This window comes from Schistocerca piceifrons, chromosome 1 (assembly GCF_021461385.2).
Source record: "Schistocerca piceifrons isolate TAMUIC-IGC-003096 chromosome 1, iqSchPice1.1, whole genome shotgun sequence".
In the NCBI taxonomy this organism is placed as follows: Eukaryota; Metazoa; Arthropoda; class Insecta; order Orthoptera; family Acrididae; genus Schistocerca; species Schistocerca piceifrons.
In genome coordinates, this window is record NC_060138.1 from 119,461,023 (window position 1) to 119,749,380 (window position 288,358).

Sequence of the window (288,358 nt, forward strand, 5' to 3'; positions counted from 1 at the left end):
GGGCCCGGTTTCGATTCCCGGCCGGGTGAGAGATTTTCTCCGCTCGGGGACCGGGTATTGTCATCATCATTTCATCCTCATCATCGGCGCGCAAGTCGTCCAGTTTGGCGCCGAATGAAATAAGACTTGCACTTGGCGGCCGAACTTCCCCGGATGGGGCCTTCCGGCCAACGATGCCGTACGCTCATTTCCAGTTTTTCATCTTGCACAAAGTTCTCTCATCTTCATTTCCTGGTGTAAGATGTGACCAACACTTTCTTTTGATATCCCTAGCGCATTAGCAACTTCACACATTTTTATACGCTGATCTTCCAAAATCAATCACGCAGTTTATCTATGGTTTCCTGTGAGCTCCCACTTTTCGGACGTCATTCGCGTCGATCATCTCGAACGCTTTCATGCCTACGTGTAAACTCACCGCCCATTTCTTCGCGGGAAACTGAAAACTTTGGTCGATATTAAACTTTCTCTTACGAATAATTTCATCACTACACCGTACCCGATATTTTTTTTTTTTCCATTTTGAACACCAAACGCACCACAAGTGGTCCAGTCAGATGTGCAGTGACTTGCAGTTTTACGTGGCGTCTACTAACACGTGTACCAAAGTAAGCAGAAAAAAATCACGCGACCAGTGCTGCGATCTCTGGGCGATACCGAGAACCTTTCAGACAATCCTCGTATAATCTTATTGGAAGTTGACCTTCTCTTCTAACAAAAAGGCGTATAAAATCCAACAGATTCTCAAGTCTTCCAAGCAGAGCAGGTCGGTGACACACGTCGGCAAACAGCAACCTGTGGTGACCAGCCTCTTCGTCAGTACAGTCGCACGGCGTGGATGCTACCAGACAAATACGATGTAGATGCTTCCTGTAGCAGCGTCGGTTTAAATGATCCTTGGGTTGTTGTATCTGCAGAGGTTCCCCGGCAAAGCGAAATTATTTAAATAACCATAGTCAAAGCCAATGTCAAATGCAACCTGTGTTTCCAGTACACTGGTGCGGTAGACTGCTTCACAGTAGAGCAATCGTTGTGCAGATACGTTTCGTTTGAGATTAGTCCCCGCGTATGTGGCGACAAGAAGAGGAATAATTTTATTGAGTCAGTGCATAGCGATGTAGATGTATGGGAGGCTCGTTTGCTTCAAATAAAACAGAGTTAATCATTGCCACTAGGAGTAATTTAAGCTTCTTGTGCTGACATTTGTCTAATAGTCTTAGACATGTGTCCCTAGCTGTTACAACCATAATCCATGTGTGGACGTACCAGAACATGATAGTCTTAGTCCAAAGTCTGCATCTGCTCCCCAAGTCATACCCATGAGAGCACGTAACATTCACTGATGGAAAAAAAGAAACAATAAAGCGACATAAACAAAAGTTGTAGACGTGTTTCTACATCTATACAAATTTCAAGAGTGGCGCCGGCAGCTCCACTATGAGGATGCAAATAAGGTTTGTTTTAAATACACGCAAAAAAAAGGTTGCGAATGTTAGTTACCTTTCATATTCGTTGTGGTTACCTAGCTGATGTTAGTCAAGAATGTCTGTAAGGCGACAAAGACGTCACTATCAGCACCTCACAAAGATTAAAGGGGGTTATGTAAGAGGGCTACGAGAAGCTTGATGTTATTTCTTTATATTGCAGTGAGACTTGGCAAAAATGTCGCCACTGTACATGATTGCTGGATGCGTGGTACCGAAAATGTACAGTCGTACGTGTTCGGCGTATGGCTCTGGCGCATCGTACTGCATCTGCGCAACAGTGAGAGTAGCAGTTGGCACTACAGTGATACAACGAGCTATTACAAATCGATTACTTCAAGCATAGCTCCGATCCAGACGCACTGTAGCGTGCAACGAACCGCCACTTACGGATACAGTGGTGTGAAGTGAGAATTCATTGCACGGTACGGTGGTCTGTTGTACTTCCTGGTGAAAGCTGCTTCTGGCTCGGTGCCAGTGACAGCCTTGTGTTGGTTAGAAGGAGACCATTGAGGGACTGTAACCAACCTCTCTGCGTGCTAGACAAGCTGGACCTACACCTGGAGTTATGGTCTGGGGTGCGATTCCCTATGGCTGCAGGAGCGCTCTCGTGGTTATCCCACGCACACTGAATGCAAAATTGTAAGTCAAACTGATGATTCCACCTGTTGTGCTGCCATTCATGAACAGCATTCCCTGAGGTGTTCACCAACACGATAACGCTCGCCCACATGCCACTGTCGTAACACAACAGGCTCTAGAGTGTGTCGACATATTGCCATGACCTGCTCGATGGCCAGATATATCTCAAATCGAGCACGTACGGGACATCATTGGACGACAGCTCCACCGATGGCATCCATAAACAGCACTAACCGTACGTGTGCTGACCAATAAAGTGCCAAACACGTGGACTCCATCCCACAAACTGACATCCGCTTCCTTTACAAAACAACACACGCACATTTCCTTGCTTGCCTTCAACAGTCAGCTGGTTACACCGGTTATTAATGTACTGTATTTGTAATGGCTTATCTCGTTCTTACGTTAATCTGTAGGCAAAGTGCTGATGCTAAACCGCATTGACCCTGTGTCCATAATCATGTTGTACAAATGGAGATGAGGTCTTAACTACTGACGACGCCTTTTAGCACAATTGTTTTATTAATCTCCATTGCTGGATGTAATTTTAGATTTTTTATTTCTGATGAAGGTATATTTATATATACCGAAACCTTGGTCAAGAATTTTAATAAATCTTTATCCTGCAACTGTTTTGGCTGTCATCATTTACCGTGAAGGATAAACATCATTTCCGTCCTTTTTATTTCTTATGAAAACCCCGCATTGCATGTTGTACCACCATACACAGAGACCTTCAGAGGTGGTGGTCCAGATTGCTGTACACACCGTTGCCTCTAATATCTTATAGCACGTTCTCTTGCATTGATGCATGCCTGTATTCGTCGTGCCATACTGTCCACAAGTCCATCAATGCACTGTAAGTCCAGTTTGTCCCACTCCTCATCGGCGATTCGGCGTAGATCCCTCAGAGTGGTTGGTGGGTCACGTGGTCCATAAACAGACCTTTTCAATCTCTGCCAGGCATGTTCGATAGGGTTCTTGTCTGGAGAACATGCTGGTCACTCTAGTCGGTTAGCCGCGGACACTACGTTGGAATTCCAACGTGGCGTCCGCGGCTAACAGACCGCTTTCCATGAAGTGGGGCCGGGGCTGTTCCTCAGCTAAGTAACGTAGTTGACATTGCACCACTGTACTTTAGCTTTTTATGTTTGACCGTACCTTATTCTGACACGTATTAGTTTATTTTATGCTTCTAGAGAAGGCTAGATTACTCTAGCTGAAACCTGGGTACAGACCAGTAACATTTCGCAACTGAGGCGGATTTTTGATGTATCAATTCCGACTTCTTTGCGTAGTTGCAGGTGAAGTTTGTGTTCCTGTAATTGAGCGTGCCTTATTCTGCCATGTATTAATTTATTTTGTGCTTCTGAAAAAGAGTAGATTACTCTAGCTGAAACCTGGGTAAAGACAAGTAACATTTCGCAGTTGAGGCAGGTTTTAGATATATCAGTTCCGACTTCTTTGTGTACTTGTAGGTGAGGTTTTTGTTTCTGTAATTTTGCTCATAGCGGATTTTTTATTTACCGTCTTTAGCAAATGGATAAAGTATCTCTCTCCTGCCATTATTACACAACACATTCAGAAGGTACATTCATCAGAGAGAGACAAACGGTGCTTACTGAAGCCAGTGCAATCGCAGCCGTCTACCAGAATGGTGTTCATTATATTGATGTTAACACCTTGCTGTGGGCAAACACACACACACACACACACACACACACACACACACACACACACACACACACACATTGTCCAGAAAATCTAGAAACAGTGCATTAGGATAAGTAAAACGAGACGACACCAGGAAAAAAACTGCTAACAAGCTGGCGCGGTGGTGTTGATGGAGACGGACCGAGAGGTTCGAATTACTGCTCTTGCAAACAACGAGACATTCTCGGCTTAGTAGCATCGCCGTTCAAATTTTTAAGTTGAGCAGGTCTCCTAGTACCTGGCTGCGGCTACCAACTCATACGGTAGTGACCTGAAGAAACCACCCCCCGACTCTTTTAAGTTCCCTACGCCATTGGCAAGCACCTCACACAGCTTTTCTTAACAAAACCGGGATTTTGAATATCAGATCCTACATCCAACCTTTCTTTCAATTTCTTATTCCTTACGTTGTGCACACTATTTATCCTCATCGCTAAGTTATATTCAATGGATTGGAACTACAGTTTTTACGAAATCCGTAATGTTTCTCTGATATCTCTTAATCCTAAATTCACCACAAATATGACAAAAGCAGTGAGGATGGTTTTTGTAGCCATGACTGGCCGTTGTACTAAACACATGCACTATAAGGTGTAAAAAAAGTGTGATAATGTTGTTATAAAACAAAGAAGACGAGTAGCAGTTACCATACATGCGCTAGTGCACCCGCTGACAACTGAATTTCCACTTCATATTATTATTTGAAATGATATATGAAAAATATAGGAACAAAATTAGTAATAGCCACAGTTTTCAGAAATTGTAAAAAACGGATGAGTGGTATTTCGTTTTAAAAGCTTTTGACATAGTTTGCTTAAGTTGTTTCAGCTATAAAGTTGCAAGATTATGGAACTTGCTCTCATATAGGGGCCTCTGATCGTGGTTCGTAGGTTAGGAAACAAATTCAATTCGACGCGATAGACAAAAAGTAATACCTTTTGACTTCAAATAATGTATATGAACACTTTTTTACTGTCCTAAATATCATTTGAAGTGGAGGGTATACATTCAGATGTACTAATTCAAAGAAGGTGAGTCAAGAAACGCGGTACAAAGGAATTGGCGACTGTGGGTGAAAGTCATTCGGCTGCTGGCCACACCGAATGGGATGGCCTCTTCTATTGCGAAGTGCAAGACCAATCTACAGAAACGACGCCTGCCTCCGGAATTCGCAATGTGATTGTGTGGCGTTGTGAAAGTCGCGAATGGCTCTCTCTTCTGCACTTCCTCATATACAAAGTGCATGTCAGTGATATCTGCGGAACTGTGCCGGTATTGCTCCATCTGTTCGTCTCTGAATAACACCGAGTAATGAATCGGTCTGTCGTTGATTGGTAGCACGTTCTATCATGAGACAATGTAAATAGTACACAACAGAGCCGCCTTAAGGACAAGTAAAATAACCAAAACCTACATCATAACTTCCTTGTTTCTTTGTAAGAAACAAAGAATGTACATGTAAATAAACAGAACAGTACGTGTAAAGTTGTACGCATGTTAGTTGCAAATAAACTGGAAAACAGTAACGCCAGACAAAGCGGTTGGCAAGTTTGCTTCCAAATCTCCTTAAGCTGGCTTCTCCAGTCCCAGGTTCCCTACCTCAAATTGTTCAATGGAACATTCTCTATCTTGTGTTACATTTTTGCACGCTCTTACAGAAATACCCTGTATGAGTGAGGACCGTGATCCAAAAGTAAGGGTTTTTGTAATAAATACACAGTGATTCAGAACCATTAACAGATTAGATAATGTCAAAATAGTATTTCTAATAAGAGGACACTCTCGATAAGAAAGTTATTGAAGAGCTACCAGAAGATAGGGATTAATGCTTTTGAAACCGCAAGGTACTACAAAGACATTGACGTCCAACAAGAGAGTGTACGAGGTTGAACGACCTTTACAAAAAATGTTACAAACCGAGGTGATCTTTCAAGATACGATAGCTCAGAGAAGCTCTGGTTGTGAAGGAAGGTGATACAGGATTGGATTACTTACAATGAGCCTGCCGGTGTGGCCGAGTTGTTCTAGGCGCTTCAGTCTGGAACCGCGCGTCCACTACGGTCGCAGGTTCGAATCCTGCCTCGGGCGTGGATGTGTGTGATGTCCTTAGGTTAGTTAGGTTTAAGTAGTTCTATGTTCTAGGGGACTGATGACCTCAGATGTTAAGTCCCATAGTGCTCAGAGCCTTTTGAACCATTTGAACTTACAACGGAGTTTGAACACCAGTACGTTCGGAACATTCTCTTGGTCTACAAGTAGACGTCGAACCTGTGTATCAACCGTAGGAACCAGAGAAATTATTGCGGCTTCAAAGAGCATATAACGGTAAGCGTTTTGTAATATGAAACTTTTTGAAAGACACATCACGATTGTTTTGCAAACAACTAATTTTGTTGGTATGTCTTCAGAGCTCCTGCCAATACCTTATGAAAAGTAAGCATACTTTCAAGAAGTTAAACAGCTTTGTGGTCAAGCTGCAAGAAATATCTATTACAAAATGCTACACTACGAACCAAAATCAAGGGTCTAACAAAAAGTAACTTCCCATGCTAAACAGGACAATGAAGCGACGAAAGCTTACCAAACAGTAGCAGACTTACCTCATGCTTTTTGTGGTAAACATGTACTTCATTTCCATCTGCTGTCTTTTTTGTCATATAATTTCAGTTGTCATTTCTTGCAATGTATTTGCTCTACTGTCGTTAAAATTGGAATCATAATTATATTACTTACGCTCGATTGAAGTGATTTTTTCTTTTTATTTATTTATTTACTTTTTTTTGTAATCTTGAAAGTTTACATTTCCTCTCCTGAGAAATGTACAAAACGTGACTTAACCCATTTTTTTTCCGTGGGCTGTTCTTGTGGAAGTTTGGATCTGGCCGTGAGTCCTGCTCGGAAGCCAAAGCGCTGAAGGCAACTGCTTACGTTAAGCGGGATATCCGGGTTCGGGTCCCAGACGGACACAAATTTTCATTGTTGTCATTCCACTGTACAGCTGAAGATTGTCCGTATTCGCAATTCCGGATATATTTCATGCAAGTGTGTGTGATTTCCAGAAGTTAATGTAATAGAAAACCTAACAGTTTTTAAGCTGCTAGTAAGTTATGTCCCTACATACGAAATCTTCAGCTACTCCGCCGCAGATCTATCTCTCTAATGGATCTCCATTTTCTTATTTTTTTATGCGACAGTTGGATTGTTCCGGAATTAAGTCATAAACGTGCTCACCGACAGTAGTTCTTCCAGTGAGCCGGCTGCGGTGGCCGAGCGGTTATAGGCGCTACAGTCTGGAACCGCGCGACCGCTACGGTCACAGGTTCGAATCCTGCCTCGGGCATGGATGTGTGTGATGTCCTTAGGTTAGTTAGGTTTAAGTAGTTCTAAGTTCTAGGGGACTGATGACCTCAGAAGTTAAGTTCCATAGTGCTCAGAGCCATTTGAACCATCTTCCAGTGAACTATTTGCGAATGAAACAGAAATAACACGTAGAAGACTAGCCTCGAAGTTTGATAGATCTAGTTACCATAGGGTGTATCCGTGATGGTAACGCAAACTTTATAGGACGGTGTGAAAGAACAAATGTATCAGTTGGAGGAATGGAAACCGGAACTGATGAAGCCACACTCTTTGGTAGATCATTTTGCCGTTGGGTAGATCAACAAACATTCAGTAGACATGTCGGTGGGCGTGGCCTTTGATTGGTTAACAGAGCTGTAACTGATTCCTCCCCAGTTGTGGAAAGACGTCGTACCTGGTCTTCATGTGTGTGTGTACTTGTGTGTGCGTGTGGTTCCAATAAGCAGACTACAACTCCCTTTGCACTAGACACCACAGACCACGGGTCATCTATAAAAATAGCCAGAACACATCCCCAACAAACTCTGAAATTTTGGCGCTGGGGATCGGTATCACTCTTTATAATCGACCAAACGGAAGGTAGCGCTTTGCTTGCACACCACACTCCTAATATCAGTGACAAAATAACCTGAAGAGAATGAGGAATGCAGCAAGCTGCGACTATTCTTCGCTCCAGAAAGCATTGAATTTGACAGGTAGGGATACAGTGAAATGAGAGTGGGTGCATAATTTCATGAGAGCCTTTTCGGCGGTCTTATGGGGGGGGGGGGGGGGGGTGTAACTGACGCTGCCTTGCTACCTTGCTACAGGTAGGGCTCACATAAGTAGGTAACGTGACCTCCCCTAGAGTTTTCGTTGGATATCGCATGTCCCATCACACCTGACGTCAGTTCAGCACTTCGTTCACATCCTGGATATTGGGGGAGCACATTGTAAGTTCGTATCCACAGCTCTGCAAATATTTGAATAATGGATTTTGTGATGTTAATTTCAACAAATTCAGAGAGTGCCATTGGTTACAATAGTCTTCATTGTTCATTTGTAGCTTCTTGCTCCAGTTATGTATCAAACACTTCAGCCTGGGCGTTTACATTGCGTATCACTATAAAAATGTAAAAATTGTGAAACACATCATCCTCCTAACTGACGACTCCTTTCTCCGTTTTCTCTGCCAAAACAGGAGACCTATATCCAACGTCAACACAGTTTTTACATATGGACTTCTTTATAAGGTGCCTCACAATTGTTGAAATTTAGGTTAATTATTAAACAGATGATGGTAGCTATAATACAATATCTCCACTTCTGTATAATGATCACAATCTATAGAAATACAGTTTAACATTCCTGTTTCCAACTGCCCAAGCTACTTGATCACAGGTTGTTTGTGATACTTGAAAAGTCAAAATTACAATTTACTGTTCTCTTATCCTGAATATGACATTTCATGTTTTAAATACTGTTTTAGTGAAAACCAAACCCGCCGGCAGTAGCAGTATTTAGGTGAAATAGTGTTTCTCAGAATTCTGATTTGACCTGGAATTTACGTAATTAGTACTCGTTTATCCCCAACTTTTCATTTCTGGCATAACCCAAAATGCACCGTGTTTACCTTGTTCTCGAAGCTATCCACTGAGATACAAATTACGAACGGTAACAACCTTTTTAAAAATATATAAGCTCTGAAACTGTTTCATCAGTTTGTGTGTGAATTTGTATTCCTTAATAGTGCGGCAACCTTTTCGTATTTTACAGAGGACATGGTCATTGTCGCAGTGAATCAAGTACCAGTCACAATTAAATTGCTTTTCAGACTATTATTTCTAGACATATTGATGGCAGCAAGCATAATTGTAAGTACTGTACGCCAGAAGCATTTCTTTCCTTTGACAACACATGAGCATATAAACTGAACATAAAGAAACCAGCGGAAAAATGCTCCTGTTGAAACGACTCTGGCTGAAAAGTGGGTCAGTAAAAGTTTGATACATTACTTCTGTGAAACTGAACCAACGCAGAAGTTATTTTACATCTCGCATTGGATTCTGCGTGCACAAAAATTTTGCATGTGCATCAGTACTGAAACATGGTGCTCCCAGAACCATTATGAAGATAGCGGAGACACTGTACAGTGCAATTCTCCGTGATACGTCACTTTATAAATTACATTTTCGGCTCACACTGGACTTAAGGTGAGTATTTTACTTGTGCGAGTAGTGTAACTATGAAGCTCTGTATCTTGGAAACAGGTAAAGACACACTTTTCAAGGTTGCTCGAAGTCGGGATCTGAGGGGTACATCGTAAAAATATCAGTCATTTGCTATGCATAACTGTCTTGGAATCCGCGACTGGGTTTTGGAATGAATAAATGGAAAAATCCGGGATCGGTTTTGGCACGAAAAAATGGTAAAATGCCAAAGGAACCTGGCCCGAATTAATCGTGTCTCTGTAAGGCCCTTAAGGCTCACCGTGTACCACATCAAATGCAAAGAGAACCAAGCGATTTGCTCCAGCAGGAGAAAGTGTGTAACACTCGTACTTTGAAAGGTCCCTAGCCCAAGAGTTACGCAAAACCATCGGCCCTACCTTTCTATCACCTATAGACCCCGAGGTATCAGACCCAGAAGGATCCCGTTTTTATGCGTGGCGATTTGGAACATAGGTAGTGAACGCTGTCAGATGCGTACAGGCTCTATAGTTATAAACATGAGGGATACTATTCCGATGGGTTTTTGTTCATCTACAGGTTTTCTTCGACGATATTTGAGAGTTCAAGGCGTTATTGGAGGACCGGACACACGGAAAACAATATTTTACGGGGTGTTCAAAAAGTCTCTCCGCAGTGCGGGATGATTGTTCGCCTGCCTTGAGTTACTTCCCTTCAAGTGGACTCTCCCGACAGTCCACTGTTTCGTTTATCTCAACCAGCGTCAGTAGTATCGTCGGTGTGTGTCATTCTGTGTTGACGTGAACGTTTAAGTTTAGTTCCTTTGTTCGTTTCTTTCGGTTTTGTCACTCTTAAAATGCTAACCACTGAAGAACGTACGTTTTTAGTCGAACAAGTGTTTATAGCTGGCGGTAAATACACAGTTTCAGTTCGCCAAACATTTAATTGAGTTTCCCGGAGAGAACACCCCAACATCGCGATACTGTGCGAGACCTGATTAACAAATTTCGAAGTACAGGTTCAGCGATAGATGCACCGAGAAGTGGTCGTCCTAGCGTTTTGCCTGAGGATAAACTACTCGATATTTCCGATAAAATGTCCATAAGTCCGAACAAGTCAGTAAGAAAACTCGCCCAGGAAATCGATATTAGTGTCGGAACGGCCCACACAGCTGTAAGGAAAAAATTAGAAATTTTACCATACAAAGAGACAGCCGTGCAAGAAAAAAATACTGATCATGGTTCAAATGGCTCTGAGCACTATGGGACAACTTCTGAGGTCATCAGTTCCCTAGAACGTAGAACTACTTAAACCTAACTAACCTAAGGACATCACACACATCCATGCCCGAGGCAGGATTCGAACCCACGTCCGTAGTGGTCGCGCAGTTCCAGACTCTAGTGCCTAGAACCGCTCGGTCACCACGGCCGGCATACTAACCATGGCAAGAGACTGCATTTATTGTCAATGCTTCAAAAATTTCGTTCAACAAAATGGATGGGATATTCTTAATGAAACGTTTTTCACTGATGAGGCGTGGTTTCATTTATCCGGGTACATGAACTCGCAAAATTCTCGTATGTGGAGTACTGCAAATCCATTGTGCATTCATGAGGAACCACTTCATTCTGTGAAAATAAGAGTTTAGATTGCAATTTCTAGACGTCAGATCGTGGGTCCCATATTTTTCAACGAAACAATAAACGCACAACGATACTGCACTGAAATTCTGTACCCATTCATAGCAGAACTTTTGTTAAATGAAATACTGAACGGTTGTTTTCAACGAGTTGGTGCAACCGCGCATACAGCTCGCGTTTCAATGTCACTGCTTGCTGATGTTTTCGGTGATCGCATAATTTCACAGGTACTTTGGCCTCCACGATCGCCTGGCCTAACACCACCTGACTTTATCTTCTCGGGTGCAGCGAAAGCAACTGTCTATAAAAACCGTCCAAATGCATCGATGAATTGAAAACTGCAATATCCAGTTTCACTGCTTCTGTTACAGAAGAAATGTTACAGCTTGCGTTTGGAAACATGATTAGACGTATTGAATTGTGTATTCAACAACATGGGGGACACTTTCAGCATTTAATGTGAAAATTTGTAAGTAAAAATGAGTATTCAATAAATTAATAGCTTGTATTTCACTGAGTTTCATTTCGGTATATTCACTACGGCATACGGCATGCGCGGCTAGCAATCATACGGCACCGTGGAAAGACTTCTTGAACACCCCGTAGTATCCGACTCAAGAAAGAATGCAGTGTTGTAGTATCTGATACATTGCTCTGGAACGTTATAGTAATATCTGATAAGTGGCTGAAAACTGTATTGTAGTATCTGATACAACGTATAAAATAGGATTGTAGTATTTGGTCCCTTTAATCCTCCAACCAACCAACCAACCAGTATTGTAGTATCCGATACACGGCCTATTTCGTTGGAAGAGGCGCCACAGCAGAATCACCTTCGTGACAACGTCCTGTGTATGTACTTCCTTAAGATACTTGGTGCAGTGGCTCGCAGAACTCAGTTGTCTCGGTGAATGTTACGGCAAGAAAAAAGGAATAAACGTGAGATGGTGTTAATATTTTCATCCATCTTTACCTCCTGTGCATTACTGCAGATGACGTGTCACTGAGCACATTTGTACTGTGCATGCAGTACACGTGAGGTGCCTAGTTGTTTCCACTGCCCTGTGTGGAATACATAAGTTCTTGTACACTTCACTAACCTGCTGTCCGCATCATGATGATGTCCCCAGCGCAGAAAATAGCACGCAGGTCGTGGATTCTTTTTCTTGAGGCTGAAATTAACATCGCAAGGAACTGCTGTTACGAATAAACTATAACTCATTTGGGATGCCACTCGCGTTTTTATTGATATAGGCACGAGAAACTATTCTTGATCACAACGTATTGAACATATCTTTCCACAGTCATTATATCTGGCTAAAATAACATGAAATACATCCTGCCACAGACAACATGTCTGTCTACTGGAACGGTCAGAACTGGAGAGTAAAATTACATGAATCAAATACTACTATTACAGACAACATGTGTGTACCTAGCGACGGTCGGAACTGTTGGGTTGGGTTCTTTGAGGAAGGAGACCAGATACCGAGGTCATCGGTCTCATCGGATTAGGAAAGGACGGGGAAGCAAGTCGGCCGTGCCCTTTTAAAGGAACCATCCGAGCATTTACCTGGAGTGATTTAGGGAAATCACGGAAAACCTAAATCAGGATGGCCGGACGCGGGATTGAACCGTCGTCCTCCCGGAAGTGTAGTAAATAAAATAGCATGAAACAAATATTGCTATAACAGACAAGATGTCTGTCTACGGGAACGGTCAGAACTGGAGAGCCGGACTGCCCGAGATACCTCGCGCGCCAAGCCAGCAAGGCGTGACCCGAACGCCACCGAAGTGCATCGGCAGTAATATCGTCAGTCTTTTGTTTTAGTATTACTTTGATTTCAATAATTTTGGAATGACCGATTGATAGCTGGCTGTTGAGAGATGTTTATTTTTTAAAAATGAAGTAATTTGGATGACAGGTTAAATTAATAATAGCAACTAAAGTTTAACGTTTTGGCTCCCTACTGGCGAACACAACAGCCAATCACACAGCAGCAGCAACATGCAGGCGGTCTTTCTCACGGGAATGGTACCGAACCTAACATCTGTCATCGGTACCTCATCTACATCTACATCTACATGATTACTCTGCAATTCACTTTTAAGTGCTTGGAAAAGGGTTCATCGAACCACAATCATACTATCTCTGTACCATTCCACTCCCGAACAGCGCCCAGGAAAAACGAACACTTAAACCTTTCTGTTCGAGCTCTTATTTCTCTTATTTTATTTTGATGATCATTCTTACCTATGTAGGTTGGGCTCAACAAAATATTTTCGCATTCGGAAGAGAAAGTTGGCGACTGAAATTTCGTAAATAGATCTCGCCGCGACGAAAAACGTCTTTGCTTTAATGACTTCCATCCCAACTCGCGTATCTTATCTGCCACACACTCTCCCCTATTACGTGATAATAAAAAACGAGATGCCCTTTTTCGCACCCTTTCGATGTCCTCCGTCAATCCCACCTGGTAAGGATCGCACACTGCGCAGCAATGTTCTAACAGAGGACGAACGAGTGTAGTGTAAGCTGTCTCTCTAGTGGACTTGTTGCATCTTCTAAGTGTCCTGCCAATGAAACGCAACCTTTGGCTCGCCTTCCCCACAATATTATCTATGTGGTCTTTCCAACTGAAGTTGTTCGTAATTTTTACACGTCATCCCACATCCCGCATTGCGTCATCTCTATGCTTCTTGCATTTCCACTGCCCTGGGAATAGCTTCCTGGAGCCAAATATGATGGCTGAATAAGCCAGAAATATCACAATGTACGTCCCGTTTGAGACTACCAGCTTCCGTAGTATCCGATTCAAGGACGAATGTAGTTTTGTAGTATCTTATACATTGCTCTGCAGTGATATAGTAATATGTGATAAGTAGCTGAAATCTGTATTGTAGTATCTGATACAACGTATAAAACAGCATTGTAGTATCCGATACACGGCCTGTTTCTTTAGACCAGGCGCCACAGCAGAATCACCTTCGTGACAACATCCTGTGGATGTAGTGCCCTACAGTACTTGGTGCAGTGGCTCACAGAACTCAGTTGTCTCGGTGAATGATGTACGTCACGTTCGAGACTGGCAGCTCTGTCAGGTGGAGTGTGACTGCTGTGCTCTCTGTTGCAGGACGTGCCGCTGCACGTAACGACTCTGACGCTGCTGCTGGCGGCGGCCGAGCGGCACCGCGCCGTGCTGACGCCGGCCAAGCCGCGGCTGTCGGCCGCCGGCTGCGCCCTCGTCACCTGGCTGCTCGCCCTCATCGTCGTCATCCCCTACCCCTTCTACACCTCCTACGTAGACCTCGGGGTGAGTCAGTGGCCGCCACCTGCCGCGCTCAAAAAGTCGTCTTCCTTTTATTTCCAAACAGAACAGTGCTCTAGCTCCACAGCTAGATATACAAAAAAGGAGTATAAACATTCGTTTCATAAACTGAAACGCCTTTTTCTCGTTGCAATCTACACTGACGGTAAAAAAAATCGCAGCAACGGGAAGAAGTTGGGCGACATAAACGGAGGTTGTCAGGCGTCTTTCTACATCTGAAAGATGATTATTCAAGGTTTGCAGTGAACACATGGTGTGTCGTGCGGCGATCACTCTGTTTTTAAAATAATTGAAAAGCCACGATCGCTTCAATATCGTTTACTAGACGACCGGTTTCAGCACTCTGAAGGTGCCATTATCGAATCTGTGAAGGTATAACATAACAGGTTTGAGGGAGGGCTTACATGAGTTAACTATATACATTACGATTATTACAGATCCACATACCTGAAACGCTCTAGCAGGGCGCTTTCCATTAAGGAAGCTACAAAAGTCGTTAACTGTCGAGCTGTAGTAAATGCTGCACACATATAATTTCAAGGTGTATCAAGAGACATCCATTTGTATAGATTATGTGATAGATAATAATTAGTTCTTGCAGATGAAAATTGAGAAAGAAAGCAATCGAGAGGGCACAGTACTTGTGCATATTCTTGAAATACTGCCTATGACGCTCCTATATATATATTGAAAATTTCACATGTGACAATATTAAACGGCATTGCTATGTTTTATTTTAGATGACGGTCTTATAAACAAAAATATAGTTAAAGTATAAAAAATAGTACTAGAAGGCTAAGAATAAAACAATGACAATGTAAGGTACGGAATTAACAGGTTCCTGTAACAACACTGAAGCAGGTGACATGCGTTATTGATCAATAAAATATATGTACAAAATTGTATGTATAGTAAGAGTTTATATTAACTTTTGTTTTTTTGTAAAATGTAAAGGAAAAGGAAAAACTGAAGACTAGCTAAAACTTTTGAGGTAGACTATGTGTCATGAAGCAGAATCACTTGCACATAAGTGTATAAAAATGTTTATGAAACAAATATAGAAACATAAATCCTGTATATACCATTAGTCAGAAGGTAGAAGTAATTTAAAATAGTGTCAGAATATTAAAAGGATTTGAATTTGCATTATGCAGTCTTAAAGCGACACAGAAGAAAACATTCTAAAAACACATTGTCAGTCATAAAATAATATTTAGCAAAATAATAAAGGTTACAAAGTATAAAGTATTTTATAAAGGTCTGAATAATTTATTAACAAATTTTAGTGTTACGTTTTTTTTTGTCAGTTTATATTCGTTTACTCTCCAGACGTGTTTAATCTTTTACATAAAGACAACTTCAGTGGATTCAATGTGCAGTAATATAGTTTCCTTTTTAAATGCGATTCTTATAGGCTAGAAAACCATATGGACATCATGGCACATGAGGCAGACCATCAGATAAAATCATTGTCACAACCAACAAAAAATAATAAAAAAACTGTTCTCATGGTCGTTCTTTCCGTAAAATATAAAATTGAAGTCACCAGATGAAACTACCACTGCTTGCCTAATAAACACCGGTCGGCATCATCTCTGCCCTATTCCGCGCAGGCTTACCTGCGGTGATTCTAGCGGTTCACAACCGGCCACTAGATGGCGCTGTCCAAGCAGCGCACACACAGACCCACGGTATATAACCACTCATTACTACTGCAATACAACTTTACTATAACTGCTTTTCACACACCCATGCAAAGCCCACATTTACGCATACATTTCCTGTACGTACTATAATCACCATAAAGTACTTCAATTACAAAGTAAAAGCGTCTGAGGCACAGCCATTATCCATTAGCGCCTTACAAAATTACATATTATAATTTACCTTTATTCATATAAGGATGTCAGGAATATGCACACAGAAAGCTGTTCATAACACGACTTAGGTACAATGTGACGCGCGAATAAAACCTGTATGCTCGGCTTTACCTGTCTAGGCACTATGGTCTTAGGTACTGTAAGCGCTAAAAAAGAACGTATTAACTTGCTATAAAGTCTCTCACCATCTATGCATTCGTTATGAGCAAGCTACAAATCAACCACGAAAACCTGCATAGGCCCATGGAATTAAGGAATGCCAGGTCAGAAGCAAACCGAAGGGCACAGGAACAGGGGGGGAAATGACATGCGGACCAAGATGCACAGTGACTCCACGTACGCTGCCATCGGCATGGCCCTCGTTTCGTCCATGTGCCTCACCGAATGGGGAATAATCAAAAACCATATTATTATGATACCAAAAACACAAGCGTTCTGGCTCCATACACAAATATGTATGTAAGATATAAAATAAATAAAATAAGAACGTAACTAAGACATGATTGGCGGGCAGCGGTAATCATCGAGTAAAGTTTTACTGGCGAAGCTGGCTAACTATACTTCAAGCCTTATGACAAGTATTTACTTTACGAACGTGGCCCTCCTAAAAAACATATAAATAACAAAAAATGGTTCAAATGGCTCTGAGCAGTATGGGACTTAACTTCTGAAGTCATCAGTCCGCTAGAACTTAGAACTACTTAAACTTAACTAACCGAGGGACATCACACACATCCATGCCCGAGGCAGGATTCGAACCTGCGACCGTAGCGGTCGCGCGGTTCAAGACTGTAGCGCCTAGAACCGCTCGGCCACTCCGTCCAGCTATAAATAACACTAGCAGTATTGTAAAGGTGGCTTTCCGAGCATAATAGATACACAGCACCCATCACAATGTGTGAATAGGTCGCACAGGGTCTCTAGAGCACCGCATCATATACGTCAAAGATTATCAAGATTATTCAAGTTTCACGCCAGCCGCATAAGGATGGCACTAGTTGCGCCACCATGTCGGTGCAGATCAGGTTTGCTTCAAATAATCGCTGTAACGGTCGTGAGTTGAGGTTCGTCAACGGCATTATCAGCACGTCACTGAGATTGAACGAGGACGTGCAGTAGAGCTACGAGAGGGTGGATGTTCCTTCTGCGATATTGCAGAAAGACCTGCCAGTAGTTCAGCCACTGTACACGATTGCTGGCAGTGGTGTTCACGAGAATGTACCGTCGGAAGAAGACGGGTCTCCGAACGGCCACGTGTCACTATCGAGAGTGAAGACCGTCGTGTTCGGCATATGGCTCTGGCGCACCGTACTGCATCTACAGCAGCAATTTGAGCAGCACTTGTCATCACAGTGACACAACGAACTGTTACAAATTGATTGGTCACTTCAAGGACAGCTCCAAACCAGACGCCCCGAAGCGAGAATTCCAGAGATGCGAAACCACAGTCATTTGTGACGTCAGTGGTATCAGGCGGCCAACGGTCTGCCGCAGTGGTAACACCGGTTCCCGTCAGATCACCGAATTTAGGCACTATCGGGATGGTCTGGCACTTGGATGGGTGACCATCCGGTCTGCCGAGCGTTGTTGGCAAGCAGGGTGCACTCAGCCATTGTGAGGCAAAATGAGGAGCTACTTGATTGAGAAGTAGCGGCTCCGGTCTCGGAAACTGACATACGGCCGGGAGAGCGGTGTGCTGACCACATGCCCCTCCATATCCGCATCCAGTGACGTCTGTAGGCTGAGGATGACACGGCGGCCGGTCGGTCCGTTAGGTCTTGGTGGCCTGTTCGGGAGGAGTTTACTTAGTTTTACTGGTATCAGTCGAGGGCTCATTGAAGGGCAGGGTGGAAATCTGTTCCGTTTTCTGATAAAAGTTCTTCCTCAGTACCAAAGATGGCCGTGTGTTGGTTAGAAGGGGGCCAGTTGAGTGGCTGCAACCACCCTCTTGCAAGCTATGCACATTGGACTTACACCTGCAGTTATGGTGTGGGGTCGATTTCGTATGAAAAGAGCACTCTCGTGATTATCCCACGCACGCTGACCGCAAATTTCAACCTCAGTCTGGTGCTTCGACGCGTTGTGCTGCCATCCTTGAACAGCATACCGGGGGATTTTTTCCAGCAGGATAACGCTCGCCCACATACCGCTGTTGCTCTACCAAGTGTCGACAGGTTGACAACTCCAGTGTCATCCACAAACTGTAGCACTCGCCTCTGTATTGACCGATCAAGTGCAAGAGGCATGGAACTCCATCCTAAAAACTGGCATCCAGCACCTATTGAGCACAATGCGTGCACATTTGCATGCTTGCATTCAACGTTGTAGAGATTATACCTGTTATTAATGTACCAGCGTTTCACATTTGCAATGGCTTATCTCACCCTTACATTGACCTGTGATCTTGTAATGTTAATCTCTTGAATATGTTACCTAGACAAATGTAGTCCTGAAATTTCATTATTATACATTATTTTTTCTCTTTTTTTAGTCACTTTTAAATACATCGTGGGAGCAGACAGTGATCAATGTTATAACGACTTTTGTTTCTTTGTAAAATGTAAAGGAAAAGGAAAATCTGAAGAGTGGCTAAAACTTATGAGACACTCTATGTATCATAGAATAGGATCACTTGCACATTAGTATATAAAAATGTTTATGATACAAATACAGAAACATAAATCGTGTATATACCATCAGTCAGAAAGTAGAGGAAATTTAAAATGGAATACTACAAGCCGTAGTGTTCTAATATTAAAAGGCTTTGAATTTTCATGATGCAGTCTTAAAGTTAGACAGAAGTAAACATTCTCAAAAGAGATTGTCAGTCATAAAATAATATTTGGCAAAATAATAAAAGATACAAAGTAAAAAATATTTTATAAATGTTTGAATAATTTATTAACATATTTTAGTGTTTTAATTTTTTTTCGTCAGTTTATATTCGTTTACTTTCCAGACGTGTTTCATCTTTTACATAAAGGCAACTTCAGTGGACAGTATAGTTTCCTTTTTAAATGCGATTCTTATATACTAGAAAACAGTTTGCCTCATAATTTTAAGGAACTACCTTCTGTTAGTCATTATCATTTCTGTCAAAATCTGCGTTACTAGTCATCTGGTCATAGGCTACGAGACACACTGTCATTACACTTGAAAAAATCTGCACATTTTCGCGTTATGATCTTTTTGTTTTGCAGTTTTTGTAGTTCATAAGCTCTAACTGCAGATATTTCGTGCGAGAACAGTGATTGGTTTCCGTCGTAAATGTGTGAGATCACTTGGTGTCTCTTTTTTTTATTTGTTTACGTAAGTGATGCCAGTCTAAAGAAGTAACGTTGGGAACGCTTACGTAAGCAGTTAACGAAAGAGACACTAAGTGAAAACAAATTTGCGTTTGAAGTCAAAGTCTTGTAAGAAAAATCTGTATTATTCTAGATTAAATCGACTGAAGATGCCTTAACGTAGAAGATGAAACGCGTCTGGAACATAAATCTGTATTACCAAATGACGTAAACAATCACTCCGTGACATAGCCCCTGTCGCAGGTTCATTATCTAACCGCTTCCAAGGGCAACAAAAATTTAATTTTCAGCATGCCATTACAATTATTGATCGAATTTAAAATGTTATCTTAAGCTACTCATTAAAAAGCATAACCTTGCGTTAACGTGTGACAATAAATCAAGTTGGAATCTGTGTATGTGTCTTGTGGCACCGGAACTCACGATGCGCAAATTATCCACACAATATTCCTCCTGTATTTAAGTACTTAGCGACTTCCAACAAACTTTACATATAATTTCACAGATTTCCGAAACTTATTGTCGGTATCACCCCCTCCACGCCTCCCCAGATACAAAGTTATGAAAGGGCAAAGAGAGTATCGCTTACTACGTTTTCGCTGTTTATGCAGTAAAACTATAACATCAGATGTGGCGTTTTAATTTTTACTTCTTTACTACTAAGTCCTTTCGCAACATATTTTTCAAACAGTCGCCACTAATACCACTAAACGTACATACGAAATTATGTCATTGTAAGACACATGGTTTAGGCTGTACGACGTCATAAACAATGAGACGATTGAAAAATGTAGCTTTGCTTTTGTCTTTTTCGTTAGTCAGTGTGTGAATAATCTGAAACAAATAAAATCAACATAATTACCGTTTTGTAACTTGTACCATGGCGGTTTTTCTTGCCTAACGCTACATATTTAACAGATTAACTCGTTTGTAAAACACTCAGTTCTTTCAAGTTGCGTTAAACGAGGGAGTTCTATTCTTTAAGGAAATATTATGGCGGCGCGGGTTGGGAGGGGGTGGGGGGCAGGGATGAAGGGGCGTCACTGGAAAAGACAGATTGCAGCAAAGGGATTTCACATTATAAAACGAACATTTATCTACATCTACATTTATACTCAGCAAGCTACCCAACGGTGTGTGGTGGAGAGCACTTTACATGCCACTGTAATTACCTCCCTTTCCTGTTCCAGTCGCTTATGGTTCGCGGGAAGAACGACTGCCGGAAAGCCTCCGTGCGCGCTCGAATCTCTGTAATTTTACATTCGTGATCTCCTCGGGAGGTATAAGTAGGGGGAAGCAATATATTCGATACCTCATCCAGAAGCGCACCCTCTCGAAACCTGGACAGCAAGCTACACTGCGATGCAGAGAGCCTCTCTTGCAGAGTCGGCCACTTGAGTTTGCTAAATATCTTCGTAACGCTATCACGCTTACCAAATAACCCTGTGACGAAACCCGCCGCTCCTCTTTGGATCTTCTCTATCTCCTCTGTCAACCCGACATGATACGGACCAAACACTGATGAGCAATACTCAAGTATAGATCGAACGAGTTTTTTGTAAGTCACCTCCTTTGTTGGTGGACTACATTTTCTAAGGACTCTCCCAATGAATCTCAACCTGGCACCCGCCTTACCAACAATTAATTTTATATGATCATTCTACTTCAAATCGTTCCGTACCCATACTCCCAGATATTTTACAGAAGTAACTGCTATCAGTGTTGGTTCCGTTATCATATAATCATACAATAAAGGATCCTTCTTTCTATGTATTCGCAATACATTACATTTTTCTATGTTAAGGGTCAGTTGCCACTCCCTGCACCAAGTGCCTATCCGCTGCATATCTTCCTGCATTTCGCTGCAATTTTCTAATGCTGCAACTTCTCTGTATACTACAGCATCATCCGCGAAAAGCCGCATGGAACTTCCGACACTATCTACTAGGTCATTTATATATATTGTGAAAATCAATGGCCCCATAACACTCCCCTGTGGCACGCCAGAGATTACTTTAACGTCTGTAGACGTCTCTGCATTGAGAACAACGTACTGTGTTCCGTTTGCTAAATTCAACCCAGCCACACAGTTGGTCTGATATTCCGTAGGCTCTGACTTCGTTTATCGGGCGACAGTGCGGAACTGTATCGAACGCTTTCCGGAAGTCAAGGAAAATGGCATCTGCCTGGGAGCCTATATCTTTATATACTTGTGGATAATGGCCACACCAACAAAACTGTTAAAAGGACAAATGATTCAAACAACATAAATTTGTAGTTTGTTTTCTGTATTACAACATATTTTATCATACGATGTCCTCTACAGCCACTAACAAAACAGCTGTAAAAAATAATTTAGTTTTCTGTATCAACCTTTCGTTTCAATGGTATTTGTCGAAACCATATGTAAATGATATACACGTGTTGATGACCTCTAGTTGTTCTCAAGTGCTATCTCATGGACGGAAGATGTCTCATTGAAGAAATCCAGAACCGATCTACAAAATCGATTTCCGTCAGAATAAGCAGCTGATTGAAGAAACTACTTCGTTCATTCGTGTTCGATCGCACATATCGTCATCAGGTATAATTAAATTTCAATATACGGTACTTTACATAGGTTGTAAAAAGTGAAAATATAATCTTTAGGGTTCTATTGTAGTCATAACGAATGAAAGACATCACAGCTGTGGCACCCATATGACATCAGTCTCAAACTGCACAGTGAAGTTCATCACAATCACCACCATTGACCCTTGACGATGATCAAAGTTTGGCGTGTATTGAGTCCCACTGTTAACAGTTTTTTTTTTTTTTTTACAGACAGCGAATGACTAAATAGCTGCCGCGCGGGATTAGCCGAGCGGTCTCAGGCGCTGCAGTCATGGACTGTGCGGCTGATCCCGGCGGAGGTTCGAGTCCTCCCTCGGGCATGGGTGTGTGTGTTTGTCCTTAGGATATTTTAGGTTAAGTAGTGTGTAAGCTTAGGGACTGATGACCTTAGCAGTTAAGTCCCATAACATTTCAGACACATTTGAACATTTATTTAACAACATAGCTGTGAGACGCTATGCTCTTTTATTGATAATACTATATTTTTCACAACGTAGCATACCTTAAGCGTGCTGGATTGATATTTTGAATAATTCACAATGCTGCAGCAGATCAAAAGTATTCTCCTTTTAGACTTCAGGGAAGCTAAGGCTGCTTCGTCTCTTCCGCCTGTTCTTCTCTTTCCTGCTGGTTTATAACTGATTAATTGTTTGACTAATTTGTCTTCTCCCATATGTTGATATGCTGTTTCCATTTCATGCAACCTAGCTCTAATTTTTTCATTTATACGGTATCTATCAAATACTTCTCTTACAATATTGTTTTGTGTTTTATCTCTGACGTTTCATAGTTAAACTTGTCTCAAATTTTCATTGACGCCTACAGTATTATTCATTAGATTTTTTAGTTATATTTCAACAAGTGTAGGAATTACTTTGTAAAAAAAAATGACTGAGCACTATGGGACTTAACAGCTATGGTCATCAGTCCCCTAGAACTTAGAACTACTTAAACCTAACTAACCTAAGGATATCACACAACACCCAGTCATCACGAGGCAGAGAATATCCCTGACCCCGTCGAGAATCGAACCCGGGAACCCGGGCATGGGAAGCGAGAACGCTACCGCACGACCACGAGCTGCGCACAATTACTTTGTAAAATTTTAGCTTTGTATCCTTCCTTGTCATGATATCCAGTGTTCTGTCTACTGCGCCACATATCTTTTGACACTTATTTATCAGCATCGTCGTTTTCATATTCATGACAGATATTACAGCCAAAATGCTAAAAATGTGACACCTGTTCTATTTATTCATTTTTTAGTTGTCTAGGTTATATTGAATACACTGCTTCTTGTCGCACTCCTCCATTGATCTTTATTGATCCAGTCTTCTCTTTCCCCGTGTTTATTATAATTATAATTGTACTTTATTACTTGTATTAAATGTCTCGGATACCCGTGCTTTTTCTGTCATGTTCCAAAGCTTGCTTCTGTTCACTCTACTGAAAGCCTTTTTATAATCTATGAATGCGGCGAGAGTCTCCAGGTTGTATCCTCGTCGTCTTTCAATTAAACGCTGTGCAATAGTAACATTATCACTAAAGGATCGTCCATTTCTAAAGCTATTTAATTCCTGCATTAGGAGAGCATTTGCTATCTGTTTCATATTTCTGTTAATAGTTCTCGCACAGAGTTTTCAAGAAGCTTTTGGTGCGCTTATTCATATATATTTCTCACAGATATTTCTCCTGTTTTTGTAGAGTGGTATCACCCCTATCGTCTTCCACGATTCAGGTTCCAGCTCGTCCTCCAGTGTTCATTTAAGAGATGTGAGAGCCCCAGTCGTAACTTTAATCCTCTTACTGAAGGATTTCTACGCTGATTCCGTTAGGCACTGCAGCTTTCTTGTTTTCCCTCTGTTTCAAAGCCTTCTGTATAGTACGCAAGTTGGTCCCCTTCGTCCTGTGGTGTTGCTATTTCTTCCTCTTTCTCAACATTTTCAGTCCATATTTATTGGTAGTGTTTTACCCAAGTCTCTCTATCTGTGACATCCGGAGATATTGTAACCTAAAGTTGACGCTTGAGTATCACTCCTCCGCTGTTCGATCGTGTGTATCGGAGAGCACCGAATTACGTAGGGATCCAAAGGGAACGGTGATGGACCTTAGGTACAGAAGAGACACGAACAGCACATTACATGCACATGCTAACACCTTTTCATTGGTCTTTTTCACTGACGCACATGTACATTACCATGAGGGGTGAGGTACACGTACACACTTGGTTTCCGTTTTCAATTACGGAGTGGAATAGTGTGTGTCCCGACATGTCAGGCCAATAGATGTTCAATGTGGTGGCCATCATTTGCTGCACACTATTGCAATCTCTGGCGTAATGAATGTCGTACACGCCGCAGTACATCTGGTGTAATGTCGCCGCAGGCTGCCACAATACGTTGTTTCATATCCTCTGGGGTTGTAGGCACATCACGGTACACATTCTCCTTTAACGTACCCACAGAAAGAAGTCCAGAGGTGTAAGATTAGGAGAACGGGCTGGCCAATTTATGCGTCCTCCACGTCCTATGAAACGCCCGTCGAACGTGTACCTCACCCCTCATGGTAATGTACATGTGCGTCAGTGAAAAAGACCAATAAAAAGGTGTTAGCATGTGGACGTAATGTGCTGTTCCAGTCTCTTCTGTACCTAAGGTCCATCACCGTTCCCTTTGGATCCCTACGTAATTCTGTGCTCTCCGATACACACGATCGAACAGCGGAGGAGTGGTACTCAAGCGTCAACTTTAGGTTACAATATCTCCGGATGTAATTAACATTTTACAATGCAACAAACGGTACTGATTACGTATTTGTTTATATGTTCAGATGTGCTAACAAAACTAACGGGGTTCCATTTAAAAAAAAACGTAGGTTTGTGTTAAAAAACATACTTCCGTGCATTTTTTTATGGTTTGTATTAACCAGTTACACTAGCCCCTCTCCTCACGTTCGGTCTGTGGAATCGATTCGTCAGTATTTGATGTGGTTTACGAAATATATCCAGCGGTAATGTTAGGTGACTCACCCTATATATATATATATATATATATATATATCGGCTAACAAAGAGCTTCTGAGGACACAGCCCACGGATACCAACTTTTCCTCATAGATATGGGGAGTGGGGCCGCAAGAGGGATAGTCGATACTACACCTCAGCCAATGACGCCAGACAGAACAGTCTACTAATTCAATAGCGCCACGGCTCACATGTATATTTGTAACAGTCTTTTGTCTTGAGGAATATTTAGGTAATGTTCATATCATTGAATGCTGCAAACGGTCTTAGTTCTTTTTCATGATTATTGATTGTGTACTCACCGTACATTCGTATAACTACAGATACTGGTAGGTTTCCAGCATGTTCGTAAGTTGATCTCTTGTAAGTTCATTCACGAAATGCACTCACACGAGTAGTCAGAATTTGTGTTCGCTGCGCAAAGTTCTTGAAGAATAATTTTCATATGCCGAAATATACGCTGTATATGTCGTAGCAAGTAACAATATTTCTAATGCTCTCTTCTACGTTTACTCACAAAATGCACTCAGACCAGTAGTCCGAATTTGTATTCGTTAGACAAAGTACTTGCAGCACAATTTTCGTAGACGAAGTGAATGTTCACGATTTTATACAGGGTGATTTTTTCCACCGAGTACAAACTCTAGAGATTGATCGATAAGAGGATGCGGAAGAAAAAAGGTATAATGAACTTATGTCCGGAAACGCATGGTTTCCGTGCTAGAGACCAATTGTTCAATCATACTTTGTTTCAGAGAGTGCGGTCTAATACGCGCTGTACCATGCAGCCTCAATTACAGTATGCATGATTTCCTCTTAGAGGGTGGTACTGCTCCTCGTACGTCATGCCCTAGCGCCCTCTTCTGCTATAGCAATTTTTAATATTGTGTCCGATTCACTTCTCTTCTTCACCCAACTTGTAGTGGATATGATACAGCGTTGTACACAATGGTTTCGTTTTTGAATCGAGAGTTTGCCGACCCGGTGTTTACTTCCGGAAAGGCAAATGACAGCTGGCGGCGGCCAGCAAGGTTGTATGAGACCTATCCCCACCGATAACAAACACATCATTCAATGTTTCCAACAGAGATTCGCCGATTGTCTGAGACAGTGTTGTTTCAGGAACCTGGAAATCATGAAGGATGTACCCGAAATGTTCGAACGCCAGACTTGGAGGAAAATGTGATTAACACTGTGTAAGGCGACCGCCGTGTCACTACCAGGCAGTTGGCCCGCCAGAACAGGGTAATCCAGACGATCGTGTGGAACATTCTCCATGACGATTGTTACTACCCTCATCATTACAGCGTGTACAGGGCTTGCTAATGACAGACTTTCCACATCGGGATCAGTTTTGTCACTGGTTTCTTCGCCAGCCAATCGCGATTCTGGGATTTGCTTCATCCATCCTATTCACAGGTGAGGCTTGCTTTACACGGCGTGGTAACATCATCTTTCATAACAGTCATTTGTGAGATAGTACGCAGAACAGCGAATCATCAGCATCGGTGCAGCCTGAATGTGTGGGCCGGGATAACTGGCGACCGTATTTTGGGACCAGTCTTCCTTCAACGTCTCCTAACAGTTCGGAACTATCGGCGTTTCTTGCGGGTGACTTTTACGCCCCTGCTGGAAAAAGTGCCGCTGATGATTCGAAGGTTCTGTGTCTGCTACCTGATGGTGCTCCAGCCCACTTCACTGTTAAGGGGACGTGTACTATCTTTGGCCCGAAAAAAGCATGTTCTTTGAGAATTTCTTTCTCGGGATGTGCCATAGATATCAATGCCAAATTTGGTCAAAATGTTTGACACTTCCTCTACAAACTGGAAATTTTTCGACCGGAAATGTCGAAGAGCAAAGGCCGAAGTGCCGTCGGAACGAAACAAAATTTCGGTGTAGACCTCCGTGCGCGGTATGTCACAGGTCAGCCGGCTCGTCTGAAATCAAAACTGAGTTGACGTTAGCGAAGTATATAAGATTCTTTAGGAGATGTAACTCTCTCAAGTTATTTGGACCATAGGAAAGAAAATGGTGGTCATTTGAAGAAAATTGGGGTTTTTTCATCGATTTGTCGACTTAGTCGGCCAATAAAAATATTTATAGTTTCTGGGTGGGAATAAAAGTGGTACAGCTCCTAGACAATTTAGTTATATTCGCCTAAAACAAAGAATCATCCCAATCGGTTCAGTAGATTTGAAGTTACCATACCGCACTATTAAAAAAAAAAGGCATTTCGAGAAAAATGCGTTTGATGTTTTGACTACACGTAAATGTAATATTATACAACTTACGTTCAATCTGATATTCTGGGTCCATAAACTAGTCCTTCCTCTTCCCCATAGAGGGCATTCTGCTCAATCTGGGCCATCCTGCGCTTCTCCAGAGCCGCTCGTACGGCCGGTGACAAGCGGTTTTCGGCCGCTTGAATCCGGTGGTCGTCTGAATGCTTAGCGAAATGCGTCGAATAGAGTCCCAGGGTGACGTCCATCGTTGTCATGGTCTTCATAATTGCCGAATACCCTTCTTTGAAGCTGCTCACTGCCAGGAAAGTCGCAATCTCCACAGTCTTCGCACCAGAATGCAAATTCTTGGGGCTAGCTTCCAAACACATGTGTTCTAACTTTCATCTGAATTTTGCGTGTTTCTTCCCAAGCACCGGTACAATAACTCATCCTCCGAAAGGGCCTCGTAGATCAGATTAATCACTTTCTGAACTTCTTTGGAGAGCGGCTGGTCGTGTTGATGTTCGTCCAGATGTCCGGTAGCCTCTGCAATGCGCCACTTGCACCAACTAGTTTCCCCAGCCGGACAATTTTGGTGTTGTGGGTGGTGATCCGTCGAACACTTGTAGAAATACGTTGCCCAAATTGCTTTCTTCATCTGCTCCACCGAATTGGAATGCTGTCGGATTACCAAGCCGTTATACGTCGTTAGCTCCTTGATCATTTATCAGTTTTAGTCATGGGCAAGCACATCGAACAATTTTTCGCGGCTTCAAAGTCGAAGTTCCCGAGAAAAACTGGTGCGTGAAAAAGGCCGATTTCTGGCAGGTGCATTTTTTTGTTCAACCCCAATTAAAAATAATTTCCGTTCCTTATTCGGAAAAACCGTTTCAAGGGTGGATTCTAAAAACTTCTACGGATCCAAAAATGCAATTTTAAAAAAATCGATTTTTTGAATCAAAAGATAGTAAACCTCCCCTTAACGTCCGGATGCATCTCAATCGTGTGGAACCGCAAGACTGCTACGGTTGCAGGTTCGAATCCTGCCTCGGGCATGGATGTTTGTGATGTCCTTAGGTTAGTTAGGTTTAACTAGTTCTAAGTTCTAGGGGACTAATGACCTCAGCAGTTGAGTCCCATAGTGCTCAGAGCCATTTGAACCATCTCAATCGTGTCCTCCCTGGTCGATGGATCGGGCGAAGGGGTCCAATTGCATGGCCTCCTCGTTCACCGGATCTCAGTTCGCGCGATTTCTGGTTATGGGACCATCTGAAAAGTATCGTGTATGCAGAGCCCGTTCCAGATGTGGAGACACTGGAACAGCGTATTAATGCTAGTTTTGACACTTTTCGGATGCAGCCCGGCCCATGTAAACGTGTGAGGCAAAACGTGCTACGGCGCTTACACGAATGCTTTGAGGCACATGGAAACCAGTTTCAACACATACTGTAACTGTGGTTGCAAGGTACAGCGCGTATTAGATCGCAGTCTCTGTAACAATGTATGATGTAACAAATGGTCTCTCGCATTCATTTCCGGACCTAAGTTCATTACATCTTTTTTGTTCCGTATCCTCTCATTGATCAATCCCAAGAGTTTGTACACGGTGGAAAAAATCACCCTGTACATCGCAGCAAGCCTAGACAACAGTTCTACGGTTTTAAATTCCATGGGAGGTCGAGAAACTTCTACAACATTTAAATATCAGTAGATCAATTTCAACAAAACACATTAATAACAAATACTTAACTTTAGAAGGCATCCGCACTCAATTAAAAACTGTTCTTTGAATGGAATAATTGTACTGCTGTAGTCGTGACGCAGCTGATTATATTTCTTGTTCTGAGTAGTTGTTCTACACAGAAATGGTTTCAACCTGGCAGACAAATATCATTTTTTTACGTTTAACTCAGGACTTAAGTACACTATTCCGAATAACGACGTTAGTTCGCTGACGGATCTGGGCTAGGATGAGGCTGCTATCTAAGTGGGCGAGAGGCGCTGCGTTCTGACGTGGTTGGACTGCCATTCAGCGGAGGGTACGGGACTTCTTGAGGGTGTGTCATCGCTGACGCCTCTCATTCGTGGCTGCGTCTGGTGGCTACTGTCACCACCTTGTGGTTCCATCTTGAGGTACTAACTCTATCATCGTACCCCACTATTCATAGGATACCCCAAACACAGTGTCCCATAATTTAGGCTGCTCACCAAACCGTTGTGTAGGGAGATCCTTCCTCGATCACAATTCCTACAAAACACACCGCACGCAATTAATATCCATTTATGAAAATGAAGAATTAAAAAAAATAGTAATACACTACTGGCCATTAAAATTGCTACACCAAGAAGAAATGCAGATGATAAACGGGTATTCATTTTTTTTTCTTTTTTTTTTTTTTTTGTCATCAGTCAACTGACTGGTTTGATGCGGCCCGCCACGAATTCCTTTCCTGTGCTAATCTCTTCATCTCAGAGTAGCACTTGCAACCTACGTCCTCAATTATTTGCTTGACGTATTGCAATCTCTATCTTCCTCTACAGTTTTTGCCCTCTACAGCTCCCTCTAGTACCATGGAACTCATTCCCTCATGTCTTAGCAGATGTCCTATCATCCTGTCCCTTCTCCTTATCAGTGTTTTCCACATATTCCTTTCCTCTTCGATTCTGCGTAGAACCTCCTCATTCCTTGCCTTATCAGCCCACCTAATTTTCAACATTCGTCTATAGCACCACATCTCAAATGCTTCGATTCTCTTCTCTTCCGATTTTCCCACAGTCCATGTTTCTCTACCATAAAATTCTGTACTCCAGACGTACATCCTCAGAAATTTCTTCTTCAAATTAAGGCCGGTACTTGATATTAGTAGACTTCTCTTGGCCAGAAATGTCTTTTTTGCCATAGCGAGTCTGCTTTTGATGTCCTCCTTGCTCCGTCCGTCATTGGTTATTTTACTGCCTAGGTAGCAGAATTCCTTAACTTCATTGACTTCGTGACCATCAATCCTGATGTTACGTTTCTCGCTGTTCTCATTTCTACTACTTCTCATTACCTTCGTCTTTCTCCGATTTATTCTCAAACCATACTGTGTACTCACTAGACTGTTCATTCCGTTCAGCAGATCATTTAAATCTTCTTCACTTTCACTCAGGATAGCAATGTCATCAGCAAATCGTATCATTGATATCCTTTCACCTTGTATTTTAATTCCACTCCTGAACCTTTCTTTTATTTCCATCATTGCTTCCTCGATGTACAGATTGAAGAGTGGGGCGAAAGGCTGCAGCCTTCTCTTACACCCTTCTTAATACGAGCACTTCGTTCTTGATCGTCCACTTTTATTATTCCCTCTTCGTTGTTGTACGTATTGTATATGACTCGTCTCTCCCTATAGCTTACCCCTACTTTTTTCAGAATCTCGAATAGCTTGCACCATTTTATATTGTCGAACGCTTTTTCCAGGTCGACAAATCCTATGAAAGTGTCTTGATTTTGCTTTAGCCTAGCTTCCATTATTAGCCGTAACGTCAGAATTGCCTCTCTCGTCCCTTTACTTTTCCTAAAACCAAACTGATCGTCACCTAGAGCATTCTCAATTTTCTTTTCCATTCTTCTGTATATTATTCTTGTAAGCAGCTTCGATGCATGAGCTGTAAAGCTGATTGTGCGATAATTCTCGCACATGTCAGCTCTTGCCGTCTTCGGAATTGTGTGGATGATGCTTTTCCGAAAGTCAGATGGTGTGTCGCCAGACTCATATATTCTACATACCAACGTGAATAGTCGTTTTGTTGCCACTTCCCCCAATGATTTTAGAAATTCTGATGGAATGTTATCTATCCCTTCTGCCTTATTTGACCGTAAGTCCTCCAAAGTTCTTTTAAATTCCGATTCTAATACTGGATACCCTATCTCTTCTAAATCGATTCCTGTTTCTTCTTCTATCACATCAGACAAATCTTCACCCTCATAGAGGCTTTCGAAGTATTCTTTCCACCTATCTGCTCTCTCCTCTCCATTTAACAGTGGAATTCCCGTTGCACTTTTAATGTTACCACCGTTGCTTTTAATGTCACCAAAGGTTGTTTTGTCTTTCCTGTATGCTGAGTCTGTCCTTCCGACAATCATATCTTTTTCGATGTCTTCACATTTTTCCTGCAGCCATTTCGTCTTAGCTTCCCTGCACTTCCTATTTATTTCATTCCTCAGCGACTTGTATTTCTGTACTCCTGATTTTCCCGGAACATGTTTGTACTTCCTCCTTTCATCAATCAACTGAAGTATTTCTTCTGTTACCCATGGTTTCTTTGCAGCTACCTTCTTTGTACCTATGTTTTCCTTCCCAACTTCTGTGATGGCCCTTTTTATAGATGTCCATTCCTCTTCAACTGTACTGCCTACTGCGCTATTCCTTATTACTGTATCTATAGCGTTAGAGAACTTCAAACGTATCTCGTCATTCCTTAGTACTTCCGTATCCCACTTCTTTGCGTATTGATTCTTCCTGACTAATGTCTTGAACTTCAGCCTACTCTTCATCACTACTATATTGTGATCTGAGTCTATATCTGCTCTTGGGTACGCCTTACAATCCGGTATCTGATTTCGGAATCTCTGTCTGACCATGATGTAATCTAATTGAAATCTTCCCGTATCTCCCGGACTTTTCCAAGTATACCTCCTCCTCTTGTGATTCTTGAACAGAGTATTCGCTGTTACTAGCTGAAACTTATTACAGAACTCAATTAGTCTTTCTCCTCTTTCATTCCTTGTCCCAAGCCCATATTCTCCTGTAACCTTTTCTTCTACTCCTTCCCCTACAACTGCATTCCAGTCGCCCATGACTATTAGATTTTCGTCCCCCTTTACATACTGCATTACCCTTTCAATATCCTCATACACTTTGTCTATCTGTCCATTTACAGCTTGCGACGTCGGCATGTATACCTGAACTATCGTTGTCGGTGTTGGTCTGCTGTCGATTCTGATTAGAACAACCTGGTCACTGAACTGTTCACAGTAACACACCCTCTGCCCTACCTTCCTATTCATAGCGAATCCTACACCTGTTATATCATTTTCTGCTGCTGTTGATATTACCCGATACTCATCTGACCAGAAATCCTTGTCTTCCTTCCACTTCACTTCACTGACCCCTGCTATATCTAGATTGAGCCTTTTCATTTCCCTTTTCAGATTTTCTAGTTTCCCTACCACGTTCAAGCTTCTGACATTCCACGCCCCGACTCGTAGAACGTTATCCTTTCGCTGATTATTCAATCTTTTTCTCATGGTAACCTCCACCTTGGCAGTCCCCTCCCGGAGATCCGAATGGGGGACTATTCCGGAATCTTTTGCCAATGGAGAGATCATCATGACACTTCCTCAATTACAGGCCACATGTCCTGTGGATACACGTTACGTGTCTTTAATGCAGTGGTTTCCATTGCCTTCTGCATCCTCATGTCGTTGATCATTGCTGATTCATCCGCCTTTAGGGGCAATTTCCCACCCCTATGGCAAGAGAGTGCCCTGAACCTCTATCCGCTCCTCCGCCCTCTTTGAAAAGCCCGTTGGCAGAATGAGGCTGACTTCTTATGCCGGAAGTCTTCGGCCGCCAGTGCTGGGTATTCATTAGACATATATATTCTACTAGAACTGACATGTGATTACATTTTCATAGATCCTGAGAAATCAGTACCCAGAACCACCACCTCTGGCCGTAATAACGGCCTTGATACGCCTGGGCATTGAGTCAAACGGAGCTTGGATGGCGTAGACAGGTACAGCTGCCCATGTAGCTTCAACACGATACCACAGTTCATCAAGAGTAGTCACTGGCATATTGCGACGAGCCAGTTGCTCGACCACCATTGACCAGACGTTTTCAGTTGGTGAGAGACCTGGAGAATGTGCTGGCCAGGGCAGCAGTCGAACATTTTCTGTATCCAGAAAGGCCCATACAGGACCTGCAACATGCGGTCGTGCATTATCCTGCTGAAATTTAGGTTTTCGCAGGGTCCTAACACATCTGAAATGTCCCCCCAGGGGATCCACAACTCTTTTGTGGATACGTGCGTAGCGAGCACGGGGCCCCGAGCTAATGTGGCCTTCCTTCCTTTCCGGGCTGCATACCTTCCCTTTCCGCATCCTTCCCCATCCCCTGTCTTCACCCCCCCCCCCTCACCTCTTGCTCTTTCCTTCACTTTCTCCCCCTCTGGGAGTATGGTTTGCGCCTACGTCCGGAGACGGACGCTTGTAAATGTACCGCATTCTTCTTCTTCCTTGCTTGTATGTCTTCTTCCTTCCTTTGTCCATCTCCTTTCCTTACCTCTTCTCTTTACCCTTTTCTCCGCTGCGGCGTTTGAGACCCCCTCTTCTTTCCTTTCCCTTTCTCTTTCTTCCTCCCTGTGCGTGTCTGAAGGCCGACCCACGCACTTCCATGCGTAGCCGGTGACGGGGTAACGCGTAATTCCCCGCCCCGGGTAGACAGGTAGGACACGTACGTACCCCCTGGTAAAGGCCAGGCCCAGGGAGGGGTGATTACCCGAGCTGATACCTTCCGAAAGTGCCGATTGGTCCCTCCGTCCGTATGTCGGGAGGTGTGACCTGAGGTGTGAACAATCACCTAAGGCGGGTGTGCCCTCGGTGAGGGCCCCCACAAGGGAGGAGCGCGCCATCGGAGACGCCGGTAATCATGGGGGATTCTTCCGCAATGGTTTCCTCACCTTCCACTATGTCTGCTCACAAACGTAAGTTCACTGAGTCTCAGCCACAGACGGTTCTTCCATCGTTGCCACAGTTCCTTGTTGTTTCTCGGTCTGACGAAGGTCACGACTTTTCCACGGTCAACCCTTTCATTCTTCAGAAAGGTGTCGACGCAATTGCGGGTCCTGTAAAGTCTTGTTCCCGATTACGGAATGGTACCCTGTTGTTAGAAACACACAGTGCCCTCCAGGCTCAAAAATTGCTGCGTACTTCTCTGCTCCACACCTTCCCTGTCCGGGTGGAACCGCACCGTACCTTAAATTCCTCGCGTGGAGTCGTTTATACACGCTCCCTCGATGGATTGTCTGACGAAGAAATTCAGCACTACCTGTCTGACCAGGGCGTCACCTCTGTTCATCGGGTTATGAAAAGGGTTGACTCGAACATCATTCCAACCCGCACTGTCTTCTTGACTTTTGACAAAGTTCAACTCCCATCAAAAATCAAAGCAGGCTATGAGATAATTTCCGTTCGCCCTTATGTCCCAAACCCTACGCGTTGCTATCGATGTCAGCGGTTTAATCACACCAGCCAGTCCTGTTCCAATCCGGCCAAATGTGTTACGTGTGGCAGGGATGCCCATGAGGGTGCTTGTCCACCTCCATCCCCTCGCTGCATCAACTGTATGGGTGACCACGCTGCTTCCTCTCGAGATTGCCCTGTTTTTAAGGACGAAAAGCTGATCCAGGAAATAAGAGTGAAGGAAAAGGTGTCGACCTTTGCTGCTCGAAAGTTACTCGCCAGTCGACAGCCCACCGTGCCTCAGAAAGGAAAATACAGCGCTGTCCTTGCTTCTTCTCGGCCAACAAAGGAGGCGGCCACGCAGACTTGCGACCTCACATTTAGTACCACGGTCGTCAGATCGGCTAGCGCAAAGATCGCCCGTTCAACCTCACCTCTTTCGCCTGCCCACTCTATGGCTCACCCTTCGTCGGGTTCTGCTAAATCTCGAGCCCAAAAGTCAGACGCCAAGTCTACAAAAAAAGAGCATTCTCGTGAAGAGTTTTTACGTACTGCAACTTCACAACCATCGGTTCCTCCTTCATCTAAACATACCTCCAAGAAGGCTACGAAGAAACACAGTTCCTCTCCTTCTCCGCCAAGGCGTGTCCCATCTACAGCACCACCTGGCGGAAATCGCCCTCGGCCATCTTCTGTGTCGCCGAGGCGCACTGTTGGTGGCCGGTCAACTGGCCGATCGTTGGTGGCAGGAGCTGCTCCTGACCAACCTATGGATCAGGATCTTCTGCCTTCGACTGAATGCCATTCCATGCTGTCGGTCGCAAGCTCTGAGCAGTCGTTGAGTTGACAGCACCCTTGGTGCCGTTCCTCCATTTTCTGTTCACCCTATGTCCATTATCCACTGGAATATCCGCGGCATTCGCGCCAATCGGGAGGAATTGTCGATCCTCTTACGATCCTACTCGCCGGTCATCTTCTGTCTTCAGGAAACAAAGCTGCGTCCCCATGACCGCTTTGTTCTCCCTCATTTTCAGTCCGTCCGATATGACCTCCCCTCAGTTGAAGGCACTCCAGCCCATGGAGGACTCATGATTCTGCTCCATGATACTCTCCATTATCACCCAATCCCCTTAAACACTTCCTTCCAAGCTGTCGCCGTCCGTCTTTCCCTTTCTGGATACACGTTCTCTCTTTGTACGGTATACATTCCATCGTCTACACCAATGGCACGAGCTGATCTCCTTCATCTTCTTGATCAGCTTCCACCCCCCTATTTGCTGGTTGGGGACTTCAATGCCCACCACCCGCTTTGGGGATCTCCACATCCTTGTCCACGTGGCTCACTATTGCTAGACGTCTTCCACCAAGCGGATCTAGTCTGCCTCAACACTGGGGTCCCTACGTTTTTGTCTGCCTCCACGGCAAATTTATCCCATTTGGACCTTGCGGTCGGTACTGTTCCGCTAGCTCGGCGCTTCGAATGGTTCGCCCTTGATGATACACACTCGAGTGACCACTTTCCATGTGTTCTTCGACTGCAGCCTCAACTGCCATATATGCGCTCGCGACGCTGGAAGTTTGCCCAAGCCGATTGGACACTTTTTTCGTCTCTAGCGACATTCGATGACCGTCGCTTTCCCAGCGTCGACGATGAGGTCACACATTTTACCGACGTTATTCTCACAGCTGCGGAACGTTCAATACCACGCACCTCCGAATTGCCCCGGCGCCCTCCAGTTCCTTGGTGGAACGAGGCCTGCCGTGACGCAATACGTGAGCGGCGACGTGCTCTTCGCATTTTCCGTCACCATCCAACTTTGGCCAACTGTATCCGATATAAGCAGCTCCGTGCGCGATGCCGTCGCGTCATCCGCGATAGCAAGAAGGCAAGCTGGAAATTCTTTACTAGCTCATTTAACAACTTCACTCCCTCCTCGGAAGTTTGGAGTCGGCTTCGACGGTTCTCAGGCGCGCCTAGTTTCTCCCCGGTCTCTGGGCTCACTGTCGCGCATGATACCTTAGTGGACCCCGTCGCAATTTCTAACTCTTTGGGTCAGCACTTTGCTGAGATTTCGAGCTCTTCAAATTACCCGCCAGCGTTTCTCCCGAAGAAACGTGCAGCAGAAGTGCGGCATCTTGCTTTCTCCTCTCAAAATCGCGAAAGCTACAATACTGTTTTCTCCATGCGCGAACTCCAACATGCACTCTCTACTTCTCGCTCCTCCGCCCCAGGACCGGATGGTATCCATGTCCAAATGTTGCTGCATTTATCAACCCATAGCCTGCGTCACCTCCTTCGCCTTTATAATCGAATTTGGACCGACAGTACCTTTCCCAGGCGATGGCGGGAAGCTATTGTTGTTCCCGTTCCGAAACCTGGAAAGGACAAACATCTCCCCTCTAGCTATCGCCCCATTTCTCTCACGAGTAGTGTCTGTAAGGTTTTGGAGCGTATGGTGAATTACCGTTTAGCTTGGTGGCTGGAGTCCCGCAGTCTTTTAACACCAGCCCAATGCGGATTCCGACAACATCGTTCTGCCGTTGACCATCTTGTTGCTCTCTCCACTTATATCATGAACAATTTCCTCCGGAAACGCCAAACGGTAGCAATATTTTTTGATCTGGAGAGAGCATACGATACCTGTTGGAGGACAGGCATCCTCCGCACACTGTTCTCTTGGGGCTTTCGAGGCCGGCTGCCCCTTTTTCTTCGCGAATTTATGGCAGAGCGCACATTTAGGGTGCGGGTGAACACTACTCTCTCCCGTACTTTCTCCCAAGAAAACGGGGTACCCCAGGGCTCCGTGCTGAGTGTTGTACTGTTTGCCATCGCCATTAATCCAATTATGGATTGTCTCCTTCCTGATGTCTCGGGCTCCCTCTTTGTGGACGATTTTGCGATCTACTACAGTTCTCAAAGGACCAGCCTTCTTGAAAGACGTCTTCAAGGATGTCTCGATCGCCTCTACTCATGGAGCATCGAAACCGGCTTCCGTTTCTCACCCAGTAAGACCGTTTGTGTTAATTTTTGGCGACGTAAGGAGTTTCTTCCGCCCTCCTTACATCTAGGTCCTGTCAACCTACCGTTTTCCGACGTCGCTAAATTCTTGGGTCTTATGTTTGACAGAAAACTGTGCTGGTCCTCCCACGTTTCCTATCTTTCGGCTCGCTGTCTGCGTTCCCTTAACACCCTCCGTGTCCTGAATGGTACCTCTTGGGGAGCGGACCGGGTGGTCCTTCTCCGCCTCTATCGCGCCTTAGTGCGCTCGAAATTGGATTATGGAAGCATAGTCTACTCCTCTGCTCGGCCGTCTATTCTTCGGCGTCTCGACTCTATCCACCACCGTGGATTACGTTTAGTGTCTGGAGCTTTTTACACCAGCCCTGTGGAAAGCCTTTATGCTGAGACTGCTGAACCTCCGCTGTCCAATCGGCGGGCAGTCCTTCTGAGTCGTTATGCTAGCCATCTGTCTTCCATGCCTGCTAATCCAGCCCATAACCTTTTTTTCGACGCCTCCTTTGATGTCGGGTATGCAGGCCGCTCCTCCTCCCTACTACCCCCGGGAGTCCGCTTCCGTCAACTGCTCCATTCTCTTTCCTTCCGCTTTCCTAAAACCTTCTTGACAACTTGGGGTACAGCACCGCCTTGGCACCGTCCCCGGATCGACTTGCTCAGAGACCTATGTCAATTTCCCAAAGATGGTACCCCTACACTTGTTTACCGTCGGGCATTTGCTGCTCTATGTGCACAAATGACGGAAGCCACATTTATTTACACCGATGGCTCGAAAACATCGTTAGGTGTAGGGAGTGCCTATATTGTTGGCGACACCCCAAATCACTTTCGACTTCCCGACCAGTGTTCGGTTTATACTGCAGAGCTTTACGCTGTTCTCCAGGCTGTCCACTACATCCGCCGCCATCAGCGGATACAGTACGTAATCTGCTCAGATTCTCTCAGCTCTCTCCTAAGTCTCCAAGCTCTTTACCCTGTGCACCCTCTGGTCCACCGGATTCAGGACTGTCTGCGCTTGCTCCACCTGGGGGGCGTCTCAGTGGCGTTCCTCTGGCTCCCGGGACACGCTGGTATCTGTGGAAATGAGGCGGCCGATATAGCGGCCAAGGCTGCAGTCTCTCTTCTTCGGCCAGCTCTTCAGTCTCTTCCGTTTACCGATCTACGGAGCGGTTTATGTCGCCAAGTTACTCATTTATGGCATGCGCATTGGTCAACACTTCCCCACAATAAATTGCGGGAAGTGAAAGCCGTTCCTTGCGCTTGGACCTCTTCCTCCCGAACGCGTCGTCGGGAGGAGGTAATTTTAGCTCGACTCCGGATAGGGCACTGTCTTTTTAGTCATCGACATCTTTTAAGCGGTGATCCTCCCCCACTCTGTCCCCACTGCTCTCAGCTGTGGACGGTCAGACACCTTTTAATTGAATGCCCCTATTTTAATCCGTTACGCTCCCGTCTACAGCTATCGCCTGATCTATCGTCGATTTTAGCAGATGACACGCGCTCAGCTGACCGCGTTCTACAGTTTATTAGTGACAGTGAAATGACGTCAGTCATTTGAAGCTTTTTTTTTTGTGGACAACCAACCCCTTTCTATAGTGGACTTTTAAGCATTCCTTCTGCCTTTAGTTTCTCCAATTTTCTGACTATGTTTCCATTGCTGCTGATTTTAAATTTCGTTTTTTTCCTGTTTTCTACGTCACGGGCTGGGCGCTAACGACCATAGAAGTTTTGCGCCCTAAAACCACAAACAAAAAAAAAAAAAAACATCTGAAATGTAACGTCCACTGTTTAAAGTGCTGTCAGTCCGAAGAAGAGGTGACCAATGGCACCCCATACCATCACGCCTGGTGATACGTCAGTATGGCGATGAAGATTCCACACTCATCCAACGAGCCTTCACCGCGATATCGCCAAACACGGATGCGACCATCATGATGCTGTAAACAGAACCTGGATTCATCCGAAGAAATTACGTTTTGCCATTCATGCACCCAGTTTCGTCACTGTGTACACCATCGCAGGCGCTCATGTCTGTGATGCAGCGTCAAGGGTAACCGCAGCCATGGTCTCCGAGCTGATAGTCCATGCTGCTCCAAACGTCGTCGAACTGTTCGTGCAGATGGTTGTGTTGCAAACGTCCCCATCTGTTGACTCAGGGATCGAGACGTGGCTGCACGATTCGTTACAGCCATGCGGATAAGATGCCTGTCATCTACTGCTAGTGATACGAGGCCGTTGGGATCCAGCACGGCGTTCCGTATTACCCTCCTGAACTCACCGATTCTATACTCTGCTAAAAGCGCGAGCAGCAATGTCGCGATACGACAAAGCGCAATCGCGATAGACTACAATCCGACCTTTATCAAAGTCGGAAAGGTGTTGGTACGCATTTCTCCTCCTTACACGAGATATCACAACAACTTTTCACCGGGCAACGCGGGTCAACTGCTGTTTGTGTATGAGAAATCTTTCCTCATGTCAGCACGTTGTAGGTGTCGCCAGCGGCGCTAACCTTGTGTGAAAGCTCTGAAAAGCCAATCATTTGCATATCACAGTATCTTCTTCCTGTCGGTTAAATTTCGCTTCTGTAGCACGTCATCTTCGTGGTGTAGCATTTTTAATGGCCAGTAGTGTAAATAAAAATTCTGTGACTGATAATTTGCATCTCGGCGTTTATTCCAGCGCAAATATTTTTTGTACTTAATAATGAGGGATAACTCAGTTGTTATTGACTGGAAAAAATCTATTTAGCAGAAGTCCATGTTCATACAAAATGAGGGACTTCTCCTGTCTGTCCAGTTTGTTTTCTTTAACTAAAATTATCTTCGCATGCTAATAAACTTTTGGAAAACTAATAAATTGTAGTTAGTAATATCTTTAACTGTTGGTATTCCTTTCACAATATCAATTCTGTCCGCTTTTCAGTGGCCTACCACGTCATGTACATAACTCTATTTATACGACTGCATAATGTTAGAAATTAATTCATCCATACTTAAGTGGATGTAATATGCACTGATCGCCCAAAGCATTATGACATACTGCCCACTGGGACGTAGGATGGCGCCTCGTTGGGTTGCAGGCGCTACGCGATAAGTATATAAGCGGAGCAGACACGGACGGTGCATCACTCTAGCGAAGATACGGGCTGCAAATTGGGTAATACACTGAGATAAACGAATTTGACAAAGGGCAGATTATTATTACGCAGAGCCTGTGAACGCGTATCTCGGAAACGGCAAAGCTGGTGAGATAAACGACTTTGACAAAGGGCAGATTATTATTACGCAGAGCCTGTGAACGCGTATCTCGGAAACGGCAAAGCTGGTGAGATAAACGACTTTGACAAAGGGCAGATTATTATTACGCAGAGTCAGTGAACGCGTATCTCGGAAACGGCAAAGCTGGTGAGATAAACGCCTTTGACAAAGGGCAGATTATTATTACGCAGAGCCTGTGAACGTGTATCTCGGAAACGGCGAAGCTGGTGAGATAAACGACTTTGACAAAGGGCAGATTATTATTACGCAGAGCCTGTGAACGTGTATCTCGGAAACGGCGAAGCTGGTGAGATAAACGACTTTGACAAAGGGCAGATTATTATTACGCAGAGCCTGTGAACGTGTATCTCGGAAACGGCGAAGCTGGTGAGATAAACGACTTTGACAAAGGGCAGATTATTATTACGCAGAGCCTGTGAACGTGTATCTCGGAAACGGAAAAGCTGGTGAGATAAACGACTTTGACAAAGGGCAGATTATTATTACGCAGAGCCTGTGAACGTGTATCTCGGAAACGGCGAAGCTGGTGAGATAAACGCCTTTGACAAAGGGCAGATTATTATTACGCAGAGACTGTGAACGTGTATCTCGGAAACGGCGAAGCTGGTGAGATAAACGACTTTGACAAAGGGCAGATTATTATTACGCAGAGCCTGTGAACGTGTATTTCGGAAACGGCGAAGCTGGTGAGATAAACGACTTTGACAAAGGGCAGATTATTATTACGCAGAGCCTGTGAACGTGTATCTCGGAAACGGCGAAGCTGGTGAGATAAACGACTTTGACAAAGGGCAGATTGTTATTACGCAGAGCCTGTGAACGTGTCTCTCGGAAACGGCGAAGCTGGTGAGATAAACGACTTTGACAAAGGGCAGATTATTATTACGCAGAGAATGTGAACGTGTATCTCGGAAATGGCGAAGCTGGTGAGATAAACGACATTGACAAAGGGCAGATTATCATTACGCAGAGCCTGTGAACGTGTATCTCGGAAACGGCGAAGCTGGTGAGATAAACGACATTGACAAAGGGCAGATTATTATTACGCAGAGCCTGTGAACGTGTATCTCGGAAACGGCGAAGCTGGTGAGATAAACGACTTTGACAAAGGGCAGATTATTATTACGCAGAGCCTGTGAACGTGTATCTCGGAAACGGCGAAGCTGGTGAGATAAACGACTTTGACAAAGGGCAGATTATTATTACGCAGAGCCTGTGAACGTGTATCTCGGAAACGGCGAAGCTGGTGAGATAAACGACATTGACAAAGGGCAGATTATCATTACGCAGAGCCTGTGAACGTGTATCTCGGAAACGGCGAAGCTGGTGAGATAAACGACATTGACAAAGGGCAGATTATTATTACGCAGAGCCTGTGAACGTGTATCTCGGAAACGGCGAAGCTGGTGAGATAAACGACTTTGACAAAGGGCAGATTATTATTACGCAGAGCCTGTGAACGTGTATCTCGGAAACGGCGAAGCTGGTGAGATAAACGACTTTGACAAAGACAGATTATTATTACGCAGAGCCTGTGAACGTGTATCTCGGAAACGGCGAAGCTGGTGAGATAAACGCCTTTGACAAAGGGCAGATTATTGTTACGCAGAGCCTGTGAACGTGTATCTCGGAAACGGCGAAGCTGGTGAGATAAACGCCTTTGACAAAGGGCAGATTATTATTACGCAGAGCCTGTGAACGTGTATCTCGGAAACGGCGAAGCTGGTGAGATAAACGACTTTGACAAAGGGCAGATTATTATTACGCAGAGCCTGTGAACGTGTATATCGGAAACGGCGAAGCTGGTGAGATAAACGACTTTGACAAAGGGCAGATTATTATTACGCAGAGCCTGTGAACGTGTATCTCGGAAACGGCGAAGCTGGTGAGATAAACGACTTTGACAAAGGGCAGATTATTATTATGCAGAGCCTGTGAAAGTGTATCTCGGAAACGGCGAAGCTGGTGAGATAAACGACTTCGACAAAGGGCAGATTATTATTACGCAGAGCCTGTGAACGTGTATCTCGGAAACGGCGAAGCTGGTGAGATAAACGACATTGACAAAGGGCAGATTATTATTACGCAGAGCCTGTGAACGTGTATCTCGGAAACGGCGAAGCTGGTGAGATAAACGACATTGACAAAGGGCAGATTATTATTATGCAGAGCCTGTGAACGTGTATCTCGGAAACGACGAAGCTGGTGAGATAAACGCCTTTGACAGAGGGCAGATTATTATTACGCAGAGCCTGTGAACGTGTATCTCGGAAACGGCGAAGCTGGTGAGATAAACGACATTGACAAAGGGCAGATTATCATTACGCAGAGCCTGTGAAAGTGTATCTCGGAAACGGCGAAGCTGGTGAGATAAACGACATTGACAAAGGGCAGATTATTATTACGCAGAGCCTGTGAACGTGTATCTCGGAAACGGCGAAGCTGGTGAGATAAACGACATTGACAAAGGGCAGATTATTATTACGCAGAGCCTGTGAACGTGTATCTCGGAAACGGCGAAGCTGGTGAGATAAACGACTTTGACAAAGGGCAGATTATTATTACGCAGAGCCTGTGAACGTGTATCTCGGAAACGGCGAAGCTGGTGAGATAAACGACATTGGCAAAGGGCAGATTATTATTACGCAGAGCCTGTGAACGTGTATCTCGGAAACGGCGAAGCTGGTGAGATAAACGACATTGACAAAGGGCAGATTATTATTACGCAGAGCCTGTGAACGTGTATCTCGGAAACGGCGAAGCTGGTGAGATAAACGACATTGACAAAGGGCAGATTATTATTACGCAGAGCCTGTGAACGTGTATCTCGGAAACGGCGAAGCTGGTGAGATAAACGACATTGACAAAGGGCAGATTATTATTACGCAGAGCCTGTGAACGTGTATCTCGGAAACGGCGAAGCTGGTGAGATAAACGACATTGACAAAGGGCAGATTACCATTAAGCAGAGCCTGTGAACGTGTATCTCGGAAACGGCGAAGCTGGTGAGATAAACGACTTTGACGAAGGGCAGATTATTATTACGCAGAGCCTGTGAACGTGTATCTCGGAAACGGCGAAGCTGGTGAGATAAACGACTTTGACAAAGGGCAGATTATTATTACGCAGAGCCTGTGAACGTGTATCTCGGAAACGGCGAAGCTGGTGAGATAAACGACTTTGACAAAGGGCAGATTATTATTACGCAGAGCCTGTGAACGTGGATCTCGGAAACGGCGAAGCTGGTGAGATAAACGACTTTGACAAAGGGCAGATTATTATTACGCAGAGCCTGTGAACGTGTATCTCGGAAACGGCGAAGCTGGTGAGATAAACGACTTTGACAAAGGGCAGATTATTATTACGCAGAGCCTGTGAACGTGTATCTCGGAAACGGCGAAGCTGGTGAGATAAACGACATTGACAAAGGGCAGATTATCATTACGCAGAGCCTGTGAACGTGTATCTCGGAAATGGCGAAGCTGGTGAGATAAACGACATTGACAAAGGGCAGATTATTATTACGCAGAGCCTGTGAACGTGTATCTCGGAAACGGCGAAGCTGGTGAGATAAACGACTTTGACAAAGGGCAGATTATTACTACGCAGAGCCTGTGAACGTGTATCTCGGAAACGGCGAAGCTGGTGAGATAAACGACATTGACAGAGGGCAGATTATTATTACGCAGAGCCTGTGAACGTGTATCTCGGAAACGGCGAAGCTGGTGAGATAAACGACTTTGACAGAGGGCAGATTATCATTACGCAGAGCCTGTGAACGTGTATCTCGGAAACGGCGAAGCTGGTGAGATAAACGACATTGACAAAGGGCAGATTATTATTACGCAGAGCCTGTGAACGTGTATCTCGGAAACGGCGAAGCTGGTGAGATAAACGACTTTGACAAAGGGCAGATTATTATTACGCAGAGCCTGTGAACGTGTATCTCGGAAACGGCGAAGCTGGTGAGATAAACGACATTGACAAAGGGCAGATTATTATTACGCAGAGCCTGTGAACGTGTATCTCGGAAACGGCGAAGCTGGTGAGATAAATGACTTTGACAAAGGGCAGATTATCATTACGCAGAGCCTGTGAACGTGTATCTCGGAAACGGCGAAGCTGGTGAGATAAACGACATTGACAAAGGGCAGATTATTATTACGCAGAGCCTGTGAACGTGTATCTCGGAAACGGCGAAGCTGGTGAGATAAACGACATTGACAAAGGGCAGATTATTATTACGCAGAGCCTGTGAACGTGTATCTCGGAAACGGCGAAGCTGGTGAGATAAACGACATTGACAAAGGGCAGATTATTATTACGCAGAGCCTGTGAACGTGTATCTCGGAAACGGCGAAGCTGGTGAGATAAACGACATTGACAAAGGGCAGATTATTATTAGGCAGAGCCTGTGAACGTGTATCTCGGAAACGGCGAAGCTGGTGAGATAAACGACTTTGACAAAGGGCAGATTATCATTACGCAGAGCCTGTGAACGTGTATCTCGGAAACGGCGAAGCTGGTGAGATAAACGACATTGACAAAGGGCAGATTATTATTACGCAGAGCCTGTGAACGTGTATCTCGGAAACGGCGAAGCTGGTGAGATAAACGACATTGACAAAGGGCAGATTACTATTACGCAGAGCCTGTGAACGTGTATCACGGAAACGGCGAAGCTGGTGAGATAAACGACATTGACAAAGGGCAGATTATCATTACGCAGACCCTGTGAACATGTATCTCGGAAACGGCGAAGCTGGTGAGATAAACGACATTGACAAAGGGCAGATTATTATTACGCAGAGCCTGTGAACGTGTATCTCGGAAACGGCGAAGCTGGTGAGATAAACGACATTGACAAAGGGCAGATTATTATTACGCAGAGCCTGTGAACGTGTATCTCGGAAACGGCGAAGCTGGTGAGATAAACGACATTGACAAAGGGCAGATTATTATTACGCAGAGCCTGTGAACGGTTATCTCGGAAACGGCGAACCTGGTGAGATAAACGTCATTGACAAAGGGCAGATTATTATTACGCAGAGCCTGTGAACGTGTATCTCGGAAACGGCGAAGCTGGTGAGATAAACGACATTGACAAAGGGCAGATTATTATTACGCAGAGCCTGTGAACGTGTATCTCGGAAACGGCGAAGCTGGTGAGATAAACGACATTGACAAAGGGCAGATTATTATTACGCAGAGCCTGTGAACGTGTATCTCGGAAACGGCGAAGCTGGTGAGATAAACGACATTGACAAAGGGCAGATTATCATTACGCAGAGCCTGTGAACGTGTATCTCGGAAACGGCGAAGCTGGTGAGATAAACGACATTGACAAAGGGCGGATTATTATTACGCAGAGCCTGTGAACGTGTATCTCGGAAACGGCGAAGCTGGTGAGATAAACGACATTGACAAAGGGCGGATTATTATTACGCAGAGCCTGTGAACGTGTATCTCGGAAACGGCGAAGCTGGTGAGATAAACGACATTGACAAGGGGCAGATCATTATTACGCAGAGCCTGTGAACGTGTATCTCGGAAACGGCGAAGCTGGTGAGATAAACGGCATTGACAAAGGGCTGATTACTATTACGCAGAGCCTGTGAACGTTTATCTCGGAAACGGCGAAGCTGGTGAGATAAACGGCATTGACAAAGGGCAGATTATCATTACGCAGAGCCTGTGAACGTGTATCTCGGAAACGGCGAAGCTGGTGAGATAAACGACATTGACAAAGGGCAGATTATTATTACGCAGAGCCTGTGAACGTGTATCTCGGAAACGGCGAAGCTGGTGAGATAAACGACTTTGACAAAGGGCAGATAATTATTACGCAGAGCCTGTGAACGTGTATCTCGGAAACGGCGAAGCTGGTGAGATAAACGACTTTGACAAAGGGCAGATAATTATTACGCAGAGCCTGTGAACGTGTATCTCGGAAACGGCGAAGCTGGTGAGATAAACGACTTTCACAAAGGGCAGATTATCATTACGCACAGCCTGTGAACGTGTATCTCGGAAACGGCGAAGCTGGTGAGATAAACGACTTTGACAAAGGGCAGATTATTATTACGCAGAGCCTGTGAACGTGTATCTCGGAAACGGCGAAGCTGGTGAGATAAACGACATTGACAAAGGGCAGATTATTATTACGCAGAGCCTGTGAACGTGTATCTCGGAAACGGCGAAGCTGGTGAGATAAACGACTTTGACAAAGGGCAGATTAATATTACGCAGAGCCTGTGAACGTGTATCTCGGAAACGGCGAAGCTGGTGAGATAAACGACATTGACAAAGGGCAGATTATCATTACGCAGAGCCTGTGAACGTCTATCTCGGAAACGGCGAATCTGGTGAGATAAACGACATTGACAAAGGGCAGATTATTATTACGCAGAGCCTGTGAACGTGTATCTCGGAAACAGCGAAGCTGGTGAGATAAACGACTTTGACAAAGGGCAGATTATTATTACGCAGAGCCTGTGAACGTGTATCTCGGAAACGGCGAAGCTGGTGAGATAAACGACATTGACAAAGGGCAGATTATTATTACGCAGAGCCTGTGAACGTGTATCTCGGAAACGGCGAAGCTGGTGAGATAAACGACTTTGACAAAGGGCAGATTATTATTACGCAGAGCCTGTGAACGTGTATCTCGGAAACGGCGAAGCTGGTGAGATAAACGACTTTGACAAAGGGCAGATTATTATTACGCAGAGCCTGTGAACGTGTATCTCGGAAACGGCGGAGCCGGTGAGATAAACGACATTGACAAAGGGCAGATTATTATTACGCAGAGCCTGTGAACGTGTATCTCGGAAACGGCGAAGCTGGTGAGATAAACGACTTTGACAAAGGGCAGATTATTATTACGCAGAGCCTGTGAACGTGTATCTCGGAAACGGCGAAGCTGGTGAGATAAACGACATTGACAAAGGGCAGATTATTATTACGCAGAGCCTGTGAACGTGTATCTCGGAAACGGCGAAGCTGGTGAGATAAACGACTTTGACAAAGGGCAGATTATTATTACGCAGAGCCTGTGAACGTGTATCTCGGAAACGGCGAAGCTGGTGAGATAAACGACATTGACAAAGGGCAGATTATCATTACGCAGAGCCTGTGAACGTGTATCTCGGAAACGGCGAAGCTGGTGAGATAAACGACATTGACAAAGGGCAGATTATTATTACGCAGAGCCTGTGAAAGTGTATCTCGGAAACGGCGAAGCTGGTGAGATAAACGACTTTGACAAAGGGCAGATTATTATTACGCAGAGCCTGTGAACGTGTATCTCGGAAACGGCGAAGCTGGTGAGATAAACGACTTTGACAAAGGGCAGATTATTATTACGCAGAGCCTTTGAACGTGTATCTCGGAAACGGCGAAGCTGGTGAGATAAACGACTTTGACAAAGGGCAGATTATTATTACGCAGAGCCTGTGAACGTGTATCTCGGAAACGGCGAAGCTGGTGAGATAAACGACATTGACAAAGGGCAGATTATCATTACGCAGAGCCTGTGAACGTGTATCTCGGAAACGGCGAAGCTAGTGAGATAAACGACATTGACAAAGGGCAGATTATTATTACGCAGAGCCTGTGAACGTGTATCTCGGAAACGGCGAAGCTGGTGAGATAAACGACTTTGACAAAGGGCAGATTATTATTACGCAGAGCCTGTGAACGTGTATCTCGGAAACGGCGAAGCTGGTGAGATAAACGACATTGACAAAGGGCAGATTATCATTACGCAGAGCCTGTGAACGTGTATCTCGGAAACGGCGAAGCTGGTGAGATAAACGACATTGACAAAGGGCAGATTATTATTACGCAGAGCCTGTGAACGTGTATCTCAAAACGGCGAAGCTGGTGAGATAAACGACATTGACAAAGGGCAGATTATTATTACGCAGAGCCTGTGAACGTGTATCTCGGAAACGGCGAAGCTGGTGAGATAAACGCCTTTGACCAAGGGCAGATTATTATTACGCAGAGCCTGTGAACGTGTATATCGGAAACGGCGAAGCTGGTAAGATAAACGACTTTGACAAAGGGCAGATTATTATTACGCAGAGCCTGTGAACGTGTATCTCGGAAACGGCGAAGCTGGTGAGATAAACGACTTTGACAAAGGGCAGATTATTATTACGCAGAGCCTGTGAACGTGTATCTCGGAAACGGCGAAGCTGGTGAGATAAACGACATTGACAAAGGGCAGATTATCATTACGCAGAGCCTGTGAACGTGTATCTCGGAAACGGCGAAGCTGGTGAGATAAACGACTTTGACAAAGGGCAGATTATCATTACGCAGAGCCTGTGAACGTGTATCTCGGAAACGGCGAAGCTGGTGAGATAGACGACATTGACAAAGGGCAGATTATCATTACGCAGAGCCTGTGAACGTGTATCTCGGAAACGGCGAAGCTGGTGAGATAAACGACTTTGACAAAGGGCAGATTATTATTACGCAGAGCCTGTGAACGTGTATCTCGGAAACGGCGAAGCTGGTGAGATAAACGACATTGACAAAGGGCAGATTATCATTACGCAGAGCCTGTGAACGTGTATCTCGGAAACGGCGAAGCTGGTGAGATAAACGACATTGACAAAGGGCACATTATTATTACGCAGAGCCTGTGAACGTGTATCTCGGAAACGGCGAAGCTGGTGAGATAAACGACTTTGACAAAGGGCAGATTATTATTACGCAGAGTCTGTGAACGTGTATCTCGGAAACGGCGAAGCTGGTGAGATAAACGACTTTGACAAAGGGCAGATTATTATTACGCAGAGCCTGTGAACGTGTATCTCGGAAACGGCGAAGCTGGTGAGATAAACGACATTGACAAAGGGCAGATTATCATTACGCAGAGCCTGTGAACGTGTATCTCGGAAACGGCGAAGCTGGTGAGATAAACGACATTGACAAAGTGCAGATTATTATTACGCAGAGCCTGTGAACTTGTATCTCGGAAACGGCGAAGCTGGTGAGATAAACGACATTGACAAAGTGCAGATTATTATTACGCAGAGCCTGTGAACGTGTATCTCGGAAACGGCGAAGCTGGTGAGATAAACGACTTTGACAAAGGGCAGATTATTATTACGCAGAGCCTGTGAACGTGTATCTCGGAAACGGCGAAGCTGGTGAGATAAACGACATTGACAAAGGGCAGATTATCATTACGCAGAGCCTGTGAACGTGTATCTCGGAAACGGCGAAGCTGGTGAGATAAACGACATTGACAAAGGGCAGATTATCATTACGCAGAGCCTGTGAACGTGTATCTCGGAAACGGCGAAGCTGGTGAGATAAACGACATTGACAAAGGGCAGATTATCATTACGCAGAGCCTGTGAACGTGTATCTCGGAAACGGCGAAGCTGGTGAGATAAACGACTTTGACAAAGGGCAGATTATTATTACGCAGAGCCTGTGAACGTGTATCTCGGAAACGGCGAAGCTGGTGAGATAAACGACTTTGACAAAGGGCAGATTATTATTACGCAGAGCCTGTGACCGTGTATCTCGGAAACGGCGAAGCTGGTGAGATAAACGACTTTGACAAAGGGCAGATTATTATTACGCAGAGCCTATGAACGTGTATCTCGGAAACGGCGAAGCTGGTGAGATAAACGACATTGACAAAGGGCAGATTATCATTACGCAGAGCCTGTGAACGTGTATCTCGGAAACGGCGAAGCTGGTGAGATAAACGACTTTGACAAAGGGCAGATTATTATTACACAGAGCCTGTGAACGTGTATCTCGGAAACGGCGAAGCTGGTGAGATAAACGACATTGACAAAGGGCAGATTATCATTACGCAGAGCCTGTGAACGTGTATCTCGGAAACGGCGAAGCTGGTGAGATAAACGACATTGACAAAGGGCAGATTATCATTACGCAGAGCCTGTGAACGTGTATCTCGGAAACGGCGAAGCTGGTGAGATAAACGACATTGACAAAGGGCAGATTATCATTACGCAGAGCCTGTGAACGTGTATCTCGGAAACGGCGAAGCTGGTGAGATAAACGACATTGACAAAGGGCAGATTATCATTACGCAGAGCCTGTGAACGTGTATCTCGGAAACGGTGAAGCTGGTGAGATAAACGACTTTGACAAAGGGCAGATTATTATTACGCAGAGCCTGTGAACGTGTATCTCGGAAACGGCGAAGCTGGTGAGATAAACGACATTGACAAAGGGCAGATTATCATTACGCAGAGCCTGTGAACGTGTATCTCGGGAACGGCGAAGCTGGTGAGATAAACGACATTGACAAAGGGCAGATTATTATTACGCAGAGCCTGTGAACGTGTATCTCGGAAACGGCGAAGCTGGTGAGATAAACGACATTGACAAAGGGCAGATTATCATTACGCAGAGCCTGTGAACGTGTATCTCGGAAACGGCGAAGCTGGTGAGATAAACGACTTTGACAAAGGGCAGATTATTATTACGCATAGCCTGTGAACGTGTATCTAGGAAACGGCGAAGCTGGTGAGATAAACGACATTGACAAAGGGCAGATTATCATTACGCAGAGCCTGTTAACGTGTATCTCGGAAACGGCGAATCTGGTGAGATAAACGACATTGACAAAGGGCAGATTATTATTACGCAGAGCCTGTGAACGTGTATCTCGGAAACGGCAAAGCTGGTGAGATAAACGACTTTGACAAAGGGCAGATTATTATTACGCAGAGCCTGTGAACGTGTATCTCGGAAACGGCGAAGCTGGTGAGATAAACGACATTGACAAAGGGCAGATTATTATTACGCAGAGCCTGTGAACGTGTATCTCGGAAACGGCGAAGCTGGTGAGATAAACGACTTTGACAAAGGGCAGATTATTATTACGCAGAGCCTGTGAACGTGTATCTCGGAAACGGCGAAGCTGGTGAGATAAACGACTTTGACAAAGGGCAGATTATTATTACGCAGAGCCTGTGAACGTGTATCTCGGAAACGGCGAAGCTGGTGAGATAAACGACATTGACAAAGGGCAGATTATTATTACGCAGAGCCTGTGAACGTGTATCTCGGAAACAGCGACGCTGGTGAGATAAACGACATTGACAAAGGGCAGATTATCATTATGCAGAGCCTGTGAACGTGTATCTCGGAAACGACGAAGCTGGTGACATAAACGACATTGGCAAAGGGCAGATTATTATTACGCAGAGCCTGTGAACGTGTATCTCGGAAACGGCGAAGCTAGTGAGATAAACGACATTGACAAAGGGCAGATTATTATTACGCAGAGCCTGTGAACGTGTATCTCGGAAACGGCGAAGCTGGTGAGATAAACGACTTTGACAAAGGGCAGATTATTATTACGCAGAGCCTGTGAACGTGTATCTCGGAAACGGCGAAGCTGGTGAGATAAACGACATTGACAAAGGGCAGATTATCATTACGCAGAGCCTGTGAACGTGTATCTCGGAAACGGCGAAGCTGGTGAGATAAACGACATTGACAAAGGGCAGATTATTATTACGCAGAGCCTGTGAACGTGTATCTCAAAACGGCGAAGCTGGTGAGATAAACGACATTGACAAAGGGCAGATTATTATTACGCAGAGCCTGTGAACGTGTATCTCGGAAACGGCGAAGCTGGTGAGATAAACGCCTTTGACCAAGGGCAGATTATTATTACGCAGAGCCTGTGAACGTGTATATCGGAAACGGCGAAGCTGGTGAGATAAACGACTTTGACAAAGGGCAGATTATTATTACGCAGAGCCTGTGAACGTGTATCTCGGAAACGGCGAAGCTGGTGAGATAAACGACTTTGACAAAGGGCAGATTATTATTACGCAGAGCCTGTGAACGTGTATCTCGGAAACGGCGAAGCTGGTGAGATAAACGACATTGACAAAGGGCAGATTATCATTACGCAGAGCCTGTGAACGTGTATCTCGGAAACGGCGAAGCTGGTGAGATAAACGACTTTGACAAAGGGCAGATTATCATTACGCAGAGCCTGTGAACGTGTATCTCGGAAACGGCGAAGCTGGTGAGATAGACGACATTGACAAAGGGCAGATTATCATTACGCAGAGCCTGTGAACGTGTATCTCGGAAACGGCGAAGCTGGTGAGATAAACGACTTTGACAAAGGGCAGATTATTATTACGCAGAGCCTGTGAACGTGTATCTCGGAAACGGCGAAGCTGGTGAGATAAACGACATTGACAAAGGGCAGATTATCATTACGCAGAGCCTGTGAATGTGTATCTCGGAAACGGCGAAGCTGGTGAGATAAACGACATTGACAAAGGGCACATTATTATTACGCAGAGCCTGTGAACGTGTATCTCGGAAACGGCGAAGCTGGTGAGATAAACGACTTTGACAAAGGGCAGATTATTATTACGCAGAGCCTATGAACGTGTATCTCGGAAACGGCGAAGCTGGTGAGATAAACGACATTGACAAAGGGCAGATTATCATTACGCAGAGCCTGTGAACGTGTATCTCGGAAACGGCGAAGCTGGTGAGATAAACGACTTTGACAAAGGGCAGATTATTATTACACAGAGCCTGTGAACGTGTATCTCGGAAACGGCGAAGCTGGTGAGATAAACGACATTGACAAAGGGCAGATTATCATTACGCAGAGCCTGTGAACGTGTATCTCGGAAACGGCGAAGCTGGTGAGATAAACGACATTGACAAAGGGCAGATTATCATTACGCAGAGCCTGTGAACGTGTATCTCGGAAACGGCGAAGCTGGTGAGATAAACGACATTGACAAAGGGCAGATTATCATTACGCAGAGCCTGTGAACGTGTATCTCGGGAACGGCGAAGCTGGTGAGATAAACGACATTGACAAAGGGCAGATTATTATTACGCAGAGCCTGTGAACGTGTATCTCGGAAACGGCGAAGCTGGTGAGATAAACGACATTGACAAAGGGCAGATTATCATTACGCAGAGCCTGTGAACGTGTATCTCGGAAACGGCGAAGCTGGTGAGATAAACGACTTTGACAAAGGGCAGATTATTATTACGCATAGCCTGTGAACGTGTATCTAGGAAACGGCGAAGCTGGTGAGATAAACGACATTGACAAAGGGCAGATTATCATTACGCAGAGCCTGTTAACGTGTATCTCGGAAACGGCGAATCTGGTGAGATAAACGACATTGACAAAGGGCAGATTATTATTACGCAGAGCCTGTGAACGTGTATCTCGGAAACGGCAAAGCTGGTGAGATAAACGACTTTGACAAAGGGCAGATTATTATTACGCAGAGCCTGTGAACGTGTATCTCGGAAACGGCGAAGCTGGTGAGATAAACGACATTGACAAAGGGCAGATTATTATTACGCAGAGCCTGTGAACGTGTATCTCGGAAACGGCGAAGCTGGTGAGATAAACGACTTTGACAAAGGGCAGATTATTATTACGCAGAGCCTGTGAACGTGTATCTCGGAAACGGTGAAGCTGGTGAGATAAACGACTTTGACAAAGGGCAGATTATTATTACGCAGAGCCTGTGAACGTGTATCTCGGAAACGGCGAAGCTGGTGAGATAAACGACATTGACAAAGGGCAGATTATTATTACGCAGAGCCTGTGAACGTGTATCTCGGAAACAGCGACGCTGGTGAGATAAACGACATTGACAAAGGGCAGATTATCATTATGCAGAGCCTGTGAACGTGTATCTCGGAAACGACGAAGCTGGTGACATAAACGACATTGGCAAAGGGCAGATTATTATTACGCAGAGCCTGTGAACGTGTATCTCGGAAATGGCGAAGCTGGTGAGATAAACGACTTTGACAAAGGGCAGATTATTATTACGCAGAGCCTGTGAACGTGTATCTCGGAAACGGCGAAGTTGGTGAGATAAACGACATTGACAAAGGGCAGATTATCATTACGCAGAGCCTGTGAACGTGTATCTCGGAAACGGCGAAGCTGGTGAGATAAACGACATTGACAAAGGGCAGATTATTATTACGCAGAGCCTGTTAACGTGTATCTCGGAAACGGCGAAGCTGGTGAGATAAACGACTTTGACAAAGGGCAGATTATTATTACGCAGAGCCTGTGAACGTGTATCTCGGAAACGGCGAAGCTGGTGAGATAAACGACATTGACAAAGGGCAGATTATTATTACGCAGAGCCTGTGAACGTGTATCTCGGAAACGGCGAAGCTGGTGAGATAAACGACTTTGACAAAGGGCAGATTATTATTACGCAGAGCCTGTGAACGTGTATCTCGGAAACGGCGAAGCTGGTGAGATAAACGACTTTGACAAAGGGCAGATTATTATTACGCAGAGCCTGTGAACGTGTATCTCGGAAACGGCGAAGCTGGTGAGATAAACGACTTTGACAAAGGGCAGATTATTATTACGCAGAGCCTGTGAACGTGTATCTCGGAAACGGCGAAGCTGGTGAGATAAACGACATTGACAAAGGGCAGATTATCATTACGCAGAGCCTGTGAACGTGTATCTCGGAAACGGCGAAGCTGGTGAGATAAACGACATTGACAAAGGGCAGATTATTATTACGCAGAGCCTGTGAACGTGTATCTCGGAAACGGCGAAGCTGGTCAGATAAACGACATTGACAAAGGGCAGATTATCATTACGCAGAGCCTGTGAACGTGTATCTCGGAAACGGCGAAGCTGGTGAGATAAACGACTTTGACAAAGGGCAGATTATTATTACGCAGAGCCTGTGAACGTGTATCTCGGAAACGGCGAAGCTGGTGAGATAAACGACATTGACAAAGGGCAGATTATTATTACGCAGAGCCTGTGAACGTGTATCTCGGAAACGGCGAAGCTGGTGAGATAAACGACTTTGACAAAGGGCAGATTATTATTACGCAGCGCCTGTGAACGTGTATCTCGGAAACGGCGAAGCTGGTGAGATAAACGACATTGACAAAGGGCAGATTATCATTACGCAGAGCCTGTGAACGTGTATCTCGGAAACGGCGAAGCTGGTGAGATAAACGACATTGACAAAGGGCAGATTATTATTATGCAGAGCCTGTGAACGTGTATCTCGGAAACGGCGAAGCTGGTGAGATAAACGACTTTGACAAAGGGCAGATTATTATTACGCAGAGCCTGTGAACGTGTATCTCGGAAACGGCGAAGCTGGTGAGATAAACGACTTTGACAAAGGGCAGATTATTATTACGCAGAGCCTTTGAACGTGTATCTCGGAAACGGCGAAGCTGGTGAGATAAACGACTTTGACAAAGGGCAGATTATTATTACGCAGAGCCTGTGAACGTGTATCTCGGAAACGGCGAAGCTGGTGAGATAAACGACTTTGACAAAGGGCAGATTATTATTACGCAGAGCCTGTGAACGTGTATCTCGGAAACGGCGAAGCTGGTGAGATAAACGACATTGACAAAGGGCAGATTATCATTACGCAGAGCCTGTGAACGTGTATCTCGGAAACGGCGATGCTGGTGAGATAAACGACATTGACAAAGGGCAGATTATCATTACGCAAAGCCTGTGAACGTGTTTGTCGGAAACGGCGAAGCTGGTGAGATAAACGACTTTGACAAAGGGCAGATTATTATTACGCAGAGCCTGTGAACGTGTATCTCGGAAACGGCGAAGCTGGTGAGATAAACGACATTGACAAAGGGCAGATTATCATTACGCAGAGCCTGTGAACGTGTATCTCGGAAACGGCGAAGCTGGTGAGATAAACACATTGACAAAGGGCAGATTATTATTACGCAGTGCCTGTGAACGTGTATCTCGGAAACGGCGAAGCTGGTGAGATAAACGACATTGACAAAGGGCAGATTATTATTACGCAGAGCCTGTGAACGTGTATCTCGGAAACGGCGAAGCTGGTGAGATAAACGACTTTGACAAAGGGCAGATTATTATTACGCAGAGCCTGTGAACGTGTATCTCGGAAACGGCGAAGCTGGTGAGATAAACGACTTTGACAAAGGGCAGATTATCATTACGCAGAGCCTGTGAACGTGTATCTCGGAAACGGCGAACCTGGTGATTGTTCACGTGCTGCTGTCGTAAGCAGCTGCAAGAAAGAGGTAGGAGGACAGTGAAACGACCACTAGGCGCTAAATGGCTGCACGTCCAGGACCCTTCACAGAACGTTGGGTTCGGAAGTTTCTCTGCTTTGTAATCTAGGATAGAGGGTAATGTTAGTATCTTTGCCGAAAGAGCAAAAAAATGTTCAAATGTGTGTGAAATCTTATGGGACTTAACTGCTAAGGTCATCAATCCCTAAGCTTACACACTACTTAGCCTAAATTATCCTAAGTTCAAACATACACACCCATGCCAGAGGGAGGATTCGAACCTCCGCTGGGACCAGCCGCACAGTCCATGATTGCAGCGCCTTACACAGCTCGGCTAATCACGCGCGTCCCCGAAAGAGCACAATGGTGGTGTACGCATAAGTGTTCCGGAGCACACCGTCCGTCTTAGGTTATTCAGCATGGAACTCCGCAGCAGACCACCCGTACGTGTTCATACGTTGACTCAACTTCACGGTCAAGTACGACTGCAGTGGGCCCGGGACCACCTTGATTCGACCGCCGATCAACGGGAACGTGTCGGCTCTTCTACATCTACACATCTACATCTACATCCATACTCCGCAAGCCACCTGAAGATGTGTGGCGGAGGGTACCTTGAGTACCTCTATCGGTTCCCCCTTCTATTCCAGTTTCGTATTGTTCGTGGAAAGAGGGATTGTCGGTATGCTTCTGTGTGGGCTCTAATCTCTCTGGTTTTATCCTCATGGTATTTTCGCGAGATATACGTAGGAGGGAGCAATATACTGCTTGACTCTTCGGTGAAGGCATGTTCTCGAAACTTCAACAAAAGCCCGTACCGAGCTACTGAGCGTCTCTCCTGCAAAGTCTTCCACTGGAGTTTATCTATCATCTCCGTAACGCTTTCGCGATTACTAAATGATCCTGTAACGAAGCGCGCTGCTCTCCGTTGGATCTTCTCCATCCCTTCTATCAACCCTATCTGGTACGGATCCCCTACTGCTGAGCAGTATTCAAGCAGTGGGCGAACAAGCGTACTGTAACCTACTTCCTTTGTTTTCGGATTGCATTTCCTTAAGATTTTTCCAATGAATCTCAGTCTGGCATGTGCTTTACCAACGATCAACTTTGTAGGATCATTCCATTTTAAATCACTCCTAAAGCGTACTCCCAGATAATTTATGGAGTTAACTGCTTCCAGTTGCTGACCTGCTATTTTGTAGCTAAATGTATTCGCAGCACATTACACTTGTCTACATTGAGATTCAATTGCCATTCCTTGCACCATGCGTCAGTTCGCTGCAGATCCTCCTGCATTTCAGTACTATTTTCCATTGTTAGAACCTTTCGATATACCACAGCATCTTCCGCAAAAAGCTTCAGTGAACTTCCAATGTCATCCACAAGGTCATTTATGTATATTGTGAATAGTAACGGTCCTACGACACTCCGCTGAGGCACACCCGATATCACTTTTACTTCGGAAGACTTCTCTCCATTGAGAATGACATGCTGCGTTCTGTTATCTAGGAACTCTTCAACCCAATCACACAATTGGTCTGATCGTCACTATGCTCTTACTTTGTTCATTAAACGACTGTGGGGAACTGTATTGAACACCTTGCGGAAGTCAAGAAACACGGCGCCTACCTGTGAACCCGTGTCTATGGCCCTCTGAGACTCGTGGACGAATAGCGCGAGCTGGGTTTCACACGACCGTCTTTTTCGAAACCCATGCTGATACCTACAGAGTAGATTAACAGTCTCCAGAAAAGTCATTATACTACAACATAATACGTGTTCCAAAATTCTACAATTGATCAACGTTAGAGATATAGGTCTATAATTCTCCACATCTGTTCGACGTCCCTTATTGAAAACGAGGATGACCTGTGCCCTTTTCCAATCCTTTGGAACGATACGCTCTTCTAGAGGCCTACGGTTCACCCCTGCAAGAAGGGGGGAAGTTCCTTCGCGTACTCTGTGTAAAATCGAACTGGTATCCCATCAGGTCCAGTGGCCTTTCCTCTTTTGAGCGATTTTGATTGTTTCTCTATCCCTCTGTCGTCTATTTCGATATCTACCATTTTGTCATCTGTGCGACAATCTAGAGAAGGAACTACAGTGCAGTCTTCCTCTGTGAAAAGGCTTTGGAAAAAGACATTTAGTATTTCGGCCTTTAGTCTGTAATCCTCTGTTTCAGTACCATTTTGATCACAGAGTGTCTGGACATTTTATTTTGATCAACCTACCGCTTTGACATAAGACAAAAATTTCTTAGGATTTTCTGCCAAGTCAGTACATAGAACTTTACTTTCGAATTCATTGAACGCCTTTCGCATAGCCCTCCTCACACTACATTTCGCTTCGCGTAATTTTTGTTTCTCTGCAAGGCTTTGGCTATGTTTCTGCTTGCTGTGAAGTTCCCTTTGCTTCTACAGCAGTTTTCTAACTCGGTTGTTGTACCACGGTGGCTCTTTTCCATCTCTTACGATCTTCCTTGGCACATACTCATCTAACGCATATTGTACGATGGTTTTGAACTTTGTCCACTGATCCTCAACACTATCTGTACTTGAGACAAAACTTTTGTGTTGAGCCGTCAGGTACTCTGTAATCTGCTTTTTGTCACTTTTGCTAAACAGAAAAATCTTCCTACCTTTTTAATATTTCTATTTACGGCTGAAATCATCAATGCAGTAACCGCTTTATGATCGCTGATTCCCTGTTCTGCGTTAACTGTTTCAAATAGTTCGGGTCTGTTTGTCACCAGAAGGTCTAATATGTTGTCGCCACGAGTCGCTTCTCTGTTTAATTGTTGCTACACTAGGTCGACGGCCGTTTCCACAAACACCGTCATCGAGGTGTTGAGAGAAGTCGGAATGGACCACGTAGCTTTCAATCGCGATGCATTTTCAGTGTAGCATCGTGAATGTGAGAGCGGGATAGTTACAGTTACCTGGGATGGTGCATCGGATATAAGCTAATGGATACCAAGGAGAGGTTCTATAATGTGACTGTAGCTGGTTGGTTGGTTGGTTTCGGGAAGACCAGAACCTGTAGCTTTCATTTTCGAGTTAATTTCTGTATCGCATTGTCAACGTGATGGTGCAAGGTTAACAGAAAATGGGCAGATGTGCATAGGTAGTAAGCTACTAGACTCGCAGGAGAGGATACGTGCAGTGACCGTAGCTGCGTGATTCTCGTGTAGAGAAGTCGGAATGTGCCCTGTAGTTTTAAATTGCGATGCATTTTTTGTGTTGTATCGTGAATGTGATAGGCAAGGGTTACAGTAAGTGTTCAGTGGTGCATCGGATGTGAGGTATTGAACTCCCAGGTGAGGTTTCACGCGGATCAGAACCCGATTTAGTCCCCTTGGGAGAACGTAGCTTGTAGCCTGTGTTATTCGAACTACAGGGTCCATACCGACTTCTCCCCACGAGAATAACGTAGCTACAGTCACCACAAGTAACCTCTCCTGCGATTTCAGTAGCTTACTCCCGATGCAAAACTGCCTAATATCTGTTAACCTTGCAGCGTCCGTTGATAATGCGACACAGAAATTGCATCATGATTGAAAACAACAGAAATAAACCGACTTGTCTCCAAGAGACCAACGTGGCTATAGTCACCTTACAGAACCTCTCCTTGGGATCCATTAGCTTATACCCGATGCACCATTGCCAGGTAACTGTATCAACCCCACAATCACATTTGCGAAGCAACACAGAAAATGCAACGTGATTGAAAACTACAGGGTTCATGCCGACTTCTCACCATGAGAACAACACAGCTACGATCTCTACACGTAACCTCTCCTGCGAGTCAAGTAACTTACTCCCAATGCACATCTCCCCATTTTCTGTTATCTTTGCACCATGACATTGGCAATGCGACACAGAAATTGAATCGCGATTCAAAAATGCAGGAATAAACCGACTCCTCTCGATGAGACTAATGCGGCTACAGTCAACTAACAGACCCCCTAGTTCGGATCCATTAGCAAATATCCCATGCACCATTGCAAGGTAACTGTAATAATCCCACCCTTAAATTCACGATGGATCACAGAAAATGCATCGTGATTGAAAACTACAGGGTCCATGCTTTCTCTCCACGAGAATAACACAGCTACGGTCACTACACGTAACCTCACCTGTGAGTGCAGTAACTTAATCCAGATGCCCATCTGCCCAGTTCCTGTTAACCCTGCACCATGACTTCGACACTGCGACACATAAAGAGCACTGTGATTGAAAACTACATGAGTAAACCGACTTCTCTCAAGAGACTAATGCGGCTACTGTCAACTTACAGATCCTCTCCTTGGGATTCATTAGCTTATACCCGATGCACCGTTGACAGGTAACAGTAACAATCACACCTTCACATTCACGATGCACAACAGACAATGCATCGCGATTGAAAACTACAGGGTCCATGCTGACTTCTCTCCACGAGAATAACACAGCTACGGTCTATACACATAACCTCTCCTCCGAGTCCAGTAGCTTACTCCCAATGCAGATCTCCCCGTTTTCTGATATCCTTGCACTGTGACGTTGACAATGCGACACAGAGATTGCATCATGATTGAAAACAACAGAAATAAACCGACTTGTCTCCAAGAAACCAATGCGGCTACAATCACCTTACAGAACCTCTCCTTGGGATCCATTAGATTATATCCGATGCACCATTTCAGGTAACTGTAACAATCACACCTTCACATTCACCATGCATCACGGAAAATGAATTGCGATTGAAAACTACAGGTCCATGCCGACTTGTCTCCATGAGAATAACGCAGCTACGGTCACTACACGTCAACTCTCCTGCCAGTCCAGTAGTTTACTACTGATGCTCATCAGCCCGTTTTCTGTTAACCTTGCACCATCACGTTAAAAATGCGACACAGAAATTGCTTCGCAATTGTAAGCTAAAGGCTCTAAACCGGCTTCGCTTCAAGAGACTAATGCGGCTACAATCGCAGTATGGAACTCTCCTATGTATACATTAGCTTAAACCCGTTGCACCATCGCCAGTTAAATGTAACTCTCGTACCCTCACATTCACGATGCTAGACAGCAATTGCATCGCGATTGAACACTACAGGCCACATGCTAACTTCTCCCAAAGACTCTTAATAGGCTTATGGCACTATGTGAAACCTCACCTGGTAGTTCAGTAGCTCATATCTGATGCACCACTGAACACTTACTGTAAGCATTGCACACTCACATTGACAATGCCACATAGGAATTGCATCCCGATTGAAACTTACAGGGTCCATGCCGACTTCACGAGAATAACGTAGCTACGGTCACTACACGTCAGCTCTCCTGCCATTCCTGTAGCTTACTCCAGATGCACATCTGAACGTTTTCTGTTAACCTTGCACCATGGCGTTGACAATGCGACACAGAAATTGCATCGCGATTGAAAACTACAGGAATAAACCGACTTCTTGGCAAGAGACTAATGCGGCTTTAGTCACCTTATAGAATCTCTACTTGGGATACATTAGCTTATACCCGATGCACCATTGCCAGGTAACTGTAACATTCCCACCCTCACATTCACGATGCGGCACAGAAATTGCATCGCGATGTTTACTACAGGCTAAATGCTGACTTCTCCCCAAGAGTGTATAGCGGCTGCTGACAGCGCGTGAAACCTCACCTGAGAGGTCAGCAGCGCCAATCCGATGCACCACTACCCATTTACTGTATTCTTTGCACCCTCACACTGACAACACGACAAATAACTTGCATCGCGATTGAAAACTACAGCCTACATGCCTACTTCTCCCTAAGAGAATAACACGGCTACGGGCACTACATGTAACCTCTCCTGCAAGTCCGGTAGCTGACATCCGATGCACCGCTGAATGTTTACTGTAGCCCTTGCACCCTCACATTGATGACGGGCCCCAGAAATTGCTTCGCAGTTGATAACTACAGCCTCCATGTCGACTTCTCTCCAAGAGAATAACGGTGATACAGTCACCACATGGAATCTCTCTTGGGAGTCCAGTAAATTATACCTGAAGCACCACTGCCTGTATACTGCAGCCGTTTCGTCCTCACCTTTTTGACAGGACCCAGAAATTTCACCGTGATTGATAACTACAGGCTCAACGCCGACTTCTCTCCAAGACAATAAAGCGGCTACGGTCACCATATACACTCCTGGAAATTGAAATAAGAACACCGTGAATTCATTGCCCCAGGAAGGGGAAACTTTATTGACACATTCCTGGGGTCAGATACATCACATGATCACACTGACAGAACCACAGGCACATAGACACAGGCAACAGAGCATGCACAATGTCGGCACTAGTACAGTGTATATCCACCTTTCGCAACAATGCAGGCTGCTATTCTCCCATGGAGACGATCGTAGAGATGCTGGATGTAGTCCTGTGGAACGGCTTGCCATGCCATTTCCACCTGGCGCCTCAGTTGGACCACCGTTCGTGCTGGACGTGCAGACCGCGTGAGACGACGCTTCATCCAGTCCCAAACATGCTCAATGGGGGACAGATCCGGAGATCTTGCTGGCCACGGTAGTTGACTTACACCTTCTGGAGCACGTTGGGTGGCACGGGATACATGCGGACGTGCATTGTCCTGTTGGAACAGCAAGTTCCCTTGCCGGTCTAGGAATGGTAGAACGATGGGTTCGATGACGGTTTGGATGTACCGTGCACTATTCAGCGTCCCCTCGACGATCACCAGTGGTGTACGGCCAGTGTAGGAGATCGCTCCCCACACCATGATGCCGGGTGTTGGCCCTGTGTGCCTCGGTCGTATGCAGTCCTGATTGTGGCGCTCACCTGCACGGCGCCAAACACGCATACGACCATCATTGGCACCAAGGCAGAAGCGACTCTCATCGCTGAAGACGACACGTCTCCATTCGTCCCTCCATTCACGCCTGTCGCGACACCACTGGAGGCGGGCTGCACGATGTTGGGGCGTGAGCGGAAGACGGCCTAACGGTGTGCGGGACCGTAGCCCAGCTTCATGGAGACGGTTGCGAATGGTCCTCGCCGATACCCCAGGAGCAACAGTGTCCCTAATTTGCTGGGAAGTGGCGGTGCGGTCCCCTACGGCACTGCGTAGGATCCTACGGTCTTGGCGTGCATCCGTGCGTCGCTGCGGTCCGGCCCAGGTCGATGGGCACGTGCACCTTCCGCCGACCACTGGCGACAACATCGATGTACTGTGGAGACCTCACGCCCCACGTGTTGAGCAATTCGGCGGTACGTCCACCCGGCCTCCCGCATGCCCACTATACGCCCTCGCTCAAAGTCCGTCAACTGCACATACGGTTCACGTCCACGCTGTCGCGGCATGCTACCAGTGTTAAAGACTGCGATGGAGCTCCGTATGCCACGGCAAACTGGCTGACACTGACGGCGGCGGTGCACAAATGCTGCGCAGTTAGCGCCATTCGACGGCCATCACCGCGGTTCCTGGTGTGTCCGCTGTGCCGTGCGTGTGATCATTGCTTGTACAGCCCTCTCGCAGTGTCCGGAGCAAGTATGGTGGGTCTGACACACCGGTGTCAATGTGATCTTTTTCCCATTTCCAGGAGTGTAGAATCTCTCCTGAAACTTCAGTAGATTATATCCGATGCACCACTGCCCATTTACTGTAGCCCATACACCCTCACATTGACATGGCAACTCAGAAATTGCATCGCGGTTGAAAACTACATGCTCCATGCCAAATTGCCACTCGGAAACTAACGCGGCTACCATCACCGCAAGGAACCTCTCCTGGGAGTGCAGCTGCTTATACTCGATTCACCAAAGCCCATTTTCTATAGGCCTCCCACCCTCATTTTCACTATGCTACACAGAAATTGAATCGCAATTGAAAACTACAGGCTCCATGCGGAATCTTCCGGGAGTCTAAAGTGGCTAAAGTCACAGCATGGAACCCCTACTGGGGGTCCAGTAGCTCGTACCTGATGCACCACTGCCTGTTTACTACAAATCTCGCACCCTCGCATTGCCGATGTACATAGAAATTCTACATCCAAATCTACATTTATACTCCGCAAGCCACCCAACGGTGTGTGGCGGAGGGCACTTTAAGTGCCACTGTCATTACCTCCCTTTCCTGTTCCAGTCGCGTATGGTTCGCGGGAAGAACGACTGCCGGAAAGCCTCCGTGCGCGCTCGAATTTCTCTAATTTTACATTCGTGATCTCCTTGGGAGGTATAAGTAGAGGGAAGCAATATATTCGATACCTCATCCAGAAATGCACCCTCTCGAAACCCGGACAGCAAGCTACACCGCGATGCAGAGAGCCTCTCTTGCAGAGTCTGCCACTTGAGTTTGCTAAACATCTCCGTAACGCTATGACGCTTACCAAATAACCCTGTGACGAAACGCGCCGTTCTTCTTTGGATCTTCTCTATCTCATCTGTCAACCCGACGTGGAACGGATCCCACACTGATGAGCAATACTCAAGTATATGTCGAACGAGTGTTTTGTAAGCGACCTCCTTAGTTGATGGACTACATTTTCTAAGGCCTCTCCCAATGAATCTCAACCTGGCACTCGCCTTACCAACAATTAACTTTATATGATCATTCCACTTAAAATCTTTCCACACGCATACTCCCAGATATTTTACAGAAGTATCTGCTACCAATGTTTGTTCCGCTATCATATAATCATACAATAAAGGATCCTTCTTTCTATGAATCGCAATACATTTCATTTGTCTATGTTAAGGGTCAGTTGACACTCGCTGCACCAAGTGCCTATCCGCTGCAGAGCTTCCTGCATCTCGCTGCAATTTTCTAATGCTGTTACTTCTCTGTATACTACAGCATCATACGCGAAAAGCCGCATGGAACTTCCGACACTATCTACTAGGTCATTCATATATATTGTGAAAAGCAGTGGTTCCATAACACTCCCCTGTGGCACGCCAGAGGTTACTTTAACGTCTGTAGACGTCTCTCCATTGAGAACAACATGCTGTGTTATGTTTGCTAAAAACTCTTCAATACAGCCACACAGCTGGTCTGATATTCCGTAGGCTCTTACTTTGTTTATGAGGCGACATTGCGGAACTGAATCGAACGCCTTCCGGAAGTCAAGGAAAATGGCATCTACCTGGAAGCCTGTACCTAATATTTTCTGGGTCTCATGAACAAATAAAGCGAGTTGGGTCTCACACGATCGCTGTTTCCGGAATCCATGTTGATTCCTACAGAGTTGATTCTGGGTTTCCAGAAATGACATGATACGCGAGCAAAAAAACATGTTCTAAAACAGATCGATGTCACAGATATAGGCCTATAGTTTCGCGCATCTGCTCGACGACCCTTCTTGAAAACTGTAACTACCTGTGCTCTTTTCCAATCATTTGGAACCTTCCGTTCCTCTAGAGACTTGCGGTACACGGCTGTTAGAAGGGGGGCAAGTTCTTTCGCGTACTCTGTGTAGAATCGAATTGGTATCCCATCAGCTCCAGTGGACTTTCCTCTGTTGAGTGATTTCAGTTGATTTTCTATTCCTTGGACATTTATTTCGATGTCAGCCATTTTTTTCGTTCATGAGAGGATTTAGAGAAGGAAGTGCAGTGCGGTTTTCCTCTGTGTAACAGCTTTGGAAAAAAGTGTTTAGTATTTCAGCTTTACGCGTGTCATCTTCTGTTTCAATGCCATTATCATCCCAGAGTGTCTGGATATGCTGTTTCGATCCACTTACTGATTTAACGTAAGACCAGAACTTCCTAGGATTTTCTGCCAAGTCGGTACATAGAATTTTACTTTCGAATTCACTCAACGCTTCACGCATAGCCCTCCTTACGCTAACTTTGACGTCGTTTAGCTTCTGTGTGTCTGAGAGGTTTTGGGTGCGTTAAAACTTGCACTGAAGCTCTCTTTGCTTTCGCGGTAGTTTCCTAACTTTGATGTTTAACCACGGTGGGTTTTTCCCGTCCCTCAGTTTTATTCGGCCCACATCTGTCTAAAACGCATTTTACGATTGCCTTGAACTTTTTCCATAAACACTCGACATTGTCAGTGTCGGAACAGAAATTTTCGTTTTGATCTGTTAGGTAGTCTGAAATCTGCCTTCTATTACTATTGTTAAACTGATAAACCTTCCTCCCTTTTTTGTATTCCTATTTAGTTCCATATCCAGTGATGCTGCAGCGGCCTTATGATCACTGATTCCCTGTTTTGCGCGTACAGAGTCGAAAAGTTCGGGTCTGTTTATTATCAGTAGGTCCAAGATGATATCTCCACGAGTCAGTTCTCTGTTTAATTGCTCGAGGTAATTTTCGGATAGTGCACTCAATATAATGTCACTCGATGCTCTGTCCCTACCACCCGTCCTAAACATCTGAGTGTCCCAGTCTATATCTGGTAAATTGAAATCTCCACCTAAGATTATAACATGCTGAGAAAATTTATGTCAAATGTATTCCAGACTTTCTCTCAGTTGTTCTGCCACTAATGCTGCTGAGTCGGCAGGTCGGTAAAAGGAGCCAATTATTAACTCAGCTCGGTTGTTGAGTGTAACCTCCACCCATAATAATTCACAGGAACTATCCACTTCTACCTCACTACAGGATAAACTACTGCTAACAGCGACAAACACGCCACCACCGGTTGCAAGCAATCTATCCTTTCTAAACACCGTCTTTGCCTCTGTAACAATTTCGGCAGAATTTATCTCTGGCTTCAGCCAGATTTCCGTACCTATAGCGATTTCAGCTTCGGTGCTTTCTATCAGCGCTTGAAGTTCCGGTACTTTACCAACGCAGCTTCGACAGTTTACAATTACAATACCGATTGCTGCTTGGTCCCCGCATGTCCTGACTTTGCCCTGCACCCTTTAAGGCTGTTGCCCATTCTGTACTTGCCCGAGGCCATCTAACCTAAAAAAACCGCCAAGTCCACGCCACACAACCCCTGCTACCCGTGTAGCCGCCTGCTGTGTGTAGTGGACTTCTGACCTATCCAGCGGAACCCGAAACCCCACCACCCTATGGCCCAAGTCGAGGAATCTGCGGCCCACACGGTCGCAGAACCGTCTCAGCCTCTGATTCAGACCCTCCACTCGGCTCTGTACCAAAGGTTCGCAGTCAGTCCTATCGACAATGCTGCAGTTGGTGAGCTCTGCTTTCATCCCGCTAGCGAGACTGGCAGTCTTCACCAAATCAGATAGCTGCCGGAAGCCAGAGAGGATTTACTCCGATCCATAGCGACACACGTCATTGGTGCCGACACGAGCGACCACCTGCAGATGGGTGCGCCCTGTACCCTTCATGTCTCTTGTTGCCATATCCCTAAGGGGCCCCATTACGTGCCTGACGTTGGAGCTCCCAACTACCAGTAAGCCCACCATCTGCGACCGCCCGGATCTTGCAGACTGAGGGGCAACCTCTGGAACAGGACAAGCAGCCATATCCGGCCGAAGATCAGTATCAGCCGGAGACAGAACCTGAAACCGGTTCGTCAGACAAACTGGAGAGGCCTTCCGTTCAGCCCTCTGGAATGTCTTTCGTCCCCTGCCACACCTCGAGACGACCTCCCACTCTACCGCGAGTGAGGGGTCAGCCTCAATGTGGGCAGTATCCCGGGCAGCCACAGCCGTAGTCCGATCAGGGGATGAGCGGGTCGAGCTGGCCGTCCCCGACAAACCCCCATCCGGGCTCCACACTGATGCCCATTGGCTGTGTGACCGAAGCCAACACTGCCTGAAGATGGGAGCGAAGGGATGCAAACTCAGCCTGCATCCGAACACAGCAGTCGCAGTTCCTATCCATGCTAAATACTGTTGTGCAAAGAACGTCTGAACTAATCTACAGAGAGCACAAACAATTCGACACAAAATTTAAACGGTTATTAAAATACAAGATTGCCTAGTAAATGCTACTTGCGCACTGCTGACACACTGCTCGGCGGCAGAAGGAGACTACGTGATTTTACACTATTCAGGTACCAAAACGCAATGCTACAACTCTCAAATACTATAATACGCCGGAGATTTATGAATTAAACAATGCAATTACCCAAAAACACCAAAGAAATTAGAATTAAACTATGTAACAAATAAGTGAGTTAAGCGTATACGACTTGCTGCTGGCAGCTGCTTATCCAACGGCGGCAGGGAGCACACTGGCTGTGACCAACCGACACTGGCCGTTCAATACAAAACCAGAAGACAGACGATTACGCGAATTTACACTATTCAAGTACTAAGGCGCGATGCTACAACTCTCAAATACAATAATACGCCCAAAATTTATGAATTAAACAATGCAAGTACTCAAAAACACGCAAAGAAGAATTAAACTATGTAACAAATAGGTGAGCTAAGAGTATACGACTTGCTGCTAGCAGCTGTTTATCCAACGGCGGCAGTGTCCCTAGCACCCACACATTGAAGATGTGACACAGAAATTGCTTCACGACTGAAAAGTACAGGCTCTGTGCCGACTTCTCTCCAGGAGACTGCAACGGCTACAATAAGGCATGGAATATCTCCAGGGAGTCCGGTTGCTTAATCCCGATGCACCACTGCACGTTTACTGTAACCCCCACAGAACCACATTGACGATCCGACACAGAATGTGCATTGCGATTGAAAACTGCAGACCCCATGGACACTTCTCTACAAGTGTGTAACGAGGCTATAGTCACTACATGTAACAATTTTTGCAAGCCCAGTAGCTTATACCCGATGCGCCACTGTCCATTTACTGTAGCCCTCGTACCCCCACATTGACGATGCAACACAGACATTGTATCGTGATTGAATACTACAAGCTCCATGTACATTTCTCTCCAAAAAACCAACACGATTACGGTAACCTCTTGGCACCTCTCCACAGAGTCAAGTAGCTTATACCCGTTGCACCACTGCTCATTTACTGTAGCCATCGCGCCCTCACGTTGAAGATGCGACACAGAAATAGCATCGCGATTGAATACTACAGGTTACATGCTGTCTTCTCATCAAGAGACAAAAGTGGCCTCTGACACCGCCTGGAACCTCAACTGGGAGTTAAGTAGCTCATACCCGTTGCACCACTGCCCATTTGCTGTTACCCCTGAACGGTCACATTGATGATACGACACAAAAATGGCATCGCAATTGAAAACTACAGGCTCCATTCCAACTTCACTCCAAGAGCCCAACGCGGCTGTGGTCACCGTATGGTACATCTCCTGGGTGTTTAGTAGCTTACACCCAATGCACCACTACCAGTTTACTGTAACCCTCGCACTCCCACATTGACTATACGACACAGAAATTTCATCGCGATTGAATATTCCAGGCTCCACGCCGACTTGTCTCCAAGATAGTAACGGGGCTACGGTTAATGCGTGGAAACTCTTCTGGCTGTCCAGTAGTTTATACTTGTAGTACCACTGCCAGTTTACTATAACCATCGATTCTCACATTGACGATGCAACACAGAAATTATCGCAATTGAAAACTATAGGTTACATGCCGACCTCTTGGCACCTCTCCACAGAGTCAAGTAGCTTATACCCGTTGCACCACTGCTCATTTACTGTAGCCATCGCGCCCTCACGTTGATTATGCGACACAGAAATAGCAGACTAACGCGGCGACAGTCACTGTAAGGAACCTCTCTTGGGGGTGCAGTAGCTTATACCTGATGCACCATTGCCCGTTTACTCCAAACCTTGCACCCTCACATTGTCTATGCGGCACAGAAATTGCATTGCGATTGAATACTCCAGGCTCCACGCCGACTTCTCTCCAAAATACTAACGCGGCTAGGGTCACTGTTTGGAACCTCTCCTGGGAGTCCAGTAGTTTATTCTCGATGCACCACTGCCCGATTACTATAAGCCGCACGCCCTGACATTCACGATGCAAGACAGAAATTGCAAACACGATTGAATATTACAGGCTCCATGCTGACTTCCCTCCAAGGTACTAACACAGCTACAGTCAACTCATAGAAGCTGTGCTGTGAGTCCAGTATCTTATACCTGCTGCACCTCTGACCGTTTACTGTAACACTCGCACCTTCACATTGATGATGCGACACAGAAATTGAGTCGATACTGAATACTACAGGCTTCGTGGCGACTCCTCTCCAAGAGACTAATGCGGCTATGGTCACTACAGCGAACCTCTCCTGGGATTGTGGTAGCTTGTATCTGATGGACCACTGCCTATCTACCAACATGCTAGCTAGACTAAATTACAAAACCAAATACAGCATATCACTTAGCTCTACATACTGCAAATAACTTGCACCACACTCATTAAATTAATTTCCTTTTTTTAATTTTCCTTTGACATTTGCGTTATATAAGTTATATTCTCATCAAATGGGTCGTAAAAATTATATGGAAACATTTTAACATATGTTAAGCAGTCTTTTCGCTGTAATCTTTATATATTAGGTTCTTTTTATTATTTTTAAAAAATTCTTTAACAACGACATACTTATAGCATTGTATTAATGAGAAGTCCTTGATGTTTGAGTCAGAAGCATCCGACCCACATTACATTTCAAGGCGGTAGGTTACCCTGTACTGTTAATGCAATAAATAAATAAATAAAATAATGCCCATTTACTACAACAATCACAACCTGATATTGACGATGCGATGCAGAAATTGCATTGGGATTGAAAACTGCAGTCTCCATTCCGATTTCTCTCCATGAGACAAATGCGGCTATGGTCACTGCTTGGAACCTCTCCAGCGACTTCAGTAGTTTACACCCGATTAACCACTGCCATTTACTGTAACCCTCGCACCCTCACGTTGATGAAGCAACACAGTAATTACATCGCAATAGGGAACTACAGGTTCCATGCCCGCTTCTCTAGAAGAGACTAAAGCGACTACGGTCACCGCTTGGAACCTCTCACGACAGTCCAGTAACTTAAATCCGATGCACAACTCCACATTCACTGTAATCCTCGTACCCTCACATTGACGATGCGACGCAGCAATTGAGTTGGAACCTCTTCGAGGAGTCCAGAAGCTTGTATCTGATTTACCACTGCCCAGTTAATGTAACCACCGCACACTCAGATTGATGATTAGAGAAACTACGTTCAGCGTATGGAACCTCTCCTGGGAGTCCAGTAACTGAAGCCCAGTGCACCATTGCCCTTTAACTGTGTCCCTAGCACCCACACATTGAAGATGTGACACAGAAATTGCTTCACGACTGAAAAGTACAGGCTCTGTGCCGACTTCTCTCCAGGAGACTGCAGCGGCTACAATAAGGCATGGAATATCTCCAGGGAGTCCGGTTGCTTAATCCCGATGCACCACTGCACGTTTACTGTAACCCCCACAGAACCACATTGACGATCCGACACAGAATGTGCATTGCGATTGAAAACTGCAAACCCCATGGACACTTCTCTACAGGTGTGTAACGAGGCTATAGTCACTACATGTAACAATTTTTGCAAGCCCAGTAGCTTATACCCGATGCGCCACTGTCCATTTACTGTAGCCCTCGCACCCCCACATTGACGATGCAACACAGACATTGTATCGTGATTGAATACTACAAGCTCCATGTACATTTCTCTACAAGAGACTAACGCAGTATGGCCACGGCATGGAACCTGAGTTGGGAGTCCATTAGTTTGTATCCAATGCACCACTGCCTGTCAACTATAACCCTCGCACCCTCAAATTGACGATGCGGCACAGAAATTGCATCGCAACCTTTACTACAGGCTATATGCTGACTTCTCTCCAAGAGACAAACGTGGCTACTGTCACGTCATTTAACCTCCCTTGGGACTCCAGTAGCTTGAACCCAAGGCACCACTGCCAGTTTACTGCAACCCTTGCACCATAATCTTGACGATGCGATGCAGAAATTTCTTCACCATTAAAATGTACAGGCTCAATGCCGACATCTCTCCAAGAGACCAACGTGGCTACAGTCACCCATACTACCTCAGCTGGGAATCCAGTTGCTTGTATCCGATGTACCACCGCCCATTCACTGTAACCCTTGTACTCTCACATTGTCGATGGGTCTCAGAAACGGCAGTGTGATTGAAACTACAGGCTGCGTGCAAACTTCTCTCCTAGAGACCCAGGCGGCTATGGTCATCACATGGAACCCCTCCTGGGAATCAAGTAGTTTGTATCTAATGCACCGCTGCCCGTTTACTGTAACCTTGCCACTCTCACGTTGACAATGCGACTCATAAATTTCATCGCGATTGAAAATTACAGCTCCTTTGTGATTTCATCCAAGAGACTAATGTGGCTGCGGTTGCGGCATGGAACCTCTCCACGGAGTCAAGTAGCTTGTATCAGTTGCAACACTGCCCGTTTAATGTAACCCTTGTACTCTCACATTGAAGATGCGACACAGACATTGCATCGTGCTTAAAACTATAGGTTCCATGCCGTCTTCTCGCAAAGATACTAACGCGGCTAGTCATCGCATGCAACTTCTCCTGGGAGTCTAGTAGTTTACATCTGATGCACCACTTCCCGTTTACTGTAACACTCGCACCCTCATATTGATGATGCAACACAGAAATTGCATCATGATTGAAAACTACAGACTCTGTGCCGACTGTTCTCCAAGAGACTAATGCAGCTAAGGTCATCACATGCAACGTCTTGTGGGTGACCAGTAGCTTATACCTAATGCACCAGTCCCTGTTAACTGTAACCCTTGTACCCTCACACTGACGTTGCAACACAGAAGTTGCGTCACAATTAAATATCACTGGCTTCATGCCGACTTCTCTCCAAAAGACTAACGGGCCTACAGTAACGGCATGGAACCTCTCCAGTGAGACCAATAGCATGCATTTGATGTGGCAATTCCCGTTTGTTGTAACCCTTGTACCCTGACATTGACTATGTGCCACAGGAAATCGTGATTGAAATCACAAGCTCCATGCCGACTTCTCTCCAAGTGACTAACACAGCTACGTCACAGCATGGAACCTCTCCTGGGTGTCCAGTAGCTTATACCCACTGCACCACTGCCCCTTTACTATAATCCTCTCACCCTCACATGGACGGCGGGTCACACGGAAATGGCATCGCGATTGTAAACTGAAGGCTCAAAGAAGACTTCTCTCCAAGAGCCTAATGCATCAAGCGTACTGTGTGGAACCTCACCTTTGAGTCCACTGACTTGTATCTATTGCATCACTACCTGTTTACTATAAATCTCGCACCCTCATATTGACGAGGCGATGCAGAAATTGCATCGAGATTGACAACTAGAGGCTCCAAACCAGCTTCTCAAAAAAAGAGCCTAAGACAGCTACGGTCACCTTATGGAACCTCTCCTGGGAGTCCGTTAATACACTCCTGGAAATGGAAAAAAGATCACATTGACACCGGTGTGTCAGACGCACCATACTTGCTCCGGACACTGCGAGAGGGCTGTACAAGCAATGATCACACGCACGGCACAGCGGACACACCAGGAACCGCGGTGTTGGCCGTCGAATGGCGCTAGCTGCGCAGCATTTGTGCACCGCCGCCGTCAGTGTCATCCAGTTTGCCGCGGCATACGGAGCTCCATCGCAGTCTTTAACACTGGTAGCATGCCGCGACAGCGTGGACGTGAACCGTATGTGCAGTTGACGGACTTTGAGCGAGGGCGTATAGTGGGCATGCGGGAGGCCGGGTGGACGTACCGCCGAATTGCTCAACACGTGGGGCGTGAGGTCTCCACAGTACATCGATGTTGTCGCCAGTGGTCGGCGGAAGGTGCACGTGCCCGTCGACCTGGGACCGGACCGCAGCGACGCACGGATGCACGCCAAGACCGTAGGATCCTACGCAGTGCCGTAGGGGACCGCACCGCCACTTCCCAGCAAATTAGGGACACTGTTGCTCCTGGGGTATCGGCGAGGACCATTCGCAACCGTCTCCATGAAGCTGGGCTACGGTCCCGCACACCGTTAGGCCGTCTTCTGCTCACGCCCCAACATCGTGCAGCCCGCCTCCAGTGGTGTCGCGACAGGCGTGAATGGAGGGACGAATGGAGACGTGTCGTCTTCAGCGATGAGAGTCGCTTCTGCCTTGGTGCCAATGATGGTCGTATGCGTGTTTGGCGCCGTGCAGGTGAGCGCCACAATCAGGACTGCATACGACCGAGGCACACAGGGCCAACACCCGGCATCATGGTGTGGGGAGCGATCTCCTACACTGGCCGTACACCACTGGTGATCGTCGAGGGGACACTGAATAGTGCACGGTACATCCAAACCGTCATCGAACCCATCGTTCTACCATTCCTAGACCGGCAAGGGAACTTGCTGTTCCAACAGGACAATGCACGTCCGCATGTATCCCGTGCCACCCAACGTGCTCTAGAAGGTGTAAGTCAACTACCCTGGCCAGCAAGATCTCCGGATCTGTCCCCCCATTGAGCATGTTTGGGACTGGATGAAGCGTCGTCTCACGCGGTCTGCACGTCCAGCACGAACGCTGGTCCAACTGAGGCGCCAGGTGGAAATGGCATGGCAAGCCGTTCCACAGGACTACATCCAGCATCTCTACGATCGTCTCCGTGGGAGAATAGCAGCCTGCATTGCTGCGAAAGGTGGATATACACTGTACTAGTGCCGACATTGTGCATGCTCTGTTGCCTGTGTCTATGTGCCTGTGGTTCTGTCAGTGTGATCATGTGATGTATCTGACCCCAGGAATGTGTCAATAAAGTTTCCCCTTCCTGGGACGATGAATTCACGTTGTTCTAATTTCAATTTCCAGGAGTGTATATACCCGATGCACCATTGCCCGTTTAATGTAACCCTCGCACCGTCACATTGACGATGCGGCACAGAACTGCATCGCCATTGATAACTAAAGGCTCCATTCCGACGTCTCTCCAAGAGATAACACGGTTACGGCCACAGCGTGAAACCTCTTCTGGGAGTTCAGTAACTTACACCCGATGCACCACGACGGTTTACTGTGACCCTTTGAACTGTGAACCGTTTGAACACCACAGGATCCATCCTGACTTCTCTCCATGACACTAATGTGAACCGAGCGAGGTGGCGCAGTGGCTAGCACACTGGACTTGCATTCGGGAGGACGACGGTTCAATCCCGCGTCCGGCCATCCTGATTTAGGTTTTCCGTGATTTCCCTAAATCGCTCCAGGCAAATGCCGGGATGGTTCCTTTGAAAGGGCACGGCCGACTTCCTTCCTCTTCCTTCCCTAATCCGATGAGACCGATGTCCTCGCTGTCTGGTCTCCTCCCCCAAAAACAACAACAACAACAACAACAACTAATGTGAAATACAGTTACGTATGGGACATCCCCTGGCAGTGCAGTAGCTTATACCCGATGCCTCTCTGCCCGTTTACTATAACAACACAACCTCACATTAATCGCGCAACACACAGAAATTGCTTCACGATTGAAAACTACATGCTCCGTGCCGACTTCTATCCAAGAGACCAACGCTGCTACTGTCACCCATGGAACCTCTTCTGGGAGTCCAGTAGCTTGTATCCGATTCACCTCTGCTCATTTACTGGAAACCCTCGCACCGTCACATTGATGATGCGACAAAGAAATTGCAATCCGACTGAATACTACAGGCATCAGGGCGAATTCTCTAGAAGAGACTAAAGCGGCTATGTTCAGCGCATGGTACCTCTCCTGGGAGTCCAGTAGCTTGTATTCGTTGCACTACTGCCCGTTTACTGCAACCCCCGCACCCTCACATTGATGATGTGACACAGAAATTGCATCACCGTACTACGGGCCCTATGCAGACTCCTCTCCAGGAGACTGCCACGGCTACAATAAAGGCATGGAACTTCTCCAGAGAGTCCAGGAGCTTGAATCCGATGCATCACTTTCCGTTTACTTTAACCATCGCACCATCACATTCACGACACGACGCAGAAATTGATTCGCGATTGGAAACAACGGGCTCCGTGCCGATTTCTCTCCAAGAGACTACAGCAGCTACGTCACCGCACGGAACCTCTCCTGGGAGTCCAGTGGCTTATACACGATGCACCGCTACCCGTTTAAAACTAATCCTCGAACCGCCACATTGACGATGGGCGCAGAAATTGCATAGCGTTTGAAAACTACAGGCTCCATTCCGACATCTCTCCAAGAGACCAACACTTGTGCGGTCACCGCATGGAAACTCTCCTGGAAGTCCAGTAGCTTATACCTGTTTACTGTAACCATCACGCCGTCGCATTAACGATACTACACAGAAATGGTATCGCGATTGAAAACCACAGGCTCCATGCCGACTTCCCTCCAAGAGACTACAGTGGTTACGTCACTCCGTGGAACCTCATCTGGGAGTCCAGTGGCTTATACCCGATGCACCACCGAAATTGCATCACGAGTAAATGCTACAGGCTCATTTCCGATTTCTCTCCAACAGACTAACGCGGCTGCAATAACGACATGGAACTTCTCCAGGGAGTCCATTAGCTTGTATCCAATGCACCACTGCCTGTTCTCTGTGATCCTCGAACCACATATAGACGATGCCTTGCAGAAATTGTATCTCAATTGCAACTTACTGGCTCCAAGCCGACTTCTCTCCAAGGGACTAGCACGGGTAACATCACTGCATGGAACCTCTACAGCGAATCCAGTAGCTTGTAACTGTCGCACCCTCTCACTGACGATGCTACACAGAAATTGCATCGCAATTGAAAACTACATGCTCCATGGCGACTTATCTCCGAAAGACTAACACGGCCTTGGTCACCTCAAGGAACCTCTCCTGGGTGTCCGGCAGCATTTTCCCGACGCATCACTGCCCATTTACTGTAACCCACGCTCCCTCACATTGATGATGCGACACAGAAGTTGAATCGTGATTATACTTGGAAGGAGAGACAGCATTGGTCGTATATTTTTGTTTATTATCGCAAAATCGATTTTCGGTCACTTAGTGACCATCTTCAGTGCTGTAATATATAACTTAAATTAGTAAGCACTGGTGTCAATAAGCTTACGGCGATCACATAGACTGAGCTTGATGGAACTATTGTCTCCAATATCAGAATTTAATTCATGCTGAAAATCGTGAAAATCCAACTTGTTTCAGTGCCACGACCCTTTTCTACATTGCTCTGTCCTTGTTTGCGATATTTTATTTACAGACATCAGAGAAGACATCAGCAGAGTATAAAACGCTGTGAGTTCTTTTACGATTTAAATAAATGCATGCCTGATTGAACACGAAACCCGAACGAAAGCTTTAGTAATCTCTTCTAGAAGAGAGGCCCAAAGAAAACATCTTGCTGATATACTACTGTTCAAATTTCTTCGTATGGCACTTATCTAGAATTCAATTTTGATGACACTGGAAGAATGAGGATCCTTATGAGGCTATGATGGGGTTCAGTTTGCTATCCCTAAACCACTAGCATCAGTGTGAAGTTCTGTCCCACTATTTTCGTCATACATTGCTGGAACTGGAATGCCTTCTTTAATCAAGGAAAGATCTTTCTCGTGACTCGTTCCAGGACAATTTGGCGTCACACTGCAGAAGTTCTTGCGAGCACCGTACTTTGGTACAGAAGTTCGTTATTAATCGTCGATAGTACGAGCACATTCTAAGGCAAGTACCCAAATCATTAACGTGCCGAAGAGTCATAAAATTCGCGACTGTTCTTATTTTCTGTGGATCAGGGTGGATACCATTGCCATTGATTTTTATACCTTTGGCGATGAAGTGGCACTTTTTCGTATTCACCTGTAAACCTGCAGTTTAAAACTTCAACACAGTTGTCTTACATGTTCTTCAGACGTCCACAAAAAAAAGCTATGTCATACAGATAGCAAAGATGTGTCGCGATTTATGGTGTCGAAACATGTTGTCCATCATATATTTCAAGGTGGTTAGAGCTTTATACAGTCCAAACACCATACGTTTAAAGTCATAGAGGCCTCAGGACTTGCGGTGGCAGTCGTTCCCGGTCAGCCTCGTCAACTGTGATTTGCACCCAGCCTGTCTGTATGTACATATGTAGTTGAGAAATACTTCGCTCCTTTCAAGCAGTCTAAGATTTCATCAATGTGAAGCGATGAACGGACATCTTTATTCCTGATTTTGTTCAGTCATCGACTGTCGACGCAGAAACGCCAAACGCCATCCTTCTTCTTCACAACGACTACAGCACCGGACCAAGGGCTCTTAGAAGTTCAGTGATGTTTCTTACAACACCCTCTCCGCTTACTCACGTATTATCTATGATTCAGCTGGTGACACCCTATACAAGCGCTGGCTAATTCGTGGATGACCGCAGTGTTGATGCAGTGTTTTGTCGTGAGCCACTTGGTCTCTATTTTCTCCATTTCTAATTAGAAAGCATCTGAAAACGGGCGAAGAACGTCTATTACTCGCTGACATTGTTCCTTGTTCAGGCCAGTTCCTACTGACAGTTCGATAGTAGATTCCTCACCTCGGTGAGACCAGATCCTATTGACAGTTTGATAGTAGCTTTCTCACCTGCATTTTCTGTCAGAGCGTAATACTTTGTCGATGACACAAAGTTGCCTTTCCTGGATCAGAGATGAATTGTGGCTCCTCCTGACAATTAGTGATCCAAAGTTCTTCTTGACCACTCACAATGCTTAATACCGTCGTTGGCACGTACATTTCTTTTGTATTTGACGAATAGAGCTCTGATGATAGCGGCATAACAACGTCTTCAGTGGCAAACAACCACTCAGAGCAATCTTTGATATGTATGCTTCTTGGAATAGCTTCTTCAATATGGAGCTTTAATTTTCTACCATCTATGATTGCCTGTGATGCCTACAAAAAAATCCATCCGAGAATAACATAATGACTTGATTCTGCCAAAATGACAAATTCTAGGACGGTGTTCTGTCGTTGACTGTTAATCTTGCTGGGTTTATTTTCCATTTGTGACCTTCAGCGCAATCATTTCTGTGCCACAGAACACAGTCTTTAATAGCTGACGACAATAAGCATCCGATATTACAGAAACAGGAGCACCTGAATCGACTTGCACCTGGACAGGTTGACCGTCGATGATGACTTCAGTGAGATTTTGTCGCAGGCAGGTGACTGTAGTCCATGGAGGATTTTAATCCACGGAAGCCTCGCCTCCATAGACGGTCGCCTCTCTTAGTTTTCCTGAATTCGGTGGCTGGCAAGTGGGTGGTACCTCTATTGGGGGATGGGGAACCGAGTGGTGTGAACAGGACTATTGTGATGTTTGACGTCTTGCGGCATACTAGTCGTCGGACCCTGGTCTACAGTAGCATTCTACGTGTCCTTGACACCCGCAATGACAACAAACTGCCGTCTTGTTCTCCATCCTCCAAACTTCGGGTTTTCTGCTGTCGTTTATACTTTAAGAAGGAGTTGGTAGTAACCACGTTGGTCGGAATCTGGGTTGTCGTTTGATGATTACGTCACAAATCGGAGTTGGCCCAGTCCATTCTTGATGGCGTGCCCGGCTTATGGCAGAGATTGCTGCCAAAGGTCAGTGTATTACTCCTTCGACATTCTCAGTTATATCTTAATGCATGGGGCCGACAATCATGGTTGCTATCTCTTCAGTAATCGGTTCGGCATTTCTCGCTGCCATACACTGCTGTGTCTCTTCCCTTAATATCTAACAGACGACTGAGGTGATCTGTGGCGGTATTGAACAACTGTCACAGGAACTCTTTTCTGTTGCGTTTCGTAGATTCGATGGCACCACTTGATGGTTTTCTCTGTCGTCGTAACATTCTTCACCGGAAGACCTTGGTACACGCCTTCTGTGACTCCTTTCAACAAGTGTGAGATTTTGTCACCTTCCGTCATATTCGTGTTTACTATGTGACATAGGGCCAAAGCATGTGTTTTGTTTCTCCACTAGACTATGCCACAAGTTCCTACAAAAAATCGTATAACAAAACACACACAAATATCATATTTGCAAATGTAAATCCACTTGATGATGGAGGTTTCAACCTTTGAAACGCGTCGTGGAGATAAATAAACAGTGACTGGTTAACAAAAACTTAGTTCCCAGAATGAGATTTTCACTCTGCAGCAGAGTGTGCGCTGATATGAAACTTCCTGGCAGATTAAAACTGTGTGCCCAACCGAGACTCGAACTCGGGACCTTTGCCTTTCGTGGGCAAGTGCTCTACCAACTGAGCTACCGAAGCACGACTCACGCCCGGCACTCGCAGCTCTACTTCTGCCAGTACTTCGTCTCCTACCTTCCAAACTTTACAGAAGCTCTCCTGCGAACCTTGCAGAACTAGCAATATCCTTTCTTTCAGTTCACAATATTCTTGTCGACCCCTGTTCACGAGTGTGGGTATTTTGACACTGTCCTCTCATATATATACACTCCTGGAAATGGAAAAAAGAACACATTGACACCGGTGTGTTAGACCCACCATACTTGCTCCGGACACTGTGAGAGGGCTGTACAAGCAATGATCACACGCACGGCACAGCGGACACACCAGGAACCGCGGTGTTGGCCGTCGAATGGCGCTAGCTGCGCAGCATTTGTGCACCGCCGCCGTCAGTGTCAGCCAGTTTGCCGTGGCATACGGAGCTCCATCGCAGTCTTTAACACTGGTAGCATGCCGCGACAGCGTGGACGTGAACCGTATGTGCAGTTGACGGACTTTGAGCGAGGGCGTATAGTGGGCATGCGGGAGGCCGGGTGGACGTACCGCCGAATTGCTCAACACGTGGGGCGTGAGGTCTCCACAGTACATCGATGTTGTCGCCAGTGGTCGGCGGAAGGTGCACGTGCCCGTCGACCAGGGACCGGACCGCAGCGACGCACGGATGCACGCCAAGACCGTAGGATCCTACGCAGTGCCGTAGGGGACCGCACCACCACTTCCCAGCAAATTAGGGACACTGTTGCTCCTGGGGTATCGGCGAGGACCATTCGCAACCGTCTCCATGAAGCTGGGCTACGGTCCCGCACACCGTTAGGCCGTCTTCCGCTCACGCCCCAACATCGTGCAGCCCGCCTCCAGTGGTGTCGCGACAGGCGTGAATGGAGGGACGAATGGAGACGTGTCGTCTTCAGCGATGAGAGTCGCTTCTGCCTTGGTGCCAATGATGGTCGTATGCGTGTTTGGCGCCGTGCAGGTGAGCGCCGCAATCAGGACTGCATACGACCGAGGCACACAGGGCCAACACCCGGCATCATGGTGTGGGGAGCGATCTCCTACACTGGCCGTACACCACTGGTGATCGTCGAGGGGACACTGAATAGTGCACGGTACATCCAAACCGTCATCGAACCCATCGTTCTACCATTCCTAGACCGGCAAGGGAACTTGCTGTTCCAACAGGACAATGCACGTCCGCATGTATCCCGTGCCACCCAACGTGCTGTAGAAGGTGTAAGTCAACTACCCTGGCCAGCATGATCTCCGGATCTGTCCCCCATTGAGCATGTTTCGGACTGGATGAAGCGTCGTCTCACGCGGTCTGCACGTCCAGCACGAACGGTGGTCCAACTGAGGCGCCAGGTGGAAATGGCATGGCAAGCCGTTCCACAGGACTACATCCAGCATCTCTACGATCGTCTCCATGGGAGAATAGCAGCCTGCATTGCTGCGAAAGGTGGATATACACTGTACTAGTGCCGACATTGTGCATGCTCTGTTGCCTGTGTCTATGTGCTTGTGGTTCTGTCAGTGTGATCATGTGATGTATCTGACCCCAGGAATGTGTCAATAAAGTTCCCCCTTCCTGGGACAATGAATTCACGGTGTTCTTATTTCAATTTCCAGGAGTATATATATATATATATATATATATATATATATATATATATATATATATATATATATATATTCCTTACTGTCATTCCTTTCAACAACATTAGCTTATTCCCGAGAATAAGCAGCTTTCACTCAGTAAATACTCTGTAGAAATCAAACGTGCATTTCGAGCGGACTTCCTAAACTCTTGTACAGAAATGTGTGCAGTATACTGCTGCATCCATTTTCAGTAACCTACCACTCGAATTCAAAAATCTTAGCAGCAATCCACGCGCTTTCAAAAGCGAAACTGAAGAGTTTCCTCAGGGGTCACTCCTTCTATTATGTCGAGGAATTCCTTGAAAAATTAAGCTGATTCTTCATGCATTGTTGATTGCGTTTACTTAAACTTATGGACTGACTTTTTTCGGGTTCATAAAGATTTTATTTTTATCTGTTATTAGTTTTGTGTTGTAATTTCATGTACTGATACGTTCCATGACCTTGGAGATATGCTCCTCAATTTGGTCCAACGGAACTTGATGTTTAAATAAATAAAAAGTAAATAAATAAATAAAATAACAGAAGTTTTAAATACGAAATGCAAGTGATTACGCTATCTGTTTTGGCTAACGTTAATAACAGAAGATTGTTATTTTTGCGCTCAACCTCCGAACGCAGCAGCCAATCGCGGAGAGGGACCACAATTTGGGCGGTCTTTCTCACGATACCCCTACCGAACAAACCATCTGCCGTCGCTACCTCACACCACATTAGGTCATCGTGCCACTGCTGTCCTCTCAACTGCTCCAAAAAGAGCTTCCTGTACCTGAATATGATGGCTGCCAGGCCAAAAATATTACACTGTGACGTCCAAGTAAAAATACGCATGAGCCAAACACATCATGCCACCATATCGGTTGTATTTGGCAACTCTGTCGGATCCTTTCAGCCATTTCGTCGCCTCCCGACCAGTGTCTTCATCAAACAATGATGGATGCCTGATGTGCCGCTCACTTACTGCATTGGAATCCATTGCTGTCCTGAATATATGGATATTAGGAACTATGTACTGCGAGTATTCTGGTTTCTGCCCGTTTAGGCAAAGGTTTTTGCGTTGCCTAATTGGAGGCACGATAATGTAGATGTTTTCAGACATCCGGTGTCTCCATCAAACAATGCCACATCAATAGCGCAATCAAGCCCATATCCGAAAGCAAGGTCGTTAGTGAAGTACAGTACTTGGCACTCACTCCAATGTGCAACAAAAACAGAACTGTATGGAGAGAGCAGCAAATTATTCAGATATCGAATATTCCAGCATGCTACTACCTATACAAATATCTACACTACTGGCCATTAAAATTGCTACACCACGAAGATGACGTGCTACAGTCGCGAAATTTAACCGACCGGAAGAAGATGCTGTGATATGCAAATGATTAGCTTTTCAGAGCATTCACACAAGGTTGGCGCCGGTGGCGACACGCACAACGTGCTGACATGAGGAAAGTTTCCAACCGATTTCTCATACACAAACAGTAGTTGACCGGCGTTGCCTGGTGAAATGTTCTTGTCATGTCTCGTGTAACGAGGAGAAATGCGTACCATCCATCACGTTTCCGACTCTGATAAAGGTCGCATTGTAGCCTATCGCGATTGCGGTTTATCGTATCGCGACATTGCTGCTCGCGTTGGTCGAGATCCAGTGACTGTTAGCAGAATATGGAATCGGTGGGTTCAGGAGGGTAATACGGAATGCCGTGCTGGATCCCAGCGGCCTCGTATCACTAGCAGTCGAGATGACAGGCATCTTATCCGCATGGATGTAACGGATCGTGCAGCCACGTCTCGATCCCTGAATCAAAAGATGGGGACGTTGACAACAACCATCTGCACGAACAGTTCGACGACGTTTGCAGCAGCATGGACTATCAGCTCGGAGACCATGGCTGCGGTTACCCTTGACGCTGCATCACAGACAGGAGCGTACTCAATAGCGAATCTGGGTGCACAAATGGCAAAACGTCATTTTTTCGGATGAATCCATGTTCTGTTTACAGCATCATGATGGTCGCATGCGTGTTTGGCGATGTCGCGGTGAACACACATTGGAAGCGTGTATTCGTCATCGCCATACTGGCGTATCACCCGGCGTGATGGTATGGGGTGCCATTTGTTACACGTCTCGGTCACCTCTTGTTCGTGTTGACGGCACTTTAAACTGTGGACGTTACATTTCAGATGTGTTACGACCCGACCCTTCATTCCATCCCTGCGAAACTCTACATTTCAGCAGGATAATGCACGACCGCATGTTGCTTGTCCTGTACGGGCCTTTCTGGATACAGAATATGTTCGATTGCTGCCCTGGCCAGCACGTTCTCCAAATCTCTCACCAATTGAAAACGTCTGGTCAATGGTGGCCGAGCAATTGGCTCGTTACAATACTCTTGATGAACTGTGGTATCGTGTTGAAGCTGCATGGGCAGCAGTACCTGTACACTCCATCCAAGCTCTGTTTGACTCAATGCCCTGGCGTATCAAGGCCGTTATCACAGCCAGGGTGGTTGTTCTGGATACTGATTTCTCAGGATCTATGCACCTAAATTGCAGGAAAATGTAATCACATGTCAGTTCTAGTATACTATATTTGTCCAATGAATACCCGTTTATCATCTGCATTTCTTCTTGGTGTAGCAATTTTGATGGCCAGTAGTGTAATATTCCAAAATTAACAAACGTATTTCAAGAACATTCCAGAAATGACAGACTGTAAGTAACAAATAATTGCTGGTCGTCAGGTTTGAGCTGCAGCACGCCAAGCAGCAATACTAACAACAACACCGCTCTAGGGCGCCATAGCTATATTTTTTAAAAAAATTTAAAAATATTAAAAACAGTAAGGAGACTGAAAGTGGTGTGTGTGTTTGTATGTGTTGCAGTCTCTGGTGCACGGCCGTGCCTCTGGTGTGGGTCTGTGCACGGTGCACATGGCGGACAGCATGCAGGTGTACATGCGAGGCATCTTTCTCTTCACGTGAGTACCACTGGGCGTTCGACGCTCACTCATTCTCACATTACAGACCCGGACACTGGAGCGTGGTTGTGGTAGATGGAGCTGTTTCTGCTTCCATCACATTTTGTATTTGCTATCTGCATTTACCGCGCTTTTTACCTAACAAAGATATTACAGGCGCCGTAGTTATACTCTCGACATATTTTTTAATAATTTCAGTCTGTAAATGTAGTACTTAAATTTTACTTCCAAGATTTTTATCCATTTTTTCAGTATGAACTGAAATGTATTTTTGTAGGTTTTTAACTTTACACATCTGATTTTATTCTTTAGCTTCTTGTATAAAATGGATTCACATATTTCTCTATTTTTAAAAGACTGTTTTTTACCGTACCCTCCCTTAGTTTTTTCGGCTATATCTTCACTCTTTGTGTCATATGAGAAGTACGCAGAGAATTTTTTTTTCTTGTGCAAATCTGCCATTCTACCAATAGCTGTAGCTATATGAATATGTACACGGTTTACGTTACACTGACTCGCCTCATTCGTGCATGATATGCGATTTCTGCAGCCAGTCGTCTTCCTCGTTCTTTTTCTGCATCATCGCTTCGTGCCGCCAGCAGTTTAATTTGAGATAGCCCGAACATTTCCCACCGTGTAGAAACTGAGTACTGAAAAATAAATCACTAATTATTTTTTTATTATTCCCCTTTTCTGAATTTTCACCACCTAAGTAATGGAGTCATACTTCGCCTTACGTATTCACAGAAAGTGTTAAAATTTTCTGTTGTACAATGTCTGAAAGCATTTCTGAAATTTACAGACCACTCTCGAACAGACTCACACTATTTCAGATCTGAATCAAATGCTTGATCCCGCTATTTAAATTCTATAGGAAGCAGTGACATCAACACATTCTCAGTGCCATATCTTTTTTCGCTTTGTGATAGATGGAGCTGTAATAGTCACAAACCTATAAGTACGTGGTATCATGTAACATTCCGCCAGTGCGGACGGTATTTACTTCGTGATACATTACCCGCGTTAAAATGGACCGTTTACCAATTGCGGAAAAGGTGGATATCGTGTTGATTTATGGCTATTGTGATCAAAATGCCCAACAGGCGTGTGCTATGTATGCTGCTCGTTATCCTGGACGACATCATCCAAGTGTCCGGACCGTTCACCGGACAGTTTCGTAATATAAGGAAACAGAAAGTGTTCAGCCACATGTGAAACGTCAATCACGACCTGAAACAAATGATGATGCCCAAGTAGGTGTTTTAGCTGCTGTCGCGGCTAATCCACAAATCAGTAGCACACAAATTTGCGCGAGAATCGGGAATCTCAAAAACGTCGGTGTTGAGAATGCTGCATCAGCATCGACTGCACTAGTGCCATATTTCTATGCACCCAGGAATTGCATGGCGACGACTTTGAATGTCGTGTACAATTCTTCCACTGGGCACAAGTGAAATTACGGGACGATGACAGATTTTTTGCACGCGTTCTATTTAGCGACGAAGCGTCATTCACCAACAGTGTAGAAAAATAACTCCTATGAACTAAAGCAGTTTAGTTATAGTTTCAACTGATACTATAGATGAATGCAGTGCAGTCCCTGGCTCAGGAAAGTTATTGTGGTTTTTAGGTAAAATTTTATATTTCTGAAAGTACTGAAGACAGTGAACTCAGATTTTTACAGTACAATTATATTCTCGAAAAAAGTATGTATATGAAATATGAAAGAGCTGAAGTAAAATTTAATGCTACTACTTTAGGTTCATAGGCAGCGTGCGTTACGGATCGTATTTCTACGACGTACGGACACTGTAGGCAAGCACCTTGCCCCAATGGCCAGCGACATCTGAGCTGACGTGAGGAAAAAAAGTCTGCTCTCCTCACGGGTACAAGACACAGCTGAAGATCGCTTACTTCACAGCAATGTGGATGGACTCGGAACAATTTGTTACGCTACAGTGAGTACAGGACTTTCACGCTACTTCTGCCAAGCTTCAAACTATGATATTAGAAATATGACTATGCGGCGCTCGATGGAAAGCCTTTGTCTGCAATCAAGTGACCGAAATCGCGAACAGAACATTACCAGCCCTGTGTTTCCATCGTTCTAAGCAAGACAGACCCACCAACCTACTCTCGCGAGGCTTTTCTGTACAGTATCTATGTTCAGATTCCCTAGGATGACACCGAGCTTCATGTCTCCCAGATACTCCTTAGTTCAGCCTCAGAAGACAGTGCCATTCTCGAGGCTATCAAAGTTCCGAAAAGTACGCCACCATATGTTCGTTGTAACCACAACGGAATCGATCTTTAACCTCACAAAGTACAGATCTTCTTGAAAGATGCTACTTTGCACTGGATGGATTCTCCGTTTTGTGCCTAATTCTAGATATAGCAATGACATCAGCGGTGACTTACGAGGAATCTAAGTGTAGCATTCAAGCATCGTCACGTCCAAACAGAGAAGGATGGAACTTGGATCTTGCACCTCGCCAAACATTACTAAATGCTTTCCATGTGCGTATGCCATGTTAGCTCGTCAAAAACGCCTTGCCAATCGATAATGAAAACCCTTCTGAATTACAGGGGAATCAGTCTTTCACTTCACAAAGTGCACTCTTAGTGGAAAATACGACACATTACAGGATTTATTCAGTGCTATTTATCAAACTCAAGACGTAGCAGTGATTTAACGGCACCATGCTCTTCTTGTGTAACTGACAATGAGCGCTGTACTGTGAACCGACAGGCTATTACGCAGACGTATCCACTTTCAAGAACTGTCATTGAGTTGATGCACACAACTATATAGCTAATGTCAGTCGGCTGTGTAGTTTCTAAACTCGTCTTATGACCTCTCTGGAGATAGAAGCCGACCAGAGTGGCCTTGCGGTTGTAGGCGCTACAGTCTGGAACCGAGCGACCGCTCCGGTCGCAGGTTCGGATCCTGCCTCGGGCATGGATTTGTGTGATGTCCTTAGGTTAGTTAGGTTTAATTAGGCGACTGATGACCTCAGAAGTTAAATCGCATAGTGCTCAGAGCCATTTGAAGCATTTTGGAGACAGAATATCAACTTGCGTCTCGTAAACAACGATCGCGTACACTCAGCTCACTCCGTTCGTCCATGTGAGCCAGAAGATGGTAAATACCAACACCTAGGTTGATACTACATTCCTTGACTTGACCGGCCATTGAGACACCTAGAATGCAGCAAACAACAAACTTCACTAACATGTTTGTTTGCATGGCCATCTTACTATTGGTTTCTCCGTCTTAAGCTTACCGCAGATAATTAATGAGTATTTTACACCAGACGCGTTTCGCTTTTATTTACAAAGCATCTTCTGTGGTCAGTCTGCAAACTCGGATGAATATTTTTGTTTGTTTTTGGTTGTTTTAGATTAAAAACAGTATTTTGTTTATAAAGCTGGCATGCAACTTGTATGTATTGTATTGTATGTTAACCGGGGACCGAGAAATGACGGAGAGGCTCCGTCCCCGCCGCAGCCGCAGTGGTCCACAACCCCATGACGACTACTGCAGTCCACCCCTCTGCCGCCACACACCGAACCCAGGGTTATTGTGCGGTTCGGCCCCCGGTGGACCCCCCCAGGGAACGTCTCACACCAGACGAGTGTTACCCCCATGTTTGCGTGGTAGAGTAATGGTGGTGTACGCGTACGTGGAGAACTTGGCATGTAACTTACTTACGCTGTTTGTGGCTCTTGTTCACATAATCTGCAAACAACTGCATCTTCCCTCTTTGTTAGCGAAGGGTGACATCGAAAGGAAATTCGTTACACATACAGGGTGAACATTAATAAAATCGGCAAACTGCAAGATTGGGTTCTTGACTGATAATAGAAGAGAAAAGGTCCTATGAACTTGTGCCCAGAAATGGACGGTGTGCGTGCAACGAAAACAAATCGCCCCGAAACATCGAACAGAGCTGGACAGCCTCCTGCCTAGGCGCTACAGTCTGGAACCGCGCGACCGCTACTGTCGCAGGTTCGAATCCTGCCTCGGGCATGGATGTGTGTGATGTCCTTAGGTTAGTTAGGTTTAAGTAGTTCTAAGTTCTAGGGGACTGATGACCTCAGAAGTTGAGTCCCATAGTGCTCAGAGCCATTTGAAACATTTTTGGCATCCACGTCACAACAGATGTCAAAGTGGCCTCCATGGATTTGCATGTGATAGGGATAGTAGCCGTTGTCATGCAGGATACTCATTATCGTACTTTGGCTTACACCACATTGGGGGACCATTTGCCTGGAGCTTCTACTAGGGTTTGCCTCAATATCCTGTAGAATCCTGTCCTCCAAATCTGGTGTACCTACAGTCCTCCGCCTTCCTGCATTTTCGTCTGTCTGAAAGGACTCATAATCACACAAACGCCCAAAGAGATAGTTGGTGACTCAGAGGGCACTTGTTTTGGTACAGCCGTTCTGCCTCCATCTGCCTGTCCGCACTATTGTGCCGCTTACAGTACGCTGCGTCAATCACTCAGCTATCAATACAACAAGGAACACACGATACGTGGTCAGGGTAAGTGTCATTCGTCAGCGCCATCTACCGTAGTAACTATATATTTCCGGAAACATGTTCATAGGACGTTTTCTCCTCCATTTCCAGTCAGTTATCCGTCCCAGCAGTTTGTCGGTTTTATTAAAATTTACCCTACATGCACCCTTGGCAGCTTTTGCCTTTTAGCGCTCTACGCTGCATTGGCGTTATTTACACTTCACCTCACGTTTGCAGAGACATACATCAAAACAAGTTTCCCATCACCTCGGTTCCGAGAGTTCCGGAAACTGTACAGAAAATTGGAGTAGAGAACAACATAAACATCATTTCCCCCCTTTTTATTGCCCATGAAAACCACACATTGCATGTTGTACCGCCGTATAGCGACACCTTCAGAAGTGGTGGTCCAAATTGCTGTACACACCGGTACCTGGTACTCTCATACCCAGTAGCACGTCCTCTTGCATTGATGCATGCCTGTATTCGTCGTGGCATACTATTCACTAGTTGTGAGACCTGAGTTTCTCCTGGCGTATACAACTTTCAAATAACTTCCGGGAATTCAGCCAGGTAACACTTTCATATCGTGTATCCAAGCATCTTGCTTCTCTGTTGAGTCCACAAGTAGGACGGTGTGAACGTCATATCAGGAACTCAGCTGATTTTTTACGTCGTTTGGAGGGACTGAGGCTGAATGACTCTGATATTTTAGTGAGTTTCGATGTGGTCTCTCTCTTCACTCGTGTTCCTCTGTCTGATTCGTTGCGGTTAATTGAAGCCAGGTTTGGTGCTGACTTAACTAATCTCTTTAGGCATGTGTTGACATCCACTTACTTTTTATTTAATGACCAGTATTACGAGCAGACAGATGGAGTTGCGATGGGTAGTCCGTTGTCTCCTGTGATCGCAAATTTGTTTATGGAAGACTTCGAGGAACGTGCACTGGAGTCGGCGCCTTTAAAACCCGCCTGTTTCTTTAGATACGTTGACGATACCTTCGTTGTTTGGCCTCACGGTAGGGAGAATTTGAATGTCTTTCTAGAACATCTGAACTCGATCCACCCGAACATTCGTTTTACGATGGAGGTGGAAGAGGATGGTTGCCTTCCCTTTCTCGACGTGTTGGTTAGGAGGAAGGATGATGGATCATTGGGACATGCAGTCTACAGGAAACGTACTCACACCGACTTGTACTTACAAGCTAATAGTTGTCACCATTCTGCTCAGCGTGAAGGGGTACTTCGTACCTTGGTACACAGGGCACATGTCGTTTCTGACGCCGAGACTTTGCCAGCTGAGCTGTCCCATCTTGAAGTTACATTTCGTCAAAATGGTTATAGTGATAGACAGATTGAACGTGCGTTGCGCTATCGACCAACTGTACATCGGGTGATTAATGATAATTCTGAGTCAACACCTAAGTCTACTGCCTTTTTGCCTTACGTAGGAAACACGTCCAATAAGATCGGTCGTATTTTACGGAAATACGATGTGAAATGTGTGTTCCGACCTCCATCTAAAATTAGAGCACTTTTGAGTTCCGTTAAGGATGATCTTGGACTGCGTAAGGCGGGTGTATATCGTATTCCTTGTAGCTGCGGCATGGCACATATTGGTCAAAGTATCAGGACCGTGGAGGACAGATGTACTGAGCATAAACGGCACACACGATTACAGCAGCCAAATAGATCTGCTATTGCCGAACATTGCTTGGATACTGGTCACCCCATGTTATATAATAACACCGAGATATTGGCATGCACGTCCAGCTATTGGGACAGTGTTATTGGGGAGGCAGTTGAGATTAAATTAGCGAGCAACCTCGTTAACAGGGATGGAGGTTTCTGTTTAAACTCTGTTTGGAATCCGGCTCTCTCCCTTGTCAAAAAACAGAGGAACAGAGTCAATGCTGCCTCACCTGCGAATTCATAGTCTCACTATCGATAGCTCTGACTTTGGTCATCTTTGGTGGCACTAGTGTTCAGTGTGTGTGTGTTATCTTTCCTGTTTCTGTACGAGAACCGAGGTATTAAATTTGCATGTACGCCACCTGTCCGTTGCAGTTTGCCTTGAAAATGGCGGAGTGTTCTCCCGCCGAAATATAGGCGGTCGCTGAAAGTGTTACCTGGCTGAATTCCCGGAAGTTATTTGAAAGTATTCACTAGTTCATCAAGGCAATGTTGGCCCAGATTGTCACACTCCTCAAAGGCAATTCGGCGTGGTTCACTCAGAGTGGTTGGTGGGCCACGTCGTCCAAAAACAGCCCTTTTTAATCTATTCCAGGCATGTTCATGTCTGGTTAACATGCTGGCTACTATAGTCTAGCGATGTCGTTCTCCTGAAGGAAGTAATTCACAAGGCATGCACGATGGGGGCGCGAACTGTCGTCCATGAAGACGAATGCCTCGCCAATGTGCTGCCGATACTGTTGCACTATCGGTCGGAGGATGGCATTCACGTATCACACAGCCGTTACGGCGCCTTCCATTACCACCAGCGGCATACGTCGGCCCCACATAATGCCACCCCAAAACAGCAGGGAACCTCTACCTTGCTGCACCCGCTGGACAGTGTGTCTAAGGCGTTCAGCCTGACAGGGTTGCCTCCAAACACGACTCCGACGATTATCTGGTCGAAGGCATATGCGAGACTCATCGGCGAAGAGAACGTGATGCAATCCTGAGCTGTCCATTCGGCATGTTGTTGGGCCCATCTGTATCACGCAGCATGGTGTCGTGGCTGGAAAGATGGACCTCACCATGGACATTGGGAGTGAAGTTGCGCATCATGCAACCTCTTGCGCACAGTTTGAGCATTGGACATAAAAGGTGTCTGGGTTTGGTACCGCGTCATAATGTAAAAACTACTGCTGCTATAGAAAAGCCAACTTTTCGGCCACGATTGCAGCGGCCTTCTTCTGGGTCTTTTACATTATGGCGCGGTACCAAACCCAGAAAACTTTTATGTCGAAAGACCCAGAAGAAGGCCGCTGCAATCGTGGCTGAAACGTTGGCTTTACTATAGCAGCAGTAGTTTTTACATTATGACGCGGTACCAAACCCAGAAAACTTTTATGTCGACTGACTCTGGCCGCGGAAGCCTACGCCATTATATTAGTTTGAACATTACTCAACATGGTAGCGTTGCTATCAGGGTTCCTCCGAGCCATAATCTGCAGGTAGCGGTCATCCATGCAGTAGTAGCCCTTGGGTGGCCTGAGGAAGGCATATCTACAGTTCCTGTCTCTCTGTGTCTCCTTCATGTTCGAACATCATCATTTTGGTTCACTCCGAGACGCCTGGACACTTCCCTTGTTGAGAGCCCTTCCTGCCACAAAGTAACAATGCGAACACGATCTATCCGCGGTATTGACTGTCTAGGAATGGTTGAACTACAGACAAATTCCTGGTGGAATGACTGGAACTGATGGGCTGTCGGCCCCCCTCTGTCTGATAGGCGCTGCTCATGTATGGTTTTTTACATCTTTGCGCGGGTTCAGTGACATCTTTGAACAGTCAAAGCGACTGTGTCTGTGGTACAATATACATAGTCAACGTCTATCTTCAGTTCTTGGAACGGGAGTGATGCAAAACTTTTTTTTATATATGTAGAACTGCTGTTGTGCGTGTTCTCACTCCTCGCAGATTCTTTGTTATTATCGCACTCATCCAAAATTCGAACTACGTCTTGCAAATACACCCCACGTCCATTCGCACCTCTGCCGACCATGTAAGACATCTTCACTAATTTACACTAAATTTACATTAAATCTCTCTCTCTCTCTCTCTCTCTCTCTCTCTCTCTCTCTCTCTCTCACACACACACACACACACACACACACACACACACACACATACACTTTGTGACCAAAAGCATCCGGACACCTGACTAAAAATGACTTAAAAGTTCGTGGTTCGCTCCATCGGTAAGGGTAGAATTCAATATGGTGTGGCCCACCCATAGCGTTGATGCCAGCTTCCAATCTCGCAGGCACGTGTTCAATTAGGTACTGGAACGTTTCTTGGGGAATGGCAGCCCATTCTTCACGGAGTGCTGCACTGAGGAGAGGTATCGATGTCGGTCGGCGAGGCCTGGCACGAAGTCGGAGTTCCCAAACATCCCAAAAGTGTTCTATAGGATTTAGATCAGGACTCTGTGCAGCCCAGTCGGTTACGGGTATCTTATTGTCGTGTAATCACTCCGCCACACACACACATACACTTTGTGACCAAAAGCATCCGGACACCTGACTAAAAATGACTTAAAAGTTCGTGGTTCGCTCCATCGGTAAGGGTAGAATTCAATATGGTGTGGCCCACCCATAGCGTTGATGCCAGCTTCCAATCTCGCAGGCACGTGTTCAATTAGGTACTGGAACGTTTCTTGGGGAATGGCAGCCCATTCTTCACGGAGTGCTGCACTGAGGAGAGGTATCGATGTCGGTCGGCGAGGCCTGGCACGAAGTCGGAGTTCCCAAACATCCCAAAAGTGTTCTATAGGATTTAGATCAGGACTCTGTGCAGCCCAGTCGGTTACGGGTATCTTATTGTCGTGTAATCACTCCGCCACAGGCCGTGCATCATGAACAGGTGCTCGATCGTGTTGAAAGATGCAATCGCCATTCCAGAATTGCTCTTCAACAGTGGGGAGCAAGATGGTGCTTAAAACATCAATGTAGGCCTGTGCTATGATAGTGCACACAAAACAACAAGGAGTGCAAGCCTCCTCCATGACAATACGACCACACCATAACACCACCGCCTCCGAATTTTATTGTTGGCACTACACTCGCTGGCAGATTACGTTCACCAGGCATTCGCCATACCCACACCCTGCCATCGGATCGCCACATTACGTACCGTGATTCCTCACTCCACACAACATTTTTCCACTGTCCAGTCGTCCAATGTTTACGCTCCTTACACCAAGTTAAGCGTCGTTTGGCATTTACTGGAGTGATGTGTGGCTTATGAGCAGCCGCTTGACCATGAAATCCACGTTTTCTCACCTCCCGTCTAACTGTCATAGTACTTGCGGTGGATCCTGATGCAGTTTGGAATTCCTGTGTGATGGTCTAGATATATGTCTGCCTATTACACATTACGGCTCTCTTCAACTGTCGGCGGCCTCTGTCGGTCAACAGACGAGGTCAGTCTGTACGATTTTGTGCAGTACGTGTCCCTTCACCTTCCCGTTTCACTATCACAGTGGAAACAGTAGACCTAGGGATGTTTAGGAGTGTGTAAATCTCGCGTACAGACATATGACACAAGTGACACCCAATCACGTGACGACGTTCGAAGTCCGTGAGGACCGCGGAGCGCCCCATTCTGCTCGCTCACGATGTATAATGACTACTGAGGTCGCTAATATGGACAACAAGGCAGTAGGTGGCAGCACAATGCATGTAATACGAAAAATATATGGTTTTTTTTTTTGGGGGGGGGGTGGTTGGTCCGAATACTTTTGATCTCGTAGTGTACTTACATACAAACACACACGAACAATATATTTGTAAAAAATAAAATAAAATAGAAGCTTTCTCAGGTTGGCAACGCTCACAACCTGCACGAAAGACAAACAACAAACATAAACACTGCAATATTATGATGGGTGAGAACACAGACAATGATCAGCCAAAAAATAGTGAGTACTGGCAACCGCGTCGTTGGGCGTCGCCTGAGGCATGGCGGGCACATGACGCGCTAACAAAAGTATGTAAGCGGAGCAGAAATGGACGGTGGATCACACTAGCGAAGATATGGGCTGAAAATGGGAAAATTCATTGAGATAAGCGACTTTGAAGAAAGGCAGATTATTATCAGGCTGAGCCTGTGAACGAGTGTCTCGAAAACGGCGAAGCTGGTCGAAATTCACTTGTTATTGTCGTGACTGTTTACGGAGAGAGGTAGAAGTACAGTGAAAATACCGCTAGGCGCAAATGTTTGGACGTCCACGACTCTTCACAGAATATGTGGTTTGGAGGCTTGTCTGCTCTATAAAGTAGGACAGATTGTGATTTGCCGATGCAGCATAATCCTGGTGGACGCACAAGTGTTCTATCGTACATTGTGGAACATAGAGCTTTGTAGCAGACCACCCCTACGTGTTCATATGTTTACCCATCTACATCGTCACTTACAATTGCAGTGGGCACGGGACCATCAAGATTCGATTGTCGATCACTGTAAACGCGTCGGCTCAACGGGTGAATCACATTTTTGCTACTCTAGGTCGATGTTCGTCCCCATAGCCGCAGTCATCAAGATAAACGGCGGCTCGAAACATGCAGCGCGCCAACGACGCATGCTGTGGGAGGAGTATTATGCCATGGGAGACATCCTCCTGGACTTGCATGGGGCCTATGGTAGTTATCGAAGACACACTGACAGCTGCGAACCACCTGCCGCCCCCCTCCCACCCCCCCCCCCCCCCCCCCCCCGCCCGCCCAAGGGGTTAGGGTTTGCCGCTCGCTGTCGGGTTCGTGCTTGGCTACCACGGCGCCCTGGCTTTGCTGCATCTTTTCCCTTCTGTGTTACATGTCTACCCGCATACTATTCCTCTTTCCCATCCATGTGTAACACGTCTGTGGTATTTTTGGAAATGTGTTCAGCATTTTCAGTAGCTGACATAAGAATAGTCTCACCACTGTTTTTCGTTCCTTTTTTCCTTTCTTCGTTTACCTTCTCCTATCCTTCCTCGGCTTCAGCATTTGAGGATCCTCTTTTACTTCTTCCTCCCTGTGCGCTCCTAAAGGTCGATCCACGCATCTAGCGCGCAACAGGTCACTGGGTAACGCGTAATTCCCAGCCAAAGGTCGACAGGTACAGGTAGGGCTTGCATGCAGCCCTGGTAAAGGCGAGGCCAAGGGAGGGTGATTGCCCGAGCTACCATCTTCCAAAATTGCCGATTGGTCCCTCTGTCAGGTGTTTGGGAAATGTGACCTGAAGTGTGAACAATCACCTAAGGCAGGTGATCCTGCCTCTGAGGGAGAGGGGGGGGGCGGGGGGGGGGGGGGGCTTTGGAAGGAGCGTATCATCAGAGACACTGGCAATTATGGTAGATTTTCTCGGAATGAGCCAATCATCTTCGTAGTCCACGTCTAACAAGCTGAAACGGAATGAAGCTCCCGATTCAAAGACTCTGCTACACACTAAAGACGGCCAGTCCTTTGCAATGATGAATCTGTTTCTTATTCAGGAAGGTGTTGATGCAATTGTCGGTCCTGTGAAATCCTCCTTTCGTTTAAACAATGGCACTTTGCTTCTCGCGAACACTTCTCATTCTCAAGCAAAACAGCTTGCTGCTTCGCTTCGACACTGCTACCCTGTTCGTGCTGAGGCCCATAGAAGTCTGAATTCTCCCCATAGTGTTGTTTAGACTGCTCGATGGTTAGACCGAGGCAGAGCGTACCTCTCTGATCAGGATGTCATTGCCTCGCAATGGTCGATGGTCCACGACTGTCATGGGAATACGAAAATGATGAATTCAGGGCGGCCAACACCGTGCCGGACGTCAACGGACGCAAGCGACAAGCGACCGAGGTGTATTCTTCGCTCATCCTTGCAGCATCGTATAGCTGCGTCAGTTACCTAGAGTCAGGAAATGGGGTTCTTTGCGGTAACATTAAGCGTCTACGCAGACCGTGCGATGACGTCAGGAGCACCAAGAGCGGCATCAACTCGTCGTTTCATACGGGTCCTTGTGATGTCTGCAGCATCACGATGTATGACGTGAACATCACATCACAACAAGCCCTAACTCATCCGCCAACAGATTGTTAGTTAATTCTTTTTTGAACTGCAAATTCCTTAAACTTTAATGTAAACGGAGTGGAAGGACTTGACCCATACAGTGACCATTCCATTTCAACATATTTATCTGCATCACAGATAAATCATTAAGAGAATTACAATCATAAATCAGATAATAATTTCTTTAAGAAACGCCATTCAGACAAACTTTACAAACTGCTTGTTATATAAATCCACAAATGAAATAATCTCTTTGAAAACATTTAAAAACCCGCCACTCAGGCCAATTAAATCGTTTAAAATAAACTTTACATCAAATAACCATGAAATCAATTATTATTTTCACATAGATTGAAAACCGCCCCTCCCGGGCGAGATATTACCAAACAACTTTACAAGGTTATAGACAGTTTGATCAATAATAATCCAGTTATTTCTCCATCAATACGCCACTAAGGCTGAATTGCGCCGCAATTTTACAAAACGGTTTCAATTAAGACACATTCTTCTAGAAATCCCTCAAAATTCTTAAGACAAATATTTAAAACATTTAACCCGGGCAACCTTGCAGAGCCGGCACAAGTTTTAGAAAACTGCTGCTTGTACAGCAAATGAGGCCCAAGGTTGTGAGGCGGCGACTTGGCCACGAACGGTTCAGAATACCGAAATCGGATCAAACAGCACACGCGAGCTCAGCCGAAGTCCACTGCCCGTACGCCCGCTAGTAATTTAAAAGGTGAGGCTCTGCACTTCGGTGGCCCACTGCTTCCGATCTCTGAAACATAAATCAGAAGCGACAACGGCAACCAAACAACCCCTTCTTCACCTTAATACTCAAACTTATACAGAAAACTACTTCGATAAAATCGACAATACTAAAACTGATTTCATTGCTTTAAGCAGAACCACGTACACGAATGATGCAAACGGAACTGGCTCATTAAAACCCAAGCATCACATGGAGCACCTTATGTGGGCCTGTAAGGTACCACACGGCAATATTTAGACACGGAATATAGATCGTTCGGTGAGGCTGTGCACGCGTGTCAATGTTTTAGGCTCTTGCCAGCTGAAGTACACTACTGGCCATTACAATTGCTACACCAAGAAGAAATGCAGATGATAAACGGGTATTCATTGGACAAATATATTATACTAGAACTGACATTTGATTATATTTTCACGCAATTTGGGTGCATGGATCCTGAGATATCAGTACCCAGAACAACCACCTCTGGCCGTAATAACGGCCTTGATACGCCTGGGCATTGGTCAAACAGAGCTTGGATTGCGTGTACAGGTACAGCTGCCCATGCAGCTTCAACACGATACCATAGTTCATCAAGAGTAGTGACTGGCATATTGCGACGAGCCAGTTGCTCGACCACCATTGACCAGACGTTTTCAGTTGGTGAGAGACCTGGAGAATGTGCTGGCCAGGGCAGCAGTCGAACATTTTCTGTATCCAGAAAGGCCCGTACAGGACCTGCAACATGCGGTCGTGCATTATCCTGCTGAAATGTAGGTTTTCGCAGGGATTGAATGAAGGGTAGAGCCACGGGTCGTAACACATCTGAAATGTAACGCCCACTGTTCGAACAAGTGGTGACCGAGATGTATAACCAATGGCACCCCATACCATCACGCCGGGTGATACGCCAGTATGGCGATGACGAATACACGCTTCCAATGTGCGTTCACCGCGATGTCGCCAAACACGGATGCGACCATCATGATTCTGTAAACAGAACCCGGATTCATCCGAAAAAATGACGTTTTGCCATTCGTACACCCAGGTTCGTCGTTGAGTACACCATCGCAGGCGCTACTGTCTGTGATGCAGCGTCAACGGTAACCGCAGCCACGGTCTCCGAGCTGATAGTCCATGCTGCTCCAAACGTCGTCGAACTCTTCGTGCAGATGGTTGTTGTCTTGCAAACGTCCCCATCTGTTGACTCAGGGATCGAGACGTGGCTGCACGATCCGTTACAGCCATGCGGATAAGATGCCTGTCATCTCGACTGCTAGTGAAACGAGGCCGTTGGGATCCAGCACGGCGTTCCGTATTACCCTCCTGAACCCACCGATTCCATATTCTGCTAACAGTCATTGGATCTCGACCAACATGAGCTGCAATGTCGCGATACGATAAACCGCATTCGCGATAGGCTACAATGCGACCTTTATCAAAGTCGGAAACGTGATGATACGCATTTCTCCTCCTTACACGAGGCATCACAACAACGTTTCACCAGGCAACGCCGGTCAATTGCTGTTTGTGTATGAGAAACCGGTTGGAAACTTCCCTCATGTCAGCACGTTGTGTGTGTCGCCACCGGCGCCAACCTTGTGTGAATACTCTGAAAAGCTAATCATTTGCATATGACAGCGTCCTCTTCCTGTCGGTTAAATTTCTGCGTCTGTAGCACTTGATCTTCGTGGTGTACCAATTTTAATGGCCAGTAGTGTAAGAACAATACTATTAAGGAGCGAAAAACACACACACAATAAGAGACATGATATATCACATTACAGTCCTTGCAACGCTTTGCTGCCTCAAGAGCAGTCATCATTATATTTCACTAATCGTCGGTAGAACTTAAATTACTTAACTTAATGCCAGCTGCTGGATCGATGTGGCGAAGACACCAGACGTTGCTTAGTCCGATAGTAACAGCGTGTTCATTCACGGAAGCGAGCACAGGCATAGCTTCACGAGGTTTCCAAGAAGCCACAGCGCCGGCCCGCTGTTACTGACCCCAGTACGGCCAAGCGCTAACTGCCGCCCGTACTAAGGCACACCGTGCTCGCTGTCGTCTCGCCAACGTCTCGCTAAAACGCGCACTTCCGCGTGCTGTGCCCAACCTTGTTGTCCCTTTCTACTCCGTACTGCCCCTATATCCTGAGCCGGCCCAGGCTCCAAAGACAAACTTCTGCCAGACGGATTCGATAGTGCCTAACCAGTGATAGCCCTGGCACCACTCTCGCCACGGCTCACAGATAACTACGAATGTTTCTTGAACGGGAATAACTATTGGCTTGGTGCATAAACGATTTACAGGAGTGTGCCAACGCTGGGGTGACTTTTCCATTCCGCGATTGTAGAAATCACCTTGTTTGGAGGCAAAGAACACGTCGAGCCATGTTCTGACCGCATTTTCATCCGGACAGGAAGTTCCTTGAAGGTTGTTCGATAGAGAGCGCGAAAAGGTGAAAATGTGAGGGCGCAATATTATGCGAATAAGATGGGTGCGGGAGAGCTTCGTAGCCCAACTCCTGTACAGTGTTTTTTATCGGTCCAGCAGAATGCGAGTGGGCATTATCCTGGAGTAGCATCACGTCACACAGTCTTTCTGGGCGTTGTTCTTGGATTGCGTGTGTAAGACGTCTGCGTTGTTGACAATAAATGTCAGCAGTGACGGTTATACGTCTCTGCTGTTCGACCAGATGCATAACGTTATCTTCTGTGGATGCTCGCAGGTTTTTGTATGGGGAGTTGCTGCTTTGTTTGGGCTCAGCAAGTTCGTTTCTTTTTCTTACGTTAGTATAAAAATGCAATTCTCGTCGCCAGTAACGATACAGGATAGGAATGCTTGGTGGTGTTACTAGTCATTGATGACGAGCAGGGAGGGATACACATATTGTGACCCGCAGAGTTTTGTGATTTTAGTATAGAGCATACGGTACCCATGCACACGATCTCGGAACCTTCCCCATTGCAAGCAAATGTCGCACAGTCGTAGAATGATCATAGTTCGCCAATTATGCCAGTTCTCGAGTACACTGTGGATTACTATGGATTAATGCGCTTAAACGATGTTCGTCAAACCCGGAAGGTCTTCCTGAACGTGAGGAGGCACTTATGTCAAAAGGATCCTCTTTAAAACGAGAAAACTTTATTCCTGCCGTGCTCTGTCCAGTGGGGATATCCCCACACACGGCGAAAATGTTTCTGGCTGCTTTGCTGCTGTCGCCCCTCTATTGAACTCAAACATAGGAATGTGCTGGAAATATTGTACTTTCTCCACTTTGCACTCCATTTTCTAGCGTCCACAACTGGACTCACTATCCCCAAAAGAAAAAATGATGAAATGTAAAGTCAAATAGCAACAGTGAACTACAAGCAATGAATAAACTCATAACAATTGGAATACCAACATGGAAAATGTTGTGACTTGGCAAGACAGCCAAGCCACTAGGAGGTGAACCCGAAAGGCACGCGTTTAAGCTCACGCAGGCTGGCGTGAGGTCTGGAACAGTTAAAGGATTTGAGTCTAGCAAATAAAGTACGTAGCTGTTGGAATACTTAACTTTAATCCATAATTGGTGAACATCGGTCTGACGGTACATGCATCACAAGATAAATAGCAATTGATAATGGCGCCTTGCTAGGTCGTAGCAAATGACGTAGCTGAAGGCTATGCTAACTATGGTCTCGGCAAATGAGAGCGTAATTTGTCAGTGAACCATCGCTAGCAAAGTCGGCTGTACAACTGGGGCGAGTGCTAGGAAGTCTCTCTAGACCTGCCGTGTGGCGGCGCTCGGTCTGCAATCACTGACAGTGGCTACACGCGGGTGCGACGTTTACTACCGGACCGCGGCCGATTTAAAGGCTACCACCTAGCAAGTGTGGTGTCTGGCGGTGACACCACAGAAAACAGAAACGCTACGAATCTATGCACTAACCTAATATATTTGAACGGCTACACGTGGTACACGTGTTTATTCAGTGAGTTTCAGGGTGGGAACCTCATTTTTAAATGCCCTGGGTAAACTCATTCCACCCACATATTACGTCCAATATTTGAGAGGTACACAAAGATGAACATTTATTTCTTAGATATCCAAATTATAGGCTCGTCAAAGTGAAGACCAATATTCAGAACCAGACCATCCTTTCAACATTACTTGAATGCCTTATGTCTTTGGCAACACTGTACAGTGGAGAGAAGCCACAACTCTTTGAACGACTCATTTCGTGGCGAAAGGGTCTCCCTCCAGTGAGATATTTGTGCACATCTTCTTATGTGCTGTTACTAACACAACACCATCGCCTGCTGTGATTGCAGTGGATAATGCGCTATCATTACTGCACCATAAGTCTGTGAAAGCCATAAATCGTCAGATATACATGTAATTTAATACTACTGTGCTCATGAGCAATGCCTTCCTTCTTCCCCGCTCCTCGACGAGCCATTACCGGGTGACTTCCAGTTGAAAGTAACTTTCAAGCTGATTATTCATCAACGGCTTCTAAGAGAGTTGTCTCTTTATAGTGTATGAAAATGAAGTAGACACATTTCTTTAATTGAGACGTACATCTTTACCGCGAGTAAAGCGACAGACGACGGATGAAACGCTGACTGTTATCTTGAGCAAAATTAAGGAATTAAATTTTCACTACAAGGGCAGCAAACTTGTGAGGCAAGAGAGTTACACTAGTCAGAAGCTTATTTGAATAACTAATTTTATAGCTCCCTCGGATATTCTCCGTCGACGCACTGAACAACGCTTCTATATTCCTCGTAAAATGTGTTTGAGCGAAATAAGATATGCACATTTCATTTAAGCTGCACATTGTTTTGCTGGAGCAAACTCTTCCAAACTGAATTACAACCCCAAATATAATTGTAAATTGACAGAAATATGTTAATCTCATGTTCTCTATTTCGCGAATAAATTCTCTCCTAGCAGTTACTAGCATCTGGCTTTAATTCCACCTCGTAAGTTTTCTTAACTTAGCATTCAACAAAATTTAATAGTGCATTCTGTCTGTATGTACAGGTGGTACCGAAACTAAAATTCGCACTGGACGTACTTCACTACACCGAATGAAAAACGTCTCTGAGTGATAAAGGTTTTCCATTAGACCGAAACTCACTAATTTGTCATTAAATAAATCAAATGCAACTGTAGCTGTATTGATCATCACAAATATTCTCCTAATAATGTCGCAGTTCGTCAATAGAAAACCAGACACAAGACACAAGTCAGCAATTAAAATGAAAAATATTTCCCTTTTAGAAGCATCAAGCAATGCAGGGAAAAAGGTGTAGAACAGATCTGAAGATGGTCATTACTGACTGAAACCGGTCATCGTCAAAGGAATTGATATTGTGATCAAAGACTGGAATAAAAAACATTTGTCAATATTGGATCATTGTTCATATTTGCGAATAAGTCGCAGCTGGTGAATGTTGGGAGAGCTTTATAACCTATATAACTCAAAGACACGTTTGTTGCAAAAAAACGCATTCGACGAAAGGCGCCAAGGAAATCGCTCTGGTCAGAAATTTCAGATTCCGTACTACATTATTAAGAGTTGAGTTACTACACGTCCCTGGGATTAGCTTTAGGGTCTTTCTCTTTTTTAACTCGATACATGGTGCACCAGTGGCCTAGGGGTGCCGGCACGGTAGCTCAGAGTGTTCAGTTGGAGTGTTAGCTGCCCTCCTTACTAATAAAAAAAAACTGAGTGAATGGATCAACAATGAACTTCAATGGGTGTCATGGGACGACCACCCCGAACAAATGCAACGAACAATAACGATCAAGCGTTTTTGATTAGTAATCAAAACTTCTTCGGTCCAGGGTTCGAAACCCGCTACCGCTTGAATTTTGATTAATAATCAGCATTTGGCGGCTGAAGACTTCCGGTACAAGCAGTCACTCTCATTATGTTAACAGCCTTGCCAAAGAGGGCGGAGTAGCGGACAGATGTTCAGGGCACTCACTAGTCCTTGGGGTGAGAAACTGCCTCTAAAGGCGGAAGAGTCGGAAATGATCAACGACATGAAGATATAGAAGGCAATGGAAACCATTGCATTAAAGACACATAAAGTGTATCCACAGGACATGTGGCCTGTAATTGAAAAAGTGCCTTGATAATCTCTCCATTGGCAAAAGTTTTCGGAATAACCCCCCCCCCTTTCTGATCTCGGGAGGGGACTACCAAGGGGGAGTTGAGAAAAAGATTGAATAATCAACGAAAGGATAACGTTCAACGACTTGGGGCGTGGAAGGATATCAATGGTAATCAATGATACGATTCGCTGATGACATTGCTTTTCTGAGTGAAAGTGAAAAAGAACTACATGGAATGGAATGGAATGGAATGGAATGATGAGTACAGAATACGGATAGAGAGAGTAATTCTAAGAAAAAGGAAAGTGATGAGAAGTGGCAGAAATGAGAACAACTAGAAACTTAGCATCAGAGTCGATGGTCACGAAGTAGAAGAAATTGAGAAATTCTGCTGCCTGGGCAGAAAAGTAACCAATGGCGGACGGAGCAAGGAGGATATCAAAAGCAGACTAGCCCTGGAATAAAGGGCATTTCTGGTCAAGAGACGCCTACTAGTATCAAACATAAGCCTTAATTTCAGGAAGAAATTTCTGAGAATGTACGTTTGGGGCACAACATTCTATGGTGGTGAAACATGGACTTTGGGGAAACCAGAACAGAAGAGAATCGAAGCATTTGTGATGTGGTGCTACAGGCGAATATTGAAAAGTAGGTGGACTGATAAGGTAAGGAATGAGGAGGTTCTGCGCAGAATTGGAGAGGAAAGGAGTATGTGGAAAACACTGACAAGGAGAAGGGACAGGATGAAAGGACATCTGTTAAGACATGAGGGACTGACTTCCAAGGTACTAGAGGGAGCCGTAGAGGGCAAAAAGTGTAGAGGAAAACACAGACTAGAGATGAAGAGGTTGGTGCGAGAGAGGAATTCGTGGCTGGTCGCATAAAACCAGTCAGAAGAATTCAAATGGTTCAAATGGCTCTGGGCACTATGCGACTTAACTTCCGAGGTCATCAGGCGCCTAGAACTTAAAACTAATTAAACCTAACTAACCTAAGGACATCACACACATCCATGTCTGAGGCAGGATTCGATCCTGCGACCGTAGCAGTCGCTCGGTTCCAGACTGTAGTGCCTAGAACCGCACGGCCACTCCGGCCGGCATTCAGAAGACTGATGAAGCCAAAAAATAAAATATAAATAACACTGAAACAAAAAGCAAAGCGACGCATCGGGAAGGAACTGTTCGAATGGGACGGAAATCAGTAGATGGGATGTACATGTACAGACAAACAAACTGTTACGGTGTTAGAAAACTGGATGATTTACTAAAGGGCGAAGGACGATCAGTGAGACTATTTCCCTGCGTGGCCAATAGAGTGATAGAAGAGGCACAATGATGAGTCGTTTGTGACAGAAGAAATCAACTTGCCATAAGCGGAATGTAGCCACTGTGAGTGGAACTGAAGCTACCAGTGCACATGTTCCATCCAGCGGCCTATGTGGAGACTCCTCCCAGAAATATGGGCTAATTTAACTTGCAGTGCCTTTGCTGCCAGAATAACATGGGTACTAATCTCAAAAGTAAAGATTGCTGCCATCTGCTATACCACATAAAGGAAGGGACGGCCGATTTTTTGTGAAACGGCCACGGTATGAATACCTGCTCGAAGGGCCTTTTATTACACCTATATACAAGGTTATTCAGAAAGAAGGGACAGATTTCAAACATTTATTGCTTCAAAATTGAGAAAGATAGACATACTATTCCAGTCTTCCTTGAAAGAGGACAGTTCAAATTTTTATGCATTCAGTGTGAGCACCATGTCTTCTGTTGAATCTTGTACCATCGGAATCAAGGGAGAGGATGTTGTTTAGTGCCGATATCCTCTTTCTACAACTGCACACGTGGGTTAACAGGATTCCTTATTTATATGAATAGGAAACTACATATCTTTAACAGACTCCACGTGTTGTTTGAAACGCCTGATAAACCCACTGGGCAGAACAGGTGATTAGGACTGAGGAAAGGGCAAATAAGGTGGCGGTCAGTTTCAATCAAAATTGTAATTTAATAACACATTTAAACCAAATCGGCATATAGCCGAACCTTTACAACTGCGAGTTTCAAAATCCAATTCTTTCACGGCTGAAGGCCTCCAAACAAGAAGTCTTAAAAATCGGCAAGATAAATTTCAAGTGACTGAAGACATGCACTTAAAATTGCAAATAAAATGATCAAACATACACAAGGTGCAATACAAACGGCTCAAGGCCACGATCAAATTTCAAAATTTTAGAATTTATTACCATAATCTTTTAAGGAAGAAGGCCTCAATGTTTTCGCTTAAGGGGAAATTTTGAGAATAAGCTTTAAGCGGCTGAAGGCTCACAGTTGATTTTCCAAACATTCAAAAAATACCTTAACCTTTAAGTTTTAAGTGGCCGAAAGCTCACTAAACGAAAAAGCAATGCAAGGTCAATAACTAAATTTAAGAATAAGGCTTTAAGTGGCTGAAGGACCACAATTGATTTTCCAAAAATTCAAAATACCTTAAACTTTTAAGTTTTAAGTGCCTGACAGTGCACTAAATGAAGGGACAGCACAACCACAGTAACTTTCTACAAAATATCCACTTACCAGTATTCAAACTTACTTATTGTCGTATTTGCCGCCGCACAGCAGCCGTCAACTCGGCGCGGCATGCTACAACACGCTGGCGCCGCACACGATGTCAACAACTGGCGCCAGTGAACGCGTCGTCGCGGGGTTAGCGGCAGCGTACACACCACTATCGATACGGATTACCCTGGCGGCGCTGCCCTTGCCACCAGAGTGAGCAACCGTATAAGGGCGCCATCTACCAACACTCTGATTGGCCGGACCTGCGGATTTAAGCGAGCTCCCTGAGCCCGTTTAACCAGTTCAATCTTCGCCGATGACTGTGTTACTACCCGGATGTTGAATTCACGACGACCGAACCGTACTGTGGCCTCCCTGGCTGGAAACTTGTGACGCGTCGGTATCGACTGGTTGGCAGTGGTTTGGGCCTGTATTCTCTACTAGTGATTCTGATTTCTCCTTGGCGTTATAGCCAGCGAAGTGTTGTGTAGTCGATCTTAAGTTTTGTTTTGAGTGACAGAAGGTCAAATAAATTTGGCTATCACGGAATATTTGTTGTGTTATAGTGCGGACATAACACTTATACAGGCTGAAGGCCCTTGATTTACGTAAAAGACAATTTTTTTTTTCATTTAAAGCATTGGCTACAAGAGATTAACAACAGACCATTAAACACCCATGAAAACGACAGTATAGACGCCTCCAGGGGGGAGGGGGGGGGGGGGGAATGCCCTCGAAACGTCACGTCGCTTAGGTGAGACAGGTGGTGGGGCCAACTACACTTGATCCGTCGGTAACCCAACCAAGAGACAGTCACGGACCGACCAACCAAACGACTTGCTAGCCACCAATTGGTACATGAAAACTGAAAGACCAAACTGTTACAGATGTGATTATCGACAATGAAATATGTATTAAGCTGTCAAAACTACACACCATGTTGGACAGCGACAACAGGCGAGGAAAGGACGCTACCTGAAATTACGTTAGTGGCCAGGGCAGGTGACCGGAACACTAACGGCCACGAGGCAGAAAATTCCGCTGATGCACTTGAATTGCAGGGAACCAATATAGTTAATTCCACAGCACAGCGGCTCGATTTCACCACTACAAACACTCGGTGTTGCTCACAGGAAAAGCTCCCCAACATCGAACCACCGAAACGAACCACACAACTCGAACGGACGTGACTTGGGTACTTCAGACACTGCTCAACTTTGACGTCCTGCGTCGGAGAGCCACGAAGCTCGTAGCGACCGGACAGCTCCTCACACGCTCCGACAGTGTGCAGGGACCGCCAGCAGACCCAGCAGACTGCACTGCACGGAGATATCCTCCCTGGTCCGCACCAACCGACCGACTGTCCTCAGAATGCCGACAACATCTAAAATAGTCGTCAGTGGCAATAACGCCAACTACACATACAACCTGACAAACACTGCACGAAGACCTGAACGGTACCCAACAGTATCAAAGCACGCACCAAGACAAATCGGGAGTCGTTGCGCGCGCGCACACACACACACACACACACACACACACACACACACACACACACAACACACACACAGCCGACTCATGAACGATCGGCGAGCCAAAACGCGTCGTCCGGTAGGACGACCGACCGACGATCCACCAAGACCGTGGCCCGGCTCAAGTGATGCGTGGCGGCAACGGTCGGGCGAGCCACGTCGACGCAGACCTCACTGCTCCAACCCGACTACACTAGTGCAGCATTGCAACTCCCCGACTGGCAGGTCCGCACTGCACTCCAGACGCGTTCCAACTGACTGGTTGCCCGAATTTGCGATCCGAACTGGCTTACGACAGACAACGACTGGGAAGTAATAGCAGTCGAGCAAAGATACTACGAGAGGGGATATGTTAATAGGCGGTGCTACTGCCGCTAACGCTCAGGCAAAGCAGCAACTCAGTGATACTAGTAATTTAAATTAACATAGTGAGGTGGAAGTACCTTAAAAACAGGGTGTAAAATACATGATGGCGGGAACATGAGCCTCACACAGCTCATTGTTGTACAAGCTCTTCAGTACTAGTGCACATTAGCCTAAGTACTAGAGAAGTACTATAAACACTACTCTATCGCTATACACTCTTGTGATGTGAACTAACAGACACCAACTGGAATGCGAGTTAGTGACTGAGTGACTGAGCGGCTGACAATGGGAGGCCGCCAATTGTGAAATTCAGATTCGATTCATACTGCGCATAATAAAAGCTCACGGCCAGAGGTGTAATGTGGCAAAGCACCAAGATGCACTTCTCAGCCGTGGTCGAGAAAATCGACAGTTAAAAGAAAGAGTTGCGGTGAAATACTCTCAACGATTAATAATTTTCCATAGCGTCGTGGCGCAGCGGTAAGCGCTCGGGTTTGTAATCCGAAGGTCGCCGAATCGAATCTCGCACCATGCAACTTTTTTTTTGTATTTGTTTTTTGTAATTCAGATGTGTATATTGCAACAATTATGCATATAATAAGTTGTTGAAAGTCGTTTGTCGTGGAAAAACTCGCGACTTCGAACATCATTATGTTTTCCGCAAACAAAGTTGTATTTCACAAATGTTATTAATTGTCTTCATAATGTTAACCACGTATAGTTAACGGAAGACGTAGAAACGATATTCCGAATCGAATACGTATAACGTAAGTCAAACGTTCGAATTAGAAATGAGACCTCACGAACACAAATTCGCTGTGGCAGGTATGAAATATAAACTCCGTTACTCGCTCGTTACACTTGAAGGACAGATGTCGAATGGGCCGAAACGAGCCGCCGCATAACAGCGTAGTTGCCTGCTAACTTCGAAAGAAGGTAGATGCGGTCCCTAGCGCAACTTATAACATCGTCGAAAATCAGTGCGGACGCGAGAGTTTTGGTGCACCCCATTAAAAAAACGGAAAAATGGAGGCGGTACAATTGGAGAGCGAGCCGTCTTCACCAACATGCATAAGCAATTCATTAATAGTTTGTTTATATATATATATATATATATATATATATATATATATATATATATATATATATTTGAATTACAAAAAACTAACAATAAAAAAATTGCATGACGCGAGATTCGATCCGGCGACCTTTGGATTACGAACCGGAGCGCTTACCGCTGCGCCACGACGCTGTAGAAAACTATTAATCGTAGAGAGTATTTCAGCGCAACGGTTTCTTTTAACTGTCGATTTTCTCGACAACGGCTGAGAAGTGCATCTTGGTGCTTTGCCCCATTACACCTCTGGCAGTATGAATCGAATCTGAATTTCACAATTGGCGGCCTCCCCTTGTGAGACTGACTGAGGCTGAGCCCCCCGATCTGCGGAGGATGTCTGCATACTTGCGGTCGAGAGGGCGTTGTGGCGTGCTGCTTGCGAGTCTGTCTTTGGCCTCTCTCCTGATAGGCGCGCTTTATCCAGCACCTACTATCGATCTTCTTGCTACATCTTCGCCGATCAGTGTGCTGGCTACACGCCAACACATGTTGATGACAAATGTCAAAATGGTGGATCATTTGCTGCCACTTATGAAGTAACTGGACTCTAGCTATGGAATTAACAGCTTCAGCAATGCGATGTCTCCGACTCAAGGGTGTCAAGCGTAGGGGGGTGGGGTTAAAAACGCGATATTTCACGTAACCTGACAGATAAAAGTCACAAGGTCTGAGGGCTGGAGACCTGGGAGGCCACCAGTACTGAAATTCATGTTCTATTCCTCCTCTACCAATAAAACGTCCCAGACCTCACATTGTGTGACTTTTGTCTGTGGTGTTACGTAAAAGACCGCGTTTTTATCCCCTCTATGCCCGACACTCTTGAAAGCGTGCTACATCTTATTGTTGAAGCCATGAATCCGATAACGAGAGACCACCTGCTTCGTGAAAATGAGTCACCGTTTTGATATTTATTGTGTAACACATGGTGCTCACATTGAATACACAAATATCTGAACTTTTCTCTTTACAGGAACGCTGGAACTGTGTTTCTATTTTTTATAGTTTGGAAGCTATAATTTTCTGAAATTTGTTCCTTCTTTTTGAATAGCTCTTTACATACTTGGTAAGCCACAATATGGTGCACGTCGGAGGGTACCTTGCGCCATTACTAGCTATTTCCTTTCCTGTTCCACAACCAAACACAGAGAAGGAGAAACAACTGTCTATATGCCTGCGTACAAGCCCTAATATCTCTTACCTTTGTGGTCCTTACGCGAAATGTACGTTGGTAGTAGTAGAAACGTTCTGCAGTCAACGTCCAATAACTGTTCTCAAAATTTTCTCAAAAGCGTTTCGCAAAAATAAGCCCGTCTTCCGTCTAGGATTCCCATTGGTGTTCACAAATTATTTCTGTCACTCATGTTGATCGACCCTACCAGTAACAAATCTGGCAGCCCGCCTCTGAATCACTTCGATGTTCACCATTCATACGGCTCTTTGTCTACCCTATCAACTTCCTTACGTGCTCTTTCCATTTCACTTCACCATCTCACCTAGACACTCAATCGACATGGCAGCGTCGAGCAGCGTACTGCTAACACTGTATTGGGGCAGTATTTTTCCCACTCCTCCGCATGAACTAACGCTTTTCTACATTTAGAGCAAGCTACCACTCATCACACCAAATAGCAATTCTAAGTCATTTTGTATCCCCACACAGTCACTCAACGACATCACCTTCACGTACCTTCCCAAACGCATCCGCTCACCCTTCCTATCATTCTTGTGTACAGAAAATAAGAGCGGTCCTCTCACACTTCCCTGCTGCACCCTTGACGATACCCTTGTCTCTGAAGACTCGCCGTCGACGACACCGCACTGGTTTCGTTACTTCAGAATCTTTGAACCACTCGCATATCTTGGTACCTGAACTGTATTCTCCTACCATCTTTAAGGGGAGACGGTGGCAGTCTTGCACTGATATTTTTGTAAATCGATATCTTTGCCATTTTTTGTTCAATCTCATTGAAATTTCGCACACTTATGTATAGAGATCTAATATGATTTTTTTTTTAATTCAGAATTTTTAGTAACAATCTAATGCAGTGAGGTAATTTTGAATTTTTTATTGCATTATTATTTTAACGTACACTTTGTCATAATTTCGAGGCAAACCTGGCAAATTTTTTTAATGGTAAAATAATCCACACTAATAGGTGTACAATTAAGTGCAGTAACTTTTTGGTAAATTAATGCTATTATTTTCTGTGATATTTTGGATTCGTACATTTTTTACAGGCAAACTTTTCAATATATTATCAACCACAAAACTCTGTATAATATGTCGATTAAAATTTTGTTCCACTTAAATATTGCTTCAAAGTAAAAGAATAGGTGTGCCAAATTTCATTGCAATCCTTCGAGTAGTTTCTGATATATGTTCCTGAAAGCAGAAAACCTTAAGTTGCAGAAAAATCATTCTAAAGTCTGGACGAAATGGGAAAACTGCCCATATCCATCCATATTCCATTTCTTCCTCACCATCCTCTACAGCTCGTTTAGCTTCTCTGCTCCTTTGCCTAGCATTTTTTTGTATCTTTGCTTATCGATGATCTGCAGCACCATAATAGACTTGTAGGCTGTCAATTCTCTTCTTTGTTAGTCTGTTTTTACCTCCCAGTGGCTTCCCATCCTCTAGTAGCTTGCCTTTATTGTCTGCAACAAGTCTTCAGAGTCGTCCACCCATCCTCTTCTGAATATGGCTTAAGCACTCCAGTTTCTCAATAGTGCAATCTTTTCCATAGGGCTGACTTTCAACTACATTCTTGAAAGCACTAGAGTCTCCATCTCCTAAATACTGTACGTATCTTACTCCATACTTTTGCAAAGATCTATGGAAAATGAATTCCATACCTGCAGCTTCCATTCCATCACTGGAGCCTACTTAATTTCTGCTACAAACGGCTTTATGGACTTCTTGCCATTCTGTTTCTTTACCTGCATCAATGTATTTCTTGTGCAAGGAAAATGCAGAACAATATTCAGACATTACCTATAAGTGTAATACTTTTCCAGTGTCGACACTAATGATTGTTGAAACTTCAAGCAGTGAGGTATGCCCCCTCTTCGTCCAGGAATTGTCACAGGAAACTGCTATATCGTTGCTGTCAGTTGCTTCACAATTTTCTTGAATTGCCCCCAGGACTGCGATTTTCATGCTCTCTTCACTTATTTCTGCAACTGCATTGAGGAGAGCAGTATTCATTGCAGAAAATTTTAGGGGAAGACCAGGCATGTTCATAATACCACACAAAAGGTTTACACCATCTCCTCCAATCACTATACATCTTAGTCCATAAGCAAATCTCATATTGGCTTCATAGATTCTGTTACTGACCTTTGATGTCTTGAATGGTCTGTCAGCATCACAGTTTTGACACAAAATGTGCAATGTGCAAACCAAACCTTCTCTCCTTCCATCATCAACCAAATCCACATTTCCTCCACAAACAGAGCACTTGCAGGCTTTTCTAAGTACTTCTGCCACCATTTCCAGATCCCCAGTTCTGAAACATGTATTTCTCTCATGATTTGTTTGTTGTGACACAATCCCTGTCCCAAGTTTTATTTTAGATACACTTGGAGACAAGCTAATGTTTGCATCTGCAGGCCCAACCCTAATCTCAATGTCAGTTTTTCGCTTTATATTGGAAATATGGGACTTAGTATATTTTTAAATACTTTACCAGGCCTAGGCATTGTAAAAAGGGATCAACAGATTCAACCTTGAACAACGAATGGCACAATAAATCAAGCGTCACTCGAATTCCACTGAACAGCACAAAACTTGTTTACAACACACCACAGCCTTCTATACCACACTGGTTGAACCAGAAAATGGCTCCACATCCTTCTTTACAACACTGCTGTTATGTATATAAAAACAGCAATCTAAAGCTATATTTGCTAGGTTCACAGGCCAAATTCTGCAATAAAATGTTTCCTCCATTTGGTACATTGAATTTGCAGTGGATCAACACATCAAACGCTTTCTAGAAATCGAGGAATATGGAATCTTCCTGGGTGAGAAAAGGACAAGCCGATTTTCGTACGACCTAAGTCCATGCCGGTCTGTGGACAGAGACTTTTCCATCTCAAAGAAATTTATTACCTTAACTCATCTGTAAGCTGTAGTTTTGGTTCAGAATTTCGTTTACATTACCCACTATTTTGCTGTGAATATATCACTGATAGAAGATATTTGAAACTGTAAGATATTTATTGTGAATGAAACAAACAAAACATTGGTGTAATATTCTACAATATTTATTATTTGTTACACGAACCGGTTTTCGGCTCTTACGCCATAATCAGGTACAAAGATAAGTATGTGCTGCAGTGAAATTTTGTTGGACGAAAGATTTTAAATTAGTGCATGTAGAGAGCTTCCTCATTTCCATGTTAATGGTAGAATCAGAAATAAAACAAGCAATATTACTTCACATTAAATACAATGTTAGATTTTTTAACTAAGATAAAATATGTGATACATTAATTAATGAATTATATCAAATTACAACAGTTGTACATAGAAGAACATAACTGAACAACAAACTTTCGTGACATATTCCAAAGATGTGGCTTAACACAATAAGCTTGTCTTTAGTAGATCCTAAATTACGAACAGATAAGATTTAATAGTGGTACTAAGCATGTGAGTGAAGCAGCTGTGATCACAAACTACAATTTTTTTAACACAATGAGAGAAATTATAGTAACTGAAATAAAGGAAATGAGGCATGTGAGTAAGAGGGGTAATTTACAACATGTCCTGGATGGGATTATGAGTAGTACTTGCAGCAGTTAGAATTGGCGAATAATGGAACTGGGTCTGGTCATTCAGTACAAAGTACTAAGCTTGGATAGATGCACATGTGTTTATTAATTTCAATTACTTCAAGATAGCTCATCTTACTTGCTTTGTCGATGTAATGTAATACTTCATGTTTCACCTTGGAGCTATCGCCTTCTTTAAGCAGGTGGTCTGCAAAAGTAGAGTGCCCTCCTCTAATTTGCCAACTTCTGTGGTGTTCCTTCAAAAGGGGAAATATTGCCCAGCCAGACTGACCTATGTAGAATTCGCCACAGTTAGATGTAATTTTATATATTCCGCTCTTTTCCAAAGGTGGAATGCTGTCGTTACCATTGGGAAAAGTGTTAAACACACGAGTTTTCGTATTCCTGGATTTAAGCTTTTCGGCTACATCCAGTGAAACCTTTTCTAAGAATGTAATTGTGCACCATTTATTGTGTTCTTGAGGTGTTGTATGAAGGACACGAAAAATAAGAGTGTACACCTGTTGTGGATTCCACTAAGATAGGAGGATAGTCATTTTGGATGCTATTTGTTTGATGGCATTTAATTCCATTTGGAAGTTGTCTTCATCCATGGGGATCGATATTAGGCAATGTAAGTGTCATAGTTAATGTTCCGGCGTAACGACAAGTGCTGGCACGAAAATCAAGAACGATACTGCAGAGAGTACTGTGAGACGACGTCAGTCAATAGCACGCTGACTAGGACGTCGCCACAACAGGAGCGGCATCTACACGAAGAGAGTACATTCAAAGGATGTCTTCCAGTCAACTTTGTCGAAAGCTTTCTCTATGTCTACAAATTCTATAAATTCTTCTGTTAACTGCATGACGCATGTGTATCTAAAATTTTCGGATGGATGCTTTTCACCTTATTTATTTTACTTAACTGGTATTTCTTGTAAGTTATGCCAAAATTATGTAGTAAGCATGGACGTAAATACATTTATATTACTGAGAGTCTAAAAAGGTCACCCAGTACCAGTTGCAGGTTGCGTATCTATCAGGGGAAACAAAAATTTTATTTCTAGTATTTCATAAAATCACTAACGGAATTTAAAAATTTAAATTGCTCTCATGATCTAATCATTGACAGATTTAATTTTACGTTAAACGTTTAACAGCGCAAGACAAGTATTAAACTGTGTATCTATCGTGAGGCAGTGGAACTCACGGCGCGCAAATTACCCGGATTATATTCATCCAGTATTAGAGAATGAAAGTACCTAACAACGCCCAACAAATTTTATACATAAAATTAAACATTTGAGAAATTTTGTCTCACCGGCTCTCACAAACTAATGAAAGGTGTAAAAGGTAATGGATTATTACATTTTCGCAACAAAAATTCAGCATTAGGCATGACGTGGGTTTAATTTATTGCTGCATTATTAACAACTCTATTAGCCACACATTTTGCAAACAGTGTTCACATACTACACTTAATGTACCTGCAAAATTATATCATTGTGTCACACATGCATTAAAAATAATCTTTTCTTAAAATGGATCTGTTTTACACATGGGAGTTTGGTTCTTCAGGAAATTGGGGGTACGGGAATGTAGGGGGTGGAGGGGTGGGGAGGGTTACTGGTTATTATTCTTTTGCTAAAATATTTTATATATTTATCGTTTTTACCATTAAACTCGTGGGCAGTTTTGGTCCTGTCATAAATACTAATTTCAAACTACGCCCACCACTAGCGATATGACATCAATATATATATATAAACAATAGACAACGAAAGAAAGCACATAAAACAGTTATTATTTTCGTGGCCACTCCACATTCTGCTCCACGTTGGGCGCCAGTTTCACCCTTCTTGTTATTGCTCGCGTAGCAACTAATATATTGATAAATGGATGAGATAAAAGATATTGCTACAAAAAGAGCCCTGAAATACTTTTAGGGGTGCTGTGCTGTGACTTTCTTTGGATCATTTATTTTTGACAAAACAAAATATATTATGTTCTTATTATTCTGGGTCTGGCTTTCTATAAGCGAAACATTGTTTCGTTACTGTAACTCGCTATAAAGATCAACATATCTATCTCACTTTACAGTTATTGAAAAGGTTACAGAAAATTATTTCGTTATCAATACTGATGTATACAGTACGCAATGTTTATTAAATATCGAAATTTTGCAGTGGATCTTTGTTAATATTAAAAAATCAATAAGTAGCATGACTAACACGAGAACATGAGAGTATTATCAGAGAAAAAATGTTTTTACTATAATGTTTGCCAGACCAGAACTACGCACAGCAAGACTTCTTTTATGTCATGAAGGTAAATTATCTTTTTGCACTGTTAATAATATAACATCATCCGCAGCTCGCGTTCACCTATAAAACATATCCTAAAATCTGCTGCTCTGCCCTGCAATCCCGAAAGCTGAATGAAATTATTTTAGTTCGCTATTACCTGTCCGCTTCTTTGCGGTATGATTGGTTTCATTTAATGCAGCTTGAATGCGCCGCGGCAGCGGCTCGTTCGTTTATAGCGCAGCTCTGAAGCACGAATAATATTTAAATAGCTGGAAATGTCTTAAAAGTATGGGATAAAATACCAGGTAAGCTTATTACAAATCATAATGCAAGTTTTCACTAAGTAACTCTATTCAAAACATTTAGGCAGATTAAATTCTTACACACCTTTACAAATCAATACCTAATGTCGTCCTCCTCTCAATCTTGATGAAAGACTACTACACAAGCATACTATGTTGCGTCACAGGCTCTTCCTAGTCACGTAACTCCAAAAAGACGACAGAGAAATTAATGCTAGCTCACTACTATTTATACTCGGTTTAATACATTTACATCTTTGTTTGATATTTAATAAGTATCGTCTGTGGCGGTTCCAGTACTCGCCGACACAGACATTATCTTTTAAAAATTCCATACATAAGTCTACACAAGTATAAAACATGACACATAATGGTTTCTCTTTATTACATAAAGTTCACACAATCGTTGTCCATGCAGAAATAAAATTACAATCATCCAGTTCAATTACTTTTTTCTTTTTTTTAACAACATATAATATGTATTTTGCCAGGAGACGTTACACGGAGATGTAGGGGGTGTGGGATGGTTACTGGTTATTATTCTTTTACTAAAATATTTTATATATTTATCGTTTTTACCACTAAACTCGTGGACATCTCTGGCGTTTTACAAATGGGCATAACAGTACATTCCAAGTGCAGTGGAGTGTGGACGGAGAGGAGGAGAGATGGAGAGAAACTGTTACTCTCCCCTCCCCGTCCCACAGAACTGATCCTTTGACCCACGGATGCTTCATTCAGTATGGCCTATCTGTCCATCGTCAACAGCCACGAATATTGAAGCGCAGCAGCAGCGCCGAGGCAAACGCTGTATTCTATTGTGTTTCTCCCGTGAGAGTCGTTAATCATTTGGTGAGCGACGCGTTCCACAGAACTACACAATCCTATTACAAAAACTTGGCTTGTGGCCAAGGATATTGATCGTTATTACAGGGAGCGAGAATTACCCCTCTCCTCTTTATTAGCACCATCCTCCCCCCCCCCCCCCTTTAACACAGCGTACCAATCACTCTTCGCCTCAGCTCGTTCGGAAATTAAGAAAATCGTTTCAGATGAAAAACTGAGATGATTTCGGAAACATCTGAAGTCCTCCTGTGAACTTTCTCCAAAATTTACGATGGTATCATCTGAAACGCTGCACGTAAATCCAATCTAAAAAGTTATTCCTAGACAGTAAATTCTACTAATGTAAACTTTGATCTCTTTTTCTGACAAAAAGTGAGAATTTCTGTTACTCGCGGTGCCACTTACCCTAGACGTGCTCAATATTAATAGTATAAAGGAAATTTATACCGATTTCTGTCAAAGGCAGTTTTCTTTAATGTTCCCGTTAGTTTAGTATTTGTTGACGTCTTCTCAAAATATGCCGATGAAGACATGCACGGAGGCAAAGTTGAAGAGTGGCAAGGAAAGACGACGTTTATCAGTCTAATAAATACCGAGAAATTTCAGTCATTATTGTTACCCAAAGTTAGAAAAAAATAGTCTATGCTACTATGTCTTCGTTAATCACTCGTATTTCTGAAACATGAAGCCCAGTGACTACTTCACCTTTCGTAAACTGACGGTAGTTTGTGGGGCGATTAAAACCTGCTCATTAGCGTCCATACTAAAATATTCTGAGATATTTAGTTAAATTTAATAGAATATTAACAGCAGTCAATAATGAAAGGATACAACACGAGAAAACTTCATCTGCACCGGATGTGTGAGGCAACGTGACTGTATAATTAAAATGACCGGTATTCATAGCAGTTAACTCAATAGTGATATAGTGATATTATGCTCTCTTGCCTCTGTGCTGAGAGATACACTTAACGCGGAAATACTGCCGTTTCATATTTTAATATTTGTTGATCAAATATTTGATTTCCCCATAGTGTCACACATATATTCAAACGTGGAACAGTAGAACTACGATCTAAAAATGTTTGCATTAAATGTATCATCACTGACAATGACGTAAGGGACTCAAAACTGATGCAGAATTAGCACAGTTTATGTAGATAATGAAAAACAGTTTTCGATTTTAAACTTCCTAACAGATTAAAACTGAGTGCTGGACCACGTTTCGAACCTTGGACCTTTGCTATCGTGGTCAAGTGCTCACCGATTGAGCTATCCAAGAACGACGCACAAACTCCACCTCAAATCTTTACTTTGCCAGTACGTCGTCTCCTACCTTCCTAACTTCACATAACTTCTCCTGCATTGTTTCCAGAATGAATTTCCAGCCCCCAGGCTGTGGCTAAGCCATCTCTCCGTAGTATGCTACCTTCCAGGAGCACTTGTCCCTCAAGGTATGCAGGAGAACTTTTGTGAGGTTTGGAAGGTAGAAGACGACGTACTGCCAGAAGTAACGTTGGAAGGAGGGGGGAGGGAGGGGAGAGGGGTTGTCTGCGAGTCGTATTTCGATAGCTCCATCTGTGAGCACTTTCTCACCAAAGGCAAAGGTCCCAACTTCCAGTTCCTGCCAGGTGCACGGTCTTAATTTGCCATGGAGTTCCAGGTCAGCTCACGCTCCGTCTCAGACTGAACATTATTTCGGGAGCTTCGATTTATTTCTAAATATGTAAATCTGGTAAATCCGGTCGTTTACTGTGTGTGGCTTCGTAAAAGACTGTATCCTGGCTGTGTCAGCCATGTAAATCAGTTTCTATGTGCAGGATAAGTAATCTAAAGGGCACATAGCAGTCACGTGGACAAGGGAGACCAGTCTATTTCACCACAAAAGAAACTTTAATTCACAAATTCATATGTATATTGAACAGATGCTAAAGGTGCAAACATTTATTACTGATCGAAAAGCACGGGGCTTAATCCCTAACACTGGCCCACGCGGGATTGTAGCTGAACGAAGACACAGACTTACCACAAATCATAAAAAAAATAAATTTAATGCCACCTTACGTGCTAATATTTCTCTGTAATTTACTCGATACATGGGCGGTGAATTTACGTTATTAATCGATCAAAAGGACGTGGTTTCTTTTTACTACCACAGTACACGGCTCCAATTCAATTGACACACACAGTACTTCCCACAAGAATCACACTTATCGTGCACACGTACAATTATATCCAAAATGAGTACCACAATTTCCAACTAAGAGGCAAAAGCTGAAACAAAATTATTAAACATAATTATAGCTCGCTTATAAAGCGATCCAGTACCTGCAGGCATATCATAACAGCGTCCTGTCCTTACCTAGTCCTGCTGAAAGAGTGTCACACAACGGAAGTTTGCCAGTGGTCTCACATTAATTTAATTTAATGTAATTTAATTTAATTCAGTTCAGTTTAACCTGAAATAATTTTGTTCGTTATATGAGGAATGAAAATAATACACTCTACCAAGATTTTAAACGTGGATATTTCGTTTTATCCTGTGTGGGTTTTATTTTAATACTTGCAGAAATACTACATTTAAATTGTTCTATTTCTAATCTGTCGCACTCTGATGATGGATGTGACCGAAATTCGGGTTTGATGACAAAGAGTAGAGTTGACATTACTGTTGTCGGCAGAAGGACCGTGAATGAATTGAACATGTTTATTCACAAACAAGTCACGTAATTGCATAGTGTCGACTTTGTACCACTGTGCAGATATTTTTAGTGTGCATATATATAAATGGGGGTTACAAATATATTTCAGTACAATTGCTCTCTAACGACACATCAGAGCCCCTGAATCTCATAACGTAAACATAAAATCTCCAAGCACATTCCATGATTATCATTTTGACACATTAATAACGGGCAACCTAAAATTCATTGTATGTCAGATTGCTGCGGCTTCACTATTTTTACTCTACTAAATCAATTCAAATGTTAAAAACAGTGCAGTCAAGAATAAGTGAAAATACCACGAAGATGTGATTGCACACCATTCCCCATTCAATGGGATAACCAGTACTACGAAAAAACCAGCCTAAAATTGCAAATTTTACTTTCTTTATTCACTCGATGACTACTTTCGGGCCGAGACCCATTTTCAAATCATCGTGACGTAGTCAAAAATGATATTTCCGAAAATACGAAAACCATGTCAAAAACACACAACGAATAGTTACATCGCATACAGATAGCTGACTTATCTGTGCCATTTTTGACTTTTACGATGATCTAAGAATGGGTCTCGGTCCAAAGTTAGTCATCGAGTGAATGAAGAAAGTAAATTTGCAACTTTGGACTGTCGTTTCGTTACACTGATTAACAGAAGTTTGCTGACCCATAGGTATTCCACCATGCTGGAAGTTCGTACCTATGGGATAATTATCTAGAGTGACTGAGGAATTACGTCGTTGAGAAAGAAAGTTTACATTAAATATACATGAGTAAAGATAATCGCCTCTTCTATTAAGCTATTATATTATAGGCATGTACTTAACGACAGTCTGGAATATTAATCACAACTTCACAATTCAAAAATTGTTCATTTATTAGATCTAAACATTGTCTTGGGATGTTTTCTCCAACACAAGCAGAGCACACAGCACATCTTTGCCACAATATTCTACGTCTTTACCTGCTTCTCTACTGGTTTAATATAACTCATTAGGTTCTTTATTACACGCAGGTAGTGATTTCAATGCGCTAGGGAACTGGGTATCATAATCTTCATCATCATCATCACAAACACTAGAAACATCCGATGCTTTTGAGGACGATGGGATTTCCTGATTACAAATGGTTGTTTTTTTTTTCTGGCTGCTCAGTGAGCACCCATTTTCAGTATTCTCGCTCTTGTTCTCAAACTCAGTATGTTATTTATTTTCATGCCTTTTTGTTTGTTGTTGTTGTTGTGGTCTTCAGTCCGGAGACTGGTTTGATGCAGCACTCCACGCTACTCTATCCTGTGCAAGCTTCTTCATTTCCCAGTACCTACTGCAACCTACATCCTTCTGAATCTGCTTGGTGTATTCATCTCTTGGTCTCCCTCTACGATTTTTACCCTCCACGTTGCCCTCCAATGCTAAATTGGTGATCCCTTGATGTCTCAGAACATGTCCTACCAACCGATCCCTTCTTCTAGTCAAGTTGTCCCACAAACTTCTCTTCTCCCCAACCCTATTCAACACCTCCTCATTAGTTATGTGATCTACCCATCTAATCTTCAGCATTCTTCTGTAGCACCACATTTCGAAAGCTTCTATTCTCTTCTTGTCTAAACTATTTATCGTCCATGTTTCACTTCCATGCATGGCTACACGCCATACAAATACTTTCAGAAACGACTTCCTGACACTTAAATCTATTCCCTTCTTCAGAAACGCTTTCCTTGCCATTGCCAGTCTACATTTTAAATCCTCTCTACTTCGACCATCATCAGTTATTTTGCTCCCCAAATAGCAAAACTCCTTTACTACTTTAAGTGTCTCATTTCCTAATCTAATACCCTCAACATCACCCGACTTAATTCGACTACATTCCATTATCCTTGTTTTGATTTTGTTGATGTTCATCTTATATCCTTCCTTCAAGACACTACCCATTCCGTTCAACTGCTCTTCCAAGTCCTTTGCTGTCTCTGACAGAATTACAATGTCATCAGCGAACTTCAAAGTTTTTATTTCTTCTCCATGGATTTTAATACCTGCTCCGAATTTTTCTTTTATTTCCTTCACTGCTTGCTCAATATACACATTGAATAACATCGGGGAGAGGCTACAACCCTGTCTCACTCCCTTCCCAACCACTGCTTTCTTTTCATGCCCCTCAACTCTTATAACTGCCATTTGGGTTCTATACAAATTGTAAATAGACTTTCGCTCCCTATATTTTACCCCTGCCACCTTCAGAATTTGAAAGAGAGTATTCCAGTCAACATTGTCAAAAGCTTTCTCTAAGTCTGCAAATGCTAGAAACGTAGGTTTGCCTTTCCTTAATCTAGCTTCTAAGATAAGCCGTAGGGTCAGTATTGCCTCACGTGTTCCTAAAAAAATTTCTACAGAATCCAAACTGATCTTCCCCAAGGTCGGCTTCTATTAGTTTTTCCATTCGTCTGTAAAGAATTCGCGTTAGTATTTTGCAGCCGTGACTTATTAAACTGATAGTTCGGTAATTTTCACATTTGTCAACACCTGCTTTCTTTGGGATTGGAATTATTATATTCTTCCTGAAGTCTGAGGGTATTTCGCCTGTCTCATACAACTTGCTCACCAGATGACAGAGTTTTGTCAGGACTGGCTCACCCAAGCCCGTCAGTAGTTCTAATGGAATGTTGTCTACTCCCGGGGCCGTGTTTCGAGTCAGGTCTTTCACTGCTCTGTCAAACTCTTCACGCAGTATTATATCTCCCATTTCATCTTCATCTACATCCTCTTCCACTTCCATAATATTGTCCTCAAGTACATCGCCCTTGTATAGACCCTCTATATATCCTTCCACCTTTCTGCTTTCCCTTCTTTGCTTAGGACTGGGTTTCCATTTGAGCTCTTGATGTTCATACAAGTGTTTCTCTTTTCTCCAAAGGTCTCTTTAATTTTCCTGTAGGCAGTATCTATCTTACCCCTAGTGAGATAAGCCTCTACATCCTTACATTTATCCTCTAGCCATTCCTGCTTAGCCATTTTGCACTTCCTGTCGATCTCATTTTTGAGACGTTTGTATTCCTTTTTGCCTGCTTCATTTACTGCATTTTTATATTTTCTCCTTTCATCAATTAAATTCAATATTTCTTCTGTTACCCAAGGATTTCTACTAGCTCTCGTCTTTTTACCTAATTGATCCTCTGCTGGCTTCACTACTTCATCTCTGAAAGCTACCCATTCTTCTTCTACTGTATTTCCTTCCCCCATTCCTGCCATATGATCAATTATTCTCTCCCTGAAATTCTGTACAACCTCTGGTTTAGTCAGTTTATCCGGGTCCCATCTCCTTAAATTCCCACCTTTTTGCAGTTTCTTCAGTTTTAATCTGCAATTCATAACCAATAGATTGTGATCAGAGTCCGCATCTGCCCCTGGAAATGTCTTACAATTTAAAACCTAGTTCCTAAATCTTTGTCTTACCATTATATAATCTATCTGAAACCTTCTAGTATCTCCAGGGTTCTTCCACGTATACAACCTTCTTTCTTGATTCTTGAACCAAGTGTTAGCTATGATTAAGTTGTGCTCTGTGCAAAATTCTACCAGGCGGCTTCCTCTTTCATTTCTTAGCCCCAATCCATATTCACCTACTACGTTTCCTTCTCTCCCTTTTCCTACTACCGAATTCCAGTCACCCATGACTATTAAATTTTCGTCTCCCTTCACTATCTGAATAATTTCTTTTATTTCATCATACATTTCTTCAGTTTCTTCGTCATCTGCAGAGCTAGTTGGCATATAAACTTGTACTACTGTGGTAGGCGTAGGCTTCGTGTCTATCTTGGCCACAACAATGCGTTCACTATGCTGTTTGTAGTAGCTTACCCTGATTCCTATTTTTTTATTCATTATTAAACCTACTGCTTCATTACCCCTATTTGACTTTGTATTTATAACCCTGTATTCACCTGACCAAAAGTCTTGTTCCTCCTGCCACCGAACTTCACTAATTCCCACTATATCTAACTTTAACCTATCCATTTCCATTTTTAAATTTTCTAACCTACCTGCCCGATTAAGGGATCTGACATTCCACGCTCCGATCCGTAGAACGCCAGTTTTCTTTCTCCTGATAACGACGTCCTCTTGAGTAGTCCCCGCCCGGAGATCCGAATGGGGGGCTATTCTACCTCCGGAATATTTTACACAAGAGGACGCCATCATCATTAACCATACAGTAAAGTTGAATGCCCTCGGGAAAAATTACGGCTGTAGATTCCTCTTGCTTTCAATCGTTCGCAGTACGAGCACAGCAAAGCCGTTTTGGTTAGTGTTACAAGGCCCGATCAGTCAATCATCCAGACTGTTGCCCCTGCAACTACTGAAGGGGCTGCTGCCCCTCTTCAGGAACCACACGTTTGTCTGGCCTCTCCACAGATACCCCTCCATTGTGGTTGCACCTACGGTACGGCTATTTGTATCGCTGAGGCACGCAAGCCTCCCCACCAACGGCAAGGTCCATGGTTCATGGGGGGGGAGGGGGGGGGGAGGGGGGAGGTTCATGCCTTAACTTCTTTATTTCAGCTTCTTCCAACTTCTTTCTCACAGAGGTGCACAGCTATTCTCTTTTTGCGTACCATCGCCTTCCAGTCTGCCATTACATAGTAACGTAATCAGACTCTCTATGTTAAATTCTTACATTATGAAAGCAATTTTTGCAATGATGCAATGAGCTGGGGGAGACTTGGGCTAGTTTTTACAATTTGTTATAATAATTTTTGTACAAGAAGGTTTTAGAGCTCTTTTAATGTGAAATACCTTACAATGGAGCACCGTTATTATGGATTCACCACATTCGTTTTCCGTTATGCTGAGGTGTGGGGAATATCACACTCTCTTTCTTTCCAAGAAATAATCCCGACTTGCGGGGTCTGCTGTAGGGTTAACCGGATTTGGCGTGTTAATTTTAAGGGGCAGCCACATGCTCTTCCTGTCGCCACCCCGTATTCCCCCCCCCCCCTCCCCCCCCTCCTTGGACGGAATGTGTGTACCTCAACTGTCTGCATCTAGTGGAATCTATGAAATAGTGGAAACGTGCGTCAGATGTCTTCGAGTTTGTAACTGAGGCGGCTGAGACATAATGTGGGGACCAGCCCGGTATTCACCTAGTGGGATGTGGAAAACCGCCTAAAGACCACATCCAGGTTGGACAGCACACTGGCACTCGACGTTAGTCGGATTCGATCCGGGGCCGGCGCGCCTACCCGAGTCCAAAAAGCGGCTCGTTAGCTCTCTCGCCTACCCTGGCGGGTTGTGGGGAATATCACTGACGTGACATAAATTCCAGTCATATACAGCGTACAAATTTACGACACAATGGGGCATGTTGTTACAATGAGTGGGGGTCATAGTGTAGCCTACCAAACAGTGAACAAAAACTTTACAATTTTGTATTATTTGTTGTTTTGCTCTTACATGTAATTTATTATCAGTATTATAGAAAGTTCTGTTTTGTTTTTACAAATGAGTTGCAAACTTATATTGTCAGTAGTCCCCATTATAATACACTAACATCACTTTCAACATCAGAACTACAGGTCTTGTGAATGTGATATTTATCAAAATTTGCACAGTTCATCATGAGCCCATTCTCCATATGTGGTGCACTGTGACCATTATGGTGGCGCACTCATCCGCAATAGGGCTGCACGAGACAGGATATTACGCCGTACCAACTAACCCCGACGAAGCGGCAACAATTTGCGCCATACATAGCCATTTGATATTCGGTTCGATATAAGCATTAATTTTCATTTGTAGTGAAATTTGAAACTCCTAAGTTAAGATTTCTACATGTTACAGCTGATATACAGAAAGGCTACGTTGCTATTAAAATAAGCTCGGCGAAGAAATAATTACAAAGAAACGCAGAAACAGCGTTTCCTCTCACAATCTCATTACTACTGACAGCCCGCTCTCCAGCTATTGGCAAAAGAACTCTGCTCTCCGCAGTTACCATCCATTGGAAGGAAAGTGCAGATTTTTTTTTTTTTTTTTAGTCATCAGTCTACTGACTTCGAATCTCTTCTGTTCCGGTTTTCCCGCAGTTCATGTTTCACTACCATACAATGCTGTACTCCAGACGTACATCCTCAGAAATTTCTTCCTCAAATTAAGGCCGGTATTTGATGTTAGTAGACTTCTCTTGGCCAGAAATGCCTTTTTTTCCATAGCGAGTCTGCTTTTGATGTCCTCCTTGCTCCGTCCGACATTGGTTATTTTACTGTCTAGGTAGCAGAATTCCTTAACTTCATTGACTTCGTGACCATCAATCCTGATGTTAAGTTTCTCGCTGTTCTCATTTCTACTACTTCTCATTACCTTCGTCTTTCTCCGATTTATTCTCAAACCATACTGTGTACTCATTAGACTGTTCATTCCGTGCAGCAGATCATTTAATTCTTCTTCACTTTCACTCAGGATAGCAATGTCATCAGCGAATCGTATCATTGATATCCTTTCACCTTGTATTTTAATTCCACTCCTGAACCTTTCTTTTATTTCCATCATTGCTTCCTCGATGTGCAGATTGAAGAGTAGGGGCGAAAGGCTACAGCCTTGTCTTACACCGTTCTTAATACAAGCACTTCGTTCTTGATCGTCCACATATTGTATATGACCCGTCTCTCCCTATAGCTTACCCCTACTTTTTTTCAGAATCTCGAATAGCTTGCACCACTTTATATTGGCGACCGCTTTTTCCAGGTCGACAAATCCTATGAAAGTGTCTTGAGTTTTCTTTAGCCTTGCTTCCGTTATTAGCCGTAACGTCAGAATTGCCTCTCTCGTCGCTTTACTTTTCCTAAAGCCAAACTGATCGTCACCTAGCGCATTCCCAATTTTCTTTTCCATTCTTTTGTATATTATTCTTGTAAGCAGCTTCGATGCATGAGCTGTTAAGCTGATTGTACGATAGTTCTCGCACTTGTCAACTCTTGCCGTCTTCGGAATTGTGTGGATGATGCTTTTCCGAAAGTCAGATGGTATATCGCCAGACTCATATATTCTGCACACCAACGTGAATAGTCGTTTTGTTGCCACTTCCCCCAATGATTTTAGAAATTCTGATGGAATGTTGTCTATCCCTTCTGCCTTATATGACCGTAAGTCCTCCAAAGCTTTTTTAAATTTGAATTCTAATGCTGGATCCCCTATCTCTTCTAAATCGACTCCTGTTTCTTCTTCTATCACATCAGACAAATCTTCACCTTCATAGAGGCTTTCAATGTATTCTTTCCACCTATCTGCTCTCTCCTCTGCATTTAACAGTAGAATTCCCATTGCACTCTTAATGTTACCACAGTTGCTTTTAATGTCACCAGAGGTTGTTTTGACTTTCCGACAATCATATCTTTTTCGATGTCTTCACATTTTTCCTGCAGCCATTTCGTCTTAGCTTCCCTGCACTTCCTATTTATTTCATTCCTCAGCGACTTGTATTTCTGTATTCTAGATTTTCCCGGAACATGTTTGTACTTCCTCCTTTCATCGATCAACTGAAGTATTTCTTCTGTTACCCATGGTTTCTTCGCAGCTACCTTCTTTGTACCTATGTTTTCCTTCCCAACTTCTGTGATGTCCCTTTTTAGATATGTCCATTCCTCTTCTACTGCCTACTGCGCTATTCCTTATTGCTGTATCTATAGCGTTAGACAACTTCAAACGTATCTCGTCATTCCTTAGTACTTCCGTATCCCACTTCTTTGCGTATTGATTCTTCCTGACTAATGTCTTGAACTTCAGCCTACTCTTCATCACTACTATATTGTGATCTGAGTCTATATCTGCTCGTGGGTACGCCTTACAGTCCAGTATCTGATTTCGGAATCTCTGTCTGACCATGATGTAATCTAATTGAAATCTTCCCGTATCTCCCGGCCTTTTCCAAGTATACCTCCTCCTCTTGTGATTCTTGAACAGGGTATTCGCTATTACTAGCTGAAACTTGTTACAGAAGTCAATTGGTGTTTCTCTTCATTCCTTGTCCCAAGCCCATATTCTCCTGTAACCTTTTCTTCTACTCCTTCCCCTACAACTGCATTCCAGTCGCCCATGACTATTAGATTTTCGTCCCCCTTTACATACTGCATTACCCTTTTAATATCGTCATACACTTTCTCTATCTGTTCATCTTCCGCTTGGGACGTCGGCATGTATACCTGAACTATCGTTGTCGGTGTTGGTCTGCTGTTGATTCTGATTAGAACAACTGTTCACAGTAACACACCCTCTGCCCTACCTTCCTATTCATAACGAATCCTACACCTGCTATACCATTTTCTGCTGCTGTTGATATTACCCGATACTCATCTGACCAGAAATCCTTGTCTTCCTTCCACTTCACTTCACTTCACTGACCCCTACTATATTTAGATTGAGCCTTTGCATTTCCCTTTTCAGATTTTCTAGTTTCCCTACCACGTTTAAGCTTCTGACATTCCACGCCCCGACTCGTAGAACGTTATCCTTTCGTTGATTATTCAATCTTTTTCTCATGGTAACCTCCCCTTGGCAGTTCCCTCCCGGAGATCCGAATGGGGAACTATTCCGGAATCTTTTGCCAATGGAGAGATCATCATGATACTTCTTCAATTACAGGCCACATGTCCTGTGGATACACGTTACGTGTCTTTAATGCAGTGGTTTCCATTGCCTTCTGCATCCTCATGTCGTTGATCATTGCTGATTCTTCCACCTTTAGAGGCAATTTCCCACCCCTAGGACAAGAGAGTGCCCTGAACCTCTATCCGCTCCTCCGCCCTCTTTGACAAGGCCGTTGGCAGAATGAGGCTGACTTCTTATGCCGGAAGTCTTCGGCCGCCAATGCTGATTATTTATCAAAATTTAGGCAGTGGCGGGGATCGAACCCGGGACCGAAGGCGTTTTGATTATGAATCAAAGATGCTACCCCTAGACCACGGGTAATTAGTTACCAGCGAAGAGATTCCAGCGATTAAATCAAAATTCGCCTGCAACAAGTCACCCCGTGTAACAGTTGGCCCTGTCTTCTCTTCAGGTTTTAATGGCAAAGACCCTAGGAAAAAAAGGAGGAACCGTGAAGAAGTTATCCATATAGCATGACCGAGCGAGGTGACGCAGTGGTTAGCACACTGGACTCGCAATCAGGAGGAGGACGGTTCAATCCCGCGTCCTGCCATCGTGATTTAAGTTTTCCGTGATTTCCCTAAATCGCTTCAGGCAAATTACGGGATGGTTCCTTTGACAGGGCACGGCCGACTTCCTTCGCGATCCTTCCCTAATCCTATGAGACCGATGATCTCGCTGTTTGGTCTTTACCTCCAAATCAATCAATCCATAAATCATGGAATTAGAACATGTGATGTACGTTTACAAACAAATAATTATACAAGGTGTACAACTTTGCTTCCGCCGTTGTTTCCCCAACATTTGAGGTATTAATGAAACAAATTGGTTACACATGTATCATTCAACGTACTTTTCCATAACTGGCCACTACTTTCTCCCATCTTTCTGGCACTGTACGAGTCCCGTGTCGAAAAAAATTGTGTTCACCTTTTGAAGCGATCCACGAATCGGTCCAATTTGTGACTTCTTCATGAAATCGGAAGTGTTGGTCACCCAGACCATGCATTATTGATCTAAACAGGTGATAGTGAGACTGAGCAATGTCTGGAGAATACGGCGGGTGGGGTAGGACTTCCCACTTTAACGTTTCCAAGTACATTTTGACCTCTTTTGCAACGTGGGGTCGAGCGTTGTCGCGCTGAGAAATCACTTTATCGTGTCTCTCACTGTATTGCGGCAGTTTGTCTTTTAATCCTTTGCTCAAACGCATTAATTGTGTTCGATAACGAGCACCTGTGATTGTTTCACTTGGTTTTAACACCTCATAGTACACGATGCCGTGCTGGTACCACCAAATGCAGAGCATGATCTTGGAGCCGTTAATATTCGATTTTGTCGTCGACGTAGAAGCATGGCCGGGATATCCAAAATTTTTTGCCTTTAGGGTTGTCGTAATGAACACATTTTTCATCGCCGGTCAGAATTCGATGCAGAAATCCCTTTCGTTTTTGCATCTGAAGCAAGTATTCACGAACACACAAAGGCCGTTCAATGTCTCTTGGTTTCAGATCACCACGGGACCCAAGTTCCTTCTTTCTGAATCATGCCCATAGCCTTGAGACGTTTTGAAATGGTTTGCTGTGTCACTCCCACTCATCGTGCCAATTCTTCTCGAGTTTGATCGAGTCTTCACTCAGCAATGTCTCCAATTCTGCATCTTCGAAAACATTCTCTCTTCCACCACTATGCCAGTCTACGACGTTAAAATCACCGTTCTTGAAGCGTTGAAACCACTCACGACACTTTCTTTCACTAATAGCGTCCTTACCATACGTACTTGAGAGCATTTGATGAGACTTAGCCGCTGTTTTCTTCATATTGACACGAAACAGTAACACCTTCCACAAATGATGAGAATTAGGCTCGTAAACTGATATTTTCAATCAAGAACAACTTTATGATACAGACACAAATCGAGTAATGTTTGAATGAGGTTATGGTGACCGAGGTCCAAGCTAACTGCCTGACGTCTGCGATCTGTTTCCTTCGACCGCTACTTACCTTTGTCGCCATCTATCGGCAAACGGCGTGTCGTGTCCTGACATAGGTGGGAGAGGGAAAAGGGGGTTGCTGGTCAGTTTGCGGTCAGAGCAGTACAGAGCAGAAGGCAGAAGGACAATTCACAGTGAAGTCATCTGATTGTTTTCTTCTGAGCCAACACTGGTACAGGCATTTACTAAAACTGCAGGTGGTGAGACCCGATAGGGAACTCGTTGTGGAGACTTTTGGACAAACAGGGTTTTTAAATAGTTGTTTATTCGAGACAGGACTGACTAATACACTGGAGGCTAGTTCTAGTGTTAGAAAAAGCATGAATAACACTGTTAGAACCCAAGCCAGTGCAGAAGTCCCAGGAGTGGATGCTAAACACAGTAGCAAACACTAACAACATCTTAAGGCAACAAATTAGTTGCAAAACAAAGCATACTGAATGTGACACTGTACACTGAGGCACTCCAAGTGAGAGAGCAGACTTACGTGGAGCTGGACCGAGGCTGGAGTCGACGGACGCGGATTCGGCGCCCAGATCGTCTGACTTAGAACTCTCCCAAAATGCGGAATCTAGGGGTTTTAAAGAGTCGCGTGGGGGCACTGTTTTTCCCACTTAAAACCACCCATCCAATCCCATAGGTCTGTTGCAGGTGCCTGCCAATCACGGTTTAGTTAGGTCTCCTCTACTGCTCCTAAGGTGGGGATGTTAATGCAGTTGCACTAAGTCCGTATTTGGTATCAACATTGTTCAGCAGAAAGCTAAACGTGACTGCTCTGCCAAATAGGGCTTGCAACATTGTTATACGTCATTTAGCCCGGCCCTCGGGCTCCCCGGAGTAGGGAGTGCTAGGTCAACAGTTTTTGGCGTTTCCGCTCTCTTTCTAACCCCCCCGAGCCTACTGACGTTGCTGTTCTCAGGGTTGGCATCAAGCTGGCTTTATACACTAGTACGTGCCTGTTGGTTACAAAGTTCTATGGTGACAACCTACTACAGCGGCTAGACGACATATGAATTTACATGTTAATTCCCTGAAGAATAACTAACGCACTGGGACCACGTCTGGGGGCGTCTGCATTTTCGCAAGGCTCTCCCCTTACTGTTTACTTCATGTAACAATATCTCTCCTAGTTTCGTCTGCCCTCAACATCGTCTCTGCTTCCGCGCCTTGGAATGCCTGTCCTCCTTTCTCCCAGCTTCAATGTAACACTACAGTAGCAAGGAATAATCAATATATTACAGGCAGAAGCAAAGTTGTACATCTTTTAATTTCAGAAAAACTGGATGATTTATTGAAGAGGAACAGCTTCACAAATTTAGCAAGTCAGCCCCCTTGTGCAAGCGCTCACTCAGCTTGCCATTGACCGACAGAGTTGTAGGATGTCCTGCTGCGCGATATTGTGCGAATTTCTGTCCAATGAGCACACTAGATGTTCAAAACCCGGAGTTAGTTGTAGGCGCGGTAGATGGTTGCAGGGCCCTGCCCGTAATGCTCCAAACGTTCCCAACTGGGGAGAGCTCCGTCGACTTTGCTGGCCGAAGGAGGCTTTGGCAAGCAAGAAGACAACCAGTAGAAACTCTCGTCGTGTGCGGGTTGGCATGATTTTGCTCACATATAAGTCAAGGATGGCTTCCCAAGAAGCGCAAAGAGACAGGGTGTAGAATATCGTCGATGAACCTCTGTGCTGTAAGGATGCCACAGATGACAACCAAAGGGGTCCTCCTATGAAAAGAGATGGCACGCCGGACCACCACTCACGGTTGTCAGGCCATATGGCAGGCAACAGACAGACTGGTATACCAGGCCTGCCTGGGGCGTCTCCAGAGATGTCCTCGCTGGTCACAATTCCACTCCATTCTACGAGATTCAAAGCCGAAGTGCCGGGAAATGACAAAGACATTGGTGAAATACCAACCTGACACTAGCCCACTATGAGGCCTGATGGTCTGGGGTGATCTCTTTTTCATAGCAGGACCCCTTTGGTTGTTATCCACTACATCCTTACAGCACAGAGGTCCGTCGACGAAATCCTACACCCCGTTCTGTTGCCCTTCATGGGAAGCCATCTTGGTCTCGCATTTAAGTGCACGCCTGCACACAGCGAGAATTTCTACTGCTTGTCTTCGTGCCTGCCACACCCTCCCTTGGCCAGCGAAGTCGGTGGAGCTCTTCCCACTGAGAGCGTACAGAGCCTTATGAGCCAAATGGACAGAATTTGGCAAGACATCCCTCACCTGGACAACGCTGTTAATGAATGTCAAGCCGAATAACTGCTTGCAAAAGGGTCACGGGTAGACCTTTATTCTGAATTTTTAATCATTTGTTTCCATCTGCATATACACCACATCAACAGTTTTCCGTCACATTCGGATAATTTCTTTCTGATACTTGTTTCTTTTTTTTTTCTTACAGTGCATTCATATACAAATTAATTTGTAATAACTGTAAGATTTCCTTTTCGTTTTCTTCTTGCTGAAAACAACTTTTAAAAAAAATGCCCCGTTTTTATATGCTTCACACTTTGGCATTTAGTAGCTCAAATGATACCTGACTTGTTGTTCCTGTTTGTTAGTTGTACGAGGGTCACTCCAAGAGATATGCACACTATTTTTGTAAAAATACAGTTTTCATTTTACATGTGTGAAAGTCTTACAGTGTGTAGATACATCCTTCCCGCTTGTTTCCAAACTTAGTTCAACCTGTTCCCGTGAGTGGCGCCGTGACAACATGTCTTCAAGATGGCTGCTACACTTGACGTTCGTCAGAAGCAACGTGCTGTCATAGAATTCCTGTGCTGTGAAAACGAGACACTGGGAAACATGCACAAGTGGTTGAAAAAGGTGTACGGAAATGCTGCTGTTGAATGCAGTACAGTTAGTCGGTGGGCAAGCAGGTTACGTGATGAAAGCAGGTATAGCAATATTGTGGATTTTCCTCGCAGCGGCCGGCCTCGCACTGCACACTCTTCAGACAATGTGCAAAGAGTGAACGAATTGGTGAATGCTGACAGACGCATCACAGTGAACGAATTGCCACACTACGTTGGAATAGGGGAAAGAAGTGTTTGCAGAATACTGAAAGTGTTGGCCTTAAAAAGGTTTGTGCCAGGTGGGTTCCCAAGATGTTGACAGTGTCTCGCAAAGAAACAAGAAAAAAGGTATGCAGCGAACTTTTGGAACAGTACGAAAATGGTGGAGATGAATTTCTTGGAAGAATTGTGACAGGTGTTGAAACATGGCTCCATCATTTTTCACCAGAGACGAAGAGGCAGTCAATGGAGTGGTATCATGCAAATTCACCCAAGAAAAAAAATTCAAAACAACACCTTCTGCTAGAAAAGTTACAGCTACGATATTTTTCGATTCCGAAGGACTCTTGCTTGTGGACATCATGCCAAGTGGAACCACCATAAATTCTGACGCATATGTGATGACACTGAAGAAACTTCAAGCTCGACTGAGTCGTGTTCGACCACATCGGCAAAAGCAGGATGTTTTGCTGTTGCACGAAAATACACGGCCACATGTCAGTCAAAAAACCATGGAAGCGATCACAAAACTCGGATGGACAACACTGAAACATCCGCCTTACAGTCCTGACCTGGCTCCATGTGACTCTCATGTCTTTGGGAAACTGAAAGACTCTCTTCGTGGAACAACGTTGGAAGATGATGACTGCCTTGTGCACGCTGCCAAACAGTGGTTCCAACAGGTTGGTCCAGAATTTTACTGTGCGGGTATACAGGCGCTGGTTCCAAGATGGCGTAAGCCAGTTGAGAGGGATGGAAGTTATGTGAAGAAATGAAAATATTGTTCCTAAAGGATGTATCTACACACTGTAAAACTTTCAAAGATGTAGAATAAAAGATGGATTTAAAAAAAATTGTGTGCATTTCTTTTAGAGTAACCCTCGTATCAGAAGAGGGCAACAGTCGTCGGAAGTGGGACTTAGGGAAAGCAGGTACAGGTGTGAATGGGGCCTAATGAGTTAACGTTGTTTGCATCGTAAACACATACACTTTATTTAAGGAAATAATTTTTTTAAACAATCATTTTTTATAAAAATTGACTCTAACGCAGGCTACACTGACGGTTGAAGGCCTTATTAATAAAGAATTCAAATTATTTGTCTGCTGAAGGCCACGAGCAATACTTTAGAACACTTAACGGTAGAATAACACGTAACATCGTCAAATGACAAGCATTTAATTACACAAGTTGGCTCCACCAAATCCTAGTACGCTGACAGGATTAAGACCAAACTGCCTATTCAAAATCTGACTAGATGCACATGGAACAGCAAAAGACAATTCCACACACAAGTCAAACAATGCTAAAACAGTCACTATACAGCAACAAGACGAATTGCACGTAGACCTGCACGTTAAGAACGCAGAAACGGTCGAAAGACCAGATACACGTCGTCCACTGAGACGACCGACCGAATTACCAACTTTCGGTCGTTGCCAATCAAGTCAGGAAAGGGAAACATCGGAGTGTAAAACCGCCAACTGACAGCTTGATGGCATGAGGTCACTTCGACGGACGGACACACACACAAAAGTGAAAAGTTGCACTACTCCAATATAACGATCCATTCAACTTAAACTCTCTGAATCCGGACGTCGGCGTGGTCGCGCACTCTCGCGACCACATCCTTCCATCGGGCAGTGCATACATCGCCAGCTCCCTCGGCGAGTACAAGCCGTTGGACCTCACTGCTGCTCCATCCCAACCGAACTCCGACAAACGACGACCCGGAAATATTAGAGGTGGCTTCAAAGATAGTACCACAGTACTTGCTATCGATAAACGCCGGTGCTGCCACTCAGGGACAGACAAAGCGAGCAAACGTAGTTTCACCGGTTGAAACATCCCCTTAGAAAAATTAATGAATTACTGTTCTGGTAAACCCCTTACGTTATTTGATTTTCAAACAGCTTAGCTAAACTGAACGTACTCAGACATTACTCTCTTTAATTATTCTGATCAACACTAAACTAACATCCAATATTTTTAGCGCAACGGTCTAAGGCGCTGCAGTCATGGACTGTGCGGCTGGTCCCGGCGGAGGTTCGAGTCCTCCCTTGGGCATGGGTATGTGTGTTTGTCTGTGGGATAATTTAGGTTAAGTAGTATGTAAGCTTAGGGACTGATGACCTTAGCAGTTAAGTCCCATAAGAATTCACACACATTTGAACATTTTTTTAGCGCAATGCCATCTAACTTTCAAAAATCCCTACAAAAGAATGGGCCTGACTAACAATAACCTATACCTTTCATGAATCACTTACCTCACAAAAATCTTCGTTACTCGAACTACTGCAATACAGCGAGCGCCAATACTGCCAGCTAAATAAAGGATTCTAACTACTGAAGGCACTAACTACTGATAGCAAATGGAAGATTTTGATAGAGAACAAACAATTTATTTACCTTAATAGTGTTCAAAAGTCACAATACATATCTCAGTTCATTACATCCAGTCTTACAAATGTCGTTTTTCTGACGGACACACGGCCAGATCGTCCACTCTCTCTTCCCACATCCACCACTGCTGGCGGCTCACCTCTAACTGCGCAACACTACGCGCTGTTCACATCCAACTGCCCAACAATACAATAGCAAATATTCCAACAATGCAAGCCAGCCACAGACTTCACACAGCAAAGTCAGTGATTTTCATATAGTGCGCTACGTGGCGTTACCAACATAAAAACCTAAACAGCCTGCTTACACAGATAACGGACTAAGAAAACGAGAGGTCACGATCCGAATACAGGACGCCAACCTGTCAACGGCACAAACGAGAGCCGGAGCACGCCTCAAATGGCACCTGACTTCTTGTTCCTGTTTGTTAGTTGCAAGTATCAGTAGAGGGCAGCAGTCGTCTGAAGTTGTCATGTTTATTGCAGCCTTCAAATATTGAACGTACACGATTACGCGCTACGCACAGTGTCCAGCTCCTTTATACTTGTTGCTTATGGCAAAGTTCACCAGTAGACTCTCACAGAAAAACGAATTAAAAGATGAATGGAAATTTCTTCGCAAGTGTTGCGCTGCTTCTACTCGCAGAACCACCTCCTACGCTTGTCGCCTTTCACCTTGTGAGGTGGACGACCCGAAAACCCAGCCACCCCTCCTGCAGACATGCCCTCCCCTCCCCTTCCCCCGCACAGGATATCCGCTCCGTAACGAGGGTGAGGAGGGGGGGGGGGGGGACCACCATTACCGCCGGCTCTAGATAAGCGCGCACAGGACGGCTGTGCCCTGTCAGGCAGGGCAGGCATTAACGAGCGTCGATAGCTCCCGTATTTACGTTGCATGCCGGTTTGCTATCTGCCGTTAGTGCTGACTTTATATCGGCCGGCTGTTTACGGTTATCGCTGCTGATATAATAGTTAGCGTGCCTTTTACTGCCGTTCAGTAAAAAATAAAACAATGCTACCTGTACGAAAGGGCTGCTGTAGAGTCCCTACGTTATAGTACAAAAAATGAGCTTTTTTGCGAAAATTCAAAACTCAGGGACAATGTCTGTGAGTGACATAAAATATATGATCCCGCGACCACTGTCACAATATAGCTCTCCGTCTTGATCGATATTTCCTTCTTTTTTTTTTAATTACACATGTTATCGACAGTACTGGGCCTTTTCATTGCAGGAATACAGCTGGTTTAATTTTCTAGCGGAAAGGCTCAGTTCTGACAGTGACATGTAGATTAGGTGGAGCTACAAAATGGTTCAAATGGCTTTAAGCACTATTGGACTTAACATTTGAGGTCATCAGTCCCCTAGACTTAGAACTACTTAAACCTAACTAACCTAAGGACATCACACACATCCATGCCCGAGGCAGGATTCGAACCTGCGACCGTAGCAGCTGCGTGGTTCCGGACTGAAGCGCCTAGAACCGCTCGGCCACATCGGCCGACGGTGGAGCTAGAGCCCGGCAATTTTTCAGTTTTCCTAACCTTATGGTCTATGAAGAATAGATGTTCCCACGATTTCAGATTGAAGTCATAGGTTGGGCTGTTACCTGTAGCCCATCCAAATTCCAGCTATGTAGGATTATCAATTATAGACAAGTTTACACTTTAGCTAAATCAAAAATCTCGGGATTTTACCCCACGAAATGGGGTAACGCCCCACAAGCTCAGGTCTTTGCCCCATTTGGGATAAATCTGATTAAGATGGACCATAGCATAAAACACTCGAAATAACCCGCTGTAATATTGTTGTATTCTAGCCATGTTGCGTAACACAATATTGAACTGATATGCCTCGTAAATTTGAACATGCTAAAATAATACTTTCTTTTCTGCGGAAGGAGTGTTATTAGCGTAATCTGAAAGAGTTCAGATACTGAGGTTAAGCTATGTAGGTACGCACTAAATAGTGTACTTTGTTAGGTCCTCTGATTTTTCCTTGAAATTCCAGGCTCTTGTTCTTCTACTTCTTCGGATACTTCTTTTCCAAATAGTAAGTCCATATGTATATCTGAGCTACTGTCTTGATGTAAGAAGTCTGAATCTGACTCCGAATAATGATCAACTGGCTGTTTGATTTATTTTCTTTATTTTTTGGCATTTTTGTAATGAAATCCATTTTCAGTCGGTCTGTTTCTATAGCGGTCAATTTCCTTTCTTTGGAACGTCTTTCCTTCTCCGGAGCAAGTTTTTCTTTTTCTATGCTTTTTCCATTCGTTCTTCAGAACCACAGATTTCAGTGCCTTGGCAGAAAGGTTCCTCTAAATCTTTATTTTAGACAACGGAGTTATATCTTCACGTGAGATAATCTCAAGCAATGTGTGTTTGAATGTCACGTTTTTCGGGGGTTATCACAGAAAAATTGAAAATTTCTTAACAAAAATGACCCTTATAAAAATTTACATTTTACGAGAGAGCCAAAAAACGTCCCGCCGTCAATTATATTTGTTATGTGGCTTCTTGCGAGTGACTAAATAATTTTTATGCTACTGTATGAATTTACCTTTCAATGTAGCTAATAATTTTTTTCCTAATTACAGTCCTCACTGACATAGGCGGTTTTTGTCAGAAAATATAGTCCGGCCGGTGTGGCCGAGCGGTTCTAGGCGCTTCAGTCTGGAACCGCGCGACCGCTACGGTCGCAGGTTCGAATCCTGCGTCGGGCATGCACGTGTGTGATGTCCTTAGGTTAGTTAGGTTTAAGTAGTTCTAAGTTCTAAGGGACTGACGACCTCAGATGTTAAGTCCCATAGTGCTCAGAGCCATTTGAATCATTTTCAGAAAATATAGCTGGGACTATGAAGAAATGACTCGATAGTTGCACTAATTAAACGTTTTATACCTCAAAATATACTAATTTTTTACAGAACTAAAGATAAAACTATGTTAAAGATACACAGAAGTGATCAAATAAACGTTCTCTGGCCCTCTTCCCCACTGTCGTCAGACTCAGTCATATTCAAGTTCGGCCCATCCACTTCCTCTCCACAGGCAATGAGTGTGTTGAAAAAGTTTGGTTGTTATTCGTCAAATAAGGAGGAAGCACCTTGAGGTGTTGAGCTTTCAGCTTCCTAATCTTGAGTACATTGTTGTAAACCAGGCTGAAAGACAAGTTCTGTAGAAGCTTACGTTGTTCCGAAGTGCAGCTGCATGCCAACGTCCCGTATAACTGCCCTGCATCAAGACGTAGCTCGTGCATGCCTCAGTTCTGTATATCCCTAGCTGTTTCAATATAACTGCTTTTTCTGAGATGGTCCGAAGTAGCGGTCAATTCTTTTATGTTGAATATCACTGACCGGCTTACTTTGCGGGTGCGGAAAGGTGTTGGATGTTTTCGAGAATAAGTAATGGTTCAAATGGATCTGAGCACTGTGGGACTTAACATCTATGGTCATCAGTCCCCTAGAACTTAGAACTACTTAAACCTAACTAACCTAAGGACATCACACAACACCCAGCCATCACGAGGCAGAGAAAATCCCTGACCCCGCTGGGAATCGAACCCGGGAACCCGGGCGTGGGAAGCGAGAACGCTACGGCACGACCACGAGATGCGGGCGAGAATAAGTAATGACTGGGTCCCAATCATGGCGTACTTGAATGACTTGATTCTGTTTATTACGTGACATTATGGAGAAATCTTGACCACTAAACAAAACAGAATCACCTATCATGAGAAAGAAGTAAGTTATTGTGTTCAACATTTCCACTCTGTGCACTAGCATATACAGAAAATACATCATAACTAAACTTATATACTGACCACCGCTTGCCTCTGAAATCAAAACTGATTGTCTCTCTCTCTCTCTCTCTCTCTCTCTCTCTCTCTCTCTCTTTCTAGGTGTTGCCTAGTTTGCAAGTAACGAAACAATAAACAGGTCACTTCGTTATGCCTTTTGGCGGGAACACGTCTGCCGACGTAATTCATGTGTGCCTCACCCGTCGGCTTCTTCTTATTTATTACGTTCCCTTTTCTTCCTTGACGTTTCTGCTTTTTAGGCCACTGAACACTGTCTTCGGAATTCGTTACAGAACCTCAGAGACTCAACCGTCACTTACCAAAGAGCAGGGGAAAAACCAAGATGTACTAGAATGGCGACAGTGGACACAGTGATAGCACTGTCGCCTGTTTTCGTACAAAAAAATCCCTTGTTTTATCAGAAATTGTTTTGACAAAGCTGATTAAAAAAAATTAGTGTCGGAGATGGCTACAAGACTGCGCTGAGATCGTGAAAAAGAAAAAAAACTTACAAGGGTTGTTTTTGTTATGAATTCTTCGATTGTCATCACATTTTTGGTGGGATTTACCACAAAAGACCTGTGCGAAGTTGCTCCATTTCGTCATTATCTGGTAGATACGCCACGGGCCAACTGGAAGAATTACTTCCACGGGAACGTGAAGTTTCAATGCAGTAGTGTATGTTCAAGTAAAACATCGGAAAAATTACACGCTAGTATACGGTGGGGCAAATAAGTGGCGGAGACGAATGGATTCATTTGTGGCACCATTAACTGAGAAGGAAAAGACCTATAGTTACAGTAACTGCCCGTACAGCCGGCCGAACCGTGGAACACTTTTACGCAGTCTTCACGTCTGACAGAGTTGTTAGCAGAGGTGAGTCTGATCGCGGCTCTAGCTGGCTATCCAGGTCACCTGGTCTGTCAGTGTGCGATTACTTTGTGCTGGAAGCCCGCAAGTCCAACGTGTATCGCAAAAACCCTTATGGTCTTCAAAAACTGCAGCGGAATATTTAATATGAGATGCTGCCTTCAGCAACTTGCTGACCAGGGCCCAGAAGTGCCAAGAGATGAACGGTGGTCACTTCCAACATCTATTACAGTCAGGTTAGTACTATATTTCCTTTCCTATGCTGGGCTCCTCCTTTCTCTGGAACTCTGTCCTCCGGGGCACTTTTATTAACCCAACCATGTAGTAAAAACAAACTTACCTCATTTACTCACCTTGAAGCGGCCTGCAGGGACGAACTTTCATAGAACAATAAGTTACAATAAAATAAATCTGGCAATCGCTTCCTAAATCGATAACATTCAATTCAAAAACTAGATGCAGGTTTGTACCACACACAGGGCTTTACCCCCAACTACTCTTACATGTCGGAGGATTTTAAAGGATGCTGAAATGTTCTGAAGTAAAATTACAGCTTGATAGTAGCCTTGAGGCCGATATTGCAATTGTAAAATAAATAATTTCTACAGTCAATGGAGAATATAGTGTGCTTTTAAAAATGTTGTAAAATATTTTCATTTGTTTATCATTGAGAATATTGGGCTATGGACAAAGTAAATGGTCGCTGTTTCCAAATGTTATGGAGAATCACATTATTAAACTTGTCGTGATTGGATGCGAAGATTGTAAACACAACAGCAGAAAATATAGGCACAGGACAGGGCACGGCAGATCGGTGTCTACTTTTGCTTACGCCACACGGGGTTCGGAACACGTTTATTACACGAGCACCACAAGTTCTTCCATAGGGTCGCGTCTCAAATGACGATAACTAAGGTGACAGTATTGGAAATATCGTTAGTTACGAGGAAGTATTCTCAAAAGAGGGTCCTGCAGCACTAAACATTTCCTCATCAATCAAGCACCGAGACGTAAGAACAATTAAAGAAAATGAAGAAACTTGATTTTTCCCAAATTAGTACAACATTCGATTGTGCAGCGTGAACAAAGAGCAAAGGAAAGAGCGATTGAAGGTGAAAATACTGAAGACTCTATACTAGTCTGTGAAGTACAATTAGAAAGAGGAATTTCGATAAGTATTTTTCTTGTTCAAGTATCTACTTTTCCATTCTGATTTGTTCCATTTTGAAGTGTTATATAATAACATAAGCATGCCGTTTTCCTCATCAGTATCCGACTCTGAACTAAGATTCACGAATTCAGCCATACAAAGAAAGACTCCAGACGGAATCAACTAGGAAACACTGCATGCCAATAGATGCACTGCCTCCCAATATGCGCACACACTGTGTCAATAGGTGCTTCCTTCGTTGCGCTGCTCTGCCCTAACATTGGTCGACTGCGTCCCAGTGTGCCTGGGCCAGGCCATAATAAAACACTGCATCCTTTAAAAGACCTGATGTGTTGGTGTGACAGACTATACACATCTCCAAACCATAACCTGAACGGTACCGAAATTTTGTCGATGAAATACGCATTCACCCTGCTTAATCTTTTTAAGGGTCGCAGCCACACAGCTGCTTCGTCAGATCTACTCGATCTGTATAATGTTGTGCTGTCGACAGTCATCTCCTCGCTTGCCACCGTCTGCCATTTGTGAGTGACTCAAATCACGTCACACGACATTTCCGGTCATGCCAGGTTCTTCCATTGCGTGTGCGGCATCGAATGTGTTACGTATTTTTGGGGAAATTTCGGATGGAAAATGGCTCTGAGCACTACGGGACTTAACTTCTGAGGTCATCACTTCCCTAGAACTTAGAACTACTTAAACCTAACTAACCAAAGGACATCACACACATCGATGCCCGAGGCAGGATTCGAACCTGCGACCGTAGCAGTATGCACGGTTCCAGACTATAGCACCTAGAACTGCTCGGCCACCTCGGTCGGCTCGAAATAACACAGGCACTCCAATATCGTATTTATCCGCCGACACTGATCAAGCGATATTTAAGTAAATGTCTCGCCTGTGCTGGAATACACACAATCGACGTACGAGTACAGGCTGTACACACACAGTTGACGATATATGAAAGGTTGGGTCTGGTCGTAAGTCGTGCACAGATAGCTAATTATTAGGGGACCGCTTGCGATAAGAGGAAAATCCGGATTAGAATAACGGTCCAGCACAAGTTTTTCACTGTCATCCTTCCATTCTACAGCTGCTGGTTGTCCATATTCGCAATTACGAGTACATTTAACGTGTAGAAATATGGAATCTGCCTATTGTCCTCCTCCATAGTTCGTAGGATCTCATGTGAAAAAAAGGCAAGCTGTGATTCGCACAAGTGACGCTTTCTAGATCCATGCTGGTTTGTGAACGGAAGCTTTTCTGTCTCAAGCAAATTTATTATATTCGAACTAAGGCTACTGTCAAGAACTGCAATCTCTATGGGCACATTTTGATACAACTGCGGTTTCGAGCTTCGTTTTGTGGCACTGTTCTCTCTCGGCTCGATGGTGACGGGTGTCCCAGTCGAGATGACGTGGAACGGCGTCCGTTGATCACGACAACGTCATTCTGTAACTCTTAGGAAAAAAAAAACTCCTCGCGTGGTTTGGTTATTTTCAGATACTGTATCTCGATACTGGTATCAATATGTTGATGGAGCAGCAAGCTGGAGCGTGTACGCCACCCTTGCTTGTAGTGAAAGCAATTGTGTTCGTTGTCGGTCGATCTCCTGCACTTATAAATAAACAATCGATAACGCGATGTCTCCTGTGATCTGAAATAACCAAAAGTCCCTTGCGTGTTCGCGTCAGACCCTTCTGTTTACGCGAACTTGCTGACTATAGTTCTCATGCCCGGTTTGAGAATGGTTATTCAAACGTTAGAAAATAGTGTCTTGAATCATCATTCCATCACCCAAGCCGAGACCACATTATGAATTTTGCGAGAATATTAATTTGTTAATTATTATTCCGTCGTCAAGGCTTCGTTACGTCCCGTATTCAACAACTACACGACATAAATCCAGAGATAACATACCTTGAGCAATGTTCAGAATGCGTTGTAATTTTGGTGTAAAGTTATTGCTGTTCACATTTAAATTATCACTAATTCACTTGGCACTTTTATGTTATCCGAAAATTCAGTCAATTCCACAAACACGTTTTAAATATCCATTAAATGATGTAGGCGACACAGCGAACTAATGTTGAATTAAGGTTTATTGTTCTTCGTAATTAGTGTATGTCTCTACGCTGAGCGCACACAACGATATGTCATTTAGGGAATTGCATATGTTAACATCAGTAATTCTGACCGTGACATCGACTTCTGACAACACGGCGAAATTGTAGTTTCTTCGTGTCTGTATTTTGTTGCGGCCTACTCAAGTCTAATAATCGAGTTTATGTCGGCGATCAGTCTCTTTCTGTGTCCTTTGATGTTCTTGACTATTAAGTATCACGAAGGCTAAATCCCAGCACAAATCGGTAATCACACGATTCCGTTTTCTGTCACATACATCAAAATACCGTTATTTGTCTATCTGTAAAGATGATCCTACTTTAGTCCGACATCTGACTAATATTTCCAGTCTATATCGTAAAACATTAAACTTCAAATCAGTTTTAAAACATTCTAGCAGCTATTAACATGTGTACTACTGTTGCCTGAGTACAATAGAGAAGTGAACATCTCCATTGCCAAGTTACATTGTAGTCACTGCGAACCTCCAGCTCGATGCGGCTACCAATCTCTTCTAGGATAAATGTTATCTTTGGTCGATTTATTGTCTGTGCTTTAACCTTCATAAATAATAATTTTTGATTTCTTTTTTTAAAGTTTCTGTTTTCAATCGCATGCTATTCTTTCATTCAGTCCTTTCGTTATGCTAAGCATTAGTGTTTATATAACATTCCTGTTAATAATACTGAGAAGAGTATAAATTTTGTTGTCAGTAGCTGCCGTCACTGTCAGGATGACTAATTTTGCTATTGCTTTTGCAGCAAAAAGGGTGTTCATTATGGGTTCCATATTTGGGGTGTTACAGTTTGAAGTAAAAATTTGCTGTATAAAGCGATTACATTATGAAGTACAGTCAAAAATACTGATTCGCATAATCAGAGAAAAGTCGCAGTTGCTCTCTGTCTCATCGGTGATTGAATAATTTAATAAAATGTGGATAATGCCATCGTTTATGCCCCTTCATTCTGGGTTATTGTATCTTTACTCTTATTTTGTTGACTGCAGTGTGAGCCGGCCGCTGTGGCCGAGCGCTTTTAGGCGATTCAGTCCGGAGCCGCTCTGCTGCTACGGTCGCAGGTTCGAATCATACCTCGGGCATGAATTTGTATGATGTCCTTAGGTTAGTTAGGTTTAAGTAGTTCTAAGTCTAGGGGACTGACGACCTCAAAAGTCCCATGGTGCTTCGATCCATTTGAACCATTCTGGCTGCAGTGTTGTCGAGATTTGTGGAGGTTTCAACTTAAATGACTTAATCTGTATAGGATGAACTGAATTCTTCGGCATATAGTCCTTGTAACATTACGTACAGGCATCTATAGCGTTAAACTCAATACCAAAAGCGGAGAATGAGGTATTTTAAAATTGTTTACGTTGAATATTTCTCGTAGCGTGTAAGACATTACGTTCGCCTCGAAACTTGATAGCCGTAATCGATAAAGTTTTACAGATGGACACGTTGAAGTATCGGAAACTAGTCGTTGACGAATACCGATGATTTTCAGTTCGAACAGAAAATCAAACGCAAAGATGATCCAGTTACTCTGAATATGTTTTACAGTAAGTTCCTTTCATTTAATGAATGACAGAACCGTTTAAATGGGGATAATTTTAAATGCGGATGCCCACACCGAAGTGTAACAGGTATGTTCAAGGAACTTAAATTGGAATCTTTAGAAGAAAACCGATGTTGTGTCTCGTGAAACTCTGTTGTCGTAATATAGAGGAGCTGTACTCAAAGAAGTCTGTGTGTCCATCCTCTTGCGTTCATCACATAAGAGAGATCAGCCCACGTATAACTACCACTAGAAAGTAATTTTTCTATTCCACCATAAGCGAACAGAAGAGAACAGAAAAATTATGTCGGTGCGAAACACCTTTCGCCACGCGTTGTATAACGGCTTGCGCTGTATAATCCCATCGGGAAAATGTCAGTGACCTCTTAAAAGAGCACAGAGGTCGCTTTGGAACGCCGACTATTTTTTTAATATGGAGGCATACGAAGTGGGGCTGTCAGTTTCCAATCATTTATTTTTCCTAACACATTTTTCCCTCAGGTGTATTATTTATTCTGATCGCAATATAACTTGGACATCGGTAGAAATAACTCAGCTGAGAGGAAAACTTGTCATATACAATGACATTCAGTCTAAATATCAGTTCTTATTATATTTTATTTTGTCTGACTGTATGGCTTGCTACTGTACACAAACTGATTCATTCGAACTGTCGCACTGGTGTACTGGTACATCCGACGAGAGCTACGGTCGCAGGTTCGAATCCTGCCTCGGGCATGGATGTGTGTGATGTCCTTAGGTTAGTTAGGTTTAAGTAGTTCTAAGTTATAGGGGACTGATGACCACAGCAGTTGAGTCCCATAGTGCTCAAAGCCATTTGACCCATTTGAACATCCGACGAGAGTTGTTAGTGACGTCACTGTGAGAATGGCAATTTTCTGATTCGCTGCAATTCCTATCCGCGTACAGCTTGTGATCATCACTTTGAGCTTCAAGGAATTTTTATCTCTTTCTATATCTCAGCCATATCTTCTAAACATTATTTCCACAAATGTGACATAACAGTGTCTCGTTGTCAATGCAGACTGCGAATTCCTAGGACGAGTTTACAAACCTGGTCCTACGCAACGATATGTGTCTCAGCAGCGAAGAGTACATCATGTTCGGAGTTTATTTCGGCGCCGCTGCGACGTCATTAGTGACAGATCTAACTGATAAGGTTCAAATGGCTCTGAGCACTATGGGACTTAACAGCTGAGGCCATCAGTCCCCTAGAACTTAGAACTACTTAAACCTAACTAACCTAAGGACATCACACAAATCCATGGCCGAGGCAGGATTCGAACCTGCGACCGTAGTGGTGGCGCGGTTCCAGACTGAAGCGCTTAGAACCGCTCGCATACTGATAAAGAAGAGGAAATCGATGTCTGTTAAAGAGAACGTCACAGTATTTGCCTCAGTTCATTTCTTGTAGTAAGTCATGGTCCTACGTCAAGCTTCTTTTATCTAAGAAGAAAAAAGAGCAACATTACATTTGTCTCCTTTAGCGTTGTTAGAAAATTATGTGCTTCTATTTATCAGTAAACCATGATCCACATAACGATGTAGAATACGCCATCAGGTATCGGAATCTCATACTCACTGTTATTTCGTAAGACAACATCAACTCAAATGGCAGTAGAATTAATGTTACGGCACGAAATTACAGTGACTACGTAAAGAAGTGCGACTTTCAACAGGTACCGACATGGAGGAAAGCCTGACACGTTGGAGCTTAAAATTTTTCTCTTCGGTTTCAGCTGCCGTTAATTTCACATTATGAAGGAACTTGGTTCTTGTAACAAAGTGTACTGAAAATTTTCTTTGTGTCACATTTGGTGTTTAATCCCTGTTTGCCCTGCCCTTCCAATTTCAGCTGCCGTTATTCATTTGCACTGTTAATTTCACATTATGAAGGAACTTGGTTCTTGTAACAAAGTGTACTGAAATTTTTATTTGTGTCACATTTGGTGTTTAATCCCTGTTTGCCCTGCCCTTCCATCGTCAAGGCAATCAATCATCTGTCCGCCTATCAAGATTATTTTGGAATGGAATGAATTACAGAACAGTACGGGATGATAGATCGGGCATTCATCTCAACCTCACGGTCAGAACAGACTTCCGAAGGTCCAACGGCACTGACCGACCGTCGTGTCATCTTCAACCGATAGGTGTCACTGCAGGCGCATACGGAGGGGCATGGGGTTAGCATACCGATCTCCTGGCTGTAATCAGTTTTCGAGACTGAAGCCGCTACTTGCTAATGAAGTGGCGCCTCAATTGGCATCAAAACGGCTGAGTCTATCTCGCCTGCTCGGCAGACCCATATGGTCACCCACTCAAGTGCTAGCCAAGCCCAACAGCTATAACTTAGCGGATCTTGGACTACTAGTCAGCGTCATGCAGTGCCAACGCTAAACAGTATTATCAAACGCATCCTTTTACTTTCATTTTTATGCTGTATTCCGTCTGTCCGCTAAGAGATTTACTCTGACACAAGGTCGGAGGCCGTTTCGTTCATTTTATAACCAACCAGTAATAGAAAACTCTTGCCCAAACATGTTTGGAAAGGGCTCGCAGGTGTCTGTTATGGTAAGATCAATTTCAGCACCATGAGCCAGCGATCGCTTGACGCAGACCGGCATCCGTCCAAGCGATCGTGACGTGTCGGGCATAGAGCCTCTGACCGCCAGTGAACTTTTCAGCACTCGATTAGCAAGTACAGCACTATGTAACGTTGCGCGTGATATAATACTATGTTTCAGCACGCTCCGTCGCGATTTTGTACAGCATGTTGCTATAAGCGTATTTAAATATAGTGCAGTGTCGTTATGCATTAGAAAACGGAGTATAATTTCTAACATTTGTGACATTGTGTTCTGTTTGTGTTTAATAAAAGGGTGAAAGCAGTGGAGGCAATTCAAAACATCTATGCCCTGTATGGAGCTGAGTGTATAGTTTCAAGTACGATTGTTTTGGCATAAATTAATGACCAGCTTCAGGAAGACAAACAGGCATTGATGAAGGAGGTTCCTGCGATTTATTAATATGGTCAATAACAGTGTATCCGATAACTGGCAAGTGTGACGAGCAATTAACCTTCGTGCGACACTTGTCTTCGGTAACTATATTGAGGTTAAAAGAAAGCAAGGAGGATTACGGTACAACGGCCCGTCGAAAACGAGATTAGAGACGAAGCAGAATCTCGAACTAGGAAGGATGCGGAAGGAGGTCGTTTGTGCCGTTTCAAAGGCTTGAAGCTGGCATTTGCCATAATAGATTTGAGAAGATCACCATAAGCCTAAAATGAGTGTGGCCTCGTGGACATTGGAAGTGCCATGTGGTAACTCCATAAGGAGTTACCACATGGCCTGTATGTGCTCACAAAATTTATTGTTATTGATCTATGTCTGGTGGCGCAAAGAAGGTGTTTTGTGGTACGAACTGCTTCACAGGGATTTGTCCTTTGCAGTTGACATTTGTTGCCAAAACATTAGATGTCTTGCAGTCGCAGACTGAGAAATGCACCAATGAGCTTGGTTGACGAAAACGCCTATGGCACGTCTTCGAATGTGGCATCCGCATGTGTTTACCTCTCTCGCCCCGTATCGATCAGCCACCAAATAAGTTAGTTTTTCTTCTCATTTGTTTGTTTTGTTTCGGCGATTGCTCTTTAAACGTGGCTTAACTGAGAATCAGCAAGCCGCTACATGCGTGGGATCGAAAAAGTAATTGAGCATTATCAGAGGTTTTTCGACAACGAGATGGGATATAGTTTTGACAATTTATGTGATATTTGTGCTTATATATATATATATATGTATATATATATATATATATATATATATATATATATATATAAAGCATCCGCGACTCTCTTCCCTGATTCACTTTCCAACAAAGTCAGTCAATCCCGTCAGGTGATCGACGATGTTTATTTTTGTAACCCTTAGGACTTTCGTTAGATCTAGAAGCCTCAAATTTGATTTACATATCAATTTTCTCGGAGCTTGACGAAACCTTCACAGTAATCATGTGCAAAACATCACAAATTTTATTGTTCGGTGTCAATCGTAAAGTTTCGCACTGTGCAGATATATTTTCAACATCATTTTGCAATTCGCTTGGCGTTTCTGCGGAGTTTACTAGACGGCAGAATTACCTGCCACCAAACTAAGAGAAATGTTCTCATTGATAAATAGTTAATATATATTAGAAATAGCAGAAGGCCTATGTCACTTTACTTATAGAGTCTCACTAATCACTTCCTTTCGCTAGGTCACGTCCCGTCAGCCATTGCAAACTGTCACTTCCTAAAAGGAAACCACAAATCCAATCGCACAATTAAGACGATAGTCCATAGGAAAACGATGTGGTTGGAAGCCGCTTATGAGGAATGATATCAAATGTCTTTTTGGAATTCTATAAATACGGAATAAATTTGAGAGCACCTGTACGCAGTACGTCGTGTGAATCAAGTGCTAGATGTATCTAACAAGAGTGATACTTAGAAAATCCTCGCTGGTTTGATGTCAACTGGTATTATATTTCGAGGAATTTCGTAACACTGGAAGAAAGTATTTGTTCACACGCGCTGCTAGATGTTGATGTCAATGAAACGAATCTCTGACTCAGTGGAATACGTTTGTTTTCTTTCGTATGTATTACGGAAGAATCATTAAAGAAGGTTGTATACATGGAAGAGGCCTGGAGATACTGACAGGTTTCAGACACATTATATAATGGTAAGACAGAGATTTAGGAACCAGGTTTTAAATTGTAAGACATTGCCAGGGGAGGATGTGGACTCTGACCACAATCTATTGGTTACGAACTGTAGATTAAAACTGAAGAAACTGCAAAAAAGTGGGAATTTTGAGGAGATGGGACCTGGATAAACTGAAAGAACCGGAGGTTGTAGAGAGTTTCAGGGAGAACATTAGCGAACAATTGACAGGAATCGGGGAAAGAAATACAGTAGAAGAAGAATGGGTAATTTTGAGGGATGAAATAGTGAAGTCAGCAGAGGATCAAGTAGGTAAACAGACGAGGGCTAGTAGAAATAACGGAATATATATTGAATTTAATGGACGAAAGGAGAAAATATAAAAATGCAGTAAATGAATCAGGCAAAAGGGAATACAAACGTCTCAAAAATGAGATCGACAGGAAATGCAAAACGACTAAGCAAGGATGGCTAGGACAAATGTAAGGATGTGGAGGCATATCTCACTAGGGGTAAGATAGATACTGCTTACAGGAAAATTAAAGAGAGTTTTGGAGAAAAGAGAACCAATTATATGATTATATCAAGAGCTTAGACGGAAACTGAGTTCTAAGCAAAGAAGAGAAAGCAGAGATATGGAAGGAGTATATATAGGGTCTGTACAAGGGTGATGTACTTGAGGACAATTTTATGGAAATGGAAGGGGATGTAGATCGATATGAAATGGGAGATATGATATTGCCTGAAATAAATGGAAATGTCGTGTGGCTAGGGCCTCCCGTCGGGTAGACCGTTCGAGTTTGATAGAGCACTGAAAGCCCTAAGCCGAAACAAGGCCCCGGGAGTAGACAACATTCCATTAGAACTACTGATAGCCTTGGGAGAACCAGCCCTGACAAAACTCTACCATCTGGTGAGCAAGATCTATGAGAAAGGCGAAATACCCTCAGACTTCAAGAAGAATACAATAATTTCAATCCCAAAGAAAGCAGGTGTTGACAGATGTGAAAATTACCGAACTATCAGTTTAATAAGCCACAGCTGCAAAATACTAACACGAATTCTTTACAGACGAATGGAAAAACTGGTAGAAGCCCACCTCGGGGAAGATCAGTTTGGATTCCGTAGAAGTGTTGGAACACGTGAGGCAATACTGACCCTAGGAAGGGAAGCAGTGGTTGGGAAGGGAGTGAGACAGGGCTGTAGCCAGTCCCCGATGTTATTCAATCTGTATACTGATCAAGCAGAAAAAGGAAACAAAAGAAAAATTCGGAGTAGGCATTAAAATCCATGGAGAAGAAATAAAAACTTTGAGGTTCACCGACGACATTGTAATTCTGTCAGAAACAGCAAAGGACCTGGAAGAGCAGCTGAACGGAATGGACAGTGTCTTGAGGAACGATATAAGATGAACATCAACAAAAGCAAAACGTGGATAATGGAATGTAGTCGAATTAAATCGGGTGATACTGAGGGTATTAGATTAGGAAATGAGACGCTTAAAGTAGTAAATGAGTTTTGCTACTAGGGGAGCAAAATAACTGATGATGATCGAAGTATACTGGATATAAAATGTAGACTGGCAATGGAAAGGAAATTTGTCAACATCGAGTATAGATTTAACTGTCAGGAAGTCGTTTCTGAAAGTATTTGTCTGGAGTGTGGCTATATATGGAAGTGAAACGTGGACGATAAATAGTCTGGACAAGAAGAGAATAGAAGCTTTCGAAATGTGGTGCTACAGAAGAATGCTGAAGATTAGATGGATAAATCACATAACTAATGAGGAGATATTAAATAGAATTAGGGAGAAGAGAAATTTGTGGCACACCTTGACTAGCAGAAGGGATCGGTTGGTAGGACATGTTCCGAGGCATCAAGGGATCACCAATTTAGTATTGGAGGGCAGCGTGGAGGGTAAAAATCGTAGAGAGAGACCAAGAGATGAATACACTAAGCAGATTCGGAGGGATGTAGGTTGCAGTAGGTACTGGGAGATGAAGAAGCTTGCACAGGATAGAATAGCGTGGAGTGCTGCATCAAACCAGTCTCTGAACTGAAAACCGCAATAACAACAACAACAACAAAATGTATTACGGTGTTCTGTGCAAATTTTCTTTCTTCTCCCTCATCATAAATACCAGAATGCTCCTCATGAAGACATAGCTAAACTCAATAAGCCGCTACATTGATGATGCACAAGATCCACTCCTAAACTGTTAGCTCACTCAAGAAAAACATTGCATGCAGAAACATAACCATCCTGCTACGACTATGACAGGTCATGACAACATAGTGGAACGTATCTGTTGGCACTGATAGTTTTGTTACATCCTGGAATGACAGAATTACCTAGTAAGTTTCACTTGATGTATTCGTGGTATACCAATCAAAGATTCTGAATGAATTCCACTTCGATATGCCATAGACTTATCAAATATCTCGACAGACAGGGGAGACTACATTCACGGAGCAACTACAACTAATCTCGTTATCTACATTGCGAATTATCTGTATCAGCCATCAAAAGGGCAATGAGGAGACGATGAAAGAAGCAGTTGGCCGTTTACTCCATGAAAATATCGACGGACTTTAAAGATTACCAGGCAATAGCTCTCAGTTCCAGGCTGGCGCTGTCTCAAACTCAGAACGGCCGACGTCTTGAGAAGTTCTATCATCATAAGACGTCCCGCTACGTTCAGTAACCAGTAGATCTAGAGGTAAGGAACATAAAATACTGCGGAATTGATACTGAAAGTACACAAATCTGTTAACGAAATCGTATCACTGAACAGTCTATTAACTGTTTTTCATTCAGCAACTACTCTCACGACCACATTGTCGTATTTATGTTCTGGTCGGATAAAGCTACTTGACTGAAGGCTTCACGTTTAATTGAGATATCCATTCTTTGTATGGTGTTATGATGGGACATGAGTTGAATTAGTGTTGTGCATATTAATAGCGTTTCCCGTTAGGTTACTGAACAAAATAAGCACAAATATCACAAAAATTGTCAACACCCTATTCCATCTCGTATTCGAAAGCCGTCTGATGATACTGAGGTATTTTCTCGATCCCACGCCTGTAGCGACTTGCTGATTCTCATTTAAGCCACGTTTGAAGCACAATCACTGAAACGAAACAAAAAAGTAAAGAAAAACTAACTTTCCTGGTGGTTAATCGAGAAGGGACGAGAGAGGTAAACAGATGCGGGTGCCACACTAAAAGACCTTCCATACGAGTTTTTGCCGATCAAGCTCCTTGGTGCATTTGTTACACTGCGACTGCAAGACATCTCGTTTTTTGGCAACAAATGTCAACTGCAAAGGACAAATCCATGTGAAGCAGTTCGTACCACAAAACACCTTCTTTGCGCAACCAGGTGTAGATCAACAACAGCACATTTTGTGAACACATACAGGCCATCGTTTGAGATAATATTTGTAGTGGCTTACCTACTGTTTTCTCCTTATGAAGCTACCACATGGCACTCCCAATTTCCACGAAGACGCACTGGTTTTAGATTTATGGTGAACTCCTTAAATGTGCATCAAGCCTTTGAAAGGGCATAGACGACTTCCTTCCCCATCAAATGGTTCTAAGCACTATGGGACTTAACATCTGAGGTCATCAGCCCCTTAGACTTACAACTCCTTAAACCTAACCAACCTAAGGACTTCACACACATCCATGCCCGAGGCAGGAGTCGGCCGTTCCGGACTGAAGCGCCTAGAACCGCTCGGTGACAGAGGCCGGCTCCTTCCCCATTGTTCCCACTTCGAGATTCTGCTTCGTCTCAAATCTCGTTTTCGACGTGACGTTGTACCGTAATCCTCCTTCCTTTCTTTTAACCTTAATATAATTACTGAAGACAAGTCACACTTGCTAATTTCGGGTACACTGTCATTGACCATAATAATGAATCGCAGAAACTTCCTTGATCAACACCTTTTTCTCTTCCTGAATGTGGTGATTAATCTATGTCAAAACAATCGTACTCGAAACGATACAACTTGACTTCCTAGCTAGCAATCAATCCACACAGGGCACAGGTGTTTTGAATTGCCTCCACTGCTTTCACCCTTTTATTCAATACAAACAGAACACAATGTCACTAATGTTAGAATTTATGCTCCTTTTTAGACATCGTTTTCTAATGCATAACGATGCTTCTCATCACGTCAAAAATGAGAAATATTCAAGTTGTCATAATGTGAGCTATACTACAAACATGAACAAATTAAGGTTATATTTAAATACGCTTATAGCAACATTATATCACGCGAAACGTTACATAGTGCCAGACTTGCTAATCGAGCTCAGAAAAGTTCGCTGGGTACCAGAGGCTCTATGCCCGACACGTTGTTTCCCGGGTTCGGTTCCCGGCGGGTTCAGGGATTTTCTCTGCCTCGTGATGACTGGGTATTGTGTGCTGTCCTTAGGTTAGTTAGGTTTAAGTAGTTCTAAGTTCTAGGGGACTGATGACCATAGATGTTAAGTCCCATAGTGCTCAGAGCCATTTGAACCATTTTTTGAACCCGACACGTTGCGATCGCTTGGACTGATACCGGTCTGTGTCGAGCGGTCGCTGGCTGATGGTGCCGAAGCTGATCTTACCGTAACAGACACCTACGAAACCTTTCATAATCATGTTTCCACAAGATTTTTCTTTTTCTGGCAGCTCAGAAAATGGACGAAAGTGTCTCTGACCTTCTGTTAGACTGATGCTATTAGGAGACAGACGGAACTCGGCTTAAAAATGGAACGAAATGAATGGCTTTGATATCACGGCTTTGCGATCGCACTGCATAACGACGAGTACTAGGCCAAGAATACGTTATTCACAACAACTGCTCATATGGAAGTTGACACTTTTCATACAGTCTGCTGCGTATCCCATTCTAACAAAAAACATGTTGATAATACATGTGGAATTCGGTGGTTGATTGGACTGAGGGTAGCTTGTAATGGCTAAGGTGTGGTTTCGATTATCGCTGGGTGTACCAGTTCTTAACAGACACAAACATACCCTCTTCACTTCCAGCAACGCCAAGTAAAGAGCGCAGGACTATCCCGTGGTTCCAAATCAACATTAAACATGTCCATTCGCTACTGACTGGAACAGCGTTGTTAGTTTTGGCTGTCAAAGGAGCAAGTTGGTGCTTGCAGAAACTCTGTTTCTAGTAACCTTTCTAACACTAATAACGTTATTTTAGTTCACGAACCACTCGTTATGTAGCGTCATAGGATGTCATAGGACCTTCTTGTTTTAAGTGACACTGAGATTTTGAAATCTTGGCACTGGACTTGGACTCGAGCTCCAATTTCAATTTTTCTCTGCCTTTAAACCCTTCGAGATATTGTCCCATCATCTCGTTGTTTCCTAACGATGCCTGTGGGGTCATGCCCACTAGCCGCTAATATGGTGCTTAAGGGATATAACTTTCTCGAAATGCTATAAAACAATTCGAACAAATAACATTGGTAGTTTTATTTCTATAAAGCAACTGACAATACTCAACTCTGGAGATACATCGGTGTCATAAGTAACATGCAAACAATAAATCGTCGCTATAGATAAAGTCTAGGCAAGTAACTTATAAGGATCACAAGTAGTTGTTCTTGTAGCACGCTCCGCAAGTACTTTCCACTCACGTCGGAACACTGAGGCGATCCTGAGCCCCGAGGCTGCCAGGAGCGGCGCTTATATTCACTTCTTTCAGATGTCGCTCCTGGCGCGGCGCGGTCCAATTCCCCGCTCCATTGGCCGACGTTTGTTCACCGCCTTCTCTGGCTTTCTGTTCCTCTTAGTTTCGGCGCTTTTGGTTAGGCCAGAACAATGCTAACCTCTTCCAAGTCTCTGTGAACGGCGCGATCCTAACTACTAGTGAAAGAGAATTTGAGCGTTTGCACCTCTTCGTGTGGGGTCAACAGAGACGATATGCGCGCGGTTGGAGTCCCAGGCAGCAAAAAACTATTTGTTGCGTTGTCCCTAGCCGAACGTGTAACACATCTCGCTACTATTGAAGAAACAATAAATATCTCTTGTCTATTCTTTAGCTGCAAGACAATAGCGAAATGTTCCAGGTTAGAAACCTTGCCAGGCAAAAATCATTTGTCTCGTTGTTTCAGGTTCCATTATCAAGCCATTGCTGAACGTATTCAATGTCTGACATCTGATTGTGCTTAGTTAATATTGCGTATAGGTACTGCTTTCTACTGCCATCCATCACCACACATTTGCTTCATTGGATTTCACACTTGCGGTTGCATTTTATCACATACCTTTCGTGGCTATTTCTCAGGGGAAATAAAGGTTTCATGGGGCTCCTAGTGCAGTGCTAAACGTATTTCACTTATTTCCAGGTTCAGACATTAGCCCTGGTAAAATGGTACTTGTGAAAACTTCGATACTTTGTCTCTTTATGCCTAGTAGAGTCTCGATCAGACACGCAAGCTTTGTTTGGTTAACAATGGGTTCGAATTCGGATCACAAACTATAACTCATCAAGTGATTAATATGATAAGACTTGTGCAGTGTCACTTATTTCAATGAAGTTTAATTTGTAAGCGTTTCATCTCTAATAACGTGTTTCATAATATTTTTCGTGTGACTGTATCGGTTCTCATGTTGACTGACTGCCATAAAGGGTAGTGCTCTCTTGTAGTCTCTTTTGGTACCGATTGTGTAAGGCCAAAGGAATGTGCTGTAGAGAATTTACAGGACCTGTCACACAGCTAAGCTATGCTTTCTGTGCTGTTTAATGTACATGACATTCCATGTGGTCGGCCACGAATTCCTCTCCTGCGTCACTCTTTTCATCCCAGAATAGCAAATGTCGTCAATTCTTTGCTTGATTTATTCCAATTTCTGTCTTCCTCTACAGTGTACCCTCTACGTTTCCCTCTAGTACCGTGGAAGTTATTTCCTGACGTCTTAAAAGATGTCCTACCATCCTTTCCCTTCCTCTTGTCAGTGTTTTTCATATATCCTTTTCCTCGCCAGTTCTGCAGAGAACCTCCTCATTCCTTACCTTATCAGTCCACCTAATTTTCAACATTCTTCTGTAGCACATCTCAAATGTTTCGATTCTCTTCTGTTCCGATTTTCCCACAGTCCACGTTCCACTACCATACAGTGCTATGGTGCAGACGAACATACTCAAAAATTTCTTCCTTAAATTAAGGCTTACGAGGGGCGTTTGAAAAGCCCGTACAAAGTGCGAGAGATGGCGCGTATCAAGGTCATGTTTAGTTGGTAGCATCTTTGTAAAGAACACACACCAAGTTTCTGCCATATTGGTCGATTTCTTTGTCTTTGGCATTCGTGTGAACCAAGGAAGTCGAGTGATTGTCAAAAAATGGACGAAAAAGAATTTCCTGTGGTCATTAAACATTACTTTATGAAAGGCAAAACGCCTCAGGAGACTAAAGAGAAGCTTGATAAACATTACGGTGACCCTGCACCTTCGATCAGGACAGTTTATAAGTGGTTTCAAAATTTTCGGAGTGGGCATATGGGCACAAGTGATGCTGCCCGTTCTGGACGCCCTGTGGAGTTTACGACTCCAGAAATCATTGATAAAATCCATGATATGGTGATGGATAACAGAAGAGTTAAGGTGCGTCAGATTGCTACTGCTGTGGGTATCTCGAATGAACGGGTACATAATATTTTGCATAAACATTTGGATATGAGAAAGCTATCAGCAAGATGGGTTCCGCGATTTCTCACGCTTGACCAAAAGCGTAATCATGTGAAGTGTTGCAAGGATGGTTTGCAGCTGTTCAGGAAGAATCCGCTTGACTTTAAGAGTCGTTTCGTCACTGTGGATGAAACTTGGATACATTACTATACTCCTGAGACCAAACAACAATCTAAACAATGGGTTACCAAGGGAGAATCTGCACCAAAAATGGCGAAGACTATTCCTTCGGCCGGAAAGGTTATGGCGACTGTCTGTTGGGATTCGCAAGAGATAATACTCATCGATTATCTGGAAAAGGGTAAAACTATTATAGCTGAATATTATTCATCGTTATTGGACAGTTTGAAAAGCGAGCTGCAAGAAAAACGCCGGCGATTGGACCGCAAAAAGCACTTTTCCATCACAACAATGTACAGCACACACTTCAGCAGTTTTGGTCGCAAAATTATTGTAAATAGGATTCCAACTCGTTTCACATTCCCCCCCCCCCCCCCCTATTCTCCAGACTTGGCTCCATTAGACTACTATTTGTTCCCCAATTCGAAGAAATGGCTGCCTCGAATGTAGTTATCGCACGTCAACGACCTACGGAGTCGCCAGGAACAAGTGATTCCAACTCCACGATAAAACGTAGATCTCCTTTCCCCGGTTGGACACCTGTGATGGATTAGGGACACGCAAGTCGCCAAGTGGCCATTCAGCAAAACGAAAAAAAATTTAGAAGTGAACCTGTTAAGTACTCAGTGTCCATTGCTAACTCAGGGACAGCTAATTTGGAATTCTGTGGCTCGACAGTGGAGCGGCGCCAGTGTCTGGGGTAATGAAGCACCAGTGTGGGCCGGAGTGGGACTCGACGGCTCTGCGCAGGACGCTGACACGCTCGCTTTGAATTGCCAGCTCGATGCTCTCTCTCTCTCTCTCTCTCTCTCTCTGTCTCTCTCTCTCTCCCCTCTACCTGCCCCCCCCCCCCCTCCCGCTCTCACTCTCTCTCTCTCTCTCTGTGCCAGTAGCACCAGACCGCACTCGCCCGGCTGTGGCGCACGGTCCTCACAATGGCCCCACAGACAACACACTGGGTCTGCAATCTGCCCGCCACAATGACCGTTCACGCAGCTCCTCCAACCTATACGAGGCACTCTTAATGAAAGAATTGCGTGCAATTTTTGTTGTTTTCTCCCTAAATACAAGGCGCCCCCCTCCCCTCTATAATTCTCACTTTAACGCTGGTAGCACATAGAGGAAATTCATAGAGGTGGTTGACAGAAACATGGAAATACAAAAAAAAAAACGACACTCTGCTACGCCTAATATATTTTAGGAAAGCAGTTGGCATTCAGAACAGCTTCCAGTTGTCTCGGAATGGATGAACACTGCTGCTGTATGGTTTTCAAGGCAATCTTACAAAATCCTGCAAAATAGTGGCAAGTTCTGAGAAAGGTGATAGAGGTGGGTAGCAGTCACGAATATTTCTCTCCAAAGTAGACGACAAATGCTCAGTAATGTTGAGATCTGGTGACCGTGTTGACCAGGGAAGATGACACATTTCTTCCTCCTCCTGACAAACCCAGTCCTGGATAACGCGAGTTGTGTGAGCAGGGCGCCGGTGTTTTGGAATACACCATCACTCAAATGGTTCAAATGGCTTTGAGCACTATGGGACATCTGAGGTCATCAGTCCCCTAGACTTCGAACTACGTAAACCTAACTAACCTAAGGACACCACACACAGTAGCGACAGTAGCAGCCGCGCGGTTCCGGACTGAAGCACCTTGAACCACTCGGTCACAGTAGCCGCCTACACCATCACCAATGGGAACAAAGCCCTACAGTAACTCGACGTTGCAGAGTAACCATGGAGCCCACGGTTGGGCTGCGCGAGGTAGCCGTGCGGTCAGAGGCGCCTTGTCACGGTCCGTGCGGCTGCCCCCGTCGGATGTTCGAGTCCACCCTCGGACATGGGTGTGTGTGTGTTGTTCTTAGCCTAAGTTAGTTTAAGTTAGATTAAGTAGAGTGTAGGCTTATGGACCGATGACCTCAGGTGTTTGGTCCCATAAGACCTTACGACAAATTTAAAAAAAAAAAAAAAAGTCAGTCTTGGCAGCAGGCAGTGTTGTATAGTGGACGGAAATTAGGCCAGAAGTTGGAGACAGTCGAAACAAGACTCATCCGAGCAAATGACTTTCTTCCACTACTCCACAGCCCAGGTTTCATGGCTTCGGCACTCCACTCCCCTGCTACGGGCATTTGCGTCACTGATGTGTGTTTTCGACCTTTAGTTCGCCCTCCAGTTCCCAGCTTATGGAGCTACCTTCTTATTGTTTTGGTTCTGATCAGCTCCCTGAGTGTGACATTCAGTTATGCAGTGAGTTTTGCAGCTGTCGTCCTCGTATTTATCTTCACGATCGCCTTCAATGTTCGTCTGTCACGATCACTCAACACACACTTTCATCTGCGTTGTGACTTAACGGTTGATTTCCCGCGTTTGAATTCCCTTAGTCACGACATAGTACACTCCGAATTTAAAGGACATTGTTCTCACCACGACTGGCAGCTGTAACATATTGAGCAAGCTGCACGAAAGTGCTGTTCTAAGGTGTCAGGCAAATCCAACACCTTCCATGAAAACCCTGACATGATAAGCAAATCCGGCAGTATGTCACATAGCTCCGAATAAATCCTGACATTAAATTAACCAAAGTAATACGATCAACGAGTGAGCAAATGGAATACCACAGATTAACAAAAGAATGCCTAAATGCATGTCATACTTTCCCACCGTGAAACAGACGCAGTTCCGAGAGAAGAAACGAGAACAGAAGCCGAGAGCAGAACCGTGTTAAGCTAGAAGGCCCTACGATAAGGGACGGACACCCAAGTCGCCAGCCAACCACCAGGACCACGCCCCCTTTTTTTTTTTTTTTTTTTTTTTTTTTTTTTTTTTCGTCAGTCTGGTTTGATGCAGCCCGCCACGAATTCCTTTCCTGTGCTAACCTCTTCATCTCAGAGTAGCACTTGCAACCTACGTCCTCAATTATTTGCTTGACGTATACCAATCTCTGTCTTCCTCTACAGTTTTTCCCCTCTACAGCTCCCTCTAGTACCATGGAAGTCATACCCTCATGTCTTAGCAGATGTCCTATCATCCTGTCCCTTCTCCTTATCAGTGTTTTCCACATATTCCTTTCCCCTCCAATTCTGCGTAGAACCTCCTCATTCCTTACCTTATCAGTCCACCTAATTTTCAACATTCGTCTATAGCACCACATCTCAAATGCTTCGATTCTCTTCTGTTCCGGTTTTCCCACAGTCCATGTTTCGCTACCATACAATGCTGTACTCTAGACGTACATCCTCAGAAATTTCTTCCTCATATTAAGGCCGGTATTTGATATTAGTAGACTTCTCTTGGCCAGAAATGCCTTTTTTGCCATAGCGAGTCTGCTTTTGATGTCCTCCTTGCTCCATCCGTCATTGGTTATTTTACTGCCTAGGTAGCAGAATTCTTTAACTTCATTGACTTCGTGACCATCAATCCTGACGTTAAGTTTCTCGCTGTTCTCATATCTACTAGTTCTCATTACCTTCGTCTTTCTCCGATTTACTCTCAAACCATACTGTATACTCATTAGACTGTTCATTCCGTTCAGCAGATCATTTAATTCTTCTTCACTTTCACTCAGGATAGCAATGTCATCAGCGAATCGTATCATTGATATCTTTTCACCTTGTATTTTAATTCCACTCCTGAACCTTTCTTTTATTTCCATGATTGCTTCCTCGATGTACAGATTGAAGAGTAGAGGCGAAAGGCTACAGCCTTGTCTTACACCCTTCTTAATACGAGCACTTCGTTCTTGATCGTCCACTCTTATTATTCCCTCTTGGTTGTTGTACATATTGTATATGACCCGTATATCCCTATAGCTTACCCCTACTTTTTTCAGAATCTCGAACAGCTTGCACCATTTTATATTGTCGAACGCTTTTTCCAGATCGACAAATCCTATGAAAGTGTCTTGATTTTTCTTTAGCCTGGCTTCCATTATTAGCCGTAACGTCAGAATTGCCTCTCTCGTCCCTTTACTTTTCCTAAAGCCAAACTGATCGTCACATAGCGCATTCTCAATTTTCTTTTCCATTCTTCTGTATATTATTCGTGTAAGCAGCTTCGATGCATGAGCTGTTAAGCTGATTGTGCGATAATTCTCGCACTTGTCAGCTCTTGCCGTCTTCGGAATTGTGTGGATGATGCTTTTCCGAAAGTCAGATGGTATGTCGCCAGACTCATATATTCTACACACCAACGTGAATAGTCATTTTGTTGCCACTTCCCCCAATGATTTTAGAAATTCTGATGGAATGTTATCTATCTCTTCTGCCTTGTTTGACCGTAAGTCCTCCAAAGCTCTTTTAAATTCCGATTCTAATACTGGATCCCCTATCTCTTCTAAATCGACTCCTGTTTCTTCTTCTATCACATCAGACAAATCTTCACCCTCATAGAGGCTTTCAATGTATTCTTTACACCTATCTGCTCTCTCCTCTGCATTTAACAGTGGAATTCCCGTTGCACTCTTAATGTTACCACCGTTGCTTTTAATGTCACCAAAGGTTGTTTTGACTTTCCTGCATGCTGAGTCTGTCCCTCCGACAATCATATCTTTCTCGATGTCTTCACATTTTTCCTGCAGCCATTTCGTCTTAGCTTCCCTGCACTTCCTATTTATTTCATTCCTCAGCGACTTGTATTTCTGTATTCCTGATTTTCCCGGAACATGTTTGTACTTCCTCCTTTCATCAATCAACTGAAGTATTTCTTCTGTTACCCATGGTTTCTTCGCAGCTACCTTCTTTGTATCTATTTTTTCCTTCCCAACTTCTCTGATGGCCCTTTTTAGAGATGTCCATTCCTCTTTAACTGTATTGCCTACTGCGCTATTCCTTATTGCTGTATCTATAGCGTTAGAGAACTTCAAACGTATCTCGTCATTCCTTAGTACTTCCGTATCCCACTTCTTTGCATATTGATTCTTCCTGACTAATGTCTTGAACTTCAGCCAACTCTTCATCACTACTATATTGTGATCTGAGTCTATATCTGCTCCTGGGTACGCCTTACAATCCAGTATCTGATTTCGGAATCTCCGTCTGACCATGATGTAATCTAATTGAAATCTTCCCGTATCTCCCGGCCTTTTCCAAGTATACCTCCTCCTCTTGTGATTCTTGAACAGGGTATTCGCTATTACTAGCTGAAACTTGTTACAGAACTCAATTAGTCTTTCTCCTCTTTCATTCCACCACCCCCCAGCCCATGTTAAAAGATAGAGCCCTCCAGAAGAACAGTATAGATCTTACGATAACACTAAAAGGGCCACACCAGCTGCAAGTTTTAGCGTGAGACTTTTTCGCGTCTCTGTTGCGTTGCAAACGTTAAAAACATTGCCCCACCACTAAAAGTATAACGTTTCTCATTGGGTAGACAGAATTTTTGTAGGCGGAGCTTAAGGTTAACTTTGAGACCCTGATTGGTCAGATGAAAACATAGCCAGATAGTTTTTTTTAAAAACCAACTTCGGTAAATTGCAGTAAGGAGAAGTTGGGAGAGAGTTGCTTCCGAGACGGCGAGGTGCATGGAGCTGTGCTGCCCTCCACCCCCTGACAAACACCGACAAGGTAATGAAGGCACGCGATGCCGCATTTTTGTGCGCATAAGGCTTTAGTCAGAACTGCAGAAGTCTCATCTGTTACAATCCCTTTTTGCGTAATACTAGTGTCGATCGTCAATTGAAGCTCATGGTATTCACATTTGCTACGTAAGTTAAAACGCGATGATTTTTCTGTTATATATTCAGAAGCCACATCAGCCACTGTAATTTACGACAAGTTAGATAAGTAATTAAAGATAATTGAGGATCACTGTAGACCATTTTGATAGTTTTCTCTTTTGTGAAACTTAAACTTAGATTATAGATGTGTTATGGCATAGGTCATCCTTGATCCATTGTAGAACTTGGAAACCCACTCAGGGAATATTCGTTCACATTTTTGTTGAACGCAGTTGGTTTTAATCATCCTGTATTAAAATATTTCCTTTTATCAATAGTGCAATTTATAAACAATGTTTTGTGAGTAGAATAAAATTTCCAGTGGCAAACTTAACTGCTTTTCCGACGTTATTTTACCAGCTAACTAAAAATAGGAAAGCCTTGAACCCCTTCCACTAAATTTAGTTAGTATTAAGATTCTTTTACAAGGAGTGCAGTGGATCTGACGCTGAAATCAATAAGTATTTGGTTATATCATCGCTAGTCTCACTGAACTCTTCTGAACTTTACATGTCATGTGTGGTCTGGCGTCTCCTTACCAGGAACAGGTCCCAGGTTCAAACTAGTCAATTCCATTAAAAAAACGCTCAGAGCGTCGTTGCGCGAAAGTGTTAGGGAGATACGACTTAGAACAAACAAACACCACGCTGAATGTTAGAGAATTCTCTATGTGACATACTGCCGGATTTGCTTATCATGTCAGGGTTTTCATGGAAGGTGTTGGATTTGACTGACACCTTACACTGTCCGTGGTCAAATACTACAGCGTCATCCGCAGGCTTGACTAGCAACTGCACTTACGTTCAGGCATGCACTTCTGGCAGTGTTTCCGTATGTTTGTTCAGCCTCTGTATTGTTAACGATATACCTATGAGAAGCCCATATAAATAATTGTCCAGTCGCCGACGTGTGTACCGGATCTGTTCCCATATAATGGCTAGACTTGCTGTTATTGTGATGTGGCGGGCGGTCGGGGTATTTATGTGGTGGACAATCCTCAGGAGTATACTGCCATGGTCGAGGAGGCGAGAGAGCTGAGGAGAAGCTTACCTAGCTTATTAAGTCTCTGATACGTCTCCTTCCCGTAGAAGACTCTAATGTGTGATCTTAAACTCTCCCGCCAAATCACTTGTATTGCTCTAGGGCAGGGGTTCGCAAACGTTTTCTCTGACGAAACACTTTGAGAACCCTGGCACTTCGATGCAACATCTTGTTTATTATGAAGGTTAATAAACTTTTTAAAAACTGTGAAAAACTGTTTCTATTCAGCGATTACTTGTATTTAAATCGTAACTAATAACACATGTAACCTCCGTGACACAGTACTCGTTAAAGCCTGTGCTATGGTAATAATGAACTCAAAAAGATTTGGAAGGAGTACTTTGAAGATCTGTTGAATGCCGCCAAGCGGGTAACTAACAGCGATGGAGAGCCTAAGGCAGCAGACGATGATAATAGTGGGGAAATTGATGATCTAACTTGGAATGAAGTGGAAGAAGCCATAAAGAGGATGAAAGGGGGCAAGGCACCAGGTTGGGACGAAGTAACAGTGGGTATGATACGAGCAGCAGGAGAAGTAGGAACCCAGTGGCTATACAGAGTGCTGAGGGTGGTGTGGAAGGAGAACAGAATTCCTGAGGATTGGAAGAAAGGAATTATAGTCCCGATCTTCAAGAAAGGGGATAAAAGGAGATGTGAGAACTACAGAGGAATCACCCTGCTATGCCACTGTGGAAGAATCTATGAAAAGTTCCTGGAGAAGAGAATAAGAAGCAGTATTGAAAGTAGACTGCAAGAGGAGCAGTACGGTTTCAGACCGGGAAGATCAACAACGGACCTCATATTTGCGGTAAGGCAACTGTAGGAAAGGCACTATGAGTACGGGAAGGACTTAATCATGGCCTTTTTAGATATTGAGAAGGCGTATGACAGTATCTGTAGGGACAAGCTCTGGGATGTGCTGAACGCAAAAGGGATAGATGAAGAGATAACACGAAAAGTCAGAAAAATGTATGAGGGAAGTGAGAGTTGTGAGAAAGTGGGGAGGGAACGTACTGCATGGTTCAAGCTGGAAAATGGGCTGCGACAGGGAAGTGCACTTTCGCCTTTATTGTTTATTATTGTTATGGATGAAATCCTACAGCGAGTATAAGATGCAATTGGAGATCATAAAATGAAAGCAGTGCTTTTTGCCGATGACCTGATGTTATGGGGAAATTGCGAGAAGGAGGTGCAAGAGCAGATAGATGCATGGGAGGCAACGGCAGCACAATATGGAATGCATTTCTCTGCAAAGAAAAGTGAAATAATTGTCACAACAATGAAGACGAATAGGCCAAATGTGGATATAACTTGTGGAGGGGAAAAACTACGAGTGGTAGAGAACTTCAAGTACCTGGGAAGCGTGATTGAAAGTAAGGGGGGAAACGCAATGGAAATAAATGAAAGGTGCAGAAAAGCAGGGCAGTTCTACAAATGCATTAGGGGGCTTATTTGGAGCAAGGAGGTGCCACAGAAATCCAAGGGAATTATATACCGAACCTACTTTGTCCCCATATTGGAGTACGGAAGTGAGACATGGGTAATGCACAAAAGCGACAAAAGTAGAATACAGGCTAGTGAAATGAAGTTCCAGAGGAGCAGGTTGGGTGTAACAAGACGAGACAGATTGCGAAATGTGTATGTGAGGGAAAGACTAAAGGAGGAACCAGTACAGGACAGGATAGAAAAATCAAGACTGCAGTGGTATGGACACATGAAGAGAATGGATGAGGGAAGAATTCCAAAGAGGATGTTTGATCTGCAACTGGAGGGGAAGAGGCCCAGAGGAAGACCAAGAGATAGATGGGTGAAGGGAGTGAAGGAATGTGTGACGAGAAGAGGAGAGAACTGGACGAAGGTGGAAGAGGGGGAATGGTGGAAAGACAGAACACGATGGAGAGGCTTGTGTTCCCGACAGACCCAGCCAGTGGCTGGAAACTGTCCAAGATGATGATGATGATAATGACGACACTTTAATTTTTATGAATGTATTATGACTTCTGTATGTAACAACAACGACGCTGTACTATTTTACATGTAAGTAATTTTTTCCATCTGATTTTTCGATAAACTTGTGTAATTGAAGTTCTGATTTAAATTTTTTTGTTTCATGCCATTCTGTTAAGAAAACTGTAAACAAGTTTCAATGTGAATATTAATGTTTATGTCAAATGTCAAGTAATATTGTAATAGAATTGAAATGTAACAAATGTTGAAACTGTTGTAAGATGTTTAAAATTGTAACTGTGCGTCTGGTCCATAAGTAGGCAATGTGTTAGGATATGTAGAATGCAAAACCTCGGGTGAATACCTTGTCTGTAAGGAAGCGGTAAAAGGTGGATGGCAGGCGAGCGCGGGAAAATGCGCACGGGCACTGCAAGGCACAACAGGCTCAGCAGTAGTAATTGGAGTTTGGCACTGGTTTGAGCAACACCTTCTGGAGCGAGGAGGCACTCCCGGAAGACGTAGCTTCACTGAGCCTCGGGTATGCTGTTCCAACGCCCACACAGCATGGCAAAATTCCGTAGGCACTAAATGGAAAATTACTGCGACGCAAAGAAGAATTAAAGTGCCGATACATCAAGAGCCATAGCTGTGGTTGTATGTGTGCTCTGTGCCATCTCGCCGCCATCTCGCCGGCCGTCAACCGCCGCATCGATACTAGCAGGTTGAAACTTTTAGTACTGCATTCGTGTGCATCAGAGAGTGAACTGTGTTTGTTTCGTGCAATAATAACCTAAATTTTATCAGAACTTTCCCATCATTTAATTATCCTCACAACTAACCTAGACAGGGCCCTTTCCAAATGTTGTGCAATCCGAGTGTCCCGAAATGAAAATTAAAATATGAGAAAATAATAATTATTTGCAGAACTAGCTATGTTAGAATGGTGTTTAAAGAAATGTTTTGTTAATAAACCTGTGCCAACATGTGCATTGAGGTCCCCTATTATAATCTGATTACCTCCATTTAGCTGCTTTTGCATGTCAAGAAACGCCGAGCACTAATTCACTTCCAGCGGAATATCAGTGTTCTTCCAAAGACAGTATGGGAAATGTTGCTCTAGGGCAGCGGTTCCCTACCTTTCTTAGACTATTACCCCTCAGTGCAATTAGAAATTAGTTCGTACCCCCACCCCCTAGACGTCTGTTGCCCGTCGCCTCCCCCACTTTATCACCAACCTTAGCACATAAATAAATTGTAGAATAAAAGGCTTTTCTTGCAACACTTTCATTTTTAAAATGATGGAAGATGAATAAGATGCGTGTGTGTGTGTGTGTGTGTGTGTGTGTGTGTGTGTGTGTGTGTGTGTGTGTGTGTTAGAATGAATTACGAAGGAATTCGTGGTGGGTCTACCCACAATTCTTTCTCAGATAAGGAAGCTAACTATCCACAGTAACGGTAGACACTCGTTACAAAACATGCTTCCCTTGCATTACTCCTCCCCATGGCGGCACTTGCTTGACCTGCACACTGCAGCCCCATTTAAAGTCGTTGTTGTTGTGGTCTTCAGTCCTGAGACTGGTTTGATGCAGCTCTCCATGCAACTCTATCCTGTGCAAGCTTCCTCATCTCCCAATACGTACTGTAGCCTACATCCTTCTCAATCTGTTTAGTGTATTCATCTCTTGGTCTCCCTCTACGATTTTTACCCTCCACGCTGCCCTGCAATTCTAAATTGGTGACCCCTTGATGCCTCAGAACATGTCCTACCAACCGATCCCTTCTTCTTGTCAAGTTCTGCCACAAAGTCCTCTTCTCCCCAATCCTATTCAATACTTCCTCATTAGTTACGTGATCTACCAATCTAATCTTCAGCATTCTTCTGTAGCACCACATTTCAAAGGTTTATATTCTCTTCTTGTCCAAACTATTTATCGTCCATGTTTCACTTCCATACATGACTACACTCCATACAAATACTTTCAGAAACGACTTCCTGACGTTTAAATCTATACTCGATGTTAACAAATTTCTCTTCTTCAGAAACGCTTTCCTTGCTATTGCCAGTCTACATTTTATATCCTCTCTACTTCGACCATCATCAGTTATTTTGCTCCCCAACTAGCAAAACTCCTTTACTAATTTAAGTGTCTCATTTCTTAATCTAATTCCCTCAGCATCACCCGACTTAATTCGACTACATTCCATTATCCTCGTTTTGCTTTTGTTGATGTTCATCTTATATCTTCCCTTCAAGACACTGTCCATTCCGTTCAACTGCTCTTCGACTGGAATAATCTCTTTCAAATTCTGAAGGTGGCAGGGATAAAACACAGGGAGCGAAAGGCTATTTACAATTTGTACAGAAACCAGATGGCAGTTATAAGAGTCGAGGGACATGAAAGGGAAGCAGTGGTTGGGAAGGGAGTGAGACAGGGCTGTAGCCTCTCCCCGACGTTATTCAATTTGTATATTGAGCAAGCAGTAAAGGAAACAAAAGAAAAATTTGGAGTAGGTATTAAACTCCACGGAGAAGAAATAAAAACTGACGAATGGAAGAACTGGTAGAAGCCGACCTCGGGGAAGATCAGTTTGGATTCCGTAGAAATATGGGAACACGTGAGGCAATACTGACCCTACGACTTATCTTAGAAGCTAGATTAAGAAAAGGCAAACCTACGTTTCTAGCATTTGTAGACTTGGAGAAAGCTTTTGACAATGTTGACTAAATGTCAAACATGCTAAAATATGTGCACTATAATTACTGTTCGTAAATCACCTGATTGCTGCACTCCTTACTTCTGAACTGGCGCAAATTGGAAGATTTCACGCTGTTAAAGCATTGTGTCTAACCACAGCCACTAATACTGATAGTAATAACAATAGCCGGCCGGTGTGGCCGAGCGGTTCTACGCGCTACACTCTGGAACCGCGCGACCGCTACGGTCGCAGGTTCGAATCCTGCCTAGGGCATAGATGTGTGTGATGTCCTTAGGTTAGTTAGGTTTAAGTAGTTCTAGGGGACTGATGGCCTCATAAATTAAGTCCCATAGTGCTCAGAGCCATTTGAACCATTTTTTGAATAACAATAATAATAATGATTCTTTGTACAGCACTAAAGTAGTCCTTCTGTACGAGGCTTGTCCGAAAAATACGTATAAAAGTTGAGTAATAACTTTATTTTACAATTATTCAGGTATTACAATATGGTCTCCTTCAAAGTGCTCGCCCTGAGACGCGATACACTTCTGCCAACGCCGTTTCCACAGTTGATAACATTGCTGAATGTCTTCAGTTGTGATGTTGTTCAGTTGCCGTGTCGTTTCCACCTCGATGGCTTCCACATCTCCCACGTGCCGCCCCTGAAGCACCATTTTGCATTTCGGGAACATGAAGAAGTCACACGGGGCTAAATCGGGTGAATAAGGCGGGTGGTCTGTCACGGTGATTGAGCTTCGGGCCAAAAACTCCCGCACAACGAGCGACGTGTGAGCGGGCGCATTGTCGTGATGCCCCCTTTTGCCAACTCTGGTCGAACTCAGGCCACACGGGCTTTGAGACGTGTCAGAACTTCAACATAAAAATTTCCGTCCACTCTTTGGCCGGGAGGGAAAAATTCCTTGTGAATAATGCCCCTAGAATCAAAGAAAACAATCAACATTGTCTTCACATTGGACCTTGATTTTCGCGACTATTTTGTTCTCGGTTCTCCTGTTAGTTTCCATTCCTTGCTTTGAGATTTGAGCTCCACATCGAATTCGTAAAACCAGGACTCGTCTCCAGTGATGACTCGGTTGAGAAAGTCCCCTCGCTCCTCTGCCTCCAACCAATCCTCACAGAGCTCAACCCTCTTTGCTTTCTGTTCTGGCGTCAAGAGCTTCGGTACGATTTTCGCACACAATTTCTTCATTTCAAGTTTTTGTGTCAGGATTTCGTGAACGATTGTTTTGGGGATTGACATCTCGTCAGCAATCATTCTGACTGTCTATCTACGGTCTTTAAGAACACAAGCCCGAATTCGTTCAACATTTGCACCGAAAGGCCGTTGCAGCATCCCTGAATATGGAAGTTAATAGGAATATAAAAAAGGGAGGAAGGTTTATCTGTTTAGCAAGAGTAATAGAAGGCAGATTTCAGACTACCTAACAGATCAAAACGAAAATTTCTGTTCCGACACTGACAATGTTGAGTGTTTATGGAAAAAGTTCAAGGCAATCGTAAAATGCGTTTTAGACAGGTACGTGCCGAGTAAAACTGTGAGGGACGGGAAAAACCCACCGTGGTTCAACAACAAAGTTAGGAAACTACAGCGAAAGCAAAGAGTGCTTCACTGCAAGTTTAAACGCAGCCAAAACCTCTCAGACAAACAGAAGGTAAACCATGTCAAAGTTAGCGTAAGGAGGGCTATGCGTGAAGCGTTCAGTGAATTCGAAAGTAAAATCTATGTACCGACATGACAGAAAATCCTGGGAAGTTCTGGTCTTACGTTAAATCAGTAAGTGGCTCGGAACAGCATATCCAGACACTCCGGGATGATGATGGCATTGAAACAGAGGATGACACGCGTAAAGCTAAAATACTAAACACCTTTTTCGAAAACTGTTTCACAGAGGAAGACCGCACTGCAGTTCCTTCTCTAAATCTTCGCACAAACGAAAAAATGGCTGACATCGAAATAAGTGTCCAAGGAATAGAAAAGCAACTGGAATCACTCAACAGAGAAAAGTCCACTGGACTTGACGGGATACCAATTCGATTCTACACAGAGTACGCGAAAGAACTTGCCCCCCTTTTAACAGCCGTGTACCGCAAGTCTCTAGAGGAACGGAAGGTTCCAAATGATTTGAAAAGAGCACAGGTGGTCCCAGTCTTCAAGAAGGGTCGTCGAGCAGATGCGCAAAACTATAGACCTATATCTCTGACGTCGATCTGTTGTAGAATTTTAGAACATGTTTTTTGCTCGCGTATCATGTCGTTTTTGGAAACCCAGAATCTACTCTGTAGGAATCAACATGGCTTCCGGAAACAGCGATCGTGTGGGACCCAACTCGCTTTATTTGTTCATGAGACCCAGAAAATATTAGATACAGGCTCCCAGGTAGATGCTATTTTCCTTGACTTCCGGAAGGCGTTCGATGCAATTCCGCACTGTCGCCTGATAAACAAAGTAAGAGCCTATGGAATATCAGACCAGCTGTGTGGCTGGATTGAAGAGTTTTTAGCAAACAGAACACAGCATGTTGTTATTAATGGAGAGACGTCTACAGACGTTAAGGTAACCTCTGGCGTGCCAAAGGGGAGTGTTATGGGACCATTGCTTTTCACAATATATATAAATGACCTAGTAGATAGTGTCGGAAGTTCCATACGGCTTTTCGCGGATGATGCTGTAGTATACAGAGGAGTTGCAGTATTAGAAAATTGTAGCGAAATGCAGGAAGATCTGCAGCGAATAGGCACTTGGTGCAGGGAGTGGCAACTGGCCCTTAACATAGATAAATGTAATGTATTGCGAATACATAGAAAGAAGGATCCTTTATTGTATGATTATATGATAGCGGAACAAACAGTGGTAGCAGTTACTTCTGAAAAATATCTGGGAGTATGCGTGCGGAACGATTTGAAGTGGAATGATCACATAAAATTAATTGTTGGTAAGGCGGGTACCAGGTTGAGATTCATTGGGAGAGTGCTTAGAAAATGTAGTCCATCAACAAAGGAGGTGGCTTACAAAACACTCGTTCGACCTATACTTTAGTATTGCTCATCAGTGTGGGATCCGTACCAGATCTGGTTGACGGAGGAGATAGAGAAGATCCAAAGAAGAGCGGCGCGTTTCGTCACAGGGTTATTTGGTAACCGTGATAGCGTTACGGAGATTTTTAGCAAACTCAAGTGGCAGACTCTGCAAGGGAGGCGCTCTGCATCGCGGTGTAGCTTGCTCGCCAGGTTTCGAGAGGGTGCGTTTCTGGATGAGGTATCGAATGTATTGCTTCCCCCTACTTATACCTCCCGAGGAGATCACGAATGTAAAATTAGAGAGATTCGAGCGCGCACGGAGGCTTTCAGACAGTCGTTCTTCCTGCGAACCATACGCGACTGGAACAGAAAAGGGAGGTAATGACAGTGGCACGTAAAGTGCCCTCCGTCACACACCGTTGGGTGGCTTGCGGAGTATAAATGTAGATGTAGATGTAGATGTAGATGAACTCGATGTCGACGGGCGTCCTGGGCGAGGGTCATCGTTCACTTATTCTCGGCCATCCCGGAACCTTTTTAACTTGTTCACGGTTGGTTCCTTCAGAGAATTGTCTCCGTAAACATGTTTCAAACACTCAAAAATCTCACAGCCATTCTTGCCTAGCTTTGCAAGAAACTTGATGTTGACGCGCTGTTCTTCAGTCAGAGAGAGCTCTATGCCGACGGCAGGTGAAAAAGGGTAACTGTCAACAAGCTGCCGCACACTGCCACGTTCACTCAGAGTGCTCTGACTCGAACTGAGCGTTGATGAGATTGATTGCAGCAGTAGTCCCACCTGGCAGCGACTGCAACTTGTAACATAAAGACATTATTCAACTTTTATACGTATTTTCCGGACAAACCTCGTAATTAGTACTGTGTCGTGCTGCCAATTAATTCGTTTATCTGATTCGGAGCAAGCAATGAAGCAATAACTGGACTACTGCAGGTACTATCTACAACATGGAGAAGTTATTTTCTTGATATATTTAGCATTTGTTACCTGTGTGTCTTACTTTTATCATCAGCGATGTATGCGACAAAGCACAACATACGTGTGTAGTTGGTGGACTATGTGAGAAACCTGTAACCTCCGACGCTTTAATGCTACTAACTGAGAAAATGTATTTAATCATAACTTACATAATTATATTAAGGTCTTACAAAATTATGATAGTAGTAATGATCTTTTGAAAATAATTTCGTTTCGTGACTGAAATAGTATCGAATCTTTTAGTTTTTTACACCTCAGAAAATTTCGTTTCACCGATCAGGAGGTAATTACATCCAGGTTGGGAACCACTGCTCTAAGGTGTCCAGCCGGGAGCAGTTGTTTACATAAAACGATATTTTGGTAGTGTCATTTTCGTGTGATATCTGTAGACAGAGCTTCTTAGCTGCGTCGCACCTCCCTTATACTCTTATCTCCTTCCACCGCTATACGGTCGTACGCCGCATCGGATGGAGATGTGGAGTTGGTGGGGGCGTGGGGGGTGGGCGGGTGGGGGGGGGGGGGGTGCTATCACCGAAGCGTGGGAGCGAACTCCGGCTTGTTACAACTTTTGCCTCCTTCGTCGGGCGCGGAAGTCGCTCTCGGTCGATGTGACTGACGCAGCCTACAGATATCACCTGATATTTACGGCAATGTATGCAGTCGAAAAGTCGTGTTTCATAAATGACTGCACCCGGCTGGACACCAGAGAGCAATACAGATATTCCAGTCTGACTAATTTCTGGGTTCGTATTCCGTCCCACATATAACTTGCAATCACGTTATTAGAAGTGTAAACATGGATACAGTATGGTACTTGTGAGTGAAACTACACACATCAAAAAAAGTTTTGCATCACCTCGGTTCCGTACAGAAAATTGGAAGAGAGATCAACATAAACACCATTTCTGCCCTTTTTATTGCTTATGAAAGCCACGCATTGCATGTTGTACCACCATACAGCGAGAAGTTCAGAGGCGGTGGTCCAGACTGCTGTACACAACGGTACCTCTAATTCCCACGCCCTCTTGCACTCATGCATGCCTGTATTCGCCGTGGCATACTTACTATCCACGAGTTCATCAAGGCACTGTTGGTCCACATTGTCCCACTCCTCAACAGCGATTCGGCGTAGATTCTTCAGTGGTTGGTGGGTCACGTCGTCCGTACACAGCCCTTTTCTATCTATCCCAGGCATGTTCGATAGGGTTCATGTCTGGAGAACGTTCTGGCCACTCTATCCGAGCGATGTCGTTATCCTGAAGGAAAACATTCACAATATTTGCAGGATGGGGGAGCGAATTGTCGTCCATGAAGACAAATGTTTCGCCAATATGCTGCCAATGTGGTTGCACTATCGGTCGGAGGATGGCATTCACGTCTCGTACAGCCGTTATGACGCCATCCATGACCACCAGTGGCGTATGTCGGCCCCTCATAATACCACCCCAAAACAGCAGGGAACCTCCACCTTGCTGCACTCGCTGGACAGTGTGTCTAAGGCGTTCTGCCTGACCGGGTTGCCTCCAAACACGTTTCCGACGATTGTCTGGTTGAAGGCATATGCTATACTCATCGGTGAAGAGAACGTGATGCCAATCCTGAGCGGTCCATTCGGCATGTTTTTGGGTCCATCTGTGCCGCGCTGCGTGGTGTCGTGGTTGAAAAGATGGACCTCGCCATGGACATCATGAGTGAAGTTGCGCATCATGCAAACTATTGCGCACAGTTTGAGTAGTAACACGACGTCCTGTGACTGCACGAAAAACATTATTCAACAGGGTGGCGTTGCTGTCAGGGTTCCTCAGAGCGATAATCCGTAGGTAGGGGTCATACACTGTAGTAGTAGCCCTTGGGCGGCCTGAATGAGGCATGTCATCGACAATTTGCGTGTGTCTGTATCTCCTAAAAGTCCGAACAACATGGCTTTGGTTCACTCCGAGACACCTGAACTCTTCCATTGTTGAGAGCCCTTCCTGGCACAAAGTAAGAATGCGAACGCGATGGAACCGCGGTATTGACCGTTGAACTACAGACAACACGAGCCTTGTACCTCCTTCCTGGCGGAATGACTGTAACTGATCGGCTGTCGGATCCCCTTTGTCTAATAGGCGCTGCTCATGCGTGGTTGGTTATATGTTTGGGTGGGTTTAGTGACATCTCTGAACAGTCAAAGGGACTGTGCCTGGGATACAGTATCCACAGTCAACGCCTATCTTCCCGAGCTCTGGGAACTGGGGTGATGTAAAACTTTTTTTGATGTGTCTATTATAGTAGATATTGCTGCCATAACTAAAACAGAAAAGATGAAATGTTAAGGGAATAAATATATAGCCTACTATCTGGCGTTCTGCAATAGATCAGCCGGCCGGCGTGGTCACAGCGTTTCTAGGCGCTACAGTCTGGAATCGGTCGGAGGTTCGAATCCTGCCTCGGGGATGGATGTGTGCGATGTCATTAGGTTAGTTAGGTTTAAGTAATTCTAAGTTCTAGGGGACTGATGACCTCAGAATTTAAGTCCCATAGTGTTCAGAGCTATTTGAACCATTTGAACAATAGATCAACACCATAAGAGAGAACCAGTAAAGGAGGAGCTATTTACAGCCATAGAAACGTGGAAGATATAAAAGAATGTAACTATGTTAATGAAAGAATCATAGTGTTACTAATCCAGGAGGAAGGCATAAACTGATTGAAGTCTATGCAACTGAAAAACGAAGAATTGATGTATCGAAAGAGTTTTACAGTACTCTCCCACGGATACCAGAAACTATAACAATAAGCAAAAAATAATAGTTCTTGACGCGCTCACGTCACAGTTTTTAGAGAATACGATCGCCGTCACATCATTTTAAAATATCTCCAACAGACATGTTCAAGAAATGAATGCAGAATAGGAAGTTACGCAGAACACGAAGTGTCTGAAGCTTGCCTTTCGGGGTTGGTTTACATTTTAATATATTTATGCAGTTTAAAATAATTATCGAAAAATAGCTCTCCAAGGATTGTATGGAAGTTCTAACATCATGATGAAATCATTTAAATCTAAGCTTTTATTTCTGATATTCGCTCTTAAACTATTATGCTTTAATATAGTTCCATATTTAGCACAGGTCTAAGTACACTCTACAACGCTTGGGCACTGAAGCTAAGTAATGTTACTACAGACATGTGAAATTACTTAAAATGCAGGTTCAGTCTGTGAGGTAACGTGCGAGTTGTCGAGCCCTGAAAATGTTCTAAGTTCGGAGGAAGCAGTGTCAGCACGGGACGGTTGGCGAGCGAGGGCCGCTCGGCAGGCCGACCACGTGCTGCCGGACGCTGGCCGAGGCAAGAGGGGTCCAGCCGCGTGGCTGGGAGCTCCATGGTGACGCTGTGTTGCTGAAGGAGACACGCCGGGAGGGCCAAAGATGGCGGACTTTGCGAAACCTTAATGGCAGGCATTTCACAGTTCGTATAGAAATTAAAAGTAGCCACATGAATCATAACTCAAAAAGAAATGTGTACATTACCATTATTTGCACGACGATTCTGATGCTGTAATCAGATTTTCAATATCTTTATTAGTTTAAAGTTTAGTATCTGACGATAACACCCAGCAACGAATTTCCAAAATTTAAACGCTTCATCCGATTTTGTCAATCGACGCGTCTTTAGAAAGCTATTAGTGTAAACCTAACTTGGTATGAAGTACAGGCATGTAACTTAAATAGTACATGAGTTATTCGAGGTCAAAGTGGCCGTTTACTATCGATCGCGTCAGGCCATAAGTACTCCACAGTTACACGATAAAACGGTAGCAGCATGCCTATAACTATATTGATTCATCTATGTCTTCCTTAATATCCGACATATGCCATGAACCTTAGAGATACGACCTGGATAAACTGAAAGAACCAGAGGTTGTACAGAGTTTCAGGGAGATCATAAGGGAGCAATTGACAGCAATGGGGGAAAGAAATACAGTAGAAGAAGAATGGGTAGCTTTGATGAATGAAATAGTGAAGGCAGCAGAGGATCAAGTAGGTAAAAAGACGAGGGCTAGTAGAAATCCTAGGGTAACAGAAGAGATAATGCATTTAATTGATGAAAGGAGAAAATACAAAAATGCAGCAAGTAAAGCAGGCAAAAAGGACTACAAACGTCTCAAGAATGAGATCGACAGGAAGTGCAGGTTGGCTAAGAGGGAATGGCTAGAGGACAAATGTAAGGATATAGAGGCTTATCTCATGAGGCGTAAGATAGATACTGCCTACAGGAAAATTAAAGAGACCTTTGGAGAAAAGAGAACCACTAGCATGAATATCAAGAGCTCAGATGGAAACCCATTTCTAAGCAAAGAAGGGAAAGCAGAAAGGTGGAAGGAGTATATAGAGGGTCTATACAGGGGCGAAGTTCTTGAGGACAATATTATGGAAATGGAATAGGAGGTAGATGAATATGACATAGGAGATATGATACTGCGTGAAGAGTCTGACAGAGCACTGAAAGACCTGAGTCGAAACAAGGCCCCGGGAGTAGACAATATTCGATTAGAACTACTGACAGGCTTGGGAGAGCCAGTCCGGACAAAACTCCACCATCTGGTGAGCAAGATGTATGAGACAGGCGAAATTCCCTCAGACTTCAAGAAGAATATAACAATTCCAATCCTCAAGAAAGGAGGTGTTGACAGATGTGAAAATTACCGAACTATCAGTTTAATAAGTCACAGCTGCAAAATACTAACGCGAATTCTTTAAAGACGAATGGAAAAACTGGTAGAAGCCGACCTCGGGGAAGATCAGTTTGGATTCCGTAGAGATGTTGGAACACGTGAGGCAATACTGACCCTACGACTTATCGTAAAAGAAAGATTCAGGAAAAGCAAACCTACGTTTCTAGCATTTGTAGACTTAGAGAAAGCTTTTGACAATGTTGACTGGAATACTCTCTTTCAAATTCTGAAGGTGGCAGGGGTAAAATACAGGGAGCGATAGTCTATTTACAATTTGTACAGAACGTAGATGGCAGCTACAAGAGTCGAGGTACATGAAAGGGAAGCAGTGGTTGGGAAGGGAGTAAGACAGGGTTGTAGCCTCTCCCCGATGCTATTCAATCTGTATATTGAGCAAGCAGTAAAGAAAACGAAAGAAAAGTTCGGAGTAGGTATTAAAATCCATGGAGAATAAATAAAAACTTTGAGGTTCGCCGATGACATTGTAATTCTGTCAGAGACAGCAAAGGACTTGGAAGACCAGTTGAACGGAATGGACAGTGTCTTGAAAGGAGGGTGTAAGATGAACACCAACAAAATCAAAACGAGGATAATGGAATGTAGTCGAATTAAGTCGGGTGATGCTGAGGGAATTAGATAAGGAAATGAGACACTTAAAGTAGTAAAGGAGTTTTGCTATTTGGGGAGCAAAATAACTGATGGTCGAAGTAGGATATAAAATGTAGACTGGCAATGGCAAGGAAAGCGTTTCTGAAGAAGAGAAATTTGATAACATCGAGTGTTGATTTAAGTGTCAGGAAGTCGTTTCTGAAAGTATTTGCATGGAGTGTAGCCATGTATGGAAGTGAAACATGGACGATAAATAGTTTGGACAAGAAGAGAATAGAAGCTTTCGAAATGTGGTGCTACAGAAGAATGATGAAGATTAGATGGGTAGATCACATAACTAATGTGGAAGTATTGAATAGAATTGGGGAGAAGAGGAGTTTGTGGCACGACTAGAAGAAGGGATAGGTTGGTAGGGCATGTTCTGAGGCATCAAGAGATCACCAATTTAGTACTGGAGGGCTGCATGGAGGGTAAAAATCGTAGAGGGAGACCAAGAGATGAATACACTAAGCAGATTCAGAAGGATGTAGGTTGCAGCAGGTACTGGGAGATGAAGAGCTTGCACAGGATAGTGTAGCATGGAGAGCTGCATCAAACCAGTCTCAGGACTGAAGACCACAACAACACACATGCTATTCGTGAAGAAACTGGTCAATAATTGACTGTGTTTTACAAAGCACAGAGACATTAAGCTTCTGGCCTACCTTTTGCTTCTTTTCTTTTGATAAATGTTTATTTAATTGTTTATGTATTTAATAATGTGTGCTAGAGCGTGTTTATGGTCCAGCCGTAGGAATATTTATTTAATTTCAGTTATTTAAATGTAACTCCAGTATTTCGTATGTGCTTAAATATGTGTGTGGGTGCGTTGGCGCGAGCGCTCTAGCGAATCACAGCGCTCGTGAATGGGGATAGTGGACGGGATCATCGTTTCCGGAGGACACGGGGGAGTTCAGGAGAGTGCGGCGCGAGAAACAGTCGCACAGGACACGAGAAGTGCTGGAAGCCACGGCGCGACTGACGCAGAGTCGCGGGAAGGACGTGGAGAGTGGAGCGGTTTGGCGTGGTCGCGGCAGATAGAAATACTTCAGAGTGCCGACTTGTGCACTTGTGAGACTTCCGTGGCTTCTGCAGTGAAGACGTAGTGTGCGTTTAGAAGTGAATATCTCGCGAGCTATGTTGTTGTTCATAGCTAATTACGTGCAATAGGAATCTATTGTTTCCCTTTTATTCAACTTATATTTTATTGAATTGCTGGATCATCGACACTAATAAGTGCTTTGCATAAATATACCGTACTGATCATTTAAAGTCTTTAAGATAGCACCTGAAGATTTTATTTAATTGCAATCTTTCATTTATAAACGTCTATGTTACATTCAAAATTCGCAATTGACGAGTGATGGGAACTTCGACAATCGATTCATGTGTGTATTGTTATCGTATACTGTAGACTCAGCAGTATTTGGCCTGTGTGGTGTGCGTACTGTAAGACCTTCAGTACACACACCATCAGATTATTTGACTTGTTGCTCTAACGTAGTAGGTGAGTGTCAGCAATATTTCTCGTGGACTTATCATGGCGTGTTTATCTTCTGCCGTTAGTCAGACGATAGAAATGCCACTTGCACGCTTAAAGTAGCAGATTGACGGTGACCAACTTTAAACAGAACTTGATTAATTTTCACACACATTTATTAATATAATAACAAGCATAAAAATTACTTAACTTGGCTCCGGATGCTATTTACAATTGACAATCTGGAGTTCCTTTGGTTTTGGTACGTTAATCTTATTCTCACATATATCTCTGATACTTGACAAAAGTGTCTATACATTTATCTTCATGGCTATGTACAGGAATATGGCAATCTTATTAGGCGCACACTGAAACTTGACTATAGACTGGTAGAGACAAATGTAGAACTCGTACAGCCTGGTGCATTCAAATGCAGACTAACTAATCGGAGGTCTGTACAGTCGTTAGAATACCTCATGAGTTCACGTATCACTGCACGAGTGTGATCCACGAGGAGATAAGCTTCTAAGTTAGCAGCAATCTCATTGGCTGCGTTACATATTAATACGCGGATCGGCGGAAGGAGAATTTGGTCCGTCTCTATGGCAGCACCATCTCGTAGTGCGGAGACGGACGAGCGCTGCGACTGTGCTGTTGTGCTTGGCGGGACGCACTCTAGTGGGAAAGTTGTGTACGCGCTGACTACGCGGAACTATGTACACAACAGCCTGTAATGTGGCAACTGCGTATCTCAGCCCCTACACAGCGAAAACAGCCAAAACTTTTAATATTTCAGCTCTGAGTCTGAGGGGGTGTAGTTATTTTGAAAGCCCACAAGTCTAAATTAAGCGATAAAACACTAAAGGCGCCAGATCGTAGCGTCGTCAAACGTATCATCTGAAACTCAATTTGAATCGAGAAATATTATAATGTGGTATTCCGCTTCATATTAAAGGAATATTATTTGATTAAGACCGAAAAAGTCAGTTCAACTGACATAATGGTCATCGTTTGAGGTAATGAAAGAATACGGGACACTTATGCCTGCTCTAGCCGGCATTCAGAAGGAAGAGGTGTATCAGAAAACAATCTCGTAGCGCCTCTAATTATCATAGATCTAGACCTTAGTTACTTTCGATGTATTCAGTGTTCATATAACTTACAGGAATGTAGACGGGTAACCCTCGTCGACAACCACGAATATTTCGGCAGGCACACACCATTCCGTTTTCAAGGCATAGCTGCAGCTACGTGGAATATTCGGTAAATGGACTGTCCTGCCCATTCCCCCGACTCAAATCCCATCGAGAATTTATGAGATGCGTAGAAGAGCACCTCCACACGCACCAGCCACCACCCTGCTGTTTTCAGCCACGCTGTTGGAGTAATGGAACGCCCTCCCAAACAAACTTCTTATCAACATAGTGATCAGCATGAGAGAAATTGCACAGTGCAGGTTGCAGGGCATGCATTGCTGTCTGTAGCGATCACACACCCTATTAACAATCATTCCCCCTATTTTAATGCCTAGGGGACATGATGGCTTAGTCTAATTATTTTCTTTCAATAAAAGTGACGTTTGTGGTCATCTCACTTCGTATTTCTTTCAGTTATCTTCCGTACTATACAGTCGCAGTTGCCCAAGTTTCATCGAGTTATGCTGCAACGTAACCTTCCAGTACTGATGGTGGTAAAAGTCTATCTAAGTAGGTAGGTTACCGTCGCTTTGACCTGACCTACCGCTCCTGCAAGCTGCCGTCTGGTCCACGAAATTACTGGCCCCTGCGAGTTATTGCTGGGTATTAATAATTTCTAGCGGAAGGTTTCTTACGAACCGGTAAAAATTTGAACGCAACGGATAACGCATTTTTTAACCACTACAGAAGGCACCTATACAGGGCTTAATAGGCAGTATCTAGCTTTTATTTGCTTTCATGACCCAGAATTCGACTGTGGTACTGCCTGCCGCCTATTCTTTATGATGGAAGCAGTAAGTAATCAGTCGATGGTAGAGATTAATTGATATTTATTCAGTACCGATGGTATTTCAACAACTAGTCGTGTTTCTCTTGCAATGTACATCATCAAAACCGGTCTCTAGTTAATATGGTTCAGTTTCGCCACATAATTAGGAAATGGGACAGAGGAGCGCAGACCTGGCTTCAATGTAATTTTATACAACCGCACAATTATACCTAAACCCTCGGTTATTACATACAGTTGCAATAGATTACTCAGAACAAGTTCCACAAAGTCAATACAAGCAAAACTAGGTCAGGGTGGAAGTTATTAAATCAGTGGGCATTAAAATCCGATCCTTTTCCTAGTGGCACGAGTATTTTACTTAACGCACAACATCGCCAACGAATCAAATCGTTATGGGGGTGCACAAGAAAAATCACTTCAGTGCTGTTCAACCCACACGGCCAAGTTTCAATAGCCAACAGAAAAATAGGGACACACACGATTATTCCTTCCCTATTTTACACTCGCTCACTATCGTATGATTATTCATCGTGTACGATATACACTCCTGGAAATGGAAAAAAGAACACATTGACACCGGTGTGTCAGACCCACCATACTTGCTCCGAACACTGCGAGAGGGCTGTACAAGCAATGATCACACGCACGGCACAGCGGACACTCCAGGAACCGCGGTGTTGGCCGTCGAATGGCGGTAGCCGCGCAGCATTTGTTCACCGCCGCCGTCAGTGTCAGCCAGTTTGCCGTGGCATACGGAGCTCCATCGCAGTCTTTAACACTGGTAGCATGCCGCGACAGCGTGGACGTGAACCGTATGTGCAGTTGACGGACTTTGAGCGAGGGCGTATAGTGGGCATGCGGGAGGCCGGGTGGACGTACCGCCGAATTGCTCAACACGTGGGGCGTGAGGTCTCCACAGTACATCGATGTTGTCGCCAGTGGTCGGCGGAAGGTGCACGTGCCCGTCGACCTGGGACCGGACCGCAGCGACGCACGGATGCATGCCAAGACCGTAGGATCCTACGCAGTGCCGTAGGGGACCGCACCGCCACTTCCCAGCAAATTAGGGACACTGTTGCTCCTGGGGTATCGGCGAGGACCATTCGCAACCGTCTCCATGAAGCTGGGCTACGGTCCCGCACACCGTTAGGCCGTCTTCCGCTCACGCCCCAACATCGTGCAGCCCCCCTCCAGTGGTGTCGCGACAGGCGTGAATGGAGGGACGAATGGAGACATGTCGTCTTCAGCGATGAGAGTCGCTTCTGCCTTGGTGCCAATGATGGTCGTATGCGTGTTTGGCGCCGTGCAGGTGAGCGCCACAATCAGGACTGCATACGACCGAGGCACACAGGGCCAACACCCGGCATCATGGTGTGGGGAGCAATCTCCTACACTGGCTGTACACCACTGGTGATCGTCGAGGGGACACTGAATAGTGCACGGTACATCCAAACCGTCATCGAACCCATCGTTCTACCATTCCTAGACCGGCAAGGGAACTTGCTGTTCCAACAGGACAATGCACGTCCGCATGTATCCCGTGCCACCCAACGTCCTCTAGAAGGTGTAAGTCAACTACCCTGGCCAGCAAGATCTCCGGATCTGTCCCCCATTGAGCATGTTTGGGACTGGATGAAGCGTCGTCTCACGCGGTCTGCACGTCCAGCACGAACGCTGGTCCAACTGAGGCGCCAGGTGGAAATGGCATGGCAAGCCGTTCCACAGGACTACATCCAGCATCTCTACGATCGTCTCCATGGGAGAATAGCAGCCTGCATTGCTGCGAAAGGTGGATATACACTGTACTAGTGCCGACATTGTGCATGCTCTGTTGCCTGTGTCTATGTGCCTGTGGTTCTGTCAGTGTGATCATGTGATGTATCTGACCCCAGGAATGTGTCAATAAAGTTTCCCCTTCCTGGGACAATGAATTCACGGTGTTCTTATTTCAATTTCCAGGAGTGTATTTTCAGAACGAAACTACAATTTAACAATGCGGCGGTTGCTCCAACCGACAACGTGGCGCGAAAGCAAGTTCACAAAGAAAACATATGGAGAATAAATAAAAATCTCCAAAATATTACTGTAAATGGAAGAGCAGATTAAAATACATCGAATGAGTGAATTTCCGTTAAGCACAGAGCAATAACGTCACCGTGAGCTTAAGACACATGGTGCGTTGCCTGAACGATGCACTAACGCATGGTCTACTGAAATTCGAGTAAATTAAGAAAATCAATTCCCTTATGGGGTTCAGTGGCAATTTCGCACCTAATTTCAACATCTGGACTTCATTACAGAGCAGATTTCAGACAATCTAATACCTATGTTAACATTACCAAAACGAGAGCTGCGTCTCCATGTCTGTCCAGCACGACGACCCAGGAACAAGTGCTCTTCCAACCGAATTCGCCTAACCGTTCCGATTACAAACGTGGTGGGGGTGGCGCGCCAACCTGACAGAGCCAATACGCGAGCCTACGTGTCATCTTTGCCCTGACCTGCAAACTTGGTCTCTGCTAAACTTGTTCACGCTTGGGGGGTTGGTACTACCCTACCCCAGAACGACCATTCATGCAGTGTTACAATCTGTGCCTAAGGCTTTCTGCTAGTTCACACACTCACTCATTTATACCGTCCAGGCCGCACAAAGGAAAGGAAAATGGGAAACGTGGTACACAACAGAAAGAAAATTCAATAAATAACTCCGTTTAGTCCATTCTCTCCTTTTGGACACCAGCTGAGGTATTAGCTGCAAGAGAAGAAACTCTTGCTAATCATTTCTGCGTGCTAGCAATTTAATAAAGCATTGGAACGGTACAAGTTCCATTTCAATGTTACTGGGAGACGCATCATGTGAAAGCTAATTTCATCTCAAGTTTTGCACGCCAGTGTATGTCGAAAATCTTAAAACTTTTTCCAACTTACTACTCTGTTATATGACAACCAACGATCATAAGTTTCAAGTGTGCAAAATCCAACAAGTAACTCCAAGACAAATCCTAGAACTCTGAATACAATAATAATTGATAAACTCACTCATGGCAATCAATGTATATAGCTACTGCATGGTGTTCACTCGGTTTATCGAAGATATTACGCGTGGGAATGTAAACGACAATGATAAATAATTTTACGCCTACCAAAGGTGCGCCGCGTTCACCTAAACGGATGGCATCTGGGGTCCTGTTCTGTACTCGGATTTCGGCCAATCTGGCGATCGGTTTGGTAGGCGAGCACATCGAATATCCTGGTTATCGAAGAAGAACTCCCACGTTATTCTGTAAGCATTTTGAAAACTATGCTTTGTGGTTCTAACGAACTAAGGCACTGTTGTCGGTTTTCCTTGCGCCTGCCAATCAAAAACATGCGGCCACAGATTCGCGCATGCGCACTGCAGTACCACAAACCCGAAGTGGCTAACAGCCAACACAAGCATACTATTCTTCGCAGTACCGAACAGTATGGTTATAGTACACAGTATTGCTCAAATATCAGCAGATATGTCAGAAAAAAGTGAGGTTAGTCGGTTCACGTCCCGATGTGTGCATAATAACGAAATGATATTTGACTGTTCTGGAGATTGTCCTAAGTGCCTTATTATGTCACTTCATTCTCATTCACATTTACATCTTGTTTTGTACGTTTCGGGAAATGTTTATAGTACACAGTGTTGCTCAAATTTCAGCAGATATGTCAGAAGAAAGTGAGGTTAGTCGGTTCACGTCCCGATGTGTGCATAATAACGAAAGGATATTTTACTGTTCTGGATATTGTCCTAAGTGCCTTATTATGTCACTTTATTCTCATTCACATTTACATCTTGTTTTGTACGTTTCGGGAAATGAGTAAGGAATGGTGTCTAGTACCACATTGTACAAATGTATCTATTCTTTCAGAGAATGTCAAAGAATAAGAGGATACATGGAATGTGATTGTAATTCTCTCCTATAGATTCGACTGTGCCCTACTTCCCTATATGACACATCAACGATTCCGATGTTAAAAACAAAATTTAAGAAACGCCTTTTCGAGGGCGTGTGCCGAATGCAGTTATTGAAGTTCGTCGAAGTTCGTAACATGTATCTGATGAATCAAAATGTTTCATACATGTAGGTACAGTATAAAAATATTAGCTGCAGTTCTTTCATGTCTATCTACTGTTGTTAAGGGTTCGATCAGAGATAAATGCTTTTGAAAAGAAAGAGCATAAAGATGATTGCGGCTAATTTCATTCACAGTAATTTAAGTTGTTCTCTTAGATTCCTATCTAACCACATACCCGGAAATTGCTACATATTCGAAGTGAGAAGAAAGAATATAAACGTCACTGTCGGTTGTTTCAGGCATAGCAATTTCATCTGTGGCAATTTCATCAGTAGAAATTTCATTTTTCGTTTTTTGAAACATACAGAAGTCACAAAATCGTAGATACTCAGTGCTAAAAAAAGGGCGCTCTTGTAGTTAAACAGCAACGAATATTGCAGAAAAACATTTAACTTTCATAAATAAAACAGTTTCAGAAAGTGTTACAAACACAAAGAGGAAAAAACATTATAGCCATTGGGACCCAAACCTACAATTTATGGTATTACAGTTTCTTTGGCCACGACGACCAACACACAGCATGACCTCTGTATCTGCGGAGTTTAATGGAGAGGGACCCAGGCTAACTTTGTTGCAGAATAATGCAGGCATAAGTTGTAAATGCATGAAATTTTGAAAGATTTCCGCTATTGGTACTCACAAAATTTCCTTCCGTTGTTACTTAAGTCGTAAACGCGTTTCCCTAATTAATAACTAAACCATTTCCAGGAAAAAGTAAGCAAATCCACTGGTAATTTCAGCCAACACTCACGTAAATTTCGTAAGCAGTGCTGACGCCCTGATGTGTAATGATTTTTAAGCTCTTAATTACTTAAAAATAAGAGGTATTTTGTGAGAAAACTAACCGAAAACGTTTTTCCAATGTTGTACTCATTCACAGTAACAACAACACAAACCACACTTCTAACAAAGGTGAACAGTCTATTATGAACTCACTTTCCTCTCGAACATGTCCTGGCGATTCTTCAGTAACACATAATCACTAAATCTGAAACTAATACCACTCAATATTTGCAAAATAAGCAATTCTAGCAGCAAACGTGAAAATAAAACATCTAAAATAGAATACCCCCAATAATCATAGGCTCCTTCCTCCTTCATAATACATCACGTCCCGGGGCGTGAGTCGTGCTTGGGTTGCTCAGATGGTAGAGCACTTGCCCGCGAAAGGCGAAGGTCCCGAGTTCGAGTCTCGGTCTAGCACACAGTTTTAATATGCCAGAAAGTTTCAATTTGCTTCATTGGTGACAATTCTATCTTTTTTACGTACAGAGCAGTACCTATTTCAATATGAATATAAATAACAGTGGCCACTCGCTTATGAAATATTTGTTTCTTTACATAATCTGCTTTTCGAATTTCTTTAGCTTCATTTTCAGACGCGGATAGAAGAAATTACACTTGGAATCCAAACATTTTAGGTTAGCCTTTACTGTGGCTGTTGTTGATATGGTATGAAACAACAAGATTCCTGTTATGTTACTGTTTATTTGTATCCATAAAACGTTTCAAAGGTTTAAACTTCCATCATCAGGTGGTTTTATGTGTGTTAATACGACATGTGTATGTTGTGTTAAGACTCTGGGGTAACCTGTGGCACTGTCTAGTGGAGAAACAAAACATTATTTCAGAACATGATTTTGGGGAGATTTTTTACTCAAAACAACGTAAACGTAAACATGTAAATAAAAAATCTAAAATAGAATACCCCCCAATAGTCACAGTCTCCTTCCTCTGTCGTAATACATCATATAAAAACTGTTACATTTTGTAAACAATGATGTTGTCTGGAAACTACTTGCTGTAAAGAACATATAGTAAAAACGGAAAAATTATTTCAAAGTACGAAGAATATATAGCAGAACAACATTGTTATTTCAGAGTAAGTGGGGGTCTTTGGTTGAATTGATGAATACATACGTTGGTGTAAATATTTCAAGCGGTATACAAGTCCTTTTCTGTCAAGTTAATACAGCTTAATTTTGTTACTCGTTTATGTAAGCAGATGACATATTACAAACCTTAAGTGGAACAGTTATATTGCTGACATTGGTAAAATTGCACATAAGTAACAATTTTTACTGGGATTCAGAGATAGAGGATGAGAAGGTTTCAAGAAAGAGTGCTGAGTTTTGGATATGCTACAGCTGTGGGTTTGTTAAACTTACATCCGATAGAGTTATAACTAAGTAATTGCTGAAGTAATACACTGATGTCGAGATATGCTCTTGATACTACAAACGGATATATGTAATATCAGGATGACATTGAGATGAACTCTTGGTTTTATTTGGGTGGATATATTGAGTTTTAGGAGTTAGGTAAGTTATTGTGTAGTTGGAAAACATCAAAGGAAACATGCACTAACTAAATTACTTCATGGCAATTATGAAGCCGAAAATGGAGGTAGAGAACAAAAAATACAGACAGATAGATTGGGCCCAGGTTGTTTTCTTTGCGGTTTATATATCTGGAGTGCCTCAAGGATGTCTAGTTTTTTGCCTTTAGGCTGGATATGCAGGATACTTATTTTCTGTAGCGAGACACTAGGTTCTGGCTCAGTGACACATAGCAAACATGACAAAATGAAATGATAAAATTCCTGAGTCGGTTGCAATGAGGTACTGAAATAATTTCAGTGGCAACAGGTGAAAATTTGTGCCGGACTGCGACAAGAACCCGGCTCTCCCGCTTCTATCGAACAGTCGCCTTGACCACCTCGGCTATCCGAACACAATTCCTGTTCGATCCAAATTTCCACCTCGTTACACACCACTGACGTAGAGCCCTCCTATCCAACGGACTCACTGCTCGCCGCCTTTAGTTGGAGTCACGCAAAAGTTCTGGAGAGGGTGCATTCGCACTGAAGGAATCTTACACGCACGAAGCCGTATATACGTTTACTTTTTAACGTGTCACCTTAATTTTTAGTTACATGGCACGTTGTGTCTAAATCCCGAAGATGAGCCTAAGAAGCCTCAAAAACTAGCTTATGGAAGTAATCAAATATTCTACAAGTGACAGGTCACAGTTATCTGTATTCGTACTACAACAGGCGCTTAATTCCTCTGTACATAAAAATCATAGTCAATAATATAGCAAATTAACTGTCTCCTTGCTTACCACCACTTACCGGAAACTTTTACTCCCTATCTAAAATCGCTTACGAAATATTCCGGTGTTCAAAGTACATAATTCACCCTGTATAAGGATGCAGCTTGTTAGTTCTGCATGCTTTCAGGTGGATATACTTTGGATCACATCTATACTTTTAGTGATAGGCTAGAGTATACCCATGCAGCCACAATAGAAGGAGAACCAACGCTTCGACCAACACTTTAAGTTACCTGCATCAGGTCACTTCCAGCACAGGTTTGGAGGCTTCTGTTTCGAAGAATACTTACCCAGAATCAAATTAATTACAAGAAAAATTAACAAGTTGAAAATGCTTCGTTAGCGCCCACATCTTGCATTTTGCCTTTACTTGAGACTTGTCGTCATTCCATAAACGTTTGCACCATATTGTAAGCAGAGACCCTAATATATCGACAAATGACGCTGCTAAGCTAGCACCTCACACTCCCGTATAGTGTTATCTGTGATAGCTTTTGGCCTGAGGTGGATTTCGTGCAGGGCACATCAGATGTATTTGGACTAGCTCCTCTCAGCAAGAACAGAAAAAAAAAGTTATTAAACCTATGTCCCGTATTATTTCAGTTTTCTCAGCGGTTTTTTAAAGAGCACACTACAGCAGTATAAAACGTATTTTCAGCTGTCATTCATAAGTTTATTCGCGTAACGCCAACCAATAATAACTATTCACAGAAAATCTTCTCCCGTTTTTTTCACAACGCGTAAACTCGTCGATCACGGTACTTTATAGAAAACTTGTTGTCAAAAGCTGTCGCAGGTTTCTACGACGCTCTCAGAACGAACTCTCTGAAGTATAAAATAATTTCTTTAGGTATCCTTACAGATAATAATTGTGGTTAAACAAATTACAGGTGGTAGGTAGTGATCAGTGTGTTACCAACAATGTCACGCAACTGTGCCTGAGCAACTTCATTCATAAATTATGTAGTTCTACTTACTACTGGGGCCAGGTTTTGCAGGAAGCCTGGAAGTGTTTAGCAGCGACTGGCCTTTTCTCAGTAACATCACATAAAACGTTTGTTAAACAACGAGTCCAATTCCTCTCATTTACTTATACTGTACTCTTTTCTTACTTTGTTGTTGAGATTTTTTTCAGTCTTTGTATCAGTAATTTTGACACGTCCTTTAACGTGGTCTGAAAGTCTAATGCTATTTTCATCGAGCCGCAGTAAATAAAAGACTCGATTTACTTCTAGGGGAAAAAATCATATTGTATGTAAAACAAGCTCAACAGCAGCAGTTAGCAACAAATTTTCTTCGGTACGTTCGAAGAAACATGATACTGAATTCCAGATTTCCTCAATCCCAATTCAAGAAATTATTGCAGGCTTACATGTACTGCACTGCGGTCATTTTAATCATGCCTGGAAACGTGAAACGAATGCCTGCTGGAAATATGCCAAACGAGCATCATGAGAGAGTAGTATATCTCCTAAATTGTTAATTACTTCCTTTAGCCGGAGATATTTCTTCACCCCTTGGTACTGTAGCAGAAATACTTACAGGGTAATAAAAGCATATTTTAGGGCGCTTCCGAAACGTAACAGTTATCTGTGGTTTATCGTGAAGCTGCTCTTGTCCTGAAACAACGAATTTAAATTTCTGGACGTTAATCACGAAGAATCACGTTTTTCCTCTCGAAATGTGCCTCCTAGGTGTGACTTAGTCGTGTCAGTCACTGCCACACGGGAAGGTGTCACACAGTAAGAGAATAACTGATGCACACAAATGGCCATTCTTTGCATCTGGGTGTGCTTCAGTTTATTCTACCATCAATATCGGTGGTGTTTATATACCAAAAGGAGTTGCTGATGAAACGAATGTTTATTTCCTATTAGCTTCGATCTTGTTCTGTCCTGACATATGGAACTGAAACATGATGAACTCTCTGGACTGACAGAAAAACGAATGAGATGGTTCTACAATAATAGGGGAGAAGAAAGCATTACTTGTTGGACACTTAATCACACATGGTATTCATCTACAAAACATTTTAGAAGTTAAGATCGTAAGGAAGTAAAAAGGAGACGACTGAGAACTTACTATTTAAAAAATATTATCAGTGAGATAGGATGTTCTTCATACATGGAGATGAAGAGAACTGATAAAGGGAGGAAGCTGTGGCTGCAGAGACAAAGAAGATGAAGCTTCAGTCAGAACGATCATCGTTAGGCAAGATAAAATTGATATAGCACTCGATTTTTATAAATCTTAGCGTGGCATTGGTGCCAGCAAAGACATCCGGCCACTATCACCAACATTGGCAAAACCCCTATAACAATGCTGACCCTGTAAAGCAACTGCTTTATTGTGTGCTTGCGCCTACTCTATCGGCAACACACATTACGTCCCAGTTATGCGGGCAGCCGGCTTCCTAGCAGAAGACACACAAGGGCTGCCAAACCAAATACAGCCGCCAAACGGCGACCTAAGCGCTGACAGAATTTTCTGGCCCCACGGACGTATTTCTTCAGCCGTTCACGTGACAAGAAGGAAGACTGTATCCTGGTGCCATGGGCTATACTTAGGCCACTGAACAGGCTCCGGAAGCCAGTTCAATTTGAGTGAGCTTCTTGGCCCAGGCACCGAATGCATGCCTATTTTATCTATTAGGAACTCACTCGGTGCTAGCGCTACACCATCATCGCTGTCGGTGCCAGTCTCCGCAACCCGGAACCTCTGACGTGACATTCCTGGCAGAAGAAGTGGATACTAATTACTGAAGTGGATACTAATTACAGAAGTGGATACTAATTACTGAAGTGGATACTAATTACTGGCAACAAGCTTGACATTGACTTTTTTCATACCTTCTCAACGTTGACTGTGGCTCTTCTTTAACCAAGTGTACGTTTCTTATTGACTTTGCTAGGATGATATTGTTACTCGAAGCTACGCACGCGAAGTTCACAATAAGAAATGATCCAAGAAACTGTGGCAGTCTCGGTCACAATAACATAATTGGTGTTCTTTTATTACACAAGAAGTGTTTTTGGTTCATAAGTGTTCATCAGAAACTTACGTGAAGATATTTACCGGCATTCAACCCTACGTTCTTTTGTGAAGTTAACACAGTTAACTTGTTGAAGTTATTTTTTTTCTTTAAATATTCAAGTCCAAAGTAGTCAACGTCTGAGTGCTTTTGTGTTCGATTATTATTGAAGAGTTAACCTTATTGAAGTCCTTGTGCTCAACATTTCCTCCCGACAGAGCTGATTGTTTGAGTTTAATAAACTTTTTAAGCGTATTCTATCGGTAAAAAGTTTCTTACTGTGGCATCAATAAAAATAAAACGATGTGCCATCGATAAAAATAAAATTATACTGAATCAGTCTGGCTCACAGTCATCAAGGTAAACTCCATCTCACGACAGTATGGTTTTTATATCAACTGTGGGACACCACCTGTACAGAATATACCGATAATATTTCATAGTTTCCGCGATATAGGTTTCATTTAATGAGTAAATCTGACAGCTCCGAGCGCCAACGGTACATACTTGCAAAGCACAGCGAAGACGATATTAGTCAACTGCAGGAGACATCAAACTATTACCCTGCACCACCACCTACAGCATCTAGGTTAAGCAACTCATTCACAGTTAGGCTGCGTAGAGAGTGCTCGGATGTGGACTACTACGCTTCATCTGGTGTACCAAACGGTCCAAACATTTTCTCTCGAATTTATGTCGGGTGATTTAGAGGGCCAGTGATCACTGTGACAGTGTATGTTTGTGCTGACAGTTAGAAATCATTAACCAGGAAAAAACAATGCTGTAACATGGCAGTGCACGTTTGTGACAGCAGTTAGAAATTCTGGGAAATCAAGGAACTTAGGCAAAAGGATAAAGATATGCAGGATCGTGTACTCGTGTATTCCATGGGCTCCTGCTGGGGGTAACAACCCTGTGAGGAACAAAACGAAATTTTCTGAGGGGTAAAAACGAAAGGGTTGAATTGTATTTCGGTCACGAAACTAAATTATTTTTAAAAGATCATTGCTGTTATCACTGCTTCATAAGACGGTAATATGTACCTATTATATTAAGCTGGCCAATAATTACATTTTTTCAAATACTAGCATTAACGCGTGACGCAATTTAATGAAGGTTATAGCTTCCGAAACAAATGTGTGGACATCACTTCCTCACGCAGTCCGCCCACTACACAAATACCTGGTACTTTGTACCATGCATCTATGACAAAAAATTGAGATATACATGTCAGATATGCTTAAAAATCTTATGTAAATGTCTTCATCGACTTGTAGATAGTTCCCCCAATGAATCAGAAATTGCTTCACACGTAAACGAACTAATTGGCAGCACAACACAACAGTAACTATGTAGCGGCTACTACATTGCTGAACAGTCTAGTTATTATTATTATTATTATTATTATTATTATTATTATTATTGCTATTATTAGCGGCAGTGGTCAAATAAAAAGCACTGAGAGCCTGAAGTCTTCCAGTTTCTTTCAGTTCAGAAGTAAGATGTCCTGCATCCAGGTGATTTACAGGGCACACATTACACCTTGGATAATTTTAAATAGGTGTGCAAAGTATGGGTAAAGCAAGCGTCGCGAGAGAGAGGAGTGCAGAAGAAGGAAGTTTTGTAACAAGTGTCTACCCTCAATGTGGATAGTTAATGTACATATTTAACCTTTGAAACGGTAGGGATGTGGCCGTGGAGTGGTAAGGTACTGGGCGAATTAAATGCTATTTACATACATAACAATCTGTTCATTAAAAGAATCTCTTAATAGCAAAGGACAACAGTTAAGGTGGAAGAGTCAATGACTTTTAAGCAAAAATTCAGTATAATTTTCAAAATTTCAGAATCACACGACAGTTGCATAAAATAAAATACAAACCGAGTCAACAATTCGTGGCCATGAGCTTCAGGTTAAGCGACAGCAAAAATAGTTATTTTGAACAACTGATAACTGATGCCCTTGCTGAGAGACAGGTTAAGTTTCTTTTTTTGTTTTTTTTTTTTCACACGATTATATTCCTGACAGATGACCAGTCAACGTTTGTAGTAAGTAAGACTTCTAAAATGTCAAACATACACAGAGTAATGAACCTAGTTACAGGAGAGACCCTATGAGAATGCGAAAATGATTTTAAATATTAAAACACTCTGCTGTCTCTAAATGAATAGTATAGGTACCTACAGCCATCTCTCGATGGTGCTATCAAAGATTTTCAAAAATAGCTTTAGCAAAGGCTTTGACATCAAGCACCGTAAATAATTAATGTTAGTACCAGTTATAAGTTTATTAAGAAAGTTATAAAATTAACTGACGCTCCACTAATAGATATACAGCAAAAGAGCACCTGCCAGCACGGCAGTGTAATTAAGATAGAACCGCTTTCAGGGGACTTAATTAAGTTACACGCTCAATTACAGGAACCGACAGCTGTCTACATCCTGAAGTATAGACATTAAATGTATCAGCTTAAACCCTCTGGGGTAGCAGAAACAGAGACAAAGAAACACACAACAAGATAGCAGAACAACAGGGAAGCTCTCTCAAATGCAGTAGCACAGTAAACAACTTATAGTAAAGTGCATAAATGAAATTAGCTGAGCAGTTGTTTTACAGAGTCACAAGATACCTCTTTCACATGTTGTATAAAAGATTAAACAGAACACCGACGTGCCTCTTTTTGCCATTTTTAATTATCTAGGAACTTAGTTCCACTCGGTGTCACACGAAACAATAATGTAAGGCCCTCTTCCGGGCTCCCTCTTGAATTCAATACAACAGTAGTTATGAAATGGCTCCTCTGCGAAAGAAACAAACTGCATTAAACCTAGCGCTACTAAAACAAGAAAACATATGCACCAATGAGTGGGGCAATGTTGGCGAGCATAAGAAATACAAACGTCAAGAAAGTCTTAGAGCAAATACTCGAGCATGTAGCTCCCAAAACACTATGAAAACGTTGAGCTTGTACAGACAATATCAAACCACAAAACAAACCACAAATGCCATAATTACCATCAGTAATTTTAGTGATTTTCTCACGTTCACCACAAATCACAAAACGTGCTCGGAACGGTTGGAAATTACACCAGTATCGAAATAAACGAGAGCACATTTGCCGCTAAGTATTCTGACCAGCCAGAGGGAGATCTCTCAAAAACCAGGATTCCCGGGCCACGACACACAACAATTGTTTATCAAATTCAAAATTGCTGTCCCTGGATGGAAATGGGCGCTCACCACGAAATCCACAGTGGTGGCGTCATGGCTCCAGCAACATGCACCCGAAGCCAGGTAGTTGTCTTTACGTGAGATTCAGATCACAGGAATGCCAATATGTCCGTGGCAACAGAAGACCACGAATTATATATTGTTCCGCCGACAAGACAAGAGTTCATTATTATACCTCACGCGTTCATATACTGTCGCTTTGCGCCGTTTTCCTAACCCCTGGCGGAAAGGAGTCCTTCGGTTACCCAGCAGCTGGTCAGAGACATTCGTCGTGAATGGCTACTATCGACATAAGTGAGCGGCGCCAGAATGGGACACACACAGCTCAGCCTTCTTTCCTGAGAGAGAGCTTTAGGTAGCGCTCGTGACGCACTGTTAATTGCTTCTTCTTCCTGTAGAAAAAGGTTGTTAGAAACAACCAGTATCAATTGTCTTGTTGACTCATTAGTTCGTGGACTGATAAACAAACCTACGAAAAGCAAGTACCTTTCGTCATATTAAAAATAAAAAAAGGGTTCAAGCGCTAAAGTTGGTGGTGGTGGTGGTGGTGGTGGTGGTGGTGGTAGGGAGGAGTTTTACTGGATGATATTTGATTACACTTAGGGATAACGGTCTCAGAGAGGGCGGGAACCACTGGTCTATGTCGCTGAGTTACTTCAAGCACAAAATTTTCAGAAAGTTTGTGAGAGTTCTTCTTATGACTAGCAACAAAAAGTGGTTATAGAAGGACATTATACAAATTGATCCTGCCAGCTTAACATTGCGTATCTTGTACTCTATCCAGTGATTTGGATATCAATACATGCAATCAGGTTTGCGTGTTCCCACCACCAGCGGTGAAGATATCACCGTACTTACACCCTGAGTGGCGCTACAAGCTTGGGACACCAACTTCCCTCCACCCCCCCCCCCCCCCCAAGAAGGATCATGTGGCACCCATCAGCTTTTTCCGACTTGGATAAAAGATGCCAACGTGCCATTTCCTTGTCGTTTTTGATCACTGTTCAGCAACTGTAATACGGCTGTTATTTCTACGATGATCACTGCGATAAACTTAAACTTCGCGGTTTGTACTCCGCAGACCAGATTCATACCTGCAGTTCATAGCTGACTGTACCTTATGGTGTGGTACTGTCAGCGACACTGTTGTGATCTTTACTTATGTTTTATCACGTCCTAGTTTTTTGAGCACTACACTATAGTTCAAACAGGAAATAATCACATTCAAGGATCTCTGTTCCCTGCTATGGACCAAAATTATTCATTGCCTGATAATATTAATTTCCATTCCTTTCAAAATGGTTCAAATGGCTCTGAGCACTATGGAACTTAACATCCGACGTCATCAGTCCCCTAGAACTTAGAGCTACTTAAATCTAACCAACCTAAGGACATCACACACATCCATGCCCGCAGGATTCGACCCTGTGTTCCAGACTGAAGCGCTTAGAACCGCTCGGCCACACCGGCCGGTTCTCCATTCCTTTGCGGGTTTGACTTTCTACGGCGTGAGAAGGACGGATGACTGCGATTAACCTCGATTATATCTGTCGTCAATAGCATTTATTAAATCGCATCTGAGCGGCACAAAATCTCTACACGATTCCAAAAATCATAGTTCATAAAATTATCCCCTCAGCGATATTATTCTCAAAGTCTTCCAAATACCATGACGTCCTTTTAGAACGGCTTTGTAAAGACTTCCTCTGACTTCGCAGCTTGTACAGAAAAATATACCGCTTGATAAAGACAATCTTGCTTATCGCATTTAACTCCCTACACGACTTTCCATTAATACATAACTCGATGTGAATAATCATCACCAACACCCACTGAAACTTTGATTCTCTTTGAAGTTCGACTGCCAAAGTCTCAAAAACATCACATCAATAGATGAATCCAATATCATTAACTTAAAGTTACCAGTTACGATTAAATGCCGCGGAAAAGACAGCTAAACTATGTGATCGTTGCCCTGAAGAATAACAGCCTTCGGCGTTGCTGTTGGTAAACCTTTCAGGGTGTGCATTATTCTGTTTCTAACGTTTCCTCTAGAACTGCGCTGGATATCGTTAGAGGCGTTGCTCCTCTGTTGAGTCTTGCCGACTGTTGGGTAGGACACCTAGGACCGAAATATATATACTGCAGAAAAATAGGCGTGGCCAGGGTTACACGTGATAAGCAGAGATCATCCTTGTCAAAGATTAAAATTAACTATCGATTTTAGTCTTGTCAAAGATATAAAAGAATTGTTTAGCGTTTCTGCACGACTACTGTCCATATGCTGCTAAGTTGCATGGACTCTTCTTGAGTCAATGACTTCTCTACGTATCCGTGGATAATATTTCGTCGTCGTGGATAAAATTTTTGTTTCATGAATCTTCACTTCGTGACTTCCTGACTGAAGAGCGTGCTCTGGTACAGCTGATTTGTCTAGTTTCCCTAATCGGCAGAGAGACTCGTGTTCCTTTAGCTGGCGTGTTACGATTTGTGAATAGATAGTTGACAACTGGTGCGTCGTCGTAGGTGTCACACTTTCTCTCCGTGATCAGTCGTTACATGAAAGGAGAAAAATAACATGCCATTAGTCACACAAGACAGAAACATGTAATTCGGAACACAACAGAAACTTGAATGAAGTGAGTCAAACATGCATTAGGTGCGGGTGTTGAGAAAAATAAGCCACAAATAAATTTGTGACTCTACAGCCTAGACTTGGTTTCGAGTATTATACTTGCGTTATGTGTAACCTGTGTACTGTGCTTAATAAACAAGCTATGTACTACGAATTCTCCTCCTCCTCCTCCTTCTCCTTGGCATCTTATAAAGCATTATTTTTCAAACAAAGACAAATGTACTTTTTGCTTAACACAGAAATACGTTAATAATTATAATGATAATAGTAATAATAATAACGCGCTCTAATATGAAAAATCCCGACTTTATTCGCAATTGTATATGATTAAAGATCGGTTTTCGGTGTGCGTACGTGCGGTGAGGTGAGAGGGGGCAATGGTGACGCCACCGATCGAATATCATTTGGAGTACTGCAAACTGCAGTGCAGATTTAATAGTCTAAGACTTGTCACCTAGACAATAAGCAACAGAACATTACGGAAACTGTAGGTGGTCGCCATACATCGTGTGCAGCGAGAGCATCGACAGAAAGAAAGGAAAATGCTGCTAATGAATGTATCTTTCGTCTTTCACTGGCATCTTATTTCATTTACCAATGTAAGTAGAACTGTATTACGAATGACGGTTGATAACAATGTGCGATCAGAGAATGATTTCACATTTTGGACCAGTGTTCAGGCCAGAGTTTCTTGCAACTCACAACTGAGTATAAAAAAAGGAACCTCTGTTTTTATACGTTTTCGTGTGCGGCTTAGGCCAACAACACGAATCTGAAGCTTAGAAACGTCATACGTCGTCCTTCTTTGCCAGTGAAGTGATTTATTGCATTTAAATCTATTCTTTATCACCAATGTGCAAGAGTGAAATGTAAATCATTCTTTTTTTGTTGTATTAAAGGTGAAAGGTGTCACTTCCGCAAGATGAAAAAGTCACATTGCACGATGTAACTCTACTTTACCAGATTAATTTCATCTATCTGTCGGTACATAGAGCACATTATTATTCATTTTTTTTTGAAGAAATGTCTGCAAGAAAAGCAGAAAATAATCCCAGAAGCGCACTCTGCTTTGAATGGCAAAAATGTTTAGCTCGATTCCTACTTACATTTCTGCACAATTTCCTACCCTACTCGTAGTAATATCATAACAAACATTACTAGTAGCTGGTATGTTTGGTTTATACATGACAATTCAGTTCCTTCTTTTATACTTTCTTTAACACAAAAATACTGTAGGTAATCATATATGTATATATGTTCTTTGTAATACTAGAAGAGAGAGAAGGTTAAAACTTAATTCATTCTACATTAACGGTCAACAAAGACACTCTTTTATAATCGTTCATTTTTGTCGCCTACACCTCCTAAATACTTTATTTCTTGCTTCTCTGTGCATTCTTTTAAGGTTACAATATTTATTTCGTTGATTTACATTAAGCTAAATTGTTCCCATCTGTCAGTCACTAATCGCACTCTGTCCTGTGTGTTTCCATTAGAATTACCATTTTTCCAAACACAAGACGTCCTTTGCATACTGCCTGGGTGCCAGGAATCAGGTAGTGTTCATGGTAAAAAGTTTCACATATCAGAACCTAGCTTCATATCGGGAACCACATCTTTTTAGCCCAAGGAAATGTAAAGAAAATAAATAAATCATATACATATACAAACATGGACGTGTGTGTGTGTGTGTGTGTGTGTGTGTGTGTGTGTGTTTGTGTGTGTTCTCCTAAAGCATTGGATCGACCACAACCAAATTTAACATACATACTACTTATTGTTCTTATTGTCTCAGAAGAAGTCTGTGGGGTAAGAACCACCGAGCTCCTATAGGGTTAGTGATGGGTGTGAGAAAGGATCACAAACCCTTAAGTCTAGGCTGCCCTGCATGACAGGCATGTTGTGCAGGTACTATCAGAATGTGTTCCTGGAGATATACTTGCAAATGGGCGTGACAGGTCTGGGAGGAGAGTAGAAGGAGACTGATAGCGAGAGAAGGGAGGATGAGGTGGACAGAGAAAGGGAAGAGGAGAAAGCAGAGGAAGAGATGGACTGACTGGGGGACTGACAGGAGGAGGTGGACAGAGAGAGGTGGTTGGAATAGATGGACAAAGATATGAGGAGGAGGAGATGAATAGAGAGAAGGGGAAGGAGGAGATGACAGAGGGAGCAAGAGAAGAACAGAGAGGGTCGAGGACGAGATGGACAGAAACAGTAGTATATGGACAGAGAGACGATAAGAAAGGGGATGTGTAGAAGGCAGGTGGAAGATGGGGAGAGATAGTGGGCAGGTGGCATAGGATGGATGAACATTAGCAGGACAAAGTCAGAATATTTAGCACTGAAGGATGTGCAGATGAGGTCTTGAGAGATCCAGGATGATGAGCTGAAATCGGTCTGCAAATTTAAATACCTGGGGTGATACATACAGAGGGATGGAGGACTGTAAAGCGAGATACAACATCGAATAAATTGCGGTTGGAACAACTGCAGGAAAATGAGTGGAGTGTTGTGTGACAAGAAGGTGGGCACTGGGTGAAAGGGAAAGTGTTCAAGTCGGTGGTAAGGCCTGCTGTGATATACTGGGCAGAGACATGGCCAATGACAGTAGCCCACGAAAGGAAGATGGAAGTGGCGGAAATGAGGATGCTGAGGTGGATGAATATGGTAACAAGGAAGGACAGGATTAGAAATGAATTTGTTAGAGGAGCTGTGAAAGTGAGACCCATGGGGAAAAAGATACAAGACAGCAGACTAAAGTGGTACGGACATTTATAGAGAAAAGGGGAAGAGTATATCGGAAACAGAGTTGAAGATATAAAGATTGAAGGAGTGAGAAGGAGAAGAAGACCGAAGATGAGGTGGAAGGATAAGATATCCGGGGACCTAAGGGAGAAAGGATGGAAGAAGGAAGAGGCAATGGATAGAGAACTATGGAGGAGAAGGATCCAGAAAAGCAACGCCGACCCTACGTGACGTGGGACAAGGCGACGATAAAGAAGAAGAGGAAGAAGAAGAGATGGGCAGGTGGCATAGGAAGAGGAAGACGAGATGGTGGGTAGCGAGAGTAGAGGGGAAGGAGATAGGTAGGGGAGGGGGAGGAGAAGATGGACAGAGGTGGAGGGTGGACATGTTTGCCACACGCAGGCAAAGCTGTAGCTAAAAGGCTAGTAGACAGATAAAATACGTGTGTGCGAAACATACTGGTCCCTCAAAACAGCTCACACCACATCTACACGTGATGTCCACTGTGTGTCTTAGTTAGTGTGCTAACGCTCTAGAACATATTCTAACGTGTAAAATTTTGTAATACGTAATAGGAGTACAACGAAGAAACCAGCCCAAAGTTGAAAATTTCACTTATTTTATTCATTTGTTGACTAGTTCCAGGCAGGGACCCCCAGTCATCAAGTGAAAAAAATTTGTAACTTTGGACTGTTTTTTCGTTGTGTTGGTTAACAGAAGTTGCTGGCCAACAGATATTCCTGCACGCTGAAAGTTCGTATATTTAATTATAATCTAATTAAAGGAAATACGAAGGCCTCGATTACGACAAGGTTGTGACGGAGAGCGTGTGGCTGGTGTTGCGCAGGTTCGTGCTGCCGCTGACGGTGACGGCGTGCCTGCAGCTGCGCATCTCGCGGGAGCTGCGGGCCCGGCAGCAGCAGGCGGCGCCGCGCCAGCAGCACGTGCTGGCCGTCGTGCTGCGGGAGGCCGGACACTCCAGGGACGACATCCTGCCGCACAGGTACACAGCCACTTGCGAGGCGCACGTGACCACTCAGCAGACCTGAAGTCAGTGTCGCGTGCACTGGGCATCTTAATCACGAATTCTGTCTCACCAAGCCCGATCCACTTTGAGCATGTCACTTCAGTTAACCGGCGGCCCAATCTCCACCATGTTTAGTAACCTACCAAACTTAGTTATACAGGGTGTTACAAAAAGGTACGGCCAAACTTTCAGGAAACATTCCTCACACACAAAGAAAGAAAATATGTGGACATGTGTCCGGAAACGCTTAATTTCTATGTCAGATCTCATTTTATTTCTTCTCTTCAAATCACATTAATCATGGAATGGAAACACACAGCAACAGAACGTACCAGTGTGACTTAAAACACTTTGTTACAGGAAATGCTCAAAATGTCCTCCGTTAGCGAGGATACATGCATCCACCCTCCGTCGCATGGAATCCCTGATGCGCTGATGCAGCCCTGGAGAATGGCGTATTGTATCACAGCCGTTCATAATACGAGCACAAAGAGTCTCTACATTTGGTACCGGGGTTGCGTATTCAAGAGCTTTCAAATGCCCCTATAAATGAAAGTCAAGAGGGTTGACGTCAGGAGAGCGTGGAGGCAATGGAATTGGTCCGCCTCTACCAATCCATGTGCAGGAGCTCCATCGTGCATGAACCACATGTTGTGTCGTACTTGTAAGGCCACATTTTCTAGCAGCACAGGTAGAGTATCCCGTATGAAATCATGATAACGTGCTCCATTGAGTGTAGGTGGAAGAACATGGGGCCCAATCGAGACATCACCAACAATGCCTGCCCAAACGTTCACAGAAAATCTGTGTTGATGACGTGATTACACAATTGCGTGCGGATGTTGATTGTGAAAATTTACAATTTGCTCACGTTGGAATGAAGCCTCATCCGTAAAGAGAACATTTGCACTGAAATGAGGATTGACACATTGTTGGATGAACCATTCGCATAAGTGTACCAGTGGAGGCCAATCAGCTGCTGATAGTGCCTGCACACGCTGTACATGGTACGGAAACCACTGGTTCTCCCGTAGCACTCTCCATACAGTGACGTGGTCCCCGTTACCTTGTACGGCAGCAACTTCTCTGACGCTGACATTAGGGTTATCGTCAACTGCACGAAGAATTGCCTTGTCCATTGCAGGTGTCCTAGTCGTTCTAGGTCTTCCCCAGTCGCGAGTCATAGGCTGGAATGTTCCGTGCTCCCTAAGACGGCGATCAATTGCTTCGAACGTCTTCCTGTCGGGACACCTTCGTTCTGGAAATCTGTCTCGATACAAACGTACCGCGCCACGGCTATTTCCCCGTGCTAATCCATACATCAAATGGGCATCTGTCAAATCCGCATTTGTAAACATTGCACTAACTGCAAAACCACGTTCGTGATGAACACTAACCTGTTGATGCTACGTACTGATGTGCTTGATGCACATGAGTCGCATGTCAACACATGCACCTAACTCAACAATACGTTTCTTCAATTGAGCCAACTGGCGGTGAATCGAGGAAGTACAGCACATACTGACGAAACTAAAATGAGCTCTAACATCGAAATTAAGCGTTTCCGGACACATGTCCACATAACATCTTTTCTTTATTTGTGAGTGAGGAATGTTTCCTGAAAGTTTGGCCGTAGCTTTTTGTAACACCCTGTATACTTTATTTCTAAGTAAATTAAAAGGGGATCACTGGTGTCAGCTGCAGCGGGACATTACGCGGAATCCGAACGCCCTGCTTACTACACTACTGGCCATTAAAATTGTTACACCAAGAAGAAATGCAAATGATAAACGGGTACTCACTGAACAAATATATTATACTAGAACTGACATGTGATTACATTTTCACGCAATTTGGGTGCATAGATCCTGAGAAATCAGTACCCAGAACAACCACCTCTGGCCGTAATAACGGCCTTGATACGCCTGGGCATTGAGTCAAACAGAGCTTGGATGGCGTGTACAGGTACAGCTGCCCATGCAGCTTCACCACGATTCCACAGTTCATCAAGAGTACTGACTGGCGTATTGTGACGAGCCAGTTGCTAGGCCACCATTGACCAGACGCTTTCAGTTGGTGAGAGACCTAGAGAATGTGCTGGCCAGGGCAGCAGTCGAACATTTTCTGTATCCGGTAAGGCCCGTACAGGACCTGCAACATGCGGTCGTGCATTATCCTGCTGAAATGTACTGTTTCACAGCGATCGAATGAAGGGTAGAGCCGCGGGTCGAAACACAACTGAAATGTAATTTCCACCGTTCAAAGTGCCGCCAATGCTAACAAGAGGTGACCGAGACGTGTAACCAATGGCACCCCATACCATCATGCCGGGTGATACGCCAGTATGGCGATGGCGAATACATGCTTCCAATGTGCGTTCACCGCGATGTCACCAAACACGGATGCGACCATAATGATGCTGTTAACAGACCCTGGATTCAGTTTTGCCAGTCGTGCACCCAGGTTCGTCGTTGAGTACACCATCGCAGGCGCTCCTGTCTGTGATGCAGCATCAAGGGTAACCGCAGCCACGGTCTCCGCTGATAGTCCACGCTGCTGCAGATGTTATCCTATTGTCCGTGCAGATGGTTGTTGTCTTGCAAACGTCCCCATCTGCTGACTCAGGGATCGAAACGCTGTTGAACGATCCGTTACAGCCACGCGGATAAGATGCCTGTCATCTCGACTGCTAGTGATACGAGGCCGTTGGGATCCAGCACGGCGTTCCGTATTACCCTCCTCAACCCACCGATTCCATATTCTGCTAACAGTCATTGGATCTCGACCAACGCCAGCAGCAATGTCGTGATACGATAAACCGAAATCGCGATAGGCTACAATCCGACCTTTATCAAAGTCGGAACCGTGATGGTACGCATTTCTCCTCCTTACACGGGGCATCACAACAACGTTTCACCAGGCAACGCCGGTCAACTGCTGTCTCTGTATGAGAAATCGGTTGTAAACTTTCCTCATGTCAGCACGTTGTAGGTGTCGCCACCGGCGCCAACCTTGTGTGAATGCTCTGAAAACCTAGTCATTTCCATATAACAGCATCTTCTTCTGTCGGTTAAATTTCGCGTCTCTAGCACGTCATCTTCGTGGTGTAGCAATCTTAATGGCCAGTAGTGTATACAGATGAATTAACTGCTGTGCCATCCGGACATAGCATTACCGCAACTGCGCAGATTATCTCAGCACGCCTCATGGCCGATCTACATTCGCACCGAGCGCCACCTATCCGCAATAACTGGACATATTCGAAAGAACGGACACCACGCAATCATGTAATGCTTTTTTTCGTGACAGCAGACATATTCTTTGTCCTTAAATAAGGTAGACTTTGTTCAAACAGTTCCAGCTGTCGTCGACAGATGGCAGGAATGTCTTCACACGAGGAACACGTTCTGGACTGGTATGTACGGTGTGTGCAGAACGGGTAGTTTAAATTGAGGTGAAGGAAGGCATGGGGTACCGTTGTGCACGCATACAGATGGCGTTAGTATCATGTACACAAGGTATAAAAGGGCATTGCATTTGCGGAGCTGTTATTTGTACTCAGGAGATTCATGTGAAAAGGTTTACGAAGTGTTTATGGCCGCCCGATGGGCATTAACAGGTTTTGAATGCGGGATGGTAGTTGGAGCTAGACGCATGGGACATCCCATTTGGTAAATCGTTAGGGAATTCAGTATTGCGTGGTCCGCAGCTATTGGTCTAGTGGCTAGCGTTGCTACCTCTGGATCACGGGGTCCTAGGTTCGATTCCCGGCCGGGGTGGGGATGTCCTCTGCCTGGGGACTGGGTGTTTCTGTTGTCCTCATCATTTCATCATCATCATTATCATTCGTGACAGTGGCTAGGTTGGACTGTGAAAAAACCTTGGACTGTGAAAAATCGGGACTCGCAGTTGAGCGCCCTACGAACCAAACATCATCATTTGGCTGCCTTCTATGATCAGGTTATTGGAAAGGTAGTACCACGCTACGACAGATGTGTACGTCGGAGCGGCGACAATGTGGAGAAATAGCTGGAAGTTTTAGCTAAATAGTGGAAATAAAACACTTTTGGTTTTCACTGTGGCTTCCACTTAAAAATAGATTGGAACTTGAAAAAACCTTAGCCCTCGCATCTTTAGATAGACAGTCACATGCGGCTTGTTCGTGAAACACACAAGGTGAAGAAAAATTCGAGCCTTCGGACTTCGCAGAGCGATTCCTCACATACTAGCAATACAAAAATGTCTGTCACAAAATTTCGTGCTGCAAATATTTGGGGCAGTAAATGGATGTTAACATTGCCACTATGGCAGCACTGTAATCAGATGTATGTTAACTACCTCTGATACAGCTATAGTACTGTGAGGTCGGTACACTGGATAGCGTTTTGAGGGTTGGGTTGTTTGGGAGAGGATACCAGACAGCGAGGTCATCGGTCTCATCGGATTAGGGAAGGACGCGGAAGGAAGTCGGCCGTGCCCTTTCAAAGGAACCATCTCGGTATTTGCCTGGAGCGATTTAGGGAAATCACGGAAAACCTAAATCAGGATGGCAGGGCGCGGGATTGAACCGTCGTCCTCCAGTGTGCTAGCCACAGTCCCACCTTGCTCGGTTAGCGTTTTCAGTTAGAGTGCAAGATGTCTAGGATTCGATTCTGGGTTAAGGCTTGTTTGCTTTTAATTGCTAAAAGTAGTCCGCGTGATTTGGTATCTGGCGTCTTAATCGTCATACGGCGAGTAAGTGAGACTTCTACGAAACTTCTGCAGTTATGTATTACGAACACAGAAATGGAAATACAGTCGTTTCCATTGGTCAGCTTTTAGAGAAACCTTTTCATGTCTCGGACGCAAATTGTTTCGCACCACTGCATCTACTAGATTCCAAACTTGTTATGTGTGTACCCTCCCTCAATGGCCCATCGATTAGCACCAACTATTATCCTTGCCGCGTTCAGGTCCATTACATTTCGTTAGTAGGGCTAGCAACGTGCTTAGCAGATAATTTAGACGGGATCATTGGGAGATTGATTGGACTGAGTTCACCATGGTGAACACGAAATGGGTTCCAATATCTTGTTCAACGTACCTCAAACGTCATCAGAAATTACCACTACCTCGTGGTGCAGTAACAGAAAATACAAAAGGCGACTGCTTGTCAGTAACAAAAGGAAAAGGTAACAGAAACAGAAATGCGAAAAATTTGTACCAGGCACTTTGCTAGGATTTATATCTGAAACTCTTGGAAGGTCTGAAGCTTTGGAAAGAGTGATGAAGAAAGTTACACTGTCTGACTCCTCTGCCCATCTTGGTATTTACAGACGCACTGATTGCAATGCATCTTCATCCTCAATTTTACTCGCCTCCTCAAAAAAGTATATGAAGGGTGTAACAAAAAGATATGGCTAACCTTTCAGACATTTCTCACACGAAAGGGAAGAATATATGTTAAATGGACAAGGGTCCGAATACTACTCGACGTTAGAGCTCAGTTTCTGCAACTCTTCAACACATGAATCATGGGAAACACATAGGAAAAGAACGTATCAGCACTGTATGAAACATTTTCTTAAATGAAATATTCAAAGCTCCCTCCATTAGCAAGGACAGTGAGGAGTAGGCATAAACGTCCCTCGCATGCATGCTCCCTAAGACGGTTATCAGTTGCTTCAAACATCTCCTCTCGCGACACGGTCGTCCTAGAAATCATTTCCGATACAAACGTTGAGCGTCACCGCAATTCCCATTTGACAGCCCCTACATGTTATCTCCGTATTTGACAACACTTCCACTGCATTGTACCGAAAATCCTTGATGAACGCTAAACAGTTGATGCTACGTGTTTACACAGCCAATGAGGAACACTAAACAGTTTATGTTACGTACTTCATGCTACTAGAGCAATAAAGTTAGTTGCATGTCAACATTAGCAATGAAGTGAGTCATATGTCAACATTATTTTCGTTCCTTTGGAACCTACACACTGGCGGTGAACGTAAGAATTACTGCTTACCGTCAATTCTAACCAAACGTACCCAAGAGTGTATTTTGAACATTTTATGTAAGAAAACATTTCATGTAATACTAATACGTTCTGTCTCTGTGCGTTTCCCTGGACTACTGTGTTTATGAAGAGACTTAAAACTATTTTGGGACCCACGCCCACTTCGCACATTTTATTTCTCTATATATGAAGAACGTTGCTGAAAATTTGGCCATGTTTTCTTATTTCACTCTGTTCTGTGTACATGAGCATTTCCTTTCTTTTCGTGTATAGTATATTTACTGTTTTCATGTATTTGTTGTTTCTAATTCTCGTTCTGAGATAACTAAACTGCAGTAGCCAGCATACACACGGTAGACTGAGAACACATTTTGCACTGAGACCACATAGCAAACGCTTCGATTCACTATCGCAGAATGCTGAGTTCTAAAGCACATTCTCAGAAAATTCTTCCTCCAGTTAAGGCCTTGGTTTGATACCAGTAAAGTTCTCTTGGTCAGGGTTTCATTTCGCCTGTGCTAATTTGTATGTTGTTGTATGTTTACCAGGGAACTAGAAACGACGGAGAGGCTCCGTCCCCGCCGCAGCCGCAGTGGTCCGCAACCCCACGACAACTACCGCAGTCCACATCACCCCTCCGCCGCACCATACCGAACGCAGGGTTACTGTGCGGTTCGGTGCCCGGTGGCTTGCACCAGATCCTTCCTTCCATCAGACTCACAGTATATCTTCCCACAGGATGACATTAGCTCTGGTGGCTCATGCTAGATCCTCCCAGTGGGCAACATGTACCACTGGTGGCTCACACTAGATCCTCCATTCAGGTAACCGTACCATCGGCGGTTCACACCAGATCCTCTCATCGGGCGATATGTAACATTGGTGGCTCACACTATTTCCTCCCATCAAGTGAGGTGCACCATCAGTGGCTTCAACTAGATCCTCCCATCGGGCGATGTGTACCACCAGTGGCTCACCCTGCCATCAGGTGATGTGTATCATTGATGGCTCATATCGGTGGCTTTAACTGTATCCTGCCATTTGGCGTTTTGTAGCCCTGATGACTCACACTAGATCCTCCCAATTGGTGACATGTACCACTGTTGGCTCTAACTAGATACCACCATAGGGCGACATGTAGCTCTGGTGACTCATGCCATATCCCCCATCAGGCACATATACTATCAGTGGCTCACATTAGAAGCTTCCATGGTGTGACAGTACCACCAGTGGCTCATCGGGTGATATGTTAAACCAGTGGCTCACACTAGATCCTATCATCAGGTGATGTGTAGCTTTGGCAGCTCATACTAAAACCTGCCGTTGAGTTACGTGTACCACTAGCACCTCACACTAGATCGTCATTAGGTGAAGTGTACCACCAATAGCTCACACTAGATCCTCACATCAGACGATATTTATCACCTGTGTTCATGTTACATTCTCCCAGTGGGTGACGTGTACCCCCCGTGCCTCTCATTAGATCCACCACTACGGCGACATGTACCACCATCAGGCGAAGATTGTCACCAGTGGCTCATACTACATCCTCCCACTGGGTGACGTTTATCAACAGTGGCTTACAGTTGACTCTACCAATCATGCTCCGACCAGGAACACATCCCTTCTCTTGCTATCGCACCTCTGTCCACTCCTCAAGGAACAGCGCCTTCTCTCCAGCTCTTAAGCATCACCTAACTAGCAGAGCAGAAAAGCGGATGGTTTAAAGCTGGTGGGCCATGGCTGATAAAGAGCGTGACGAATAATAACATGCTACTAAACACAATCAAGTTGTACCCGTGGTCTAGGGATAGCGTCTTTGATTCATAATCAAAACGTTTTCGGTCCCGGGTTCGATCCACGCCACTGCCTAAATTTTGATAAATAATCAGCATTGGCGGCCGACGACTTCCGGCATAAGAAGTCAGCCTTATTCTGCCAACAGCCTTGTCAAAAAGGGCGGATGAGCGGATAGAGGTTCAGGGCACTCTCTTGTCCTAGGGGTGGGAAATTGCTCCTAAAGGCGGAAGAATCAGCAATGATCAACGACATGAGGATGCAGAAGGCAATGGAAACGACTGCATTAAAGACACGTAACGTGTATCCACAGGACATGTGGCCTGTAATTGAAGAAGTGTCATGATGATCTCTCCATTGGCAAGAGATTCCGAGATAGTCCCCCATTCGGATCTCCGGGAGGGGACTGCCAAGGGGGAGGTTACCATGAGAAAAAGATTGAATAATCAACGAAAGGATAACGTTCTACGAGTCGGGGGGCGGAATGTTAGAAGCTTGAACGTGGTAGGGAAATTAGAAAATCTGAAAAGGGAAATGCAAAGGCTCAATCTAGATATAGTAGAGGTCAGTGAAGTGAAATGGAAGGAAGACAAGGATTTCTGGTCAGATGAGTATCGGGTAATATCAACAGCAGCAGAAAATGGTATAACAGGTGTAGGATTCGTTATGAATAGGAAGGTAGGGCAGAGGGTGTTTTACTGTGAACAGTTCAGTGACTGGGTTGTTCTAATCAGAATCGACAGCAGACCAACACCGACAACGATAGTTCAGGTATACATGCCGACGTCGCAAGCTGAAGATGAACAGATAGAGAAAGTGTATGAGGATATTGAAAGGGTAATGCAGTATGTAAAGGGGGACGAAAATCTAATAGTCATGGGCGACTGGAATGCAGTTGTAGGGGAAGGAGTAGAAGAAAAGGTTACAGGAGAATATGGGCTTGGGACAAGGAATGAAAGAGGAGAAAGACTAATGGAGTTCTGTAACAAGTTTCAGCTAGTAATAGCGAATACCCTGTTCAAGAATCACAAGAGGAGGAGGTATACTTGGAAAAGGCCGGGAGATACGGGAAGATTTCAATTAGATTACATCATGGTCAGACAGAGATTCCGAAATCAGATACTGGATTGTAAGGCGTACCCACGAGCAGATATAGACTCAGATGACAATATAGTAGTGATGAAGAGTAGGCTGAAGTTCAAGACATTAGTCAGGAAGAATCAATACGCAAAGAAGAGGGATACGGAAGTACTAGGGAATGACGAGATACGTTTGAAGTTCTCTAACGCTGTAGATACAGCAATAAGGAATAGCGCAGTAGGCAGTACAGTTGAAGAGGAATGGACATCTCTAAAAAGGGCCATCAGAGAAGTTGGGAAGGAAAACATAGGTACAAAGAAGGTAGCTGCAAAGAAACCATGGGTAACAGAAGAAATACTTCAGTTGATTGATGAAAGGAGGAAGTGCAAACATGTTCCGGGAAAAACAGGAATACAGAAATACAAGTCGCTGAGGAATGAAATAAATAGGAAGTGCAGGGAAGCTAAGACGAAATGGCTACAGGAAAAATGTGAAGACATCGAAAAAGATATGAATGTCGGAAGGACAGACTCAGCATACAGGGAAGTCAAAACAACCTTTGGTGACATTAAAAGCAACTGTGGTAATATTAAGAGTGCAATGGGAATCCCACTGTTAAATGCAGAGGAGAGAGCAGATAGGTGGAAAGAATACATTGAAAGCCTCTATGAGGGTGAAGATTTGTCTGATGTGATAGAAGAAGAAACAGGAGTCGATTTAGAAAAGATAGGGGATCCAGTATTATAATCGGAATTTAAAAGAGCTTTGGAGGACATACGGTCAAATAAGGCAGAAGAGATAGATAACATTCCATCAGAATTTCTAAAATCATTGGGGGAAGTGGCAACAAAACGACTACTCACGTTGGTGTGTAGAATATATATACCATCTGACTTTCGGAAAAGCATCATCCACACAATTCCGAAGACGGCAAGAGCTGACAAGTGCGAGAATTATCGCACAATCAGCTTAACAGCTCATGCATCGAAGCTGCTTACAAGAATAATATACAGAAGAATGGAAAAGAAAATTGAGAATGCGCTAGGTTAAGATCAGTTTGGCTTTAGGAAAAGCAAAGGGACGAGAGAGCCAATTCTGACGTTACGGCTAGTAATGGAAGCAAGGCTAAAGAAAAATCAAGACACTTTCGTAGGATTTGTCGACCTGCAAAAAGCGTTCGACAATATAAAATGGTGCAAGCTGTTCGAGATTCTGAAAAAAGTAGGGGTAAGCTATAGGGAGAGACGGGTCATATACAATATGTACAACAACCAAGAGGGAATAATAAGAGTGGACGATCAAGAACGAAGTGCTCGTATTAAGAAGGGTGTAAGACAAGGCTGTAGCCTTTCGCCCCTACTATTCAATCTGTACATCGAGGAAGCAATGATGGAAATAAAAGAAAGGTTCAAGAGTGGAATTAAAATACAAGGTGAAAGGATATCAGTGATATGATTCGCTGATGACATTGCTATCCTGAGTGAAAGTGAAGACGAATTAAATGATCTGCTGAACGGAATGAACAGTCTAATGAGTACACAGTACGGTTTGAGAGTAAATCGGAGAAAGACGAAGGTAATGAGAAGTAGTAGAAATGAGAACAGCGAGAAACTTAACATCAGGATTGATGGTCACGAAGTCAATGAAGTTAAGGAATTCTGCTACCTAGGCAGTAAAATAACCAATGACGGACGGAGCAAGGAGGACATCAAAAGCAGACTCGCTATGGCAAAAAAGGCATTTCTGGCCAAGAGAAGTCTACTAATATCAGATACCGGCCTTAATTTGAGGAAGAAATTTCTGAGGATGTACGTCTGGAGTACAGCATTGTATGGTAGTGAAACATGGACTGTGGGAAAACCGGAACAGAAGAGAATCGAAGCATTTGAGATCTGGTGCTATAGCCGAATGTTGAAAATTAGGTGGACTGATAAGGTAAGGAATGAGGAGGTTCTACGCAGAATCGGAGATGAAAGGAATATATGAAAAACACTGATAAGGAGAAGGGACAGGATGATAGGACATCTGCAAGACATGAGGGAATGACTTCCAGGGTACTAGAGGGAGCTGTAGAGGGCAAAAACTGTAGAGGAAGACAGAGATTGGAATACTTCAAGCAAATAATTGAGGACGTAGGTTGCCAGTGCTACTCTGAAATGAAGAGGTTAGCACAGGAAAGGAATTCGTGGCGGGCCGCATCAAACCAGTCAGTAGACTGATGACCCAAAAAAAAAAAAAAAAAAAAAAAAAAACACAATCTCAGAACTGCTTCTCTAGTATCTTATCACTTCCTACATCCAACCTTCCACCACGTGTTTAACTATTCTTTTAACTACTCTGTTTGTTATTCTGGTTAACAGTACCACCACCCAAACTAATAGACCAATATACCTCACATTTACGAGCACATTTCCTTTTTCAATCTAATGACAATTCTTTTCTGTAAATCTGATGGTAAGTCACCCGTTTCATAAATTCTTGTCAATTTGACAACTTTCTGGTTTCACTTCGACAGAATATTAATTTTTATAGTAAGGAGCTTACATTCTGTTTCTCTTCACTCAAAACTTCCGGGCTGATAGGCCGTGGTCGAAGCATAAAATTGTCTTCTGACGTTTCGTCTCCGACTGCGGGAGACATCCTCGGAGGTAAAGCCGCTTTACCTCCGAGGATGTCTCCCGCAGTCGGAGACGAAACGTGAGGAGACAGTTTTATACTTCGACCATGGCCTATCAGCCCGGAAGTTTTAAGTGAAGACAATACCGGCCTTGAAAGCTTACGTTGTATGATTACATTCTGTTTGTCAGGATAAGTACAGCAGTCTACTCACCATGCTGTTGTATAAGTCTCCAAATCTATTTTTAGGTACTACATTTTGAGAGTTCAGCAAGTATTTCGTTCACTTCAAGTAATTCATTGTTCCACAGACAACGGATATAAGTTCGATTTCTTCTCTAGATGGCAGATGTACGTCAGGATTTGTGGGTGACTTTTCTTCAAAACACAGTGTTTCATTTACTGTCCCGAAGGTGTACTGCTAAGGATACATCTGACATGCAAACCGCGCCATAGGTTACATCAACGTGTGGCAAGGACCTCATAACAATCAGATGAAGCTTCAGTTTGCCAATTAGTTGTGCATGCCTTCACTGCCAGACAGCCAGTCTGTCACTGGGGCGTTATTTATAACGCCAATCGACCCACCGGGCCGCTTAGAGCTGCCGACCGTAAGCAGATGGGCGCAGTGCTGTTGGGGCCTGCCTCCCCACCCTTACCCCGAGGTTCGGTGATCAAAACGCCTTGACATCCCAACTCTCCACACCTCAGTCTTGGCCTATACACCACCAGCTGTACTAAACACAGTCACTATGGCCTACAGGAATGCTGTTCTAGTCTCAGCTGGCCGCCAATGGAACTCAGTGTTTTGTCTGTATGCTGGTTCACATCAGCGTGCGTAGCCTTCAGTAGTGTCCGCCACCTCCACTGTACCAGTACGAGGACGTGGTGGGTCAACGCGAGTCTGAACAGGGCACACATTGTTTCTTGAATATTGCTCATCAGTATGTGGCCTGTACCACGTGGGACCGTTAGAGCAAACAGAGTTCCAAAGAAGAGCAGCACGTTTCGTTACAGGTTCATTTAGTAAGCACGAAATGTTCACTGAGATGATCAAGAGAGGCGTAGCAATCACAGTGTGCATTATTGTTGAAGTTCTGAGAGGTTGCGTTCCTAGAAGGATGAAAAAATGTGTTGGTTCCTATATCTCGCGAAAAGACTATGAAGATAAAATTAAAAAAGAGAAGGCTGCACATGGGGCTTATTGGGATCATTCTTCCAATGAACCATTCGCAACTGGAACAGAAAACGGAGGAAGTGACTATGGTACTCAAAGCACCCCCTACCACATACTGCAAAGTGGATTTCGAAAAAGAGATGTAGATGTACCTAAAAAGAAGAGTTTTCCTCGATGCCATATATCTTGCTCTAGCCACCTTCACCTGCAACAGAACCCTGTAGTCTCTCGCCAACCCATTGAAGCCACAACATCCAGGAGGGAGAGCCGAATGACAGCCTGACAGACTCGAAGAGCGTCTCCTCCACCATCCTCTGTGACTGGAGGGCTGGTGGACTTTGGCGGTTCACTTATGTAAGAAAATTAAACACCTGCAGCCGTCGTTGTGATGTCATTCATTATATGGATATCAGCTTCGGTGCTTCAGTGCATCATCTTCAGGCCTTAGCTGACGGTGAGGGGGTGAACGCCATTTGTATACACGATGCATCATTTGCCAACATCTGTAACTGGTTTCCACAGACTACTTGTAACCACGATGTTGTCTCTCTAACCATCAACTACGACTCGCAACATCGCGGTTGCAGGTGTAGTCTGCGAAAACCAGTTATCGATGTTGGCGACTGATGCGTCGCGTATACGAGTGGTGTTAACCCCCTCAGCATCAGCTAAGGCCTGAATATAGCGAACTGAAACACCGAAGCTGTAATAGCCATAAAATAAATGACATTATAGCACATATTTAGGTGTGAACCGTGGATTTATTTTCAAAGAATTTTCTTGAGAATTTAATTTACTTACTAGCGATTCATCAAGAACATTGACACATTTAATCACACTATGTGAGCGTGGATGTAGTTGCCAGGGAGTAACTGATGAAATGAAAATGAAATTGCTTTTACCAAATGGGAATTTTATTTCTAAGAGCTTTTTTTTTTTTTTTTTTTTTTTTTTTTTTTTTTTTTTTTTTTTTTTTTTTTTTTTTTTTGAAACAGATTTAAAATTACAAACAGAAAGCACCCTCTAAATATTAAGTTACAATTTATTCAGAGGCAGAAAAAAAACAAATTTTGAGTGTATGAGCTTTCGGGTTGAGAACCTTGCCGCTCCCTTTTGACACGGCCGTAGTCACGACCGCTCACAACAACCTCTGAAAGACTACACAGGTGCAAATCTGCAACAGACCAAATTACCTTAAAGTACACAAGCACACCAACTATGCACCCCGTAGGAGGGATGGAAATGGTACAAAACACTAAAATTAAAAGATTAACTTGCCACCGAAGGTGCAACTTGACTTTAACTTCTAAGAAAAGTCTTACGGTGGAAGGGTGGCAACTTTATATACAAAAATGCCCATGTAAATAAAAGCCCATGAAACGCAATCTTACATAAAATTATACAAAGTTGGCCAAACATGCTCTTCAGTACACGTATACCGCCTCACAAGATGATAGGCAAGATAAAAACATATTTCAGGAATTAGGCCGTTACACTTCAAGCAATAAATTCATTGAAACACCGAATCCGACAAACATAACAGAGGCAGCTATTAACGTACGTCAGATTGATAGGACGATTACTGAACAACCTGAACCGCAGGTTGCTCTAACCCACCCCTGCTCTACAAGGGAAAAACGGACCACTCAATTCATAAATAATCACTTTCCTGCGTGTGGGCAAACGGAGAAGAATGGTGACGACCCCAAAACAAAGCGGGTGGTGACCTCACCAAGAAAACAAGTAGAATTTATCAAGTAAATGAAACAACACATCACCAATCACTTAACTTCTAATAAATTGCGATTTCTGGCGAAGACCTGGCGCAGCACCCCCAAAACTCTCTCCCGAACCGTCCACTGCCAGCCGCTTCAACGGACGCAGGAAGGCGCGCCGATCTCCCGTCTCACGGTGTCGCAGCTCGTACTGGCCAGACCGATGTCGTGGGTTGACTCCTGTTGCCCTCGTGTCGGCCGCGAAGCCACTACCCCTCGCTATACGGTACGGCCCACTGGACTCACGTGGCGACCTCACATGCGCCGACACTCAAGGCGGACAAGTCATCTTGTGTCTCAGCGCGCGACAGACCACCCGATCGATCCAACCGCCAATGACCGTTGCCTGAGCAACTCGAGCAGACTGGCGGCCTAACGCGCAGACTCAGATGCAGGAACTGAGCCTCCGACCGGACGACCACTCGTTGAGTTCTCTCACTGCGCCACAAATTCGGACGAGAGACAGACTAGCAAGTTGGGGACGAGAGACCGACCCCAGACTGACTCCAGACTCACCCAGACTGACCAACTGGCGAGCTCATAGCGCACGTGAACGGGCAACCTTTCCCCTTTCCCACCAGAGGGAGACACCAAAGCTGCGATTGCCACAGCGGCGCCACCGCCAGAAATGGAGGGGGACTGCTTCAGACAACGCGCTGCGGAGTGCTCTTCAAAACGGCAATTTTTTACCACGGCTCAAGGTGTTTCATTTTCTTACATCCTGCATGGTGTTGTGGTTGCAAAGATGGATCTCGCCATTAACGTCGGGAGTGAAGTTGCGCATCATGCAGCTTATTGCGCACAGTTTCAGTCGTAATACGACGTCCTGTGACTGCTTGAAAACCGTTATTTAACACTCCATTGCACTACACTTTAGTAGTGGTGGTATCCTTTTTTGGCGTTGCAGTTCTAATGATGAGGAGTATTATTGGTTAGTTAGAGCTCCCTTATGGAGACCAGTGAATTACACATACTTGTACCTGCACTCAGTGCGACAACTGTTTGGTGTTGCAGGGCGGTGGAGGAACGCGACACGTACGAACTGCAGGTGGATCTGTGGAGGGAGCGGCGCGCGCACAAGTACCTTGTCTCCATGGCGACGGCGTTCGCCATCTGCCTGGCTCCGCTCATGCTGCTGCGGTGAGTACCCACTCCCTCTACCTGTTTGTGGCCCACACCGGCCTCCGAGCGTGCCACGAGTCTCATACTACGGAGTCAGCTCGTGTTGCTCGGCTACCGTAGGCTACTGCAGACTACCATAAGTAAGCGCAGGCTAGGACAGTTTTCCAAGTAGGTTTGGTCAGTTAAGATCCTACCAGCGTTACCTGTGCGTTAAATGTTTTGCATGCCTATCACGCGTTACATCATACATCGCTTTTTTGCGTATGCTGTCAGTGTCTTACTAGAATCCGGGCTGTAAGCAGTGAACCGTCTAGAAACTTACTGATGATCTATAACGAGCTGCGTAATCTACGGCAAAATTTTGTTCTACGGATTTATTCTCCTGTCTTTTGCCTTTCTAAGGTATTTACAGCAAAACTGAAATTGTAAATGTTTAATTCAGGTTTTGTTCGAAAACTGGTGATTTGTATCGTAAAACAGAGCGACGTTGTAGTGAAAATAAAGAAAACAATACAGATTTATATGGAGCACTAGAAAACTCAGCAAAAAGGTAAAATAAAAGAGAACCGCAAAAGAAAATACACTCCTGGAAATGGAAAAAAGAACACATTGACACCGGTGTGTCAGACCCACCATACTTGCTCCGGACACTGCGAGAGGGCTGTACAAGCAATGATCACACGCACGGCACAGCGGACACACCAGGAACCGCGGTGTTGGCCGTCGAATGGCGCTAGCTGCGCAGCATTTGTGCACCGCCGCCGTCAGTGTCAGCCAGTTTGCCGTGGCATACGGAGCTCCATCGCAGTCTTTAACACTGGTAGCATGCCGCGACAGCGTGGACGTGAACCGTATGTGCAGTTGACTGACTTTGAGCGAGGGCGTATAGTGGGCATGCGGGAGGCCGGGTGGACGTACCGCCGAATTGCTCAACACGTGGGGCGTGAGGTCTCCACAGTACATCGATGTTGTCGCCAGTGGTCGGCGGAAGGTGCACGTGCCCGTCGACCTGGGACCGGACCGCAGCGACGCACGGATGCACGCCAAGACCGTAGGATCCTACGCAGTGCCGTAGGGGACCGCACCGCCACTTCCCAGCAAATTAGGGACACTGTTGCTCCTGGGGTATCGGCGAGGACCATTCGCAACCGTCTCCATGAAGCTGGGCTACGGTCCCGCACACCGTTAGGCCGTCTTCCGCTCACGCCCCAACATCGTGCAGCCCGCCTCCAGTGGTGTCGCGACAGGCGTGAATGGAGGGACGAATGGAGACGTGTCGCCTTCAGCGATGAGAGTCGCTTCTGCCTTGGTGCCAATGATGGTCGTATGCGTGTTTGGCGCCGTGCAGGTGAGCGCCAAAATCAGGACTGCATACGACCGAGGCACACAGGGCCAACACCCGGCATCATGGTGTGGGGAGCGATCTCCTACACTGGCCGTACACCACTGGTGATCGTCGAGGGGACACTGAATAGTGCACGGTACATCCAAACCGTCATCGAATCCATCGTTCTACCATTCCTAGACCGGCAAGGGAACTTGCTGTTCCAACAGGACAATGCACGTCCGCATGTATCCCGTGCCACCAACGTGCTCTAGAAGGTGTAAGTCAACTACCCTGGCCAGCAAGATCTCCGGATCTGTCCCCCATTGAGCATGTTTGGGACTGGATGAAGCGTCGTCTCACGCGGTCTGCACGTCCAGCACGAACGCTGGTCCAACTGAGGCGCCAGGTGGAAATGGCATGGCAAGCCGTTCCACAGGACTACATCCAGCATCTCTACGATCGTCTCCATGGGAGAATAGCAGCCTGCATTGCTGCGAAAGGTGGATATACACTGTACTAGTGCCGACATTGTGCATGCTCTGTTGCCTGTGTCTATGTGCCTGTGGTTCTGTCAGTGTGATCATGTGATGTATCTGACCCCAGGAATGTGTCAATAAAGTTTCCCCTTCCCGGGATAATGAATTCACGGTGTTCTTATTTCAATTTCCAGGAGTGTATATCAAAATTACCTTATGCGAAACGCCAAACGCATCAGCCTCTTGCTCAACGCGAACCAACAACCAGAACAATAGTTCAGTTTGCTCGAGTCGGTCTATAGCTAATTATGTGATGTCTAGAAACAGATGCCCCGGCTAACCCCTCGGAGGACGTAAGGGCGTTATTCCCGGGCTCGATAGCGATCCGCCCGGAAGATAACAAATCCTGCTCCCCCGTCCTCTTCCCATCAAACTCTAAACATGTAACCTTAAACTGCAATTTATTAACCAAAGACCTCAATTGAGCGGATCATTCCTTATCACAATCGTCTAACTTCAATGCCCTTTAAATCAGATATCCGTTTGGTTAAATGTGTCAACTGTGTCCGCAACATGTCTGAGTGCCACTAGGTTGAGTGTCGTCTAAAAAGCCGATGTTGTCCTCAACAGCTTTAAACAAAAACTCAATGGCTGCCTTTGTCTCACCCACAACATCAGGCGTGACGTCAACCGGCTGAAGAACGGTAGCACGCAAGCGGGCTGCTAAGACCGGAACACTACCCTCAATAGCCGGGCGTCTTATCGCCAGCTCATAAGTGAGGTGGTCCTTCCTCAATAGACCAATCCCGGGGCATTGCCTGACAGCCATTACAGGGTTGATCACCTAAAAAAAAACACAATACCAAAGGCAGAAATCGTACAACACTAAGAGACTTTAACAAATCAAACCCACAGTAACTGAAATCGCGATATTACAATCGTAACCACGCTCTGCTACCAGTTGAAACCTGGTAGTCAAGGGAAGGCAGGATTCGGTTACGATTGTGGACGGGGCGGGAATCAGTTACTATTGGTTGCCTTTTACAATTACACAAAATTTATTTTAAACCAGTGATTCCAGACTCAACAATAAATAAAACACCACACATTATTAATGAAAGAACAAACAACTGTTTAAATAATACTGTTTACAGTGAGTTTCAATTTAGAAAATCACCATTAAATACAGATACAGCAGATAATGTTTTCAAAGCAAGCTACTGTGATCGGGCAGAAGACCTTACACGCTAAGAATGGCAATAAATTAAGAATTGTTTAAGAAATCGCTGCAATTTTCAACTTACAGGTATTGAAATATTAAAGGCAAGTCGCCACAAACACAGCAGAAGGCATCAGACGCCAGGAATGGCAGTAAATAAGATTTTAAGGCTTACTGCTATAAATACAAATACAAAATTAGAATTTTAAGGCAAATGACCACAATAACGGCTGAATGCCTTACACGCCATGAACGGCAATAATATAAACAAATTAGAAACCTGCTGTAAAACAACAAATACAATAGCAAAGGTGACTTAAACAACAAGCAACTGATCACCGAACAGGTGAAAGAAGATGATGGTAAACTTTGTAACACAGCACTTAACATCCACTGAACATTACACTGCTAGATTTATTCCAGAAGGCGACCAGAAGTATTAACTAGACATATACAACCTTTAATGTAGGCATTACAAAATTGTTGTTGTTGTTGCGGTCTTCAGTCCTGAGACTGGTTTGACGCAGCTCTCCATGCTACTTTATCCTGTGCAAGCCTCTTCATCTCCCAGTACCTACTGCTGCCTACATCCTTCTGAACCTGCTTAGTGTATTCATCTCTTGGTCTCCCTCTACGATTTTTACCCCAATTCTCCCCAATTCTATTCAATAACTCCTCATTAGTTATGTGATCTACCCAACTAACCTTCAGCATTCTTCTGTAGCACCACATTTCAAAAGCTTCTATTCTCTTCTTGTCTAAACTATTTATCGTCCATGTTTCGCTTCCATACATGGCTATACTCCATACAAATACTTTCATAAACGACTTCCTGACACTTAAATCAATACTCGATGATACCAAATTTCTCTTCTTCAGAAACGCTTTCCTTGCCATTGCCAGTCTACATTTTATATCCTCTCTACTTCGACCATCATCAGTTATTTTGCTCCCCAAATAGCAAAACTCCTTTACTACTTTAAGTGTCTCATTTCCTAATCTAATTCCCCAGCATCACCCGATTTAATTCGACGACATTCCATTATCCTCGTTTTGCTTTTGTAGATGTTCATATTGTACCCTCCTTTCAAGACACTGTCCATTCCGTTCAACTGCTCTTCCAAGTCCTTTGCTGTCTCTGACAGAATTACAATGTCATCGGCGAACCTCAAAGTTTTTATTTATTCTCCATGGATTTTAATACCTACTCCGAACCTTTCTTTTGTTTCCTTTACTGCTTGCTCAATATACAGATTGAATAGCATCGACGACAGGCTACAACCTTGTCTCACTCCCTTCCGAACCACTGCTTCCCTTTCATACCCCTCGACTCTTATAACTGCCATCTGGTTTCTGTACAAATAGTAAATAGCCTTTCGCTCCCTGTATGTTACCTCTGCCACCTTCAGAATTTGAAAGAGAGTATTCCAGTCAACATTGTCAAAAGCTTTCTCTAAATCTACAAATGCTAGAAACGTAGGTTTGACTTTCCTTAATCTTTTTTCTAAGATAAGTCGTAGGGTCAGTATTGCCTCACGTGTTCCAACATTTCTACGGAATCCAAACTGATCCTCCCCGAGGTCGGCTTCTACCAGTTTTTCCATTCGTCTCTTAAGAATTCGCGTTAGTATTTTGCAGCTGTGACTTATTAAACTGATAGTTCGGTGATTTTCACATCTGTCAACACCTGCTTTCTTTGGGATTGGAATTACTATATTCTTCTTGAAGTCTGAGGAAATTTCGCCTGTCTCATACATCTTGCTCACCAGATGGTAGAGTTTTGTCAGGACTGGCTCTCCCAAGACCGTCAGTAGTTCCAATGGAATGTTGTCTACTCCCGGGGTTTTGTTTCGACTCAGGTCTTTGAGTGCTCTGTCAAACTCTTCACGCAGTATCATATCTCCCATTTCATCTTCATCTACCTCCTCTTCCATTTCCTTAATATTATCCTCAAGAACATCGCCCCTGTATAAACGCTCTATATACTCCTTCCACCTTTCTGCTTTCCCTTCCTTGCTTAGAACTCGGTTTCCATCTGAGCTCTTGATATTCGTGCAAGTGGTTCTCTTTACTCCAGAGGCCTCTTCAGTTTTCCTGTAGGCAGTATCTATCTTACCCCTCGTGAGATAAGCCTCTACATCCTTACATTTGTCCTCTAGCCATCCCTGTTTAGCCATGTTGCACTTCCTGTCGATATCATTTTTGAGAAGTTTGTATTCCTTTTTGCCTGCTTCACTTACTGAATTTTTGTATTTTCTCCTTTCATCAATTAAATTCAATATCTCTTCTGTTACCCAAGGATTTCTAATAGCCCTCGTCTTTTTACTTACTTGATCCTCTGCTGCCTTCACTGTTTCATTCCTCAAAATTACCCATTCTTCTTCTACTGTATTTCCTTCCCCCATTGCTGTCAATTGTACCCTTATGCTCTCCCTCAAACTCTGTACAACCCCTGGTTCTTTCAGTTTATCCAGGTCCCATCTCCTTAAATTCCCACCTTTTTGCAGTTTCTTCAGTTTTAATCCAAAGTTCATAACCAATAAATTGTGGTCAGAGTCCACATCTGCCCCTGGAAATGTCTTACAATGTAAAACCTGGTTCCTAAATCTCTGCCTTACCATTATATAATCTATCTGATACCTTCTAGTATCTCCAGGATTCTTCCATGTATACAACCTTCTTTTATGATTCTTGAACCAAGTGTTAGCTACGATTAAGTTATGCTCTGTGCAAAATTCTTCCAGTTGTCTTCTCTTTCATTTCTCTCCCCCAATCCATATTCACCCACTATGTTTCCTTCTCTCCCTTTTCCTACTCTCGAATTCCAGTCACCCATGACTATTAAATTTTCGTCTTCCTTCACTACCTGAATAATTTCTTTTATCTCATCACACATTTCTTTAATTTCTTCATCATCTGCAGAGCTAGTCGGCATATAAACTTGTACTACAGTGGTAGTGGGCTTCGTATATATCTTGGCCACAATAATGCGTTCACTATGCTGTTTGTAGTAGCTTACCCGCACTCCTATTTTTTTATTCATTATTAAACCTACTCCTGCATTAGCCCTATTTGATTTTGTATTCATAACCTGACCAGAAGTCTTGTTCATCCTGCCACCGAACTTGACTAATTCCCACTATATCTAATTTTAACTTATCCATTTCCCTTTTTAAATTTTCTAACTTACCTGCCCGATTAAGGGATCTGACATTCCACGCTCCGATCCGTAGAACGCCAGTTTTCTTTCTCTTGATAACGATGTCCTCTTGAGTAGTCCCCGTCCGGAGATCCGAATGGGGGACTATTTTACCTCCGGAATGTTTTACCCAAGAGGACGCCGTCATCATTTAATCATACAGTAAAGCTGCATGCCCTCGGGAAAAATTACGGCTGTAGTTTCCCCTTGCTTTCAGACGTTCACAGTTCCACAACAGCAAGGCCGTTTTGGTTAGTGTTACAGGGCCAGAGCAGTCAATCATCCAGACTGTTGCCCCTCCAACTACTGAAAAGGCTGCTGCCCCTCTTCAGGAATCACACGTTTGTCTGGCCTCTCAACAGATACCCCTCCGTTGTGGCTGCACCTACGGTACGGCTATCTGTATCGTTGAGGCAAGCAATCCTCCCCACCAACGGCAAGGTCCATGGTTCATGGAGGGGCATTACAAGGTATTGTAATAAATAATACAATAATAAAACACAAGGACCAGTACATAAGTTCCTTAAAGGGTACTGAGGTAGATTATACGCACAAAAAGCGTGGACTTACTGCGCTTAGAGTGCCCAGAACGAGAAAGGAATCACTACCACCAAAGAATCACCAAACCGCCTACAATCAAGAAAGCTGTCAAAGCTACACGCCTTATTGTACAGGAGCGGCAAGGCGAGGAAACGTACACTGCCGTTATATACACTAACCCCCAGGGAAGGTAACTGGGGCGTTAGCGGCCACCAGGCAAGAAAAATTATCGCTAGTTGAACTTAACAAATTGTAACGAGCTGAACGCAGTAAGTAGTAATAAGAAGTCGAGGAAAGCTGATGAGATCCGCCTTCCCAAGCACTCCACTCGCTGCTCTTCGCCTCGGCGACACTACGAGCAGCAACACGAACCCAAGTCACTGGAGAATCGCGAGATGTCACAATGGTGGATGTTTCTCTACTTGGCTTGAAATGCATTCATCTTAAAGCCTGCTGGATCCGGTTTACGACGAGGTCGTGCACAATCGTGACCACAGCCCTTCTATCTGGCAACCCATGCGCGCCACCAGCAATCCCGGCGTGTTCTCGCACTGAGCGGACCTCACTCCTCCTGAGCCCCAACCCAACTGGCCCACTCACACGATCCAGAAAAACAACCACGTCGTCCCAAAGATAGAGCAACAGTTACTACATATTGATAACCGCCGCTGCTGCCACTAGCGGACAGGCAATGCTTGCGAAATGGAGTGGCGCCAGCCAACACGGGAAAAAGACAAACAACCACAACCATGCCAACTAAACGATACCGTCTGGACTCCAACAGAGGGCGGAAACCTACAAACAGCACCAAAGCGAGCCGCAGCACGGCTCACTACACTTCAATGCATCGTCGAACTTACATACAACATTTTTCTTTTATTCGCAGACAACTTTCGCATTTATCAGTAATAATAGGAAACTCTTACGTTTGGTGATGATGAAGAACCTTATATTGAGTACAAAACAGCAGTAATAATTGTAGATTTATCCTTTATGTGTGCGCATGTAAACTGTACTTGCGTCAAAACTGATTGCTTTGGTTACAGAAATTACGCGACCTACTAATTTTTATTACCTATAAAATGCAATTTATATTTTGTAAGGATGTAAAATACACAGTGAACTAACACTGAACGATGTACGCTTCAAATTATATGCAAAACAAAAAGACAAACAAAAATAAGTCACCTGCTCCCAGTTTCTCTCTTACACGTTCATTTATGCTTCATTCCCTACCAAAGTTACCAGTAGTACCGCTAATCGTACCATTTACGAGGGTTACTCGGAAAGTAAATAACGATCGGTCGCGAAATGGAAAATACAGTGAAAATCTGATGAAGGTTTGCACAGATGCGTGGTCACTGTGTCTAGTACCCCCGTTGATCGCATCATGTCGATCTTTCCAGTGAAAACGTAAAGATGACTAGAAATTAGCGTCTCCTGCCAAGTCTGAGGGCATGGTGAAAGATTTCGCCTGAAGCTATGCAATCCATATAACATAACTGTCATGTAGTTCGTTCTACACGACGATTCTCGGCAGCATCCTGCAGGGGCAACGAAGATGCTCCTGCAGCGTTTTCGATGGTAAGTGTTTGATCAATAAAGCCCGTAATTGGCTACTCCTGAGGTTCATCTCTGCTGAAGTGAACCGCTGGCCATGAAGAAAATATTTTGACACAGACAACGAGCTGCAGTCCATAGTAGAAAATTGTCGAAAAGCACTGGCGGCTGTCTTTTACAAGTACGGAATTGAAAAGCTGGTACAACGCTACGACAGATGTCTGAGCAGCGACTGTGTAGAGAAGTAGCTGGAAGATGTAGCAAACCGTTGCAAATAAAACACTTTTGATTTTCACTGTGGTTTCCATTTCGCGACCTATCGTTCCTTACTTTCCGAATAGCCCTCGTACCGCCTCATTTATGTAGTGTGCCAAAACTACGGAAACATAGTTTTGATATAGCACAACTCTAGCTATTTCTCAACGAGGAACCATCATCTGTCGAAAGACATGGATCACAAACCGATAACGTCATTCCTTGTTGCATTGTTTTTCTCCTTATAGAGCACTAATTTCGAATTTGGCTTAGTGATGTGAGATACGACTATTATATTTCATAATGCATATTACTTTTTGCAGATGATTATCTCTGCGAACAAAACTTTAGTCACCCGTTAAAAGGTAACATTGATCGTTTTGGACAACTGCACCTTTTTCATACCTTGATTTGGGCCCACTGATAGAATTTATCGGAAACATCGGACAGGACTGATTTCTTTAAGATTCTCAGTAACTTTATTCTGCGTTTTCCTGGTGAGTAGGCCTATGCTGTGAAGACTCTCATCTTCCAGTAAGACAACAGCCGTGACCGAAAGTCTGCAGGCAACGTTTCTGGTCTGAATGCATACCCTATTGCACATCGACTTCTCCGCTGAATAACCCAATCTTAAACCCATAGAAAATGTGTGGGACTATTTAGAACAGCAAATCAAAAGCAGTAATGAACATTCCCACAATTTAGTAGCTCTACAGCCTTCAACTGGGTATAGAATACCTGAAGAAATTTGCATGCTTACTGCGTATGTCTACCGAGCTGTTGTTGAATTCTCTCCATCTTCACCTGCTCCCACCCTCTATCCAACTCCTCCTTTTAGCTTCATTTCCTCCCAGCCGTCTGTCCATCTCCTCCTCCCAATTCTCTCTTCATTTACCCTCTCCCTCTCTCTCCAGCTTCACCTGCTCCCCTTCTCTATCCAAATCCTCCTTTTCGCTTAATTTCCTCCCAGCCTTCTATCTATCTCCTCCTCTGACCTCTCTCTTCATTTACCCTCCCCCTCTCTCTCCATCTTCACCTGCCCCCACTCTCTATCCTACTTCTCCTTTTCACTTCATTTCCTCCCAACCTTCTGTCCATCTCCTCCTCCTGCCTCTCTCTTTATTTACCCCAATCCCTCTCTCTCTCTCCATCATTGCCTGCTCCTAGACTCTATCCAAATCCTCCTTTTCGCTTAATTTCCTCCCAGCCTTCTATCTATCTCCTCCTCCCACCTCTCTCTTCATTTACCCTCCCCCTCTCTCTCCATCTTCACCTGCCCCCACTCTCAATCCAACTTCTCCTTTTCACTTCATTTCCTCCCAACCTTCTGTCCATCTCCTCCTCCTGCCTCTTTATTTACCCCAACCCCTCTCTCTCCATCTTTGCCTGCTCCCACTCTCTATCCAAATCCTCTTTTCGCTTAATTTCCTCCCAGCGTTCTAACCATCTCCTCCTCCCAACTCTCTCTTCATTTACCCTCCCCCTCTCTCTCCGTCTTCACCTTCCCCCACTCTCTATCCAACTTCTCCTTTTCGCCTCATTTCCTCCCAACCTTCAGTCCATCTCCTCCTCCTGCCTCTCTCTTTATTTACCCCAACCCCTCTCTCTCCATCTTTTTCCTGCTCCTACTGTCTATCCAACTCCTCCTTTTCATTTCTTCCCAGCCCTCTGTCCATCTCCTCCTTCCCCCCCCCCCCCCCTCCTCCTCTCTCTCTCTGAGCTTCAGTTATGTTTATCGGTATTAGGAATTCAGATTCTGTAGTATTACTGTAATCATAAGCCAAACTTACCTGTTGGTTAACAGTGTTTCACTATTACATATTTTATATATTAAAAAATATGTATCCTGTGCCAGTTCGAGTGTTAATTAGAGTATTGTGTAAAAATGTGGCGTAAATCGCTCAAGGGCTTCCGAGATTTTTGGTAATAACGATTCCCCCTTACACGATATATTACCTAATTATTTATATAATATATACATTAAAATTGGTGTATAAAAACAAGCCCACGTTCAAGTGCAACGTTGTGTCAAATTTTCAACACCATCGGTGTAAAACTTTCGGAAATTTACGATTTTGTATAAACGAGCATTTACATTTTTATATCTGTGTTTGGTGGAGGATGAAAATAGGACCCATTTGAGTCAACAAACGTCTGCTATCGGCCTTTCTACTGCTAAAAATATCCGTCCGAGTCTTTTTTTGAGATATACTGACCTTCCAGCTGCCGTCAGCTGCTCGTTCACAGCTCCTAGCTTCAGCGACAAAGTTTCATCTTGTCATAGCAGAAGATCACTGTCGGAGGTCGCGACAAGTATTCTCTTCGTAACGCAAGCAGTCTCGTTTCTTTGTGTTGTGAAAATATTCTGACCTTCCTGGAGACCGGAAAATCTCGTCTGTAGATATTAGCTGGAATTTGGCAAACAACGATCCTGTGAAACCCAACTTGCTTTGTTAATCCACGGGACCCAGAAGGCAGTGGATGCCGACACCCAAGTAGATGCCATGTTCCGGAACTTCCTCAAGCCGTTCGATACATTTGCATGCTGTCGTCTATTGTACGAAATAAGAGCTTGCGGAATATCAAAGCAGCTTTGTGACTGCATTGACGAAATCCTACGAAACAGAACGCTGCAAATCACTCGCAACGGAGAGAAATTTATAGACTTAAAAGTAACTTCGAGCGTACCCCAAGGGAGAATTATAGGATAATAACTGTTCACGATATGTAGTGAACGTCGAAACGTACATCAGGCTGTTCACGCCTGATGTTGCTGCATACAGATAAATCACGTCCCTAGCTATACTGTAGCGAGATTAAGTAAGACTTGCAGAGGGTCAGCGCCTGATGCATGGATTTTCAGTTGACAGCATAAAATAGTCTAAAGTACGGTGGATATATAACTGCAAAGACCCGTTATTGTATAATAATACGATTGTTGAACAAAGAATCGTAAGTTCCATATCCTTCACATATTTGCAAACAAGCGCACGGAGTGATATACATCGAACGGCCAGACAAAACTATTCGTAGATAAGGCAGGTACCAGACGGAGATTCATTTAAAAAAACCTCAGAAAATGTAGTTCACACACGAAGCAGAAGATCACTGTCGGAGGTCGCGACAAGTATTCTCTTCGTAACGCAGTTGAGTATTGAGAATAACGTCATCATCACAAGCCGCTATGCTTATTCTTGAGCGTAGAGATCCCATGAAGCAAGCGTCTCCATCCCGGCCGGTTACCAGTTTCTCTTAGAACCTGCTGAAGAGGTAGACCCAAGAACTTCTTGATCTGATTAATCCAACTTCTCGCTGTTCTTCGTCTCGGTCTTTTGCCGTCGATCTTCCCTTCCCTGAGTATTTTCTCCAGGTTTTCTCCATCTCTTCTCATAACATGGCCAAAGAACTGTAGAATTTTTGGTTGACACGAGAAGAAACATGCGTGGAGATATTGAGTTGCTCAATAATGGACACATTTGTTCTTCTGTCAGTCCATTTTATGCGCAGCTTTCTACGCCTGCACCAAAGCTGAAATGCTCTGATGGGCTGTTTGTATCTGGCTTTAAGGGTCCACGTCTCGAAACCACAAAAGAAGACGGGAAACACGAGTGTTTCAAGAAGCCGGAACTATGTGGTGCTCGTTATCGCTCTGTTCTGATCAGATCTTGGTGATCTTCTTCATAGGCACTCTCCCTACCGTGATCCGCCTTTTTGTCTCATCTTCACAGCTTCCCGCATAGCAGATGGTTAACCCAAGACAGATGGAGGAATACACGACTTCCAGTTCCTGTAATCGACCTGTCTGCTGAACCTGTACTCCTCGATCAGTTATCATAAGTTTGGACTTGCTGACATTGAGGTCCAATCCATATAAGATCAGCAAGTTCGTCTTCGCTGCCGACAAAAAGCGCGATGTCATCCGCAAATCAGAGGTTGTTAACGGCTCTACCACCAACTGAGGTGCCTTTAGTCCTATCATCAAGAAAATTCCTGACATGTTCTGCATAGATGTTGTACAGATGCGGGGACAGAACACAACCCTGGTTCAAATGGTTCTGAGCACTGTGGGACTAAACTTCTAAGGTCATCAGTCTCCTAGAACTTAGAACTAATTAAACCTAACTAACCTAAGTACATCACACACATCCATGCCCGAGGCAGGATTCGAACCTGCGACCGTATTGGTCGCGCGGTTCCAGACTGTAGCGCCTAGAACCGCTCGGCCACCCCGGCCAGTGAACACAACCCTGTCTGGCACCTTTTGATACTCTGAAGAAATGAGACTTGCCAGCACTTGTCTTCATAGCTGCAAGGTGACTATTGAATATACTTCTGGTCGGTGCTGCCAAGTGTGGTGAACGCTGAACTCTGCAAGCACCTGCCACATTTTTTCACAGAGAATGCAGTCAAAGGCTTTCCTATAGTCACGGAAGCGGATGAAGAAAGGAAAAAAAACTCTCGCAATTACTCTATTATTTGTCGTATGTTGAGTGTATGTTCACGATTTCTTTTCCCTTCAATAAAAACTGCTCGTTCTGTGGGTATATAAGGTTGAATGTATGACTTCAAACGCTTGTTCAGGATGTAGAGCAAAATTTTCCTTTTATACGATATGAGAGCAATGGTTTGGTAGTTGGAATAATATAAAACAGTCAAAAAACAATAAGTACTAAAGTAATTTTAAACATGACAGATTTTGTGATCTCGTTAAACCGACGTGTAAACAAAACCAGAATCGTTACAGTGAACTCTGGTGAAACTTTCAAATAATGTGAAATGAGTTTTGTCTAAATAGGACATTATACAGTTGCTTAACAAGGAATAACACCGTATTAACTGCAAAATCTGCGAGCGCGGGAGAGAGTCCTCAACAATAAAAAGACAACAAGTACATAACTAATGTTCGCCAGTCTGTTGTACTTACCTGGTAGGACTGATAGGAGAAGTAGAGAATTTCAAAAGAAGAGCAGCGCCGTTCGTTATAGGTTCGTTCTGTAAACGCTCTGTTTAAATTGTACTCGAAACAAAAGTAATTGCTATGGTTACATAAAAGTGCAGAAGTTACGCGATCAACAAATTTTTATTATTTATAAAATATAATTTATATTCTGTAAGGATATACAATACAAATGGACTAAACCACAATAATGGGCGGTTAAAATTATGTGCGAAACAAACAACCAAAGAAACAAAAGACGAAGAGAAGTAGTCGGTTCCCAGTTCCTCTCTTACACATTCATTTATGTTTCTTTACCTACCAATGTTATCAGTACTACTAGTAATCTTATCGTTTATTACGTCATTCATGTAGTTCACCAAAGTTACCGAACCATAGTTTTGATAGAGTATACATTCTTGATGGAACTGAGCCCTCGGAGCTGCAGCGTATTACACTACTGGCCATTAAAATTGCTACACTACGAAGATGACGTGCTACAGACGCGAAATTTAACCGACAGGAAGAAGATGCTGTGATATGCAAATGATTAGCTTTTCAGAGCATTCAAACAAGGTTGGCGCCGGTGGCGACACCTACAACGTGCTGACATGAGGAAAGTTTCCAACCGATTTCGCACACGCAAACAGCAGTTGACCGGCGTTGCCTGGTGAAACGTTGTTGTTGTGGTGTCACCGCCAGACACCACACTTGCTAGGTGGTAGCCTTTAAATCGGCCGCGGTCCGTTAGTATACGTCGGACCCGCGTGTCGCCACTGTCAGTGATTGCAGACCGAGCGCCGCCACACGGCAGGTCTAGAGAGACTTACTAGCAATCGCCCCAGTTGTACAGCCGACGTTAATAGCAATGGTTCACTGACAAAAACGCTCTCATTTGCCGAGACGATAGTTAGCATAGCCTTCAGCTACGTCATTTGCTACGACCTTGTGATGCCTGTACCATCAGACTGATGTTCTCCAATTGTGGATTAAAGTTAAGTATTACATCAACTACGTACTTTATTTGCTACTATTAATTCCCTTAACTGTTCCAGACCGCGCGCCAGCCTGCGTGAGCTTAAGCGCGTGCCTTTCGGCTTCCTCTCATAGTGACTTGGCTGTCTTGCCAAGTCACAACAGTTGAGGTGCCTCATGTAAGGAGGAGAAATGCGTACCATCACGTTTCAGACTTTGATAAAGGCCGGATTGTAGCCTATCGCGATTGCGGTTTATCGTATTGCGACATTGCTGCTCGCGTTGGTCGAGATCCAATGACTGTTAGCAGAATATGGAATCGGTGGGTTCAGGAGGATAATACGGAACGCCAACGGCCTCGTATCACTAGCTGTCGAGATGACAGGCATCTTATCCGCATGGCTGTAACGGATCGTGCAGCCACGTCTCGATCCCTGAGTCAACAGATGAGGACGTTTGCAAGACAACGACCATCTGGCGAACGGTTCGACGACGTTTGCAGCAGCATGGACTATCAGCTCGGAGACCATGGCTGCGGTTATCCTTGACGCTGCATCACAGACAGGAGCGCCTGCGATGGTGTACTCAACGACGAATGGCAAAACGTCATTTTTTCGGATGAATCCAGGTTCTGTTTACATCATTATGATGGTCGTATCCGTGTTTGGCGACATCGCGGTGAACGCACATTGGAAGCGTGCATTCGTCATCGCCATACTGGCGTATCACCCGGCGTGATGGTATGGGGTGCCATTGGTTATACGTCTCAGTCACCTCTTGTTCGCATTGACGGCACTTTGAACAGTAGACGTTACATTTCAGATGTGTTACGACCCGTGGCTCTACCCTTCATTAGATCCCTGCGAAACACTACATATCAGAAGGATAATACATGACGCATGTTGCCGGTCCTGTACGGGCCTTTCTGGATACAGAAAATGTTCGACTGCTGCCCTGGCCAGCGCATTGTCCAGATCTCTCACCAATTGAAAACGTCTGGTCAATGGTGGCTGAGCACTCGTCACAATACGCCAGTCACTACTCTTGATGAACTGTGGTATCGTGTTGAAGCGGCATGGGCAGCTGTACCTGTACACGCCATCTAAGCTCTGTTTGACTCAATGCCCAGGCGTATCAAGGCCGTTATTACGTCCAGAGGTGGTTGTTCTGGGTTCTGATTCCTCAGGATCTACGCACCCAAACTGCGTGAAAATGTAATCACATATCAGTTCTAGTATAATATATTTGTCCAATGAATACCCGTTTATCATCTGCATTTCTTCTTGGTGTAGCAATTCTAATGGGCAGTTGTGTATTTATAGGCACTACGTATTATGATTACAGCACCATCTGTTAGCAGTTTTTAGCTATGTCGAAACTTATGTATGAAATTCTTAGACTGTTCACAATGAACATACCGTTTGTTGCACTGGTCTATTGTTCTTACTTTGCGAGATATTTAATTTTGAAATCAGAGACGCTTTCGATGTACGCACTGTGTGTAACAAATACCTGCGAACATGTATTTAGCATGAAATGCATTGTTGCATCTAACGAAATGGGAAATGCTCACTCAAACGTAATACTGGCACTACCAGCTTCGAAAAAGTACAGATATTCAGCATGTTAAACTGACCCAATACTGACAAGCGTTGTGAATGTAACAACGCCATCATTGCAAAAATTTAAAAAATACAGATACTCTGCTTACTAAACTGAGGTTCAATACTGTGGTATTACCGAGGCGTTATATGAACTACTGCTTTTACGTGCTGTGACTGTAAGCTTCTGCCCTGCTAAAACATCTGCGGTACTCCCACAGAATACTAAGCGATTTACTGGGGCAATCTGACTCCAGCTCTGAAAGAGCCCTTATGTAGGGATTACCGCAAAAATCCCCGCAAAGTTTTGCACGGCAGACGGACTTTGTAATGCGAAGCTGGGAATCTCATTGTCGCGCTGGCGCTACAGTTCGGGAGAAGAGGTGGGGAGGAGGGTGGGGGAGTGAGTGGGAGAGGAGATCGATCCACGGCGGGCGTAAATCTTGTTTAGCTTGCAGATGGCGACAGGGCCAGCCCTCAGGCCGCCGGTGGTTAGATCACTAGTCCTGTCGTGACTTCTGCCCGTAACCATGCTGATTGATATTAAAATGTATGCAGCTTCTTGGAACCCGATTTTCATCCACGACACATTTCGATTGTACTGTAAGTTTTGTAGACACTACGTTACGAAGAACCTCTGTATGGGATTGAATGACAAATAAGATACGAAGCACGTTCAATAAGTAGTGCCAATTTCGCGGACTTTGTTGTGGGACATAGTGCAGTATTCCCATAGAATATGTATATCTATGAAGTAAGCGTAGTCTACCATGCATGTTCTCCACATCAAACCAGGTATCACAGGATTAGTGTATATTTTTTATTTTTATAATTATATATTTTATGATTTTTGTTGGGGTGGCTTTAGATATTGTAGGCTAGCATGAGACTTTTAATTAACTTACACGGCGATAACACTCGTACGGACATCTGCTGCGCCGAAGTATTTTTAAAGACAGCGCGCGACTCACCGCCTTCTAATAAATAGTTTGCGTGAGCGCTGCTATTTAGAAAACAAAATATGCGTATTCTCACGCAAACTGTAATTATTAATATGGGTCTCAGGGGCTACTGGATATTCACGTACCAAATTACACAAAGATTAAATGAGATATTGCGGAATGTAATCATTCTTTAACATTTATTTTTCATTATTTGGAAGGCAAAACTGGAGAGAATCTCGTCTGCCGTTAAGCGGCCAAAATGAAACATACTGAACTCACTCAGTATTCTAAATATTAATAAACGAAATCTATTTTGACTCTTTTTAACTTTGAAATTAATGAAAGATCAAAATTGAGAAGTCTCTCGCATTTACATTTAACATTATGATATGATATTTTAATTAAATAATACAGTCAGCGTAATGGCCGACTAAATCCTGATAGGGGAGATGAACTCCCGGCACGACGAAGTTCTGTAAAATTTTTGTTAATTATAATTATGGTTGCATTCATGAGAGGTGATAACTAAGTCAATATTACACACTTTCTAATGACAATTTCTATTATATTTTTCAAAATACAGATAAAACTTACGTTAATTATCAGACAGCGCTACAATGGCGGCCTACCGCTAGACGAAACAAAACATGAGAGCTCGTTCGATCAAAGCATTGCCTCTGATCTTCATGGCCTATGTTACACAGAGATTACACAAAAAAAACTGTGTTTTGTTACTTATATCGATATTTGTGTTTTGATAATAATAACTTACGTTCTTTACTACTTGTTATACATCGCGCACACGTACACAGTCTTGAAATAATTTGTAATTCACACGTCTCATAACAAAAACTTCCTTTCGCTTTCTCCAAATGTCCATTTATGTGACGTACCGTCACACAGGCTAGTCACGTGAATTTGGGACGATACTGTTTGACTGCGATTTGCGGTAATAGAGAAACTTTAATATTACAGGTATTCGCCTTGTTTTATATATATTTCTGTACGTTTGAGTTTTAGAAACAGCTATGGTGCAGTATTGTTGTTGCTACAGATGTAGAGACAAGTATGTGAATGGAGGACCAGTTACCTTTGATAGGTACGTACAAGAAATGTATAATTGTAAATGTCACTTTTATATCAAGCACTTTATAAGCTGAAAAATATGTAGAAAAGGTATTACAAAGTCTTGTACTGTAGAGAGAATTTCTGTGATTTTATGGCTACTTGTTTACGAGACAAGCGCTAGATAAATTTGTAAGAATGTTTGCATAAACTGCCAGTCAGTGTATACGTATCAGTGCTACGTTCATATGCACATAAAATTTTATATGACAGGCTGATTAATTTCCTTCAGTTTGTGTAGGTTCTCAACCCTTCTTTGTATCTAAGTGTTTCTGCATGACACAGTTTCCTATAGAGTGTCACTTTAACGTAATTAATTGGAACAGATTCGACAATATGAATCAGTGGAACAGAAAACAAAAACAAAAAAATATTGTTGGCTGTTACTTCTTTTACTATTTTTATTCCTTATTTTTTGGTGCGTTGTGTATGGTTGTACTTTTCTGATGATATAGAGAAAAAATATTAACAAACAGACATTTTACTTGTCTGTAAAAAACAGAAGGGTGAAGAAAGAAAAATTGAAAATAAGTGATGGACAAGCACGTGGTGCAAATCGCTTTACCGTATTTACTGTAACAGTTTCGTAGTTACAAACGCGTTGTTTTTTCGTGACATTTTGGCCGCGTCTACAGGCCATTATAAAGTAATTAATCAGAACTGAAATTTAACAGTATGAATAAGTGCAACAGGAAACGTAAAGCAATGCTTTTGGCTGTCCTCTCCCATCCCGTTACCGAAAAAAAACCTAACTAAAGTGAAGTATGAGCTATGATATTGTGGCGAAAAAGCACAATACCGTTGCTCATTACCTCATTATGTCCACTTTCGTTCCTGGTATCAAATTGTTAAGATGTCTGTACAAAACGCATACAAAGTTTTACGGTACTTCTGAAGGTGATCTGTCTGTAGCAGCAAAGTAACAACACTCAAAACACACTAAAATACACCGTGCCGGAATCACGTGAACTGAGCTACAGGAAATGTTGCGAACAGAATTCTCATTCTGAGCATCAGAATGCTCACTTCATAGATATTTACACTGTATGAATATTCCCGCTTCAGCACCTATAGTTTCATGAAGTTCCGATAGGTGGCGGCACTATACGTAGCCTAATAATGGGCTTTGTAATGGATGCGTGTTTCGGGCTGATAGCTGTCACTGAGTTTCTTTCGGTGGAAAACCAGAGCATCACGGATGTTCATAGGCGCTCGCAGAATGTCTACGGAGAACCTGGTAGTAAACAAAAGCACGGTGAGTCATTTGAGTGTCTACCACCATCGCAACAGGGTCGCGCACATCTGTCCGATTTCCCACGTGCCGGTTGGCCACACGCAGCTGTGACACCTGCAATGTTGGAACGTGCGGACACTCTCATCGGATATAGTTATATGGATGTGATATATATATATATATATATATATATATATATATATATATATATATATATATATATGGACACTACGAATGTAGTGTGTGGACATATAAGGTGAGAATGTCGGTCTCGTGGGAGGCGTGGGCGAGATAGTCCCTGCAGTCGCACTGTCCTCTGTGCCCTCGTTGGCTCAGATGGATAGAGCGCCTGCCATGTAAGCAGGAGATCCCGGGTTCGAGTCCCAGTCGAGGCATACATTTTCACCTGTCCCTGTTGATATACAGGGTTATTACAAATGATTGAAGCGATTTCACAGCTCTACAATAACTTTATTATTTGAGATATTTTCACAACGCTTTGCACACACATACAAAAACTCAAAACGTTTTTTTAGGCATTCACAAATGTTCGATATGTGCCCCTTTAGTGATTCGGCAGACATCAAGCCGATAATCAAGTTCCTCCCACACTCGGAGCAGCATGTCCCCATCAATGAGTTCGAAAGCATTGTTGATGCGAGCTCGCAGTTCTGGCACGTTTCTTGGTAGAGGAGGTTTAAACACTGAATCTTTCACATCACTATGCGTGAAACTTGCCCGCACGCGTTCAACCGTTTCTTCGCTCACTGCAGGCCGACCCGTTGATTTCCCCTTACAGAGCATCCAGAAGCTTTAGACTGCGAATACCATCGCCGAATGGAGTTAGCAGTTGGTGGATCTTTGTTGAACTTCGTTCTGAACTGTTATGACTGACTGATGTGAGTGCATTTCAAGCACGACATACGCTTTCTCAGCTCCTGTCGCCATTTTGTCTCACTGCGCTCTCGAGCGCTCTGGCGGCAGAAACCTGAAGTGCGGCTTCAGCCGAACAAAACTTTATGAGTTTTTCTACGTATCTGTAGTGTGTCGTGACCATATGTCAGTGAATGGAGCTACAGTGAATTTATGAAATCGCTTCAATCATTTGTAATAGCCCTGTATATCAACGCCCGTCAGCAGCTGAAGGTATTAATATATAATTCTAATTTCACTCTCATCCTAGGTGATCGTCGGATCACAGACACCTCGCTGCATGCAGAATGTCTCTGTTAGTAGTGGTGACACGCTCATCCACGAGTCGGAGTATTGGGTTCCTTGCTGCCTAAAAGAAGACCATAAGGAGCAACTTTCGTCTGCTTGACACAATGGTGAATGCACTCCGCAGTAAGCAGTCAGTTGTGATGGGAAGGTTATTGATACAGCAAGACGTTGGCCCATACATCGGCCAGGGGAGTGGTAGTACATATCGATACCACCCCATGGATGTCTTTAAGTTGCCAATGGAATTGCAAGTTTCACTCTGAAGCCGGTCGCGTGGGATCTAGAGGACCCAATAGTGCGCGTCCTCTGAGCCACACCTCTTGTCGCTGCTGACTACGAGGGCCATCTGCCGCCACTATATAAGACAGCCGGTGGCAGATACTCAGCCAATTCGCGCTTGAGGACTCTTCGCTACCACACCATCGTTTGTGCTTACAAGGGAACCTCCCCAACGCACCCTCCTCAGATTCAGTTATAAGTTGGCACAGTGAATAGGCCGTGAAAAACTGAACACAGATCAATCGAGAAAACAGGAAGAAGTTGTGTGGAACTATGATAAAAATAAGCAAAATATACAAACTGAGTAGTCCATGTGCACGATAGGCAACATCTAGGATATTCTGAGCTCCGGAGCGCCGTGGGCCCGTGGTTAGCGTGAGCAGCTGCGGAACGAGAGGTCCTTGTTTCAAGTCTTCCCTCAAGTAAAAATTTTAATTTCTTATTTTCAGATAATTATTATCTGTCCGTCTTTTGGGAGTGATTATCATATCCACAACAAAACCTAAATCGGGCAAGGTAGAAGAATCTTTTTACCCATTCGCCAAGTGTACAAGTTAGGTGGGTCGACAACATATTCCTGTCATGTGACGCACATGCCGTCACCGCTGTTGTATAGAATATATCAGACGTGTTTTCCTGTGGAGGAATCGGTTCACCTACGATCTTGCGATCAAATGTTTTCGGTTCCCATTGGAGAGGCACGTCGTTTCGTCTAATAATCGCAAAGTTTTGCGGTGCGGTCGCAAAATACAGACACTAAACTTATTACAGAGAACAGAGACGTCAATGAACGAACGGACAGATCATAACTTGGCGAAAATAAGGAAAGTAAACTTTTCACTCGAGGGAAGACTCGAACCAAAGACCTCTCGTTCCGCAGCTGTTCACGCTAACCACGGCGCTCCTGAGCTATCTGTCCTTGATGTTGCATATCTTGCACATGGACTACTCAGTTTGTATATTTTGCTTATTTTTTTCATAGTTCCACACAACTTCTTCCTGTTTTCTCGATTGATCTGTGTTCAGTTTTTCAAGGCCTATCCACTGTGCCAACTTATAACTAAATCTGAGGGGGTTGCGACGGGGAGGTTCCCTTGTTAGTACAGTGAGCCTCATACTTGTTAACATTGTGGTAGTTGGACTCTGTTTCTTGTTGTACAATATGTAAAGATTTTTCGTCCGTTTGCAGAAATACAAGTCAAGTAAATCTTCTGTTTACTGTGTTAACTTCATCGCTACTAATATCTGCTCCTGTCCAGCTTTCTTATGACGACAGTTGCCTTATCAGTCTGTAGCCCACGTCTCCTTACCGTTGTGTACGAAATGGTAAACAACAGCTACCATGTCCTCCCAAGTCCTCCCAGGAAGGTGGCATAAGGCCGTCGCATTGAACGGAGATTAAAAATAGATTTTTGAAGCCAAAAGAATGGAGAATAATGTGGTGTATTGGAATCCCGAATAAAATCAACCCACTCTCAGGAAAAAGGGTGCTGCGTTATTTATTTAACACCCATCATATCTTCGTGACCCTAAAGATCAGTATTTTATATCTGAGCCTCCTTTATCCATGCTTTACGGAACTGTCATTGACAAGGAACTGTTGCGGAGCAGTACATGGACTGTATAAGACATCAGTTACCCGTACGTGAATATGTATCCTGTTGCTAGGACTAAGTGGTATTAAAATCTTGTGTCGCCAGCTGTCACATGACAATAAAATAAAAATGACGTTGATCGATTGGTTAGTTTTGATCTGGCAGTCATTTCAGTTAAACTGTGCTAAGTGGCTTCCGCTGAAATTGAAAAAGTGCAGCATCATTCCGTGTTGAGATCCCCTGCTATACCCACAGGACAGGACAGATAGTTTAACTTGTGGAAAGGTGCCAAAATGAGTGGCTGTCGGTTGCACTCGAACAAATTACTTTATTCATTTGACAGACATTACAAGAGTGAAGAAAACATTATAAACAGAGCAAGCCAAACACTAATTTTAGAACTTAATTCCCGGCTAAAGGCACCATTCAACCTCACGCCTCAAGGGCAAAAGAACTTTAACTTAAAATCGGCTGAAGGCCAATAACTTAAGGCTCAAAACAGGAATTTGAATTTTAAAACACAGAAGGCCTTATCCTAAAATTTCTTTAAATCAGGCTGAAGGCCCAAGCAATCTCACTCCTTAAGGGTAAAGCAACTTTAATTTAAAATTGGCTAGAAGCCATACATAAACAACAAGGATAAATAAGAAACGGCAGCACATCAAAAAGTTTCCAAGGGCCAGCCTGGAATTCAAACACTAACGCTCGCTTAGATGAGACAGACAGTCGGCCCAACAGCTCTAAATCCGATGGCAACCCAACCGACAGACAGTCAATGGACCAAGCGACAGGATAACTTCCGCTCCACCCGACCAGCACACAACACGGAGTTCAATGGAACAACGCAGAAGGTATCGGCCCCCCACAACAAATTACACATTCAGCTGTCAAACTACACACCGTGCTGGACAGAGACAACAAAATTCAAATGTGTTTGAAATATTATGGGGCTTAACTGCTAAGATCATCAGTCTCTAAGCTTACACGCTACTTAACCTAAATTATCCTAAGGACAAACACACACAGCCATGCCCGAGGGAGGACTCGAACCTCCGCCGGGATCAGCCTCACAGTCCATGACTGCAGCGCCTGAGAGCGCTCGGCTAATCCCGCGTGGCAGACTCAACACGACGAGGAAAATACGCTGCTTGAGTTTACGTCAACGGCCAAGGCGGGTTAACGGCCACAAGGCAGAAGATTCCGCTGGTGTACTTCAACTAAAAAATAACCAAGTTAAGTTTAAACTCCACAGGAGGGTGGCTAGAATTTCGGCAACTTGAAAACACACGTTGTTGCTCGCGGGAATGTCCCAACAGTCCACAACTAAATTCAAACGACATAATGTGAAGAGTTGGAGCTGTCTGGTAGATTAAGTAAAGACCGAACTTTCGTATCCAGAATCAGTATGCCACAGACCTCTTAGCAATGGGAACAGCCCCTCACACTCCGACCGCGCGTGGACGCCGCCAGCGGCTCCGGCCAGATATGCGCCAGGGAGATTTCCTCGCTGCTCCACGCCAACCGACCAACTGCCCGCATACGGCACAGCCGGAAACTATAAGCGCCAGGCCAAAGATAGTACAAGGGTGCGAATATCGTTACATGCTGCTGCTGCTGTCACTTGCGGAGAGAGAGGATAACAGCATAATCGCGATAACCGCGGGAGACTAATCCCAGAATACCAACCAAGGTTTAAAGCAAAGCATAGCACGAGCTAGCCACGTCTCACGTGTATTGCCTCTTGCTTTTGCAAAAGAAAACGTATGTCGACATAATTGCTAAATTGGGTACTGTTAGTGTGCTCGTAAACTATCAATTATAACACTTAAATATTAACAGAACGAATTGCAAAGTGGCCAGACACCTCTTTTCTGTGAGGATCGCCCAGAATGCTCTTCATATGCACTTACCGAAGAAACAGTTGAAAAAGTCAACACTAATATTCTCGCTGTTTGTTGAATGATAGTGTGTGCCATAGGAAGAGTCAGAACAATTGGTTGCTTCAGGTAAATCTGCTCTGAAGCAAGTGAAGAAAGTCTCATCGGCCGGAAGGATTATGGTGCCGGTTGATAAGAATTCCAATCGCATCATACTCGTAGGCTTCTTAGAAAAGCGAAAAACGAAACGATCTTTGGAGTGTTACTCCTTTGATAAGACTGACCCACTTCGAAAAGAAATTGAGAGAAACGTGGTCCCATTTGGCGAAGAAGGCAGACATCACAACGATAACGTGTAAGAATAATCACCAGGAGTTTACGTCAATAAACGGTATGAAGTCCGTAATGAAATGCTTTGCACCGTTATCTCCTTATTTGTTTGACCTTTTCAGCGAAAGGACTTCAAGTATTGACAATGGAAGACCATGAAGGGCTAATGTGAACGGATCACTATTCACTTTATAACTGACAAACGTCTTAGCCATATTTCTTTAAAGTCAGTACCGCCATTAGATTGTTTTTTATTTGCAGTGCTACATTATACGATCATGATTTCGGCTTTAAAGTTCCATTATCAAGTGTTTTAATGTTAAGATGGCATGCTGTTGTATTTAAAATGTACTATTAGACACATTGTCTAAGGGTCAATGTGGTGTCACCGCCAGACACCACACTTGCTAGGTGGTAGCCTTTAAATCGGCCGCGGTCCATTAGTATACGCCGGACCCGCGTGTCGCCACTGTCAGTGATTGCAGACCGAGACTTACTAGCACTCGCCCCAGTTGTACAGCCGACGTTACTAGCAATGGTTCATTGACAATTACGCTCTCATTTGCCGAGACGATAGTTAGCATAGCCTTCAGCTAAGTCCATCGCTACGACCTAGCAAGGCGCCATTAGCCTTAGATAGCTTGTATCTAAAGAGTCTCACTTGTATCGCCACAATCTCCAGATGTACAACAAGGATGGATTAAAGTTAAGTATTCCAGAAGCTACGTACTTTTCTTTATAGCATTCATTACGTATCCTGTTTCAGACCAATCTCTAGCCTGAGTGAGCGTAACCCGTGCCTTTCGGCTACTTCCGAGTGGCGTGGCTGTCTTGTTACGCCACAACACTGAACATACCCATATCAAAATAGAAATAAATAGAAGAGACAAATCTTGTTATTTAGGCGTCCTAGAAAGGGATACAGGAAATTGTTAGCGCCTGTTGTTGGCAGTAAAAAGATCCTGAGCAGGGACGCCACATTAAAGAGGGTTAGAAGAAACTGTGAATATTCGCACCTACTGCTCTTCTTGAAAGTTCCTGAGCTGAGTCGCTACAAAAAGGGACTGCAAGAAATTGATTACAATTAGTCAATAAATTATTAGCAAGGTAGTTTCATAACACAGGGTGCAAGAAATCATTATGGCTTCTGTAGCTATTGACGAGCATGAGCGCCTCCGATTATGTCACAATTTGTTGGTTATCATGCTTGTAGCATCGAATGACTAGTGGCACAACGGATATGGCCCAAATATTTGAATCTGCGATTTTGCACAACGAGGTATGCAAGCCTAAAAAAGCATATCAGAGATAATAATACAGCTGAAAACGCAATAGACTTTATCATATTGCAACTTTTTCATTTTACTCACTGTTTTCTTTAAATCTCTTTTAATACTTCATGTGCATTCACCTTTTGGGCATAAGCACATGTGAGTTGGTGGATATGGTATGATTGGTAGCAAAATTTAGTTACAAAGTTGGTGAAGTTCTTTTGTCTGAAATTCTGATGCTTTAGTCAAATAAGAACATCGGCTTGTTCCGATAACACTTTGGAGTACCTGTGTCAAATAAAATTCATGGTGCAAATAGGACAGACGTTCATAAATGATCATTGAAGAAAATATTACCTTGAAGCGTATGGTTATGCGAACATTGGGATTGGATTCAGATCTATTTTTATTTATTTATTTATTTATTGATTTATTTAACCTGGCAAGATTAGGGCCATCAGGCCCTCTCTTACATCTAACCAGGCATTCTACTTATTTTACATTCATATGTTTTAGTAGGCATGTTAAACTACATCTAGTACAAAAAGTGAAATAAACAATTTGAAAGGTACACCTGGAAAAATACATACATATAGAGTTTATATTCTTAGGTCACAAGTACTGTTATAATTAGACATTATTGAAGAGACAGATTTTAGATAGGAGTGCCGGCAGCACGGAGTATGAGGGAGACTCATGGTGAAGGGAGGAGAAGAATAGAGACATGATGAAACATAATTAAGGAAATATAAAGGAAAAGAAGATTGCGTGGCTAATAGAGAAAGATGAAGAGGAAGGCATCTCAGGAGCAAGATAGGAGACGCTAGCTTCGTTATTTGACAGATGAGGGGATTGTCCTTGTACATTAATTTTGTGGAGAACTTTGTGAGGATGATAGTAGGAAATGCTTCAACTTCTTCTTAAAAGCAGCAGGAGATCGAATTTTGCGCAAGGTAAGGGGCAGTTTGTTCCATAGGCGGACAGCGGCAACTGAGAAGGAGTTTGCAAAAGTTTTTGTTTTGTGAGTGGGCACAGTTAGGATACCAAATAAGAGTGACCTCGTGTTTCGATTATGATGACATGACAGGTTTTTAATCTCTGAAGCAAGGTACTGGGGTGCTTGCGCGATGAGGAGTCGGTGGAGTAGACATAGAGTGTGGTAGTCACGCAATTTGTCCGGCCGCAGCCACCCTAGCTCGGAGTATGAAGCACTAACATGATCATATCGGCGAATGTTGCAGGTGTAACGCACACAGGCATTCATGGTTAGCTCTAGCCGTCTTTTGTTTTCACTACTCATGCCTTGTTGAATCACATCACAATAGTGGAGGCTCGGTAGAACGAGTGCTTGCACGAGCTGGCGTTTCAAGTCCTGTGGAAATATGTTCCGAAACTTTTTGAGAGCATAGAGACAAGCAGACGTCTTTCGGCACACTGCGACTGTATTCTCCGCCCAGTTGAGATGCTCATCCAAAGTTACACCCAAGTTCTTCACTGTTTTCTGATATGGTATTGGAGTACCGTCGAGCAGAATAGGAGGTAGCCGTTCGCGGAAATCTGAACTTATTAATTTCTGATGGGCTATTAAGATTACTTGCGTCTTTTTTGCATTTAGTTTAAGCCCCAGGTTTTTCGCCCATCTCACTACTGAAGACAGATCATCATTCATCTGAGCGATTGCAGTGTTTACATCTTCAGGTCTGACGCTTAGGTAGAGCTGGAGGTCGTCGGCATAGAAATGATATTTACAGGAGGACAGAACCGACGAAATATCGTTGACATATAAAGAAAACAAAAGTGGTCCTAAGACTGATCCTTGTGGCACTCCCGAGGAAACATGTTTCCAGGAAGATTTTTCATTTACGCATACAACACATTGCTGTCTGTCTTTTAAGTAGCTTTCAAACCATCTCATTGCACTATCAGAGAAATTAAGCTGTTGCATTTTTCTGAGCAATATGTCAAAGTTAACAGTGTCAAAAGCTTTGCTGAAGTCCAGTAGCGTCGATATTGTTGCCTTTCGATTGTCGATGGCATATTTCAGGTCATCAGTTACTTTAATTAGAGCAGTGTTTGTGCTGTGATGTTTACGGAAACCGGATTGAAATTTGTCATATAGGCTGAATTCATGCAAGTGTTGAGTGATTTGGTCATGAACAATATATTCAAGTGCTTTGGAAACAGCAGGCAGTATGCTAATTGGTCGGTAATCACTAGGCAGTTGCGGGTTTTCGATCTTAGGGATGGGTCGAATTAGGCTTCTTTTCCATGCAGTAGGATATATTCCGTTCACGAGGGAAAAATTAAATATGTCAGTTAAGACAGGTACCAAGATATCGGCAACATTCTTAATCATGGTTATACCGATACTGTCGTTGCCTATTGCATCAGAAGAGATTCTCATTATTGCTTTTCTTGCCGTATTTGTTGTTACATGTTTTAGATGGAAGGTATCGTTGTTAGTTATCCTGTTTGGGGATTCTTGTGGACGGTAATTATCAGCTGTGCTGGTATTCAGAGGTGCAGAGAAGAATTCATTTAATTCGTTAGCAGACACATGAAAAGTAGTTTCCGATTTTGCCTTTCCGACCCCCAAGCTACGGAGATTCTTCCATAGAGTCGTGGGCGTCAGATCGCTGCATACAAGGGAGCGAGCATGCCTGATTTTAGCATTGCGAATGCATAGTTTCACTCTGTTCCGTAGCTTTCTATATTCTTCGAAACGCTCGGGTTTCGGATCTGCCTTGAAACGCCTGTGGGCAGCATCCCTATTAGTCATCATTTGACGTAATTCAGCTGTCAGCCATGGAGCAGGAGATTTTCTTACACGGATTGTGCGCACAGGTGCATGTTTGTCATAGAGGGCAGTGAGTTTATCACCAAGGTCATTAATTTTGCCGTCGATTGTGGGTTTTCTGATTATTTGATGCCATAGGATTTCTGAGCAATCGGCTGTTAGAGCGTCAAGGTCAATACGTTTCATGTTCCTACAAGTTATGTAACGCGATTTGATCCTTGGGGGCTGCACAAAGTAGGCCAGGAATATTACATCATGTGCTGAGAGGCCAGGGGCCGATGTTTGACCAACATCTCTTACTTTGTCAGTCTGTTTCGTTGCGATTACTTCTATAAGAGTATGACTGTGCGCCGTATGGTGTGTAGGTTGTAATGGAAGAATGTTCATGCTATTGCAACTAAACAGTCTTCTTAGGTTTATTGCGGAGGGAGTGTCTCTTAGCAGGTCTATGTTCAAGTCACCCATTACGATGACATGTTCGTATTGACACTGAAGTGAATGTAATTCCGACTGGAAAGAACTCATTGAGCTTATTTTTGGCGGCTTGTACACGACGCCAGTCAAGAATTTCCGACTTTGTATATTTATTTCAATGAACATGAATTCAGCCTCTTTTTCTTCAGCAGGATTTGACGTACATAAGACTTTCGCTTTGAGATCTGTTCGTATATACGCGCCGACCCCGCCACCTCGCTTTTTTGATCTGTCTGCCCTAAGAAATGTGTACCCTGGGAGATGAAAAGATGCAGAGGATATGTGTGGTTTCAACCACGTTTCCGATAAGAGGATTACGTGGTAGTTTAGTTGGTTGAAGAGGAGGCTAAGTTCTTCGTAATGCGCAGGTAAAGACTGGACGTTGCAGTGAGCTGCTAAAAGCTCTGACGCGTTCCGCCGAGCAGCCTGGAGTAGGGTGGCAGACTGGTTTGTCCCTTTGTTAGGCACTACCTGCCGCGAGGGGCACTGGCCGCTGCTTCCGCCAAGTGACATACCACAGGGGTGTCCGAGATTTTGCACGCCCTGTTTTTGACACCGCGAGTGCCGAAAGAAAGGCGCCTGCTAAAGATTTCCTGAGGTTGCGGGAGTATAGAAAATGGATTAGTGGTATTCTGTGCAAGGAGAATATGACCAAAATAGTGACGGCTGTGTGTCACTGTATATCCTCTGTCGTACGAGGAGAAATGTAATTAGCGTATTTGAAACAGCTTAGGGTGGAAATAAGGGAGAAGGGAGTGATTTAAGAGGCCGATGCTGCCAGCAGAGAGAAGTAAGCTTAGTAATTAATAGATTATCGTAGGAAGCTAGAATTAAATTGAAATTTACTAAAGTGATACTGGTAGTGATTATCGTAGGAAGCTACAATTAGATTGAAATTTGCTAAAGTGATACTGATAGTGATTTTTGTTATGAACAATTTAAACCGAAGAGATGGGTGATTAATGAACTAAAGGAGAGACTAATAATTGCAATAGAACTATTTCAGAATGGAAGAGAATAAACTGAGAAAATGAAAAAAGAATTAGCAGTAACTAAAATTAAGTAATGGTTAGAGCTACAGACACAAAAAAATAGTGAAAAGTTAATACAGTTACAAAAACATTTAGTTGAAGGTACAAATATGGGTATAATTAAAAAATTAATACAATTACAAGACTATATCTGAGTATTGGGGCTGTTACAATTGCAAATGGTGTTAAGTTTGCACTTTTGGCTCGAGTAGCTTCACTTAATACTATTCAGTTCTGTCATGTTTGTGACTGTCTTCTTTCCTGCTGCTGTCTTAATGATTACTCTGCCATCCTGAGTCCACACATTCTGAAGACCGAAATGGGATATGGCACTGTTTAAAATCTTTAGCCGTTCATGTGTCAGATCTTCCCTTATTGTAAGCCCTGTCCTTGCTAACTTCTTCTTCTGGGTAAAGATCTCTGCCCTTTTTCGGTACGAAACAAATTTAATTATTTTTGGACGAGGTTTGGTGGCACCTGGTAATTTTCGTCCCACCCGATGGCTCCTGTCAATGTCTGCCTTGGTCACTTCAACGCCTAATTTTTCACGTGCAACTTGTATAAGCAGGTTGTCCGTGTCTTCTTCCTTATTTTCTACTACTCCAAACAGTCGTAGACTATTTCGCCTTTGGTACTGTTCTAGTTCGTCAGTTGCGGCAGATAGTTTGACTTCCAACTCTCGTGCCTTTTTCTCGTATTCAGACACAGACTTTTTTAGTGCTGTAATTTCGGCAGTATTGGCCTCAACAGTTTCACGCATTTTGGCCAATACTGCTGCCGTTACAGTATCTGATATAGTGCCTGCTATCAGATCGAGATTGTTTTTATCGCGAAGCGCAGCGTTTACCTCAGAGCGGACCAGCTCCGCTATACCGGGAGCCGCGGCCGCACCTTCCGCCAAGAGCGGGCCCGCCGCACCTGCTGCTTCCCCGCTGCTGGACGCGCTGCTGTTCACTCTTCTGTTTACCATTTTCTCGAAGATATTGGCGGAGCACAGAAAAAAAATAGCACTACTGCACAGAACACTGTTGTTTTCACGATTTCCACTTGTACTAGACAACACCACCTGCGAGAACACCTTCGAATTCAACTAAATTTCGCGAGCCGAACTTAACACGTGTTACACTGCAGCCGCCATGACACCAGATCTAGGTCAGAGACATCAAAATTCCATAATGCAGAGTAGAATCACGCAGTTCTTGCACAAACATACAAAACGCACTTGTAAAGATTTATTCTATCCTGTACTACTAGTTAGAAACACTTTGTTAAAAATCAGAAAAATGGTTAACAGATAGTAATTCTCAAGACATATCGGTATTCGACCAGGACAAAATTTCTAGCACGACAAGATCCATAGTAACTTAGTTTTAGTTATGAGATCACGAATACGTGGAGTTTCAATAGCTAGAGATCGTGATACCAGGCTGAAACGTCACTCTTGAAAATAGTATTAAACTTCGAAAAAATTGTCCACAAAGACAAGAGTTAGTAAGATACATATTATGGAGGTTTGGCTTCACAATTCGTAAGTCGTGTAGTGGTTCAAGTTCTAACAAAGCAGTTACTATCAAACTAGTCTTGTGCTCAAAGTTAATTGAGAGATCGAAACACAGGATCTCAAATCATTTCCCTAGCGTAAGCAAGGATGAAATAAAATGGGTTTAACACTTCGACTGTTAACTATTACATTTAAATATCTGTACCCTCAACTGCGAAACAGCTCGCAAGGACATTCTGTCTTTCACCCAGGTGTCACCAGAGAGAGGATCGTGGCACCTGCCAAAAAATGTCTCCTCTTTCAGACATGTGGAGGGGGATAGAAGTCCGGTTGTCTGACCAACAACCACACGAGAAAGTTAGAACCGAATATTTATCTTTGGCTCTGCTCTCAACCTTTGTTCTTTGCTAAATCTTCCCACATCGTTAGGATGATAAGTGATATACACTATGGATGCTAACTCTAGTGCCCGCGGAAATATTTGAAATACACACATATTCACTCACTCATGGTCTCTTACACGGTTTATCGGAACTGGAAAGAATTTCTATAAGCAAAATAAATGAACAGATCGAGCCATGCCTTGTCTGGAGGCTGGTAGTAAGCTGAATATACTAAGGTGCATCACAGAAATCAGCACTACAAGTACACAAGATGTCAAAATGCGAAGTTAACGAAGTGACTCTAATTGAACCATTTCATCACATCATGCATCTGGAAAAAATTTGCCAGAACTTAATTACTGAGGATAAAATATGCGACTTAGAAATTGGAAAAAGAGTCACAATTGTCAAATGTGCTTTCAGTTGAAGGAGACAAGTACTACTAAAAAAGTTGTTTAGTGCAGAAAAGAAAAAAAATGTCAAAACTTTCATCTGGAGAGTGTTCCTTTATGATTATGAAAGATGCTGAAACAGCCAGAATGAGGATGCAAGTGATGAAAAATGTGGCTCTGGAGGAAAATAACGAAGAACACTAGACTTGAAATAAGGGTGTTTTCAGCAATGAGTAGAGCAATTTAATTGCAACGATCCAAAAAGGAAACATAAGTTTTTCGACATTTATTTAGACACAATAAGAACAATTTTGAGAAAGTAAACCAAGAGATGGCCAAAAAGGAAGTAGCTGACTTTCTGTCCCAACTACACAGGTGCCATAATTATAGAGAAATGAAGAGCGTAGCACAAAACAGAGTGTTTTGCAACGATAAGAGTTGGCTTACTCAAGATGATGAAGATCCTGATGACTATTCAAACCGTCTGTTCACAGGCTGTTATCTGTTTCACTGTCTTCATCTACTTACTGTTTTCCATGAAATAGAGGAGTTATGAGTGGCATGGACAGAAATCTGAGAAAATTGTTACGTCACCTAGAAGTGCAGACTGCCATGTCAGTAACGTCTACGGCTGTAATCCTAGCTAGAGCTAAGACTTTACAACATAACAGTAGTGTATCGACTGAACGATTCAGATACTCTTGTTTGCCACCAGGACGTAGCGCATAATGGAGTGGTCGACGATGACATGCTCTTTTTTTTTTTCTTGCGAAGAATGGCTACATTTCCCAGGATACGTCAACTCGCAGAAAAGTCGATGAGAGAGTTCGGAGAAATCCTCATAATTTATATGAAGGAGCTCTACATGACGTGAAGAAAAGGGGTGTGGCGTTGATTTTTTATTTACACCTCAAGTTCCGTAGGACCAAATTTAGGAGCAAATCTCCAAGGTCATGGAACGTGTCAGTACATGATATTACAACATGAAAGTAATAAAAGATAAAAATAAATGTTTATGAACCCGAAAAATGTCAGTCCATAAGTTTAAGTAAACGTAATCAACAATAAAATAAGAATCAGCTTAATTTTTCAAGGAACTCCTCTACAGAATAGAATGAGTGACCCATGAGGAAACTCTTCAGTTTCGATTTTAAAGCGCGTGGATTACTGCTAAGATTTTTGAATTCGAGTGGTATCTTATTGAAAATGGATGCAGCAGTATATTGCACACCTTTTTTGCACAAGAGTTAAGGAAGTCCGATCCAAATGCAGGTTTGATTTCTGCCGAGTGAAAGCTGGTTATTCTTGGGAATAAGCTAATATTGTTAACAAGAAGTGAAACTAAGGAATATATATATTGAGAGGCCAATGTCAAAATACGCAGACTCGTGAACAGGGGTCGACAACAGGTTCGTGAACTTACACCACTTATTGCCTGAACCGCCCGTTTCTGAGCCAAAAATATCCTTTTAGAATGGGAAGAGTTACCCAAAAATATAACACCATACGACATAAGCGAATGAATATAAACCAAGTAGCCTAATTTTCGTGTCGAACGATGACTCACTTCTGATAACGTTCGAGTAGTAAAAACACGGACCGATTGTCTTCCACCAAAGCATAGCTTCTGACAGGTATGGGAACAGTACGTTGCGACTGTTTTCAGAAAATTAACATCTTACGAAGAGGCCAAAGGTTATACAAGAAGACACTGTCAATGGAACTATGAGAATACAGTGCGGTTTTCATAACTCCATCATGCATCTTTCTGCATATTCGCTGACTGCTGTAAATGAATATTAAAAATGAAGAAATTTCTCCAGCTGTATTTAAGGAGTCGATTTTATTTTGGCAGCTAGTTTCAACGTTGTAACAACGTCATCTTCAGGCCAATACACTTGTTGACGTCAACTGCGTGCGGCTGATACTAGAAGTCAGTGGTGAGATACGGATGTGGAGCACGTCCGTATCTCACCAGTGACTTCTAGTATCAGCCGCACACAGTTGACGTCAACAAGTGTATTGGCCTGAAGATGACGTTGTTACAACGTTGAAACTAGTTGCAAAAATAAAATCGACTCCTTAAATACAGCTGGAGAAATTTCTTCATTTTTAATATAAATTTATACCAGCTGACGTCCCACTGTCCTCCGTTTCAGATTGCTGTAAATGAAGTCATGCTTCATAACAACAAGGAGAAGTTCATGATCGACCTCTCCAACATATTCTTTCTACAATGGTGACAGTACTCGCATCGAGCAACAGTATCTTGATTGATCAGTCGATGCACTAGTGCTTTGTATGGTATCAGTTTTAGTTTGGGCATGGACTGTGTAACGTCCCCCTCACTTATCGACCTTAATGACAGTGAAAAATTAAACCGCGTGTACCTAATGGAAATTTGGGAAAAGCAATCGTCACCGAAGTTAATTTGTCGGTAAAGAGGGAGGAAAGGGTTACATCTAAATGAAAGGGAAAATGCAAATGAAACTGGTGGAAATTAATTTTGAAAAGGGGTAAAGTTCATAAAGAAAGTAAATGTGCGGCCGTCACATTAACAATTAATTGGCGCTAATTAGATATTTGAGATTTGGGGAAAATTACGGTCGCCAGTCCTATGGACAACTACTATAATAACTGAAAAATAAAGGTTATTGCACAAATAATTAGCACTAAAAGCGTGGCAACTGAAGGTTGACACATGTTGTGTGAAAACTGAAAGTTTGTCAGAAGTAACAAATTTCGCTACACTCTGCCTTAATTTAGCAAAAGAATTAATAAACCCGGAAAATCGAAAGTTAATTTAGTGACTGAAGTTAATAGTGAGCTTTCTTTCTGAAGCACATCGAAATTCAGTAAAATACGGTTAGTCTTGGACTACCTCAACAATCATTTCAAAAGCTACTTGAATCTACGCAATTTAGAAATAAGAGGTTTAACTTTGAACTTGAATTAAATGATTCTGAACAATTAACAATAGTAAAATTTAGTACGTACCAAGCTGAGCTGTAGTCACAGGTAAGCTAAAATATGGTAACAAAACTCGCACTGATAATTTGTGCTCGTGTAATCTAAATATTGTTGCCAGCTATGAATACCTTAACTGAACTTTGAAATTAAAGCAGTCAAATCGAATGATTCTGGCGTTTGAATTTCAACGACACTCGGGTTCATTCCGGAAAAGGAAGGGACCCTGCTTGGTAATGCAATTGGGACAATGAGCAACAAAGGTTCATGCTACGTTGCTGTAATTTTGTGATTTGAACAGTTTGGAAAGCTGAGGTCTGCCATACAGTTCTAAAATTTTACGTGCTTCCAGTCTTCCTTGTTGGTTGATTGAAGGTTTGAAGCTGTCGATCGAGGAGGTAGCGACAGTCACTCATTGTCGGCCGTCGCTGTTGCAGAAGCTGGATGTTGGCGCGCCTTCTTCTCGACACGGTCACCAGGCGAAACGGGCTCTTGATGTGCGCCAGCTAATGCTTCCCGTCCGCGACACCGTGTCAAAAACTATCATAGCAAGTCGAGCGCAATTACATGCTGCCCAACCCCGAAAGCGCGGCAACTCGCGGGAGCGTCACACAACACACCTGCTCCACTGCACTACCCCAGCCAGACTCTCTCTGCTCTGCCCGCGCTCCACGCGGTAGAGTTAACACTCCCAAAGATTCTAAACACTCCGGTTCTCCACACAACCTATCGACGTATTCGTTCGATAGCATAGTTTTCCCTAGGCAAGACCTAGCGCCAAAATACAAATAATATTTACAAAAAAAAACAATTATACATCGACATAAATGCATAAATATATACAAATAGTAAAACAATTACAATATACAAAGACACAGAAATGTCATATCTTGAGGTAACAAAACAAGGAAAAAAATTACAGTACAATAGATGGAAATAGGAGGATATGCATTTCCGGCGTTACAACTGTATGAGAGTGTTGTCCTTGTGGAGAAGTACAACCTGTTCTGTTTCTTCAGGAAAAGAGCAGACTTGCAAAAGGACAAACTTATAATGAGCTGACAAAAGTCATGGGATAGCGATCTGCACATATACAGACGGCGGTAGTATTGTACACGTAAGGTATAAAAGCATTATATTGATGGAGCTGTCATATGTACACAGGTGATTCATGTGAAAAGGTGTCAGACTGATTATGGCCGCGCTATGGGAATTAACAGGTGGTTGGAGGTAGACGCATGAGACATTCCATTTCGGAAATCATTAGGGAATTCCATATTCTGAGATCCACAGTGTCAAGAGTATCCCGACCATACCAACGTTCAGGCATAGCTTCTCGTGGCGAACAATGCAATGGCCAATGGCCCTCACTGAACGACCAAGAGCAGCGGCATTTGTGTACAGTTGTCAGTGATAACAGACAAGCAGCACTGCTTGAAATAACCGAAGGACTCAATGTGGGACATAGGACAAACGTATCCGCTACGACAGTGCGGAGAAATTTGTCGTTAATGGGCTATGGCAGCAGACGACTGACAAAGTTCCTTTGCTGACAGCATGACATCGTCTGCAGAGCCTCTTCTGGGCTCATGACCACATTGGTTGGACCCTACAGGACTGGAAAACCGTGGCCTGGTCAGATAAGTCCCCGATTTCAGTTGGCAAGAGCTGATAGTAAGCTTCGATTGTGGTGCAGACCCCACGAAGCCATAAACCCAAGTTGTGAACAAGGCGCTGTGCAACCTGGTGGTGGCTCCAAAATGGTGTGGTTCAACTGAACCCATAATTGACGTAATAGTTACGTTTGGCTACTTGGAGAACATTTGCTGTCATTCATAGACTTTAAGTTCCGAAATGATGATGGAGCTTTTATGAATGACAATGCACCATGTCACGCGGCCAAAATGGTTTGCAATTAGTCTGAAGATAGAATGAAATTTTCACTCTGCAGCGGAGTGTGCGCTGATATGAAACTTTCTGGCAGATCAAAACTGCCAGACTCGAACTCGGGGCCTTTGCCTTTCGCGGGCAAGTGCTCTACCGACTGAGATACCCAAGCACGACTCACGCCCCGTCCTAACAGCTTTAATTAATTTAGTCTGAAGGTCATTCTGGACAATTCGAGCAACTGATTTTGGCACAAATGTCGCTCGACATCGGACATGATCAAGAGATCAGCTCGTGCACAAAATCCAAGGCCAGCAACAGTTTCGCAATTATGGCCGGCTATAGAGGCAGCGTGGCTCAATATTTCTGCAGGGGACTTCCAGCGATTTGGAGTCAACGCCACATAGTGTTGCTCCACTAAGCGAGGCAGAAAGGGGTCTGACACATTAGGAGGTATGCCATGACTTTTCTCTCTTCAGTGTCCTTCCAACAAGGAAGGTGAATAGAGCCTGGATTGACCAACTGAAGCGAACGGCACCGGGCAAAGACCCTCAGACATTTCCGTGGCAAGTAGGGAAGAGTGTTTTGCCTTGGAACACTTTTCAGGCTTTCACCTCTAGCCGGCCTGTATTATAAGTTTAATATATTTTCTTTCTCCGTTTTTAATGATACTGTTCATATTTTGCGTGATGCAGTATTTTATGAAATTACAAAAATACTCCAGAAAAGTAACTTTTTTTCAAATGCTAAAAAAAATATGCCAATATACTAGATGCTCATATGCCTTTGGACCAATGTTACTTTCAAATTTAAAAGCGTTGCAACTGAGAAAATCTTGTCAATATTGTATTTATTAGTCTGCAGAGGCATCTAGGCATAGCAGACTTCGTTTGATGACGTTAGCAGCAACACGCTGTAATTCTGCATGCGTGATAATTCCTCTAGTAATATCTCTATTGTGCTTGGATTGTCACTCGGCTTTTTAATGTGGGACATAAACAAAAATTACACGCTGTTAAGTGTAGGGACCTTGTGGGACAGAGGTCTGAACTGATAAGTCTGTCTTCAGGGAACATACCTACTTTTGTTGGATGTGTGAGCTGTTGTTCCATCTTGTTGGAATACTACTTACAGTAGTAAGAGTCAAAGATCTCTAGGTATTTGGCACTGTTTAAGGTGTAATTGAAAAAATATGGGGCCAATAATGCGCATCGCGGACTACGGACACCAAACACCTATCTTCTCTGAGTGGAGAGGTTCTTCATATGCGTGTTGTCTCCGACCAGTATCTGCACTTCTGGGAGTCTACATAACCTGACAAATGAAACCCGGCCTCATCTGACATAAACTAAAGCAAGTGGTCCAAGTAACCGTTAGCAAATGATGTTAACAGGCTGTTACAATAATGATCTTTTTTTCCTGTTCCTCAAATTTCAACTCTTGCACCACACTCAAACGATAGGCTTTCAGTTCCGTATGTTTTAGTACACGATGACACTATGTACGAGATACGTCAACTTGCTGCGATAACCTCCTTATCGACTAGCGGGACTAGCGGGGACCTCTCGTAATGACCACGCGGAGCTGTTTCTAGTTTCAGGAGTCCTCACTGTAGGTAGCGTATTCCTCTGCACATTCTGAACGGATCCCACAGCCGTCCATTTCTTGTACAGATCTTAAGTACTGCTGGTCATTGGGATTTTCTTACCAGGATACTTCGTTTTCAACAGTTCTTTACATTCCCTGATGGAACCTGTATTTACGAAACACTCCAATGCAAACTGTCTCATTTCTGTAACAACTCAACGATACGAGCTTCTGACAGCTGGCGTATGAACACGCAGTTGCACTCAACTTTCCGATAAAATGCAGTGTTGCCAACTATCGACACAGTGTAACCACTTCACAAGCAATTCGACTAGAGGTGATTAATCGTTACGTGAGGCGTACCAGTTTTATGTGGGACGCCCTGCACCATACTTGCGAAAAAAAAAAAAAAAAGAAAAGAAAAAAAAATCGTGCCGGCATCTCAGTGACTGATGAATTTTCAATAATGCATTTCTGTTTGTTTCTTAAGCCTCTGGTCACTGTTTGTCAAGGTGATACTGATTAAAATCGTCTTTAATAAGTTAAAACTAATTTGATGTGAAACAGTTACTAGTCTCCGATATACATAACGGAACAAAAACGGATGACTAAACGTCAAGATCTTTGGAATAAAGAGCGATATATATAGACCCTGTTACCTGAAAAGCAAAGGAAAATATGGCCTAACTCGTAATGGAATAAATTCCTGCCAAGCGAAGTGATGCAATGATAAGGCCCTGGACTTGTATTCATGAAGATAGTGGTTCCAATCCTCGTCAGACTATTTGCGTGATTTCTTTAAATTGATTGAAGCGAATGCTGGCACCGTTTCTCTGATGAGGAACGGCTGACTTGCTTACCTATATTACCGCTTATAACTTCGCCATCGACTGGACTTTAAACATCAATTTTCATTTCCTTCCTTAAAGTGCAGTACTCTCAGTTTCCTTCGTAGAAGTAGGCTGTGTTTCTTCGATGCATCATTGGCCCGTTGTTATTATTTACAGGGTGTCCATAATTAAAGTTCCAGTTTAAAATAAAAAACGCGTATAAAAAATGAAAAAGAGAAACACTTTTCAGAATGACGTCAAATTTGAGAGATGACGTCGTGGAACAAAAAATTTAACGATAATTTGAGCAATAGCTGGCGCTGTAAGCGTCAGAATATGCACATCAACAGACGCATGGCATAGGTCTGTTCCTTAGGTTGCGTCCAAGATGCCCAACATCCTTGCCTCCATGAAGGATAGCGCGCTGCGTGTAAAGGTGTTTTACAAGAACGGTGACTGTACGCAAGTAGCCGTGCACAAGTTCGGGACACTCCAGGGTATGAAATATGGCCACTGGTTTAATGTCTGCAAAGGGTCTGCGGAAAATGATTAAAACATTCTAAAAGTTAAGTTCTTTTGAAGTGCAATGTAGCAGAGGGAGGAAAGAAGTTGGTCCGATGTCTGTCGAACATATGGCCACACTACTGCAGGAGGGATCGAACGGTGATGTGTAAACATGCAGTGCACAGAAAATTCCCCAATGTTGGACATGCCTGCGAGCACGGTGCATAAAATCCTACGAAATATCCTGCACTGATATCCATACAAAATCACGAACGTTCAGGAGCTGCCTCCTGGTAATCTGCCAGCAAGACAAACGTTCGCGCTTGAATTTCTTGCTCGCATAGACGTGGACAATGGATGGCCATGGAACATTCTGTCGACAGGCGTAGCCCATTTCCATCTCCAAGGACGCTTCAATAGGCAGAACTGCAGAATATGGCCAACGGAAAATCCGTACGCACACCGACTGGTACCACTACATTCTGCAAAAGACGCTGTGTGGTGCGGTTGGCTCCATCGTGTATCGTAGGACCGTATGTTTTCGAGGATACGAGTCTGTTACCTGTTGCTTGGTTGTTTGGGAGAAGAGACCAAACAGCGAGGTTATCGGTCTCATAGTATTAGGGAAGGATGGGGAAGGAAGTCGGCCGCGCCCTTTCAAAGGAACCATCCCGGCATTTCCCTGGAGCGATTCAGGGAAATCACGGAAAACCTAAATCAGGATGGCCGGACGTGGGATTGAACCGTCGTCCTTCCGAATGCTCTGTTACCTGTACCATCACTGGTAAATGCCATGAAAGTCTTTTGCACACCAACGTTATTCCCAATCTTTTACAGTCTGAATATGTGGGTGGGATCATTTTGATTGCGCAGTCAGCGAAGCGGCTGCTGCAGAGGCATTTCGGAAATGCTAGAATTATCAGCCGTCATTTCCCTACAGCCTGTCCATCCGCGTCACCTGATCTTTATCCGCGTGACTTTTGGCTGTGGGGTTATCTGAGAGATGTTCTGCTCAGTGCTCCCATTAGGAACGTATCTGAATTGAAGGCATGCATTGCGCAATGCAATTTGAATGAAACCCTTGAAACAAAACAGTCTGTGGAACACGCTGTTCCTCGATTTCAACTTGTGGCATAAACTGTGGACAGCGTACTGAACATGTCTTGCGCCAGTCATTTTGTTTCTTTCCAGTTTTTGGCCTCATGAAAATTAAAAACCGAAGCTTTCTATGCGGTTTTTCACCTCAGGACAGTTACAAACCTACGTCATTTTGCTATTTATGCGGTTTTTGGTGTCAAGACAATTAAAAACCTATTTTTCCCATTAGAAATTTCAGTGGTGGATGGGCTTACCTAACCGTGGCACAACTGTTGACTGCCAAATTTGTGCAATCATGTGCACTGATCGGTACAGGTGGCGTAATGTGCGTCTCAAGCCACACCCTTCGTATTGCGATTCATCTCTTATTTGAAGCCGAAAGCATTTACGTTAAGATCATTACAACACCATCTATTGGTAAAATTTTAGTTAATTTTTTTCCATGACGTTTTCCCATGCGTCGGCAATACGCTGTTGAAGTTTAAAGACATTGTGAGCAGCGATTTCCTTTCTACAGTATTTTAAAAACTGGAACTTTAATTTCAGACACTCTGGTGTCCAAAATTAAGGCAACAAACCAATGTTTCCCCGCTCTGTGTTTAATTGACGATATAATCATACAAACCGTCAACCAGATGTCCGTACGATCGTGTTCTGCACGGAAAATGGCATTTCGGTCAGAGGAAAACCACGCCATCGATGACGTCAGGGCATCTGTAGTAGCGTTTGTCAAAATGTTCAAATGTTCACATGTTCAAATGTTTGTGAAATCTTATGGGACTTAACTGCTAAGGTCATCAGTCCCTAAGCTTACACACTACTTAACCTAAATTAACCTAAGGACAAACACACACACCCATGCCCGAGGGAGGACTCGAACCTCCACCGGGATCAGCCGCACAGTCCATGACTGCAGCGCCCTAGATAGCGTTTGTCGGTCACTCCCACACCCACATTCGCTGTGTACACAGCCACAGACGGTGCAGTATGTCACAGAGAAGACACCTATCAGGTTCTCTGCAGTGGAGGGCCATAGGGGGAATGGAAACAGGACAGTCGCAAACTCATGTGGTCCGATGGTTTAACGTGAATCGTTCTGTCGTTTCTCGGATGTGGCGACGGTTTATAGACATCGAAACTGTATCACGGAGACCAGTACAGGAGACCATTACTTGGCTGTAAGGGTAGGAAGGTGCCGCCGTAGTACTGCATAGCAACGGGCATCGTACTTCGCAGCATTCACTAGACGTGTTCTATCGAGGCAAACGGTGTAGGGGAGGCTGCGACAGAGTGGCCTTTACTGTCGGAGGCCCGCTGTATGTGTGCCTTTTATGCGTCTTCACAGAAGGGAACGTCTAGAGTGGAGTCGTCAACATGCCAGCTGAACAGTCAAACCGTGGGCCAACGTTCATTTCACACACGAGTCCCAATTTGGTCTGGAGAGTGATTCTCGATGGATTCACATCTGATGGGAATGTGGAACACGATTTAGAGACGCGAACATTGTGGAAAGACACCGATATCGTGGAGGATTGCTAGTGGTGTGGGCTGCGATTATGTTGACCACTCTAACATCTCTCCATGAAATTGTACGGATGAATCGGAAAGGTTTAACTGTTGACAGGTACCGTGACGAGGCTTTGGAACCTCGTGTAAGATTGTTGCTAGGTGTCAGACTTCGTACTGATGGACGGTAATGCCCGACGTCATACAGCACGAGTAGTTATCTTGTTGGAAACGGAAGATACTGCACGCATGGCGTGGTGTGTTCGCTCTCCCGATTTGGATCACATACGTCATTTCTGGGATGCACTAAGAAGACAGATTGCATCACGTCAGCATCCGCTAACCACTCTCCAAGACTTTCGAGCAGCTCCGCAGGAAGAATGGACGTTACTGTTTCGTCACGACATTGATGACGTTATTCACAGCATGCTCTGTCGCTGACAGGCCTCTATATCTGCCAGAGGTAATCACACCCCCTAGTGAGCATATTAACCAGTTGTCGGAATGTGTGTGCAAATTTGTTAAGTTGGAGAAAACGAAGAACATTTTCGTTTACTGTTCAACATGTTGCAGTTCTTTACATTTTGTTTTCTTTACATTTTTTCTACTTTGCTACCACCTGGTTAAACTGTTCTGTGGCAAAATAAACGCAACCTTGCAAAATATCCGTTTGTTGCTTTAATTTTAGACATCCTGTATATAAACAGCAAAGGAGTTTAAACGAGATCATTTCCGTTCGGAACGCTTCCTTAAGCTCCAGGTCTTCTAGCACTCTGGAATAATGTCTCCCATTTCCCTGACTCACCGTCTGTATTTAAAGATCCCTGTTGTCTCTGGCTGCGCGGGGTATCCATGCGGTCTGGGGCGCCTTGTCACGGTTCGCACGGCTCCCCCGTCGGAGCTTCTAGTCCTCAAATAAATGGTTCAAATGGCTCTGAGCACTATGGGACTCAACATCTAAGGTCATCAGTCCCCTAGAAATTAGAACTACTTAAACCTAACTAACCTAAGGACATCACACACATCCATGAACGAGGCAGGATTCGAAGCTGCGACCGTAGCGGTTGCGCAGTTCCAGACTGAAGCGCCTAGAACCGCTCGGCCACACCGGCCGGCGTTCGAGTCCTCCCTCGAGCGTGGGTGTGCGTGTTGTCCTTAGCGTAAGTTAGTTTACGTTAGATTAAGTAGTGCGTAAGCCTAGGGACCAATGAACACAGCAGTTTGGTCCCAAAGTCCTTACCAAATGTTGTCTCTGAGACAGCAGAAAGAGTACCTGTTAGCGGCACGTATAGTGTTCATCTCTAGACAGGTATAGAGCACTTTACGTTGGCTGCCTTTGACGTCTACCTCAGCGACCGCTCGCTACAGGCGTGCTGCCATGTTGCTCTTTTGCCGTGGCTCGCGTCAGATAATGACGGCAACGTAGCGTGGGCGCCACACCAGCTGTGTCGTGTCGCCGCGTTTCCCACGCAGCTTCGCCCTCAGCGTAGCTAATGTCACAGGACACCTCGTTCCATACGCCCGTTCCCCGGTGTTGGCTCTGGTGATAATGTCGAGGCACAAGATCAATATGGTGGCATTCTAGACTTACAGAGCATGTTCTATGGACACAGGATGAGTGGAGGCTACCACCTCTGAAAAAATCGGCAGTAAAAGTTGCTGCGCAACAGATGATTTTTTTTTCATTGAGTTCCAGACACAATTACATCAGCATTCATATACCTACACAATTTCATTTGTGTCAATCATCCATCTTCAAATCAATACACAGGATTTCTTTAGCGTCCCTCAGAGCACTAGTTAAATGACAATCGTCATTTGCTTCCATTAATAGGGGAATGGTTCTAATGGCTCTGAGCACTATGGGACTTAACATCTTACGTCATCAGTCCCCTTGACATAGAACTACTTAAACCTAACTAAACTAAGGACAGTGCACACCCGGTTGGCCATGCGGTCTAACGCACGGCTTTCCGGGCGGGAATGAGCGTCTCGTCCCCGGCACGAATCAGCCCGGCGGACTTATGTCGAGGTCCGGTGAGCCGGCCAGTCTGTGGATGGTTTTTAGGCGATTTTCCATCTGCCACGGCGAATGCGTCCTGGTTCCCCTTATTCCACCTCAGCTAGACTATGTCGGCGATTGCTGCGCAAACAAGTTCTCCACGTACGCGTACAACATCATTACTCTACCACACAAACATAGGTGTTACACTTGTCTAGTGTGAGACTTCCCTGGGGGGGGGGGGGGGGGGGTGAGGGCTTCACCAGGGCCGAACTGCACGATAACCCTGGGTTCGGTGTGGGGGCGGCGGAGGCGTGAAGTGGACTGCGGTATTCGTCGTGGGGTTGTGGACCACTGTGCCTGCAGCGGGGACGGAGCCTCTCCGTCGTTTCTACCCCCCGGTTAACATACAATACAACCTAAGGACATTACACACATCCTAGAACCGCTCGGCCACAACGGCCGGTTAATAGGGAAGGTTGGGTAAAATTTTCATGAAACCGTGGCTGTTAACTGAAGCTTGTCGCACATAGATCTCGAATCTACATACTGTAAGGTATCACACCAAATATTTATAGCTACAGAAATAGTATATACCTTATAGGGTAATGTGGCCAGACCTTTGCCACCATTCCCAAATAGATTGTTTAGTTTTAAAAAATGGGTAGACTTATAGTTTTAGTTCATCGTTGATTATTATTAGCAGAGCAATAACACAAATGAGAAACAAACGCCTTGCAATACCTTGTTGGCACAAAAAGGTCAACAGTTCCTAATGATACAAATGGAGAAATAAACGATTAATTATGGGTTACTATTTCAGTCTAATTCTTTCACAATTTATCTATTCAGAAACAATATTAAGTCATGTACAAATGAAATTGTCATCACATCCAGCGCACAGTTCATGAGTTCAGCGTTTACAGTTCCCACACCTTATACACCCAGTCTTTGCCTGCCATTTCAGATACTTTGTTGAAACGATGTGGTATTTTATTGTGTTCTAGCAAGTTCCCATGCTGATCGTCGCAGGTCATTCACTCTAATTCCATAAAATTATTTTTCTATTTCAAAAATATAATTAAGGGTTTCTTGCTCTTGTTCTTCACTGGCCACTGCCCTTAAGCTGCCGATAACCATTTTATTGCCAACTGCACCTCTATTTTTCGCAGTAAAATTACTGCGCTTTAGCGTATTACGTGGAATAATGAGTTGTTTTGCTGCTGTTGAAAAAGACATGTTATCATTATTTACTGCTTCAATTACCTTTTGCACCGCAACGAAGTCCCACGTTTGTTGCTCTGTTTTCTGGATGTATTTTCTTGGCATCTCGAAGCTCTTGCGGAAGACCAGTATAACGGATATTAGTTTTGTGTATAAAACGATTTCTAATGTTTTAATTTCAATTGTTATAGTGTGCACGAAAAATGGAATTAGCTAATTCTCATTGGTACAGAGAGATCGAAAGTGAATTGTCGGGAATAGTGGTCATCTGCAGGGAAAAGTGGGCACCTTGGCCACTTTCCCCGACGTGTAGCGTGGCCAGTTTTCCCGATCGAACGCCATGTCTGTGTCAGTGGCTCACGTGCGAAAAAATACAACCGAAGGAAACGACAGTGACTTATCTTCGTAATCCAAAAGGCACTGTGTGAACCGTGATATCGTAAAATCCTATTGCTCTACATAAAAGTGAAGCAACTAAACGAATATGAGTGACCTCCTTACTTCAAACGATCGAAAAATCTAAACGTTTTCACAGAAAGGTAATGGAGAAAACTTCCTTTCACTAACAACACTAATGATGTGGATTACAGTTACTGTGTCCAGTTCTCTGTACGCAGCAGCACTGTTGAAGACATCAAATAAGCAGTGGCCACTTTTTCCAACCTGACAACTTTACCCTTCTTTCCTCTACTATTTACTGATGAAGCCACGTTCAAACTTAATCGAATCAACAACACACGTAACAACCATTGATGGTCGCAGCAAAATACACAAGCTACAGCGGAAACCAGTTTCTGATCTCGTTTTTCGATCAATGTTTAGTGTGGCACGATCGGTAACATGCTGACACCTCGAGTCATTTTAAAACAGCGAATGACGGGACAAAATTACTTGCAGTTTCTGGGAAATTTTTTTGTTGAACACCTTGAGAACGTTGCACACGCAGCATGACGGAGTCCTTCCTCATTTCCTCAGCCGTGTGGTGCTTCTTCCCAGCCTCACTTACCCTACTGATTAACAGTACACTTAACTGATCACCAAGATCGCCAGATGCTACATCACTACATTGTTTATGGGTTTGGATGAAGTCAGAGTTGTACTAACGGAAAGTGAACACTTGAGATGACGCGTTTGGTCGCATCATGGACACCGCTGCCCTCATTACAGAACATGTAGAAGCACTCATACAGACAAGACACTAAATTCTCACAAGATTGCACAAATGCATTGAAACTGATGGTGGGATATTCGAAACTTTATTGCGAACTGTATAACAGCTGCAATGTGACGTTTACGACAATGCTGTGAGATGAACGTATTAAGAACATTTATTTTTCAGTTGATACTCTGTAAAAGGCATTTTCGGACATTCCGGACAAATCAGACACCACTTATACATAGTATATCCATAAGCTTTAATGCTATGATGTTTTCAGTGCAGATGCACGATAGCATCCATACCTCCTGTGGGACTACACGAAACGTTGCGAACAAATGAGATATATGGACAAAGAAGCTACTTGGTAGTGGGCGATAAGTGGAGAATTTGGGTCAGACAGGAAGCGTGCTTTGATAGCCGAATCCTTAATGCGATGGCTCGCTTAAGGCGGGAAATCCGGGGGTTAGAGTCCTGGTCCGGCAGAAATTTTCAACTTTCGCAGTTGAATTATTTCAGTGCCCAGTGGCGCCTGACGTTGAAACTTCTTTGTTTAAATGAGTGTGTCTGTACTTTAAATACTGAATGACTGAGAAGATAAAACGTCTACGTTATTTAATTCTGAAACAGCTGATTAAAACTGAACGTACTGAGCCTACTTTCTCTTTACTTTTTCTTATCATGTCAACACTGACTCACAATATTCTAGCGCAACGCAATCTGACTTCTCAAAAACATTTACAACCTGACTTCAAATATTTAATTCAAAAGAATGGCCCTGACAACAACAAAAATCTTTACAGTAACCTATACATTTCACTAAGCACTTACCTCACAAAAATCTTCGTTACGCGAACTGCTGCAATACAGCGAGCGTCAATACTACCAGCTAAATAAAAGATTCTAAGTACTAAAGCCCCTAAATACTAATAGGCATGTGGTTAGCAAAGGAAAGATTTTGTTGCAGACCAAATAATGATTTTTTTTTACCTTAATAGTGTGACATCCAGTTCAAACACGAATATAAATCGTCATTGACACCCAGTACAAAGATATATAATCATGAATAATTTTCAATCTCCAAGTCGGATACTTCCAGATCGTTAGCCTACACTAACAGTTCAGACCTCTACCCTCCATCAATGTTAACTTGTCTCATCTGACATCCATCACTGCTGGTTGTTCACCAACAGCCTAACAGTTCTTCCATCACTGCTGGCGACTAACATCCAACTGCCCAACACTACTGGCGATTAACTTCCAACAAAGAGTCCAACCAGCCACAGAGTCTCTTACAAAGAAAGCGCAGTCAGAGATCCAATGCAAAGCGCTACACAGCGCTGCCAACACAAAAGTAGCCCACTTGCACGTTGTAATGTTTATTAACTGTTTTTCATGTGTACATTTGTAAATCTAACAATACTTTGAACAACAGAAAATAAATAGCAATATACATTAAATGTGTTTTATCTCGGGTACCAATCGAAATAGAGCATATGAAGATTTTTGCTTGCGTTCTTATCGTATCTCTGAATACTGACTCTTCCTACAGCGACACGCTCCATACCGCGCGAGGTGGCGCAATGATTAAAACACTGGGTTCACATTCGGGAGGGTGACGGTTCAAACTCGCGTCCGACCATCCTGATTTATGTTTCCCGTCATTACCCTAAATCTCTTCAGGCAATTGCCAGGATGGTTCCTTTAAAAGGGTACGACCGACTTCTTTTCCCATACTTTCCTAATCCGATGGAGCCGATGACCTAATTGTTTGGTCGCCTCCCCCGAATCAGCGAACCACCCAACCAACCAACTAACACGCTGTGTAGGACGCGGCTGATATCAAATGCCGTAAATCGGTATAACACAGAGTATCAACATAAAGTATAGATTTCATAACTGGCCGTGGACCAAGGCAATGTACTCACAAAAAATAAGTAGGTGTTCTCACAACATTAGTCATATTTTATTCTGTGAACGCCAGAGACCATTATGTTTCACCGTGTAGTGTTTGTCTGTGACATACCCTCCACAGCCTCTAGAGGCAAGTAATACGAATCGTTGTATGTTAACTGGGGACCTAGAAACGACGGAGAGGTTCCGTCCCCGCCGCAGCCGCAGTGGTCCACAACACCACGACGACTACCGCAGTCCACTTCACCCCTCCAACACCCCACATCGAACCCACGGTTATTGTGCGGTTCGGCCCCCGGTGGACCCCCCAGGGAATGTCTCACGCCAGCGAGTGTAACCCCTATGGTTGCGTGGTAGAGTAATGATGGTGTACGCGTACGTGGAGAACTTGTTTGCGCAGCAATCGCCGACATAGTGTAGCTGAGGCGGAATAAGGGGAACCAGCCCGCATTCGCCGTGCCAGATGGAAAACCGCCTAAAAACCATCCACAGACTGGCCAGTTCACCGGACCTCGACATAAGTACTCCGGGCGGATTCGCGCCGGTGGCCAGGTGCTCCTTCCCAATCCGGAAAGCCGTGCGTTAGAAAACATGGCCAACCGGGCGGGCTTTACTGATTTATTCACATAAGAAATGTACACCTTATAGGAAGTTTGTAGGCTCATAGCAGTTGTTCAGAATGTCAATTTGAAGTTTCAGTGCATACGTTACAACGGTGGATATAAGCGAATCGGGCATAAACTGAGACATCTCCCTCAAAAGTCATCACAGTAATACCGAGCAATACCGGCTCTAGCCCTGGTAATGGGTGGAGTCTGGCGAGAAACAGAGTTTTGCAAGTTTTAAGGTGAAGCCTCTCCAGGTGAGAGACTCGTTGGTTATTAGGCACTACAGCATTACCAATTTGGATAATATTGATTTGTAGGTCTTAGTCGCTGTTTCAAATGCTTCCGTACATTTTCCGTGAGATTAAGGCAGGGTAATTTAGCGGGAAGATCAAGGTGTTACAGGGCGGCTGAGTGTTCACCAAGCCAGGAAGATACGCGTGCAGTCCTCTGAACGTGAGTGTCGTCATCTTGGAAAATGAGCGTCCACTGCATAGTTACCAAGGAGATGTAGGAGAAAGAGCAACGTTTTGTGACGAGGATACTGAAATAAACATTCTTGGTTACATTAACGGTAGTCTGATACTGAGTTGGCACAGGTCGCGGTACGTAGAGTATACCAAATACCCCCGCGGAATCACTAATGGTCTTAGCTACACCCTCAGAACACTGTGAACAACACTGTGTGTCAAAAGTTATTGGATATATCCTAATAACGTATCGGACCTCCTTTTTCAAGGCACAGTGCAGAAACCCGACGTGACATGAACAAATCGTTGAAAGTCCCCTGCAGAAATATTGAGCCATACTGCCTCTATACCCATCCACAATTGCGAAGTGTTGTCGGTGCAGGAATTTTTGCACGAACTCCCTTGTCGATTATGTCCAATAAATGTTGGATGGGTGGCCAAACCATTTTCTCGAATTGTCCAGAATGTTTCTCAGACTAATTGTGAATAATTGTGGTACTTAGACATGGCGCCCTGTCATCCGTAAAAATTCCATCGTTGTCTGGGAACATGAAGTCCAGGCTACAAATGATGTAACCATTTCCAGTCATTGATGGGTTCAGGTGGACCAGAGGACCTCGTCCATTCCATGCAAACACAGCTCACGCCATTATGGAGCCACCAACAGCTTGCACAGTTGCTTGTTTACAATTTGGGTGCATGACTTCGTGGTGACTGCGCCACACTCGAACCCTACCATCAGCTCTTATAAACTAAACTCTGGACTCATCTGACCAAACCACGGTTTTCCAGTCGTCTAGGGTCTAATCGATAGCGTCAAGAGCCCAGGACAGGCGTTGCAGGCGATGTCGTGCTGTTAACAAAAGCACTCTCGTTGGTCTCCTGCTGTGATAACCCAATAACGCCGAATTTCGCCGCACTGTCCAAACGGATACGATCGTCGACGTCCGACATTGATTTCAGGGTTATTTCACGCATTGTTGCTTTTCTATCAGCACTGATAACTCTAGGCAAACGCCGCTGCTCTCGGTCGTTAAGTGAAGGTCGTCGGCCACAGCGTTGTCCATGGTGAGGGTTAATGCCCGAAATTTGGTATTCTCGCCATACTCTTGAAGTTGTGGATCTTGGAACATTGAATTCCCCAACTATTTCCGAAATGGAATGCCCCTTGTGTCTAGCTCCATCCGTGTTCAGAGTTTGTTAATTGCCTTAGTGCGGCCATAATTGCATCGAAAACCTTTTCACATGAATCAACTGAGCAGAAATGACAGCTCCGCCAATGGATTACCGTTTTATGTCTTATGTGCACGATACTGCCGCTATCTGTATATGTGTATACCCCTACTGCAGGGCTTTTGTCACCTCTGTGTAAATGCCTCATTGCCGCGCGGGATTAGCCGAGCGGTCTTAGGCGCTGCCGTCATGGACTGTGCGGTTGGTCCGGTGGAGGTTCGAATCCTCCCTCGGGCATGGGTGTGTGTGTTTGTCCTTAGGATGATTTAGGTTAAGTAGTGTGAAATCTTGGGAAGACTTTGGAAACAGGCTGGAGACTTTGTGTCAAGCTGCTGGAAAACCATTCTGGAGTGTAATTAGCAGTCTTCGAAAGGGAGGTAAGAAGGATATGACAAGTATTTTGGACAGATCAGGAAAACTGCTTGTGAATCCTGTGGATTCCTTGCGCAGATGGAGGGAATATTTTGAAGAGTTGCTCAATGTAGGTGAAAATACGATCAGTAATGTTTCAGATTTCGATGTACAATGGGATAGGAATGAGGATGGAAATAGGATCACATTTGAGGAAGTGGTGAAAATGGTCAATAGACTGCAGTGCAATAAAGATGCTGGGGTGGATGAAATTAAGTCGTAACTCATCAAATACAGTGGAATGTCAGGTCTTAAATGGCTACACAGGATAATTGAAATGGCCTGGGAGTCGGGACAGGTTCCATCAGACTGGACAAAAGCAGTAATCACACCAATCTTTAAACATGTAAACAGAAAAGATTGTAACAACTACAGAGGTATCTCTTTAATCAGCGTTGTGGGTAAAATCTTCTCAGGTATTGTTGAAAGGAAAGTGCGAGTATTAGTTGAGGACCAATTGGATGAAAGTCAATGTGGGTTTAGGCCTCTTAGAGGTTGTCAGGACCAGATCTTTATCTTACGGCAAATAATAGGGAAGTGTTATGAATGGAACAGGGAATTGTATCTATGCTTTATAGATCTAGAAAAGGCATATGACCGGGTTCCTAGGAGGAAGTTATTGTCTGTTCTACGAGATTATGGAATAGGAGGCAAATTTTTGCAAGCAATTAAAGGTCTTTACATGGATAGTCAGGCAGCAGTTAGAGTTGACGGTAAATTGAGTTCATGGTTCAGAGTAGTTTCAGGGGTAAGACAAGGCTGCAACCTGTCTCCACTGTTGTTCATATTATATATGGATCATATGTTGAAAACAATAGACTGGCTGGGTGAGATTAAGATGTGTGAACATAAAATAAGCAATCTTGCATATGCGGATGACTTAGTTGTGATGGCAAATTCCATTGAAAGTTTGCAAAGTAATATTTCAGAGCTATATCAGAAATGTAAGGACTATGGTATGAAGATTAGCATCTCCAAAACGAAAGTAATGTCAGTGGGAAAGAGATATGAACGGATTGAGTGCCAAATAGGAGGAACAAAGTTAGAACAGGTGGACAGTTTCAAGTACTTAGGATGCATATTCTCACAGGATGGCAACATAGTGAAGAACTGGAAGCGAGGTGTAGCAAAGCTAATGCAGTGAGTGCTCAGCTACGATCTACTCTCTTCTGCAAGAAGGAAGTCAGTACCAAGACTAAGTTATCTGTGCACCGTTCAATCTTTCGCCAACTTCGTTGTATGGGAGCGAAAGCTGGGTGTATTCAGGTTACCTTGTCAATAAGGTTGAGGTAACGGATATGAAAGTAGCTAGGATGATTGCAGGTACTAGTAGATGGGAACAATGGCAGGAGGGTGTCCACAATGAGGAAATCAAAGAAAAACTCGGAGTGAACTCTATAGATGTAGCAGTCAGGGCGAACAGGCTTAGATGGTGGGGTCATGTTACACGCATGGGAGAAGCAAGGTTACCCAAGAGACTCATGGGTTCAGCAGTAGATGGTAGGAGGAGTCGGGGCAGACCAAGGAGAAGGTACCTGGATTCGGTTAAGAATGATTTTGAAGTAATAGGCTTAACATCAGAAGAGGCACCAATGTTAGGACGGAATAGGGGATCATGGAGGAATTTTATAAAGGGGACTATGCTCCAGACTGAACGCTGAAAGGCATAATCAGTCTTAAATGATGATGATGATGATGATGATGATGAGTAGTGTGTAAGCTTAGGGACTGATGACCTTAGCAGTTAAGTCCCATAAGATTTCTCACACATTTGAACATTTTTAAATGCCTCATTGTGCCGTCTGAGGACTCGACACCTGAGATCAGTTTAAAGGGGCTAAAATCTCGACTCATCCGACAACACCACACGCCTCCAGACCGTGTGGATAAATCAACGAATGAGCAGCAATTTTTTGGAAATTTGTGGTAAGATCCTGTGGGACCAAACTGCTGAGGTCATCGGTCCCTAAGCTTACACACTATTTAATCTAACTTTAACTTACGCTAAGGACAACATACACACACCCATGCCCGAGGGAGAACTCGAACCTCCGACGGAGGCAGCCACGCCAACGGTGACAAGGAGCCTAAGACCACGCGGCTAACAGGCGCGGCTGCCCCGCGCGGTTACAATCGGGCAGCATCATCCATGGTGCGTTCATGGGTACGTCCAATCACTGTCACTCCTTTCTGGCATTCTGTCACGTATACACGTCGATTCACCGTATTGCACCGATCCCATACAACTGACTGACACTTACACAACATCACTACTGTTAGGGAAGCTAGGGGTACCGCACGCACATACGGGAAAGTCTTCATCTTGGCTATGTTATAAATGATATAGCTTCACACCCCTTCCTCAAGTAGTCCACGGTGTCTAGTTTGTGTTGTACGTTAATAGACGACCGTAAGTTACTGCATTTTCTGTAAGGGTAACCATTTACGAAATATGAAATTTGCATGCTATTACCCGCCCTGTAGGTTAATGGAACACTGGTGCAACGAATTAAAAAATCCCCACGTAAATCGTCTTTACACTTTGCCAAAAAGTGAAAACAGTAATATATGCATAAATCCATGTATTCAAACTATTAAATGGAGACATATAACTTTAGATAATGGGACAATTCAATCACAAATATGTATTTTCAAACGTAAAAGACTGCACTGTAGTTTCTTCTCTAGATTGTCGCACAGATGACAAACTGGTAGATACCGAAATAGATGACAGAGGAATAGAAAAACAATTAAAATCGCTCAAAAGAGGAAAGGCCGCTGGACCTCATGGGATACCAGTTCGATTTTACACAGAGTACGCGAAAGAAAATGGTTCAAATGGCTCTGAGCACTATGGGACTTAACATCTGTGGTCATCAGTCCCCTAGAACTTAGAACTACTTAAACCTAACTAACCTAAGGACATCACACACATCCATGCCCGAGGCAGGATTCGAACCTGCGACCGTAGCAGTCGCGCGGTTCCGGACTGAGCGCCTGAACCGCTAGACCACCGCGGCCGGCTATGCGAAAGAAGTTGCCCCCCTTCTTGCAGCGGTGTACCGTAGGTCTCTAGAAGAGCGTAGCGTTCCAAAGGATTGGAAAAGGGCACAGGTCATCCCCGTTTTCAAGAAGGGACGTCGAACAGATGTGCAGAACTATAGACCTATATCTCTAACGTCGATCAGTTGTAGAATTTTGGAACACGTATTATGTCCGAGTATAATGACTTTTCTGGAGACTAGAAATCTACTCTTTAGGAATCAGCATGGGTTTCGAAAATGACGATCGTGTGAAACCCAGCTCGCACTATTCGTCCACGAGATTCAGAGGGCCATAGACACGGGTTCACAGGTAGATGCCGTGTTCCTTGACTTCCGCAAGGCTTTCGATACAGTTCCCCACAGTCGTTTAATGAAGAAAGTAAGAGCATATGGACTATCAGACCAATTGTGTGATTGGATTGAAGAGTTCCTAGATAACGGAACGCCGCATGTCATTCTCAATGGACAGAAGTATTCCGAAGTGATTTCAGGTGTGCCGCAAGGGAGTGTGGTAGGACCGTTGCTATTCACAATATACATAATGACCTTGTGGATAACATCGGAAGTTCACTGAGGCTTTTTGCGGATGATGCTGTAGTATATCGAGAGGTTGTAACCATGGAAAATTGTACTCCAATGCAGGAGGATCTGCAACGAATTGACGCTTGGTGCAGGGAATGGCAATTGAATCTCATTGTAGACAAATGTAATGTGCTGCGAATACACAGAAAGAAAGATCCTTTATCATGTAGCTACAATATAGCAGGTCAGCAACTGGAAGCAGATAATTCCATAAATTATCTGGGTGTAGGCATTAGGAGTGATTTAAAATGAAATGATCATATAAAGTTGATCGTCGGTAAAGCAGATGCCAGACTGAGATTCATTGGAAGAATCCTAAGGAAATGCAATAAGAAAACAAAGGAAGTAGGTTACAGTACCCTTGTTCGCCCATTGCTTGAATATTAATCACCAGCGTGGGATCCGTACCAGATAGTGATGATAGAAGAGATAGAGAAGATCCAACGGAGAGCAGCGCGCTTCGTTACAGGATCATTTAGTAATCGCGAAAGCGTTACGGAGATGATAGATAAACTCTAGTGGAAGACTCTGCAGGAGAGACGCTCAGTAGCTCAGTAGCGGCTTTTGTTGAAGTTTCGAGAACATACCTTCACCGAGGGGTCAAGCAGTATATTGCTGCCTCCTACGTATATCTCGCGAAGAGACCATGAGGATAAAATCAGAGAGATTAGAGGCCACAGAGATGTATACCGACAATCTTCCTTACCACGAACAATACGAGACTGGAATAGAAGGGAGAACCGATAGAGGTACTCAAAGTACCCTCCGCCACACACCGTCAGGTGGCTTGCGGAGTATGGATGTAGATCTAGATGTAGATCTTCATCGGAAAAAGGTAACGAATTTTGAGTTTTGACGACTACATATGTTAAATTTATAGTTCTTTGGTGAATCCCAGACGCTGCATTCAGAATGACTCCAGTTACCAGTAATCAAACATCTGAACCATAATGCGACCAAACTCACCGCACACTGAACATACATCTGCACTAAATTCAGTATTCACATCTTCCATTTCGTCGTTATCACACGTGGCATCTGGGTCTATGTATTCCAAAGGCCCTTGAAACACACAGATTTTTTTCGCTTCTTTATTGGCTTCTAAAGCATTTATTACAGTTTCTTGTGTGCACTTGCACTTTGTGATGGTTCGTACATAGCTCCGTGGTATCTAGAATATAAAATAAGCTGTAATCAATTACTTATCGAGTAAAGATGTTAACGGAGACTTGTCACCAGTTATAGGGACAAATAGCCCATGGAGAGGTAACGGCACTTAGCCAGCAAAAATGAATATGATTACCCCAACCTATAGTGAAATGAATTATCCATCCATAGAAGAAAACCATGTAACCTAGGTTCCCTAAACGTCTACATAAAGATAGATAATATCAGTGGTACACTGAGAAAATTTGGAGCACGGGCATTTGAAACTGACTGGAAAATGATCCAACTGCCGCCAACATACACATGATGCAAGAGCCACGAATATGAGATACGAGGAATTAGGGCTCATGCGGAGGCATACACAGTCGTTTTTTCCTTGCTGTATCTGCTAATGGAACAGGAAAGAAAACTCCTAGTGGTAGTATATAGTACCCTCTGCCATGCACCGTGCGGTGGCTTGCGGAGTGTGTATGTAGACGTAGATGTAGATGTAGAACGATAATGTATGTTGTGCAAACGTGTCCTGGTCGCGCACAACTTGGAGTATTTGTTTCCGACCGTAGGCTCCTGATTGCAAGATACTCCTTTGCCATCGTTATAAGGTGGCCCCCTAATATATTTAGCGTCCTGTATATGTTAAAATGTTCTCGAGACAATAACGTTCTGACAGAAAATGAAGACGAATTCGATTATTTTGCCGACATGTTTTTGTATGGAAACACGTGACATGAGACTTTCAAAGACGTCTGCAACAATGACGACTACTTTAACTAAGACTCGTATCCTTAACGACGTGATGTCATTCATACATGACGTATGAGAATCTATCATCGCGTTTTACAGATAGCCTTATTCGGAGCTTAACTCAGAAGTTTGAAACCAGTGTACTGACCATCTTCACATGATTTACAGTCAGTAACATTTCTCAGTGAACTGTGGTAGAAGATAGCCAGATTGTCCAGTTACCTGTGTGCTTTATATCATTTCAAATTTAACAGAAAACTGCCTTTTAATTGCTTTCGCACATACTTTTTTATCCTCCACAGATTTCACAACTTCATCCATCAGTTTGTCGCTAGCCATTTCAGCACCGATAAATGATTTCGCTTCGTGACTCATGTTTGCTTTGTGGGGCTCTCAACTGCGCGGTCATCGGCGCCCGTACAAAGTCCCAATTTTTACGCAGTCCATTTTCTTTTCACAATCCAATCTAGCCACGCTCATAAATGATGATGATGAAATGATGAGGACAACACAAACACCCAGTCCCCAGGCAGAGGAAATCCCCAACCCGGTCGGGAATCGAACCCGGGACCCTGTGATCCAGAGGCAGCAGTGCTAGCCCCTAGACCACGAGCTGCGGACAGCTTCTTCTCCGGCTGGTCCCTTAAATAACTCTCGAAACGCAAATTCCCCCCTCCTTCCAGATTTTACCACTGTGACTCAACTGTACAGACCTCACTTAAAACCTGTTCACGCGAAACTTAAGATTACTTTTTAACTGTAGTGTTGTTCCATCTACTTTCTAATTATCTTTCTAGTGCAGCTATTACTTCCCACTGTTGTATGAGGTGAATCCAAATACTTGGTTTCTGCTCATCAGTTGATCGCTCAGAAACTTGTCTTTATCGACATAGAGATGTTTAACAATTTCCAACGCCTCCAGTAGATTCAACTTTTTCCCCTTCTGAGTAAGATGTAGTAGTCTAAAGTTGTCTGTTGTGGGAGATTGGTGCAAACTTAAGATGTTCTGCAAACGCAGAATTCTGTTTAACCTGTCCTTTCGTCGTTAGCATGTGCCCTCAGAACCTGGTCTTAAACATTCTACCGGTATGGCCTATGTACGACGTTCCCCAATCACTGCACTCTGATTTGTATACGCCCGACCTTGCATACTTATTCTTATAGGGGCGCTAATTGCGAATGTAATTATACTGAAGCTTATTATCAGTAGTTCTGGTTCTTAAAAAACTTACCAAAATCGTGAGAGAGGTTCCCCATGAACGGGATCTTCACAAATTTGGACCTCGAAAAAAGCGAGACGGGGAGACTGCTGTGCCCAGCTACTGATGTATTTTCTTTATATAACTTATCAACAATTGAAGGACTGTAGGCGTTATATACAGCGAGCATTTCAAATTCGCTAATTCTTTTTCTGCGGAGGATTAGCTGAGTGGTATCTCACTAATGCGGTGCACCATTGATTTGAAAAAATGCAACTTATACTGATGTGGGGGTGACAAGAGGAAGCATGGATCATAGAAATACTAGTCGTGGTTTTACGACACATGCCAAACCGAATAATAGCCCCAACAAGCTGAAGTTGCAGGTTAAAGTAACTAAGCGTCTTTTGCTACCCCATCCCTTCGTGAGTGAATACCATATTTTCCTGCAAGGCTTAAATTCGTCAGCTAGCAACGTAATGTCATAAACAGGGCCGTTAAAGCCAATAATAATCTACATATCCGCAATAAAATAGTTCCTCTTGAGAGAGACAAACATTCCATCTAAAGTATTTGCACTCTCGATGATAGCCAAAGATATCCGCGAGACATCCTGCTAAACAGTTTCCCGTGGCCAGACCATCAATCTTTATGTAATGCTAGCTGCTGAAAGCGAAGTAATTCTAGGACGTATGCTGCCTAAATAAGGTGATGAATTCTGCTATCTCGTCTCCACTCAAACGCCGTCGTTTCAGGAAGTTTTCTTGTATGATGAGGATTATTTCGTCCAGATATACGTTTGTAAACAGACTTTTAATATCCAAGGACAGCAAACCGCAATCAGATGGAAAAGGTTTACCATCTAGTTGCTGAACCAACTCTTTTCTCTCAGAGATTGCAAAATTTTCTTCATAGACAAAGTTTTTCCGTAATAACTGTAACATTTATTTATAGGAAGGTTGACCTGGTTTCCCCATACCGCTAATTATCGGACGCTTCGGATAGCCAGGCTTATGAGTCTTTATTTGGGCAAGTTTCTTAGGATTCATCACTTTCAATTTTGGTACAAGGTCTGGACAAAAAATAGTGGGACAACCGTCTATACACGTTTTGAATTCCTTCGCGTACGTTCCAAATGATGAAGAAAGCTTTTAGTAATAACTGGTATAAGCGTTTCAAAAAATCATCGAACATCTACTGATGTTTACTGCAGTTGCGGTCGGACGTCAACTTGTATCATGCCAGAAAATCTCTACAAAGTGAGGTATCTGATTCCACAAGACCGTAATAGATTTAACCCTTTTTTCTGAAAAAAAATCATGGCTTTGCTATCCAGTTGCTCGAATTAAATTATGATTTTTCACATGTAAAAAATATTCCGAGGTGCCCCCCCCCCCCCCCAAGGGGGAATACAACGCGTCCGCAGATGAGGACATTGTGTTCAACTGGGTGCAGTATACGTCGAAAAGTCAAAGTAGTTTATTTGATTTTATTTCCCCAAAATACATAAATTACACAAAGCTTACTTATTGATTATATAAACTATGGTTTTACACTTGTGAGGAGTGATAATCAAAGAAACAATTATTTTTTCTACTCAGACATTTTACGCAATAAAATTTGGTTTTGCCTTTGCAAGCCGGTTTCTTGCACCAACCAAATGATTTTTTGTCAATTACCACTGGAAGATGCCCAAACGAACCTCAGCTCCTGGATGTTTAGAAGTACTTGGACTGTCACTAGTGGAACGCCCCCTTTTCCCTGCAGCTGGCGTATCTATTTTTGTCAGTACTTTGGCCACACTTGCCCTAATGTTAAGCAAATCAAGAGTCTTATTTTTAAGAACACCTAACTCTAATGCGTTTTTCTTTTACTCAATCCATGCATTTACACATGCAATATCAATTGCATGAACAAACATGCGTCCATTTTCAGTTTGAAAAACTGGCTATAAACAGTCGAAAATGGCTGTCGAAAATCGTGCTCGGTTTCAAAAGCAGCTAATTGCATGTATGCAAAGCCTGCTAAATGCAGAACAGACGTGGCTGTCGCCCTGCCATGTCCAGACGCAAAGCACGTGAACAGACATCAGACTTACCAATCTGGATATTCAAAGCTACCTTTCAGTCTGTTACTATTAGAATTGATATTTTTCTTATTCTACATCTACATCCATACTCCGCTAGCCACCAGACGGTGTGTGGCGGAGTAAGTGGCCTTCGTCTATCCTGGACACAGGGCATTGTGAAATCACCGTAAAATGACTAAATAGACAGCGAAATAATGTCCTAAATTCCTATGCTATTACAACCTTTCAGTCATAATGTCCTCATCTGGAGACATGTATACAGTTATAAATATGTCATTTACCTTTCTTTCTGAAAGACACCTTTAGTTTTTACCTTCAAGAACGCCGCGCACAAATAATTTTATTCAGCTTTAGGTTAGCTGCCCTGTAACAAATTAGTTCGTAACAATAATATTCGTGCTGCCAATGTATTGTAGTCTGGATGGGAGCAGTGTTTCGTGATTATCTCAGTGTCATTTATCATGCAGTTAGCGGGGTTTGTGTCTAGGCTACTCAGCTTACAATATACCGTGTGATATAAAACGTCTAACATTACCTCCAGCGTCATTCTCTTGTTCAAAATTATCGCCAGAAGCGTCGGATGGATCGTCAGTTTCACATGACTAAAGGAGCTCTATAACTTCTTCTTCTGTAATTGGCCTTCGTCTATCGTCGACACGGGGCATTGTGAAATCACCGTAAAATGACCAAAAAAGACAGCGAAATAATGTCCTAAATTCCTATGCTATTACAACCTTTCAATCATAATGTCCTCATTTGGAGACATGTATAAAGTTATAAATATGTCACTTACCTTTCTTTCTGAATGACACCTTTAGTTTTTACCTTCAAGAACGCCGCGCACAAATACGCACAAATATTTCTTTTTACCTAAACTCAGAAGATATTAACCGGCTGATGGAAGGTACAAAGATTACTGGGAAGTGTCCATGTGACTGTGCGCATTCAGTTTTGTTTCGTGCTACCACAGATTGACAGGATATGTCGACACTATTCTCAAATAAACCCTCTGCATGTGAAAACATGAGGACAAAATTACAAATGCTGAAATTTAACGAATTTTAATATACTAAGCATTTATTTAGTATGTCCTTATATGAGGACGCCATGACCGAAAGGGTTAATTTAAATATGTTTCATTGCGGAAATTAGTATTAAACTGATCACCAGACTTCGTAATATTAAAATGATTGCCGGTTCTATCGTATTTCACAAACAAAACACAATGGCGCATGAAATGACACACGAAAACTGTAAGAACCAAAAGAAATTCTTCCGGATTCCAGAAAACACAGAAAATTATGAATCTGTAAAGGAAGGACAGGTTTGTAAATGAAATATGGTTAACCTCTAATAGTATATTTCAAAGAAACAAAATTCAACTTACACTATTCCACACCGAACACATTTAAAATATTTAAAACAAAGGAAAGGGCAGGATTGTAAACGAAATATGGTTAACTTCTAACAGTATATTTCAAAGAAACGAAAGTCAACTTACACTATTCCACACAGAACACATTTAAAATATTTAAAACAAAATATCCTCTGCATGAAACGCACGATATTCAAATGCACGTACTTGATATTCTGATTGCTAGTAACTGTTCCAGTTGCAAATAATTAAGAAGCAGTCCAAGAAAGATCTCCTAAGACCATTTCATCGAATCCGCAGAATTAATTGCGAACATGAATCAAGCTAACTGAGTGACACAAGCACAATAACAGAAAGAAAACAGCAAAAGAGCAGAGCAAAATAAGAGAGACCGGTGTCCTTGTTTCACTACTATTTCTATTAATTACACCTTCTGATACCTGTACGATTATCGATATATTATCCAGAGGTCTTAGCTACATTATTTCTGGTAAATTTCGCGTAAAAATTGGGGCTGTTATATAGACCATCCAAGATCTCTGCAACACCTTGAGAATAAGATGGCACATTTGAACGTGTGACTGCTGCCTCTTACCCGATATGGAAATCAAATTCAAGTAGCAAAGGTTTGATAGAGTGGACGAGATTCAAACGGAAACTCAACGCGTACTTATCGCCCTAACAAAGACAGACTTTCAGAGCGCATTCGAATAGCAATAGAAATGTATATTCGCTCCCAAGGGAACTTTTTGAAGGTGCTGGTGCACAATAAGCTCTAGGTAAAACGTAATAACTATAATTAATATACTTCGGGAACTTTTGTCTATCGTCTCGGATGTCAGGTATCTGCAGTTGCTTTATTAATAATCGTGTGTGTCATACTTAGCTTTCTACCGAATTTTCAACCAAAAACGGACTGCTGTGCAATCGTGCAAACTTATACCAAGAAAGTCAGTGGTAAGCACGCTTTTTATCGATGTATCTTCCTGAATTCCTTAGAGTAACGAATTGGTCCAATAAGTATGCTAATTCTTGTGATAATGGATTTTCATGATTGCGCTGGGTACCTTTTAAAGTCATTGTGTGTCTGAAAGGGGAATGTGGAGAGTGCTCTACAAAGAGAATATTGAAAGCGGAGCGCAAAGCAATATGTTATTTTAGCTCCGTACCGCATGGGCTGGCTTTTATCTTTCCTTTAACGGGCATGAAAGGGAGAGGGGCCTAGAAATTCGTATTGAGCTTTAATGGGGCCCACAAAAGCAGATACTGGTAGTTAGTCGTTTTCGATAAAACATGGATATATCCTCATGCGCCCCGTATGAATGGTACTACATAATTATGTTGTCACTAAGTCACATAAAAAACATACATAGTCATCTTGCTTTGTTTAGTGTCAAAGTAACGAATAAGTTTATGCTGTTAAAAGACACACCGTGTAGAATGTATATGTAGAAGTTTCGGGAAGTTGTACAAAAGCAAACAATAAGCATATTTACTGAACAGGATGTTAAATAAGGTAATAGGCACAGTAAATTGTAATCAGAAGACGTTTAGAATACAACAATGACCAAACCATGTAATTAGAGTACTCCTGAACCTGAAGAAATATAATTTAAATAAAATATAACAATATCTGAAAATGTCTTCCAGAACAATAAAAACATTTAATAAATTATGAGATTACTTCAGGCTGCCACATACGCTTGGTAGCGTGGGTGGTTCAAGAGCTCTATCAGCAAACACTGCCATTCCTGTGGTAAAACTGTGCAGAGATCAGGAAGAGCGCTTTGGTGGTAGGTTGACTGGCTTCAGCTTGTAACGGCCAAGGGATTACATGTTCCTTTTCGCTATTTTTTTTATATATTTCTTACTTTTATTGTGTTGTGTTTTGTGGTCAAACTTTAATCAGAATTTGTAACATGACCTAATCTAACCACAACACTTGTCGCCTGAAGCTAATTATACAGTTCAATTTTACGTACAGTTAAACTGAACATGCACTTTCATTACAAAATTAAACATAAAATACCAGAGAACAGCAACTTTATAAAACAATTTTTCATATAACATCACATATTAAAGTTAATGCAGCAACTTCCAACACGCAAATTCAGAATAACATTGTCTTTAAGTAACAAGTTGTAAATTAACTAACCCTGAGTGTTTTCACTTCTTACCTGTATGTTTCTTAGTTCTTCAATCTGATACTTTTTCCCCATGGCTGCAGTGTTAGCAGTTAAAGATGAGGTAGGAACTATTATAAATAAAAATGAAAAATTGCACTTGTAAACCTGTTAGATCTAGCGTTAGTACCCAATCCCAAAACAGCAGTCACTTGTTTTCTGCTTTTACCAATTGGTTACCGATATTTTCTGTTATGCAGATTTTCTACTTTAGTAAAGATCAAGATAGTAAAACAGGCAGTAACTTCTTACCTGTAAATCAGTATACGTTATCTTTCGTCGTTATACATTTAATCTTCTGTGTTCTGCTACACTGGCCGCAACATTTCAGTGTCTCGACATCAGACAGGAGCATTTCTTTACCAAAGCAGTCACAAGAATGTTACTTAAATATGTGGCTATACCGTTTAATGGCAGGTACGCAAGAACTGGTAAACCTGATATCTAGTTTAGCCACATCATTAAAGTTGCGTAATTTAAATCACTGACACGAACGCGTAATTAAAGACACTGCAACTATACATCACGAATGTAGATTTTGATAAACAGAAACACTCTCAGTGAAAAAGAGGTTCATTTCTCGATAACTGCGAACTCACTTATCAGGCTATAGCAAATACATGTACTGATATATATTCTCAAACAAAAAAATCAAAAAGGAACTGATCTCTATTTCAAAACTCAAATTCAAAGAAATGACGAATAATTTTACCTTATAACAGCTGAAAAATTGCATGCAGCTTCCACAAAAACCATCCAAACCAGACACGCCCGAGCGCAACACAACTGGTCAGTGATTTCCGACTTGCACCGTTCTCTCCAGGACCAGCAGCGAGATTCAGTATGGTCAGCTTGCCTCTATATTTTTCCATCTGTTACAATTTGAGATTCGTAGTTGAGTGTTCGTTGTTTCACAATATTTTGAAACTGACAGCCTTTGCCGGTGGCTAAACGGAAACTGACTGCAATCTACATATGTACCGTCTGTTCTGTCAGACATATCGAAAACAATAGACACCACTTTGATCCTGCAGCCCCTACGTATCAAGACACAGAGGAATTAAAAACATTAACTGCCACTGGGTGGTGATTCATATCAATGGAGCAAGTTGGAAGTTTGTGCTGAACTGGAATTCGTCTTCTGCAGTTGTGCTGGCCACTACGACACCTGGACACAGTGGTCACCATAGCTTCATGGACTACCCTAACACGCCTCTCATCAGACCCAAATTCTCAACTGATACCAATACATACTATTGATGTAGTGCCCCTGTTCATTAGCCTCATTATTCGTCGTGTCTGTTCTTTCAGACATGTGCGAAAGAGCAAACACTACTTTGATCCTGCAGACTCTATGAATCAAGACACAAAGGATATGTCCGAATGAACAGACACTACGTATATCACTAAAGTGATGACGGCCAGTGGTCCATTCAGTGCAGATGCACGCCAAGTTCGAGCTCTTACGGGAACCAGCAAGATGCTAGGGTAGTCCATGCATTTGTGGTTACCACTGCGTGCAGATGGCGCAGAGGTCAGCACAACTGCTTAGCAAGCAGAAGACCCAAGTTCGAATTCCAGTCTGGCACAAAGTTTAAAGCTGCCGTAACGATATAAATCAAAACCCACTGGCAACTAGTGTGTTTAATTTCTTTGTGTCTTGCCCATCGTCTCCCTACACGCGCCAAAATCATTAGTATTTTCCATATCTTATGATAGAAGAACACATTGTAATAAAAAGTTAAGTCTACTTTATTTTCCTCTTAGCTTGTAAATTTCCTATGTAAAGCATCATTTCCTAAGACACCTCTATAAACTCGACACATGTGTAATTGCAACAGTGCAGGGTCTTGTACAAACGGTCACTGTCATGTACAGAGCTGTGGTTACCTGGACACATTGTTTCTGTTGCTTGATCGTCTTGGTCAGATTTAGAAAGATTTATTCTCTGGTCATATAACGGTGTAGCTACGTAGGTTGATTTTTTAATTCCCTGTATGTGAGCAGTGATACACAACATACACAATTGCCCCAGGTTCAACGGAATGTAATAAATGTCATATGTTTGCTATATAACGCGAGAAAGGCAGCAAGTGGAGAGCAAATACAAAATCAGCTTCCTCTAAGCAATAATAATATAATCAATACAGTTTCATAATAATCTTTTCAGTACTTCTTTTACAGGGTAGAAACAATCATTTCTTAAATTAATACCAGTAATGAAATGTGCAATGTATTGTAAACAATCAAATAAAAATTACATCGATTACTGCTATTAGCTATATACATGCATAAGCGTGCATAGTGTTGTTACGCTACATACTCGTCTCCCCAGAACATACTACAATTATCTTTTCTTCCGTCAGCTTTTCCACTAGTTTGTTTTCCTCTGTTGTGGCAATTTCTTAATCACAGAGTTCACTTACTCCCACAGTCGTCGATTATTTGTCACACAGTTTCTGATCTCGCTCTTCTCTTACAATTTTTGCAACTGGTTTTTATGTTGGTAAAGCCACGTAGCGCTCTGTATGAAAATCACTGACTGTTCTGCGTGCGTCCATGGTTGGTTGGCATTGTTGGAATATTCGCTATTGTAGTGTTGGGCAGTTGGATGTGAACAGCGCGTAGCGTTGTGCAGTTGGAGGTGAGCCGCCAGCAGTGGTGGATGTGGGAAGAGAGATGCAGAGTTTTCAGAGCGGACGATCTGGACGTGTGTCCGTCAGAAAAAGGAAATTTGTAAGACTGGATGTCTCGAACTGATATATATATATATATTATGACTTTTGAACACTATTAAGGTAAAGACATTGTTTGTTCTCCTTCAAAATCTTTCATTTGCTAACTATGCCTATCAGTAGTTAGTGCCTTCAGTAGTTATAATCTTTTATTTATCTGGCAGTACTGGCGCTCGCTGTATTTCAATAGTTTGAGTAACGAAGATTTTTGTGAGGTAAGTAAGTGATTCATGTAAGGTATAGGTTATTGTTAGTCAGGGTCATTCTTTTGTAGGGATTATTGAAAGTCAGATTGCGTTGCGATAAAAAAAATATTGTGTGTCAGTTTAGTGTTGACCAGAATAAGTAAAGAGAGAAATGTCTGAGTACGTTCATTTTCGCTCAAAATCAAATAACCTAAGACATTTATCAGCACAGTCATTTGTAAATTTTTCTAAGGGGATGTTTCACAATCTACAGCTCCCTCTAGTAACATGGGAGCTATTCCCTGATGCGTTAATATACCTCTTATCAATCTGTCCCTTCTTCTAATCAGTGTTTTCTGTATATCCCTTTACTGGGCAACTCTGTGGAGAACTTATTCCTTAATAGTTGAAAAATATGGCGTTACCTGGGTATTTATTTATATCCACGCCTGACACTTCGTATGCGTGGAATTTATTTTTTACTCATAAAGCTACTTTGTATGCAATGTTTGAAGCGGTATGTTGGGGGTCATGGACGAAGAGCTTGTCTGCTTCACAACTGTGAGAGAGGGAGAGAGCCACATAGAACTAGCTATGAGAAAAGCAACTGACAGTAAGGTGTTTGCCCACATCATGTAGGGTCTGGCCTTGTGCTTTGTTTATGGTAATGGCATAAGTCCACTGGGAATTATACAAATTTAAAGCTAAATGGTAAATTGTTAGGAATAAGTGGAATTCACAGTAGAGAAACCCACTTGCCTATGCCACTTCCCATTAGAATTTCTGCTTATATGATAGTATATTGGAAAGAAGGAACTTTAAGCCTCTGTGAGTGAAGGGTTCTGAGGAGCAAGATAATGCCTGATTCTTCCGACCAGAGTTATGTCGTGCCTCGCTTTCAGAAGGAATTTCCAAACAGCGAGTTAAAGTCTAATGTTCTCGGGCTGCAGCAAGTCTTGCTTTACGTCTTTATTGGGTTCTTAAGACAACATAGCCGTCAATCTTTCAACCGTTCTAGTGTGTTCAGAAAGAAACCACTCAACCATTTTCTAGGGTCCTTTATTCTTAAACAAAACTGAACAGAAATGTAATGAGTGGGCACAAAAATCATAAAGCAAACATAATAAATTAGTTTTTCCTAGTAGCCGGCCTGGGTGACCGAGCGGTTCTAGGCGCTACAGTCTGGAACCGCGCGACCGCTACGGTCGCAGGTTCGAATCCTGCCTCGGGCATGGATGTGTGTGACGTCCTTAGGTTAGTTAGGTTTAAGTAGTTCTAAGTTCTAGGGGACTGATGACCTCTGAAGTTAAGTCCCATAGTACTCAGAGCCATTTGAACCATTTTTCCTAGCATTGCACATAGAAAGAAACGAAATCAAGAAACATGTATATCCTAACCAAGGAAATTCAACGTTAGTTTGTATTCGTGGAATTTGCAATAATTGTTGCTGTTGTTCTTTTTGTTGTCATGGGGTTCAGTCTGAAGACATTTGATTCTATTCTACAACCTTCTGAATCTGCTACTACACTCATCTTTTGGTCTTCCTCTACCATTTTTACCCCCACGCTTCCTTCCCTGATACCGAGCGAGGTGGCGCAGTGGTTAGCACACTGGACTCGCATTCGGGAGGACGACGGTTCAATCCCGCGTCCGGCCATCCTGATTGAACTTTTCCGTGATTTCCCGAAATCACTCCAGGCAAATGCCGGGCTGATTCCTTCGAAAGGGCACGGCCGACTTCCTTCCCTAATCCGATGAGACTGATCACCTCGCTGTTTGGTCTCCTCCCCCAAACAACCTAACCCAACCTTCCCTGGTGATCCGTTGATGTCTCAGAATGTGTCTTATCAACTGAGCTCTTCTA

General features: G+C 43.7%; 1 protein-coding gene across 1 annotated transcript; it reads left to right on the forward strand.

Moving 5' to 3' along the window:
- The first annotated feature begins 5,508 nt into the window (after window positions 1-5,508).
- Window positions 5,509-203,712, forward strand: LOC124787057 (gastrin/cholecystokinin type B receptor-like). The gene is made up of 4 exons (XM_047254313.1): window positions 5,509-5,532; window positions 14,142-14,321; window positions 85,651-85,745; window positions 203,511-203,712. The coding sequence occupies exons 1-4, from the start codon at window positions 5,509-5,511 to the stop codon at window positions 203,710-203,712; spliced, it is 501 nt and encodes a 166-aa protein (XP_047110269.1).
- The last annotated feature ends 84,646 nt before the right edge of the window (window positions 203,713-288,358 follow it).

Coding starts and splice junctions, on each gene's coding strand:
- LOC124787057 (XM_047254313.1), top strand. CDS start 5,509: ATGAGTGAGGACCGTGATCCAAAA. Junction 5,533..14,141: donor GTGAGGACCGTGATCCAAAA/GTAAGGGTTTTT, acceptor TCTCTGTTGCAG/GACGTGCCGCTGCACGTAAC. Junction 85,746..203,510: donor CGAGGCATCTTTCTCTTCAC/GTGAGTACCACT, acceptor GGTGTTGCGCAG/GTTCGTGCTGCCGCTGACGG.